The following is a 279,082-nucleotide window of genomic DNA, read 5'->3' on the forward strand; positions in this document are numbered from 1 at the left end:
AAAAAAAAAAAAAAAAAAACATGGCTGCAGCAAGCGTTGTACAAGGCTGAGAGATGGCCCTCAACACAACATATGCAGGACGTGAATGCAGAGTTGCCCTGATTTGGGGAAGCGTGGGGGAAGAAGCAGCTCTGGGTTGTGTGCAGAAGTGGGACTTCCGGTCGAGAACTGACGGTTGATCCCCATATACTGCACATTGCATGAAGACCTGATCGTGGGTCTCTGGTCCATGAGCAAATATGTACTGAAAGTCCGGGGTTTCAGGCTATGGGTCAAACTATTACCAGAGGAGTTTGCCGCAAAGCATCACACTTCGCTAGCTGTCCAGGTCAAAACCTTGGCAAGGTCAAGCATAAGAGGACAGCTGTCCCAGGCCAGATTGCAATTCCTCTTCAGTGAAGGGTGTGGAAACCGAGTCGTCCAAACGAGATGCAATTTATCTCATGTCTGGCACTCTAGACAAGCGGCGAACTCTTTATATGGCATATCGGCCACTATTTTGTTCTTGAGCTTCCGTAACACAATCGCGTCTGCTGATACGCAATCCAGTCGATCCAGAATGATAATTCCTTCATGCTGCATTCACATGGGTGTCTCGAGATGAGCTTGCAGCTCGACTTCGATGGCCTTTGTCGTAGGTTGCTATTTGATGTGCTCGAAGAGGCAGTATCCCACAGTGGAGTAGGATATACATCTTTCCTAGATGAACGTTCAGCTCATGAAAGACTTCTCCAAGTATAGGGCGGGATACATTGCCCTCATCTTCCTCACCGATATTTTTGACAGGATTACATTTTGGCCCTGCTTGGCTATCAAGCAAATGCCGGTCCACAGTAAAAGTCTGGTGCTAGTACTGAGCAACAATCAAGTGCTTGTTTAAGCAGTGATATACTCCTTCGCCCAGAGTGGATAGTGGTACCGGAATGCCTTCTCGTGCTGTAATATACAGTATCACAGCCTCAGCATTGAGAGACACCGGGAGGATGAGTTCAAGTCCGCCGGATGCTACAACGAATGCGTTGATCCCGAGCTGCCTTTGGGATGGAGGTCGCGAGTCGCTGCGTCCTCGTGGATCGAGATGATGACTGTCAATGACAGCTCAAGCATCTCGTTGCCAAGTCTATCGCCCATCGAAGTGCATCTCCAGTGCTATCTCTTCGGGTCGCTCAAAAATCTTGCTCTGTTGGAGCTGCGACGTTGGCAAGAAAATCTTCAATGGTCCTCTTCGTTGAGAGCATAAAGGTAAGGCTGGGATGGAGGAGCATCTGAGCACGTGCTTATATTTGGTCCGAAGCTCCGTGTAATATGAGATGGTTTACGCGCTCTAGCCGCTTGGATATTCAGCCAAGAATGAACTGGAACCGGGTTGAAAACAATGCGGCAGAAGAGAGTCCAGTAACAGTAAGTCAAGGCTGTGTCGCGGCAAAGCAGTGGCTGGGAGGGTGGTGTTGTGCCCTGCCCAGGTGTTGCTCGAATTGAGAAGGAACCTACTGGCTGGTTCACACCTTCCTCAACCATCTTCTGTTTGTGTGCAGGTGCATCAGACAACACCCCACCTATTCTACCTGTCTGATGGCCTTCCCCCCTCCGTTGGATTTTCTGGATCAAGAGAATCAAGACGATTCAGATGCCTCTCATGGCAAGCCAACGGTTCTCATCTTATTCGGGCTCTCGACGGTAATTCAATCAGGTACAAGCCCCAGCAAGGAGTTCGCCGTAAATGGCACCAGGGCTCTGTTACAAAACAATTGTATGCCGAGCTATCAGCAATTGTTTCCGCGATCAGTTTCGTAGTTCGAGCAAACCGAAATGCCACAGAGGTGGATTGTCACCTGGGCTAGACGACATGCTGTCCGTCATTGGTTAACGGAGGTGAGCCCCTTTTATGCACAGGTGAGGGTTTGAGATTGAACAAAGTCCAGCAGCAAAGCACATCAAGATTGACAATAAAGGTCTCAAGACCTGTTGACTTGTCAGATTGGTTATACGGTATCTGTTGTCTCTTTGAATAAAATGAGCAAATCAAGTGGCGTGGGCAAGCATCCTATGGCCGTATTTGGGCAATCGAGGTGTGCCATAAAGCAGCACAGGCGTTCAGCCGTCTAAACAGTAGGGTCACACAGTCGTATCAAATTCCCCGCCTGACAGATAACGGTCAGCTGAAGAATGTAGATGATGGTCTATATAGCGGGTACTATACATACTTGCGTCGTCTATGATCGTGGAAACCACCACGGCCCCTGACGACCGCCCAGTTTCTAATGAGGTGACAAGAGGGCACAGCAACCTCCATCACGACAATTTCTCCCCTCCACACCACGAAGTCGCCCACGCTGCAATTGCAGGGGACTTACATGAGCGTGCGTGGGGTATACATGAAGTAGGCAGTACAAGTTCGGCCCATCTCTGCCGTCACGGTTCGTCCTAGACGCAGATCTTCCGACCCTGCAGATTACAGCCCTGCTCATCAGCCCCTAGGGGAAGGAGGATCTTCGAGGCATATCTCAACGACACTCCATGCAACTGCACGATTCTGTGGGCCACGAATGCAGCCCGTTATCCAGGAACGTGGGAGCATTGTATGTCTGTCCCTCGAGAGCGAAGCATGCGGAGTACTGCATATATGCGAAAGGGGGACCAAGGCTAGTGCTGCAGGACTCTGCAATAGACCGGATTGGGAACTTAAACTACAGACAGTCCATACAATCATCAGTCCTTGGCCACATCCTAGAGGTCATAGAAGCTATCTCATCACGCATCCATCGACTCTTCTGACCGTATCAAGCCAGAGTCCATTTCTTTATTTCATATTTTCTTAGTCCTACCCAGCTAGTCATTGACTGACCACACTGTACTGACAAGTCCAGACATCCTTTGTCATCGAGCCATAAATGCTTTTACTCCTACGCTGTATTTGAGCACCATGCCGGCAAAATTCTGTTCATCATAAATGTTCTTGATCAAGAGGCGGCCTGGCGAGAAACATAGTGTAGCACCATTTGAGAGATCACAGGTCATCGTGGATAATACCAAGCAATCTTCAAGGAATTTTGATCTCAAAGTCCATCCTGCTTATGACTGCCCGCATGCGACTTCGTGACTTCATCACAGGGCTTTCATGGGATGGCAGCACAATGTAATGTCAACCAGTCAAGTAGTGCCCCCCTTGTCGGCACACGCTTTGTATGTAACCTATAGATGGTGAGTATGAATGTTGAACTCAATTACACACTCCTTCTAGACTCGTGGTGTTCGACTAACGCGCAGGTTGTTCTGTTTGAGTACGATATTCTAGACTGGCAGGTTATGTCTAAGTTCTGGGGCTGTTCTCTACCATCTTGGTGGCCGGTTTGTAGGTCTCAGAGTAAGACATACTGCTCATATACGAGTACAGAATTACGTGAGTTCCGGAAACGAATGGAGAGCTCCGAGCGGAAACTTTGCGAGCGGGATGCTGCAATACTGAGGTCATGTTTCCGGCTTGCAATAGCATTGCCATATTAGTACATGGCAAATGGACTGGTCCTTCCACGAACGAATTTGTCACACCGGCCACTCACACAAGCCCTCAGATGTGCAATACGCAATATCGATGTGCGCCGTGACCTGTACTGATAGCCTTTTCGAAGATTTAGATTGCACATCCTTGTCGGCAAACCTCAAGGAATAGATGCATCTCTTGCTGATGCATTACCAATACAGTTTACAAGAGACCAACTTGATGGGTTGCGAAAAGATCACGGAGGTGGTACCGCCACTCTCCCAATCGAGGTGTCGACTCACCAAGAAGGGAATGAGGGGTGTGGTGTGCCGTATTGTACATTTCTTTGGTGCTCGGGAGCTCTTCGTCTAATAAGTGTCAATATGAGAGGCTTCTGTTTACAAAGCTTGCTGAAATCCCGACAGATTCAGATATAAGGCACTTTCAGGCTCTTGAATGTAGACACACCGGGAATGAATGCAGTCATGAACATTCCGAGAAGCCCTAATTACATCGCAATTTCATTTGAAGCCCATAAAATGAAACCATCATAATAAGAGAACGGTCGTTTAGTGAGATGTGGTTTGTCTTGCCCACGAGATGTTCAGGGTATTCCAGAATGACCGAGGAGAAGTTGGTTAATTACACGGCGTAGCGCTGCCACTCCGTTATTTTCACCACCATAGCTGCCAGCTGGTGCACACGTGCCAACAGTCACTGGAGACCTTGAGCTCCAATGGGAGCCCCTGCACTGTCCGCAAACAAGCATCGTGCTACCTACACCACTCAGCCTTGCGCGCAGCGCCAAAAGTTTCCTATCAATTCAGCCTCGCCAGAACAGCTCTTGTCGCCGGCCCATTGTGCTCATCCTCGCCTTGATCTCCGACGACGGTCTGCTGTAGGAGCTCACAAACTCCTCTTGCCGTGCTTGTATCCGCGCCTTCTTTGTCAAAGGTGGTGCTCTTCTCAGGCAGGCAGACCACCATTGAGCCCACCACCCCTCTCGAATCACTCTGTGCTGATCTGCGGCCTGCTGCGCGACCGAGATTCTGCGAATTAGCTTGCCTGGCACGAACAACACCCACCAGCCTCACCAGGTGCTTGACGACGAAAATACCCTATAGCGACGCTTATGGTGCTGTCCTCTCTCTGCTACATATCTTTGCATCAACGGTGCAAGTTTGCGACTCTGCAGCAATAACGGGTCGTCCATCGCCTCTTGTTAATTTCCCACAACATCCTCCCCGTCGCTGACCCGCCACCGGCTATGTCGAATCAGCCATCAACACCAGTCAAAGTGCCGCCAGCAGCAGCGAGCTACACTCCAGCCACAATGGATCCCGAGTTAAGGTCACAAATAAATGCAGTGTTACTGCGGGACGGCCATGTATTGAAGTATGTATAGGCATGTCCTGTTTGCTCCATCTAGTGCACACTTCAATTCGCAGCTCCTGCTCTTCAGAATGGGACACCGCGGACCGAAGCATTAGGCTTCCTATTCACGAATACTATGCCACGCGGATTGTTTCTGGCAGGAAAGCTAATCGTGATCCAGAATTCAAGAACACCTCCTACACTCCCTCCACGCCCACCCCAACAACTGGCCGACGATGGTCCAAAACCACGCTCTCAACCTCCTCCGCTCCGGCGAAGTCACCACCTTCCCCGCGCTCCTACGACGAGTCATGGACGACGTCCGCCAAGAGACATCCGCATCCTCTTCCTCCTCTTCGTCAGCCACAAACTCCACATCCACACCAACAAAGAACGGCGCAGAGGTAAACGGCAAGAAGGTCAACGGCGCCTCCTCCGGGCCGGGCCCCGGCGAGGCACAGAACCTCAACAAGGACACGACGTCCACCCTGGCGGTGCCGGCGGCAGTGATTGAGGAGGCGCTCAAAGTGACGCGGGACGCGCTGGAGATGGTGTGTGAGATCGAGGAGAACGGGGCAACGTGAGACCGCTGACAGCTCGACGCAACAGGAGGAGGACGATCCGGGGGGGTATGATCTGATGGACATTGATACCGAGGAAGAATGAGAGGAAGCATGAAGAGTACCGGCTCGAGACCGCGTCATGTTCCCTTGTCCCGGGGGAAGAGGGTCGATCCTGAGAGGATGATCCGGGGCTACGACTGCTCGAGCGGAGCGATTGATTGTAAAAACTGGCAACATCACGACACGACAATGGACATCACGGCGTATCAAAAGGGCATTCATAGATGTGGTATCTTATGTTTTTTTCTTGGGTTAAAATGATATCATGCGTTTCTTCATTATCAACGACTCACATGCACTATTTTGCCTGCTTTTGTGAATGCTCTCTCCTATCATAAGATGGCCATGTTCGTAAGGCGCTTGGGGAAGGACACATTTTGAAAATGGATTAACGAAGTCAATTGAGGAAAATCTATCGTAAAGCCAAGATCGCAATCTGTTTGCAATCATGATGAGGTAGCAAAACCAGCCTTGCAGTCTACGGAGATGCCAGATGATTGCCAGCCAGTTTCTCTCCCTCCCAGATTCGTGTCGTCAAGCAGGGAACGTGACTGCAGGCCTGCGGGAGAAAGTACATGTGCATTCGGCCGATTAGTAACTGAAATCCACGCCTCCCCCCTGTATTGATTTTGCACTCAACATGTCTCCCACTAGTGCTTCTCTAGTGAGGATGTAAGATGCATAGGAAACTAGAATACATTGATAGTCGTGTGACAGAATGATGTTTAGTCATAGAGACCATCATCGTTGCCGGCGTCACCGAAGGAGTTACCAGCACCGCCGTTGTTTCCGGCAGCATCGACACCTCCCTCAGGGAACTTGAAGAACGCACCAGGGCCAGCATTCTTCATTTGCTGGGCAAAGGCCTCATACCGACGAATCTCAACATCGCTGACGGAACGACGAGCCATCTGCATAGCCTCCTCGAAGTGCTTCTTGGTAAGCTCTGGGACGGGATCCTCAGCCTCCTCTTCCTCGTCAACGTCCATACCAGCAGCCTCACGAGCCTTGGTGCGCTCGATATCAGCAACAATAGACTCCCTAATGGCCAACTTCACAGCACGCTGGGTGATGAAGCCCAAATCAGCACCAGAGAAGCCGTGAGTCTTGGAAGCGATGTAGTTGAGATCGATGTCGGTGGAAACAGGAGTCTTGCGCAGCTGAGCCTTTAGGATGCTCAAGCGACCAGTCTCGTCGGGGAGAGGGACGTAGATAAGTGAGTCAAGACGACCTGGACGGCACAGAGCGGGGTCAAGCTGCTCCGGTCGGTTGGTGGCGCCAATAACGAAAACGTTCTTCTTGGAAGTCATGCCGTCCATCTCTGTCAGAAGCTGGTTGACAACACGATCAGAGGCTCCGCCAGCATCGCCGACAGAGCCGCCACGAGCCTTGGCGATGGAGTCTAGCTCGTCCAGGAAGACAATGCAAGGAGCGGCAGCACGAGCCTTGTCGAAGATGTCTCGAATATTGCTCTCGGACTCGCCGAACCACATGCTGAGGAGCTCAGGGCCCTTGACGGAGATGAAGTTGGCAGAAGCCTCGTTCGCGACAGCCTTGGCCAACATAGTCTTACCCGTACCGGGGGGACCATAGAACAGGACACCACGAGAAGGTGACATGCCAAACTTGAGGAACTTCTCCGGATGGTCGACTGGGTACTGCACCTGCTCCTTGAGCTCTTCCTTGACGCCGTCCAGGCCACCAATGTCCTCCCAGCGGACGTTGGGAACTTCGACAACGGCAACCTCGCGGAGAGCGGAGGGGTTGGAGACACCAAGGGCAAATCGGAAGTTGTCCATCGTGACACCAAGTGAGTCGAGCACCTCAGCATCGATGGTATCCTCGTCCAGATCAATGAGATCCATTTTCTCACGAATCTGCTGCATCGCAGCCTCGGAGCAGAGAGCAGCAATATCGGAACCGACGTAACCGTGAGTCTCGGATGCGATTTGCTCTAGATCGACATCATCACCCAGCTTCATGTTCTTGGTGTGGATCTGTAGGATCTCGAGACGACCAGTGGGGTCAGGGATACCAATGTCGACCTCACGGTCAAAACGACCAAAACGACGCAGGGCGGGATCGATAGAGTTAGGTCGGTTGGTGGCCGCCATGACAACGACGTTAGACCGCGCCTTCATGCCGTCCATGAGAGTCAACAGTTGCGAGACGACGCGGCGCTCAACTTCACCGTTGGTCTTCTCACGCTTCGGCGCAATAGAGTCAATTTCGTCGATGAAGATGATAGCTGGGGAGTTCTTCTCGGCTTCCTCGAAAGCCTTTCTCAGGTTCGACTCAGATTCACCAGCCATCTTCGACATGATCTCGGGACCGTTGATCAGGAAGAAGAAAGCACCGGTCTCATTGGCAACGGCACGAGCCATGAGTGTCTTACCGGTACCAGGAGGACCATAGAGAAGCACACCTCGAGGGGGCTTGATACCGATAGACTTGAATAGTTGGGGATGTCTTAGCGGAAGCTCAACCATCTCTCGAATCTGAGCCATCTGCTTGCGGACACCACCGATGTCATCGTATCCGACCTCGTTCAGGTTGTTCTCCTCCTCGTCTCGCTGGATCGGCTCGCCTTCACAGTGGATGACTGTATCTTGGGCAACGATACCGTACTCTGGAGGGTCGACTTCAACGACCTTGAACTCAACCTGTCTCATGCCTCCACGCACTATGAAGAGGTCGCCTTGGCGGACTGGCCGATAAGCTTCTCTGAAGTATGGGGCAAGGAAGACATCGAACAGGGAGCCGGTCAGACCCTCGACGGTGTCGGCGATAGGGAGCACAGCGATACGCTTGGCCTAATGACAAAGTTAGCACATATTTGAGCGATAGGATGAAGTATGAAGTCTCGTGTGCTTACATATTTGATATCTGGGCAGGCGTGGATGGTGATAATGTCACCGTGCTTGACCCGCAGATTGTGTCGGACAACTCGGTTCAATCTGGCGCTGCCGTCATCAAGATCGTCGTCGGCGAGAACGATCAGGACTGTGTCCTTTCTCTTCTTGCCTCGAACCAGAACTGTGTCGCCACGGAAGAGCTGGAGAGCCTCCATGGTGTTGTTTGAGAGGGCGATGATGGAGTTGTCATCGTTGACGGCATCCGTCACCATCAGCTGGTTGGGCTTCTTCTTCTTCTTGAGGATGGCGGTAGCGGTGTCATCTTCATCTTTTCGCTCGGCTCCTGATGCATCCATCAGGTTGACCTTCTTCTTGTGCTCAGGGTGATCGGCGGGGGTGGGCTCAGGAGCCATCTTGTCCGTTTGCCGAGGGTTGATGTGGGAGTGAGGCGGGAGTGGACACGGATGACGCCAGAGAAAGAGAGCTGGCGTGGAATGAGAGTATGGGCAGTGAAATCTCGCAGAAAACGATCTGACGCCTCGCAAAGACCAACGAGGAGAGCAGTGGAAATGGAGGGGTTGTGATGGAGGAAGGGAAAAGTTTTGGGAGATGGAAGGAAGATCGAGAGGTTGAGCTGTCTTCAAGTGGGCAAGGTTTCAAGAGGTGCCCGTGAGGTAAGGCAAGGCAAGGTAAGGTCACCAACTAAGGTCTTTGGGAAGGCCAGCACTGCACTGCGCCGCCAAGCAGGTCACTAGGCGACCACTCGGATGACGATTTGGGCCCGGAAAAACCTGGGAGGCGATATCCGACTCCACTCTTGATGACAGCACAACAGCTCAGGTGGCCCAAGCTTCTTGCTAAAGGCTTCCAACACCTTCTTTTGCTGACTATCTGTTAGCTTCAGGCAAAATAGGGTCAGCTTTAGGCAGTGAGTGGCTACGCAAAGCGTCAGCCTTGACAGACCGCCAGCCTTGGGAGACAAAGACCCCTTCAGGACCCAAGTCAACAAATCATCATTTAATGTCTTGCCATTTCTGCTTGAAACCAGCCTGTGCACTTCAGCCAGACTTTCCAACGTGATGTTTACTTCCTCGCACTTGGTTTGTGTCGTTGGTGAAAGAAGATATTGCTTGAATGAAATTGAGGAGCAAGAACATGCCCTTGTAAATATGTCTAGCTGCCATTAACAATACCTAGGTAGGTATCATTCTCCCAAGCTGTATTAGCCTTTTTCTCCCATGCTCCTTAACTTCCCTTTCCCAGTTTCGGTTTTCTTAAGCAGCTTTCCCAGATAGCCCTTGTTATTCCCAGGCTTTTGTTTTGCCCTCTTGACACCGTTCCTAAACGCCTGCTAAACAATTATACAAGCCTGCTCAAACAACAAGGGGTTTTTGTCTTTTCATCGCCTCCTGTTTAGACATAGGCCAAGTTGCCATCTTCGTCTTTGGGCCGGTACATGTGCCGTGGCGGAGCAGGTTCTGGACACGATCAAGATCTCGGATAAGGCTGACGTGGTGATCCAGAAGACCTTGACCAATCATGCCTACTCCGACCCGGGGACTTGCCGTTGCCATGTGCTCGTACGGGATGAGTCGGTGTAGCCAGCCCTCTTCGAGCCACGGGATAACAGGATAGGAATTTCGTGATGAAAATCGAGTGGTTATGGCAGATGATCCGCACCTTGTCACTCTGTCAGTCATGTGAACCGTGTCATATATGATGATGCTTATACATACGAGTTTCTTGAGGACGTAGATGTGCGTCCGGAGCCGAGCTCCGGCGCCAGGGAAGAGGGGACTGAATTCCTCGAACCACTCATTCGCAAGCTGAGAATGACTGCTCAAGCGTATAGCCTCGGCAAAGGCGAGGCTGGTAAATTCTAGAATAGCAATGTTTCTGTCTACGACTGGATGGTAATAGCCGTTGAGTCTGATTCCTGATAGTGGATTGGTCTAGAGACGAACTCTCACCAACGAGCCTTGGAGACGGGAAGACCTTTATACCAGCTATGCAGGATTCTGACACGGCTCCCTCATGTCGGGTTCCCATAGGTTTCAAAAGCAACAGCTCCCAATGGAACATTGGTCTCAGTATCGGAAGCAGATGCCCAAACGAGACAGATTGGGGGCCAGAGTCGCGCAGCTTTACCCCTCAGTCCATCCTTTCCGTCCCGATAAGCATGTCTAGTGCGGAGCTGGGGAGGCTGTGAATCAATGCTTGGCCCATTCTAGCGACCCTCAGCCCCCAAGAGCCTCCTCGAAGTATCTCAAGCGCTTACTTCCCGGACACGATTCGCCGAGTTCGTGTGGCTTGAAGCCTTCTCTTTCTCGAACATATCCGAGACCTTCCATACACGGCCCCTAGGCCAGGTTCTAGTTGCCGTGTTACCGGATTTCTGCGTCAACCGCGGAGTTCATGGTGGAGCAGCCGATAGGCACTGTTCTCAGCCTCGCAAGGAACACAAAGGACAATTGCCGACTCTGGCCTTTTGAAACCGTCTCGAGTCGCATTGGACATTGGCAGCTGTACTAACGCACAGGACTTTCTGACACTAGCAAGTGGTCTTGGTTGCTGTGATCAACATCAAGGCCGTCCATCAGTACCGAACTGCTTTGCTCTTAGTTTGTCAACAATGCGAGAGTAGTCCCCCTCCAGTTTCATGAAAGTTAGTTCGGCAAGGGGATATTACCTCCTCAACAAGGGATTATTACCTTTGCAGAAGTTAGACCCATTGTAATAAATAGAATCTTTGGGATCTTGATAAGTTTTACGACTTTCAATATTGAGTGTCTTCACGCTTCAAGAATTGACATTCAATACCCTGGGGGAGGAGTAGCAAATTGCGTCACATCGAATTGCTGAAGAGAACTTATCATACGCAGACAAGCGCTCGAGTTCGTAGTCCTTTGCCTCCAGTTTGCGTACGATTCCATACTCAGCAAATGGAACTGTTCCCTTCCTAGGATAATTGCTTTGTCATCGTCTCATAAATGTAATTGATCCTAAAGACTCTGTCACAGGCAGAAGTCCAGCCCAGGAGACCCAGTTTGGAGTCCTCCTCGTTAGGATAGATTGCCATTCAAGGTGAAGGTGAAAACAAAGGCCTTAGATAGAGATTTGAAGAGCCGCATAGCATCTAAAGTTTCTCCACAATAGCGTCTATGAGTGGTAGAAGGTTCATCTGAACATCGCCCTGCTAAGGATAACATATTGACATGAACATACGCACGACTTCGATAATACCAAACTCATACGAGGCATCATCCATATTATGTAGCCTTGTCACCGATTTGAGGCTCGGATAAGTCACGGTTCCACAGCTGCCAACAAGAGACCGAGGAAACGACTTTTCGCAAACCGAGGCTGCCAATCACATTCTCTCACTACATGCGAGGACGCCGACAAACCCCTGAACGAGTACGTAGGTCCATGTCCGTTGTATGGCATTTGAGAAGCCCGAGAGGGAAGAATTCCTGTTACGAACAATGGTATCTGAAACCATATGCTTTGCCCGCAGGCGGTTTGCCTGAAGTATTGAATACTCCAGCCCTTGCTCCCTTACCAACAGAGTGTATTAAAGACAGTATGAATCTGATCTACACTATATAGTAAAGGAGAATATAGTCCTTCAGTAGTATACTGTTGAAGAGGTGAATGGTTAAACATTCGCTGAGTTCAACGACATGTTAGCGCAATAGTATTTGCAAGAAAACAACACTGCTGGTTATTGTCTTCCGTGCGAGAACCCCGGCAGCGGAGAGGGTCGGAAAAACAGATTTCGGGTTCCTCTGTGCGAAATACGATTTCCTTGTTCAGGCGCTGGAAGTGGTGGCTTTAGAGTGCGAGATGAACTCGGCTTAAAATGCGAGCAAATCGATCGCGCAACTCTAGGCTTCGTCCTCAACCCCACTGCTGGTGATGAGGCACATTCGGCCGTAGCTAGTATAAGACCCAGAAAGTAGATCCCGAAGCTGTTCGTAGTGTTTCGAGAGGCGGGTCGTTAAATACACGAGACCCTCCTCTTTGTAGTCTCAACAAACTCTCCAGAGCTGGATTCATCTGTCAAGGTATCAGTGTCACCAAGCCAAGGCGCTGAATTTAACGATATCGAGTCCATAACCTGAGTGGACCACAGCATCGCCCTAACTCAGGATCGAGTCCCGCCTATTCTCAAGTATACCTGGCCCTTGGCGTTGTGTGATAACACGACACTGACCATAGCCAGCGAAAGTTCTGGGAGTCATGCTTTCCTGGATCAGTGGGCATCGAGATGCAAAGCAAACTTCTCTTTCCTCAATTTGTTGCAGCTGTTGCCATCCTCCCGTCCAGCCTAGCACTATTGTTGGATTTCGTGAACTCCACTCCAAGGGGTACTATGACGGCCCTTCACCGCAGTAGTCAGGCAGCACGATTAAAGGCATAGCCAGATATCACGACCGGATACATGGATCCAAGTTCACCGCCCCATCTCTCGATATTTCAGAAGAGGAAGGGGAAGGGGAGCAAGGGGGCCCCTTCCAACAACTGAGCGAGGGCCGAAACTTTCGGCAACTTTTGATGGCAGGAGCTAACTCGGCCAAACTTTCAGGGCCCAGAAAGGCCCTAGCTCCTTCCAGTTCGAGTCTTATTATGAGATTTGGGCAAGGAGGTAGGCTTCAACTTCCTTCGTGATGATAAGGCTTAGAACTCTGCTAATCTTAGAAGATATCCGTATCCTGGTTCTACGATGCCTGTTGATCAGCCCTCGCAAGTTCGCATTATCGACTCGGCCTCTGATGTAAATATAAACGACGCTTTCAACGGCCAGCTGGGCATAAATAAAACATCCTACCTCGGAGGTTATCGTGCTGCCTGGCGTCACTCACCCAATAACCGGAGGGAGCGATACATCCTGACATCAACAGCCGTAAGGCAGCCATTTAACGTAGCGCGCGCGCACTCTTGAGCCTTGCTCAACATTAATCAGAAATTTGATGACTTCCCCTCACAGAAATGCAATGCGGAGTTCCTTTGGGAATGCCAATCCTGCAGGTGGCATCTCCACATCCGGGTGTCGATTCAACGGTGCCTGAAACGAGGCCAGCAGCATTTGCATCATCGTGGGGGGTGAACCCCCTCACAGCCGTGTCGGAGCGACATTCGCTCGGACAATTTTCGCATCGGTGCGAGATCTGACGGGTTATCGGTGTGGCACAGCACAGCATATTTGACAGTTTGGTCCGGGCCAATGGGCCGGCCCCCGTTGAGTCTGTCGATAGCAGATCAGAAGACGTCGGCGGATTGTGATGCAATTTGATCTATCTCGTCCGTATATTCCTGCCAGCAGTCACTCTGACCAACCTGGTTAGCGTTGCGCCAGCTGGGTCTTATCACAGGCGTTAAAGCAGCCATTCACTCTGGATATTTTCGCATTCGCTAAATGGCCCGAACAAGTCCTGATGATGATGCGCCTGAACAGCTGGGGGACAGATATCGCGCGGAAGAACCGAAGCGAGCATCGCCTGTTCTCATTACCAACAAACGTTCAGCCGCCGGACTGTTGTCATCCCGAGCCAGAACTGCTCATATCTTACCATTTGGAGGGCAGGCTGGCGCGCTCANNCTCAGGGTCTGGGACGGAGAGAGTCCCAGTCGAGCGCGCAGACCGTTGCTCTTTCGCGCGCGGAAAAGGCTAGAAGGCGAGGGCGAAAGGCAGCAGACCAACCACACACGATTTGTACATCCAATGCCTGCCGCAACATCTGTATTCGGCCGATTCGGCGGTTAAGAGACGCAGGCTTTAGCGACGGAAATAGTGATGTTCAATTAAGGTGCTTTCTGGCAAACTAAAGCGTCTGTACCACTTAAGTCTACTCCGCGCGCGCGGCAGAGCACAGACGACGTGGTCGTGTAAATTGTCATTTAGGGAAACGGCAGAGCGTGGCATCAAGCATTCCCCTTTCTGTGGTCAACCAATGGGCAGGATGAGCCCGTAGTATCGAGACGGACATTGGACGATAAACGACGCTTCCAAGACGTCTTGTGGTCCCATTTTGGGACCGACAAACTGGCAATCCCGGCCCAACTTTTCCCTACTACTGCCTTTAACAAGGCTAGTGCACCAGTTAATTCGGCAGCCTGGAAGGATTCAACAAGACGCGGGCTGGGTGGTGCAACGCTACGCTAGACCCTGCCATTCATTGACCCCCCTCCCCTTGGCCTACAGAAACGCGGAGTTGTGTAACCCGGGTCGTCTTGCAGCCCAGTTGCGCAACTTGCTCACTGTCCGCTTCTTTGGTTCCTCTCCAAGTCCCCGTCGATTGCGACTGAAACGCTGGCGGTCCCCTTTCACGGCGTGAACTAGCTCTCCGACAAGCCAGCCACACATGTCGAATGCCACACACGCATCATCATCTACCATGGCCCCTCATGCCGTCCATTCATTCATCCATTTACTCGATCTGAGCATGACCCTGCCTGGGTGTGTTCCGAAATCCGCAACCTTTGACAGGCTGTCTTTGCCCCCGCCGCTGTGATGCTTACGCATCCGCTATCTCCATGCCCAACTTCGTCAGTGGAAGTCCTTTTGATGCGGGTAGGGCTACGCACATGCCGCCATGCCAATCCTCCATTTAACTTTATTCTAGGTCAGATTGAACCGGCCAGTGGAGAAGCATTTAGGGCTGTCCGGAAGGAACAAGGGTGCGTCAAAGGATTCAACCCCTGGCCGCCCTCCCAAGGACTTACAAACCCCCCGCTGCCGCTAAGGCAAGACCCAAGTAGAGATATCGCTTCTGGGGGCTTTATTCAGGCTTATTCAATCACACAGGGCTCCTCTATTACCTCCGTGGCAATGCTTGCGGTCCTGCGCGTTACACGAAGAGGGTCCCAGAGGCCGGCAGCAACGGTAATGCGACGATCCCCCCAATTGACCTGTCCCATGCTCTAGACAACCTGATTCTTCCCACCCCAACCCTCACTTGCCCTTTTCAGAATGTTAAACGACCCTGTCTGTTTGTGGAGCCAACCTAGACAGGCTCAGCAACAAATCCTGGCCGCCCGATCGCCGCTTTACATATGTAGCCTGTGCGCTGCTGCGATTTCGTCCCATCTCAGGCCATCGACGCTGTGTTGATACTGAAGTGGAGCTATGGAGGGCTTCCTAGAGCCTGACAGACATTTATACCGTCGTGGCAGCCGTCTCGATCCCACCGCTGCAGCCAACATGCAACCTCCGTTGTACAACCGCTATCGCCTCAGTATGGCAACAGACTCGAGCTCGCCCAGCCCTCCATCTCGCCCAACCTCAGGGCGAAAGGGCTCCAAGAAAGTTAGGACAGGATGTATCACTTGCAAGTGAGTACTTCTCAAGCAGACCACCTCTGCCTGCAATTGCTATTACAACGTGAGAGCCCAAGCTTATCAGTCGTCTACGTGGAATAGAATTCGAAAGGTTAAATGTGATGAATCGAAACCGTTCGTGTCTGTCCTCCTCTACTAATAGCTGTAGACTAATCTCTCAATTGTAGATACTGTCTTCGTTGTACCAAGACAGGCCGGAAGTGTGATGGGTACCTAGACTTGAAGTCTATGGCGCCGAGACGTCGATCTAAGGACAGTGACGGATCAGAACCTCGTTCTCTTGGTGTGCTACTGGATTGGGCATCGCCAGAAGAGAAGCGCTCTTTTCATTTCTTCCAGCACGTAACAGCACCTAGTCTCTCCGGGGATCTGGATGCCGCCTTTTGGAAAGTTCTTGTCTTGCAAATATGCCAGACAGAACATGCAGTCAGGCACGCAGTCCTTGCCGTTAGCAGTCTACACGAAGGCCTTCTCCAGGGAACTGTCGACCCGTACATGGATGGCGGGGCCAGCCAGTCCTTCGCTCTCCAGCAGTACAACAAAGCCATTTCCCGCCTCCTCGATCAGATGAACAATGCCGGGAGCAAGCCGATGGCCTCGTTGCTGACATGCATCCTGTTCGTCTGTATTGAGTTCATGCAGAGCAAGGACAAGGAGTCACTGATCCACCTTGAGCAAGGCCGTCAAATACTAAGTCAACTCGAGAGAAAAGCAAAATCAGATGACCCCGAAATTGAGTGCATCAAGGAACATCTTGTTCCTATGTACACTCGACTCAGTTTGACATCGTTTCTCTTCGGTGGAAGCCCAGTGCCAATACCAACTGGTCTCAAGACTCTAACGGCTATTCCGGTCACCTTTAAGTCGCTTGCTGAGCTGCGGTATTGCATGTATGACTTCATGGATCAGGGACTTCGCTTCACTCAAAGAGCCCGACCCGCAAAGTATGGCGACTCGCTTTCTCCCGAGCACATTAGGGCTCTGCAAAATGAACAACAACACCTACTCAGCCAATTGGCCAAGCTGAGTGTTGCTTTCTCTCTCTTCCGAGCTTCCAAACCGACTGCAGCGCCTGAACATCACATGCATGTTCTGCAGATGTATTTACATGCGCAACAGATCTGGATATCTACAGCTCTCAGCACATCAGAGACAGCCTACGATGATCATCTTGCATCATTTTCTGCAATCGTACCCCTTGCAGCATCTTTTCTTGAGGCCGAACAAACCATGCCACGTCAGCCTTTCCAATCAAGATCAGTAGTTGCCTCCTTCGGTGCACCACCGGGTTTCGCAAGATCTGCACAAAATTCGAGCGCAGCAAACTTTACTTTCGAGACACACGTTATCCCGCCTCTATATTATGTCGCAACAAAGTGTCGTCATCCACTCATTAGACGGTCAGCACTCGATCTACTTCGTAAAAATCCCGAAAGACGAGAGAACCTTTGGCGCGCCAGTATCATGGGCTCAATTGCTGCGCATGTAGTAGAGGTTGAGGAAAGATGGGCAGAGCGGTCAACACCGCCGACAGACTTCCCTCCACCGCCAGCAGCCTTCGCAAAGGAGGTCAATCCGCAAGATATATTTGCTAGAGGAATGTCTGGCCCCTTCGGCCCGGACTCGTTCCGCTCTAGCATGCCGAGCCGAGATGTCGCGCCTGAAGCTTTGTTCACAGTCCATGAGACGCCGACTACTATGTTCGGCGAGGTTCTTCCCACGACAACTGCCACGACATCAATACCTGAACTCAGCGTCGAAGATCTGGACCTTGATTTTGACCTCCCGATTGATCCTGCCTTGGGGATGATGGATGTGGAGGTCTCATCTTCATTCTCAGCAGCGCCTTCGCTCTCCTCGTCGCAAGACGGAGCCTCCTCAATATCTGCAATAGATCCAATGATGGCTTTCCTTGCGCCTCAAGGCTTGTCCAATTGGCTTACACAACCTGTTCCGCCTCCAACACCGGCTGCTGCACTGCACATTCCTCCGAATCCTGGCCTAACAGACCGACGAGAACATTCAAGAAGAGCCTCACCTTCTGGCAGCTCCGATCACTCCAGTGAGATGGAACGATATGTGAATAAGCAGAGTTTGGAAGCGCCGTTTGATCTACCCGAACCCCTCCGGGTGCATGATGCGATCATTGGTCCGGAAAAGGCTGACGGGAGCTGGGTTACTGTCTTTAGGAAATTACACGGGTCTCATGCAGATTGGGACGTGCTGACGGAATATGTGCTTGTGTAACGCACAAGTGAATGGGTTGGCGTTACTCAATGGCTTGTCTACTGGACTGTACATATGTTTTTATGGATATACGACATGGAGGATCAATATGGGAATCGATATGAATGGGAAAGAAGGAAGGATTGGGCGTACGGACCGTGGTCATAAACTTACGTTCTCTACCCTGTGCTTACTCTAGTAGAAGGCTAAAATTTGACCTTGTCTATCAGTACTGCCTCGCCCGTGATTATAGTTGTATGGAGGTCTTGTAATTGTGCAGTGCTTCGAGTTCACGACCTGATCTATCGAGGTTATTCGTTCGTTATACCATAGGGTAGAAGCCGCTGGAATGGATAAGATGTCCAAGATATGGCCCCCAAAACGCTTGTGCATCTTAGTGGACCCTGAATTTGCTCCGTCGTGGCCCAGCTTCGGGAGTCAATTCCCGATGTGGACAGGGGCCTAGAATGACATGCGGCGCCATCAAGATAAGGTGCTCTCCTCAGATACGGTAGCGAAGGAACGGATTGCGGCACATAAAACCGACGATCTCCCTGCACAGCCATCGCCCGTCTTGAATATTGCCCTTTTCCTCCCGATATCCGACTTCGTACAACGGGAAGACCGGGATTTCGGTACTCCAACCTGCAAGCATGGCGACTACTTCCGTACCTGCGCCCGCACCCTCACCGGCTCCGGCCGCAGCTACAGGCGGAGCCGGAGGATCCACACCCGGCGTCCCAGACGACTGGCCCGCCTGGGCCAAGACACTGCTCTCGCGCCCGATGATCGAGGTGCGCCGCGGCCTGTCGTTCGGCTACGACCCGCCGACGGAGAAGTCGTCGGTCATCGCGCTGACGGCGCCGTCGGGCAAGAACGTCGACATCCGCTTCTCGATGGCGGCCGACTCGTTCTCGGCGACTGCGCCGTGGGCATCGTCGCTGTTTGACGGGTACGCGACGGCGGGCGTCGCGCGCGCCACGCTGCCGATTGGCACGGAGAGCTGTGTGCCGTACGAGTGCTGTGCGCATGTCACCTGGGAGCACACTATTGACTCGAGCTGTCAGTTTGACACCGATGGTGCTGATATGTACCTTCTTGGGAATGGGGATGTGATGGAGATTGGAACCATGGCTGATAAGGAGGGTAAGGTAAAGATGTTCAAGGAGTACTGGACGAAGCCCGATCCCGACGCCAAAGTCCGGCCGTGTGTTGTCGCTGAGGCTGAAGGCCTGAGAGGGGAGAAGGGCATGATTATCCGCATTGGCGAGTATTGTCAGGGAATCTACCAGGGAGGGGAGTCATTCTGGGCAGAACGATGGCAACTTAGCCAGGACGACAATATCTGGCAGAAGCATGAGAAAAGCAAGTCAAGCCCCGAGGGGTCTGAATATCTTCCGTGCTTGTGGCTGGTAGAGGATGGACGAAAATTAGATGATGTCGTCGATGTATCAGGAGGGAAATGGAGAATAACAGAGGCAGTGTACTAGTACTTAATGATATGCTGCCACCCGGATCACCCGGGTAGTAGCTGTCAGCCGAAGCAAAATCTCGCAGAGACCAATCCTCTGGCAGCGGCCGATGGCTTTCCACGGACTGTTATCGCCTAATCACTCCAAGGAAGAGAGGAACACACAATGGCATTTTTTGAAATTTGTATGACAGCCCACTCATCTTTGTGTTTGGACATTCGAGATGTCATAGGATCCTACGAGCATATAAGGATGGGCATTGCATCTGAGGGATAGAAACGGTCGAGCTGCCCTGTTCTTGCTGAGTACAAAGAGCAAAGACACTGAGTGTGGATATTAGTATCAACTGAGTATTGCGGAAATCATCGAGGTGTTTGACCAGTGTGGTAAAGGCTTTTGTGTCTCTCTGTGCCGCTGCTAATTGCCCGGCTTGGCTGGAATTCGATTTCACCACATGGAACCATTCATGAGCTATTCGAATTTCTTCTAGGACAAACGTATGATGCAAATACAAGAGGTAACCATGCGTCAAGCTTGGTGGTTACAAGTGAGCCAAAGTAATCTTACTTCTCGATGATCCATCATCGAATGCCTCTCGAAATATTTCTCATCATCATCGAATGAGTCTCAAAGTGTTTCAAGTCATCATGGGACGTTGTAAAACACTTGCTTCACTGGTCATCCCTTAGGCCTCTTGTGGGCAGATTTTGAGTTGCAGCGGGGCGATAGCCTCTGCTTTCCTCTCCTTTGATATCACGTATGTCTCCGTAGGACTTTCACGACTGATAATCCTAGCGTATGCCCATCAGCGGCACATGTCCACGATTAGTTGAGCGCATTCATGCTCTCGTCGCGGGATCCCAATAGCGATGCGCCCTGCCACCGGCCCAAGACACAAGCGCGAAACTCGGGAGCAATAGTACGAAGACATTCGCACCTTTCGCCTCCAAAACAGAATTGGACATCGTCACGTCCGTGAACAACGCGAGGATGACAAGCCCTACTAGATACCTAGAAAAGTGAGCGAAGATCAGGAGAATTGGAAGCAGGTTCTGTACCCTTCACCAGCCTTCAGGGCAAGCATGTCAAATCGTGCAAACATGCATGTGACATAGCCCGATATCAGCCAGAATCTGGGATGACACAAATTAGTCCACACATAGCTCAGAGAAAATGATAACGTTATCGAGTTAGGCATTACCGGCGACTTACCCTATTAATATCTCCAGTGGCGTGGAAGTATTTGAGGCCAACATCACTGTGACATAATTGGCAAAAGCCATGGCTATTGCGTTCATTTGGCGCTTCTGCTCATTTGTATATCTGGAGAGATTGAAACATATGGCGATAGCGAGGCAGATAGCTTGGAAAGCAAAGCTAATCACTTTCTGTGGTATGCTTGATATTGAATCTCCAGAAGGAAGTTCTGTCTGAAGAGGAGCAGCTGTAACCCCGGAGACACTAGAGAGAATCATGGGACCTGACAAGGTCCTGAAAACTGGAATGAGAGAGTTCAGAAGACGGTAAATAGACTTCTGAGGACAAATCCAAGAACCCTGGTCGATAGATAGGTTTGATAGTAAACAGGCGGGCGATGTTGAACTGGCAGCGGGCTTCGGTATCGTACTATCGCGGCTGGTGTTGCCAACGCCATCAACCCCAACATCGTTATAGATCTTCCTACGATGGTGGACCCCATAGAGGGTTGGAGTCTCTTTGCTAGGTCGCAAAAAATGCTGCGGCAAGGTCAATCCCCGGGCCGCGACATAAGTGTGATGGGATTCATAAGCCTCAGAGACCATTTGAGGCACCTGAAAAAACATTATTCTCCTGAAGCGATCGCAGTTTCGCGCGAAAGCAGCATATTCCTCTGAGAAGCCCGTATCAACAGGCATGAGACGGACTTTGTTTTCGATAAGTATCGGATCGAATAGTGTCAAAATGGACTCCCTCGCCGATAGGAAGGGAACAGCAACACACAAACTCTTCGCATAATAAGAAAGTTGTTGTACCACATTTGGACGAGCCAGTATGGCTAAGTGATGATAGAGCCGGCCGGCAGTTGGTGCCCTGTCACTGGCTTCTGAATACCAGTGACGGGATACCGCAGTCCAAATTTCGCGGTCTCTAATATCGTCATCCTCAATAGCCATTCTGTAACGTCCCAGATCTCCTAGGCATTCTATCCAGGTATCTTCAAAAGCTGGGACAGTTTCATATAAAAGAGCCATCATAGAGTAGGCCAAATAGATGAAGGTCAGCATGTGTTCTAGTGATTGGGGTAATCGATGTCGTAGTAGTTCCAGAAAGGAGTGAAAACCATGCCGCCACATACGTGCGGGCATAGCGTATTTGGAAGCTAACCTGCGAAGTGCAGGTGAGGCAGAGGGATGCTGCGAGGCCAAGAAGAAGTCATGATGCTCATGGAGGAGAGTACGGTGTAAGGCAGTTAATGCCTGCCACTGTTCGTTGTTCAGCTTTGGAGAGCTATCGTTCTGAGCGCTTTGGGAGTTGTCAATGTCGATGCATTTGCTCTCTACCATCACCAAGCCAGCGTATATGCCCTTGACTTCAGCAACTAGTTGTTCTTGACTTATAGGCCTTGATTCGGGCTGTTTTATCAGCGACTCGAGCTCGGGATCATCGTCTGGATTAGTTTGTCGGGTTTTCATCAAAGGCTGAGTTATTTTAGAAGCGGCGGCCCTATGTTCTGTGTTCGTAGATGATACACCATGTTCCCAGACATTGCTGTTTTTGAGATTTCTGGTTGGTAAGTTTGATCTCGTAAATTCCCAAGCACTTGATCTCGCGCGTGATCTTGTTGGGCTCGGTACGATGCGGTCGCATGTCTGCGGTTTCACAGCTCCGCCGGGAGATTTGAAGTCCTTCTTGCATGAGGTATCGCCCTGAGATTCATGGAATGTTTCGCTGGAAGGCTTAGGCTGCGTATGTTCGAGTGCTTCCTCTGGAGACTGAACGACGCGTGCCTGCCTTCTATACTTCAAAAACTTAGAAGACAAGTCCATTGTCTGTCAAATAATCTGCGATTAGCTTGAAGACTTGAGGTGCAGAAGTTGATTCTCACGTCGATGTGGCATGTACTGCGAGTGGGCTTTGCGCAGGGGATAGAAAGCGAAATTCCAGAAGTCTAGCCTTTCGTCTAGGACGTTTCCAGACGAGATCCCCTCAGCATTAGAAGAACAAGCTCGATGGCAGTGTATAAGTTTAGTATGATATGTAGTGGTGTAGGAGGGGAGTTATCTTCTGAGATTAATTATGAACGTGAAGATCCGTGGCCACTTCTGAGGTGTCCACCCGGTGAGTTGAGGGGAGGACGAAGAACGATGGCAAATGTACAATAACGCCAATTTTTCATATTAGATGGTCCGCATGGTTCGCCGAATATCATGTATACCTACGCAAGGCAAAGTACGCAGGGAAGGGGTGCGAATATCGAGTACTGCAACTTGGCTAGGCTGCGAAGAAACATGGCGGGAGGCTCAGTCTTCGGGCGAACCATTTGGCGGACCATTTGGCGATGAAGAGCCCCATGGCGAACCATTTCGCGAAAAGCCTCGTGGGTTTGAGACGAACTTCGTGGCCAATAATTGTGCTGGTTGTTGTCTGCGTATTAGGTGGCTGCATATCGGCTAACGAATCAGTTGTGAGATACGACTAGCCTGTGATGAGGCTGCCTCAAATCTGCGTCAACATCAGGCGGTGAAATGCCTCATCATGCCTTGTCGCTGGCAAATGAGCACCTTCAGATCGGCCGCATGGTCTGCCTCACTGGAATTCCTTTAGCAATCTGGATTTACTCGTGCTCAGATACCTCACCATATTTCACATCTAAGTAAACTGCAACAACCACCTAGCCAGTGTCGGTTTTCAAGATCGATTAATGCTGCCCTCAGTTCAAGATGACGAAGACGACCTCGACCTCGACTCCGCTCGACGAGTCCGCCGTGAGGAGATTAGTCTGGTTATGGTATTGCTGTCACTGCAATCTGGTAGTTAGCTCTTCATATTTATGGGCAACCAGAGAACCAAGGGCACTCTATTTATATCAGACATTCGCAACCTTTGGACGATGGCTAAAAAGCGACAGCTGTCAGAATACAAGAGTAAACCACTCCAAGTTTCGGGTTGAAATCATCGTTGTAGATGCTGACAGTCATTTTAGGCTCACGAGGCAGAAATGAGTATAACATTTGATGCATTACGGCGACCGAGCCCTTCAATAAGAGGCGGGATGCTTCTTCTTTTCGGTGTTTCGACAGCTGCTGTGTGTGCAGCCCGACCAAACGATCGATACCAAAGTAGAATAGTCGCAACGGGGACAATCTTAGGAATACTCTATACGTGGTCAACAGAGGGACGCTTAAGTATGGATGGTTTAGAGAGCAATTCACCTATATGTGTCTGGTTTTCAATAATATTCAGTCTCCTTCTTCACACCATTTTAAGATCCAGGAGAACGAAAAGGCAAACGACAGAGTGGTTGGACAGGGAGATGGAGAAGGCAGACACAACTATGCGCGATGAGAGATGAGGATTGGAAGTTGAAGAGACTCTTCAGAAGTTTCGGGACGTTTGACAGTCCGCGAGAAATATTAGCACCGAGCGGTAAGCAAGCTTACCTGATCTCGGTTGAGTCGCGCAATTCGATGACGCTGACGAGAAGGAACCATTTGAAGGTTTTTGTAGAGGCTCTGCCATCTGATAGAAGTCAAGGACTTCAGACCTAACGGATCGGCGCGGAGGCTGTTGAGATTACGCATAGTTTGCATGGCGCTTTACTATCAACATAGCTTCAAAGTCGACGTCATGTATTGATGAAAATTATTCAATTCGTCATATACAAGTACAATGAAAGGGGCAAACCTATTTTGTCCGCCGCCCAATCTACCCAGTCTATCCGTAAAACCGTTTCATCCCCCGTATGTCTATTAGTGCCCTCGACTCCTAGAAAGGAAGGACTTTAGTGGTTCAAGGTGAAATCTTCTGTCGCCCCGCTGAAGTCAAGCCCGTAGTGGCTCTTGTCCCCGTGATATTTCATATTACAGCTCTTACTCTCGTGACACATCACGTCCAAACAGCTTGGACTTCAACCAATCATTCAACACCAGGAGTCGGTTACGAGCTGCAGTCTGATTAGTAGAAGTTCTCGCAGATAATATGTAGAAGGGAAAAACTTACTGCTGAAGCACATTGACAAGTAAGCACTCCTCCAGAACAGATATGTCAAGCTACCACCAGATGCGAAGTTTCCGTTAAACCAACTAACATCAGCAACAGCCTTCTCACTTCCAATGTACGCCAAACTACCCTGGTGAGAGTAGTGGAACGGCTTGATGTCCTTGATGCGACGGAGCTGGCGCTCCTGTTCCTCAATCTGCTTGGCAACCTCGGCGGCGTTACCAGGCTTCAAGTTAAGATTAGCGCTTAGGTCGCGGATGTTCTCCTCGAGAGACTCGGTCTTGGCCATGTTGTTGAACAGACGGGCGAGGAAGTTGCCTTCTTGAGAGGCGACTTGAGCAGTGGGTGCGTATCCGGCCACGGCGCAGTCACCGACAGCCCAGATGTCGCGGGTGCCCTGCACAACCAAGTATTCGTTAACAGCGAGGCCGCGGCGAGAGTCCTTCTGAGCGGGAATCTGAGTCATGAGATCCTTGACAATGGGACGGACAGCGTTTCCAGTGGCCCAAACGAGCAGACCGTAGGGCAGCACAATGGTCTCCTTCTTGCCGTCTGGTGTAGTCATTTGAGCCTCGACAGTCTTATCAGTGACCTTCTTGACCATAGTCTTGGTCTTGATATCGATCTTCTCCTCCTTGAAAGTGCTCTCAGTGTACTCGATGAGCTGCTTAGAGAAGGAGGGGAGAACGTTCGGGAGCGCCTCAATCAGCGTCACCTTGAAGCGGTCGCTGATGTCGGGGATCAGTCTCTTGATATCCTCCTCAAAGAAGTCCTGGAGCTCGCCAGCAAACTCGACACCAGTGGGACCACCACCAACGACAACCATGTGAAGCAGTCTGTCGATTTCCTCGGGAGCCTGGTCCTTGAATGCAGCCGTCTCAACGCAATCCATGATCTTTTTGCGAATGAGCTGGGCATCACCGATCTCCTTCAAGAAGCAAGTGTGCTCTCGCACGCCAGGAATACCAAAGGTCGCGTTCTCAGCACCAACACCGATGACCAGCATATCGTAAGGCACCTCGGTCTCGGTCACAGTGCCCTTGATGTCAGACTCATCTCTGACCTTGACAACCTTGCGCTCCGGGTCGATTGAGCTAGCCTCAGCTTCGTAAAACTTGGCAGTGGCCTTCTTGTGCTGGAGGATTGTCCGGATAGGCTCCATGATGGAACGGTGCTCGATGGTACCGGTGGTGCATGACGGGAGAAGAGGCGTGAAGAGGAAGTAGTTGCGTGGTGAGATAACGACGACATTGTAGTTCTCCGTGTCGAGGTTCTTGAGCAAGGAGACTGAGCCCCAGCCAGTACCTAGCATACCGATGTTAGTCATACAGTCGTTGTTGCAATTGTGCCCAATGAAGCTCCATTTGCATACCTAGAATCACCAGGGTCTTCTTAGTCGGGTCGGGGTCGCTCTGGGGCAACGGGTGTCTGTCCTGGTAGACTCCATAGCCGACCCAGGCAATGCCTCCCAGCACCGAGAGGTACATTAACCTCCATGTCCACTTGATCGTGGTTCGGAACTTGCGAGGCTTTTTCGGTGGGGGAGTCAGGGTCGCCGATGGCGCATCTGAGTAGAGCCTCACAGCTTGACGCGTTGTCGGTCTTATCCTGGTGTTCAAACTCTGGCGAACTGTGGCCGTGGTCAAACGGGATGACGTCGAGAGCAACCGGGACGAGGCCGAAGTTTGGAGACGTGCGACACCCAATTGAGGGTTCGCGAATCTCCCTAGAGCTCGCGCGGAGGAAGCCATGACTTCAGCGGGCGATGAAGAGAGGCAGAGGGTATCGCAAGAGGAAAGCCGTGAGGGAACGAGCGTGGAGAAAAGGATGGGAAAGGAGGTTGAAGGGATTGGAATGAGCAATGGGGATAGATGATAAGGCCCGGCGCAGCCTGGTGCAGTCAAATTGGTGAGATGACGGGGACCCGACTTAACTTTTTTTTCATGTTACTCCAAATCCATCCCAGCTAGAGAGCTCGGCGTTTTTCGCGCATGCAAAGCTACGAGGCACTAACTAGTCTACTGTAAGCGGGCCCTTGGCTCCAGCCGCTTCAGATGCGACGGCTGGGTCTGGTGGAGACCTTCATCTGATACGCAATTCCTTTAGAGTCTGAGCATCGCGCGCTCCACGGCCTTGGTATTTCTTACGGGTCTCTCACAGTCAGGAAGTTGGTCATATTGAGTCTATTGTTTACTTTATTCCTCAATTGAGTGATTATAAGAATCATCATGTGCACATAAGCCTCAGCTGAGACGAGGTATTTTGCGGCAGGGAAGTGCTGTACTTGTGAAACCTGTCGTGCTGATAGGCTTCTTCCGAATGCCCCTGCCGTGCCCAGGAGCCCAGGAGCTACATGGTCAAGAGTCTCAACGAGGGAAATCCCGCGTGGGACTCGAGCGTGGCGATTGCATGAAGCTGGCGATATTCCTGCTGTTGGTTGTCCTTCCTGTTTATCCCGTCCTCCGGGTATCAAGGTCAAGCCACACACCTACCCTCCCCTCACATGTGAAGGGAGACCGCATTAGGGCATGTGAAGAGACCAATGATCTGACTCCAGTCAATTACTGCCATTCCAGCATCTGCATATAAACCGACTTCTGTATAACATATTCCTTGTTGACTCACAACTACGAAAGCAACAGTTTCCATTCTGTTTACAGCACAACACCTTGTTGAATGAAAGGTTGACTGTCACCCCGGCGGAATCCCGAGTCACCCGAAACACCGCCGGTGGGCGCTTCACAAAATCCACGGTCTGCTGCACGGCCGTCGGCCGGAAGGTAGCTCTCAGCACGGGGAAACGGAGTTGATACCGAACCCACTTCACAAGTTACTACATGCGAACTCTCATTGGGCCGCTTGTTCCCTCTATCTTGTTTAGGTAACTCTATGCACCGCGAAGAACTGCCACACTTTTGCATCGCTAGTTTATTTTCGTGAGCTACACCGTCAAGAGCTAGAAGAATTCCCCAGTCGCGGGCCAGAACCCCGTCCACCGTCTCCTTTTAGCCTTTAGGCCGTCAGGAGCAGATAGCATCGGATCTCGTACGTCGCCGCAACGGCTACGGCAGCGTCTCCGAACCGCCCTTGACCATTGAGACCCTGGAGTTTCTTGTGTTTTGCTCGAGGCCTGCTCCGTGAAGCCGAACCCGACACCCATCCCGTTCAATCGCCAATGCCTCCGATTCTAATCAGGTGTATAATGATAGCATTGCCCGGGTCACACGCCCAGAACGCTAATACTGAGGACTTTTTTCTGTCCCTGGATTCCTGCGTCGGCACTTCCTCCGTGTCGTCCAAGAACCTTCCGGCCTGAAGGGCCAATCACATTGGCTTCGGCTCACGAACCATGCAAAATAGGTTGCACACGGCTCCATTATCATCGCAATCAAGAGCCTCAGCAAACTTGAACCCCATCCGCTCGTATATTTGCATGTTTGGCTTGTCTTTGCTTGACTCCAGGTAGCATTTCATGCCCTCTGCATCAGCTTTGTCTGTGACAACTGTTACCAGCTTCTTGCCGATTCCCTTGCCTTGGGCTTCGGGGATGACGACCATGATGTTGAGGAAGTAGTAGCCTCTTGGGTCTGTCCAGACAATTTCCTGTGCCTTTTTCTGGGCATCTTTCCAGATGTAGTAGCGCTAGGTGTGGCATTAGCATACCACTGGGAATCGAAAAGACAAGCCGTGGTCGGGATATGAAGCCAAGCGCCAACCCTACGGCTCACGATGTACTGCCAGCACGACGGAGATCGGCTACCGCGAGCGACGGTCCCACATCGGCGCACACGCACACGGTCAAGCTGGATATCATTTACTCACCTTCACATTCAGTCCGCCGCGGCCATACCAAAGATTCATTCCCACCTGCTCTAACCACATCCTCCAGCCTTCAAACCAATCGCCCCATGACTGTTTCTCGCCGGCTTTCTGAGGGGGCAACCACATCGAGACCCCTAGCACCTTGTCGTTGCCCTCCTCCTTGGCCACGTAAAACATGGCATTGCGAATGCCCCAATTGCAGCGAATGCCCAAGGAGACGGCATTTCGTTGCGCGTTGAACTATAGTGAAGACACCGCGTAAGCCATCTATTCCAGAAAGCGGAGAATGTCACGCGTTCAGTGTTTTGAAACGGCCCGACGAGCGACGGCAGTTGTCCATGCAAAAGGGGGGGTGGTGGTCGTGGGAACGAAACGTCTCCTTTCTGTCGCCGATAGAATGCGGCCGCGCTCCCCAGACTTCGGCTCAGGCCGTCTATGCCGACGCGCCATGAGTGAGTGAGTCCACTTGGACTTGAGTGCGGCGCATGTCAGGAGTTGAAACAGGGCATTACGAAGCAAAACGTATAGGTGGAGATGGCCAAAGAATGACCAAGGCAAGTTCACCAACCTTAGATTTATCAAAGACCCAATTGTTGTACGGGTCATTGTCAAAGGCTTCCCTAAGAAAATAGTAATTGCGTCAGCATTGGCAAAGTCTACTGAATAGTGGTCTGTCTTCCTGAAGCTGCAGAGGAAGGGACGCGAGATGCTTGTGTCGGACAAGATAACGCCAAGGCTGTTTCAGCACAAGCACCTCAGGTCTAAGGTTGATCGGACAAAAAGCTTAGCAGGGTCTGACCTACTGGATGGCCTTGACAACACCGGGAATGTCGGCTTCTGTGAGACGTGAGATCTGAATGCTCATGTTTGGCAGCGAGTAGTGGGCTTAGGCGGATACGCTGCTGTTGCTGAGAGCTTGAGGTAAGATCTCTAGGTTTGTGTGGATTTACCGAGGCGAAGTCTGCGTGTCTTGTATTGTGGATTATTCATATGACTCACGAAAAAAGAACTGCTCCATTGACCAGTGCCTTATTGAGGCTCAAGATCTCGAAGCAAGACGCTTGGCTTGATTTACGGTGAGTGGGAGAGATACTGGAGAGTTACTTATCAACACCTTGTATGTTGGTGGCTTGAGGCACTTGACCATGAAAGTCAATTGGGCGAGGCAATTCGGCGTCCCCCGCAAATGGAGATGCCTCTAGCAGAGTAGCCATACTTTCTGTCCAATTACCTTTCATGCTGTAATCTCCAACTCATGAGCTATTTGGTAATTTATTTTCCAAGTGATGATGCAGGCTTCTTTTTTAATCTGGTCTTCTCCAGCTTGACTTCTTTGCCCGTACGCTCAATGGGACTGCTACGGTGCCCGGAGAGTCTCGGTAATGAGAATTGGATTGGTATGCCAAGTATGGGGTAATTAGCCGTAACTCAGCATTACTCGAGCACTAAAGCTTAGAAAAGTAAAAATCACACAATAAGTATCAAAATAAAGATATCCAACACTTTCTCAAGGGCTCCCTGGGGACTGATGATGATGGCCGACGAAAAGTTCTCCTCGAGGAATCCGGCTTCGAAGTCCCCGCTGCTCCTGGCGTAAAACCCTACCGAATCCTTAGGCTTGTCAGTTTGAAGTGCAACCTACCACTTTCAATGTCTAGATGGTTCCGAAGAAGAAAGCAAGGCTTCGAGAGCATCCGGAGAATCAAGGTTACAAGGATCGAATCTTAAGTGTCGCGTGCTCATCTACCACAACGACTCAATGAGACGCAAAGCTCACCTCAGTCTTCCGAGACCCAAGCATCGCTGTCTAGGAGTGCTTCAACACACCCAGGAAAGGGGGTTGCCGAATTCCGGATCTGTTGTGTTTGCGCATAGCAGACAGGAGAGAAAGGAGATGCCCGGTCCCTTGCTCAAGGCCAGGATCAGGGTACGGGATTGCCTACAGGCCAAGAGTAAGGGGAAGGAGCCGATATCCGATGGCTTGCACCAAGTTGCGCATCAGTTGGGGGTCTGTGTGATGGGGGGTCAAGCTTTGGGAAACTGGACTGATTGATGGGAGAGCATCAAGCTCTTTTGAAGTTGCTTGATCGACATGACCGCCAAGATACACGGAGGGAGGCTTTGGTATCAACAAATGGTAAGTGAAGATGGTAAACCTGTTTCCTTCGTAAAGCACAAGTCGGAGCATTCTTATCATGATGTGAGGTCTGAACCTTGGGAAGACAATGGATGGAAAGGAGAGAACTAAACGCATGTCGTTTCCGGAATGATATTAGGCAAAGAGCCGGCTCATGATGATTGTTGTGCATAGCTGAAGTGTCGAAATGTAGCAAGTAGAGAGTCGTGATGGCACCGTTATCACTTTCAAGATGTGGCTTGCGCCTGGTCTTCCCGACTATCCGCCCCTCCATCCATTCTTCATTGCTGACGATCTTCAAGCAAGGCAAGGGGAGGCCAGTTTCTGGCTCTCACAACGTCCGGCCTAGAGTCTCTGCCATTCGTCAATTCGACATCGCGCAAGAGCCGCAGGGGTATTCCGGCTCGCGCCAATTTTCCGAGCCACGCATCGGCCCCTGGCGAGAAAGTGGGGCCAGGGCCGCGAACGTTGGTAGGCATTTTTGCCGGCCCCGAACTTGAAACCAGCTCTGCCCATGATGAGACACTCCAACGCCTCCGCAGAGGCCACAGTCTGTCGCAAGACTACGACCTGCTTCAATGCCTACCACCAAAACACCACCCAAGTCCTCAACTGCTTGGTGGAAGCACCCCAGCAGGAGACCCCTCACCGAAACCTAGGCAAAATGAGCCCACATGACACCGCGCCCGTCCTCCCTACGCCTTCGCACTCAGCTGTGCACTTTCGCTATGCTCGACGGCCAGTTCTCCACCAAGAATGGCCCTCCCCAGTCGAATTGTCCCTGGAATGATCTCCTACATGGTTATGCTGGCACGGGAAGCCCTGGTTCATCTTGCGGCGAGGCACACAGCGAGCGTCCCATTTGCCAGCCCAAGGCAATGCTGCTGCACGCTTTGCGAGGCAACTTCTCGCTCGGGCAATGCTTGAGAGATCCCTCGTGCTGCCCGGCAGATCGATGGTTGCATGGTTTGTGAACAAGCTTGCCTCTCCCTTCCTGTTCGAGCAGCAACAGTCCGGAGAGAAGCAGTGCTTCCTTCATCCCCTTGAACCCTTGGGACAACCTACTGGCTGCAGCATCTGGGGAATCCGGAAGCCTACCTTCCACACAAGCGGTGCCTCCCTCACGTCAGTGCCATCCATCCAACTCGAAGCCTCGTACCATCCATCATCCCTGACGCACCGTGGGAAGGTCTCGCTCTCCCTTCCCTGTCCACCTTGGTCTAGCCTGTTACATACTCCCTCTTCCCTTTACTTGCTGGTCTCAGGTACCTTCTTTTCTTCTTTCTCTTCTTTCTCCTTCAAGGCGGGCCTTTCCACCATCTTCATTTCTTGTTGATACGTCTTCCTCGAAGCGTTTTCTTTTCTAAACATCCTTTTACTTGCCTCGTCGAGGTATCCGTTCCTTTACTTTCATTCACGTACATGTTCTCGGTGAACGTTTCCCTATTAATGGCAAATGGGAGACACCTACATGCTTGATGAGGCTTCGTCTTCACGAATGTTGAAAGACAACGCCATTGTAGTTCTCGTCTGGTACGAATAGGATGCTGTCAGGAGAGGGCATGGCACCATTAGCGGATAGGCGGCGGCAAGCCGAGTTGAGGCCACTGCCGGGATTGTCTGCTTCTCTTGTTCGACGAAAAGACGATAGCGATGACGATGACGATGACAACAGCAGCTCCCGAAAAGGAAAGGGGCGATTCAACAATAAAAGCCGCGGAGACGGCAACGATAGTGGTGATGGAAACGGCAGTGGAAAGGGAAGAGGAGGAGGAAATGGCGGAGGAGGTGGAGGGAAAGGAGACGGCGGCGGTGGAGATGGCAAGGGAAGAGGCAAGAGCAACAACAAGAATAATGATGACTCTGGAAATGGCCGAAGCAAGAACAACGACGATGATACTGACGATGACGACGACAACAAGACGAAATCGGGAAACAATTCGTCTGCACTACCACCACCAGCTGTGGTAGTTAATCCTCAACTCTCAACACCACCCCCAGCAGCGTTACCTCCAGCGACAACCAGTGTTCCGCCACCGGCAGATCCTCAGACGGTCACGGTTGAGCCTGCTACCGTCACAATGTCGCCAACTACCGTTGTTGTCATGTCAACGGTGTTTCCCGACGCGTCGACGCCAATTGTAAGTCGAATCATATATCAGAAGGATTAGTGAGGTGCTGACCGATTTCCAGGCCCAGAATCCCGCCGTGACAAGCCTCGTCTCCGTTCAATCGACTGGACTCCCGACGGACCCGGTCAACTCACAGCCTAGGAAAGGTGTTGATGAACCGGAAGAGCTTTCTCCAACGCCTGTTTTCTCCATAACCGAGTCATCTACGACAATCTTCCCAACTGCCCTCGCCAATACAACACCGACTGCCCCGGCGGACAACAGTGGAGACGGCAATAAGCATGGAGATGGGGGTGAGAGACACAGAAATAAAGATGGCAATGGTAATAACGACAATAACGGCGACAAGAATGGTGGGATGTCACAGACAGCAGAGCACTTACTCATATCTGCTGGGTCCATTGGTAAGCAGGTCTTCGATGCGGTATCACAGTAGCGAAGCTGACTTTGCGAAATAGGAGCATTCATCCTGGTGTGTTTCATCACATGGATCGTTTGGAGGACGATGAAGAAGTCAAAGAAGAGAATTGCCGCAAATGGTGGCAATCCTTATACGCGTACCGATAGATTCTTGAACAAGGTTCCCTGGATTGCAAGACGACGGCAAACGCAATGGGACAGTCTGGGTGACAACGGTTCCATTGACCTGCGAGGAGCACCGCCTAGCTATAGAGAGAAGAGGCAGCCGGCAACTCTACAAGCTCAAGAGTACTATGCATCCGCACCTGAAAAGCCTCTGCCGCAAGCACAATCTCAGATGGCTTTCTTACCTGAAATTGCACCAGGACAGACCCTTCTCAACCGGTCACTCACAGCAAACACTGGATACTCTCACCAAGCAGGGGAATCTTTCAGTTCAATCAACGCGGCGCAGTTTATGGGCACTATGCAAACAGATCCAAATCTGACAATTCGCTCCCGCATGCCTGACGCTTTCTACAACCAATCAGAACTAGCGCGGCAACCATCAGATGCCTATGACCCAGCAAGAAGACAGGTCAACAGAGCATCAGAACTATCCTCTCTCTCCTCAGGCTTCGGTGATGGAGACATCATCATACCTGAGACATATATTCGACCTCCCCAGCCTGCTTCCCAGGCACTAAGGCAGTCAAACAACTATGTCGGCCGCTTCAGCTGGATGAGCCGCAAGAGTTCGGGCAACGGCACTAACCGCGATACTGTTTATACACAGAGCAGCGAGGACTCTCCGCCTCGTTTCAGAAGCGTGAACTCGTGGGTAAACCAGCAGACCGGACGCGTACGACGAGCAGAACAGAGAGCGGATGAAGAGATTCCCCCAGTGCCAGATATGCCGATACCCGGTGTGCACAATCCTCCTCCGGAGCCGGAAATGACAATGATGATGGACGACGGGGAGACTCCAAGGCGGCCAGGGACGTGAAATATTTCTTGGTCAACTTAACTTACACACTATATGGCTTGACAACGTCAGACCATCGAGTCCTGGCGCGAATATGTCCAAAAATTGTCAGCGGAGGTAATATCAGATACCACAGGACCTTCGCTTGGTTCTTTTCTCAAACTATGTATATATCAACCCCTTATGCCCTGTCAGAGTTTCTCTTGCAAGCCTGGCGCTTGGGAGCAGCCGCAGGGCAACTGGGCCCTATTCTATCATCCTTCTCCACAGGATGGGTGGACGAGGCGTGCTTGCAAAAGGTAGCATCGCACGGTGTCTTAGGTGGGAGTATATAAATGAAAATAATACTATGATTACTTATCACATGGACGGCTTTTACGTGAAGAAAAGGCACTCTATGCGAGCAAAGGCTGAATGTACAAATGAGTTCAGTGGTGGTGTTATTCTTTGCTGTTTAGGTACTTCTGGCGACAATCTTCCACCAAGCTCCCAATCGAATATTTCCAGTCATTCATAGTGACTATTACTTAATCCATCCCATATGAGGAACGAGGGTCGTAATCGCCATACTGACGCCTTTCTCTTGCTGGGGGCTCGCGATGGCTACGGTATCCATACTCCGCAGCGTCAGAGTCTTGACTACCTGCAGGACCTTGATCGTCAAAATCGTAACCTGAGCTTCTGGGTCGCCTGGCACTGTGCTCTACAGGAAGAGAGGCCTGAGATGAGTTGTATGAAGATGTTGGTGTCGGCTGTTGTGCAACTGGTGTAGGTGTGAACGAGCGCGAATCTGGTGACCGTCTGCTGTATTCCTGCTGTATGGGAGGTTGTCCGCGAGGAGGTGTCGGAGACACATGCCGTCGCTGGTGATGATGGTACGGCGGCTGGTGGTGTTGAGGGTTGGCGGGAGGAGCGCGGTGCGGTCGTGAGTCGTACCCAGGGTAATGATCGCCCCTATAGCTGTTATGGCCATCATGCCGGCGTCTGGGTGAATAGTCCCTGCCACGCTCCTCTCTTTTCAGGGCAAGCTCTTGGTCTGTTCCACCAAACATATCATGTCTATATCTGTCATACTCAACAGAGACATCTGCAATGTTCTGAAAGTGCTCCCTGCCTATGTAAGGCTTCTGTCCAGTGGGCTTGATATGATGCTGGTAATGGGCCAATGACTGCGCCATTTGGAAAGCATTTCGGATCTGCCTGCCGTTCCATCGCGTATCAGGATTGTATTCGAAATGGTCTATGGCAAATGCTTCAATCTCTTCATTCCTGACTTCGAACTCCTCTTCGTCATTGATAGCGGCCCGCTCCTTCTCGATCATACTGAGACGATTCAGGTTGAGCTTGAAGATGGCAATTGTTTCTTTCATGCCTAGACTTCGATAGTGCAGGCTGATATGCACACGAGATTTCACAGCTTCATCCAAAGTTCCTGCTCGATTAGTAGTGAGAAACAGTATGCCTCCATAATACTCCAAGGTTCTCAAAAAGACTGGGAATAACCTCGTTAGCGTTTGCATATCAACACATCAGGTTACGACATACTCGAAACGAGAGCATTCCTTTGCAGGTTATCATCCTTCTTCTCTCTGTGCGAGAGGAAGATCTCAGCTTCATCGAGCAACAACATGCAATCCCACAAATTGGCTAACCGAAAGATCTCTGATAAGTTCTCTTCAACGTCCTCAGGTTCGATTCCAAGATCACCACACGTGATAGGAAAGAGAGGCTTGTTATAGACGTATGATAGAGCTTCAGCTGTGGCCGTCTTGCCCACGCCGGGAGCGCCGTGAAGCAGTATCACAAGCCCCTTTCCCTTACCTCGGATGAAGTCCTGGTCCGAGAGCTCGCGGTTCGTGTCAGCCGCTTTCTTTTGCAACTTCTTCTTCTCAAAGTGCTCAAATACAATAGACTGTATCATCTCTTTGTGCTTCTCCTCAATCTTCAAGTTGTCAAACGGTCTCTCCAGTGGCTTGATCGGCTTAAGGCACTTGATGTCTGCATTGACGAATTTTCGCTCCCTGAGGGCATACACGAATAGTCGTGAGGGAAGAAGCGCGAGATCTTCATCCGATAGATCCTGTTTAACTACTTCTTGCTTGGTATCATCGTGATCTCGCCGGTCATCCTGCTCCACTATGAACTCGTCTGTTGCAGCAAAAGCGTTCCACTCGAGACGATAGACATCATCTACCGAGACAACCACCTCTTCTATTTTGGTAATAGGTTCGTATCTGTCCTTACCAGACCATTGGATAACGGCAAACGAGTCAATTAAGTTCACAGGTCTATATTGACCGGGCACGAACTTCGGGAAGTTCGGTTTCCACCAGGGATTGGCCTGGTATGCTTCTTGAAAATCGATGACCACGTCACTATCGATGTGTTGCGGGAATCTGATAGAATTTCCTGAACCATCTTCAATATCATCTCCTGCAGGGTCAATGGTCAACGTCCACCCGTTGTGCGCTAGAGCGCGATCTTTCTTAGAGATGAACTCTGTGAATCGTTGGCCACGCTCCTTGAGGTCTTTAAGGATCTTCTCGCTATCCTTTGCAAACCTGATCGGATATATAGGAAGCTTGGTGATGTCTTTCTCGCCTTCATACGGCTCTATGTCGAAGAGATGCGGTACGCCACCGTATGATTTACCATCGTAGTCGATATAGTAGCAGGCTACACGAGTGTCCCCAGGCTCAAAGTCGGCATCTCGACGCAGCTTGGCATCGTTGGTCTCCAGATCTTCAACAATCCAATATGGAATATCTTGCCACGTGAAGTAGATTCTGAAAAGTCTGGGGGCGTTTTGGGGAGCACGAGGACCGTCCGAGCCAGGTTGAGCCACGTCCGTTCCAGCGTCGGTTCGCTGATAAACCAGCTCCCCGACCCGGAACAAGGACCAAATATCATCGAAACGAATTTTGGCAGGGTGGTCATAGTCAGCTTTGTCGAAGGCGTGGTATAATGTAAGTAATCGACTCCTAGCAAAATCCATGTAACACCTCATATCTTCGTAACCTTTCTTGCTATCCATAGCGTCTCTCAGTATTTCCTCATAATCAGTAGTCAACGGCTTCTCCTCGCTAACCTCTTGTGGCGTTATTGTTGCTTCTTGAGATTGGGGCAGTTCGTCTGATGGCGGAACCTCGATAGGTGCTGTAGTTGGAGGGCGATTATCATGTGGCTCTGAGCTAATGGCAACCTCATCGTCCACTGCTTTTCCTTTGTCTACTGATGCTTGGTTGCTGTTTTCGTTCTCCTCTTCAGGCTCTTTCGGCGGTTCTGCAGTACTTTCTTGCGAACCTCCAAACTTCTTCTCGAGTTCCTGAAACTCATGTTCCATCTTATCGTGGTAATGGATTAGAACCTTGAATGGCTTTAAGAAGGTGTGCGGTTTCTTAGACCATGAAAATTGTCCCGTCACCTTGGCCAAATAGGCGAGAACAATTGCTGAATTGATTCGAACACGCTCCAAGCGCTGGTCTTTGGTCTTCCCTGTCTGTGTCTGGCGGACTGGCTTCCGTGGAGTCAGCGTGTAAGGTCTCCTCTTAGCAGGTGATATGCGGTTCAATTGCTCAGCTTCCATCTCACCAGCGAGGTCGTCACTCGCAACGAGGGTCTCGATAGCATACCGAGCCTCCGGCTCCGAGTATCGATTCTTGAACTGTTCCCAGTTGCAGTCTCTTACTTCTGATTCCATTTGAAGCATTAGCTCCTCTAAATTGTCCGGCTTTGCTCTCTCAAGAGCCTCATTCTCCTCCCGCTTCTTGTTCTCCTCAATGGTGACAATACGAGATTCAATGTCCTTGATCCATGAGAACATGACTGTTCCATCAAGATGTCGTGTGTCACCGTAGCCATGTGTGGGTGCGGTGCCTGTCTCGCTCTGGATCCGACCAAGTGCTGGCGGTTGGAGACTATCTTCCTCTTCGTAGGTATGACTTCCGGCAGGCATACTATAGCGGTTGTTTCGCCCAGCGTTACGCTGATATGACGGTCCTGGCTCGTCCTCATGATCTCTGTAGACCTGTACATCCCTCTGATCCGTACCAGGCGATTCAATTGTCGGCCTGAGCTCGCTAGTATCATTATCATTGTTGGCGCTAGGCACAACGGCCAGGCCATCATCAGAGGTCATATCGACGCCTTCATCGGCTTGATCATCTTGGAGGTTTACGTGAGTTTCCACTTGTGTCTGGTCTTCATGGATCTCTTCCTGCGCTAGACTGGGCTGTACATTCGATGTACTATTGCCGGCCTCCTGTTCAAAGTTTGGGTCATCAACGTTGGACATACTGGTGAGCGGTTAAGCTTGCGACATGTACGACGTAGGAGAATCGGGATTATAGAAACGAAGTCTAGCAGGTCTCGTAGACGTGATCTGAGGGGCAAAGAAATCTGAACTAGACAGGACTAGATGTCGTTGAGCGACAGTTTATCAATTTGGAAAATCCGTGGCAAAAATGTTCCTGTGCTTGAGTATGAATGAGACATGGCAATGTCATAGAGCCTCAAGCATAGCCCGCATCTCTCCTAGCTAAAGAAAGATTGATTCGCTGCATATTGTCGGGGCAGTGAGCGAAGCGAAACGTTGTGTAGCATTGCATTTTTCGTTGATTGGGCGAGTTCTGAAGGATCATACAGCCGGCTTTTCAGCTCGCTGGGAACAAGAACGAGGGGCATGCATTGTGACATGGAGTAGAGTTGGGGGCCATTTGGAAGCATCGCCTCCTAGCAAGGCACATCCAGTGATGACACATCATATTGATTCAAAAGTAGCGGAGATATCTCAGAATGATATCGAACAACCGACCTCTCAACTCTGTTAGCAACAGGTTTGAGCGATGGATAGCTCGCTAGAAAGACAGGATCTGCCGCCAACTTTGGTCAAACGGATGAGCAATGATCGAGAGATTGTCGCTTTTGACAATTGGAGACTCACCAAGCCAGAGCACGGTGCTTTTAAATCTGCACTTGCAACTGACGCTCGATATGACAGACAGAGAGTCCGGTATGTGGCTAAAGGGGGGGAAGAGTAAGCCTTATAGTTTCAGTGAACACCTGAGCCACGAGCTGATAGCGATTAGGGAAATGCGACATGCATTGAGCAGATACATTCAAGAGAATAAACAGCAACGATTTGATTTTGACCTGGAGCGTTGCACATGGGATAATTTATTTGACCAACTTGAGAATGCTAGGACAACTTACAAAGTCAAAGCAGAAGGGAACCCCTTTCGGAGGGCGTTCCGCCATGGCGAGGCTTTATCTAGAAATTTCGGCCCATTACTGGAGGCGATACCAAATGATGATGGTATGGGAGTTTTGAGAGGCGCGCTGGCGTTATTGTTTAACGTACGCTCTTGGTTTCCACCATTATAGGATAGACTAATACCAAGATAGGCAGTCAAGAGGCGTTCGCAAGCTTGCGAGAGAATCTTCGCCTCGTTCGAATCCATTCCGGAGCTCATACTTCAAGCACAGGAGCTTCGAAGGTCATTTCCACAAGAGGATGTACTCTCTCGACGGATCGAAGATCTTTGTAGCGCTGTTGTCTACGCAATGCCTTCGCTAATCGATATTCTCCTCCGAAAAGGCGACGAACCATGTGTGTGCCCATAATGATGAGATGCCGCCATTCAAGAAATGTTGAATATATACTGATCATTTCTAGATAAGATTTATAAAGACCTCGGAAGGTCTATCTTCGGAGATGCTGTTGCCGAGGTAGAGAATGTCTTACAACCTGTCGTTGTTGCGAAAAGAAAGCTTGAACAAACTGCCACCAGCTCAGTCACCAAAAGACAAGCTGAAGACTCTAAGGTCATACGAGCAAGTCATGTAGAGCTCAGTGCAGTGCGATCAAATCAGCATGTAATTCGATCAGATATCAGACTCGTTGGCGGCCAAATACACCAGACGCACGGGAAGATGGATGATTTAAGGCGTAAAATTGAGGAGATGGACCAAGATAACAAACTCATCCTTCGGAAACTCCAGGAGGTGGAATACGGACTCGGCTGTTTGGATCCTCTTTATATGCTTGTCAATGAGATGAGGCGGTCCAGAGAGTTGCAAGGTTTGTTCAACAGTTTATGCGATACTAAGTATTGGAAACTAATAATCTGACGGATAAGCTTTCGACCGACAAGTAGCCGGACTTCTAGCATCTCCTGGCGCCGGTTATATCACGAGTATCACTCAAGATCAAATTCTCGATGCACTTTGCGACGACTCGGAACATCTTGCTGCGTCCCAAGACCGCAATTTAATTCTCCGTAAATATCATGAGTTTACGGATAAGGCTTTAGGCCAGTCCGCTTATCTCATGGCAACTCGAGAGTTCCGCGAATGGCTGGTAGGCTGGGGCTCGGACATGCTGATGGTAGATGGACATTGCGCAGAGCATAACATTGGCAAAATATCAGCCATGTCTGTTTTCTGCGCAATCCTTGTCGACACTCTGACCACCATGCCAAAGGACGTTTCTCAGGCCGAGGACACTCATATTGTGCTTTACTTTTTCTGCGGACAACACGCCTCTTATGATGGCCCACTTGCCGGCCCAGCTGGTCTGATACGAAGTCTAGTCAGTCAACTCTTCCTGGTTTGGCCAAAACGCGCACATCTCGATTTTTCCTTTATGGAGGATATCCCTGGCCTGTGGAATGATGTCCAAGACCATCGAATCGATGCTCTCTGTTGGGTGTTTCAGGAGCTGCTTTCACAACTCCCATCAGATGTGGTGGTGCACTGCATAATCGACGGCATCTCGCAGTATGAAACCAGCGCTAGGGGATGGAAGGATCAGCTGCGAGCTGTGGTGACATGCTTCGAGCGCTGTATCGTCGAAACTAACCATGATAATACCCATAGTGCCTATTTTAAGGTCATCCTTGCAAGCGCGGACAAAAGTATTGACGTCTACAATATCATTCGGCGGGAAAGACGTGTCGACCTTAGAGCCGGAAATTTCCTGCCACGTCCGTCACCCCGAGCTCTCATCACAAGCATTCAGAATGAGTTACAAAGCCAACAGGGCCCCTTCGAGTTTTCCCGGCGGCCGCCTTTATTCGCACGCAATAGAGACGGTCAGAGTGAGGCCGAGGTCCTGGTACCTGCGGCAAGATGGCATCCCTCTGATATACCGTCAGAGGAGAACGACATACTGTCAACGCCAGCAATAACAAGAAACCGGGCAAGTTCAAGATAGGAAGTATATGTCACAAGTAAGCAACGATCATCAAAAACGCATGATACTTCGTCACCGAACGAATAGTTAGTTGTATTAGAAATTGGCAAGTTGAAAACAACTAGTCTTTACAGTCAATAACATCGTCAGTGTCTAGCCCGACTGTGTTCATTTGCTCCAAATTACCAATCGATGCTCCCTCCTTTCCCCTTGTTATCCAATAATATTTTATCGATTAGCAACGATAGAAACATGTTGTCGAGATAACGTTGTAGAAAGGGATATCTCTGTTAAGCAGCGAAACTACATACACACCGCGCTCCAGCGCATCATGATCCGAAGCTTGTCGCCCGGGCCCTCCCCGTAAGCCGTGATCCATTTAACAAGTAGTCCAAGACCGAGTTGCACACATCGGAAGACGGGGTCAAAGGATCCTTATGTCGAGTTGAGGGGCAAGTTGACGCTGCAGTCAGACCACCTCAATGGTCCACCTCTGCAGTCAGCATCGAAAGCCCAAAGAAAAACGTTAGGAAGTAATAGACCAGAAGCGCCAAGTCAGCCGCCTTGTCTATCTTGCAATATCGAAAGACGGTATCGGAGAACATAGTGATGAGCACTATCATCATGATACTAGTCCCACAGCGCAAGGTCAGTAATGCTCCAGAATGTGGTTTGATATTGAAAGGATTTCTCAATCGACTTACGGCTTACGACTTCGCCCAATTGACTTGATGACACCAAGAACGCCGCGACCTCGACGGTCGTTAACCGGCGCGACACCTGCGGCATCGATAGGTACGGAATCGTCGATGAGCATCGCATGTTTTTCTTCTCTGGCGTTTGCCATGATGATAGAAATTGTGAGTCGCTAGCAGTGCCGAGTCCAGAGGCAAGAAAGCTGATGACGCTGGCCTTGATTGAGAAGTTGGTAGCATTCAGGCAGCCAGTGAATAAATGCCCGTCTCAGGGAGGTTCTTAAGAGGCTGTGCCGTAGAGATCTGACAAGCGCCCATTAATTGGACCATCTGGATTGATTTGGCACAGACTAACGTCAAGGGTTAGCCATTAAAGAAGCTTAGCCTACGGCGTGCATTAAGCTTAAGATAATGCTTGTTCAGCGCCAGGATTAGACTCATTTGAGGATTGGTTTGTCAGAAGAGTAAGCTCCCAAGCTCAATGATCGAATGGACGAGATATGACGGTCAATTTTAAATGGTATCACAAAGATATACAAATCCGCTATTTCACGATAACATCGAACAAACAAGGCACTACTTGCGGAATAATATCTTTTTAGGTTTTCAAATCCCGGACCACACCTCTTGCAATCCAATCAGCAATGGCCATGGTAGTTACCATCGGATTGACACCACTCGCGCTGGGGAATACGCTTGCATCGGCAACATATAGATCCTTTGTGCCCCAGACGCTTCCCTTCGCATCCACAACTCCGTCACCTTGGTGACTACTCATCCGACAAGTTCCCATTTGATGAGCAGAGATAAATATTGCTGTCGGGGGCGCATTGCCAACCGCACGAACATGATCTAGCCATGCCATGAAGGCCGGGTCGCTAATCCCGAGGTCTAGCTCCTCCATCGCCTTATCGGATCTTGTCACTTGCTCATTGATACTAGAGGTTGGCGTGGAAGCGTCCTTGCGGATGAAAGGCTCCACGCCCGGTAGGAAGGCGCGGATTTCTACGGCTCCTGTGATGTAGAGAAGCTTGCAGAGCCCTATTACACCTTCAAGAGAATGTGCACGGTCGAACGCCGATGGAGTGTAATCGAGAATTGGCCGCTCGCCCTTGGGGTCTAGGTGGACGCTGCCAGAATCGCGGTCGCGGGTCAGTGAGATGAAGGCGTCAAAATGGCGGTAACGCATTGCGGAGAGCTTGAAGTCAAGACCACTGGGACATGGGAAGTTGGCGAGGACTGCATACGGCTAAATATCACCGCGGTCAGTACTCAATTCGCGACAGAGTCTAGGAGAAGATTACTCACAACCATGCAGGTAGCTTCAAGCTTCGTACCATGTCCATGGCCATCGATATTCTCGAAGCTGGAGCAGTAACTTGTGATAATACCCCCTAGGAGGGTGTTAGATTTGAAAAGTCCCGCATGCTGAAACCGCAGAACGTGTACTTGCCTTCCCATGGTCTGACGTCCTCCTTGTAGAACCCTCCGGCAAAGTTACAAGGATGGAGATGTAGATTTCTTCCAATGTGACGATTCTAGTTTTTGTTAGTCTTGAGATGCAACACTGCTTGGTAATAGGGCATTTACCTTCAAACCGCTCTTCAGCAGGACTATTGGTGACCAGAGAGAGCCACATGCCACAATGACCTTCTTCGCCTTTATCGTAACATGTCTACGGGTACGTTGGTCTAGGGAACCACTAACGCTACCATTCCCATCTCTTGACGTCCATTTACCGACAACTCCAGTGGCTTTCCTAGACTTGTCAAAGAGGACCTTGTCAACCTGAAAGCCCTCCAGAAACTCGGCACCAGCTCTCGCCGCCGCAGGTAACCAGCTCACTGCCGGTCCTTGTTTGTCCGAACTGCCGCAGCCCAGATGGCAATGGCCGCAGTAATGCTCGCTACCGCCACTGTTCTGCGGCAGCGGTTTGGCATGCCAGCCCAGCTTCTTCGAGCCATCCAGCACTACCTGGCCCCTGTGGCTTTGCCGGACGTTATCGTCTCGGACGCCCATGAACTCGCAGACGCGGTCGAGCGAGTCCTGGAACGCCTGCGTCGCAAAGAACGACAGGCCCTTCTCCTCGGCCCACTCCCTCCGCACGTAGCCCTGTGTCTGTAGACTCACACTCCAGTTGACGGTGCCGCCGCCGCCCCAGGTCGAGCCCGCCACGGCGACGATGCTGCTGTCCGCCGAGTTAACGAAGCCCTGGTTCTCGTACAGATAACGCGCGCCGGCCTCCTGCGGCATTGGTAGCGCCGTTGGTGGGAAGTAGTACCCCTTGTCTACCACGAGCACGCGGTGGCCCGCCTCGGCAAGCACCTTTGCGCACACGGCACCACCGCATCCGGAACCCACGATGACGATGTCGGTCTCGAGCTCCACTGCTTCTGGGCTCGCGCTTCCTGGGAACTGGAGGAAGGAGTACTCGAAGTGTGGACCAGCCTTCCATCCCACGGGCACATCTGGATATCCGCTCACCTGGCGGAAGATTGGCGCGGTTTGTATCCAGCCTAGCTGAGCAATGGTGCTCACTGATTTGGCGAGGACGCGGATCTTGGAGAACCACGATGTACGCCAGCCCTGGAGGATGGACTCTCGAACATGAGCAGGTTGCTGGTGAAATGGAACGCAGTGTCCTGTGAGGATGAAGGCACCGGCCTTTGTTCTACGAGCTCATTTGTCAGTCCATGCAATCACACAGATTCATGATTTTGGTACGTACGACAGCAAGGATAAGACTCCGCCCAGTTCCTGTCTCATCTTGTCACTGACTGTACTCAATGTTCTTATAGCATGGTGTCGAAACGCGGGAAGATCCGACGGCTTGTCTTTGAGGAATGCTTGGAATGACTCCAGATCTGGAGGTTCAACCATAGTGTCCTGTATCTTCTTGAAATTGCTTTGAAAGCGGCCATCCGGGATGCTGATTTGGTTGAACTTGTCGGTCATCGCGGAGTGCGATACAATAGACGGGATGGCCGCGTCCATCAGGGCCATGAGCACTTCCCATTGCGTCTCATTGTAAAAGCCATCGGAGGGCGGGTCTTGCAAGGCAGGAGGCTTTGGAAAGGATGCCACCTCTACGGAACCCATATTGAATGTTGACTTGCCAGCAGACTAGTGCATGCTATGAGACAAATTCGGGTCAGAGGTATTATAGATATGAGGTTATGGCCAAGTGTCCGCCGAGCGGCACATGCATCAGTTTTATGAGGTTGCGGCCGCCGCCGCAGCGGGGAACTCTAGAAGCTATACTTTTTATGACAACAATGCTCGGCGTGGAGTTGAGCTGTTCCTGATGAACTACTTGGAAGACTATGATGGCGCCATGATCGGCAGTTATACCCCCGCATCTAAACTAACACTAGGTGCACACCAACATGAACTCTGGGGTATTGGGGTTGGCTTGGATTCATGATGTTCTACATCCGAGCTTCATGTGCCTCACGGAAGAGACCCGAAAGTCGATGTTGCGGACGCGGGATGATTCCGGGGCTGCCGGCCTATCGATTTAGCTGCGTCCGCTCTCCCAGATCTGGCAAGGTCTTAGATACCCCCGGCGCAGTCAACGCCTATTGAATATGTAGTAAGAATCTAAACCAAGGAAGGCCATACATAGCCTCCACGCTTTACCAGAGGCGATATGAAATTACTCACATTATGTCAAGTTAGACATAGAATTTTGTCTTACACGGCATTGGCTACTGGGTTTTGAGTCTACTGCAAAGGAGGGAATTTCTGCGAGTAGGATGCAGCATAACTGCTGTGTTGTGCGGGGAACGGGCAACACGATTGATTAGAGAGTAATATAGAGCAAGATGGTGTGGAAGGTGCGGAATGCATCCCCTGTGGACCTCGGTATTCGATCCTTCCTTCCCCAGATTCGAAGATGCTGGGCGTCAGCACATGATAAGCATCTGACAGAGCCTCTTCGATTTGGCAAGACCTGAAGTCCGACATCGAGAAGCAAAGACATCACCACCTCTCCCGACTACCATTCATCCTCTTCACTTCACTGCAACGAATTACATCGCATTGACTGCGCGAGAACCAGTTTGCTGCTACTCGGCCCCTCACAGCGAATAGCCTGTTGTAACGGAGGAGAGTAGTATTCCCTTCCTATTCTGAGCTTCCTAGGAGAGCTCTTCAGATGTCACCATCAGATCACACTGGGGCATGCAGTATATGAGAGGCTCCAGTAAAGGAGCTCAGGCTGCATGTCTTACAACCCAAGGTGTCCAACTTCACCTTTGGTCGGGAATAAATTTCCTGGCATTGTGGAACGACCGAGACGAGTTCTACTAGGCTCTTATACCGTTCTTTACTTCAGCCACACACCCACGTTGCGGCTGTGACCCGTCTGGCGTCAAGCCCCCAACACTTTTGGAGATGCGACGAAGCCTTGTATTATCCGTCGCATACCAGGTGCACAAAGGGGCATCTTCGTGTTCGCAAACCTCACGAAAATGGGCCAGATTAGGCAAGTGAATACACCGCAAACTTTTGACATGTGACGACCCACACAATATCGCGGATCCCAGCTTCGAGCCTCGGAAATCTGAGTGTATCAGGCAAATCTGAGCGGGAGGCCGAATTTGTTGAGAAAAAGGGTCCTGCGGGGCAGCAGGTCATATACGTACTGCGTAGTACGTCCAGCGAAGCGTGCTGCCGTAGGGCGGGACTGGCCCAGCCTTGGCAAGGACCCAGACCTGGGGTTCGAATGCTTCGGAGCGAAATTCGCTACGAGATTTCACGGTTCGATGGAGGGGTTAAGAGTGCGTTTCAATGAAAAGTCAAATGTCCTTTTGGCACCTAATTCGAGGTTTACGAGGTTCATCAGCCTTGCATTCGCATATCCAGACTAATCAGCCCTGCTAGCTAATCCATAATTAGATGAGGTCTGGCTAGACTTCATTTTAATTCCCCATCAGGCCAATCTCATGAGAACTCCATCGACATGAAGATTCGGGCACCGCGGGGCGCGGCATGTGCCACGGTCGGACGGCACTTACACGCTGAGACTAGGGGCCGATCTGGGTCTCAGCCTTCATTGGTCTCCCGCTGAGCGGCACTCCCAACAAAACATCAGACTTCAGTCCGACCCTACCGGTGGCCGTGAATCGACATTGAACATCTGCAGAAACATTGGGAATGACGCCACACCCCGGGAATGAACGTCTTGTGAATGGCATCGGTCTGCCATAGGCTACACACATGCAGTCAGATCTTACTTGGTGCTACCTTCTGTCACAGGCAAGATAAGGGACATGTTGTTCGAGAAGACGCAGATACAGTACTCATCATCACGCAAAGACGAGGTGGTCTGCATCCTGCGTCGTGTCAAGCTTTGATAGAGCACCAGTGGGTGTATCACTCCGGTGGTCCAGGCCAACCGCAGCAGACTACCAGAAGCCGAACTGTGCTGCCCGAACAGGATGGGGTGCAGGGCCAAGGTAGGAATATACAGCGAGGTAGGAGTCGAGTTACTACGTGTGCCATAGACCGGTGATTGCGCTCGGAATGTCAACATGCACGGCTTGACGTGATGGAGCTGTTTTTCCATCCAGGAGCCCGCTGGGGCCTGCCCACCCGCATTGATGGTCGATTGACGGTCCTGTCATGGCCGGGAGCTTCCTTCATATCCGGTCGTTCTATTAATGCCCGCTCAAGCCGGGTCATCAGTCTCTCCAAAGTCTTGGAACCTGTTTCTTAAGTGTTCGTCATCGATTTTCCTGTGCTCGTCGTCCGCTCTTCTTGTCCCTCACATTGTCCTGAGAGATACGAGGGCCAATACTTTCCTTACCCTCCTCGCCATTTCCTCTTTCATATCTTTTTCTAGCAGCCTTCCCCCAATATACAATATACCGCCGAGGCTGTTTCGAGACCCTTCCCGAGCGGGTAGCCAGTCGCGTGTGAAGCCTTTGACGTTAGCTCCTGGGCTTGCTTGGGCTCCGTAGTCGCCTCGGCAGGCCGTTCGAAACCGCCCCAAATTTTGTTGAGGGCTTCTGCGTCACCGTTGAAGCTACTTTCTTAAAAGTAGCTTTTTGCGCGTGCGCCCCTTCCAAATTCTTTCTCGAGGTCCTCCAGGCTGTTTCCCGGCTTCAATTCATCCATCACGCGTTCCGCCATTGTTTCTTCGTGCACACATATCACAATGGCGTCCGATTTCCCCGTTTTTGGCAGCCTGCCATCGCCGTCGCTGTTCACCTTCCCTCCGGGCGCCAATCCTGCGTTCATCCCCCCGCCGGCGCCGAACACTGCACCTTCCGCCCCGCCGTTCCTCATCCCGGACCACATCTACCAGGCCGCCCTCGACCCGAAGGTGCCCATAACAATCGCGGCGCTGTACGCCATCACCGCAAAGGCGCTGAACAAGTACAACACGTCCACCGGCAAGAAGCCCTGGCCTATTAGCAAGACCCGCCCTTTTTTCGCGTTTGTCGTCCTTCACAATGTCTTCCTGGCCGTATACTCAGCGTGGACCTTCGTGGGCATGTTCGGCACACTGCGCCGGAGCATGGTAAACCCGCTGGGACCGGACGGTCTGGCTGGATTCGTCGACAGCGCGTGCAAGCTCAATGGACCGGGCGGGCTCGGCCAGGCTGCCGACTACGACGAGAACAGCGGTGCGTGGACGAGCTTGTCGAGCGTTGTCTCCCTGGGTGCAGACGGGCTGCCGAGTCGCAATGATATGGGACGGATCTGGAACGAGGGCCTCGCGTTCTACGGCTGGATTTTCTATCTTAGCAAGTTCTACGAGGTGCTGGACACATTCATCATCCTGGCCAAGGGCAAGCTCAGCTCGACACTGCAGACGTACCACCACGCCGGTGCAATGATGTGCATGTGGGCTGGCATGCGATACATGTCCGCCCCGATCTGGATGTTTGTGTTTGTCAATTCCGGCATTCATGCGATGATGGTAAACTCCTACCCTTGATTAGCTGTCTCCCAGCAGCTACCCAGGCATAAGCACAAGGAAACTAACTCCTCATGACAGTACACATACTACACCCTGACGGCTTTCAACATCCGTGTGCCGATACTGGTCAAGCGCACTCTGACCTCCCTGCAAATCACCCAATTCCTCGTCGGCGCATCATATGCCATGGCACACTCGTTTGTCAGCTACACCGTCCCGGTCGTCGTGAGCGTCAACCAAGCATCAACAGGCTCCGCTGCCACCACTGACGCAGCTCCCTCCGGCGGACTCCTCGACGGGCTAAAGGGGCTCGTCTTCGGCGCCGGCGCCGTGGGCCATCCAACCGCCGGAGGATCGTCGTCTGACGCACACAGCATCACCACCACCTACGGCCAGCGCGTACTGCCCTGCATCACGACCACGGGCCAGACGTTCGCCATCTGGCTAAACGTGCTGTATCTCGCGCCGTTGACGTACCTGTTCGTCAGCTTCTTCATCGCCAGCTACCTGAAGCGCGCAAGCGCCGAGTCCAAGCGCGCCCGCAGCGGCAAGGGCAGCGCAAAGGCGCGGCGGCCCAGCAGCCACCTGCACGTCGCGGAGGAGGCCGGCTGGGACGCGGCCACGGGCATCAGGCGCGAGGTGTACGGCGAGACCGAGACGGTCGTCGCGGTGGCCAACGGGAAGAAGACGGTCAGCCGGCATTAGGTTCGGGGTGATTAGACGAACGGCGATGCCGCTGGTCTCTGGTGTCTAGGGTATGGATGGCGAAGATACGAATCCGGGAGACATCGTCCCAAAAAGGGGACTTGAAATGCAAACGCGTAGTGTGCACAGCACGGCTATAGAGAGGCACGGAAACGGCTCAGAAAGAAGGCGGGCTGACGCTCCTTGCACGTCCCAAAATGGATGGTTCCTTACACTGTGTTTTTTCTTGTGAGCATTTTGAGCATTTGGCGTGCACTTTCACCTGGCTTTTGGTAGTTTAGATGGGCGAGTCGGACCCGAACGTTTTGACGCAAAGTTCGTCAAAGCAAAATGTATATAGTAACGGCTGACTCCGTGGGCGTCGCCTGTACATGATGAATAGAGAAATAAGAAACTTTCCTTAACAGAGGCTCAATTCTCAGCCTTACGAGGCCCCTGTCTGGTTGTCTGTCGTATTGGCATGTGAGAGACGCTGATGTAAGAAGTGCGTCGAGTGAGACTTTTGTCTCGACGAACGTGCTGTCATCTGGTACGTATTGCGTGTGACAAGGCCATGGTAATTGGTTGCAGTTTAAGAAGGAACACATGGACGGTGCGTGCATCACGGTACAGCGTGCTGCAAGTCATATGGTAAATCTTCAGCAACCTTGCTCTCGTCATTCTGGCCTAAAGGTATCTAGCGACGTAAGGTACAATGATGACTGTACATTCATCCATCCTTCTTTCTTCGTCAGGGCCATCAATAATTTAGAACCTGGTCCCGGGTCCGCCAACCTCGGGTTACTGCATTTGATAAGAGGACTCCATCCATCCTTGCGGGCAACCCACCATCCAGTGCGGCCATTTAATGCCTGGGATAAGCAGGTCGGTTGTCGTTGGGGAAGGGGGGAGGGGAAATAGACCCAGAGCCCAGATTCCGAGCTTGTACCGTACATCACAGCTCCATAAAATCGTCCCGCCCTCGTGGCAATTAGTAAATTAGAACAGAAAAAAAAAGTCCGACCACTCCTCTCCTAGTCTTTAGCAAACGCCTGGCCAAAGGGAAAAAGCAGGATGAACCAGAGATTCCACCGCCAGCCTGGAAATTCAATAACTTAAACCGGGAACACCGACGCTGCCCATAAAGCAAAGCAAGGTAAAGCAGGAAAACAGAGAGATAGGGTACTCCTCAGACCGAGGGATCCGTTCGGATTTCGGGTCTGGGTTGGTTGAACGCTGACATTCTAGTTCGGAGGGGTTGGCCGCGGATCGGCTATTGTCGGTGGAGCTGACATCGCCCGCCACACAGAGCTGATTTTCCAAGCCATCCTAGGTGTGGTGATGATGAGGTGGATGTTGTAGGTGGGTGTATGCCAGGTGCGTGCCAGGCATAACAACAAACGTATAGTCGTGTGCGTGTGAGGCAGAACGTATTCTGGGTGTTGGACAAGTGGTGTCCAGGTCGGCGGAGCTGTCGGGTGGAAAGCAGAATCGTGTTGAATAGACGCATTGGTCTATCCGGGAATCTCTGGTCTATCTATATCTTCAATTCTATCCCGTCTTGTGTATTCGCTTCGTTCTGGCCGTATCGTCATAAAATCATCTCGGGATAGCCTTGTCATTGACAGGGCGCCCGGAGTAGTAATCTCGTGCTCTGTCGGCGGAGATTTGCGTCCGACAGTAGTTGATGGGCAGGAAAAGCCATCTGTCATACGTAAATCTTTGGTTGAGAGTCGTGGTTGAGCGATTTCGTCGTAATACTCTCAAAATGTGCTCCAATTCCAATCTCGGGGTACACTCAGGGCAGCATCTGGCACTTTCGGCGCACCGTTCTTCCCGCAGGCGGTCGGGGAGGCGACAATTGGGCTGGTGGGTGTCGTCGCACTGCCGTGACCGTTCTGAGTAGACGTATCGCTAGACGCCTGACTGTTGGTGCGACTGCGCCAGGTCTTGAATTCGGCGTAGCAATGGGCACACGCTCGGCTCGGTGTCCCTCGTGGGTTGTAGTTTGCGTGCTCGTCGAGGGGAATCTCATACGAAGAGTGCCAGTCGCAGAAGATATTGCCGCAGCGCCGACAATGGTGGCGGCGGATGAAGTAGCTGAAGTAACGCTTGCATGTCGGCTCGTCGCAGACAGTGGCTTCTTGGTCGGGCTGTTGCAGACAATTGAATTAGTCCTGGATTCTTCAATGACAACGTCGGGAAAATGAAGTGCAACACATGGTTATGGTGTCTGAGACAATTAGGGATGCTTGCACCGTGCGTACCTTCCAGTGATCCCGCTTCGGTAGCGCATTGACCTTGGGGAATAAGTCGAGATTCCAATCACCACCCATGCACTTGCCACTATCGCCAGTAGATCGTCGGCTCAAGCGTCCCAGTGCGCTCAGTCCAGCCAGGCTTATGAAGCTATTGCTGGATCGCAATGCCTTATCGTCGTCGTCTTCGGTCTCTGCCGACGGGGACTGCTTCGCGGTCGATGACTTGGAGGGAAACTCGGTCGGTCGTAGGACGGCGGGCATGTACATTGGACGTAGCTGCCGAGTGTGATAGGCCTTGGGAGAGGTTGGCGAAGTGCTATTCGAGGTACTCAGAGGTGAGATCTGAGGGTTGTTGTAGGCATGATGTGGCTGGTAGGCAGGTGGCAGCGAGGGTGCGGCCGCCTGATAGAAGGGAGTTGTGTGCTGGTCAGGCAGACGAGGCATTACTAGGTCAGCCATGGCCATTGTCGCGGCAGGTCCGCGATCCTGTTATCGCAGATCGTGAGATCCACGAGTTGTGGTGAAGTAGGAGCGAGACTCGAGGGTTCAGGTTGGGGGGGGAGGGTGGCAGCAGTGGGGGTTCGCCCAGGGGCGTGGGTCTCTCCAGTCTGCTTTTGCGACCGAGTCGCGCGACAACCGACGTCGGGATCAAAAACACAGGGTACAGCCTGTGATAAGACAATTTCGAGCAGCAACCAAGCTGCCGGGTTCGAGGGGCCGCCAAATAGGTATTGAATAAAAAACAAAAAGATGAAGCAACTCTCTGCGACAGGTTTCACCGCTAGCAGTTCATGCTAGGAGGAAGAATACGGTGTAAGGTTCTGGGTCGTAGATAACGCGGCGAGAGGCGTAGATAACTAACTGGGTGGCTCAGGTTGGCTCGCCCGCTGGGTGCTGGGTGCTGGGTGCTGGGTGTAGGATGTTGCTGCGTAAAGCGGAAATAGATAGCGGCAATTCGTTGGCGGGAGGGCCGTGGGACCAGACATGGGCTAGCCAGTACCTAAGGTAGGTAGGTAGGCGACAGGCGAGTAAGAGCGGCGGGACTCGGCAACTTGGACGACGCCACAACGGAAGCCACCGTGTCAAGGGACGATAAGCACGGCAAAGTTGCAGGCTGCAGTATCTGGATCTTGGTGACCGAATTGTGTATGGATGGTGCAGGTAGACTGGGTTGGAGAGAGTTTTAAGAGGTCGCCTGAGAAATGCGAAGCGGTGGTGGTAGACTGGTTGGTATAAGCGGCCCAACACCTCCAAGATGGATGGATGGATGGATGCGATCGGAGATGGCCAGTAAGAACCAGGTCGCACTAATACACCGGAACACTTGCCCGCCACCTGTTTCGTCCTCTGATCGCTTCTTTGCAGGGGTTGCAGCAATATGGCTGACAGTTGATCCTTCCTCTCTTCCCTTCACCTCGCGAGGTCTTGCAGCTGGGGGGTGGCAGCGACGATGTCTTATTTGGCGGGCAATCTGGGGGTTAACAGTCGACCGTCTACTATTGATTGTTTCTTGCGGTGAAGGTGCCATCGCCGTCCCAAGGCTAAAGACAAGAAGCTACCTTCGAGGCCTGGTTCAACTCGACTTACACGGCCGCCAATTATGGGACCCAAGGTCTAGAGTCTCCAGACACCTGCGAGTAAGTCGCCTCGAGTCGCCCTAATTACAGAAGGCCGGCTCGCGGCCAACCCAACCCGAGAACGATCCTGGGATCGTCAGGCGATATTGTTCCGAGACCACAGGTGCGCCAAACCCTCTTCATGCCAGAGGCCTTGGTGAACTGATAAGGTCCAGCGGACGTCCTTCTAAGCTCCGGCAGCTCCTCATTTTAACGTATGTCATGATATGGCAGATATGTACCGAATTCAACAAAGTGCAACCGAGTTGAGCACAAAGCAAGTAGAGTAGTGATTCAACAACATCCTTGTGCAGTGCATCTCTTCAGGAGCTGCGCCTCTAGCATGAACACTGCCAATTTCTCCGTTGTCGGAAGAACCCCCAAATCCCAGTCTGGCGTGTTTGAAAGTCTCACGCATTACAACAGCCTGGTCCCCTGAATGCTGTTTTGGTAGGTCTTTACCTTGAAGATTCGTCACTCCTGCCCGAGGCAGACAGATCTCGAGATCTACAAGATCAGGGGCTTGCGCTTGTCGTCACAGCTTCCAGTGCCTGGTGTTAAGAACTCCGCGGTGGCAGTAGTAAAAGGCAAGGGCCTGACTCGTTGGCGGCGGGAACCAAGGGTGGTGCTGTTGATCAACTGAAATTCAGTGCTCCACCTCGTGCTGGACTTGCCAAAATGGTCGTCGGTCAAGTCCGTTTTCCCTCAGTATCCATCCTCGGCCGTGTTAGGTTGCCTTGGTTGCCACAGCACACGACCACATACCTCTTTCAGGTGTACTATTACGTACAGTGGCCGCTGGCTGACCGTGAACACGCCGAACAAAACGCAGCACAATCGCCGTGTCTGGGGAGACCATCGGGGGACGGGGACAGCCGGCTGGTCCTTTTCGGCCCACCATCGGTGCGGCCAAATCGTCACTGAAAAGTGAACTCAAAGCAGCAAAGAGGAATGGATCTCGATTGTTAGTTAGGCTTGCCGTCGCATCTTCTCCGACAACTCGTATGGGTTTATCTTTTGGAGAAAGACCATTGGTTGCAGCACGGTCCCACAAACTTTCATAGCCCAGCCGCCTTTGCAGGGTTGTAGCCGGGGATGTGAGGCTTCTCGTGTGGACAGACGAACCATAGACACCACTGTTCACGGCATTTCACGTTAAACAGAGCCTCACCGCATGGTTGTTATCAGCGACCAGATACTCTCAGTGATAACTGCCACACCTTGGGGTACGTGAGGCTGTGCGTCCGCCCCTCAACATGTCTGTTTGACTGCCATATCTTGTCTGTTGCTGTTGCTGGGCTTGCCATTTCAGCTCGTGCCTCCGGTGCATGACGGTTCGGGTATCGCTGCACAATCCCTGCAGGCTTAATATGAAGATGCACGACCTGGTTGGTTGGCGCCGATGGTCTTATCGTCGAGCTACCATTGGCTCCTGGCGCCATGCGACAGTCGGCCGTCCAATCCGATCTCTTTTGAAAAATAAAAACTGACTCTGGTGAGTTTCTCTTACGAAGTCAGGGTCCACGGCGGACTCTGGCCTAGGGAGGCAAAGGCCCGTGCGTCCGTCGACAAGCTCGGTTCTGTCTCTTTACTTCAACGCACTGAAAGTGGGCCATCGTCATGCCAGCGACTACCAACTTTGGTTTTGACGGACCGCTATGCGGAAGGGAGGACCAGCCATTGCCCAATCGAGATCGAGGTAGATAATTGAGCCGCATCTCGCGCATCCATTGGACGCCGGCGGCGATTCCTGACGACATCTGAGCTCGCCGTCTTCTCAAGACGACCTGGCTCCAGTGTCGATCAGTAGACTCAATTTTCACCGCCGCTTTATTCGCCGAGGGGATGGCCGGGTGGCAGAAGTCCTCAAAGCCTTCTTCCGACTAAAAATTGGGTAGGGCGATTGTCGTTTCGTGATATGAAGGGGGTTTCGACAAGATTTTATCTGCCAGGAAGCTTAAGTATATGTATTGTTGTCGTTGTTGAAGGAGCTACATTTCGGGCTGCCGGTTGGAATTCCTATTTTGATGCGTGCTGCTTCCCATTCTGTACCTGGTGCCTTCCTCGATTAGACCTGCTTCGCTCGTTCCTTCCCTTTTCAGCTCTTCGTGGGTTCTCATCTGCGTTTCCATCTAAAGGTAGTACGGTACTCTCCATAAGCACCTGTGATGTTAGAATAAAATTCTCATCAATTGGTCTCGACTGTGGGTGAAAGCCACACAATCATGGATGAAGCACACGTGTATTTGGGACGGGGTCAATTTCCCCTCAACACCAAGCCCTTCTTGTTCAGTATGTTAATGGCTGGTCAAATGTCTCAATTGTATTGCCATGAGTGATATATAGTGACAAAAGAAATTGGGAAGAAACATCGCAATTCGGAAATGTATGTAACACTAGAGGCTGACATTGCTTAACTCGCCATGATCAAGACCAATGTGATGAAACGGAATGTTTTCAAAGATAAAGAGGTAGTATTCCATAATGCGTGCCACTACCTATCTATGAGGGCTCAGTCTGTCTTCGTTCCCTCGACCCATCTCCCACTCTTTCCTCCTTCTTTCAACACCACCCTTAAGCCCTCAATACGCATCCCCTTGTCTACTGCCTTGCACATATCATACACTGTGAGAGCGGCCGCTGAGGCCGCCGTCAATGCTTCCATCTCGACCCCAGTCTTCCCATCACATGTGACGATTGCCGCAATCTGAATTTTGGACACCGTCGGGGCCCCATTGCCTCCATCCTCTGCATCTGCCCTCCCCCCTTTCTCAACCGGCTGAACGCCACTTTCTGGTCTGGCCTCGACACTCGGCTCAAGGTCAACACTTACGTGCGAAAGCGCAATCGGGTGGCACAGAGGGATCAGGTCAGGCGTACGCTTCGCAGCCATTATGCCTGCAATGCGTGCAACTCCCAGGACGTCACCCTTCTTCATCTGGTTCTCCTGGATGAGGCGCGGGGCGGTGGAGTCAGAGAATACAACAGTGCACACAGCCTTGGCTGTGCGAGTGGTAGGTGTCTTAGAATGTATAGATACCATGTGGGCGGCACCAGTTGCAGACACATGAGTGAGTTTCGGCTCATCATCCTCGTCCTTGCGGAGACAGCTGTTCATTGTTGAAAACAGGCGTGCTTGGTTCGAGCCGAGCGCAGACCCATAAGTTGGGAACGGCAGCCTGTAGAGCATGTGTGTCGATGTGGCACTGGCTGGGCGATTTGGCCCCCAGTTATTACGAGTATCATTCTTAAGTTGTAAGGTCGGCATCCGGTCTATCATAGCCTTAGTTGATACCATCCAATGCCTCTCTCATGAAGCGTCATAACGCAAGCCAATAATGCAACCTAGAACGCCAGCGATGCTGTGTAAAATGCTCTGCCGAATGCAGTTCTGTCTGACTCGTCCCATCATGTGACAAAAAGGGAACTACCCACCTATCAAAATCATGGGTCGGTTCTTCATGTGCTCCAGCTCCCCTATACCTGCATGCTTTTCTTTCTTCCGTTTCACCGCCATGCCAATCACATCCAGCAGCTCTTCTGAGTTCGGTGCCAGCATGAGTGGCTTGTCAGAAGTAGGGAGCGCTTGCCTCTGGTCTAGCAGTATTTGCTTCATCCTCTGGTAGGCCTCTTCGTCGATAGGCTCGTCGTCATTAGTTTTGCGAAGAATATCCCGCAGAGAGACCTCCGCGTTACCGAAAAGGCAGACCTTGAGGTTTCCGTCATTGGTGATTCGGAGGCGGTTGCAGGTTCCGCAGAAGTTATGCGTCATGCTGGTGACAAATCCAACTCGTCCAGCAAAGCCAGGGATGTGCCACGTCTTGCTCGTATCATTCTTGTGGTCTCGAACCTTTTCCAGAGTAGGATATTTCTCGCGAATGCGGTCTAACATCTCTTGGTACGTGAACATCTTGCCTTGATTCCATTTGTTGCCGTCAAAGGGCATGTACTCAATGAACCGGACCTCTACGTTCTTTTCACGGGTCATCTCCACGAAGTCGATGATCTCCCGGTCGTTGATTCCTCGCATGACGACATTATTGATCTTGAACTTGATACCAGCACCGGCCTTATTGAGATCGAAAATCCTGTTGATACTCTTCTGCACGGCATCAAAACCCTTCCGCCGCGTCATGATCTGGAATTGCCATGGGTCTAGGGTGTCCAGGCTGAGGTTGACCCCTGTCAGACCAGCTTCAACCATGCCCTCCAGCTTTCGATGGAGTGAGATGCCATTGGTGGTAATGCAAAGCTCCCGAAGGCCATGGGATCGAAGAGCTCCGATTTGTTGCATCAACGGTAGAATGTCCCGCCGAACAGTCGGCTCGCCTCCTGTCAGCCGAATCTTCGTCACACCCTGAGAGACGAAGACCGAGGAGAGTAAGACGATCTCCGGGGTAGTCAAAAGCTCCTTCGGCGGAGACAGAGGCACGCCCTCTTCGGGCATGCAGTAGACGCACCGAAGGTTACACTTCTCCGTTAGTGAGATACGGAGGTAGTCATGCTGCCGGTTGAAAGTATCGGTGAGAAAGTGGGAGAAGGGTTTGGCATTCTTGATGAGCTCTCGGCGAGCCATTGCAGCAGGAGCGGTTGATGGAGGATTGGGTAATGTTGACAGATCCTCGTGAGCCAGTCCAGTTGAAGCTACACCCCGCGACTGCCGGCTACCTGCAGCTATCACGGCTACCTGCAGCGTCCCGAACCGATGAGGCCGAGAAGGTAGCGCGCTCCGTCGTGCAGCGGACCGTAGATACATCGTGGCACTTTCAAGCTTGTTTAGCGCAGTTGTTGCAGAAACAGCTGAAAGAAGGATGGGCCTGTTGCACAATCAATTGCCATGTCTCTCAGGCATCCCGATTAGGGGTATGCAGACATCGCAGGGGCTCAAGCACTTCGATCCGATAATGTAATGCAATGCGACTAGTAAGAGCGTTTCACCATGTTGGTTGCTGGTAAAGGTTGAATCAGTGGAGTTGTAAGGAGATTCGTATGCCGTTTAACGCTCTGAATATATTCACCATGACAGAATGATGTAAAGAATTGGTTGTGATTCACTTGGCTCTCAGTCCAGACAAATGAGTAAGCAGCACCGGCCAGTGGCGGGTTGGATAGCCTACCCAAATCGCCGCCACCCCGCGGCCGAACAAGGCACTGTGACTCGGAGCTAGGCGACCTGCGGGGCTACACACTCAAGAGTCGGGGCCTAGACCAAATTAGGCAGTGGATAAACACCGTACTCGCAGAAACGCTACGACGAACAACATTAAACGCGTTGAAACCGGTGTGCTTCGACAACGCATCGCCGGATCTATTCATCCCACGCTCTTCCATCACCAAGCAAGAACAATATACTGGCAACTTCCGAGGGGAAAACATGACCAGTCATACAGAACGTGCATTCTCCGTGACGTATCAAGCATCATTATCCTCCGGCTTCTCCTTCCGGACATAAACATGCGCTTCTCAAGAAGTTTCAAGGGTAACATCGCTTATTCCAATCGGCCGAAACCTATGCGCTAAAGATCTGGATAGCCTCGCCATCGTGTCTTCCAAGCCCAGATGGGCGATACGTGGCCACGTTGCTCTCCCTGAGCATCAATGTTCGGGAAGTTGCATCTCTGGAAACTATCAATGTCATCAAGCTTCCACAGGATTTCTCTGGCCCCTTGCTTGCTATGGCATGGTCTCCGACATCCCGCTTGATCCTGGTTGCTGCAGCCGATCAAATTGTCGTGATTTCTGCGGTTGAGAGCACCTTTCGAGCAATTTTACGAAATCCTACGCCGCCAGGTGCCAAGCCTGCTTTCATTGCATTTGGCCCTACAGACACTGAAGTTTGTGTTTGCACATCTCTTGGGCTGAAGTTCACAATTTACAACCTTGTGTCTTCGAATGCCACAGAGATCAGCAACCCCAAGTTTTGGGCAGCGACAACTGCACGCAAAGGTTATTCATTCAGGGGAGACACAGGGCACTTGGCCGTAATGACACGTGTAGCTGGCAAAGATGTTGTTAGCATACACCGTCCCGTGACCAGAGAGGTCCAGAGATCCTGGTACCCGGATACAGTCGATGCCCAGGGCATCATCTGGACGCCAGATAACCGATGGCTGGCAATCTGGGATTCCGCTGGTCAGGGCCACAGGGTCCTGTTCTACACTGCTGACGGTAACCTCTTTAAAGTCTGGTCTGGGCCGCAGAATCAACCTGCCGCCGCCGCCGCCGAAGCGAAGCTTGGCGCAGGCGTAAAACTCATGCAATTCTCTCCAGTGGCCGGGCGCCTGGCCATTGCTGACTACAGCAGATGCATAAGCTTACTGAATGTGGATACTGTCAGTGAAGCCATGAGGCTTCAGCATCCGGGCGGCGGCATCGCCCCTTCAGAGACCCTACAGGTAAAGTTTGCTCTCGCATTTGTACATGATTGGCCTCCGAAGCTGCACTAACACTAGAGCCCTGTAGGTTTGGCAAGAGCATATCACAAACTCTGCAGGAGGGGCTCGTCATAGCTTCGTCAGAGCCGCTCAAACAGTCTCTCCTCCCGCCCTACCACCAGGTAACAATGCAGATACGAAAAGTGGCTGTTCTTGGTTGGCATTCGACTCGTCCTCTAATCTACTAGCTACACGGTTAGAAGAATCTCCCAGTACATTGTGGATTTGGGACCTTTCAGCCGCCGAGCTTCGAGCCGTGTTGATGTTTCATGGGAACATATCTATGGCATCATGGCATCCGTCAATCCGGGAGACCTTGTTAATTAGATGTGAGGGCGACATGTACCAGGGCATTGCTTTTGTATGGGACCCCTTGACGGAGGGACCTAAACCGCTCGACTTCACCTCACAGCTATCAATGGATCAAATGACAGGCAAATCAAAAGCCCTCTGGCTTGACTTGAGGGATGCGGAGCCTGGCGTTCTTTTCTTCTCGGACACCAAGAATTACCTTCTTGCATCGCTTGTAGATTCCGACGAAGAGGCTGTACCGTGGGAGGAGAAACAATACAGCACCTTGCATAGCGCCGCCCGCACAGAAGAGTCTTTATTGGACGTATATCAAGCAAGTAGGTCTGATCAAGGCTCTGACGGAGGAGAGTATGACGACGAAGCGAGCCGATTGGATGACACATTCCATTTCAAGAGGGATACAGGCCCTTGATATGCATGCTTGGATATATCCGAGCTTTTCCAACCCGTCTGTGCTTAAGCTCCCGTATTACAAGGGCTAGCAGGGCTCGAATCCCGGGGAAATGGTACGCCCGTTTGGGGATCTTAGCAAACAATTCGAACCAAGCAATTTCCGCACGCGTTCAGATATCGTACGACAAGTCTCACTTGCTGCAGAGTGCAGCGAAAAGGAGGACAGACTGCCACGAAAAATGACCTGTCGAGAATGGCCAGACCCTCTTGCAGTTTCGATGACCATGTCAAAACTGTAAGTGGGCATGCCCAAAGGCTCGGAAGTTGTGTTGTTGGATTGGAGCGGTATGGGGAAAAGCCAATGACCAGTGCGGGGAGAGCATATACTCAGCATATGCTAAAATAAAATATCCATCTTAGGGTATCATTGACGGCCGTACAAGTCATAATGGATCCTGGTCTTGTACTGCAATCCACTCTTCCTCTGATGAACAGTCTCAGCTTGAAAGACTGAGTTATGCCATTACGTCACGATTGAGTACGTAAGGTTGCAGAGATTCGCAAGCTCATCTCTTTTGAGCAGCACAGAAAGAGCTTTTGTCAATAACACATCCCACTCGCAAAGGCTTGCATCTGTCAAACGTGAGTCCTACCCTTGCATCTGCGGCTGTTGGTCTGGCACATCACCAACCATAATGCAGCATCCATGACCCCGGCTGAGCGGCTGACGGCCCCCGGGTCAAAGCCGCAGAATCTTGCGTTAGGGTACAATCCAACAACCGGGTTGCATGAAAGTTCACTTTTAAGTACCGTGTATCAAACCCCAGGTCTCTCTTCATCGAAATATCGCAGCGTGTCACTGGACAATGAGCAATATCACAGCATCTGCAGGTTGAGCAAACCTCAACACAAGAGGTAGTCGTCACAGAATATATACTTGTTCACTTCGAGAATGTCTTTCATCTGACCGCAATGCCGAAAACCGTGTCCACGAAACCTTATATCGGCCCGCGCCTTATGCAACTCTATGCAGACTGCGATGTAGCTTCACCCGATCTCCTTCCGAGTCACTATCAAACAGCCACGTCCAAATGCAGAGTCACATTGAAAGTGATTGCCATTCTGCTCAATGGAGATGCTAGACTTGGTCTTGGTAAGTCAGCCTCTGACGAGATGAGGAAGTCGTGGAGCTCTGTATGGCGAGCAGCACGGATGTGATCTGAAATCGGCGAAAGTTACCGTATTTGACACGCTTCTTATCCCAAATCGACAAGGTGCAGTTGAGGAGGTTGATGAATGGCTCATCTTGCTGTATTTTTGTCGATATAAACATGGATGACCCTGATCTCTCGCATACCGGTTCCTTGGTTCAACCTTGAAGCAAGCGAGCAATATTGCAGGCAGGCATATAGAACCAACATTCACTTTGTGTGTAACTATATACTCAGAACTTGAGGATTTCCTGCTCATCTCCATCGTACGACCGGCTAGCTACATTCTGAACCGGATTCCTGGAACCACAACTCCCCAATCACCTGAAGCGTTCTAGAAGCGGCTTCCCGATCCACGATGTCCGTTCCACAATCGCCCCGGGATGTTGTCCCACCCGGAAGTGAGACAGGAGTCTACTATATACCAATTTCTAATGTCAGTTCGTCCTATATGACGATATTCCTGCAATGCAAGGCAGATGCCAAGGAGAAATGCATGCTGATCGGCTTTCCACAGTTACCATTTAACGCATCCTGGCAACAATTGAAAGACTTTGTCCGTCAAAAATGCACCGTAGACCATGTGGAAATCTTCCCGAAGAGTACTTCGGGATGGGTGCGCGTCCGTGGGTTGGACAACTTTAATGCGGCTTTTGGTATGGTGTTTCCGATTCTATGCACCGGGGACCCCTGAGCAAACATTTCCGCCACACTGAGATACTAACGTGCCGGAAAGATCAGTTGAACGGCGGTGAGTTCAATGGGAGAGCTCTCATTGCTGATGGTCGCAACAAGACCGGCCCCGTCAAGATACGCGACATCAAGCTTGGCCCCTCTGATGGAGGAGTGTCGGGCGAACAAGGCTGTCCAGAGGTTCCGCGGTCTCCTGCCTTTAGTGTTGGGGACACGAGCTCGTGGTCCCAGACTCCGCAGTTTGATTCGTCATCTTTGTCAAATATCTCGAATAATAGCTACGTATGTCATGGTCGTAGTCCGACCCCTTGCATCGGTCAATAGACCACTGTCACTACATAAGCTCTTGGTAGAACTAATGCTTGCTCTTTAGGGAACCTATACAACAGCCAGTATGAGTCCCGGACTCGCCTATCTGAGAAGCCCAGATCAGCATTATAACTATCCCGGGACCTCGAGCTATGAAATGTCAGCAAGCTACTCACAGGCTCCGCCTAGTTCTATGCCACCCTCGTTCAGCTATGCGCAGTCGCCATCATACTATGGGTACTCTCCGGCTCCTTCGACTGAGCAATACTCATACGGCACTAGTGGTGCTTCCGGAAGTGGAAGTGATTACTATGGCACCTACACTGATCCTCCTGGAATGCATCAGCCCGCAGGTCTGGCGCCCACCGCCCCGCCGGGCGGCCTCGTCCGCACTGAACAACGCGGCGTCCTCATTCGCGAGATCTCCAGGAGAGCCTCGCAGGCCGCCGTAGACAAGTTGCTGCGTGACACTGCCGTCAATGATGCTGCCCTGATCGTGGAGATAACGATCCCCGTTGACAAGGACCGCAACCCAAGGGGCTGGGCGACTATGATGTTCAGCACTACAGATGCTGCACTCCGTATGATAAATCGCATAAACAAGATTGAGTTTAAGGGCCGGAGGCTTTCAGCTAAGATCTTCAAGGAAGGCGAGGCTGTTAGCGTTGAGGGCTCAGCAAGCGGAAAGCAGCATCACCACCACCAGAAGGACAATGGGAAAAAAGACAGGAAGGATAAGGGCGGCTCGTCTTCGAAATGGTTCTCGTCCAAGGATGACAGCCGCAAGGATAAGGATAAGAAGGATAGCAAGAAGTCCGTTGTTATCGCGCATGGTTCTTCGTATGTCAAAGGCAAACGCTAACAGACACATATCTAACAGGTAGGAACGAACGCATGCGTCTCGAGTCTCTCGAGACGGCTAAGATGGTTTCGGGTTATTACTGGATTTCTTTTTTCCTTTTTAGGAGGGAGAACTGCGTTCGGATTTTTCTTTGATTCGTTTCTTCTCACCCTGTCTCCTTGTTTCTCGTAATGACCAAAACAGTCCATATACCTACCAGGGGCGGCAGCCTCTTATTTGTAATGATAGGTAGATGGCCTCTTGATCAAAATCAATCTACTTTCTCTATGTGAGGATTATTTTTAACTACGTAATTTGTGAAATGGTCGGGGCGGGCCTTAGAATACCTCCTTACAGGATTCGATGCCACTGGAGCTGATGCTGAGAGACTCGGCTGGATCAATCAGGCATTTGAATCAACCGATGCGATGGATGCATTTGTCAATGACCTTGCTCAAAGAATTGCCATCTACCTAGCATAGAGATATCAAATATTAAAGCTCTAGGCAAGGGGCAAGTCGGCCAGAACTGAAGGATCTCGCCGACGAGGGACAACGATACCTCGCTGCTGCGTCGACTGAACAAGCCGGATATCTCATCAACAGGAGTTTGGAGCTGTCCAATTATGAGTTACATGGACCATTCGAGCTTGACGTAGGGAAGCATCTCCCTGAGCTTTATAAGTGATTGAGTCTTGACTGCAATGGAGACCAACGGAATCATATACGGCTCTAAAAATGGATTTCCGTTGTATTGCTGGATCATGATTTCGAAATCTTTCCCTACTCCTGAACTTAGACATAATACTTTACCCAATTGTCATTGATTGTTCCCGAAAAGCAGCACGCTCATTTGGTTATCCTGAGTTATGCACCTGGACTTGATTCTATTAAAATCCACCATGTCATACGTCCAAAACAACCCTTAAAATTAATTATCATGTTTCACTCAATTCACATCGTGTGTGAGGAGGCCAGGTGTCCGAACATTGGAAACTGCTGGTTCTCATCCACGACTACCGAACGGCTGCTGCCACGCTCAACAGGGCTTGATCTACATACGCTCATGTATTTGAGACAGGAAGCAGTGGGATTCTTTATGCTTCCTTCTACCTTAGCGCTGTACCTTGTTAATGCTTAGATTTAAAATTATCGTCCACGACTTGCGATTTAGATTGTTGCTAACTGAGGATAAGCAGCCCGAATCCTTAGCGTTAGCATTGAGGCTTTCGGTATGCATGTTTGTCGTTGGTTGCACATGAAAGCTGAAATGCACGTCTGAGACAGTGTATGGCAACCGAATAACGCGGCAAAAGAAATTGTAGCTGGAGCCACCTCTTCTGAATTTTCCCAGTATGATGCCAAGAGGCAATACCCCATGTTTTGATCTTTCCGAATTCGGGTTGATTTGACAACCAGACACCTCAACTCTCGTCAATAACCTATAAAATGCATGAAACTCACCGAAAACTTCAGGATACTTATCATTCTTTGACGCTAACGCTATCCATATAAGCTTTGCCACGGACTCTGTGGCAAGTAATCCTCAAACCCGCAGTACCGAGGACCTACAAGCTCAGAGAAGTACAGGGGAAGCCCTGGTAGGGTTTACAACTGTCTGGCTCTGTAGCTGTCAGCTTTGTTTAAAGTAGCCACATATGGCTTCAGCCAGCCTGTTCAATTGACATGGAGGTTCAGAGCTATTTCATAATCTTTAATTTAACAGAATACAAGCTTAAACTTATGCAGACCGTCCATAGTTCTGGGAGAATTTGAATAAAAGGGTAAAATGAATTGCAACAGTTTCTCCTCAATGGAGGCATTAGGTAGTCTTATGAACTATCTTGAGACATAGAAGTGACAAGGGAGAAGCCAGAAAATCAATCAACTAACGCTATTCTGAAGCTTAATTAGCTTTTATGCATGAGTGTTTGTGATACTGGTGTCAGATTAAAGGCCGTACCTGTTATTCCGCATGTTGTCCAGATGCTTGCTCCGTCTATCGTGGCCTAGGCCTGCCGATGGCTAGCTGAGGCTGGCCTGGATAGCATCCTGACCGAAGCCACTCAGTCGATGCGTGTGGGAGCCATTGAGCTCGTCGCCTTGCTTCGACTGCTAGAGACCTTGATTACAAGTTGATGGCGGGCTGAAGTTGTACACAGATGCGTCGTATGTCTTTCCCATCCTTTAACACCAACGGCCGATATTTCCAATACCGACATCAGAAAAGGGTTCGTAGGAGTTGGGCTGAAATATGTTCTAATATGGAAATACGATTGAAAAAGTATAAAAAGGTGGACTTGTCCTGAGTTCAGTCAGGTCTGGCTATCACATCTTTATCTTAATAGCACCAATATACATTTTCTAAAGAATATTAAATAAGTTGTATTATCGAATCACCCGAGCTATCGATACCATGTCGAAGTACCAAATCCAGAAAGTCAACTTTACCAATAGTGGCGGATTTGTCTGTTACCCCAAGGTCATGTCCAATGATCGCACCTGGGATGCCCGATCGGGCGACAACTGGAGTCATTGGAAGCTTGAGATTGGTAAACTTCTAAACTAGTAATTATGCCACAAAGATAGATTTCTGATATGACAGTTATATGGCACAGATCAAACCGAAACAGTTGACTTGATTACTGATGCCGGCTTTGCAGCCGGTGATACGATATGGGTTGGGATAGACGTCGTAGCCGGCGATGACACGAACTGTAACAAGGTCTTCACGGTAGCTCAGAATGGCAACCAGGCTTCGGTGGTGGCTAAGGGAACTACTTTGAACGACAGACTTGACTATGAGGGTTAGAGTTCATGGGTTAGGCGTGAAGACATCGTCGATAATCTTAGCCTGAAGTCGGCATAGGGTGCGTTATTGATGGGAGTGGGCTTTGCGAGAACTCGACAGTCTGAATGGAAAATTCTACCAAAGAAACCGGGACAGGTAAATATAAGTGCGGTCGAGGGAACAGTTATTCACAGTTTTCAACACTCTTTATTTGACTCTTTGACATGGAGGATCATCATGGGCACACATACATCATCGGCCAAAATAAGGAATACAGAGCTTTAGCAAACAGGTTTATTGCTTTTAGTTTTCCATTTATACCATCATTTTAAAAATATGTCTTGATTTCTTGAAGCCCATCCCGCATTTACGTTTTATTCATGTGTTCCCATCTGGTGAGACTAGGTATGTGTTCTCTACAGGCCTACAAACCAAGGCTTTCGCAGATCAAAACGCCATACATCTTGCCTAGGATCACCGAGCTGAAACACTCGGCGCATGAATAAGAGTAATGTTTTATATATACCTTTCGACACTTTGAAAAATATAATGCACCTTTAAGAGCTTGATGAAACACCACCGTCATCATTTATCGATGTTTGGTCTATCAGCACGTTGTATTGTCAATCATTCCTTGCCCAACGCCCCAAGCTTCCCCAGTTTTGCAACTAGCATCGTGTTCTGAGACTGTAGCTCTCCTACCTGGTCCTTCAGAATGTCGATCTGCTTGAGCGCCATATCCCTCTCGATCTTGACACGCTCTAACTCCATACCAATGTTATTCTTCTCTTCCCTCTCAATCTGCTTTCTCCTACGCTCTTCGGCTTTCTTCTCCTCCTTCTTCCTATTCTCTTCTAGCTTCTTAAGCTCACGCTGGTATCTCTCCTCCTGTTTTGCAAGCTCCTTTTCATGTTTCTCCCGCAATTTCGCAGCAGCAGCCTCGCTGTCATCGCCCTTTTTAGCCATTTTTTGTTCTTGAGTCTTGGCCATTTTCTCCTCGATCTTCCTTCGCCTTTCTTGTAGTTTCTTAAGCTCCTTCTCGTGTTGTGAAGCCGTGGCCGATACAGCGTGTGACTCATCTGATCGCCCCGAGTGTTTGGATGCTACCTCGGAGGTGGTATCATCTACACCTCCAGCCTCTGTTGCCTGCGTGGTCTCGAGCTTCTCATCCATTTCCTGACCTTCTGCGGAAACAAAGCTGCGCTCAGAAGATGTGTCTGAAGAGTCGATGTCAGAGCTGCCACCAACCTCTGAGCCTCGTGCAGACCCAGAAAATGAGATTGGTAGACGAGTGGCAACCATAGAACCAGCCACGCCGAGGGCATTGGCCAAAATACCATAGAAACCACTGGGAGCTGACGCCTCGGCTGCGGAAGTTATGTCTTCCTTGTCCAAAGCTGAAGTAGATAAGCTTCGCTCCTCATGAGACAGGGGTTTCGAAGCCTTATCCGGCTGCGTTTCCTCGCTCTTGATAGCCTGTTCTTTGAAGTCATTGTCGTCCGCCTCGTCAAAGTCCCGCGGGTCTTTTGACGAGAGCCACTTCAAGAACCGCCCAGCATCGCTTACTATGCCGCCAGGGGTGCCCTTCTCAACCATAAATCGAGGAACGCTTCCGCCAGGGTCGCTACGGGTTATCATCAGCCACTCAATGGCTGTCTCAGTGTCATCAGCATTTTCGCCAGACTCGCTGGGCATAGTCATTGACGAGGTGAGAGATATGGACCTCTTGTGACCATCTTCATTCGCTGATGCTTCGGCAGCTTTACGTGCTGATCTCAGCATGGCTTCCTTGCTGATATCCACGTTTCCATCTTCCTTCACCTTCACTTCGTCACGGCTTAGATTTATGGATGAGCGCGTCCTTCTTAGCGGCTTCTCCACTGGTATTTCTCTGATGATCTCGACAGACTCATACTGGCCTCTGATATATCCCGAGCGTGGCGCGCAGTCCGGGTGATTGCAGGGTTTAGAGACCACCATGAACTGCCTCGGCAGCTTACCTGTCTTGCCCTTCTCCACGACCCCAGCGCCAGCGTCGGAGCTTAGTAGTAGTGTGACAAAGTCCCTTGGCGTGGTCGGCCCAGGAAACTGTGCGCTCAGCTGATAGACCTCAATCTTGCCCACGCCGGGACACGACTCCTGCTCCGCCTTCTTCTCGGCGCCGATTCCCCGGACGGCCCCGCTCCCGGGCCCCTCGTTGATCTTCAGCGCCTCGGCGAACTCCCGCTCCAGACCGAGCTTGAACTTCTCGAAGGTGAAGCCGTCGTGGATGCTGCGCCGCGCGAACCACGCGCCCTTGCCGTCCTTGGCCGAGAGCTTATACACCGAGATGCTCAGGGGGTTCTCCTTCGGGTTCATCTTGATCTCCTTCCACTCCTTCTCCAGCTTGCTCGCCCATGCCGCCGAGGGGCTCGAATTGGAGTGTTCGCGGCCGGCGAGGGCGCGGTTGAGCTCGACGTGCGAGGAGGAGCTGGCGCGAACCTCGGACTCGGTGTGCGCGCGCGCACGACCTGTCTTCGCTGCGGTTGGGCTGGTTGACGGTGGGACCGGAATGGAGTCGATAAGGGTTTGCGCGGAGGCAAAGGTTGTGGTGAGGAATTCTGTCAGGTCGTCATGTGGAATGGTAGCCCAGTCAATAGGCGCCAGGGCCTTGAATGGCTCGTGATGTGCCATGTTGCTGGAGAGCAGAATGTAACTCTCGTGTGAAGCTGACTAGCTGTCTCTCGTGATGGGTGCTGGTGTCATTGTCTGTTGGTGCGTGTAGTATTGTACGAGCGAGCTAATCCAGTCAATTAGGAAACCGAAGATAAGACTGTAGGTTTGTAGCTCGATTACGTGCTCTAGGGAATCTGGAAGAACCTGTTTGGAAAATATGATGATGGTAACTGTTGTCCGCCTACGTATCTATCCCCTCGTTTCACGTTCGAGCCTCGCCTACGATTGATGAGGTCAGTGACGTAACGCGGATGGGCGACCCCTAGTCAGCAACAAATCCAAGCCAATTTTACCCTACGGGAACCCCGGCTCGTCTATAACGTCAGTGGATTTTGGGTTGGACAGCGCTATCAAAACGCGGCAGCTTAGCGCGGCTACCCCACTCCGGAGCATCTTCAGCGGGAGTGTCAGGGGTTCTACCGTGTAATCAAGTAATACCTTACCCAATGACGAATGCTCCCAGAAACTAATCACGATCTCGCTCTTATTCAGCACGTGCAGATAGGTTTTGCGAAGCGCAAGTCTTTGCAATAGAGATAAGTCTTTCAGTGTTATATGCTGATGCTTGCTTTATGTGCGGTTATTGGGTATTGTAGTGCTGTACAGAAATATACAAGTACCTATTCGTATATGCTTCCCGTGGTTCCTGAGAGAGCCTCCTCATCATGCAATCATCTCGTTCTGCCTCTGCGCCAGCAACTGGTCCCGATCGGTCCTGCAGCTGCCACAATACTCTGAATGCCACTGCTTTAGCTCCTCGATTCTCTTCCCATCAATCGGTCTCATCACCTTCTGCTGTTGCGGCGCGCTGTTCCTCCTCGCATTAGCCTCCTCCTTATCGTCTCTCCTCTCTGTAAGCATGATCTTCACCTGCTCGCAGCGGGTGTTCTCGTCAGATAACCAGTTCTCCCACTCCGACTGAATCATCTCTTGATCAATACTATTGACGATGCGCATGGCCACCAGCAAGTCATGTCGGTACGAGCCCAGACGCTGACGAGTTCGGCGGATGCGACGGGCTGTGGCTCGACTCGTAGCCGATGTCAGCGCGGATCCCGCATCCTCGTGCGGCGCATCCATGTCAGTCGCATTCACGACTCCAATGAAGGTGTCATAGCTGTTAAATTGTCTCATTAGCACTTCTACTTCTCATTACTGCAGACGGGAATGTTTCGCTTACCAGTGACTTTGTTGCGGCACAAGAAGGCTGACCGATGTCCCCTGAGCCGCTTCCTCAAAGTCTCGAATGTAGACCGCCTTGCTCATCATGACATTGGGACCAACGCCCAAGCGATTCATGAACCGTGTTGCCCGCCTCTCTGACCACCACGTTGAGGTCTGACGTCCAGTAAACACGACGTTCGTGAAAATGCTGAAGCCTAGAAGAAGTAAAATGATGCGATTCGCGGTAACGATGCTAAAGAACTTTCTGACGCCTCCAACGGCCCACATGATGAGAGACGTGACCACACTCTCCATGAAGGAGCGTAGGGTTTCAAAAAGCATCTCCGTCAGAGTACGAGGCTTGATTTGTGGCTTCTTGGCTGCTTCCGTCTCTCCAGGAGTAAAGACGACAACTTGTGCCTGCTGCCCAATGTTTCCGTAGACTTGAATAGCACGCTTCGTCCGGCTGTGTGGACCAAGCTTGCGAACTTGGTCTGTGGCAACTTCAGCTAGCTCTTCAGCGTCTCGAGTAGCATCATTGAGGGCTTGTCGCTCGACTATGCTCTTTGAAAATGTCGGTGTCTTTGACCAATCTACTTTAGTGTAGATGGCTAGTTTACACTTGGACTTGGCCAGATGTGTGATCACAACCTTGGTAATCAGCTTGAATGCTTGTGAGTGAGGTAGATGCCAAGGTGTCTTGACATGTGTTACGACATATGTTATATGATCGTTGAATATGTCGACAGATTGGGTATCTGTAACGTTCACTGGCTTTGCTCTCCCAAGCATATCCACGTAGTCCACCACAAACTTGAATTGTCTCTTCATCTTGCCCTGGTCGCCTAGCTCCCAAGGTCCTTGAGCGATCTCCTTGGCCCGACGTTCAAAATACAACTTGGGAAAGATGAAGCTCTTGTCTCCAAAAAGCACGTGGAAACAAGCTTTAGCACTAAGCTCGAAATGCCGCTCTTCGACCTTTCTCTGCATACCCTCAGGCTCGTACACTACTGGATGAGATGGTAGCTGGAGCTTAGGGGCTGGTTTGAGGAGATTTCTTTGTGACCGCCTTCCGCTGACATCTCTGAGCCTTCTCGACACCGGCCGCCCAGAAAGCGTGCCATCGTCAATCGGGGTATTTGAGGATACTTCTTCCCAACTCTCGACGCTTGGACTCTTCTTATCATATTCATCGTTTTCCAGATTTTTGAGGGCTGTGATAATCTCAGGGACATCCATTGGCTCCTCAGCCTGGAGATCGTCAATCAAAAGGTTGAGTCGCGAATGAAGAAGGGGGAGGTCCTCGAGGAAAGTCTTAATCGTTATACGGGTGAAGCCGGTATTGTTCATGTCTTGTCCCAAATGCAGAAAGATGAAGTCGCAGTCCCGGCCTGGAGCTGCTGTTACCTCGGTGATGATGTCGAGAGTGAGGGTATACGCAACCACGAGACCCATTTGTTGTCCATAGAAGTACATGTTATCGGCGGTGACGTAGATTCGCCCATTTCCAGCAAGACCACGATTTTTACTAGAGCCATCTTCGGAAGTGCTCGTCCAAGCCGCATTGAAAACTAGTACCAGTTTCTCCTCAAGTGGGACGTTTGGAAAAAGGAGCCTGAATTGCGCATGCTGAATCTTGAGCTCAATAGGATAGTCGGGAGGGAATGTCTCCGCTACTGGTTTCTCCTGGATTCTTGGGACAGACAGATGTGGGACATCAACGCTGACGGTCTTCCTGTGGCCACTCAAAGCCGACTTGTTGTCTTCGTTGGAGACGGGCACAGCTTGGGTATTCGCAGTGACAAACGGATCATCATCCAGTCTAAGGAACTGATTGTCGTCTTGCCTAGATGAATAGATGGTGCTCCATGGGCTGGTGCCCCAGTAATTCGCAACAACTGCTGTTGGGAAGCCGCCGGCGGAGCCTGGGTTCAAAGCTCTTTCGCTGCTCACAGTAAGAGCAGACTTGCTCAGGCTTGTTGGCGCAGGGGGCTTTGCTAAGGTTGAGGGCGCCAGAGTGCTGGCCTGAATCTCACTCACCGTTTGTAGGGCAGGCTGTGGTGGCCGAGGAGATGCTAAGTTTGCCACAGAAGGATTGTAGCCTGTATATCCGGGTAGCAGATTGTGGCTTGCAGAGATCAAGCTTGCAATGCCTCCAGAAGGTTGTGGCCCCGCCGCCACTCCGCCCTCTGCAGAACTGGATCCTCCTTTGCGATGGAGATCAAGTTTCTGCATCAGACGTGCAGCGTGATCCCGGCTGCTTTCTCCTTCTTCTCTTCCGAGTGCGGTGATAGACCGGCGTGGAGGATTGACAGTCACATCGAAGCTAGATCGAGTTGCGAGATTGCCGTCTGGGCCGGGAACAGGAAGAGTACCTGTCCTATCAAGAATGGGCTCACCATCCCCGGCACCTTCGAGACTTACAGCTGAAAATTCTGGGATTGACGGCGGAGTGATTGCAAAAGCAGGATCAATACCGCCAGGTAGCGAGGCATTATCGCGACCCATGCTCGCATCGAATGCTTGCTTTTTTGCAACTTCGAAGACTTCCAACCATTCGACAAGTTGCGTCTGCGTCTCGGCTTGTAGCAAAAGTGTCTGAGATTTGGTCTTGACCTCGAAGCAGAAGCGCCGCTCTTCCTGCACAGCAGGCTTCGCGCTGCAGAGGAGAACACCGATCTCATCGCCCTGTAACACGCCCTGTGGACCCTGGATGAGCCAACCAAAGATGCCATCACGGCAATAATACCACCGGCGAACCCAATTGGCCCGGACAGGCTTTCCTGTGAGAGTTCTCAGAAACAGCCAGCCCTGCTTCTCCGAAATGACAGCAGACTCATCTTTCGGTCGTACGTTCATCGGCCCCCTAGAGCCCAGAAAGGGCACGGTCGAGGCGCTATAATCATCGATTTCTCGTGATGGCTTGAATAGAGCAAGAGCATTTTCGCCTATGTCGCGTCGAGCAATCTGCAATTCACGTTTGAATGCAGCCTCGGAGCCTTCCATCTCCTTAGACCAGCCACGGATCCTCTCCATTTCCTCACCCCATTTGTTGATACTTGTGGCAGCATCCCGTGAACGCTTCATCTCGCGCCACATCTCGGATGATACGCGCACTAACAGCTTGTCAAGTGTAAAGCGAAGCTGCGGAGCTAGCTGGCAATAGTCCATGGATGCCTTCAGGTAGGCTTTTCGGGTCTCGTATACGGCGAATGCATCCTCGCGTATGGATGACGGTTCTTTCGTTTTTGACTGGCTGACATATCGAGCGAGTGTACTATCGAACGTCTTTTGCGCCTGATCTAGAGCTTTCCTTACTTCCTTGAATGTCCGCAGCTCGCCGTTCAAGAATGCGCGGATAGGTTCAACGCTGATCCCGTCCATGCGCCGCATGGTACTTATGATTGACATCCACCACTCCCGCTGGCCATCTCCAATTCTCTTTAGGGCCAGCACAGTATAATCGGGATCAAGTGTGCCATCTGCAGCATTAGGCGGGGGGACATTCTTAGATAGGAAGGAGTTGATGGTTTCTTCAAGGGCGAGGATGTCGTGGACAACTTTGGAGGTAGACTTGACATAGCCGTCAAGCCATCGTTCGATTGCATCGACCTGGTCGGCGAAGTGAGCAGCCACCGATCGGAAGGTCGGGGAATCAACTGCAGCTTCATTCAATCCCACTGGAATGGCTGGGCTCGAATGTGTCGATAAGCGAGTAGAAGTCAGGGCTGGCTTGACCGGGCTGGCAGCTGGCTCGGCCATCTTGGGAGCTATAGCAGCAGCCCTGGTTGCCAGTGTGTAATGCTTTGTTATTGTGAGATTTTCTGAGCTTTTTGTCCCATTGCAATACAGCTGGTGATTTCGGAACCTCTGGGATGTCCTGATTTGATGGCAAGCAAAAGGGCTTGATGAGAAGATGCTGTCGGAAGCTGTCGCGACTTTGGGTGTCGCTGACGTCGTTGCTGGGCAATTGCGGCGGTTAAGTGACAAGTGTAATTTCCCCCAGACTCGGCCAGTGAGCTTATCTGCTATTGCACGGTCCAGGTCCTTCCATTTCTGGGCCCACCCACCACAGTCTCCCTCACCTTAGACCTAGGTTCAGTGCACTCTACCGCTCTGTCGGATTCCTTTATCTCTTTGCGGCTCTGTACCACTTTGCATTGCTCATAGTTTTTGTGTATATTATGACAATATTCCTTTTGGTGAAGACACTTTTTTTTCTTGTGTTGTGGTGGACCTGATGGGGATAGTAATAGACTACCCTTCACCGCATTCAAGACATTTTGAAGAGTCTCTACAATTAAAATCCAGTAACTTTGGTACAATAATAGGATCTATCAGGAGCCACCATGGCACTGAGTATAGTTGTCCTTCGTACATTTGGATGGTATGTGCACTATCCAGGAAGGTTCTCAAACATTCAATTTACGACTCGGAAATCCATTTGTTGCGACAGATACGTATGGAATACACTTCATACCCGCCCTATGGCTTCCCATAAGTTTCGAGTCTAGGTTGCTGCTATGGTATAGTTCTATGGCGCGACTGATGACATGCAGATGAAATCAAAGAGGATGGCAAGCTGTAACAGAGGAGTTTGCCTCATCGTTCTATTTCGAGGGTCTCTGCAACACCGTGCTCGAAGGTAGAGGCAGCCTGTAGATCAGAGCCATATCGATAAAAGCTATAGATTTTCACAGATTGTGTTCGTAGGCGAGTGTGGCTCAGAGCCGGGGAATCTGCTTCCGCAGTCGATCATTATGTTCGAGAATCAAGGAACAGGAATCTCGTGTGCTGGAGTAAGAAGATTCTACCGATCATGTGTTTTGTACAGTACGTTTGGCTCGCCCCTTGGTATTTCCGTGTTGGAGAGAGCCGAATACGTGGGTCCGGACTGATCGATAGTGGGGTTGATATGGCATGTCGCTAAAAATGGCTCAGCCACACTCGCCACACTTTACCGTCGCTCGGACCCCTGCAAGTGCCGCGTGTGGCTGCCAACGTGGAGTTTCGTATCGGCATGCAAGATGTGGCTATCAGCCTCCCAGATGTGAAACATGCGCAAGGAAAACATGGCCACCTGAAAAGGCAGTTAGCAGTCAATATCGTCATCGCCTCGGCTCTTTGGTGTCTTCCCAGCTATTCTGAGAAACCCTATTCTCGCCTCCTGCACCTACCGGAAGATCAAGAAGTACTGTGGAAACTAAATTATTTTGAGCATGGTGTCTTTTCAGGTGCTGGACAAAAATTGAGCAAGCCATATCCTGGTACTTGCTCGAAAGCAGGAACCACCAAAAAGCCCCACCACTTCGGCTTGCAGAAACAAGCGGACCCAGACGGTGGAAAGGGGAAGGTCTGCTCTTTGACGGCTTCATGCCTTGCATGCATCTTTAACGAATCTTTCAGCTTCTCATGGGGTCGCCATCTAGACAACATGCCAATGCAACTGTACCTGGCATGCAACGAATCTTGGGTTTCTTCGCAGCCTATCCTTCGTGGACCTTCCAAACCTCCTGCAGTAGTAGAGTAATAGAAGGGCCCTTAAGCGGATTTGGTCAGTGAATGAGAGCACGAAACTCGCCAAGTAAGGGTCGTTTACACCTGCGCCACTTGACGATCCCCTCGCCTCAAGAATTCTCGCCCCATCTCTTCCCCACATCACTAGCCGTGGCCGGCGATACTGATCCCGTCCTGTCTCATGAACACACAATCGCAATACAATCGAAAAGACGACTCGTGTCAAGAACGTGTCTGCCGGGCGACTCCACTTCCTCTCGATGTATCTGTGTAGCAATACATGTTAAAGTATGGGACCTTCGATATCTGTGATCCTATGGGCTCACTGAAAGGAAATATGAGGTACGGGGCTTGTGAAGATTAATGATTCGCATCTGGGTCATACTCGGCGACAGCTCTTGCGCCTAAGTTCCATGTTCTTGGAGAAACTAACCCTCTTTGCCAGTTCCCATCCGGAGAAAAACCCTAGCATGAGATCACCGAGGCACCTCGAGGGCTATGACTCGTCATCCACTGACTGCACTAATGTCCATCTAAGGGAGAAAGATAAATGCATGACACTATAGGCCCATGAGAGAGACTTACCCCGTGTAATCTTGGAGTCAATAACGATCATGATAAAAGGCTAGCCTGCGCTGAAGGTGAGGCCAGGGAATGCTCGGTTCGGTGGACCTCGGGGACGCTGTGCTTCGGAATGGCGTAGTCTACCATCAGCGAGGCTTTGTGAATGGTCCCTTGGTCACCAATCGCCAGCCTGCGGCATATCTGGAGGAGGTCCGTAAAACCTGTTCCCCTGGACATTTCAGATAATGTCACAATGCAGTACTGTGTCCCGGAGACCACGGGACCCAGTAAGCAGATGCGCAAACAGAGCGAGGATGGCTCCTCTGAGACAAGACCGACTCTATTGACGCAATGTCGCGACGCGGCTTGGGGTCTGCATCTCTGGCCGGAGGTTGAATTGTCCCATTTCTGCGCGCATCTCCGTCGCCATGCCATGTGATTCGAGATGCAGAGAACAGGGAGAGTCAAGTGACAGACAGTCACGCGGCCATCGAAGCCAACACCAATTGGTGCGTCGGCTGTGGTCGCTTGTTAGTGCGGCCAGAGGCGGGAATGAGCAAGCACTGCGTCTAGTGTACGTACCGACTCATGGGTTTTGTGTGAGGGAGCCAGAGGCTAGGGAGCAAGCCTAGGGAGCGGCAAGATCCAGGTACTTCGGGTACTTCCTTCCTTCCAGCCCGTGGCCCGCGCCTACCAAGAATGGCAACCCAGGCGGGCGCCTTTCATGGTAGGTTAGTGTAGAACCGATTCCTGCCGAGACCGCCGCTTTTTCTTCCTATACCAAAAGTTCCTCACTTCTGATGCCCCGGAACCCGGACGCTTCAGCTGCCCTTCTAAAAGAGCCCATCCAAGCAGTCAGCATGCCATCATTTCCAGGGTTTCATCTCTCAAGAGCCGATTCCCAGACAAGTCAAATGGACGGCAACCGTACCGACGAAGTACTCTACATCACGGCGATATCGCCCCGCCAGACATGACTCACTGTGATGCTGCTGCCCTCCTGCCGTGCGGAATTCGAGGTCCGCGATAGGAGACTTCTCGGTGGATATTCTCTGACGCGTTTGCCGTGCCTCGATTCAAGTTGTTTGCGCAGGCTCGCCTCGCCTCATTGTCACCTTCATCATGATGTCGATCAACCTCGAGGAGAACATCCTTAATTGACCAGGCCAGATTGCCATGCTGTTTCTCCCACAGGATTGGTTGAGGCGCTGATCCAAGCCATATTACAGGTCTGAGCTGAGCAGCCTCGATAACGGCAGCTTCAGCAACCGGCTTGCCTGGAACGGTAGGGACCACCCTAAACAGGAAGTGAACTGGGCTCTCAGAAGCCGAGAGGTGAAATCCTTTGGACTCCCTGGGCCTGCATATACACCGTTGTTATAAGCACCAGATACTATTACGGCTCCACAACTAGGGTCGAAATGTCCCCATCATCCATTCCTCGCTTCTGCTCCTTTTCCTTCGTATGCCATCTCTCATCATGTATCTTTTGCAGTGGTGGGAGTCTAGCCTCTCTGGCGCCACCCATTTATCCTTTCCAAGTGGTTTTGGATTTTCTGGCCAATCAGAAATCCGCTCTCGGCCTTTTTCAAATATCTAGGCCTTTTTGGTCTTCAGCTGACTAGCCAATGAAGTCTTAGAAGTGAGGTTTTTCTCAACCACACCTGTTCTCACCGTCCGCCGCTAGCATGGGTCTTCATCCTTGAACGAGGCCATCTACAGGCTATCATTGCTCCCCAACCTCTTCTGTCCTTGCTCTCACTAAGACTCCTTGGCTCCCGAATCAGTAGCAAGACTGTCACAGTCCTGCCCACGTTTTTTCCAGAAAGACCTGGCGTTGCATATATTCCATACCAAAGCGACTTGATCGCTGACTTCCTAGGTCCAACGCCGCGAGGTCCTGGCATGATGTCTTACCCCGGACATTGCTCGTTCAGGAACATCAGGGGGACTAGCAGGCCCTGGGAGCATGCAGGAGAGCCCTTTGGGTTCCCGTCGCGGGCCAATGCTTTGCCGTTGAGAAGCTCGGTGTCATCTAGACTGCTACATGCGCCGCAAAGTGATCCTACATGGACAGGAAACCCATTGAGCCAACTGCGCCTGGCGGAATGGCAGCGCAACCATTGAGATACCAGAAGTCGTCTCCAGGCGCGCTTGACTCTTGTTTCAAGTCGATCTTGGAAAGGGGAGATTGCCGTCGTCTCCGGACTCCTGGCCATACTTGCACTTAGACCCATGACTATTACTTCTAGTCAGGGACATCTGTCTGCAACTTTATCGCGCCATGCATGATCTTGCTCCACTGCGAGGGTGAGTACTATACATTGGGATCAACTCAGTCTCACGGGTTGTGTATCTGCATCATCTGTCTGGATGTTTCAGCTTCTTCGCTACCTGTTGTCACTGGTAGTTGACATTGCGGGCTAATTTCCATATATAATTGACGGCTTGGGGCAATCTCGTGATAGCGAGTTGGCGCTGGGGGTGGTTTGCTGCCGTCTTGCATCAACATGAACTACGAGAGACCGCCCACTCTCACCTGCATAAGCGCAAGCTTCAGTCTGCTCAGGCAGGTTTCCGTGAGGGCCGTCTGTATGGCTTCTTCGTCTTGGGTCCGGGTTGCATCTGCGACCTGCATGAATGGCTCTGTTGATGGCCCCATATGAGCGAGTAAAGAAACGCAGGCTGTCTCGTCCAATCGGGACCTTTCATGTGGAAGCATGGACTGCACCCTTACATCGTAGAGGCTGCTTCAACGCAGTATGAGAAAAAGACTTTTCTGGCCGCTGGCATACAGGCCGTCAAGAATATGACGACGTCTTTAATGCGAAGGAGGGCTAATATATGCAACATCATATCTCACAAAGCAGCCGCGTTACATGCCTGCGCAACGGTCAGCAATCAATCAGTAAATCGACGGTTGTCTCGATGCAAGGCAATAAATCTCGGCATGCTGGACAGTGCCGCCGGCCCTATATCTGCTCGCGTAGAGGGTGTCGTCGTCTCATGCATGGTTGGAGCTTTGGGCGAAAACCGGAGCGGAGTCGCCTGCGTGCTGGGGCTGGCCTCGAACCTAATCAACCGAGGGGGTTGACGATTCGGGTTAACTAGAGCCTGGTCCACAACAATTTACTTACTTGCCTACTTACGGGAAGCAAAGTGCAGTGATGTTAGGGAGTCAGGAAGTCTGTGCCCCGCCTAACAGATACCGTAACAGGTTCACTGGCGCGTGGCACTGCGCTTTCAACAAGACGCCTCCTTCAGCAATTGATTGTATACTTGGTAGCTGTCATTTCATCATTGCGCAAAGCACTCGTCCTGTCAAGGCGCGCAACGATGCCCCCGATGACAGGCAGGCTTGATGATCCACCCTGCCCATGGCACCTGGGCGAGACATGGATTCCAAGTCGAGAGTGTTAATTCCCGGATCCAGGGTGGATGGGCCAACCCTCGGAAAGTCGTACCGGTACATTGCGCAGCCGGTGGCGTTGGGCTGGCCACCATGCAGCTTTCAGCTGCGGTCGCTGGTTTCTGGGGTCTCCCATTTGCTTGATTTCCCTTCGGGGTTTTGTCATTCAGCATATGCAGCTCTACACAGCCCACCATGTACAGGACCAGCGTACTGCTACATGCCTTGCTCGCCGCCCCAGCGCACCGCAGCGCAGAGCAGCGACGCTGTCTGTCCGTCGCCTTCATGTGCCGAAGCGTGACCGGCGCAGGGAATAGAACGAGGTGCAGCATCGGTCGGTACGAAACAAATTGTACCTACCCTGCCCTGCCTTGGCAATTGGAACGGGCTTGGAGGGGGAGAGAATGCAAGTCCCCTCCATCCATCCATCCCATCCACCCATCCAGCGCTCTGCCCTGTCTATCCGTCTGCACGCGCGCCGCTTGGTCTTTCATGTTGCCTGCTGATCTGAGCCGACGACCTAATGCAGGCGTCGCTCCACCAGCAGGGGAAAAAACGAAGCAAGGTATCCAAGGTATCCTCCGACCAGCAGGACTGAAGGGGGACGCAGCGGCCTGGCGCAACAAAAAATAGCAGCCATGACGGGCACCGCGAGCTACTGATGGCGACATGGTGTAATGTACATGCCTCTCTCCCTCCCTGTAGCCGACTGTCCCTTCGGTCTGGTCTGGTCTGCCATCCATCATCCATGCGTGCCCTGTCCATGCTCCTCCTCCACCGTCAACCGCTCTCCCCAATCCCCATCTGGCCCTACAGTGGCCGTAGACGGGGCGGTGGTCTGCCATTAGTATAACACCCCCACCACCCTCGCACCATCATTACGAGTTTCTCACCCTCCCCTCCTCTTCTTCACGACTACTCGTCTACCGTTTCTCTTCTTCTTATTTGTGGTTACTGGTGTGCAAGCTAGTTCCCTTGTCTTGGGACCGCCAGTGCTGCTCACCTTGTTCCTTCTTATTATTCGTTTCCCATCTCACCTCTAGTTTGCCCAGCGCTCCACCGCCTTTCACCCGGTGTTCCCTGTCTCTGCGCCTTTTTCTTTTACCAGTCTGGTCTACCTGTAAAGAGATAATCTATCCAAATGCCTCCTCAACTACTCCCAGCCTCCGCGGCGGCTTTCGCACCCAGAGCATCTTCTGTCAACGTTGTCCTGGGTTCAAAGGTTGAGCCATGGTTGACTCAGACTCTCAAGCGGATCAACCGGATCAAGCGACCTCTCAACAGCGTACCGCAACACCAAAGATGTCTGACCGAGACTCTGTCTTCGACAAATGCTATTTGGACCCTGGCGTCCCTGATGGTGGCCAAAGCTCCAGACTCGGAACTGAGGAAGGACTCCAACCCCTTGGTAGAAGCTCTCTTCAACTACCAGCTCATCCACGTTGAGGCCTATATCGTCCATGTGGATATGGTTCTAAGAAACGAGGTCGCCTACAAGCTTACTCCGGACACCATTGAGTCACTTATTGAGTATCACAAAGACATTCACTGTGTCAATGCAAAAGCAAGCACCTACGACTGGTCAGAGAAGGAGCAGCAATGCAAGAAGCTTCACGAGGACTTCATCCAGGCGATCAACAAGTTCGTGTACCGGACCCATGTTTCCGCCCTGGAGGGCCTTGAGGAAGATGGAGCAGGCGAATTGCTCTGCGGTAAGAGCGACGAGGTCAAGAGCAACATCATGGGACTTCTGAAGCCGCTACTACCACCACCACCCAGAGTTGTGGATGTGATCCGACAGCCACCCTTGTTGCCCAGCTCCCCGGCGAACTTGAACATCTGGTCTCAGGCGACGACCACTTCAAGTATACCAGCCCCTGTGGATGCTTGGAGAGTGTTGCCATCAAGTCCAAGCGTAACATCCACCTCGGCGGATTCAAGTGCCACCATCTGGGCCAATATGGCGATGGGCGAGGTCCATCTCCCTTCTCCTCCAACGCCGTCTTACAGCCAGCCGTACTCTTCCGCAGGGATTTTCTACAACTCACCCGTCGTGACAGCGCCTATTCCGCACCTGCCACTACCTAGTATGCTTGCACCTCAATGCGGTGTTAGTGTTGGCTATGGTGGCTTCGGTTGGGATCGATACCAGGAGTACGCGACAACCATGTGACAACCACCAGTCACTGGAGACAGCTACCCAGTGGCTACGTCCTCCTAGATATTTTCCTCCCTTCCGTCATAGGCACAGCCTGGTTTCGTGAGAAAAAAAAAATACCCTCTATCCGGCATAAGAGCGACATAGAGCCATCACCACTTCTACAAAGGCATCACGGCGTTTAGCATGAACAAGGAGCGACTCAAACCACATCCGCACATCCTTTTCCGCAACATTAATTCTGGATTTCCTATGTCTAGCGAGCGCGTTCTTGATTTTTGGTCCTTTGCGTTTCTGATGCTCAATACCACCACAGCCGCTAGCTCGGTCATAAGCTTTTCTTTTCTCCCTCATCATGGCTGGGTCCGGGGCGGGTATTTGAGATGCATTTACAGCAGGGCCGGACTTCAAATACAGGTGGCTTTGTTTTTTCTTTCCTTTTCGTTTTAAATCAAGAGAAATATGCAGCAATGCACCACCGCCTGGCAAGACTGGGACAGAGAACCAATTCGGATTCATTTCCAATTTTTTCTTTCTTGTTTCTCCTCTTCGGACACGGCATACAGAGGCTTTCTTAGACGATACCCCATACGCGACTGGTTGGATATACCACAAACGCACTCGCTTCAAGTTTCATTTTCTTCCCTTCAGCCTTGGAATTCTATTTTTGTCTTACGGATGATTTACGGCCTTTTACGACGGAATATACCCTAATGAGCATTGACGACCAAGCCTAACGAAAAAGCATTTCCTCGACTTGAAGTCGGGCGAACTTCTTCTTTGACAAAATGGACGATCAAGCCATGTTTGGATATTCGGTTTAGAAGTACTCTTGGACTGGATTCTTGAGGGTCTTCTGGAAAGGTTGGGACCAACACAAACACGAAATCATCTCGTGGCCGAGACGAGCGTATCCGGAATACGGCAGTCGAAGCAGACACTGGTTGTCGACAAATACCAAGGCTTCTGCACCACAACACACATATGATCTGGCCGAGCAGCGGGGATCCTGTGGATGTAGATCGGGGGCTTGAGGCGAGTTGGGCGCTATCAAAGAAGCAACAGGCTGAGCATCGGAGATATCTGCTGGGCAGGGAAATGATGTAGGCGCTCTAATAGCTGTGTCAGCCGACGACCAGCTCCCCCATCCTCAGCACTTCGGCCCTCCGACAATGGGCCTCGCTTCTAGAAGGATGCCGAGTCCCCCCCCCCCTTCACACGCATTACACGACATCGTATTCTCTGCTAGTTCAGGAACAAAATCGTTGGACGGCTGTGGAGGGGCGCCTTGGGGTTTTAGGAGAAGATACGAGGTACCATTACGGTTGGCCGCGTGCTGAACGAACGGCTGGATGGAGAGCAGAATGGAAGCGGCGAATGTAGGTCATCTCACTGCATGTCCCCATCCTCCCCCCCGGAGCCCTGGGTCGAGTGTCTAAGTCCTCCCCACCGGGTGCGAGAAGGGCGCAGCCACGCACAGGAAGAGAGGAGACACTGCAGCGCAAGTGATCCTCTCTCCTGCTGCAACAATGTGGCATGAGATGCTGGTTTCCAGCTGCAGTACCCGGGCGGTCTGCGCTGAGTAGTAGTGGCGGGTCCTCGCCAATAGTGTCCCTGGCTCATTTTGTCTTTGCCGTTACATTAGTAGTTAATTTGAGAACAAATAACAAAATTAACCATGTTCGCACTATCCTCACTGCAATCTCGCCGAAGTTTTGCGACTCTTGCTGCTCGTGACACGAGAATGTACGTACCTGCCTTGAGCAACTACCGGACACAAGCTCTAGGTTGTGAGAGTTGGGTATGTATCACCGTACCCCAGCCGCCCGTACGAGGCCAGTCTTACACACCGCACATAATTTCGGTCCCGACCTTCCAGAAGCCTTCGATCAGTGACCTCTCTTCACATGCCTGCATTGTAGAGATGAGAATCACTTTCGGCGACACTTTACCCGTCCCGGCCAATTAATGTGGCTTACGTGAAACCTACTGACACCATCCCGACACCACACCGTGATTGATTCTACCATGATTACGATTACCTTGCTGGCCGGGCAGGGCAGGAGAGACCCGACCGGGGCGATGTCAGTGGCACAGTGAAACATTTTGGCTACCATTGCGTCTGCATGATTGCTACCTAATGACCACCACCACGGCCAACCTCTCTGAACAGACAGACCGGCAGACCAACAGCAGAGACAGACAGACAGACACAGACACAGACAGCAGGGAATCTATGACGGCGGCACCGCAAATTAGACCGAAAGAGGGTATCGCCGGCATTCTGCGCTGCGCCAAAAGAGGTCAGAGAGCGAGTGCGACCAGCCCCTGGGCCTTCTAGAAGCCCCGCGTAATACTTCTGTGGAACGAGCGACCCCGGACTTCCCTAGCTGAACAGCGCAAAAGGTGGCCTGGGATCCCATCCCTTTCCCCTCGGTCGCCCGCCCGGCAGTCGCTGGCAGTGGAGCGTTAGGGTATCCTGGCACGCCTGGCTCGGAGGGGGACCTGATCTGAGCGGCCCAGCGAAGATCAGCGGTTCGCATCTTAGCCACTCAGCTGCGCGTGTCTGGATGTCGATCTTCTTGTACCCCTTCTCTTTCTCCTTTCTTTTCTTCTGGTGGCCCGCGGGCGCCTGTACTAGACCACTGTACCGGTAGACGACGGCGACAGTACCATGAAGTGAGACCGAGGTGCGAGCGGTACCGATCCGTAGGAGGCGCAACTGCAATCAATGCGGTTCTCATTGAAGGTTACAAGGAGGGTGGTACGCAATCGCTGGCGAGTATCTACGGCGCGTACGCTTCCGAACATCGCAGGTCGTTCGCCTGCCACATCCCTATACACCATTAATTGAGCTCTCATATACCGGGAAGCAATAACGTTATATCCAACCGTGTGGGAAACAAACGGCGAGCATCCCGCTTCCACGACTCGTGAGGGGGTGGCTTTCTTGGGGAAAAGCACTCTTCTGTATAACTCTGTCTGTACTGCATGATAGAAGGGTTGCACAGGGGGAAAGGCGGGCTGAGCCACCCTCTCTGATCCAGTTGGGCGGCACCATCTGTCCTTCCCTGAAACCACCCCTATCAAAGGCGAAAAAATGCAGGTATGAGGGAGCCTATTGGCGCCGGTACGAAAATGCGCCTTGAAAGCTAAGACGACGGCAGGCGCCGGGTCAGCACTCTGATCTTTGCGACGGGTGTCAGGTACTTCTGTAATTAATCTTTGACCTTTCTGTGCTAATCTCCTTGATTAGCTCCTTGACAGAATATGCACCTACGGTATGCTAATCTGAAGTCCAGAGGCGCGGAGCTGGCGGGCTAGGCAGTCATCTTCTGATGAAGTTGGTGATGTATTACGTCTGGAAGGCTGCTCTTCTCAGCGTGCGGCGTCGAAATGCGAATTCGAGATGCCACTAACTTCCATTCCCCTTTTCACGTTATCCAGCGACATGGATGCCTGTGGATCCTGTCATCTTGGGGCTTTCACAATCCCAGTTGGCTGGTAGGTTGGTTCGGGTAGGCTTACTGGTGCAACTGAGGCTTGCAGATGGTGCTGATAGCAGCATGTTTGGAGCCGCCGGATAGGCCGCTCTCCGCAATGCTGTCATCTTCGCTTTATCCCTCTGGATGCAGTCATCTTCATCGTCCCCTTCCTCATCCTCTGTGCCTGCCCCGCTGTCAATCTACATCTCTAGCAGAAGTCCGCATCCGCATAGTGAAGAGGAATACCGCGCCTCATAAGCACATCCGCACTGCACCCCAACGCCATCGGTTACACAATACCGCTCACAGCTCTGTCTGGTGCACTCGCGCTGTACACGGCGGATTTTGCATTACATCTACATAAGGCTCGGACCCTGGCCGCTCTATCACGACCAGCATATGATTCCACACTTGATGATGATGGTGGTGGTGATGCTGGCGCTGGTGCCTTTACGTATTGCCTGAGGCAAGACGGCCGCGCCATTTCGCAGAAGGGCAATCCGCAGGGCATCCTGCAGCCTTACCATTCTTTGCTTTTCTGATTATTGCCGGTCAGTGAGGCGCGGAGCGTTGAGCTCTGCAGATTGGGCCACATGCGAGACGTGCATATCAAAAGGGGGCGGGCGCGGCGCGCGGCGTGGCCCTAAAAAGTCCCGAAAGCGAGTGCTTTCACATCTCTACTCCAGGCAGAAGCCATCATCAGTCATTCTACCAGCAGAATGCGGCTCACCAGACAGATATCTGGGAAAACTCCGGCATCGCTATTTGTGAAGTCGCTTGGCGCAAGGCTTCAGTGCATCGAGATTCATGGATTCCATCATGATGGGAGTTCTCGAGGCTGCGCTATAAGCGCCCCTGCAAGGCGGGTTTTACTGGCGAGTTGCGTTTGTTCCATGCCTGTCCAGTCTTTGCCCACTTGGTGAGTCAGGTTGACTGACTGACTGACAACGCTCTGCTGAGATCATGGCAGCCTGGAATAGGCTCATATCTTAGCGGATTACGGGAGCAGCCTCAAGGTGGGAAATGGTCGTGGATCGTCGCCGACGTGCCGTAGGTGCCCGCGTCCTTTGAGAAAATCTTCAATAAGGGTCGCAGAAACGGTCTCTCGCGTGGCCCGATGACCTCGACCCAACAGCATTCAGCGATATCTTGGAGCCAAGGATTTTGACAACATCTGGCGTTTATTCCCGGAATCGTCGCTCTCGTACAACCCTGTTGAACATGGACCTTTCAGCCTCTTTACGAGAAACTTCTCATCCTATCCAACAACATGGACAATGTCCCGACCCCGGAAACCCCTTAAACCACTTTGGAGTTGGTTTAGGGCTGTGCACCCGTGGCAGCCGAGAGACTTGAATACTATGTCTCACGGCATCGGTATAATGTAATCTCTGACGACTAGCACCGGCGGCGGCTGGACTAGCGACATTGTCTCTATACTTCGTTGACATCAACTCGCTTCGCTGATGATATCTGCAGGTTTCCGGGCGGAGCTCACTTTGTACAGTACATCGGCGCAGGCTTCTGTTATCTCATGCAGCACCACCGATAGTGGAACTGAACCACGTGCGGTACGCGACCGGGGATCACAACAGTAGGTTCAGATATGGCGGTGTACGAGGTCCTCTGTGCGAGGGCTGGCATGGCCGTTTCGTCCTGCTCCGAGGTCTCACGGGTTTGCAACGCACAGGATCTTCTGCCGTGGTCTGCAGATTGGAGAAACACAGCGTCGCTCGTGCGGATTATTGCCTGCGCTTTGCCATTCTCGAGTCCAACGAGAAACGATTCTGTCGCGCGGCGATTTAGGCTTCCACGGCGCGTACCATATGGCGGCCGCTTGCAGTAGTGAGGTCATGGCCATCGTTGCTTGGTGCAGTTGAAGCCTGAAATGTGTAGTTTGTTTAGAGCATTCCGCACAGAAGCTTGCATGAAGCCGGGGTAGCAGTCACACAGCATAGGATGAGACTGGCATTGTGACCATCTGGCGGCGCTTACCGCTGACAAAGACCCACAGCGGTGAATTCTTAAGTCTGGTGTTGCACTTGTTACATGCTCAAGTCTTATAAATTTCTATCTAAGCTGGGTGGAGCCCAGTCATTGACAAGAGAATACCGTGGAGGCGCGAATTTTGCCCAACTCGATGGAGCATGGCTAGCCGCTCTCCCATGTCTTGATCACCTCCAAGTCTGGCAAGGGCTTCGGCGCACTGGATGATCGTGGTGCATAGCGCAAACGTTGCTGGCTTTGACGTCCAGCCTAGTGGACCGTCATCCCTCGCTGCGAGTGCAGCGAGCTGGTCCAATCCCTGCCGCGTCCATGACCTCAGAGACTCGAGTGATGCTTCTCCGTCTGCGAAGGATAGGCTTTTGAAGAGGCATGTCCATCGTTCTATCTCTCTGACTTCGTCTATGTACAGATTTTGCTCTTCGATAACGAAGAGTGAATCGTTGAACTGGAGAGTCTGCTCGAATTGCTCTTCTGGTGACGGCCAAGGGTCCTTGCTGTTGCTTAAGTCAGCTGCAATAGTGGAGTCGCCTATCATCCTTCTCGTAATGTAGTATCTAAACTCCTCGAGATGTCCAAAGTGTGTCCCTAGCCAAGTCAAGAGGTGTTGAGCTGCATCTACCGGGACAAGAGCCTGGTTGAGAATAGAAGCTGATGCCAAAGAGCCTATCTCCCTGATCTCCTCGTCGTCATCATTCAGAGTATCGTACAAGGCAAGTAGGAAAGGGAGGTATGATGATTGAGTGCACTGCTTTCTGAGTACGCTTGCGAACGATTTGATAGCGGAGGCGGCTGCGAATCTCATATCGAAGGTCTGTATCACATTATCAATTTATCATAGCTCAACCAAGACTCAAGCAAGAATAGACAATAATCAATCAAGAATTTGACTCACATTGTCATCGTTTCCGGCATCAGCCATAGCTTTGCCCCATTCTCGTAGTTGCCAATCAACTTGCCCACCTCGCAACGCTCGAACGGCCATCACTGGGCCAGAAATCCTGATAACAGCGTGTGAGAGGTCTGGGTTGATATCTCCCATGCTCAAAACTTTGTCGAGGTTGATGAGGTCACTTTCCGTCGGTAGGTGGTCAAGCCTTCCGGTGCCCAGCAGATCTTCTAGGATATCAGTGAGATTATTGAGAGAAATTGCTCGTGGTTCTGCAACAATTGTGCTGCTGCAGACCTCGAGGTATAGCTTGCTGAGTTCTGGTACTTGCTTCCCCTGCCAAATTTGTGGAATTGCCCGGAGCATATCGCAGGCTGTGTTCGTATCTTTGGCCAGAGCCGCAATAATAGCGTCCTTGAGGTTTGTCGTGTCTGACGCTTGTAATTCGAGCTGCACTGTTCGAATTGCTAGTCGAGTGTCCAAGAGTGCCGCGGAATGCCCTCTTGCGAGATAAGAATCCTGGTCATCGAAATCGAAATACTCTCTCGACATCGGCGAGAGACTCCATGCCAGACTCACAATCTCCGCATAAGACGCCCGAAGCTCTGGAGCCTTAAAGCCAGTCTCCTTTCGATGTCTTTCAAGAACGGGTGCTAGGCCTTGAATGTCATCTATTTTCTAATTTAGTATGGTTGAACATGATTTCATGGTTCGGTGGCTTGCCTTGTAATCGATCCGGCGTAACTTCTGAGACTCTTTCCAGGCAGGACTTAATGGTAAGCAGGGTCCCGTGAAGTCTGTTTGTAGACCCAAAAGCATCACAGAGTAGCTGGTCGACCAACGGCACCCACTCTTTATGTAGCAAGAAAGAACAAAGAGTTCGAGCTGCAATCTCCCTGACGTGCCATAGATGACTGCCCAAATACTCGGCGATGAGACCATACAGCTCATCACGATGGGCATCCGGCGGTCCGGCGCGTCGAATAATGTCTAAGGCAGGGAAGACAGATTCTGCAGCTGATATCTGAACTCCAGCCTCCATTGCAGCCCGCCCTGACTGTAGAAGATTGATGAGAACACCTGACAGGGTCGAGTACTTGACGTACGAGACACGGAGAGTCTTTCCATCCCAGCCAGCATCCATGGAAGATTTGTTCTCATTTGTGCCGAAAAGGCAGTCGATAAGACTTCGCAGGAGAAGTAACCCGCAGTTTCGTATAGCCCATACTTCTGACTTCAATGACGTGGTGGCTAATTGCAGGCACTCCGACAGATATATCTCAGCCCTCTTGCTAAGGAGTGAACTCTTGAATACGTCTTTGATGCAGTTGAGCGCATGCACCTGGGGCAAATTCGAGCCGTCTGTCTCGGACATTCGTGCTGGTTTGCTGGCTATTTCTTGAAGTTGTCGAATGACTTCCCCGAACGACGGCTTCTCGGCGTTGGCAGCCAATATGCCGCACATTAAAGCAGGTATGCCGGCCGACCGGCGGGTGGTGGAGACCTGTTCATGGATGCAAGAGAGCGCCCCCTTATACCAGGTCTCAAGCAACGTAATTTCGGTGGAATTGCTTTGACTCGGTTCGCGAGACACCTTCTCCAATTGACAACATGTCGTGAAGGTAAGAGACACCATGCTGAAGGCGCCACGATGCCGCAGACTGGATAATTGCTCGAAAGTCAAGTTCCCGACGTCCTCGAAAACTTGGCGAGTAGGGACTAATACTCCCTTGTCACGACTTAGTCGAAGGGTGTTGACAATGGTCCGCATGAGATTGCTAGACTCATAGATCGCTCGAAAGCTATAGCTCAAAAGATCCTTGGTATCAAGACCTTCGACTTCTTCCATCTCTTGAGGAAGATGACCTTCGGGGGAGTCGTCACACAGCACGTAGCTGACCGCTCTCCATATCCGCCTACAAGAATGCAAAATGCGCATCTGTACATCAACCAGAGACTTGGCCTCTTCTTCGTTGTATCGCGACTTGACCAAGACTTCCCAAATGTACCGTAGGGCAGCAAAGCCCCCGTGGATCGGGCGTTCGAGAGCAGCGCGTCCAAGATCAGACTCTGCCATGGTGAGATTATCTTCCAAACTGCCTATGACACTAAACAGGAGATCTAGCCGAAGGTCTTGAGGGCCCAGCCAGCTACATAGAAGACCGTATGAGCGGGCGGCACCATCAGCGTGATCAGCTCTTGCCGTTTTTGAGGCAAGATGGACTGCTCGTGAGCAGAACTCGCGGAGAATCTCTAGGAGACTGGCTGGAGGCACGTCACCGCCAAGTTGTATCACTTCTTTTGCAACCTCTGGTGAGAATAGCATGAGTACAGATACAGCACTTTCCCGAACATCGTCAAAAGGATCCATGATGAGATCCAAGATTGACCGGATCCAAGCATAATTACGATAAATACGTGTTGCTGTTCCAAGATCAAGGCAGTCATACGACCCGACAGCATCCTTTGCAATTTTCAGAACAGATATGAGCGATTTCAGAGATGCGATGTGCCGCTGGTATGACGCTGTTGGGATAAGCTCTTTTCTGAGGAAGTGCAGATACCACTCGAAGAAATCCTCATGGAGCGTCAGGGTTTTCTTAAGCCAGGATACGTCTTCTGTCGATATTTCCGCGGTCGTCTTTCCAATTCTCTTGTGTATCTTGTTCGCTTTGTCATTTAAGGCTCCTGGGTCCCGCTGGGGGTTTGCTCGTTCTTTCTCGGCTATCTCCTTTTGTAAAATTGAGATAGCTCCTTTTACGCGGATAACCATGGTCTTTGAATGCCCCAGAATATCATTACGAAGCTTCGCGTCTGGGTCGGCATGGCATGCGCCCAAGTAGCGGCGTAATAAGCCAAGGGCAGCTGGGGAATATGGCCGTGTGGACGAAGAGGACGCAATAAGGAGCGACATGGCGAGGGAGCGGACATCCTGAGAGGGGTGCCTCAGATACGGCTCGAGAATATCTTCGTTAAGCACGATTGAGGTGGAAGCCTGCCTCTTCCCCGTAAGGCTAGGCTCTTGAACCAAAGCAGCCTTTTTCCCAACTTCCAACGCAGCGAGATGCAACATAGCCAACATGTCTAGAGCATCTTCTGTCTGCTTCGACGTCGATCTTGGACGATTGAGATCTGCTAAGATCTCTAGAGATAATTCTTTGTCGGTCTTGAAGAGAGGCGTGAAAACGTAGTTCTTCACCTCCTCTAAGATCTCCGGATCATCTTTCACTGCCTTCAGGAGCCACGCCTGTAAAGTGTTGGCGGTAAAGACGAAGTCGTGGTCTCGAACTTTTCCAGAATAAGTGTCCCGTAGACTCCTAAAAAGGCTTACTAGGAGCTTCCCAGCAACTGGCGCTACATAATGCAAATTCATCCAGGAGAGTGTTTCTGCAATAAACTTCTCCCAAAGTTCATTGGCTGGTAGATAACGCACATCTGGTCGAACGTTCCTATACGTTTGATCTATATTGTCAAGTGTTACAATCGACTTGCTTAATAAGTGATGCAGTGAACTTGTAGATGATTTGATTAGAGGTCGCGTGGATTGTCGAGAAATGATAGATACCAAGCTCTCCAAAACGCTATACTTGATAGAGTTGCCTACTCCAGCGTTCGGGTTCTGTTTAATGGAAAGAGATAGCAGGTCCAAAACAAGCCTCATGGACCGGTGCTGATCCTTTTCATTCCACTCGATGTAGAAATTAAACAGCTTCATTGCTGTATCCTCTGAAAAGGCCCAAGATCTTATGGCTGGTTCTTTCGACCTCGTGCTTTGTTGTACGAAGCCACAAAGCTTAACGCAGGCATTTCCAGATGCATTTCGAGGCCTGGTAGCATCGTCAAGCAATCTAGAGAATACCGTCTGTGCGAGCCTATACTTGGTGTGAGCATTCTTGATGGGAAACGAGGGGCTCAATCCATACGATACTGAAGAGGCTTGGGGCTGTGCTTCGAGCCAGGTCACCAAGTCATTAGGGTTGCTAGATGTATCCTCTAACGAGGGGATCTGAGTTTGACGCATGTTGAGCTTCAATGGAAGATACTTGAATGCATGGACAGCTTGACGGAAACGTCGTCAAATTCTGTGCAAATTTGCTTCGGTTGTTCGAGCGGTCATTTCTGGGCGGTTGATCATCAGAAGATGAAAAGATTGATTTCCATTTTCAAACAAATCAATCCTTCTTCTCAAAATAACTGAGGCATATTGAATTTTCAGTCACTTTGAAAACCTTAGGGTATGCATGTGGTAAATAGCACTGGTAAAGATGCATCTGGAGCCCAAGGTACGTACTTTTTCACCGCTACCAGATACGGTTACCTCCACCTATAGCAAAACACACCGACGGTGAGAGGACCGGGGACCCGGGAGCCCGAGCACAGACCACCCGGGGCCGTCATCGCTGGACTGGAATTTTTTTCGACTTGAAGCCTCAATCACCCGAGGACTACTTATCTAGTAATCACCTCCCCCAGCCAACTCACTCTGCCGTGGTTATCGTACCTGGTAGATAGCGAACCAATCCGTTTTCCATTCTCTGCCGACACCTTCTGGCGCTCCCTCGACGACTTGCCTCTTCATTCCTTTCCTTTTTGTATTAGTTTTCGCGAGAATGTCTGGTATCTGGGATGCGCTGACTGGACGGAAGTCCTCTCAGCAATCATCAAGTAATACGCCGCAACAGTCGCCGGTCCCGACGGACACCTTCCAACCGACTCCCTTCGATCCCTCTACAGCACAAGGCGTAGACTCCTTCCTAGGAAGCTCTGCGTTCGCCGATCCCTCTCAATTACATCCTCTTGCCGGCCTGAATAAGGATGCACTAGAGTACCTTTCTCTAGAAGACTCTGCGCTGTCCGACCTCCCCGGCTCACAGTCTGTCCTCCCATCCAGGGGCTTCACCGACGACCTCTGCTATGGAACCGGAGTTACATATCTGGCTGCTTTATCTCTCGGAGGAGCCTGGGGATTGCAGGAGGGTCTAAGGAGGTCGGCAGGACAGCCGCCGAAGCTGCGATTGAACTCAGTGTTGAACGCAGTCACAAGACGGGGACCGTTCCTGGGTAATTCTGCCGGTGTGATTGCAATAGTGTACAACTGTATCAACTCCTATATCGGCTATCTTAGGGGGAAGCACGATTCAGCGAATAGCATTGCTGCGGGAGCTCTAAGTGGCATGCTGTTCAAGAGCACAAGGGGTCTACGACCGATGATGATCTCTGGAGGCATTGTCGGATCTGTTGCAGGTGTCTGGGCGGTTAGTAATCTTTGGCTCGTCGTTGCTGTTATCGTATCGCTAACTCTGTTAAAGGTGGCCAGAAAAACATTCTTCCCCGAACCGGAACAAAACCAGCCTGTGGCACTATAAGACAAGCGCTGCAGCGATTCATTTATAACCCGTATCATAATTACGTCCTCGAATCCAGCTACATCATTTTCAAGTACTGGGAACGTCGAGCTCCTGCTCCTAGAAAAGGCTGGGGAGCTAAGGTTGAGGCGCTCAACATTTGTCTGAGTAGGCAGTTCATTTTCTGATCTCTAATGGCGGGGGTGGCAAGCATAGCAAAGGTTGATCTCTCCTCCTCATGGGCACTTGTATAATAGAGGCTGTATGGCATAGAGCGCTGGCGGCGCATCTGGTGTGTGGCAGGCGTTTAGCCTCAAATATCAGGCGAACTTCGCATTTAAAGCTTTCAAGGAAGGCACTGCAACTGTTTTCGGGTGAATCTGCACGTGGTTCTTGTTCTCAACTTTGAATATTGGCATGCCAACCAGGGAAAATCGTAGTCCACGGCGATTGTTGCCTTGTCCTGGAGGGGATCTTGCCTTGTCATGATTGCCGACGTGGTTGAGCTTCATTCTTTAAGCTTCATTCTTTGTTTACTTCCCAGCATCACGTACTTCGGACATATCCTCGTCCCTGTCCAAGGGATTCTCTTTGATCTCTGCTTCTTTTTATCTTTCTTGACATCACCTGTGCATCTCACTTATCTCGCAGGACTAAATTCTTCGCCATAATGAACTCAGCAATGTTCCACCTCTCTCGCAAAGCCGAGGAGCTCAAGGACATGTATATCAGGGATGTCATCCAGCATTGGTGGAACTACCGGACAAAGAGATTTCCAGATGACTGGAGTGCCCTCAAGTTCATCGCCATGGAGGATACGGTTCACATCTACAAGGATAGTATTGCACTGCCTATTGTCGGCGGTGGTTATGCTTACATCACACACTTCGACGTCCCTGCACATATTGAGCATGACTTTGTTCTGGGCCCCAGAGAGCTTATCAAAGAGATAGAGTGTCTCCTGAATAGAGACATCGAGGACAGCTGCTACTGGGACCTTCTCAATCAACCACTCCAAAGTGACACTTGGTTGAAGTCCATGGATCTGTTGGAGAAGGCAAGTAACATAGACAAGGTTCACCGGCCTTGATCCCTGCTCACTTTCTCTCAAATGCATGTCTGCCTAGCTTACTGACAATTTCGCAGTTGATCATCGTTGCAAAGCACCAACTTCGAGAGACTACAGAGAAAAACCTCCAAGTGTGGCGCGACCAAACTGGTGGATATTTCGAGGCTACTGTTGGCTACCTTGACTATCATGGAAAACTCGAGTACTTCAAATGCGAGCTATCCTTCCTAGCTTCTTATCACGAATTCTTACGGGTTCTTGAGATACACAGGAAGCCTCCTTTTGAGCCTGATGACAAATCTGTCATGGATTCCTGGGACTTGAGCATTCAAATTCTCGAGACAGCAAGCACGAAGATCACCAAAGACTTCAAAGATAAAGTCACTGTGCTCAAGTACAATATTGCAGCATTCCGAGAGACGGATTGGAAGAGCACTGGCATCTGGATGTATTCTCTTCGAGAGATGAACGGCCCAGAAAGGGACCCTTTGTGGGTGGCAATGGACACCAAGGGCAATTACGTGGAGGCTATGAGAGAAGTGGCGAAACGTAAAAAGTCAATTGTGCTCCTCAGAGTAAGTGCCAGGAATTCTCTCAAGGTTGCAAGTATGTTGACGAGTATCTACAGTGCTGGCAGACCAGGATGTCCAACATATGGACTGAGTTGAAGGCTCTAGAAGAAGAGCACCGGATCCTCGTCGGTCCTGGTACACAGATGGCCATTCAAGGCGTCAATAAACCGCAAGATCTCAAGCCATGGCATTCATCACACGAGAATATCTACGAGGACATCTGTACAGCTTTCATCGATAAAGCATTCGAGGATGAGCCCTTCTCCCAGCCACCGCGGAAACTGACGACCACTCAACATCGAACAATTGAGACAACTGCCCATCCAAGATTCCCCCATCTGCCACGTCCGCTGGAGAGAAACAATCTCGTGTCTCTGAGGCAAGCGGGATTCGTTGCCATAGATCCTAAGGCAAATAGGGTCAAACCTGTTCATAAGCAAGAGCAAGGATCCACGATTGAAGGATTTTCAGAACTTGGGACGGAGCCCAATGTCACTGGCTTTCCACCGGACTGGTCCGAGAGCGATCAGGAAGTTGCTCCAGCGGGTTGGCTTCTTGCCGCAATGACAAATGCAGGCGAACATGGCGAGGTAGAGGCTGGTAACGATAGTTAGACTGGGACAGACCTCTGTGATGAGCTATCACGATGGCTGGGTGGTGGACATGAGACATGATGTGCATAGTCCATTAATGTAGACATAATACAACAGACTTAGTACACCACTTACGGTGATAGCCTTGCAAATAGACAAGAATCTCACAAGTTTGAGAATCTATCATGAGTGCATAGCATATTGTATGATTCATCTACTCTTTATTTAAATCTTTAACAAAGTCATAAGAGGTGACAGCACGAACGATGAATGGTACGTAGTACTTCTCATAGATGTACTTTTAAAAAATCAGAAACAAAACAATGTTGCCTAGACACATTTTGGATGAGTAATAAGTATGCCTGAGCCTTATGGCTCCTTCCTCCCTTTTTATTTCGCTGTCTATTTTACAGTATTGGTGAAAATATCTAAAACATATTAACCAGCTTTGCCCAGCGCACGATTGCCTGCTACTTGTTGCATGCAATATTGTTGCAGACTGAGTTGATCTGCTTCAGACGCCCTCAACACCAAGCACATTATATCACCAGAATTTTATCAAGATGTGCTGGTGTATTCCATACCGCTGCTTTACGGATTACGAATGGGAAGACGATGACCTCATTGAAGCTCAACGCTTTCGTTGGAATGGGCAAGCATGGGAGCTGCAATTAGTCCGAGCGGTAAGTGGATTGATTCGTTTGAAATATCCTATCATACACCAGACGAAATTGTTGCCCGTTCTCCTATTGTTTACGTTCTTGCCGCGTGGGACATCAGCCCCAAGTGAGATTCACCCCTTACCCCTTTCCCGCTTTGAGCTGGAGTTTTGCTGCAGGGAAAAGCTTGACAACAAAGCTGTGTAGGCAATAGGAAAACAATAGATATTCACCCCTATTGTTTTTTCTGTCCTGGACACGTATATATTCGGCCTCCTCCCTCTTGCATTCTCATAAATTCCGCGGTTCACACTGTCCACAAAATCCACGGGCAGACTACATCCTTCCCAAGCAACTTCTTTCTCCTCCTAATTGACCCATGGAGGACAAACCACGTCGTCACCGTGTCAACTCAGACTTGGGTGACTTTCAGGCAGTCAGCATGACATCACCTGCCAACAAGAGTGCAATGAAGCACTTCAAGAACACTCGCCGTGTGCGCATCTCCAGCCCTACTCCCGCTGATGAGAAGTATCACTACCCTTCTCCGGTCCATTCTGACCCTCCTGTGGTGAGCCACGACACAGATCGCGAGGCACTCAAGAAATCTGAGGCTCCTCCCGTGGTTGAGAATACTGCCACTTACCCTCCGTACAATTCGACTACATCTGTGACTGCTGGCCCAAATCCCATCTTCACTCACACTACCCAACCTGTTGGCCTGCCACCCGGCTTTGTCCAAGCCAACTTTCCTGGACAGCCTTATCCTTCCCCTCACTTCGCTGGAGCTCAACCTCCTTCCTTTCCCACAACAACAAACCTCACACCAGGTTTCTTTCTTGCGCCAACCCACACGCAATCCATCCCAGCCTCAGCTCCAGCAACAATGGCCGCAAACTATCAGAACGCGTTCCCGTATAACTACGGCGTGCACTTTCAGCCGCAGGTGCCTGATACATCTGCTGGCGCGATGGTGCACACCTATGTCCCGCGCTTTGACAATGCTCCTGGTGTTGTTGCGGTTGCGGGTCAACCTCAGCCTGGCATTCTTGTGGGTCCTCGATCTTATTTCCATGACACTTATCAAGTCATCCAGCCAGTCTATCTGAATACCCAGCCTGCTGTAGCACCCTTGTACTGCAGCAACTATTATGCAAATCCCTCCTATTTCATACCCCTCGGGTTCAAGGGAGATAAGCATAATGTCGCACCGTACTATGGAGTGAGAAACCACACAAAGCATCACATCACCATCTCTTTTCTTGATCACAAATCATTGATAGGATTCTGAGCTAACTCTTCCTCACAGCCAGCGAATACCGTCCAATACCAGAATGGCGTTCCGTTCGCCCCCGCTGTTGGCCCAACCGTACCTCTCGTGAACCAGCAACCGGCCTACCAGCCTGCCCAGATTATGATGGCCAACGGATCTACTCCGGTTATGAGTGCCCCGATCCAGGGTATTCCTCCCATGATGGGCGGCGCCCCGCCGCTGATTGTTGGAGGTCAGCCGCAGTTCATGCCAGGTACTATGACCCCCGACTCCACCCACTTCGAGCCTGCCACTGGTATTGGCCTCACTGGCATGGAAGTTGCCGCCGATCAGGCGCAGAATCCTGAACTGTGTGAGCCGCAGGATTTTAAACCCGCGTCCGACGACCCCTCGCGCATGTACTGGGTCCGCCAGTGTGACGGTTGCTGGACCGCGTTGTCCCGAGCTGCCATCGATGGCGTTGGCGATTGCCGTTGGTACGTTATGCCTAACGGAGTCTTCTATGCAGTTCGTCTGCCTAGCTAGTTGGCTGAACATCTGGTGAGTTGCTTAAAATCTGTCGAGCTTGAAGAAACTTGCACTGATCTTCGGGTATCAGATGAACTTTCCGCGAACGACACCGTACGAGGTCCCACGACTACCTCACCTCTCGACAAGAACTTGGCAACATTGCGTTTTCCTTTTCCCCAACGTTTTTCTTTCGGATTGGTTTGTGCTCCAAGGCATTTTGTCTTCATTGATACTAACTCATACACCAGATGGTTTCGTTTCTTCTCATACCACGGAATTTGCCTCTCGATGAAGTGATGCTTCACGTTCTTGTAAGACCTCGAATCCGCACGCGCCATTTGAGACTACTGATCACCTGACCATTATCTTCAGCAATAAATGGACAACGAAGCCAGTCCTTCGGGTTCTCTTGACAGCTATGTTGTTAAAGCTGGTACGGGGAATTGGCTAGTGTGGCAAGGGGTTCATGAGATGATCAGTTGCTTCTTTTTTCCTTATTTTCCTTTGTATGTCAGGTTCGGAATGGAAGAGCTCGGGCGTCTTGCGACACTCAGCCTCTAACAAAGGGGTCAGTCAACATCGTGTGGAAGCTCTCCAAGACTTAAGACGACGGTCACAGGTCTAAACTTTCGGCTCTCAACGGTTTTTCATAAGTCATCGTAGTCATACACAATGCTAGTTCTTGTTGAGACAAGCTTGAGGCTGTGAATTGCGTGTGAAAATGTTGATCATTCCGGGTGCTTTGGTGTTGTGAAATGAAGACATAAAAATTACCCCTAACTATCGACCCCTCGCAGGAAATGCTTTTATAAAAGCAGCGAACGCTACTCAGCCAGCCAAGAGCCACCTCTTACCAGACTGTCGTGCCACTCGTAAAAGAAGATCTAATATATTAGAATGTCTTTGGTTGTCGATATGTTTCAAGGGGCTATTCTAACAGCTGACAATTGAAAAGGGGAGGAATGATGCCGTCATATACCGGCCCCACATATGTGCGGAAGGTTCGGCGGCTCGGGCACTCGGGACTTCGGACACTTGGGAGCTCAGAATTTTGTTCTTTGCACGATCTACAAACGTGTATTGACGGCGGCGACCACAATGGGACGTTTCTAAGCAGAAATCTAAGAAGCAATTTGATTGGGACGTTTGGCCTCATGGATCGTGAGACCATACAGAGAGTTCTGCGAGATCGACGCCGACTTCAAGAGGCTAGAGCATGTTACCCTTGCCAGCAACGAAAGGTAAGAAACTCTCCTTATGCGAGAATTTCATGAATATTGAGTATTCTGATTGTTCGAAGGTCAAATGTGACAAACAGCAGCCATGCCGTACCTGTCAAATCCGGGGGCATCCGGAGATTTGTACATTTGCCATAAATTCTAAGGATGGCGGCGCACAGCAAGATCATCGAAGAAAAGTATCCACAGCTAGACAACCGAGAATACCTGCAGCGAAGCATAGTGAATCTGCATCTGATATAACATCCCCATCGGGCCATGACTCCGTGCCGGCCATCATATCTTCCAAAATCTCCTTCCCAAATGACGGACCACTTTCTCAAGACGTCAGGGCAGTACTAGGTTTACAAAACACACTTACAAGCTATTTATTCACGGAGAACAGCGGCCAGGGAAACCCTATCGATGCTCTCATAATGATAGCTCCGCGGCGCGGGGACGTTGTAAAGTATGTTAGCTCAAGCTCTTCGCCTAATACAGCTAGAAGTAACACTGTTGCTAATAGATACTACCAACACTATCGCACACACGTTGCACCCTTCAGCCCTATACTGATCGAGGCAGATAAGTTTGAGCTTGATATATCCGCATACCTGAAAGCAGAGGCGACGGGTGAACTGAAAACCCAAGAAAGGCTTCTTCAAGGGCGCTGGGCAACACGTGAAGGAGTCAGCTTCGTCGCACTTTTGCTCTCGGTGCTCGCTTCTGGAGCATTCTTCTCAGATGATGAGAGAAGCACGGATTTGGCGCAATCATTTGGTATGCTTACTCCTTTTTGGACGCAGGCTGAGATATTGACCTCATCTCAGCGAAGCTGGCTTTCCAGGGCCTTCGTCTGGCCAATTTTCTTTTCCAACCCTTAGCCTCCGACATCCAGACACTTCTGATACTGGGAAATACCCTTCATAATACTGGCCAGTCAGATGCTGCTTGGGTCTTGCTTGGAACGACGGTTCGACTGGCTCATACTATAGACGACCATTCCCAGAGTACCAATGTCAGTACATCTGGAGATCGTGTGATGAAAGCTCGTTTATTGAGGTAGCTATTCTACTCATCCTTGTCCCGTAAATATCATATTTGGCAAATTTCAGACTGACTATGAGTAGATCTAGAGTTCGATGGCAGGACGCGCTCTTGAGCATATGCCATGATCGCCCGCCAGCGATTTACAGCCACGGGTGGGCATTGGTACCACAGCAGCTGGCTTTGAACGATCTTTCATATGCTGAAGTTATGCACCGTCTCTCGGATATAAGCATCGAGTTCATGCAACGCAAAGCTTTAAATTTTTGGGCCGACAAGTCCCTACCTGATTTCCTGAGCGCTGTTGATGCTTTGTATGCTACCTCGAAGAGCTATCTACGCGAAACTGCTGCGTGTAAAGACCTGTCTCAGCTCCTAGAGCACTATGCTCTCAAGATGCACCTTTCATTCTTCATAACATATATCTGCAGACCTGCAATACGGAACTCTACAAAGATCAATGAAACCTTGACCAATGACAACCTCAGTGTACGAGCACAGGAGAGCCTAATACGAGTCTGCCAGGCATTTATGGATTTCCAGGCTTTGAGTATAGTTCCTCGAAGGACGTGGTCTATGATACATGAGGCACTGAGCGCGGTTCTACTGCTATATGTATGGGATAAAACAAGACATGATACAAATTGCCGCCTTCTTCAACAGCAGGTTGTTGATATATTTACTAATGACATAACCGATGAGACAACAAACGATAATCTAGCTTCAAGAGAAACAACATGGTTGTCTCCGCAGCACATACGGACACTACTATCACTGCGAGATGCCCTCGGCCAAGACCGGCCGCACGATATCTCCGCTGAAAATCAAAGCTCCACTCCTGCGGACGCTGTCACCGAAGTGTACGCTGACACTGGTGCTCCTGGAACTGACCCGTTTGCTCCGTTTTCCTCATTGGAGTAAGTTTTATACAGCCTTACATTTATTACGGACACCTGATCATCTGACCGAGTGAGCTGTGACAGCTCGTCCTTCAATTTTAGCCTTGGTGATGTTGGCATGGTTGGCTTGTCTCCGCTGGACTACCTCAACTACTATTTAAATGGTAAGATACCGCAATATATCCTTGCACTAGCAACAGGGCGACTTACGAAAATAGCAGCAGGAACTGTGTCTGAAGCCTCTGATGCGGGCTTTCTCTTCCAATAAAGCATACCGTGGACACGGTCATACTTCCCGCTCCTTCTTCCAGCCTTCCCATCGCTCAAAATCCCCTGTGTCCAGATTGAACTGGTCTAACAGTCTTCCGACCGTCTGGTCGGCCAAATCGTCTACCGAAGATGGCTTTATATAGTAAGCCGGCACAGGAGGGAAGATGACTGCTCCTGCTCTCGCCACCTCGAGCATATTCCGGAGGTGAATCTCGCTCAGGGGAGTCTCGCGCGTGACAAGCACAAGCTTCCTCTTCTCCTTGATCATGACATCTGCGGCGCGGGAAATCAAGTCATCGCAATACCCGCTGTGTATGGCCGCCAGAGTCTTCATACTACACGGAGCCACGATCATCCCGGACGCTAGGAACGAGCCACTGGCGATGGGGGCGGCCATATCGTTGATACTGTAGACATGATCCGCTAACGCCCGCACCGCAGACGGGTGGTAGTCCGTCTCATATTTGATTGTTGCTTCTGCCCATTTAGAGATCACCAGATGAGTCTCGATGTGAAGACGTCTGAGAGCAATCAAGGCTTTGATTCCAAGAAGCGCCCCTGTCGCGCCCGTAATAGCAACGATAATTCTTTGTCTTCGAGGGGTTCGGGCCTGATAAGGGGCGGGATCGGGCATTGTCTGCTCCATCTTCACGCTGGCTGAGATCGAAAGTAATACTGAGTAAATAGACAGCAGATTGGGGTATTGTAACGTGAAATGAGCTGTGGTGGTGGAATAGTTAGGAATGGAGACTGTATACCGTCCTATATCTGGGGTACCTATAGGTTTTCGGCACCCGTTATCAGTATACTTTGGAACTTTATGGAAAGACAAAGCAACTGTGATGTGATTCTCCGGGAATATATTACTTGTGAGGCGACACTGGGTGCACTTTTGGCCGTCTTCCGAGCCTCCGAGCCTCCGAACCGTCCGCTATCCACCCGACATCCACAGGAGGTCATAATATGCGGCCAGAAATGGACAGTGGTGGCCAAGGTTCGTCAGTGGTGGGTACATCACAAGATCTCGGGGTATAAGTACGTCTGCCAGGTAATCATTTTCCATTTGACCTCATCGATTTCCTTTTCTTTTAGCTGCTGTATTTGAAACAAGGTGGTAATTGTCGGCAACAAGAACCCGAATCTGATATCGATAATGGCGGACTCAAATCCAGCTCTTTCCTTCCGCGCGTTCGTGGATGCTTTGAAAGCTGACGATGACCTTGTCGAAATCAATGAGCCCATCGACCCCTACCTCGAAGCTGCTGCCATCACGCGGCGCGTATGCGAGACCAATGACAGGGCACCCCTTTTTAACAACCTCGTTGGTATGAAGAAGAATGGCTTGTTTCGAATTCTAGGAGCACCAAACTCCCTCAGGGGCTCAAGCAAGGATCGCTACGGACGGCTGGCTCGCCACCTCAGCCTCCCACCGACAGCGGGGATGCGCGAGATCCTCGAGAAAATGACTTCTGCTAGCAGCATGAGACCGATCGAGCCTACTGTTGTGGAAAATGCACCTTGCAAGGAGAATTCCATTGAAGGAGACGAGATTGACCTCACGGCACTCCCAGCGCCAATGATACACAAAGACGATGGGGGAAAATACATTCAGACCTATGGCATGCATATTGTGCAGTCGCCTGATGGGAATTGGACAAATTGGTCTATTGCCCGGGCGATGGTACATGACAAAAGACATCTGGTCGGCTTGGTCATTGAGCCGCAGCATATCTGGCAGATCCATCAGATGTGGAAAAAGGAGGGCCGTGACGTGCCCTGGGCATTAGCATTCGGGGTGCCTCCCGCTGCCATAATGGCGTCCAGCATGCCGATTCCTGATGGTGTATCTGAAGCAGGCTATGTTGGTGCCATGACCGGTTCCTCGATGAAGGTTGTGAAGTGCGATACCAATGATCTATTTGTGCCTTCAAACAGCGAGATTGTGTTCGAAGGCACACTCTCTATAAGTGAAACAGCCACAGAAGGTCCTTTTGGAGAAATGCACGGCTATGTATTCCCCGGTGATAGCCATCCCTGGCCAGTCTATACCGTCAACAAGATCACATATCGCAACAACCCTATCCTTCCTATGTCATCCTGCGGAAGACTAACCGACGAGACCGTAAGTGAACTCTTTGTTCCTCACGAAGAGCATGGATACTAATGTCTTGTAGCACACAATGATAGGAGCTCTTGCGGCGGCTGAGATTGGAAGATTATGTAAACAGGCTGATCTTCCTGTTCTCGATGCTTTTGCGCCCTTTGAGTCTCAAGTAACGTGGGTTGCTTTGCGCATTGATACCCAAAAACTACGAAACATGGATATTTCTTCCAAGGACCTGTGCAAGAAATTTGGAGACTTGATTTTCAATCACAAGGCCGGCTACACAATCCACCGCATAGTGCTTGTGGGTGATGATATTGATGTTTATGACGGGAAAGACGTCATGTGGGCTTTCTCGACTCGTTGCCGGCCGGGGACGGACGAGGTGTTCTTCGAGGATGTTCGCGGCTTTCCGTTGATCCCATACATGTCTCATGGCAGTGCCAGCCCAGTAAGAGGCGGAAAAGTGATATCGGACGCTCTACTCCCGTGTGAATATTCAACAGGACGCACATGGGTTGCGGCGGATTTTGCGCACTCATATCCTGACGAGATGAAGTCAAAAATTCTCCAAAGGTGGGAATCATTCGGATTCCGGAGACAAGATTGAACAGATTGCACCACATTATCAGTTATTTTCTATGTGTTAGTACGTACTTGCTTAGCAAGGCTAGATTAGAAAAGCATTATCTCGAAACATATAGCTGATGGCCCGAATGGGGCAGAGAATGCTCGAAAACATTGATAGCAGTATATGAGAATGGGCTCCAAATCATCAAGTCATCCACGGTCTTGAAAAAGGACAAAGTAAAAGAAGGAGCATTAAACATTGACAGAGTCAAGAAGGTTGTTTCCACGACTTACGCAGTCCTAGTCCGCGTTAGCGCAAGAAGCACGCTTCGAGATGGCGCTGCGGGAAGATGCATTAGTTCCTACAGGGGTCTTCCGGACCTCGGTAAACCACCTAAATTTAGTACCCTTTGGGGGAAACCTAGTGAGCAGTGCATCATTGCCTTATCTCACCCCGCTGCCGAGGGACCGCGGGATTGCGACATCATCCTAGAGCGCATCATTGTCATTTCGAAACGATATCAAATCAACCACACAACGAAGTGGCGTAGACGAACGAAAACATCGCCATTACACAAGTCGCGAAGCTCGCAGGTGTCACAAAATGCTTCTCATCGGCCTGACGGGCTCTATAGCGACCGGCAAATCGACCGTGTCAAGCTTGTTGTCCTCTCCCCCGCATTCGCTCCCGCTCATCGATGCCGATGTCCTTGCGCGCAAAGTCGTCGAGCCGGGTACCACAGGATACAATGCCATCGTATCACATTTCGGCCCTACAACTCCTGAGCTACTCGTGCCAGCGTCAGACACAATGCCCGAGAATGGCCCAGACGGTAAGGGCAGGCCCTTGAATCGCCCGGCGCTCGGGAGGAGAGTATTTGGCGATGACCCAGAGAGGAAGAAAGACAGAGGCGTGCTAAACGGCATCGTACACCCGGCGGTGCGGAAAGAGATGTACAAGATGATGCTGCAATGCTACTTGCGAGGCTGCTGGGCAGTGGTGTTGGATGTCCCGTTGCTGTTCGAGAGCGCTATCGATCGCCTTTGCGGGACGGTGATAGTAGTCGCAGTCAAAGATCCGGCCATCCAGATGGCACGTCTGAGGGCAAGAGATCCACATCTCACTGCCGAGGATGCTGAGAATCGGGTGCGCAGCCAGACAGACGTACGTATTAAGGCCAAACGCTGTGAAGCGAGAGGCCGGGGACGAGGCGTGGTACTGTGGAACGATGGATCGAAGGAGGACTTGCAGCGGGATGTCAACTCAGCCATAGAGAAGATTCGAGGATCGAGCCCGTCCTGGTGGAGTTGGTCTCTGCTGCTTTGTCCACCACTAGGGGTCGTTGTAGGTGCCTGGACATTTTGGCAGAATATCAGGATCAACAAACAATGGGCAGAGATCGAGGCAAGGGAGAAAGCGAAGCTCTGAGCACAACTGCCACCGATAGCATTGTAAGAGTTGATTTTGATATACCTTGTACGCTTCGTCGTCAAGATGTTTTATGGTTCTATTCAAATATTAATGTTATTTAAGATACCTCAGCCTATTAAAGGAATCTAGAGTAGATGCACTTAAGGGGGTTGCTGGTACCAAGGGATGTGCTTGCCATAACAGGTCACATTTGAGGCTCTTTCCCCATGTGCCTTCTAGATTGAGGCAACATCAACACCAGCAGAGTCAACATCACAAATGCACTACCACGTGGCTGGCCAGCGAAGTGCAGACCAACTCTGAGATCCCAAGCACGCAGTTTGTCTCCCTCATCTTATTCTCGAGTGCATCCCAAACACCAACTTCTTTCCTGCGTATCTCAAACTGCCCACAACATAACCTCTAGCTTCTTCTTTCGACACCCATCTGCACTTCCCAAACTCCACCATTGAGGACATCTAAGTCTCTTCCACACAGCTTTCCGCTCCTCGCAACTTGGCTCTGGCTGTCTCAACAATTCTCTATTGAGGATACTCGCCTTTGTTTTCCCTCGACCTCGAAGTCCACTGACTCGACACAAAATGCCGCCTCACTCGATTGGAGAATGGGTCGTGGGCCGCAACATTACGCCTGGAACTTTCGCGCGTCCATCTAGACGTGAAGTCGTCAAGGTCGCTGTTACAACTGATGACGAGAACGAGTCTAACACGCTTTCGGTCACGTATCCGCGAACGAGAAAGACAGGAGCCAAGAAGGTTAGATTTCATATGACATCACCACGAAGATCAGCCCTGAAACATTGGGCTGGAAATTCCTCCTCAGAGACACTCATTGGCGAGGATTCGAGTAGTTCTGGAGTGGAGGATTATTCTATTGTTGGGAGTGACACTGTGGACTATGATACTGAGGGTAGTTACCAGGGCGACGCCACGGATTCTTCCACCCGAATTACTAGGACCAAGAGAACCACCAAGGTAAAGAGACACCGTCGGATTCTCACCTCCGAGTTGGGTAGTAGTACGGACGATGAGACCGATGACGACCCACATCCTACTTGCCCCTGCCCCAAATGCATCTCTGGCCGAAGGAAGTTGAAGATCGCTAAGAAACGACAGAAGGAAGCAGATACGTCTGATGACGCCACAGAGGACTCTGAAGATCTTAAGTCCAAAAGCAAGTCTAAGTCGAAGCAGCAGCAAAAGGGCGGCAAGAAATCAAAGACCTCGAAGGACGAGGCTACCTCAACCGAAGCCTCAGATGCAGATGAAAAGACCGATGCAGAGACATCTGACGAACCAACCACACGACAATCCAAGAAGCAAAACAGCAAGAATGAGAAGCAAGCGGCTTCTAATGGAAAGGAGAAGAATAATGATTCTAACTCCAAGGGAAAAGAGGTCTCAAAGAAGGCGTCCAATACCAAGTCCGTCGACAACAAATCACAAGAGAACTCCAATACGCAGGACACATCCGCGAAGACCAAGGTCTCCAAGAAATCCACTAAGCTTCCCGAGCCCTCACCTCCATCAGATCTTCGTGCACCCCATCTAATCATGCCAATCACAGCCAAAGTACTCCAGGTTGAACACGCTGTTGAAACACCTGAAGACCCTCGGCCCAACGCATTTGTGGATCAACAGCATGGGGTGGTGCGAGTCTACCACGGACCTGCTTATGGAAACCCCTACGGCTCTCTCTATCCACATCGAACCTGGTCTGGTCAGGTCCCTCCAGCAGGTGTGCCTCATCCACTAAACAATCCATACTTCAACGGCTTCAAGGCACCAGCGGAACAAAACCTTGGCAATATACCCCCTGTTGGCAACTTTTCTCAGCCATCTGGGGCATTTCCATGGCCATCCGGCTCATACCCTCAAACAAGCTTCCCAAACCCTCCTGGCATGACATCATATGGCACCAATGGTTTTCCTCCACCAGCACCACAAGTCGCAGGAATGACCGACGAGGAGGCGGCAGCTGCCGTTGCCCAGGGCATAGGATTGACAGGACTTCCTCCCCACCCCGTGTCGATTCCGGCAGCAAATTCCTATCCATGGGAACGTGATGGAAAAGCTAATCCTGATCCATGGTCTGCTGCGAAGGACAAAACTAGCGAAGCCGCTAACAATGTCGGCCCAGACTTCATGTCCATTGACCCTTCGAAGATGTTCTGCGCTCCTCGACTACAAGGCGACTCTGCGAATGGAGGATCTCAACGAAGCAATCAGTCTAAGAAGTCAAAGAACGGTGGCAAATCCAAGGCTGGTGAGAAGGACGCATCGCGCTTCACAAATGATGGAGGATATCGCTCTTGGGGTAAACACAACAACAATGACAACCAGAATGACAACGACGGCTGGGGCACGGTGGAAAACAACACATTCGGGAAGACTGACAAGGCTAGCGGCGGTGGATGGGGAGGCAGTGGATCTCAGCGCGGCAGTGGTATGCTAGACTCCTTACCTCTATTCTTCAATATGCCTGACCAGGGTGTAGCCTCGGGAGGCGATGCTTGGGGTGGCAATAAGGGTGATAGCGGTACCAAGACCTCCCCTGAGCCTCCTACTGACCAGCCAGCTGATACCAGTCAAGGCGGCGGAAACACCTGGGGAAGTGGCAACAACAACGGCTTTCAAAACAACTCGGGTGGATTTTCCAACAATTTTGGCGGAGACAATCAGAATTTTGGTGGTGGCAGCAACCATGGCTCCAATAACGGAGACTGGAACCAAGGAAATAGCGGACGGAATGGATTCAACTCTCCAGTCGGACAGGGCTCACGTCAAGGCAGCCAGTCTGGAAAGAACAAATGGACTGATGGAACATCGAGCATGCCCGGCGCCTGGAGCGGGTCTCAGAACGGAGGTGGTTCACGACGGACTAGCGGTAATTGGAACAATACCTCTGACAATGTTGGTGCATGGAACTCTGGAGCCTCGAATCACCACAATAGCCCGAACCTAAACTCGAGCTGGAATAATTCAGGTCATGATGGCTCCGGGTCGCATCATGGTGACAATAGTGGCAATGGGGCCTGGGGCGGCGGTGGCTCACCGAAGAACAACGGCGGCTGGAGTGGTGGCGGCTGGGGCAACGATAATGCTCAGAACAATGACGACCGATTGCCAGCTTGGGCAGATCCTACAGTTGCGCAGAGCACCCAGGGACCAGGTGTGAGCAATTGGTGACGGAATGTTGCCATCGTCACCCAGCACTGACCTCGGATATAACTCGCTTATTGCTCTTCTATCTTTCTATTGTGTGAAAACAATATGGACACAGGGACATTGGGCCCATTTGGCATCGACTACATGTACCGATCATTAGCCTCACATGCTAGATATTCTTGGCTCCTTAGACTAAGGTTGCTCTCAACGAGCGTATGGGAAGTTTTTCGCCAAGCATATGGCCTTGGTGCTGTATTGCATTCATATCAGATGTTTTGATACCCATTGCTGAAAGAGCTTAACTTGATCAAACTTTGACCGAGTGACCGAGTCACGCTGAGTCTGCATGTGATTTAAAATCATGGTCTTCGTGCTCCTTGCTCAGTCTATGAAGATCAAATTGCTCCTCGACATCCATACAGTAAGTCATAACATGACCTTCAATCGACATGGGAAGGAGTTTAGCATCATGGGGATTACAATGGACTCATTCCGTCATGATCAAAAAGTCGGCCACTGCCTCTTCATTAATACAACACATACTTAAGATCAGCTAACAAAACCCGAGTCTCGTCCCAATCATCCTATCCCCTTGATTGCCTTATCAAGCCAGCGCAAACCCTTTCAACTCCAACCAAATTACACAGGCTTCCGCCGCTAGTTTGAATTTTTCCATTAGAGATCACCCTTTCCAGTATTCTGCTTCTGTCCACCGCCGATGAGATTGCTAAGCCAGGAAGCGCCGGGAATCGACATCTTGGCTGCCGGGGGAAATTCCTTGCCATCGACTGTGACCTTCGGCTCGCAAGTGCACCATTCCTCCTCTGGAACGCCGGACATGGCGGAGGGAATGTGGTTACCGCATCCGCGCCACGACTTCTTCGCTGTCACATCGTCAGGATGACGTTTCTAATCGAATAGGAGAAAAGAGAAGCAACTTACAGCACTCAGCGCAGGTAGCTCCCATGCACATATTGGCGGATAAGGAAACTTCAATTCGATATGGCGTTTTTCTGACAGTTCGAATGTGCGAATTCGATTTTGTATTACTTGGTAGTGTTGCGCTTGGTGGATTGAAAGGACTTCTGGTCGCGGAAAGAGACTTAAGAGGTCTACTTTTATCTATGAGATTGGCAACGGCTGTTTATAAATCATGTAATGCGAAAAGCCCGAGTTCCGGAGCCGGCGATGGAAGCAAGGGCGCCAGACGCCGCCGCTAGTCAGTCGCCGAGCTTGGTGTTGAGAGTCGGCGACCATCACATGAGCCGGGTACCCACCAAAACGGACCGTGTTTTAAGTTTATCGCAATGGGACTTGCTTCCATCATTTGTCCAATATGATCCCCGGGCCTAATGCATAGCCATGAATAGACCGAGTGGCACAGGGAAATGCTGCGAATTCTAACAGTAAAAGCTGGTAGGGGAAAGATTGACGAATGTATACATAATCACAAATCACTGACAGTCATTACAGTATATTGTAGCCACCAAGAGAACTTTGAGGACCTCCCGGTATTTATTTCTCTAGGCTTTCTAAGAAGCTAGCAACTTTGTGTGCAAGCCATTCCTGAGAATCTGCCTGTTTCACGTTGTGTGTTGCTCCAGGAATGAGGCCAGAGAGCTCGCTTGCGATTCCTGGAGCACAATGGCCTTTCCATTTTTCAAGTTGGCCTGGAACGTCAATGAACTTTGGGACATGCTCATCCTCACCAGATGGAAGGATGAGTACAGGTTGCTTGAACCTGCTCCAGACCGCTTCCACTTCGGCATCGGACAGGTCGGACGAAAAGAAATCGTCATCACCCCTAGAATGTGTTAGTCTGTCACAACCTGATCTTAGATGATCCAGTGTAGATGTACTTACCCTCTCCCAGCGAGCGAAAACCATCGGTATGCCGATATTGGTGTATCGAATTCCTTGGGAAGCTTTGAGCGAGGCATGATCTCGTTCTCCTTACCAGACTTGATCAAGTTTGATGCATACTCTATGCCCTCCTCGTACGCCTCTTTGCTCATTAATGGCCTGATAGCCTCTCGATCTGATACCGTAGCCTGGAGAATGAAACCATCGACAGGCTCATTGGAGTATTTTGTAGCATCAGCATACTCCACACAGTCCTGAACTCTGGACTTAGTAAATGAGGATCCTCCAGGCAGTTTGCAGTCGAATGACGAACCTGGCACCCTGTGGAATGGCCCATGAGAACCACTTTCTGCTTGCCAATTCCATGCAGATATTTCACAAGCGCGCTTATATCCGCGGCGTCATCCTGCAGTCTCCTGTAGCCAAACCCGCCAAACGAGCTTCTCAGGCGGGTCTCAAAAACCGAGTAGCTCAGTTTTGTCGAAGACTCGAGCTCTTTGGCGACTCTGTGTACATAGGGCACTGTGTGCGGCCCATCACCTAGGCCACCTATGAAAACGAGGGCATTCTTTGAAGATGATGATCCCTGCTCATAGGCGCAGGAGTATGGTGTTGGAGACTTGAACGGGTGTACAGTAACGGGGAAGGGTGCCGGAGCGGCGGCGGAGAGTGTGGACATTGTTGGATCGGAGGCCCGTAATTGTTATTGAGGTCCCAGATTTGATCCCCGGCTGATCGTCGCTTTATATGCGAATATGATCCGACTGACGACAGACCTCTTGAAGCTTATTAATGTGACTTCACTAACAGTGTGTCGGCGTAATATGATATCACAACCTATCAGGTATCCCAATCGACCTTCAACATGTAGCGATAGCTTGCGTTCCTGCCTCTGATAGCTTGTAGTCTACCTAAGTATCCCAGAGGTGTTCCTTCCATGGGAGGCGCTGTTCTCGGCCGATAACAGGCAACGGATTGGTGCTAACGGGACACCTTTAAGCGGGGCTAAGCACCTGCAGCCCGGAGTCATCCTCTGAAAACCCACAAGGCTTCGACGCCAAGATATCATCCGCCAAACACGGCCACCTGCACAGAAACCCAAGAACACAGCGAATCCAGCCGTTGAGAGCGCGCCATAAGTAGCAAGAAATGCATGGCCCTTGAGAGATAAGATGCCGCATAGTATTTGTTGAAAATGGAGCGGTTCGCGCCGAAGGCTGAGTTTACCTCAGCGGCCCGCAATCAGTTCTTTGGCAAGGTCAGCAAACTCCCCTCTGCATAGCCGGAACTGGGAGTCCCTCCCTACCTTACGTATGCCCGAATTCCGTGGCTAACACATCAGCAGCTCAAACCAGTGTGCGTTGAAATCAGCCAGCTTGCATTACGCCCTCCCGAAGACAAGGCTGCGAACTCTAAGAAGCTTATTGAGCTCACTCAACGGCTTTATGGCCTTCTCGATGGTCAGGCAAAGTATGATGCATCTGTCCTGGATGAGAAAATAGCAGAATACGTTTTCTTCCCACTACGTCTTATTCTGAAGAACCAGGAACAGCAGCCCATCCGGCTGACTGAAAACACCGTCAAATGTCTGCGGATACTCGTTCAGTATGGCTGGAAGACGACAATCTCCAAGGAGCTTTCTCAGCAATTGCTCATTCTCCTCACCTTCATCGTCGGAGGAGTACCGGGACAGGAGAGGAACCGTGACATCCCAGAAGAGACCGCCATAGAGGGCTATCGCGCTCTAGCAGTGTTGATCAAGGCTGCCGGCGCGCCTGTAAAGGCATCTCCGCTCACTGAAGCCAATATCATCCCTTCACTCGGCCATAGTATTTCGGTCATACTCGATGGCGTGGTAGAAGGTGGAACAACCGGTATACGATTCGAAGCTCTGCAGGCTATACAAGCAGTCTATAGCACACTCAAGGATGACGAGGTTCTGGCTACGTTTTTTCCAGGCACGGTTTCATCCCTGAGTAGACTGCTATCTCCTCCGTTGTCGGTCAATGCACAAAAGCGTCTTCTTGTTACTGGGTTGCAGATACTGAAAGTCGTCTTGACAACTGTGCTAGGAGACATCAAGACTAGAAATCTGCAAAAGCAGGCTGAGACCGCGATCTCTGAAAAGTCCGAGGAGGGGAAGGTGTTGACTCCTTCTTGGCTCAAGGCAACTACTGCGCAGATCAAGATCGCTTTATCAACCGTGTTAAAGTTGCGTACCCATGATAGCGACGACGTGCAGAAAGCGTTGGAGAGATTCTGCGTAGCTCTGCTGGACGAATGTCATCTCTCTTTAGCCAATTGCTCGTCCATGCTCGTTGAGACCACTATGATGCTCTTACAGAAAGATACCAGTATATCCTTCGAAGATACCGGCTTGCGAGACACCACATTATACGCAACCTCTTTGCAGGATCTCGCAAGCATCTACCCCGAATTGACAGATATTATCAAGAGCACTGTCTACAACTGGATCACTTCGCTGCCACGTTTAATGCTGTCTAGTGATGAGCGAGTTAAGCAGCGAGCTGTTCACAATTTGCTAAGGGGCAATGAGCTCATCACATCACTCCAGATAGACTCTTCGACACTCGAGGACTCGCTATCTGGCGCTTTAAGGGATAGCATAATAACTCTCATATTGAATAGCAAAACCTCCAAAATCTCAGACGATGCAAATCTAGATGAGGACCTCTGGAGAAATGGCAGCTTGGTGACGACAGACTGGCAACCTCAGTCATACCGCCCAATTCTACTCACACAGGAGAGTCAGCGAGCGACAAGGGACGACATCATGACCTTGTTACGGAGTATTGGCCCTCCTGCACAGCAAACCAAATTAGCCGCAGAGATGTTAAGCTATGTGCGAGATTCTCAAGGCGTAGATCAGATCTCGTCATATTGGCTGTCTTTCGAGCTATTGAAAGCTGCGTTTTCTCATACTTCGGATGTGGATAGTTTTCTCGACTTTTCTGCTGCTTCCATCAGTCCTGAAGATCAAGACTCTGTATTCGAAGAGCTGTACTCGTTCTCTGTCTCCATTCTGGCATCTCACTCTGACGCATCCGATATCGATTGGAGACTCGAAGCTATCGCACTAGAGGTTACAGCATTTGCTGCGTCTCGTGTGGGGTCGGATTTCAAGCCGGAACTGATTGATGTTTTGTATCCAGTTGCGACCTTTCTGGGATCTCAGAGCTCAGAGCTTCGTAATCATGCAATCACGACCCTGAATAGCGTTGCAGCTTACTGCGGTTACAGCAGTGTGTCGGAACTCATCGTTGATAACGCGGACTACATGGTCAATTCGGTTTCACTGCGGTTAAACACATTTGACATATCTCCTGCCTCGACCAAGGTTCTCACCATGATGATCCGTCTCACTGGTCCGCGACTGATACCTTATCTCGACGATGTGGTCGCTGCGATATTTGCAGCGCTTGATAATTACCACGGTTACCATGGCCTTGTTGAGAGCCTCTTTGCGGTCCTTTCTGAAGTTGTCGAACAAGGAGTTAAATCCGACACACTTCTGCTTGAGGGTGCCCAACGCCATTCACACGAACACAGAAAACAGCGGCCTGAAGCTACAAGGCTGGAAGATGTGGTGGCCGTCCTAGATTCACGGGTCAAGAGGCGAAGACAAGATGAGGATGATGATGTGGAGGAGATAATTCGGAGCCATCCTAGAGAGCCCTGGAAATCTGCTGCGGAAGAGCTTGATGCCATACAAAAGAGAGACCAAGGCGAAGAAGAGAACGAGGAGCCAGAACACAATGAAGTTGAGAAGGCGGCTCCAGGAGCAACGCCGACTTACAACCTCCTCACACGCGTAACAACCCTCACACAACATTACCTAACGTCACCTACACCAACTTTACGGAAGCAGCTCCTTGACCTCCTCTCCAAGGTGTCGCCAGCTCTAGCACCTGACGAGAACGCGTTTCTACCCCTCGTAAATGCCATCTGGCCTGTGGTTATACCTCGACTCCACGATGGCGAGCCTTATGTTGTTATCGCTGCATGCAAAGCTCTTGGTTCACTATGTGAAAGTGCAGGCGATTTCCTCAGCTCCCGCATCAAGACGGAGTGGGGGGATAGTTTGGGGAAATGGTGCCTCAAGGTACGGGATGATGCCACACGCAGCAGCGGCATAACCAAAGGCGCCAACATATCGAAATCACAAGGGAAAGCCGTCATGGGAGGTGCCAGTGAAAACAGCATCGCGATCCCGATACGTACAATCAGTGGTGACATGTCCACACAACTCGTTTCATTATCCAAAGCAACGACCGTTGGGCTTGGTCGATTCGCTCAAGCAGCCCAAATCTGGGATGCCGTCGTGGAGCTTCTGACAGCCATTGTATCCTATGTTCGAATCGACGATGACATATATGATCAAATCCTCGAAATTCTAGGCGACAAAGCCTTATACAACGAAGCTGTCCGCAACGCACTTGAAGCGGTCAATGCAGATGCGGTCTGGTATGCCATGTACGAACGAGGATCAATACCTTGGATGCCTACGCCTGAATTGGAGGGCATCGATTTCTTCCGAATGGAGAAGGTGCAACAGGAAGGTGTCCTTAGGTCTTAACCAGGGATATTTCCTACGTGTACATTTTACGAGAACATTATCAAACACCATCTCTGGGTTTGAATGCGCGTCGAAGCCATGGAGGACCCCTCTTTACGGTCTATCGAGGTATCTAAACCGAACACTTGGGGCATGAGGCATTCCAACAGGAACTCCCAGGGTGGACTAGACTAGAAATCTTCTAGAAGTCTTCAATACTACGCCGTGCTGACTGCCAAGGGGAGAGTTCCCGTTGACCCTATCACCGACTGCAATTTTATGTAATGGATGAACTGCTGCTATGCCGGTGTCTACGGACCGTAGCCGCAGGAGTAAGTGGCTGAAAGATTCGGACGAAAGTCTCGTGGTAATCAGGTTCACCCCGCATCCCATCACTTAATCAATTTCGCCTCATGGAGCTTTCGTCTATGGTTAATGACATGGGTTTCATACTCTATTTCAATCGATTGGGCAACATTGGGGGGACAGGGGGATTTCCGAGTAGGGTCGAAAACTTCTATGATACGAGACCAAAGCCATCCTTGATGGACAGACGTCAAAGGCACGAGCTTTCTCTCTTCAGCTCTGCCGACAGCCAAAATTCATGCCCTAGGCTCCGAAAGGAAAGAACAACCTGTGCGCAACATGAAGTCTCGACCCAAGGCTGCAATTCAGGCATTGGTGCCGACTACACAATCTAGCGACGGCTCACTTCTGCAAGACAGTGTCTTTGGTCTATGAACGCGGTCTTCCGTCTCTTTCACCGCCACGCCGGCGCCTATGCTAAGGAGACATGCGCTGCAACCCTATCAATCGCGCCACCGGGAGAGTCATTCACTTACATCATGGCTGTTTACGTATGACATCCAGATAAGGTGTCAAAGCGTGTAGTCAGTGCAAGACGAATGAATCCCAGACCATTTGTGGCGCGCTACCAACATACGATCTCTAAATATTTTCTCCCGCTGATCTGTCCTACTGGATGCATAAGCTGGGCACAGCTGAACTCGCCTCAAATGCCGAGAGACGAACCCCAACTGTGTTCTTACCTCCGTAGCACCCAGGTATCATGTGTTACAAGTCTCGCGAATTAATGTCTTCGACTAGCTCTATCATTTCATAGACGATGTAGGCATCGTTTAAGAGCTTCATTCCGAAAAGTTGACAAACTTGCTCTGTCTCCAAATCTGGTCATGTTTCCCAGCGCACTCGGCGAAGCCGATCCAGCCCCTAGCCCACTTCTCCCCGGGCGGCGTAGGCTGCATCGTGAATGAGGCGCCGTAGCGTTTTAATACCAGGCGGTAGCCGGGGGCGTCGGCTAGGCTCCGTTCGGCCTAGGAACGGTCGAAAACCATCCAGTCTGACCCGGAACAAAGTCTGGAGAGGCGTGAATAACTGCTCTTTTCAAGCACTCACAACTTTGCCGTCTCCAACCGAGCCATCTTTAAGACATTCTGCGATGCAGTCGAGCTGCAGCTGATTGACATTCAAGGCCGGGGCAACGCCTATCAGCATCGAGGCGTTTCCAGATGGCTGGAACCCACTATTCCTCCGCCAGGGTAATAAACGTTAATTCTTAAAGGGTGAAGATACTCAGTACTGAGTGCCATGATACTCATCAAGCTCTCGAATATTCTGTTTATTACTATGGGCCTATCAACTTCTACAAAGGTAGCAATGCCTTGTTGAGGAGATAGTAGTACCCCTGGCGAACTAACAGTTATTGGCCTGGCGGAGGAGTACTATAGCGCAATCGTTCGGACGGTAAATGACGCTAGGGAATATGGTAGTCAAAACGGAGAGCCACATTAGAACTCTGTTGGGAATGGCCTCCTTCAGCTGTCTTAGGCAGACCCGCACCATGATAAGAACTTTAGAGGTTTTTAGTATGAGCCTATGATAATGAAATCTGTGGAGGATAAGAACGGTCTAGCGTATTTGTTGCCCGGCAAATGGAGCTCATCTTGTCTCACATCGATCGATGTCCTAATGCTCATCCCGTCATATTGCCTGCATTGAGCAGAAGGAGAGCTACAACTACCGTCAATGTCCAATGTCGGCCAGAAAGACTGTCTAGTCTTGGCCGACCTCAAGTCAAGCTTTGTGAAGATCTCTTAGCATCATGTTGATGGCGCACCCAAGACATCCCCAAGAAATTCCAAGAACGGCCAAGAAAGGGTCAAAAAGCATGCGTTGTTTCGAACGATGAAGCCCCGAGGCCACCCCCTGTCGGCTTTTCGTTTCTTAGGCCAATTCCAGCAGGCTTCTAGAAACGCTAGAAGGTTGATGATCTGACCTGCAACAGGCGTGGCAACTCCCATTGGCCTTTCCTCAAAAGGGGCCAAATTAGCTGGAACGCAGGGAAGCTTAGGGTGTTCAGATGGTGGCAACCAAGGGGAGCTAGTGGCTACCGACAGGCCTTGGGCGGTTCCGACTGCTCGCATGAGCAATTCATGTAGCTTTTGGCTCATGATACGCAGCTCAGAGTTATTAGTCTCCGGCTCTAGCTGCGGGGAAAGCTCTCCATTATGATACCTGTCCTGCCGCGTATTGGACAGGGGAAGATATTGTACGTAATGGACTCGAATAAAGCACACGTACCGATTGCAACGCGACTGGGGGAGTGACCAGTTGGGACTCGCAATGATGGTATCAGAGGTCTACAGCACCAAATAATTCACTCAGTTGACAGCAGTTTCGTCGACCTCAGCCGTTGGTAATGAGACCCAGGTTGATGGTAGCTATGAACATGAATAATGTAGGCATTGGAGGGTGTGGGGTGCAGGAGGATTTCCTGTGTGGTTGTGCCACGGTGCGCGGCGCATGGTCACCTCGATCCTCCCAGGGTCGATGTCACGGATGATTCAGGGGTCTTTCCAGAGTCTCTGTTGCTGAGCGTTACACCACTTCCGGGGGCGGATCGTTGCGATGGTCGAGCCGTTACGATCCTGAATTACATTAAATGGCGCTCCAGTGGCTGAAGCTTTGATCTTCGAGCTACTAGCTGCGGCAGGTTGAAGTAGATCCAGTGTTGAAACGGAAGGTCTCGAGAAATATACCTTAGAGCGGCGGCGTTAGAACGTCACAGGTGATTTCCGAACTGGTCTTGGCTGCTCTCAGAATAGGTACTGGGAGCATATTGGGGGAATCTCTGTGTATTAGCGCTCACTTGAAGCAGACTGACAAGGAAGGTCTTAGGGTTGTTATGATCAAGTCGCCTTCCTGTCCATGGAGGAGGCCATTTCCAAAAATCCAGTAATCTCAGCAGAATCGCGCTTGTCGAGTCAAGTATCATGAAAGTAAGCGCGTGTGCAGTCGCAATAGCTTGGCAATCGAATGAATTGTGTCTGTTGGCATGCTCCCAGAGAGATCTAGACTGTGTTCAACGCTACCAGGACGAAAACCAAGTACCATGAAGATAGATTTCGATCTGAACGATGACCTTCCTCATTGGTACCAGCCGATCAATATGCAGGGGTCCTTGAGCTTCAGCAGCAGGGGCGGCTGAGATGGAGCCAGTCTGTCGAATGGGGACTCGCCGGGCATGACTTGATGATGGTGGGGCTGAGATTTCAGAAACCCGTCCACATGGGGTATGGCCGAGATGTTGCCCTCAGACAAGCAGCAACTACAATCGCGCCGCGGCTTGAGGTAGGCACCCTCCCTCTCGCTTTTGCATTTGCCCAGAGACTGGACTGCTTCCATGTAGTCTTCTCTGGTGGTGTGTTGCAGGGGTCAAACTCTTAACCAGACGACGAGTAAGGGTATCGTACCCTTCACGCTCCTTTCTTCCGAAGAGTCGCAGCAGCAATGCGATGCCTCTGGCCCCAGTTTACTCAATCGGGGCGGCAATACCTGTCTCTACTGAGTACAGGAGAGTTGACTGAAGAACCTCTTTATCCACTTGACACTGAAGGATTGGTAAAAGCCTATACAACTCATTTGAAGTACCTCGTTGCCAGTTGGTCGCTCGTCGTTCTTTGATCTTGTTTGGCTGATGCTCAGAGATATGACTCTGTTGCCTAAGTCTTGCTCGATAACGTTCGATAGAAGCCACTCGATGGATTGCCGCTATGTGCCGCTTATGGTACTTCTTGCAATCTTTGCCTCAGCCGTCTCGATATCCCGCAGTTAGGTTGAACAATAGCTGTAACCGTGAGCACATGTCGAAGGTCGAGAAAGACTCGTCATTGTGGTTAGCTCGCTCGAATTTTCATGCGCAGCTTATGTACGCAACCCGAAACTGCGTTCCCTCTGAGCTATGCTCCAGTTCATCTGTCCACTCGCACTTTTCCAGACAGTGATCTTGCGCAATTGCTAGTGGGTGGAAGGCGGCGTACGCGAAGGCTGTTTCCTGGTAACGCATTCAAGAGCCCTCATTATGCTCTAGGTGGGGGTTCCATTTTCCTTCGATTGTCGCCTTCCCCTGCCCATGCCCGTTTCCCGGCCCCCTTTGGATCTAGTTTCCATCCCGTGGATGGCCAGTGGCTTGGCCCTTGTAGCGAGCCATTGTCGTCGTATGGTCGTCAATAGGTGTACGGGGTGTACAAGTGTACTTGCTCTGAGGACATTCCCCATAGCGCGCCAACCCGGGATGGGACATATGCACCGAGATCCTTGTCTTTGGAGCTTGTCTCGGTGGCACCATTCTTAGTCCTCCTCTAGCGTTTTGATACCCTGTCCCGTTGCCTCTCGATGTGGCCTCCGTGTCTGGTCCAATCTAGAGTCCCAATGCTCCTGTTGTCGTTCTTGTGGACGCTGTATTTATGAGCTGGTCCTCCCGCCCTGCTCTCGTCGATCTTCCCTCCTCTCGTTTCATACGTCCCCTCATCCCAGCCCGAATTCACACCCGGTCTGTCGTGTATTGAGTATTGGTAGACTGGCTTAAACACCAGCTATTAGAAAAATGGCGGATTTTGAAAAACACAACGACAAGGAGGCCGTGGATAGCCAGCATGGCTCTGACCTCCACAATGGCTATGCCCCTGAGAGGCAGGATGAGGAAGTTGGCATCGTCAACAAGGCGGCGCCCCTTGCCAGAGATCTTCGTGGTCGACACATGCAAATGATCGCCATTGGTTCGTGGACTCGCGCTTTGAGTGTCAGTTGATACCTTCGCTAACACCCTCACTAGGTGGTGCTATCGGAGCTGGTCTCTTCGTCGGATCTGGTGGTGCCCTCAACGCTGGCGGTCCAGCCTCCCTGATTATTGGCTACATGATCATCGGAATCATGCTTCTGTTCACATGTCAGGCGCTCGCCGAGATGGCTGTTCTTTTCCCAGTCAACGGTGCCTTCTACACTTATGTCGTTCGTTTTCTTGATCCTTCATGGTGAGTCCCTGATATCAAAGTGAACGCGTTTTGTTGGCGATACTAACCCGAATGCTAGGGGCTTTGCCATGGGCTGGGACTACGCTATTTCCTGGTTGACCGTCCTCCCTTTCGAGCTCATCGCCGCCTCTATTACAATCACCTTCTGGCGCGAAGATCTCAACATGGGTATCTGGGTCACTGTCTTCCTCGTCGTTCTCGCCGTCATTCAGATTTTCGGTGTCCGTGGATACGGTGAAGTTGAGTTCATTCTCAGCTTGATCAAGATTGCTGCTTGCATTGGCTTCATCATTCTTGGCATCGTCATCAACTGCGGTGGCGTCGGTGACCGAGGATACATTGGCACCAAGTACTGGCACGATCCCGGTGCTTTCAAGAACGGTTTCAACGGCTTCGCTGGTGTCTTTGTCGTCGCCGCCTTCTCCTTCGGAGGTACTGAGATGGTCGGTCTGGCTGCTGCCGAGTCTGCAAACCCGAAGAAGGCCATTCCCATGGCTACTAAGCAGGTCTTCTGGCGTATTGCTTTCTTCTATATTGTCAACCTGTTCATCTTGGGGCTGATCGTCCGATCTGACGATGACCGCCTTCTCAACTCTTCCGGTGCCAACACAAAGGCCTCGCCCTTCGTGCTGGCCATTCAGGATGCTGGTATCAAGGTCTTGCCATCGATCTTCAATGCTGTGATCACTGTTGCTGTGATCAGCGTTGCGAACTCCTGCACTTTCGGCTCGACTCGTACCATGCAGGCTCTTGCCGAGCGTGGCATGGCTCCGGGTTTCCTGGCTTATGTTGATAAGCATGGCCGTCCCATTTGGTGTGTCCTCATCCAGCTCGCGTTCGGCCTCCTCGCTTTTATCGGCGAATCCAATAAGAAGTCCGAGTTTTTCGGTTGGCTTCTTGCTCTTTCTGGGTGAGTACCTGAGTTTTGTTTGCTCTTTGAGACCTTTGATGTGTAATTGGGTCTCGTGAGAGACTATTCTGCGTCGTCTTCACTTTCGCCCTTGAACCCTTTCTCAACCTCTTCTTGGCCCCTTTTCATCCTCTCAAACTATTCTCAACGCCAATGAGCCGCTTATGCTGACAAATCGAAAAGTTTAGGATATTTCTTCTGTTGGGGCTCCATTTGTGCCGCTCACATTCGATTCCGTTACGCGTGGAAGGCTCAGGGATACACTCTCGATCAGATTCCGTACAAGCCGGCTCTAGGTGTTTGGGGAAGTTGGATAGCCCTCGGTCTTAACATCCTCTGCCTCATTGCGACGTTTTACAGTGCGCTTTATCCGTCGCCTGGCGCTAAACCTGATGCAGAGTACTTCTTCCAGCAGTACCTGGCTTTGCCGGTTGTCATTGCCTTGTATCTCGGGTGGAAAATCTACAGCCGTGACTGGAGACTATATATCCCGGTTCACGAGATTGACCTGAAGTCAGGAGTGCGTATGCATTTCCCCGGCGATGATGAGGATCCAGAGATGCACAAGACATGGAAGAACCTTCCATACCGGATATTCCGTGCTCTATTCTAAGCCTACACATGCTAGGCTCTTCACAGTAAGCTATATACCGGCGGGGAAGCTTACTCTAGGTATACACTTGATGTTGGAGAATATTAGGGAGTGAACAGATACTTTAGAGATATATCTTTTGATTTTAGCTGAAGAGTGTTACGACCACCATCATGATACCTTATATTAAGCTCTTAATTAAAGAATTTTTGCATAAGTGTATCTCAAATATATCATCTATCGATGTTTTCGATTAGGAAATACTGAATGTTAAGTGTCATTTCATAGGTCAACTACGCCCTTCGTATACTTCCGTACTCATTTGCGTATGTCAATTCGACGGATTGTGCCTCAAAGCTTACAGCGACTTCCTCTATCAACCTTAGATCAAAATTTGTACGTAAAAGCTCTACGGCATTATCCTGGCTCGGTTTGTGACTCCCCACAGGCAAGTGAAGCACGACATTAGTTCAGCAGCAGTCAGTAATCTTATTTCAACTGCAAAGGACTAGAGGCCGCCAGAAAAACAGAAGATTTGTGATGAGAGGCCGCGGAAAGTTTTTCTCAAATAGCATTGTTGGCGAAGAACCTTATATTGGTGGCTCCAAGCGGCATCAGCGCTCAACGAGTGAGTCAGGACATCTCATATATATGTATGAGTATGTTAAACGAGAATTTCGATGAACTGTCCACACTGACTGCCATACGCGCGATACTTGTGATTCGAGACACTTACAAGATGGCTCAGTTTCGAGGATCTAAATTCCCTCGAGATACATAACATCGTCTTCAAGTAAGCCTTGTCACACCATGCAACTCGTCAGACTCACAATTGAACCCGTTTCGTTTCTGAATTCTATTCTCGCCGTGACTTGGGCTTTTGAAAGGCAGGAGACGACAACACTTCCTCGCATCTTTGACTCGGTTGAGCTACTCATTGCAATCATCGAGCCGGTGAACCGAAGAACTACCCCGACCACATGAAGAACATGAGATCAGCACGCAATTCTCTGGAACTTCATGAAATCTATGATGAAGTATTGAACCGAAATCAAAACGGTACAACGGATGAAGTTGAATTAGAGACGGTTGTTGGTTCATCGTTCCTTCTCATCTTGGCAAGAGGTTCACGTGATAGTGCATACCACAGCCGTGGGAGCTCCATGTCGTGTAGGCGGTGCCAGTGGGCCTTAGTGGCTGAGGGGCTCCAACCCAATGAAACAGCCAGGTTCGCCAGGTCCAAGCCTCAGCCGGACACAACTACGTACCCGCTCCGAGCATCATCGTGTCCCAGCCAATGCAGCTCCAGGTAGCAACATTGCCAACAATCCAACCTTTAATTCCATACCCTTTTTTTAAACATGTTGGAGACTCACTGATAGTCGAAGCCTTTACGACGAGCAATTTCCCGATGCCTTGACTCCTCACCTCGCCCCCGAACGCCAGATTGCCATTGTCTGCCGTCTGGCACAGTGACAGCTGCCTCTGCCCACATTCTAGGTATCACGACACTACACAAACATAGCCCTCTCATTAGCTATACCGGAAACATGGCCTCTTACGGCCAGAGCGGACATGCTGCGATTCCTCGGCCGGGTCAGGGGATTACATACGGGGCACCGATGCATGCGCCGCCCCCGGGCGCCCCCGCGGGTACCTTCGCTCCCGGAACCAAGATTCAAGTTGGCAGTCACCGTGTGGTTATTCAAAAGTACCTCTCGGAGGGCGGCTTCGCACATGTATACTTGGTGAAGCTTCCGAAGCCCGTTGATGGGACCGACTTGGCTGTGCTGAAGAGAGTAGCCGTCCCGGACAAGGAGGCATTGCGGGGGATGCGCATCGAGGTTGAGACGATGAAGCGTCTCAAGGGGCACCGACCGATCGTGACATACATCGACTCCCACGCGTCCGAATTACGAGGCGGAGGTTACGAGGTGTTTCTATTGATGGAGTACTGTAATGGCGGTGGACTGATTGATTTTATGAATACCCGCCTGCAGCATCGGCTTACCGAACCCGAAATCCTGCAAATATTCACAGATGTTGCTGAAGGGGTTGCTTGCATGCATTACTTGAAGCCACCTTTATTACATCGAGACTTGAAGGTTGAAAATGTGTTGATTACTGCGACCGGCTCTACTAGAAAGTTCAAACTCTGCGATTTCGGCTCTGCCGCATCCCCCAAGCCCGCACCGACTACTGTTGTTGAGTGCCGCCTGATGGACGAGGATGTTCAGAAGCATACGACTATGCAGTATCGCAGCCCAGAGATGATCGATGTATATCGAAAACAAGCTATCGACGAGAAGTCGGATATCTGGGCTCTCGGGGTTTTGCTATACAAGTTATGTTATTATACAACACCTTTCGAAGAGCAAGGCCAACTTGCAATTCTCAATGCCAGCTACAAATTTCCCAGCTATCCTGCTTTCTCGGATAGGTTGAAGAAGCTTATAGGTATGCCTATTTCCACATTAGTTTCTAGCACCAGCTGATTTGCTGTAGCTTCGATGCTGAGGGAGAGCCCGCAGCAACGCCCAAACATATATCAAGTATTGCGAGAGGCATGTTCGATGCAAGGTCGCGACGTTCCAGTCAAAGATGTAAAGTCATTGCAGAATATCTTCCAGGTTCTGTACTAATTTATTGTAGATATACGCTGGCCGACCGCAATCTGAGTCTCGAGCCAACGACAAGCCACCTACGGCGGACAAGCCAAGAGCTTCTCCAGTAGTCGGCGCGGTCTTTTCGCCCCCTGCCCAGCAGCAGCCTGTTATTCCAGATGTTGTCCCTATGAGACGAGGAAGACCTCCGGCTGGATCGCAGCCGGCTCCCCAGGCTGCGAAACCGAGCCCTTCACCAATGCGGGTGACTGATGGCGACCCGTTCGCTGCGCTTGACGCAAAATTTAGCACGAAAGGAGGAGATGCGGATGAACTGTCGTCTAGATTCCCGACACTTGACCAATTTTCAATCCTACACCAAAAAGGAACCAAATTTGACTTCGACAGTCCGACATCGCCGCCTACTCAGAACACGAAGGATCTGAATCAAAGAGTGACAGAGAAACTTGCGGACGAAGCATTTGCGTCATCCCAGCCAGTACCTGCTACAGGTACTACCAGCAATAGACAATCTGTGGAACTGACCCGTGGCAAGCCGTACACATCCTCATCACCAGAACGCCAAGCTGTGCCACCCCCAATCAAGTCTGCATCGGCTCCTCCCAAGCCATCCGAGATGAGCCGTGCGTCCGCAATCATCAAAAACAGCCCAGCACTTCAAGCTATCTCGTCAGGCGCTTCGCAGGTCTATCAACCTACACCCACTAAGCCGACTATGGTCTCAACAGGCACTATGACCTCAACTCCTCCTCCTGAACGACCCTCATCCCAGTATCAGATTTACCGTTTTCCAGCATCTGATCATCACCGCTCGTCAAGCCTACCTAGGCAACAGGAAACTGCAGCCATTGGCGGCTCGAGAGCAGAGACCCCAACTTTACGACCAAGTGCTGCCTCGCGGGGTCCCTCCTTCCCATCCCAGGCTACTCACGTACGCCAGCCATCATCTTCCCGGCCTTCTCTCGAAGGCAGCCGCCCGAGTATGGAGTTTCTGGAGCCAATGTCTAAATCTAGGTCCATCGGTGGTCGTCCTCGACCGGCAAGCACGCATCTAGAGTCTAATATGGACTACCTGAGAGAAAGGGAAAATTCTTCTAAGCCATTACCATCTCCAGGCCTACCCTCACCAAGATTTCCAGAGAAAGCACCATCTCCTGCACTGCAACCAGAGGACGAGACCAATATTGAATCGAACGTGGACTTCTTGAGGTCAATGGAAGATTCAGACCCAAAAAAGAGCAAACATGGCAAGCGGTCCAGTCTCAACGCGCTCTCAGGAAAAGGTATACTAGGAGGAAAGTTTGGGGATGCCTTCAAGAGGTTCGAAGCAAATACAGGAACCAGTGCAGCGCCACCCCGGACCCCATCCCCATTGAAAGATCTTGAACGAAGAGATCTGACGCCGATTGCTGGTTCCGAAGCCACCGATGGCCGAAGTGACGACGGACAAGTGCTTGAAGAAACCGATGACATGACACCAGAGATGCGTCGTGAGATTGAGCGTCGCAGACTGTCTCAGGAGGAGAAGCGCGTTGCAGCAGCCGCAGCAGAATACAGGCAACGCGTTGCGCAACGCGAGCAGGGAGGCTTTGCTTCTACAACAGCCCCTAGCACGGGATCGACTCCATTGCCAAAGTCTATTGGTGGAGTCTCACGAGCTGTTTCGATACAGAACAAGGTTCAAAGTCTACTAAGCGAAACCTCGACTACAAATGTCAAACGAACAGCAGAAGGTTATGGGCATTATTCTGACGCAGCGGCTGCTTCTAGTCGGCCTGCTGATGGCCGGCCTGATATACCAAGGAAACCAATAGCAGGCGGTCGAGTGCCTGCACCCACCTCGAGGCCTGTTCCGGGATCCAGCTCAGTCGATGTCAGCGTTCGCCGAGTTGCTACAATAGCAACCAACGCGGCAGACGCTCGACCACCCCCTCCGCCAAAGGATAGCAAACCAGCGGCTCCGCCTAAACCCATTCACCTCAATAGAAACCTGACAAGCAGCAGCATGCCGAGTGGAGGGAGATCTGGATCTCCACCGAAACCAAGCGGCATTCCCCCTGCCATCAGGAATCCACCGCGGGGTGAGCAATTGGTAGCAGCAGATCTACCCGGGCAGCCTGGTCTGGACATGACTCGTCAGGAGAAGGACGATTATATACGAGACTTCACAAAGAGGTTCCCTAGTCTGACCTCTATTGAGATGGTCGAGCGTGATCTGGCCGCCGAAGCAGATGGCAGGTCAAGCAGGTAGTCGACGTCTCATACTCATACTTCGTCGAGTAATCGTTCAATATAAACGCCAAGCTCTTGCGTTTTGTCTGGGACAGGGAGCTGTGGAATCGCCAAACGCCATCTACTGACAATGTGCAACATGCTATTTTGAATATGGGTGATCGAAATGCGGCAGATGCAGCCGACCGACATACAATGAAGACAGCAATGTCTATGATAGATCTACACCGATATAAATAGAGTCGTGAAGCTTATCGTTGGTGTTCGTAATTTCAAATCTACCCAGATTTTGGTGTGTCATAAGTATCATTCCGAGCTCTAGGCACCACCAATGGGGCGTTCTGTATTAGGACCCTCACTATCGCAGCCGCCCGATGATGTCTTTGCCGGGTCTTAGTCCGCTGGACCGCCCCGCCGAATCTAAGATAAGACGCCGCAAGCTGCCGATGTCAAGCCCGTATCGTACCTCGACCACATTTGTTCTACGTGATTAACTCTAGGTGCATCCCACAATCTGTGATTCATGAGCTGAGGAGCTCGCCCTTGTTCCTCTCGCCTATGAATTCCAGTCAAAGGGGCGGCATACAAAATCATTCTTCCATTCCGAAAAGGTATCAGAGCACAAGGAAATCACCGGAGAGGGCAGGGACCCAAAGATGCTGATCTTCTCACCTCCTTTCCTGGGAGCTGCATGCCTGCTCATTTCGATTGCGTACCTAATCAAATGTTACCGTTCACCACTTCGCAAGATTCCAGGCCCCCGGCTATCGCTCGTTACCTCATGGGTGCTGAAATGGCATGAGTTTCGCGCCAACCGCACCCGCTATATCCATGGGCTACACAAGACATATGGTCCTGTGGTCCGTATTGGGCCCAATGAGGTTGCTTTCTCTTCGGGCGCCGCTGTCAAAGAGATATACTGCTCTGGGGGGAGCGGGTACGATAAGACTGAGTTCTATAACCTCTTCCAGGTGTATGGCAAGAGGACTATGTTCTCCACGCTAAACAAGGACGATGTAAGTGGATTTTCGTTTCTGCGTGGGAGGTCTTTGAAATTGCTCCCTTACTAATTGTGAACGGCATCAAGCATGCTCGGAGGAAACGAGTGTTGGCAGATCGTTATGCAAACAGCAATGTGATGCGTCAACCTGCACTTCACGGCATTCAGGAGAGGGCCGAAACCTTTTTGCAAAAATGCTATGGGTCGATTGGAGGAAGCATGGATCTATATGTGAGTTGCCCTCTTAGCTATAACTATCTCAATGGAGCTAATGAAGTATTAAGATATGTGAGGATTTATTTCCGTTCAATAAGTGACATATTGATAATGACATTTCTAGCTCTTCATTCGTATGCTTTTGACTGCGTATCACATCATCTGTTTCACCCGTACGGCTCGAACTCGCTCCAGAGCTCGGATGATGAAGCGGTCATGCGTGAAGTTGCATTCGACTCGAGCTTACAAAGTAAGGCGGTCTCCCCAGTCGAGAAAACTTCGGGAACTTACTGTTTTGTAGATCGACTGGTCAAGTACTATAACCCATCTTTATACGGAGTAATATCAAGTGTCCTGCGCCTCTTTGCGGAGCCGCGAGAAACACCCCTTGCAGACAAATTCGTGCTTGAGTCCAGCGCGAAGGCGGATACCATGCCCTTCACCCTAGTCAGTAGGCTGCACGACAAAACGTGGGACCTTGAAAAGTTGGAGATTGCTGCCGAGTGCCTGGATCACATGGCCGCCGGCATCGATACGACAGGCGACGCCCTCTGCTTTCTCATGTGGGAGCTTTCGCAACCACGGTCTTTGCATTATCAGGAGAGGCTACGACAGGAGCTGAGGGATAACCCTGGAGCACCCTTCGACAAGCTTCCGTTTCTCGATGCGGTAGTGATGGAGGGTTTGCGCTGCTTTCCTGCGATACCTATGTCACTGCCGCGTTACGTGCCTCGGGGAGGCAAATTGATCGATGGTTATTTTGTGCCCGAGCATACCATTGTGAGCTGCCAGGCTTACTCGGTGCATCGTATAGATGAGGCTGTCTTCCCAGATCCGGACAGGTTTGATCCCGCTCGGTGGTTGTCCATGGAAGGGGATGCTGAGAGAAAGAGGCTCTTCTTCGCGTTTGCGAATGGCGGACGAGGATGTGTTGGAAAGCAGTAAGTTCTCTTTGTGCACTTGATGGGGTTGTAACTCTACTGATCTTATTTGTCAAGTCTCGCTCTAGCGGAGATGAAGATCCTGCTTCAGGGTGTCTATTCGAGATTCAGTACCATCCCTGATAGTTCGACGACTGCAGAGTCAATGGAGATGTCGGATCAACTGATATCCTCTCGGCCGCTTGGTCAAGAGTGTCTACTACACTTTATTCCTACAGAGGAATAGTCAGGATAACCTAGGATGGTTAATAGGTCGTAGGATGGCAATTACGCACCCTTCTTTAGACCGAGCGGCTTTACAATAATTAAAGTATTGGCATCTACCCCAGACCGCCCTTCTGTTTGCAAGTACTTAGAGAGGTTCTCAGTATCTGGTTCGCGTTCAAAATCCAGAAGAACCACAGTCAGGCATCAAATAACTTCTCTCAGAGGGGCTTCGTGCAGATATCCGCGGGTTTCTCGGCAGACTTTTAAACACCAAATTCAGCAGAGAAGCCGATTCGCCTGACATTTGGCTACTGTCCCACACCTGCAAAATCGAACAGAATATATCATTGGACTTGTCGGCAGAATAGAGGAGAGACAGCATAAGCTCCATTTGGTCGTGCCATTGATATGCTCATATCAAGGTGATTCATCAGTCTTTGAGCGAGGCAAGACTGTTAGCCTAGTAGGGTTTGAAGCAGCCTCAAACCTGTCAAAAGTGATATCGTAATGAATTATCTTCAAATTATGAGTGCTGTGGATGAGATTTTGAGGCCATTACTAGGCATTTTAAATACAAAGCAGGTTGAGAGCATGGGCAAAAGAGCAGGTCTCTCCTTGTGGTAAGTCTTACGAACATTATATGACAACGCTGGAGAAGAGGCACGCAATATGGGAGTGGATGCCTGTGAGGCCAGTGAGGCGCATTTGGCTTCATGCCACCAAGGCTGCCATCCCGTTTTGTTCCAGCAATGAGACCCAATCAATGGCAGCCAACTCAGCAGGGACTCTGCATTTTCTTGATGGTTACAAGAGACACGCCCCCTAATAGACCATCCATAGAGCCTCGTCTGCTTTTTGTTTGCTAGGGACTTTCCCTAAAAGCCAATTCGGCTTCAGGTCCTGAAACACTGTCAAATAGGAGGGAGCATGCCTGAATAGGTAGTATGCATCACTGCAGCATGTGGAACATCATCTACCAGCCCTTGGATACAATAGACACACCTCTTGGATGTCCCTGGGAAAGGTTGCTTGACCGAGTTGCATGAGGTAAGCTCGGCAAAGAGGCAGCCTGGGGTTGGGTATTGGTAGCTGAGGCCAAGGTGAGCAAATCTTTTAATATTTCCATGTCGTTTCAGGCTCCAAGCTGGCACACTTTATGATGCCAACTTGACAGACAGCCGCACCCAAAGCATGGGCTGATTGTAGCCGGCTGGGACAGCTGGCAAGGGCCTTAAGACAGCGGGGCGCATTCTCAATTTTAGCGCCTAGCACAGGACACATGTGTGCAGGTGCGTGGGCCAGTGAATGTGGCCTGTGGGTGTGGGTGCCCTGTGAAGAGAAGGAAGGCCCGGCATCGGGTACGTACCCCTCCATTCTCCATCGCTCCTTCCCTCCACTTCCAGTTCTGTGCGGGCAGCAGGGCAGGGAGGGCAGGTGTGATGCAGAGGCGGTGGCTCTTGCTCTTGGGCGCGACTTCGCCTCACATCATGTGGGCCTCCACAGGTTCGGATTTTCTTTCTCTCCTCCGCTCTCTCTAAAACTAAGCAAACCACCTGTCGTCCTCCACTCCAATTTCTCGTCATCCACACTCCCACTCTCTCACTCAACCATCCACTTTCCACACTTTTCGCACATCGCCAGCGACTGGTTAGGACAAGCAACTCTTCTCTGGCGACGATACTGCTCTGCTGCCACATTACAGTCATCGGCTACTCTATTGCACGCTTCATCCATCCGCCAGAACAATACTTCAGCTCACCCAAGTGCTGAGGCTTTTCCTCACCTAGCCGTACTTCCCCACCATACCATACCACCCCTCCTCGACACATTCTCGTGAACAACACACCTCAACCATCAGCTCGCCTGAGACTTTCATCGCCCGGCATCTTGTCTCGCGTTTGACTTTGGTTTTACCATTCTCTAGGCCCCTCTAGAAACCCACACAGAATCTTGATACAAAGCACAGAGTTGTTTATGTATCAGCACGACAGAAACTCCGTCTTCAGACACTCCCCACCCGTCAAGCTGCAGCTCTTTCGCATACCGCGGAAACCTTGTAGCCCCAGTCTCAGTCCCGACGGTTGAGACCAGCATCATCAGCTCGTCATCGCGTTAATGCATACCCAGCAGTCTCAAAGACAGCTCTACCCTATGTCAACGCAAAGCCCGGTCTATTACTGACACCCTGGCTTCGCCCGCCTCTCTTCTCACCATCCCGACAACATCGTCTATTCATGCCTCGTCCGGCCATACAAGTCTAGAAACCTGACTTCTTCGACCTTCGATACTCTCAATACTCAAAATCATCCTCATTTCCTGAAATATCCTAGCTAAGAATCAAAAATAAAACATATAGCCCGTCTTATACCTAAATCGCAACAATGGCTCTCATCAACGTTCGCCGCGACGTCACCGACGCCTTCTATCGTTATAAGATGGAGCGTCTGCAGACCAAGATCGAGGGCAAAGGTAACGGCATCAAGACCGTGGTGGTCAACCTGAGCAGCGTGGCTCAGTCCCTGGCTCGCCCCGGCGCCTACTTGATCAAGTACTTTGGCTTCGAGCTCGGTGCTCAGACCAATATCGACCCTCCTGATGATCGCTGGATCATTAACGGTGCCCATGACGCTGCCAAGCTCCAGGACTACCTGGACGGTTTCATCTCCAAGTTTGTTCTTTGCAAGAAATGCAAGAACCCTGAAACCGATGTTAATATCAAGGATGGTCGCATCATCCTCGATTGCAAGGCTTGCGGTCAGCGCACTGATGTCGATCTGCGCTTGAAGCTCAGTGGCTTTATCCTCAAGAACGCGCCCAAGAAGGGCAAGAAGGATAAGGCTGAGCGAAAGGCCGCTCGCAAGGCCAAGCAGAACGGCGGCAACAAGGAGAACGGCAACGGAAGCGGCGGAGACGAAAACTCCGACAACTCTGGTGACAAGGACGTCGACGATGCCAATGTTGAAATTGCTAGCGATGATGACGCTCTTACTCGTAAGATCAAGACCGAGGCTCAGGAAATCAAGCATGAAGAGATCGAAGTCAAGGACGACGACTGGGCTGTGGACATGAGCGAGGAGGCCGTCAAGGCCCGCCAGCAGTCCCTGCCCGGCGAGTTCAAGCAGAAGCTTGTTCTCAACGGAGATGACGATGATGAAGAGGGCGAAGGCGGTGGCAACACCGTCTATGATCAATTGGGTGTCTGGATTCAGGACCAGGCGGAGGAGAAGGGTAGCATTGACAAGGTCGACGACATCGATATCTATGTTAAGGCTAAGGAATTGGGCATTGAGACTAAGCACCGCACCGTTCTTGTGCTCGTCCAGACCATCTTCAATGAGAACATCCTCACGCAGATCTCCAAGCGTGCCAGCATGCTGAAGCAGGTAAGTAAATTAATAACCGTTACTTCATTCTGACAAACTGGCTAACTCATGACGCAGATCATCACTTCTGAGCGTCATGAGAAGGCCCTCCTTGGTGGAACTGAACGTCTGATCGGTCAGCTCGCCAAGGATCACCCAGACTTCTATGAAAAGGTCGTCAAGATTCTGCAGCTGTACTACCACCATGACCTGATCTCCGAGGAGGTTGTGACCAAGTGGGGAAGCAGGGCCAGCAAGAAGTATGTCGACCTTGCTACTTCCAAGAAGGTCCGCAAGGCTGCGGAGCCGTTCCTCACCTGGCTCGCCGAGGCCTCCGAGGAAGAATCTGACGACGACGAGTGAAACAACTTCTTGTCTCAATTTATTTCGTGGTGATATACTCTTGGAATCAGACCAGAAATCATCAACCCAGTTTTATATGCTAGAGTGGTTTTCTTCTTTTCGTTGATTTCTTAGTTGGAGTGCATTTAACACATTAAGAAAGACCTTCCTTTCGTGTATCACGGAACCGATTGGTTTTTGTAGATGGGTTCACTGCATGGCTTACAGAAAATTGGTTTGCAGAGGAATTTAATCGGACTAGGTACTTTAGGTATCGTGCTCAATCAATCACCACTCTAGGAACTTCCTCTTCCCGAAGCTGTGCATAATTCTGCAGGTAAAAATTGAGTGCAGACTAAAACGAACTTGACATTATAGCGGTTGTGCTTTGACCAGGGGGCTGGTGAAAGGTGTAAGCCGTGAGCCCTGTACGGAGTTTTGGGCAGACTGAAATGGGTGCATAACCGCATCGGCGCCGGCACGGAACCCACGAATCTCGATATAATTCAGGGACCTCCGACCCAACTGAACATGGGCACTCCGACTTGCACCTTCATGTCTGCTTACTCTTGCATCTCAACAGTTTAATAATCAATTAAATCCTGGCAATTTTGCTTAACAATTTGCTTCCTCGTTATTTTATCTATATTCTTTGAACCCAGTCAGCGATACTATCAAGTCTAATACGGAAGAGCCAGCCATGACCGCCGTACTTGAGGTAACTCTTGCGTGGTTCTTCAAGAACGCCAAAGGCAGGGACGAGAAGAGTTTCTACCGCAACGAGGCGTTCAAGGACTTCCCGGAGCCCACCATCCCCATCACCTCGCCGGACTGCGGAGAGAGCGGCGCGACCTTGGCGGTGGATTACACGGCGGACGGCGCCAAGAAGTTCCCGACGCTGGAATGGACCGCGCCGGCTGAGATTGCCGGCGCTGTGAAGGAATGGCTTCTCATCCCGGAGGACCCGGATGTGCCTCTCAAAACACCGATTTGTCACGGGTATGTGGACTGGTTTTAGGTCCTGGTGAAAATGCTTTGGGTATCTAACGATGAACTAACTAAATGTCGTAGTGTCTATGGGGGAATCCCGCCCAACAAGACTCGGGTCGAGCCGAAGGACTTTGAGCTCGAGGACGAGTCCAAGGCCCTGCTGAAGGGGGGTTTCCACTACGGAAAGAATATGCGATCGGTCATCTACGTGCCGCCTCGCCCCTTGATGAATCATGGGGTCCACAGATGTATGAACCCCGACAAGCCCAGCGAGTGGGCATGACTGATAGAACTCCAGATTTCTTCCAAATCATTGCGCTGAGCGAGCCGTTGGACAAGAAATTACTAGCCTCGAAGGCGTCCAGAGAGCAAGTTGCCGAGGCAGTCAAGGGCAAGGTGCTCGGCTGGGGCCTTTGGGTCGGGAGCTGCGAGAGGAAATGGTAGTGGTGCAACATTCTATCGTTTGCTCTCTGGTTTTCGGCGCATGATACCACCCCCCTCATAGATTGAATGATATTCGCTTTCTGGCTGCTCCACTCCGAGACCTTATTCCTCTTCACCAAGGGGGCGTACAAGCAAAGAAATACATCTGCGAATTGCACGGGGTATCTCTTGGCATGGCGCTGTCGACAATATAACAGGCGACAGGAACTTGGGCTAAGTCACAGCAAAATTGCTTCAAGACCGAACGTCTCCTCTTGAGCCTTTATGATCTTGGTGGCTGAGGTCAATCATGCCTTGGCGCGCTCAACAGGCTTTTTGCCACTGTGTTGGATCGTCAAAGGCCTACGCCATACATTCTGACCTCAGCACCGTCGTGCCCCTAACTCGTCGCAGTGCTGAGGAAATTCGGGTCAAAGCTCCAGTCGAAATCCTCCATGAACGTGTTCCAGTCAATTCGCTGGAACGGATCATTGAATGTCGGGTCGGCATTGGGGTCAATGGTGGCACGTGGCGGCTCAGAGGCTGGCAGAGGAGTGCTCTGAGGTCTGTTAGCGTCGATTTCCCTCTTCCACCGCCGCATGCAATCCAGGGCAAGGCTCATGCTTAGTCGATGCGAGAAATGAGATTGCCCGAGCCCTGATATCTCGGTTGGCGAGAGGAGATGGCGGACCATCCATGAGTTCTCCAACATCTTGGCCGCGCGTTGGGGCATATCGCCCTCCTGCACGGAGCAAAAACGCAATGCCGCAAGAACATCTTGAATATCAGGATCGCCTGAGTGCATACCGCCTGTGTCTTTGACGTATGGCGACAGAAGAACGGAAATCTCGACGCATGCTGCCGTGAGAAGGGTGCGGCAGACGAAGTGTGGCGCATGTGTGAGAAATGCGCGTTCAGTCTGCAACTTTAAAGCCTGGCGCACCAAAGTCTTTGCAGTATTGTTACACCTTAATATGTTGCGCTTGAATGTCTCAGCGCTAAATCCAGCTAGAGGCATGAAATAATAGATCTGCACGTCGAGCAGGGCCGAGAGGAGGGTGTATTGATCAATGTCTGGCCGCAGGACTTCGTTAGCATCGATACAGTCAGATGGGACGGACCTTATTGGCTCTGTCATGAAGTAAATCATCAACCCGAAGATTTAGCTTACCTGAGATGTCCTGTGATATCACCCTTTGAATCCTATCAAAATCATCCTCTAAAAGGCTGATGATATGATGGGAAACACCCTTGGCCCCTTCAAGAACTGCAGACATAGTCCGGCTTACTTTGTTCAAAAACCGCGCAGTCTCGAGCAGAATCGTGAAATGCACTGGTACCTGGATAGGACAAGTGTGATCAAGAACTGCTTCGATAGCCCGATTGAAGAACTGGCCAGTAGGTGGAAATCCAGAATATGAGCAGACTCTTTGTGATATGATGTTATAGCCAGACCACGTATAGACGGCCTCCTCGTCCGTCACAGCAAGACGATAGGCAGGATACGTATGCTCAGGATGCCCGCCCTGCCCTGTGTGCAACCCAAGCACAAAACATGCATTCATGGCAACTGACGAGTAAATATTTGACGGATCAGTCAAGAAGCGAACACCTGTCAACGGCCATGCGCATAAAAGTAACAAGGCGTTTACTGTCGGCAGTGACAAGGGGGGTACGGCCACGCTAGCCCATATCTCTGATTGCAGTGCTTCTACCAAGAATGGGAACACAGTATCATCACGAGCATAACGACGGCATGCGGTTACTATGACGACCCAGAACAGTATTGGCCCGGCTTTGTAACATGTGTCGGGATCTCGTGTGCGTACAATAGGAAAGTACGGGTGAAAGTGCTCAAAGTATCTAAGGTGATTGTCAGCGGATGGCACTTGTCACAGCATGGTATTTGAAAGCATACTTCTCGAAGTAGAAGTCAATGTCCTGGCCCGAAAAGACTCGAGACTTCAACGCCCTCGGTTCTGGTACTTTCACAACACTTGACGGAGTGTTTTGAGCGGTCAGAGTTGGTGTCGTAGCCCGTACCTCTGAGTACGTGAATGCTCTTGTAAGAGGGACTTGATAATTAGCCGAGACTGGGGTCCTCGAGGCGGATGTCTCTCGTATTGATGATTGATCCGCGCGAGGAGAAGGCAAGGTTGGTTGTATAGGCGGAAGCGGAATTTGAGCCAATGGATTTGTTTTTACCGCTTCCTTGATGCTTTGCACTTCTTGAACAAGTTCTTCTAACTTGCTGTTGTTCCGTTAGTGCTGGAATTACATGGTAATGAGCGTACTATGAAATTGGGCTATTGAAGTGACTAGCAGACAAATTGGAAGACAGAAAATAAAGCCAAGGATGAGGCTGAGGTATTTTAGAAGCTAGTTACATCGATGCTTAGGCATGATGATTGATGCAAGTATAGCTTAACAATATAATTGATACAAGAACAAATTGACAAAGCGAAAAGAGGCTCTGGGAGGTGAAATGCAGATCATAATATCGAGAAAATTGAATGATGACAAGGGAAAGGCCAGTCGACTTAGTTGCAGCAGGGAACGCCATAAGGTCAGAGCCTAATATAAAATAGCATGTAAGTCAGATTGAGGCGTACCTTCGTCTGCTCACACGTTTGTGAGACTTATCAACAACGCACTGCAGTTTCAGCTTTGTGCATCGCAGGCATGGCTGGCCGGGCACAGAACTCGCATTACACTTGACCTTTGAGTCTCGGCAAGAGACACAGGCGGTGTTCCTAGGGTCGGGCATATGGTTAGCATGGCTGATGGGCTGAGGCGCGTAGGATTCATGGTGAGAAGGCAGTCAATAGTACCTCTTTATGCGCAGCTGTGGGGATTGCTCGGCGGCCGAGGCGAGCAGGCCCAGCGACTCCTCGGCCATTGCAGGTAGAACCCGCGCCAAACTCCGTGACGAGTTTTATGTGAAGCGTCCCTGGTGCCTGTGGAACGCGTAGATTTGCAGCCGCCGTAGACTGGACTCGTTGGCAGCGCTGCTCGTTGCGGTGACTGGTGACGTTTCTCGAGCAATGTCGGCCAAGATCACCGGAACCGACGTCGGCAAAAGTTGTTTGGTGATAAGGTTGGCTGCTTCCCCACCGCCAAGAAAACGGGAAAAACAGTCGTGCATCTGTAGATCCGCAGCTAGGATAATTGGCCAATCAGGGCTCGGCAGACTTTGTCAGCAAATCTCAAGCCTCACCAGTTACCAATGCGGGTCTCCTGAATGGTTCTTCACCTTGAAAATGGCCTCTGAATGTCAACAACTGAAATCATGTTTAGACTTCCCAATCCGGCCTTTGTAGCAATGCTCTTGCCCACACTCATTTGATTGCAATACATGGTGCATCTATACCAAAATTATTGTTACGCGGTCAGCAGAGGACAACGATTTTCGCCCTCGCAAGCTTGCCTAACGCCCACCTGCAAAGTGTGTTAGTTTAGATGCTTGCCGCTTAAACTGAGTCTCAAATCTGGACTTTGCCGGTTACCAATCACAGCATCATGACACAGACATTCGTTTCAAACCACCCCTACTATCCAGTAGATGTGGAGATCCCTCTTTACATGCCTAATGCAAGTTCTGTTGTCGTCCTCCTTGCATCCTTCAGCAGCATAATCGGGATAACCTTGCTCTTGACGCTAGTCATTTCCAAAAGGATTAATCCAGATGTTTCGATCTCGGAACAAGCCTTGATTTGCTGGTTTGGCCTCTGTGAGTTCGCAGATGATGTTGTCAAACATCCTGCTAATAGACTCAGGTGGCTTTTTACATTGTTTCTTCGAAGGTAAAGCGGTTGAACGAATCGGACGAGCTTCAGAGTTGACATTGTTTGAGGATATTTCATATTGAATCACAAGACAATGGCTGGGTCTCAGGATCTCTTCGCACAGTTGTGGAAAGAGTATGCCTTATCTGATTCACGGTATTTGACGTCTGATCCCTTCGTTCTAAGCGTCGAGGCAATCACCGTGGTAGGATACATGATTTCTCCTGAAGCCTCATCATGACTGAGGTGCTCTAGGCTGCTTGGGGACCTCTGTGCTGGGCCACTGTGATCAGCATTGTACGAGGGAGCGGCCTCCGCTACCCACTTCAGATTATCGTGTGCTTGGCTCACCTTTACGGCGTGGCCTTGTATTACTCGACATGCACTGTCGAATATGTCTATCGAGGTCACTCGCATAGTCGACCGGAAACCCTTTATTTCTGGGTCTACTACGTTGGCTTCAACATGCCGTGGGCGGTGATTCCAGCTAGTAAGTTGACACTTGCCAAATGCGCTCGTATCAATTCGCTGACCGTATAAAAGTTATTCTTGCAGATAGTCTCAAGACGCTTCAGCGTGTTTTCGCAGCTTTTGGGAAGTTGCACAATACACTAAAAGCTGCAAACTTGCCAGGCGCAACCCATGAGTCCAAGAAGGCCATATAATACCGCATTGGCCTTTTTCTTTTAAGAAACAATTAAAAGTTTCTCTTAAACTGAACAAGGATTCACCTGCATGAAAATATATTATTACTGTTTGCAAGAAGGTAGATTTCGAATGTCTTGGGTCGTGAAGATTGCGGGGTCGTGGGAAACTACTCAAACGCAACAATCGCGCGGTTGCTGTTTTCCGTGAGGTGGAGGTGGGAGACGCCTTGCAAAGTCCCGCTTCTACTTCAACATGAAATCGCGCTCAAAGACGACAATTTCGAACTGGATTTTTCATAATAATATCAAGACTCTTCTCGTGTTTTTAGTTTGTTAGTGTTAGCCACGTTTCAACCACTTACATATGCAATATGGCCTCACCCGCAACGACTGAAGAGGCCAAGAAAGGAGAAACCGTGTGCAGCGTTGCCTACATCAAGAGGAAGCCAGGACTTACGCCAGAACAATTCTATCACCATTGGGAGCATATCCACGGCGAATTGGTAAAGCCGTGGTTCAAGAAACATGGATTCATCTCGTACACTCAGGTATGGAAAGCTCACTGACTACACAAAGCTGGGCTCGGCTTGCTAAGCTTGATCATGGTCAGATGCTGAAGTGAATAGGTACATGCTACACCGGCCCTAAATAAAGATGCCCAGCCAATTGGTCCGGAATCCCAATCAGTGTCTCCTCTAGCCGAGTTTGACGGCTGTGCAATCATGGAGGTTCCAAGTTTCGAGATTTTCGCGGCGGCGTTCAGCGACGAGTATTATGTGAATGTCATCGCTCCAGATGAAGAGAGATTCATCGACAAGAAAGTGGGCGTGAATAGAACTCGTGGAGAGGTCAAGAGAATAATGTAGTTATTTAGAGAATTGGGACCAACCAATGAAGATTTATATTGACCGTGAGAGAACGCCATGCTATGGGTATCGAACCCTTGATATATCGATCTAAGACACCTATCCCGGTCTCCTATCGTACGTACTTGCTCATGAATCGCTTATGGAAATCGGAACGCAGTAGATCATTGATGAATTCCTTCTTCTTGCCCTTGTCTTCTGTGCCACGAGCTTGGTTTTTGAAGACAACGTCATCGTCCCATCTGTGACATGTTAGTTTAAGTAGATAAGAGTGAATAGACAATGATTGTATTACCTTCGCTTGATGTTGAAGTCGGGTTTGTTTAGCAGTGGATTGCCAAGAGCGATATCCCGCTCTCTAGCCTCCTCTTCTGCCGCGGCCTTCTCTCTCTCCTCTCTCTCTCTCTTCTCAGCCCGTTCGCGCTTTACTCTCTCAAGCTCACGCTGCAGCTCAGCATCGTCGTCTGAATCATCGTCGCTATCCTCTTCGCTATCGACATCCTCATCGTCTTCTTCCGAATCATCCGCATCGATATCTCTCGTCTCCTCTAATATGCGCCGCCGTTTCGCCTCCGGGTCTTCTTCGTCATCGGCTTGTGATGCGATCTCAAGAGAGCGCTTGGTGCCACCTGCCGCAGGTTCAGGGCTCTCTGAGGTATCTCGCGCAGGAGCACCACCATTCAACTTGGCAAAGTGCGCCGCCTCGGCGGCAAGGAGCTCGGCACGGAGATCACGCACCTCATGGTCAGCATCACCACCTTGGCCAGGCTTTCGGAATTTGAGCTGTGTATGCGCGGGGAGGAGGCGTTGATGGTAGGCAGGGCCTCGAAGCGCCTCTTTTCCACGGGCCTTTGAGAATCGTCAGCGACCAAAGAGTGTTCTATATGTTGGAGTAAAACTTACGGGATCAAACGTGGGCCTATGTGCGGTCGTCATTATCTGCAGGCGTAGATACTTGCGCGTTTCAATGCTGTGAAGTTGCTCAGAGATGTCGCAGGTCAAAGCAGAATGGTAGATACCGAGAGGATGGCGAACCCCTGCAAACGGCACCCTCACCGCCCGGCAGAAACAATCAATTTCCATCTTGGCGGGCTGCCCGATGCATACCATCACAAGTACCCCACATCGAAAAAGATCCAGCAATGAATGAGGTCACGTAAATCACAACACAAAAGCGCCTCCGATGCCTCGAGAAGCAGAACCTTCTCTCAATGAGAAGTCTTTTGTCACACAGGCTCTACAGGAGAACCTCAGGACTGACGGGCGTGAAAACGATCAATACCGGCCATTCGAGCTCGTCTTCGGCGACGAGTATGGCGTCGCCGATGTCAAGCTAGGCAAGACCAGGTGAGCATTTATTACTACTACGAAAGGGAATATTCTCCTGACAGCTTCCCAGGGTCTTAGCCAAGGTGTCTGCCGAGGTTACGGTACCGTATTCAGACCGACCATTTGATGGCATCTTCAACATTGTAACGGAGCTGAGCCCGATGGCATCCCCGGCTTTCGAAGTCAATCGACCGACCGAGACCGAGGTGATCCTGTCGCGAATGCTGGAGAAGACAGTCCGGAGATCGGGCGCACTAGACGTTGAATCACTCTGCTTGATTGCAGGCCAGAAAGTCTGGTCCATAAGAGTCGACTTGCACGTCCTGTCGCATGATGGCAATCTCGTCGACGCCTCATGCGTGGCGGTTGTGGCGGCGCTAAGGCATTTCAAGAAGCCTGATACGAGTATGGAAGGAGAGGTGGTCACGGTGTATACCCCAGCAGAGAGGGAACCCGTTCCTCTGAGTTGGCTACATTCACCATTCTGCATCACATTCAGCTTCTTTGGAGACGAGGCAGAAATAGCGCTCCTGGATGCCAATTGGTTAGAAGAGCAGGTTCGCATAGGCAGCTGCACAATCAGTCTAAATCGCCATGGAGAGATCTGCCAGATAGCCAAGCTTGGCGGCGAGCCCGTGGATGCTGTGATCCTATTGCAATGCACGAGCGTTGCCCTCACGAAAGCGAAAGAGCTATCAGATTTCCTGGACCAAAAGTTGCTTGAGGATGCAAGGAGGCGGGACAAGGGGGGTCTCATGGCTGAGCTGTCAGCAGAGAATGCAAGGTGAAGAAGTACTGGATAGGTTTCAGTATAGACAAAACCAAGATACCCCAATTTTCTTATCAAATCTTGTCTGAAAAGGCCTTGTTCTCTACATTCTGTACCCAAGACTGCTGTCTACGCTAACCCAATCATACAAAATGCCATGGTAACGCGCCAATCTATGCTACCAACTCCTGGAAAAGCATTCCCTTGTAACCTTTGAACGCCATTGACGAAGCTCATCTCATCACTGGAGGTCGAGACTCCTTGTTCCATTTCACTCGTGACCGGACCCAGTCCACTGCTTCCCTTACACCTGTGCCCGTCAATGCAGAGACTGGAAGAACTCGAGAGTCGCGAATACTGTGTGACTTCTCGCCCTCAAATACTTTCTTCACCAGCCCTTCCTTGATCCTCACCACCTCAACGCAGTCCTCTCTGTCTTGCTTATTCGCCAGTATTAAGACCGGCACTCCTTCCGTTTCAGAATTCTGCAAGACGTCTTCCAGCACGAGGCGACACTCGTCCAGTCGACCGCTGTTATCTTGCTCGAGGTTACCGTCGCCGATATCTGTGCTGTCGATGATGAACACAATCGCATGACAACTCGCATAGTAGCTCTGCCACAGTTTGCGCAGGCTCAATTGTCCTCCCACATCCCATATCTTCAGGTACATGTCGGGTAATGTGATTGTCGAGACATTTTGGCCAACAGTCGGAACAGTATTCAATTTCGGATCGGGACTGCCTGGGAGGAAGATTGATTTGACTTGTTCGTGGAAAGTCGTCTTGCCGGCGTTGTCTAGACCGAGCAGAATGACCGAGTATTCTGCGACGGTGGTCAGCTCAGGCGCAAGGCGCGCAAAAGAGGGTCGACGAACCTTCTTTACTTGTCGCAAGACGGTATAAGCCCTTGGCGAGGTGATACATATTGAAGCCGGTTCGGGACGGGCCAGCGCCAGGTGCTGAATCGTCGGCTTTGAAGCTCTGGAGTTCATCACAGAAAAAGATGAGACGTTGCAGGCTGTCGCAATTAGAGCAAATGCACAGGCACCAAATGAGCTAGATCGGCGCCAGCCTCCACTAGAGACCCCAGAATCGAGCCGCCAATAATTGAGTACCCCACTGAAACAAGGTGGTGGTTCGGCACGAAGCCTTGGAATTTGCAGGGTGCCTTGACGATAAGGCGCGATCGACCAGGGTACCTCAAGGAAGTACCTACCTGCCACCCAAGGCCGAAGGGCTCGACCTTGGAACGCGTACACGACCAACACCAACCTCTCGATCTACAAACTTGAAAACCACAACGTTGACGGCTTCCTTTTCAAATCCCATTCTGAAGACTTCAGGGTGATTTTGGGACGATGGCGCCAGTAACGCTTGATCCACAAGTTAGGTATGTATAGCTCAAGCTCAGCTTCATACCCGATGATGTCACTGCTTCAACTCAGAGAGCCCAGGCTAACTATGCTGGACCAGATACACGCCGGCGGTTGTGGTTGCATCTCATCTCTTGACAGTGTCATATTTGACGTATACAACCGGCCTTGGTCTTTACCGCTCGTATAAGAACCTGTCGCCGTCTCAAGATGTCCGCTTGCGTTCAGAACGCCGCAAGAAACTCATCCCAATATTTGCTGGGTTGGCGCTCCTTGGGCTAGTCATAGCGGGCCATTCATCTCTTTCCTATGCGACTCTCTCCTATCGAGTTTGGGCAAACGAAAGAGGCATTCGAGTACCGAATAGGTTCGTCGAATACATAATCTTTGCCTTAATGCAAGGTTCTAATATAACCCCAGTATCTTCGGCGGTTCTGTGAACACAACCGACTCATCCAGTGCTGCGCAATGGCAAATCTCTCGCTGGCTATCTGACGTCCCAGTCTACGCGGACGCTTTCGAAATTGTTGTAGAGAAAGCTCGTCGATACTGGTGGGGTCAGCAAATCGACCTCTCGATGGTAGCTTGGAGTTTCCTTCTCGCTATCGAAGGCCGCCGTCGTCGAATCCCCTTTTTGTGGGCTTATTTGTCCCTTGCCCACCTCGTCAGTCTCTCCTATGCACAGAACTTGTTCTATGTCGCTCTTCTCCTGACACCAGCTCCACTACCGGCTGCGGCTCAGCCATCGACAAGGTATGATCATTGCAAACTGGATATGCGAATCCCCACTGATTGTATTAGATTAAGCCGCGTTGTGGACAAGCTATTCCCTCCTCGACCGGCGAACTGGTGCGCCAATCCTGGGCTCTTTCTTACGGTCCTTCTATTCAACTACCTCATCATTTTCTTGCTGCCATATGGCACTGGAACGCCGTCATTTACTACAGTAATGGGTCTGGCGCGCGCTCTTACATTCGCCCCTCTCCTGATCCAGAGTGCTGTGCCCGAGTCTTGGGGAACGGTGCACCCTCATCCTCATAAGGCATATGGTGCCTTCACCGATCTCTTCCGACTCGTTTCAATTTTCAGCGTCCTCCTGCATGGGAAGGCATCCTTGGTTGGACTAGCATACAATGTGCCTGACGCGCACTATCACCGGCACAGTGCACTCTTACCTTGGGATGTCGAGGAACGTTCAAAATGGGAGCGGACCTCGACTGCAGTAGGAAAAGTTCTAGGCTCAACGGCAGATCATCCTCTGGTTGCAAACGTTGGCCGTGATGTCTTATTATGCGGTCTTAGCCTGGGCCTCTGGGCTGCCGTGCGTGGCCTCGATGCTAGCAAGATCTTGGCGTCCACCGTGCCGTTGTACAAGACGGGTCTAGAATCTGAGGATCACCAAGCTACAAACTCGGCAGATGAGACAATTGCCGAGAGGCCACCTTCCGAAGAAAGCTCTGTCAAGGCCGAGTCGGAGCCATCATCAACCGTTCGGAAAAGGGGTAGGGCCTCGAAGGCGAAGGGGAGCAGTGCAGATGATGCAGGCGATGCTGTGGCGCCGTCGTCGAGCACCAGGCGGCGAGGGCGCCAGCGAAAGATCAAAGCAGACCCCGAAGAAGAGCCCGGTGACACGTTGTACAAGCCCAGTTCCGCGGTGGCGGCTAGTGTTGCAGAGGGCGACGTGATTCCGGTAGATGGACTCGACTGGGAGTCCGCAGCCCTTGCTTGGGGTCTCACAGCCTTTGGAGGCCTGGGATGTGGGAGCGCCGGTGTATTTGGTGGCGAGTGCATCGCGAGATAGGCCTTTGCGTCTTGACTTATTGATGTCTTATGCGTGGGTGTTTTAGGCAACAGGAAGGAAAAGAGTATTAGGTGAATATCTACGGGTATAAGCTGGACTGTGCTCAACCAGGCCGTTTAGGATGTGCACACGACAATCTCTATCCCATGCGTGCAGAGTCGTGTAAGTTCTAGGTAAAGGTCATTGTTAGTACTTTACAGCAGTGTTATAGGCTCATCACGTATACTTGACTAAAATGAAATGCCATTTAAAAGCCTAACGGTCATGTCGAGCTCACCTTGTCTCAGCCACAACCTACCAACCTGAGTATTGCTTTGTGGCTAGAACGTACGTAGCTGAACCAGCCCATGGTCCAGTCCTGTGGTCTGGAGCTGCCGGCAGCATCTTATCAAGCAGAATGCAACCTCATTATCGAGAGGGTCTTGAATGTGAAAGGCACAGGCGTTCCAGATGGTTACTGTGCAACACCCCTGTCCGCCTGTGACGTAGTTCGTGCAGCCCCGCTTCCGATTCCAGATCTGCGGGCACCCCAAACGGGAGCCGTTGATGGCGCAAGAGAGGAGGACCCTTGGAATCGAGCCACCATTCACACCATCCTTTCACCAAGCAGCCACCCATTAATTAAGGGCAGCTATCTCCTCACGGCCGCCCCTACAGTACTTAAGGTCGATGGCTTACGGCTAGCAGATCGTTGGTCTGCGTTGGATCTCGCTCCCCATGCATCCTGACGCACTATTAGTTCCTCATATTATAAGCCCTTTACCCAATCACCCTTCCCCAGTTTTTCCTCCGCACATCAGACGTCTAGAACAACCCAACTCGAGAGGACTGAGCTCTTCAGATCCACCATCCCACCATCATCTACACATCTCGCAATGGCGATAAAAGACTTATTTTCGCGGAAATCCGTGTCGTCAAGCTCCTCGGGCGGGCAGACGGAAGCCACTACAACTACGACAAACACCAGCGATGACGCCGGCCAAGAGCCTGTCTCGCCGACCGCACAGCGGCCCAGTAACCGGCTTGCAAAGACGTGGAGTTGGCGGTCGAATAGGGCATTCAAGGAGGAGAAGAAGCCCAAGCCCAAGCCCAAACCACAGAAGCAGCGGCTACACCCCAGCGAGCGTCCGCTGACGGAGATGAACCTTAGACACCAGGAGATCCTGAGCTCGTTCACATTCAATTTCGGCAGGAGGAAAGGGAGCAACGGCGGCCGCAGGAGCTTCGCCAGCGGTATCAGCCCTGGAAACTCGAGGCAGGGGAGCTTAGACCAGTCTGCGGGTAGTCCGGGGATGGGGCCGGTACGAGGAGACAGAAGAGTCAGCTCGTTTGCGCACGATGTCCCGAGAGAAGATCCGAGAGCTGAGGCGGATGCCGAGTCATAGGCTGGATCAGCCCAGGTTCAGATGCTGCTTCAAGGAAAGCTCGGTTGGCATTTCGCCTTTGGCTGAGAGTTGTTTAGTCGAGGCTTAGAATATCCTTGTGGTATTTCTGATGGCAAGGTGCGCCGTGCGCGAAAAATTGGTCAAGAAATGCCAAAAGGCAATGTATTATTTGTAGACATAGTGCACAGCGAGCACAGAACAGCAAGAAGCAACACTTTGATGAAGTCGAACTTGTACGGGCTTTGGAAAATTAGAGTTGTCGTTTACTTCGGCTGTCGAAATTGTAATTGAGCAGCAAATGTTGTCCCGCAAGCAGTCCCACATTGATGATTCGAGGAGTGCACTTGAGTGTTGACCGAAGAGAAGAGGTTTGGATGGGAAATGTTTTGAGGTGCTGGGTGATCAGTGGCCCCGCCAGACAGGAGCCCATTAGCTCAGTGCTCCCCTTGATGATGATTCCCGCGCGGGAAAGACTAATGCTAGTTATGTTTAAGCCTGACTGTTCCTATCGTATTTTCCAGTACACGCTGGAATACCTCTTGAGTTTTGTACCTTTTCAAGTATATTCAATCAATATGAGGACTTCAAACGGCTGTTGGACTTGCCGGATACGGCGCAAAAAGTGCGACGAAGTGCGGCCGGTGTGCAGAGTGTGTGCTACCCTCGATATCACTTGTCACTTTGACCACGTCAAGCCAGCATGGATGGATGGAGGCGCGAGGCAAGATGAGATGGCGTATATGGTCAGGCTACAGGTCAAAGCCATGGCCCGGCGCAATCGCGCTCGACGCGAAATACACCGCGCGGGTAAAAAGACAGGTCCAACCGATAAGGCGAGCGGCATCGGGTCCTCACACGATGGGTCTCCATCACGAGCGTCAAGTGTGCCGTTGGTATTGGATTCCAGTAGTGGCCTGGATGATGGCGTAACCGACACAGACACTGCAAGCTTTGCCACACCCGCCTCACGACAGCCAGCGTTAGGTGTCCATGGCTCGGTTGAAAGCAACTCCTCTGACACAGTCAGGTCTCAGATTGCCCCTTTATTGTCATTATCTGCTATCCACGGTGCTTTCTACCTCGATTACCTGTTGATCTTCCTCTATCCATTTTATCAGCCTTCCGGTCGCCAGGGCGGAAGAGCATGGATCCTAGAGCTGCTGACAACCAGCGCTGCCTTCCAACAAACCATTCTGCGTTCCAGCAACTACTTTTATCCGCTTATTTGGCCAGCTGAATCTCGTCTGGACGGCGAAACCCAAGTGAATAAGATGACACATACTGAGGATCCCTTCACTGCTTTGAGTCAGTCATTGCAGACGCTTCTCAGTGTCACAGACATTAGCCAACAGGCGCATTGTGCTAGTCGAGTCCTGACAAGCATCATACAGATCCATAGATACGAAATCTCTATCTCTAATTTCAGCAACTGGAGAACCCATTTAGATGCTGCCGTGGCCCTTTTTACACAACTCGCCGACGACCCCTTGGATAGAGCCGACAGTGAGGATGAATCGGATGAGGATTATTTGATGAGCAGTCTCAGTATCGTTCCCAGACGGATAAATTGGCCAATGAGGGGGACAGGTGTCACGTTTACTACACAGGAGGCATTGCGTTTCTCTGTGGGCCTTATGCTGTTCGATGATATCGTGGCGGCCGCTAGCTCGCGGCAAGAGCCTCGACTTTACCCGTATCACGAACAGTTGCTTGGAGGTGATGATCCTGGTATTGAGCTCGAGACAATTATTGGGGTCAAGAGCTGTGTCTTGAAGAGCCTTGGTGAGGTTGCCACGCTAGATGCAAAGAAACAGCACGATCAGGCGGCGGGAAACTTCGATGGAATGGCATTTGCCAAGCGTGCCTCTATGCTCGAAGGCTCTTTGACCATCAATCTCGGAGAGGTTTTGAGATCGATCTCACTTCCCTCAAACCCTCATCCAAAGCAAAGAGAGTGCCTGGAGGAATTCTACAACCCCTGCTATGCACGCTACACACGTGAAGACAGTCGCCTGGTCTCGCAAGTTTGGGCCCATGCAACCATGATCTACTTGATCACCGTCGTATCAGGGTGGCAGCCAGGCAATATCAAGTTACGACATCAAGTTAATCTCATAGTTGCGCTGTTAGATGGCGAGGTCTCTGCCTCGCTATTACGCGCAATGGCATGGCCGTTTTGCCTCACAGGCTGTTTTGCTGACTCCCTTCAAAGACATCGGTTTCGTAGTATGGTAAGCAAACTCCAGCCATCGGCAGTCTTTGCCAACGTTCACAAGGCACTCGAGATTATGGAGTGGATATGGCTACAAGGATGGGGGTATGAGAGTGGCAGCCAGCGTGTGCCCTCTCATTGTGATCTTTCTGCATGTTTCCGAAGCCAGAACGATTTGCCCTTACTTGTGTGACTGGTATGTATGGCGGCAGCATGGCGAAAGACTCTGAAGGTCTGATGTATAGGGGGCTGTGGTCAGGGTTAATACGATAATGTACGATCAACTGTGCAGGTCATTTGTACTGACTTAATATCGTCCAAAATTCGAATAAATGTGCAACTTAATATGACTGGGAGTTTCCTAAGTCCCAACCACTAATTAGTGATCACTATAGTTACTCTCTATTGCATAGTTGGATCTATCAGCAATCAGTATATCACTCGTGTGGTCCTGACTCAGACAGGCTTTCCGTACGGAATACGACTAGTTTACACTTGATCGGTTTCTCTCTTTCTTTTGAGGTCGGTGCAAGTATCTCTCGTAGGCCCTGTTCTTGCTTCATTTGTCCCTGATAAACGGCCGATTAGCCATGTCAAGAAGGACGTTAATTTCCCGCGCGGGATAGTGTTTGCCATAACTGAACAGGTGCCGCTTTGCCTGAGAATGTCCACATATAAAGGAAATGATATCAAAATTGGCAGTAAAGTCCAATTAGTATCTCAACTTTCTCAAGTCCTCATAAGCTTGCAATCGAAACTCATCCTCGGACTAACCACAATTTTCAGTCTCCTTTCTGAATCTTGCAATTCCGTGACAACACAAACAAGGCGGGAAAGGCAAGAGTTCCAATGGAAGTACTTGGATTTCGTGTTCTTCCTAAGACACCAGAGGTTGCCGAAGCACGCCGAACCTTGACAGACAAATACGCCAATATTGCACAAATCTCCCAACTGATCTTCGTTCTCGGTATTCCACTTTGCAGGCTGACGCTTGCTCGCCTGACAAGACCCACAAACCCCGAGCTCAGGGATGGAATGAAGAAAGAACTTGACGCAGGTCTGCGAAAGCTGAACTCTACGCTTATTTCAGTTGGCGGGGCCTCTGGTGTAGGTATTGTTTGGGCTATATGGCTATTCTTACTCTGTTATATCCAAACTGCTCCAGGTATGATATGTTTACTTTCGCATTTCCGAATTCTAGCTAACAGGCGCTGTCATCATGTCGCAGACCTCATCCACCTCATCAGACGCTATGGACTAGTAGCTGCCTCCCAACTACCATTGCATATCCTCTTGTCTACGCAGCACAAGGTCTCGCCGATTTGGTTTCTGGTCAGAGGTTCATACAGATGGAGCATGGCACTTCACAAAACAGGCGGAAGAATTATAATTTTCTTCTTTGGTCTTCACAGTCTAGGCTACAGCGGCATCTTCATCCAAAGCCACATGTTTAGCACCATAGCCCGACAACCACAGATGATGGTTGCCATCATGAGCGCAGCCATATTTCTGATTATCGGCGCCACCTCCATCAGCGCGTTTCGGCTGAGACGGTACTCGTTATTTCACAGGATTCACTATGTTGGATCCATCATTGCCATTGTTCTTCTCTTTTTCCATAACAGCTATATTAGAATGTATTTAGTAGAGAGCTTGGTCGTCCTACTTCTCAAATACATAGCCAGGACATGGACTACTGTACTAAAAGTACTCTAATTTAACACCACATTTTTATTGACACTTCACTTTGATGACTGTATAATACATCTAGCACGTAGGCTCTTGGGGGAATATTATGTGTCAATGGCTGTATTATCACATAAAGCTGGAAGCTACCAATATGGTTAACAAACAAGCCGATGAATTTATTCGGCTTCGATAGCTATGAGCCGTTCCAGCCTGAATTCAGAACTTGACATAGCCTGTGCCTGGGACGAATGTTGCATGCCAGGGTACGTCCTGCTCTTGTTGAGCTAGACTCACGAAGAACTGCCCATGTGCTGCACCATCGAGTCCCATTCCTCCCATGTTGCCATCAGCTTGGCGTTGGTCAGCATAGAAGAACCTGACGAGAACATATTAGCACTTGTCTTTGGCTACTGGACATGGTTCTAGTCGTTGCTGGTACTGACCGCATTCCCTTGCTCGCAGACGTCATGTCGGCAAGATGAATCCAAAACGAGGACGCCGACTTCCCCATGCCTAACGTAGCAGAAGCGGGCACGGGCACCGGTTGAATATTCATCTTGTTGCCTGTGTATATAAAGGTCTTTTTTGTCCCTTCAGGAAGCTCTCTCCATCCATCAATAGCTTGTTGCGCGGCAATAAACGGGCCAAGGGTGTTGATGTTGATATCACCGACAAGACTTTCTTGGGCAAGCGAGAACATGTCGTCTTCTACTGGGGGCACCGTTCGTGCTGCGGCATTCCAGACAACCACACTAGGAGAGGCTCTCCATTCGTTCTGAACTCGTTGAAATATACCCGGGATCGAGCTGAGGTCCGCTAGATCTGCTCTGAGGGACAAAAAGCCATCACTTGTCGTGCAGTCGGATCCAGACCTGGACACCACAGCTACCTTATAGCCACTTTTCAGAAATTCTTTGGCAACTCCAGTTCCAACTCTGGGACCAACTCCAAATATAAGTGCAACCAGGTTAGATGACATGTTGAGCAGTTGCTGTAAGGGTACAGTAGCTTCGTAAAGAGAGTTGTGAAAACAAGAGAGAGAGAGAGAGAGAGCACGGAAAGCAGCTTTTGAGCAAGGGACAAGTGCCTCATATAAACATTCAACTAAGCCCGAGGAAGTTTTCAAGGATCCTTGTCTCTCGCTGTTGGCAATCGATGGAAACATTACTACCGGGTCGTCGTGTAAGTCCTAAGCCGCGCGGGAAAACAACTCGCAGCACCACGTTTTGCCTGGAAATGGGGTGCCGTCCATTTGTCCCTAATTGTGGTGCTTTACATGAAAACAGCGGGAGTGTCTTCCTTGATTGCCAATAAATATTCTAACTTCATATGATGTCTCCTCGATGTCGTTGGTTTCTCTGCGCCGAACATAATCTTTGATGTCCAAAGAAGGTTGTAGTGAACATTTCCGAACTCGAGTGTGTCCATTGTTACGAGATCTGATATTCTCGCTTTACTAAGCTATGAATGTGCTTTCAGTTACCTATTTCCTAGAGAGAGTATATATCATATTTCATAGCAACAGCCTATCAATTCATGATCTTCCATCTACTATTCAAGAAAGTCGCTGTATTATACATGAGATCCGGCCTTTTAACTGTTAGGCGCCTAAGAAGGCCGGCCCCACGCTACGCGGCCCCGAATTTAGAAATGGGAATTAGCGGGTAACAGTGGGAACGACATCATGAAATCTCGCAACCATCCCAAATGATCCTCACAAGCCCATGCCATTTGGCTCGAAGTACCGAATCGATCTTCAAGAGGAATCACCTGGTTTCGAATACGATCTCGCAAATCGGTCGTCCGCCCGCGCCAGCATTACACGGCTATCACACCAAGATGGATTACTCATCGATTCAGACACCGGCAGCTTGCTATGCGGATTTCTGTCTAATCCCAGTCGGAACTGGGAGTGTTTCCGTTGCGAAAGAGGTCGCCGAGGTGCAGAAGCTCCTCAAGGCCAGTGGATTAACATATACCATGCACTCTGCAGGTACAACTGTAGAAGGAAGCTGGGACGAAGTTTTCAAGGTCATCGGTCAGGCTCATGCACTCGTACACCAGACCGGCTGTGTACGGGTTCAAAGCTCCATGCGTGTCGGTACTAGGTATGCTGAATACGGTCTTTCTTGAGAAATTCACATCTACTCACATTCGCGCAGGACCGACAAGAAGCAGACGGCAGCGGACAAGGTCAAGAGAGTAGAAGGCTTACTGGCAGGCAATGAGTAAAGGAGTGGGAAAGAGCCATAGACTTAATAATGAGCTTCGCCATGAAGATGCTCAATACAATGCGATATTTCTACATTTTATCCAACTATATTAGACACTTTTGATCATCTACTATTCTGTGATCTGGACAGGTCACAACAAAGCAGGTTCTCCGGTATATTCAACTATGCACGAGTTGTTTGCTTCTTCATCGACTTGCGCATCTCCTTCTCACGCTCCTTCTCCAGGTACTTCTTCTGGCCCTTAGCATCAAGAGCACTGAGCTCTTGGTCACGCTTGAGCTTCCTGGCTTTTTCCTTCTCAAGTGCTCGTTCTTCGGTCTTCTCTTCCTTATCTGCCTTTTGGATCTCTTTGACAGTTGCGTCTCGGACGGTCTTGACCTTGCGCATGACTTCAGGGCGGAAGTGGGCTTCCTTGACCAGAGCATCAGACAATCGGATGAAGTACTTGAAGATCGGGAGGAGCTTCTCGTAGTTGTTGTCGGAGGGAAGTCGGTACTTCAGGAAGATTCGCTTGCGCGGGGCCGTCTCATCGAGCCTATATCGTACGTGGATTAGTTTGATTGGACAATACCGTTCAGTAGGTTCTCGTAACTTACGTCTTAGGCTTATCAACGGGCTGGTCCGTAACAATCAAGTAATCCAACAGGTCACCAGCGGCCTTCGCAGCCTCAGCAAGCTCAGAAGTCAGGAGCGCCTCGGTGATCTCTGCGCTCTCTGTCATCACAGTCAACCAGTTGGGAAGCTTGGCGTTATCCTTGGTGAAGGTAATTGAGAGATCAAATCGATCATCACGAATCTGCTTCATTTGCTCCTTGTTGACAATGGCCCAAACGAACCCGTCATAGGCGCTCTTAGAGTCCTTGGAACGGAGCTCCGCAGCCCCCGGGAGTCCTGGCACAGTCAGAGCCTCTTTTCCATCGAAAGGATAGATAACGGCCTCCAATTTGTCTTCAGGGGCCGGGAAGCTGTCGAAGAATAAGCCGAGCCCGGCCTCGACAAGAGTCACGATCGGGTTGAAGCGGCGGATAAGTGTAAGCTTAGCATCCAGGAACGCGATGTTCTGTCGGCCGGTCGCATATGTCGCGAACTCGAACAAAGACTTCTCCTTGAGTGCCCTCTCGGCGTTGGCCTCGTTTGACTCGGCGAGATCCTTCAGAAGCGCATCGCTCTCCTTGTCGGACGAGATAGACGGAATGCCACTGAAGCCAACCAGGGCAAACTCCGAGGCAAGAACTCCAGCGTTAGCTTTCACCCATTTGCGGGCTTTGCTGCGGTTCAATCTAGCGCCAACAAGGTGCAACGTCAGGATGACAACGATGGCAGTCAGAATGAAACCTTCCAATTTGAAATCATTCAACGTGTATCGCTCATCGAGCCTGTACCATTTGGTATACGGTCGACCCGTAGCCGCTGGGGCGTTGAAGCCGAGGCCGCCTCCTCCTTGGACACTGGGAGAAATTGGCTCAGGAGATGGAGCACCTGCAAAATCGGCGAAGTCTGCTCAAGTAGCCACGAGGGCACGTCATCAGCCCAAGCTCCAACATGGTCGCAAAGCAATCATTGATGCGCCAATTGCACTTACCAGAGTCCGCAGAGGGGACTGCAGTCGCAGACGACTTGCTGCCTCCAAAGAGATTGTTGAGCACGTTTGCCATGGCTGCTGTTCCTTATGCTGTCCACAGCAGGCTGCAAGTGTGTCGCAAGAGGTTAACTTTACCAGGTTCGAGCTTTCGAAATTGGGGCTTTCTCCAACAGCTTTCATGGTCCGTGCCCAGCCCCGGACCCACTTTGTTCACGTGCTCAACTGTAAGTCATCAGGAAGTGGGGCAGTCATGCGTCTGGCGAACCAGTGGCTGCTCAGGTAAGCAGTTGCCCAGTCAACAGGATTTGAGGCTCGAAAGTCAACATGGACGACCTGCGATGGCTTGGTGAACCTCCCAAACTGAAGATATACTACGGCAAAGATTGACGAGCATACGACGCATCACCAGACCTTCAATCCATGGGTAATGTCTCTGTTATAGCACAATGTCTCGGGCTTCATCAGTCAGGACGTATGGCAAAAAGACAACGAAGGCACGGGCTCGACGGCTCCTGGAGGAGATACCCGTGAACATAGCCAATACACATTTCGATGATGATCCAATGAGTAGCCTGGCCAACAAATTCAGTACAATACGCATTGACGATCAACAAGAAGAGAGGAATAAGGAACCAGACGTGGTGTCATCTTGCACAATACCAACCATTGAGCAATCCCAAAAGAAGGATGATCACGAAGAGCCGAATCACGAATCAGCGCAATATATTCAGGGGGACCGAAGAGAACCAAAAGGGCTCCGAGTGCTCAGTTGGTTGGATGTATGTCCGATTGGGGACCGAATTGAGAAGATCGCAGAGGCATCTTATGCAGAAGTCTATCGCATTACAAATGAGCGAGGAACGAGTATCATCAAAGTCATTCGCCTGGATTCGCCAATCAAGCCCAAGACAAAGGCCCAGATTAAATCAGGTCTCGTTGATGAAGAACCACACTGCGAAGATGATCTTATAGGCGAGCTGAAGATTTCTGAATGGCTGGCCGACATTCCTGGATTTGTAGTATACAAGGAGCGGTACCTCATTCAGGGGAAAACCACTCCAGCGCTTCTTGAAACCCATCAATCCTTCCACAAGAAAATGAAGCGACAGGATCCCGACCGCATTCAATTCTACCCGTCGCCAAGTCGATACCTTGACGACACCAAGTTTCTTGTCGTTGAATTAGGAGATGCTGGCATCCCTCTGGAAGATGTTGCGTTACAATCGACTGATCACTTGTGGGATATATTCTTGAATGTAGCTGTAGCCCTGGCAAGGGCTGAGGATCAGATCAATTTCGAGGTAAGTTCTATGCTGATAATCACTCAGATGATAGTTACTTATTGTCAACAGCATCGTGATCTGCACGAAGGTAATTTATGCATCCGGCAGGTTGCGCCACCGAGGCAGAGAGCGAAAAGTAGCTCAGCATGCCAATTTGGCTACTCTGGGTTGGACATCACAATCCTAGACTACGGACTTTCTCGAGCTCAAGATCTCGTTCAGGATGAAGAAGACAAGCCAATCGCATTCGACCTGGAAAAGGACCTCAGTCTCTTCACAAGCAATCATGCAGCGCAATGCAAGGTGTACAGGCAGATGAGGTCTTTCCTTCTCACGGGCGACCGCATTCAACTGCCCCCAGACCAGCACAATAAACCGTATGAAATTGGCATCAACGGTCGAATTTCATGGGAGCAATACAATCCGTACACAAACGTACTGTGGCTTGCTTATCTCTATCAGTACCTCACGAAATATTTCGGGGGAGACAAGGCGGACCTGATGAGATTCAAAAAGTTGACAAAAGAGATGTGGACACACCTGAACCCTGAGGCGCCGCCTGAGATTCTGTCTTTTTCCAGCGCTTTTGATATAGTCCGATTCGCTGTTGATGCTGGGTGGATCACCGAGCATCAACTCATGGGAGATAAGAGCGAACTACAGGATGCAGATTGTGACGAAAGCTGCAATGCTAGCATTATTGAAGTACCGTTGAATGATGAAGAGCCACATCTAAGGAGGTCACCGCGGCGTCGGATACGGCCATAAAACTAATATTATTACCTCGATTCCTCTAAAGGCATCATTTAAGGAGACTTCATAGTTTATGACGAATGATCATGATAACGATTTTAGCGTAGCTCAAAGCAGCCGTTAATAGAGCTAGAAGATAGAAACATAATTGATGTAAGATAAGGAGTGGACAGCAGATACCCAGAATAACCGCGCCGAGTCAGACCCGATCAATGTCGCAATCCAGAAATGTCGTGGTACGTAGACAATCATAGACCAGACTCCAGGCGAGTACGCCGAGAGGTTGAATCAGGGGTAATAGAGCCCCTGTCCAGCCACCGACAGTACTATTGGCTCGGGGATATGCCGCCAACGGTCTGTCCCGCGTGGTGGCTGTCCAGTGTAGCCGCCTACAACCAGGCTGCAGACAAACCCAGCACCTTGGAACTAATTAGAATAGAATTCTACTCTGGATTCGGTACACCAGGTTTTCCTCAAAAGGCGAGACTCCGTCACACCCGGAATTCAGAGCAAACCCATTGAGTCTTGTCAGACTGAGCAGGGTGCTGCAAAGAACGGCTATTGGAGGTGTTACCGACGCCAAGTACGTGACAGTGAAAGCATGCAGCTTGTTCACCGTCAAACCTTGGCATAATGGCCTCATTCTGATGACTCTCTACATTCTAGAACTTTCAAACACCTAAAATAGATCATAAACTGAAGGTTCCGCTCTCTTGAACATTCGACTGCGGATTTAGAGATATATGCCAAGCTCGAGGAATTGTTGAGCAGACCATCTTGACTTCTACGACTCTCCACACCATCAACGTCAATTTTACAGTCGTAGGATGCAAGCCCCTCTGACATTAAGCGTTCTTATATCCGATAAAGGTAATCTCAGGCTCTCAAAAGGAAATTCTCGGCCTCGTCGGCTATGCGATCCGTAATTGCGGACAAGAGAATCTGCGGTATAGCCCGGATCCACCGGGTCTCGTCATCAACGATTTTCGGGCAGTCCCCGGCGCAATTCGATCTTGAATCCCCAGAGATCTTGGCGGCAGATCTTCTCCCCACACCTATTCGACTCATGAAATCAAATCACTGCTATTTGAATTATCTAGACTCTCAGGATAATGTATTGGCACAATTGATGAAATTGGCAATTGAGCTTGCGTGTTCACAAGGTGCAACTATTTTAGAAGACGACTGGATCTTGGCGGCGTGACGGAGACATACAGCTGCAGGGTAAAAGTGATCTGCACTGCATATTATTTGCTCAGGGCTTCTGATGTAACTCGATCATCCCTATTGCCGAGCTGTGGGTGGATGACAATGTAAGCTTCGTCCAATCCTCTTTCATGTTTAACAAATGCGCCGAGTGCGGTGGACGAAGAGCTCTTGGATGCCCAAGCCAAGTCCGAACCTAGTTCATTTAGGAACCTCTTGGTCAACCCCCCCCCCCACGACCCGGTTACAATCGCAGCAATCGAGGACGGTCTGCTTGCTGGCCTAATTGTTTACCGTAAGCCTCAGGCTCTGTTATGTTAGCAATCCGCAGTCACTGTCGCACAACATGAACCTGAACAAAGCCGACTGGCTTGGATGTCTTTTTGTTTCACAGGTAAGCTTATGACATCGCACAGCTACACTTATTAGGCGAACAAGTCCAGACCAGATTTCCTTCTGAATTGGAACAGGAAGCGTAACTTCTTACTGAGGCGTCTGATGACGAGCTTCACCGACTCAAAGCTAATGCTCCGTCAATCCTTTGCAGAGGTATCCAACAGGCTATTTTGACTAGGCCAAGCTGATCACATTGACTCAAGGAAAGCATTTGCTCGCCACACGGAAGTCGTCCGTTATATGGATCCCTTCACGTCTGCCAAGACCCATTTCGGTCTGTGTTTTCGGCAGTCGCGCAAGACTACAAACACGAATTTCCTTTCTGAACATTGTCTGGGGCTCATTGTCCCAGTCTTTGTCAAAAGCAAAATACTCTCGGTATATTACCTGAAGAGAGCAAAATTTTGATAGGTGTATGAGTACTTGTCTTGCCAGGGTATACAAGAACGTGTTTGTATAGCTATGGATCACCTGCAGTGTCGCAAACAAATGCATGCTTTCCATAAGTGCCGTTCGGTATACCCACATGCCAGGGGTTCTTCACCATCCCCGGTCTCTTCGAAATCGATACTCCCTTGGCATACCTATCTAAACCTTGACTTTGGATCCACTCCGAGCTTCGAAGACGCAATCGGGGCTCGTGAGGAGAACCTGGTCAGACATTGGTCCTAGTTAAATGTGATGGGGCATCGTTGCTAAAAACAGTGCTCAGGTTGCGGCACAAGTGATCTGGTTGCATGTTGATTGCTCTCTCAAGTCCAAATCTTACCACCAGCCAGTAGTGTCGCGCTTGTATCAGCAGACAACTCGTGCGAATATGCAAGTACGCTCACGTAGTTCGTGTGACCGTGCTCCCATAGCTTGGTCTAGTTGACCAAGTCTATGACATACTTTTGCCTTCCTGTAAGACTCAACTATAAGTAGTAGGTTGACGACGCCCCGTGAGCGATGTTTCTTGCTCTCCACTCGTAAGACCTAGCAAGGCTTTGTGGTCATCTTGACTCTGCTGTCGTCGCATCTTCTTGTAATTCACCGTGTGCTTCAACATCTACATCATGCGCTCTCTTTCCCTTCTCACTCTAGGGACTTTTGTGAGACTCGTCATCTCGCAATGCCCGTTCGCTGACCCGGCTGCTCTCCGAGCTCGGGGGCAAAATACTGGTGCTATCCCTACACAAGAGTTCAATGAGCAGTTCGAGATAGATGATAGTGATGTCTACCTGACTTCTGACGTCGGGGGCCCTATTGGAGATCAGTTCAGTCTGAGAGCAGGGGAAAGAGGATCGACATTACTCGAAGACTTCATCTTCAGACAGAAGATAACTCACTTCGATCATGAGCGTGTGCCTGAGCGTGCTGTCCACGCCAGAGGCGCCGGAGCTTATGGTACCTTCACAAGCTATGGTGACTTCAGCAACATCACTGCTGCATCGTTCCTCAACTCTCCCGGAAAACAAACTCCAGCGTTCGTTCGTTTCTCCACTGTTGCGGGATCCAGAGGCAGCCCAGATACAGCCAGAGATGTCCATGGTTTCGCCACAAGATTATATACCGATGAAGGCAACTTCGACATTGTGGGCAATAACATACCTGTCTTCTTTATTCAGGACGCCATTCGCTTCCCAGACCTTATACATTCGGTGAAACCCAGCCCGGATAATGAAATTCCTCAAGCCGCCACAGCGCACGACTCGGCATGGGATTTTTTTAGTTCACAGCCCAGCACCCTTCACACTCTGTTCTGGGCTATGTCTGGTCATGGGATTGTTCGTAGCTACCGCCATATGGACGGCTTTGGTGTGCACACATACCGCTTCGTGACAGATGACGGATCCTCCAAGTTCGTCAAGTTTCATTGGAAGACAAAGCAGGGCAAAGCAAGTCTAGTGTGGGAAGAAGCGCAAGTTCTATCTGGCAAGAATGCCGACTTTCACCGGTCAGATCTCTGGAATGCCATCGAGTCTGGAAATGGCCCTGAATGGGAGCTAGCTGTCCAGATCGTGGATGAAGACGAAGCACTAGCTTTTGGTTTCGATCTCCTCGATCCTACAAAGATCATTCCCGAGGAGCTTGCTCCTCTCCATGCCATTGGTCTCCTGAAGCTGGATGAAAATCCTACGAATTATTTTGCCGAGACAGAACAAATTATGGTAAGCCAATATGTTTCGTGTAAGAAAAACTACTAACAATGACGCAGTTCCAACCCGGTCACATTGTCCGAGGTATCGACTTCACAGAAGATCCTTTGCTCCAAGGTCGGATCTTCTCGTACCTGGATACGCAGATTAATAGACACGGCGGGCCAAACTTTGAGCAGCTTCCGGTCAACCGTCCTCGAGTCCCTTTCCATAATAACAACCGAGATGGGGCTGGTCAAAACCTGATCCACAAGAATATCTTTCCTTGTAAGTCATTCTCTAAGTCTCAGCTTCTGAGTCCCCGTGCTGACAAACTCAGATTCACCTAACACCCTGAACGGTGGTTTCCCAGCTCAGGCGGACCAGGCAAATGGAAGAGGTTTCTTCACTGCTCCGCGGCGCCAAGCGAGCGGCAATCTCGTCAGAGCCCTTCCCGGATCGTTTGATGACCACTGGTCCCAGCCACGACTGTTCTACAACTCTCTGACACCGGTAGAGCAACAGTTCTTGATCAACGCGATCCGTTTCGAGACTAGCCACCTCAAGTCTGCTCAGGTGAAAGAGAATGTTCTTACTCAACTCAACAGGGTCAGTCATGAGATTGCCGTTCGCGTCGCTGATGCTTTGGCTCTGACGGCTCCCGCCCCTGATCCGACTTACTATCATGATAACAAGACAGCATTCGTCTCAATTGTGAACAACACTCTGCCGACGGTCGCAACATTGCAGGTTGGCATCCTCGCTACAACCAAGTCGCCCTCGTCCATATCAGATGCTGCCGCTCTGAAGGCTCGGTTCGGTAACGATGGCGTCGAAGTTACTGTAATTGGTGAGACCTTGATCGACGGGATTGACCAGACTTATTCTGCAGCTGATGCCACATCCTTCGATGGCATCGTCGTAGCAGCTGGTGCAGAAGAGCTATTCAAGGCAGGGTCGGCTTCTACCTTATATCCTATTGGTCGTCCTAATCAAATTCTCCTCGACGGCTATCGCTGGGGCAAGCCTGTCGGCGCTTTAGGTTCGGCCACGGCGGCTCTTGGGTTGGTTGGGATTGGCGAGACTCCAGGAGTGTTTGCTAATAGCACCGATGTCGAGGGATTTGTGTCTGTTTTCGAGACGGGCCTGAAGACGTTCAAATTTATCGATCGCTTCCCACTTGACTCTTGAGACACAGGTTCAGCAAAGTAATTCATTGCCAACGATGGGCATTCAGGTGGCGGAGAATAGTCGTAATGTATGAGTTAATAGGGCCTAAAGACTCTTAAGAACGGCCTACATATGATAGACCGGTGAATCGGTGAGAAGAATCTCACGAGACTCGGGACCAATCTGTGATTCTAAATATTGCTATCTCTTGTATGCTCAGATCACAACGAATATGAAGCATGCAAAACATACTTGCATCGCATCAAGACTTTGTCACGTGTAAACGGTCGCATAATGGGCCGGTCTATTCCCTATTCTGTTTATAATTGGAAGTCGTACGTGTCTCCAGATATGAGCAGGTGTGTTGTTTCTCCAAGGTGAATCTACAGTAATAACTCAGCCTTGATTGCAAGGCTGAAGACGCCTCGTCCGGAGGTGTCCCTTTGTCCTGGCCAGCTGTACAACATGACAAGAGCGCATCGAGTAACAGACGATGGGCTATCGGATGCTGTCCCACGTTGAGCCTCGCTGGCATTGGATCGACGACAGCTGCAAAGGGCCGGGGCCGGGGCCACGCACCCCACCTAACCCAATCTTCCCGCTAAGTGTGGGGGCGGGTATGCCTGACGTATAGGGCGATTTTAGGCTTAAAAGCGCTGGCTAGGCGCCCAGTCCCGCTGCTGAGTGAATTAGCGTCGCCGCAACTGGACGACCGGAGTCCTCCGGGTTCCGCTGACTTACCACCGTTTCGGAACATCGCACCGTGACGCACCATCACCTTGTGACCCGCCAAAAAGCTCGCGACAGTACTCACAGCACGCGTCCGCTACGCCTGACACGGCGTTTATGACTTCACAGCACATTAGAGGCCATATTTAGCGTGCTTGGGGCTTGCGACGCCTTGTAAACTGCCGCACGTTCAGGCTTGGTGGTGGCGGTGGACGTCAGAGGATCTCGATTCGAAACCCACGACAACATAGAGGCATACGCTGGCGCTCGTCTTTGCCCCAAGGAGAGGGGCCTATATCAAGCTCACGTTCGCTGCTTGCTACCGAGAGACACGTTGATGCGCCCGAGATAACCACCCGAGCCCCAAAGAGCTGCCTCTGAAACTCCGCCGACAATGGACTCCATCAAAGGACTATTCAGGCCGGCTAAGCCAGAGCACCACGATCCGCTCGAATATGCTCCTCTTACGGAGGAGCCGCGGGAGCTCGAGGGTTCGACGGACCAGGAGGGCGAGACATTCGAGAGTGATGTTCCTTTCTCATGGTTTGAGTACTCTGTATTCGCCATAATAGGTGTTGCTATGCTTTGGGCTTGGTATGCCATTCATCCTCTTAACGAGACAAAGTAACCATTTGCTGATGACTTTTCCAGGAACATGTTCCTTGCAGCCGCTCCTTATTTCCACAGTCGATTTATTGCGGATGACTGGATACGCGAGAACTTCCAGTCCGCGATCTTATCCGTCTCGACCTTTTCCAATCTCGCTGCAATGCTCATTGTCACAAACATACAACGATCTGCCAACTACCCTTGGCGGATAAATACTGCGCTCGTTCTGAACACAACAGTCTTCACCCTCTTGACCATCTCGACAAGTTGGTTCTTGGATGTGTCTCCAGGGTTGTACCTTGCTTTCCTCCTGCTTATGGTCGGGTGCTCCGCTTGTGCAACTGGGCTCTTTCAGAACGGAGCCTTCGCTTTCGCTGCTAGCTTCGGACGACCGGAGTACACACAAGCCATTATGGCCGGCCAGGGTGTCGCCGGTATTCTGCCGCCGCTTGCACAAATGATATCGGTGCTCATCGTCCCGGACGGACCACCACCGCCGCCGCCGCCGCCTGGCCAAGGACCCGAGAAGCAGGATATCCCGGTAGGCACCTCGGCCTTCATCTACTTCCTCACGGCGGTAGCCGTCTCCGCCACCGCCCTGGTCTTCTTCGTCCCGCTAGTCCGGCGGCACAACCACATCATCGAGAACCGCATGGTGTACGAGCACATGGAGAGCAGCGTGCACAGCATCCACGAGGCCGAGCAGCTGCACCGGCGGCAGGTCAGCCTGTGGGCGCTGTTCCGCAAGCTGCACTGGCTGGCGGCGGCCGTGTTCATGTGCTTCGTGGTGGCCATGTTCTTCCCCGTCTTCACGGGCAAGATCTTCAGCGTCCGCGGGCCCGGCGCCGGCCGCCTCTTCCAGCCGCCCGCGTTCATCCCGCTCGGCTTCTTCTTCTGGAACCTGGGCGACCTGGCCGGCCGCATGTCCACCATGCTGCCGTTCGGCACCACGCACCGCCCCGTGCTGCTCTTCGCCTTCAGCATCGCCCGGCTGATGTTCCTGCCGCTGTACCTGCTGTGCAACATCCGCGGCCAGGGGGCGGTCGTCAACAGTGATCTGTTCTACCTGCTTCTGGTGCAGTTCCCCTACGGACTGACCAACGGCTGGCTGGGCACGAGCACGATGATGGCAGCCGGCGAGTGGGTCGACGAAGGGGAGCGGGAGGTGACTGGCGGTTTTATGGGGCTTTGCCTCGTGTCAGGCCTCACTGTAGGCAGTTTGCTCAGCTTCTCGGCTGCTGGTATCTAAGCACACGGTTTTGGATAGACAAACGACTGTTGGCGTTTGGAGACTCAGGTTTCATATAGCATATTATACTAAAAGGGCAACTGGGATCCGGGCCTTCCCAGTAAGGACAGCATTCACAATAGGCGTTACACAAATGTATACATTTTTGGTTGAGCTTGCTTTAGACGTCTCCCTGTTGTAACTGTAACAATAGTCTTCCTGAAAGGAACCACAGGGTGGCATGTCCATAATTTTCTTTGTGTTGCGAATATCTCATGACAGCTATCCTCGTATCATACAGTAATCTCCATAGTCATACAACCCAACGCCAAGCATGTCTACCTCCATTTTAATAACCATGTCAATTCGTGCCATAGATGCCTCCAATCCTCGGTGGTATAAGCATGCAATCAGTCTCCTGAAGTGGCGTTTCCTTGGCTTCGTAGAAGCCGCCATCGATCAGGTTCTGCTCCATGGCGCGCCAGTAGTCTAGTTTGATATCCCAGTTCTTCTTGTCAAGATCACCGAGCTTCGCAGTGACTCCCCGACCTGGCTCTTTGGGTATCTTGAGATACACCGTGCAGTCTCGCAAGGTCATTGCCACTTGGAAAGCGGCATCGTGGGCCGAGACGTTTAACGGGCCGCCTGGATCGAGCCGCACCTGGTTGGCCCGAAGGATTTGCAAGACATTCTCTGCACCGAGCCACTGGTAGCAATCCTTAGTCTGCGACAGTCCTGGTGCAAAGGAGGTTGGCAAGTCAAAATATCGTAACACTCTGACTGACTGCTCCGTGGTCGATGCGAGGAAGTTGAGTGGGCAGAAGATAGGTTTTCTTTTGCCTTTCTCGACATTCCGCAACGCTTCTCTGGCGCAGTTTCGACACCGTATTGCTGTCTCGGGGGCATTTGGGGATTGTGCCAACCATTTCGGTTTGAACTCCCGTATTATATCTCCATCTCCCGCTATTGCGCCACGTTAGTTAGGTTGACGAACGGATTTAATGGACCAGGCCAACACATACTCGACCTCATGTCGTCCACAAGCATGCCATAAGTGACATCTTCAACCTGCGAGCCAACAAAGTCGTCTCTACGCTGCGACTCTCGCTCATGCAGAATTTCATTCAGCCGTGCAACAAAGAACCCATTATCCTCGGGCATCCGCACGAGAGACTGATGTACCAAATCTCCTGGCCGGAAAAGGGGCTTGATTTGCGATTCCCAGAAAGCCTGCTGTTCAGCATACGGGAAGGTGCCCTTGCCAGCCTTGGGGACTCGCAGGAGCTTGTCCTGAAAGGCATTGGCGAGGCTCGTGTCAGTGGTAGGCGGTAGCTTGATAGCAAAGACGACATTCGCGGCGCCTTCCCCAACATATACGGCCTCCGCATCTTGCGGTAGCTGGGGTGGACGAGGCTGCACGTGCTCTGCCACCCCTGAGGCAATACCCATCGTACTCATACCTAATCAGGTATTGAGAGAGTATGTCGCCCGGAGCAGATCGGGGAGACTGTGCTTTTGGAGACGCTAGCTGCAGGTGGTGCGGGTTGGACCTGCTGGCCAATGCGAAGATGTGGAGAAAAGGGGACAGGCGAATTAGTTCCTCCAACAGTACACCACAGATGATTCAAGGAAGAAAGAGCACGCGATAGAGAGTGCGTTGCGTAGTGAAGATGGCTGTGGCGGCGACTGTTAATTGTCCTTTGTATTTAATTGCCATTTCGGTGAGACGGCCGTGAGGTTTGAAGCGAAACTCGATGACACCTCGATGTTCTCTTGTTGGAGATTCAATCTCTCATCTAGGCAACTGAAGGCAACCGCGACCGATCCAGTACCTAGGTATGCCTGGATATTGAAACAATAAGAGGAAGGCGCTCCTCACTTGAGGCGCTCAAAGGTAACACAGGGTTTCCAGGGAAGGCGCCAGTGGTGGTAACTTGCATGAGACGGACGAAAATTGACATTGGCATCTACCAACTGCCAACGACAACCGGGCTGGGCCTACTGCATAAGAGGTAAGCCCACCTACAATTAGGACCAGTCAGTCATTCATTTGCTGGTGCTATCTCACCGAGCTAAGGAGCCTTCAAACCGGCTACAGTTAGGTAGTTAATTGCAGCAAAATCTTGTTACTGCGCCTGACTGTGTCCACTAGTAGGTATCGGCTCGTGATAGCCGTTTCTTTGTGCTCCAAGCAAGGAGTTTCTTCCGTGGACAATCATGGAGGGAGCCTTGTACCCTTGGCTAAACTTCTCATGAAAGGCAGACTTGCGATGGATGAATGATTAAGTCAGCTTGCTAGGTAACGTTAGTGCTAACTGGGTATAGGCAGCCCGCAGCACCTCGGCCTCTGTCATCTCAAAGACTGTGATTGGATTTTGGAGCGATAGTTTCCCAAAGGAGAAGAAGCAGACCACCTGTGCATCGAGGATTGCCTCATTGATGGATGATCCGGATCAGCTAGAAACAGAGAGGTGCCTTTTCCACAGGCTGGCGGGATTGTCCTTGTCCCCGACCACAGCGACCAGCCCGACCGGGACGCTGACGGTCCCTAGAAATTATCTCGACTGCGAATGGTTCCTGCGCCGGGTGGCCCCATCTTCCGAGGGCCATCGAACCACAGGCGAAGACTCCGCCGACTTAGAATCATGTCTGGATCCTTTCCCCGCACTGCCATTGCCCCATGCCCGGACACTCCCTACGCAGTACTGGTATTTGCCCGGCTGGTGCATCTCAATCTCACGCGACATCAGGTATAAGAAAAATCGATATACATCTGGGGTCTGTCCATGTGTCTCTGCAGTCTATTATCTCTGAAATACTGCCCCAATTTCATACGGCTACGAAAACAATTATTCGCCTCATAGCAACCAACCCACGAGAACATTGTCACTTGACTTCTGTCTCATCCATTCCTAAGGCCTTGTGTGTGTGTGCGTGCGCGTGTGTGTGCTTGTGTGGGGCGTGGGATTAACAGCACGGCGAGGCAGCTAAATTGATAGCGAGGCACACACGGGCCACTGGGGTACGGGTGCTGCAGCCAAAACGCGCAGTAGGAAAATTCTGAGAAAAACTCGCACTGACCAGGCTCACTGCACTGAGGAGTCCTTTATCCACTCAGTGCTGCACCATAACAAAAAAAAGCCGGAAACACCACCTGCAAATATAGCGTCATCCCTTTCCAAAGAGCTCTCTTAGCCGACTCTTCCTCACCCACCTCACGACCACGACCATCGCCCAGTCGAGTCAACCCGATCATTATCGAGCGTCGCTGCTATCAGTATACACACGGCAGATAGCTCATAACCCGGTTTCCGATCATCCTCGCTCTCTATCCCGCGACGGCGGCCTTATCAAGAAGCACCTCCCTTTGCGATGCGGATATAACGCCATCTCAACATGGCCTTCAACTTCAACTGGTCGCCGCTCACGGCCGACGCGGACTTTTACAAGCGCGCAAGAGACCTGCTGACGGCGGCCCTCAACAAGTCACCCAAGCCGCCCATCATCGTCGATGACATCCTCGTCACCGAGTTCAACCTGGGCTCCGTGCCCCCGGACCTCGAGATCCTTGAGATAGGAGACCTCGCAGAGGATCGGTTCCGAGGCATTTTCAAAATGTGCTACAGCGGTGATGCGTTCCTCACGCTACGGACAAGAGTTCAAGTAGGTGACGATTTCCTTGCATGTTCATGCTTTCGATATTGGGTGTTCGCCCCGTTGGCTCCATTTGCGCCTATGGCTTCCGAAGTCCGAAAGAAACTGCAACACCATCGAACATGGAACTTGAGACAATATTTCACAAAGATCGCAGCCTATGACCTGGGAGGGCGATACCAGTGTATAGCTCCTTTTTATTGCGCTGGGGTCGAGAGAGATCTTGTTCTGCAAGCTCTTTCCATCCATCACACAAGTACCAATCTCATCGCGGCATGACCGTCTAGACAGCCAGCTTCTCCCACCCCTTCTTCCCGTCACTCCAGACATCCTGCTGTATTCTTTCAACTTTGTTTGGCAGATTCAGGGGATTCCATAATTTCCCCACATCTTGCATTGATTTCGAGATTGCCTTACCAGGGTGGCGCGTTCTGTTTGGCAAACAATGTACGTGCGTCATAACAATGCTAATATATCAACAATTATAGGCAAACCCCTTGAACACATACCTCGACTCCAAGCCGAGCTTCACATCTCCACAACCGCTAGCAGCAGCGTCAGGACTAACTATTCCGCTTTCGCTTACGTTGTCCGAGATAAAATTATCAGCATTTATCATACTGGTATTCTCTAAGCAAAAGGGTCTGACTATCGTATTTCGAAATGACCCGCTCGAATCGCTCAAGGTCTCGTCGACCTTTGACTCGATCCCTTTCGTCCGGGATTACCTGCAGAGAACGATCGAAGGGAAATTGCGGGATCTAATGATGGATGAGCTTCCTGCAATCATCCATCGTCTGTCTTTGCAGCTATGGTGCCCTGATCAGCTACCAAAGCAAGAAGATGAGGCCCAGAAGGAGACCGACGAACCTGCTGTAGATCCCCTTGCCAGCCCGCCACAGGACGCAGTCGATGCTCAGGGCAACCTGCTTGATTCCAGCGAGATCTCGAATTTGTCTTTGGACGGAAGCGCCGAAGTCAAGCACCTGTTCTCTCAGAAGAACCTGATCCGTCTAGCGAGCTTGAACAACTCTCACCGCACCCTGTCTCTCTTCACTCCTGGTATTCGCGATGTCGTCTTCCGAGCATGGGCCGGCTCAACGGAGAGACACGAGACGGGTAGCACTTCTCCATTAGCTACTCCGAGCTTGGCGAGATCGCAATCCTTCCAGGGATCCACCACGTATTCTTTCTCGGACACTGGCAGCATGGACCATGGCCATCTACCATCAAGACCATCGCTGGTTAGTTTGAACTCTGCCACAACCGGCCTTTCACTTGGTGCAGGCAGACATTCCCGATCGCACTCAAGTCGCAAGAAGAAGACCAGAGTCGTGAATTTGAGGAAGAATAAGACAGAAAGCGCTCCGGTTAGCGATGTAGATGAGACGGAGACGGTCTCTGACTCTACTTCAATACGAGGACCGATGTCAGAGCCGATCATGCCAGCCTCCATCCCTGAGGAACCGGAAGAGGAAGTGCCTGTGCCTCCCACACCTAGCAAGGTTCGGTTTAAGGCAGCAGGCGAGCGGCCCAGCATGCCGCCTCGATCTCCATTGACTTCCGAAGTTTACAACGCTCCTTCGGCTCTCTTCACCTCTGCGAAATCCGAGACTCCGGCTGAGGCTCCAGTTGTCGCAAGCCGCCCTCAAGAGAAGTCAGAGAAAGCATCCGAGAAAATGCCGATGCACTTCGAATCGCGACGAGGTCCTTCTTCGGAGACATCCTCCGTTATTCTCGAGCAAGCCTGGATCATGAAGATGGCTGGCGAGATTGCTCGACGTGTGTATGATGAGAAGAGGAGAAACCCAGGCCTCTGGGATGAGCGGGAGGACAGCCCTCCTCCAGCATATGAGGCACGATAGACTTGTACATACTAACCACCACAAACTCTCCTATGTCCATACGGAGCGTGGCATCATTTCTGGCGTTGGACGGGCAATTACGTTGACATTACACATAATCAGTAATGTCTCATGGCCTTTTGATTTTGCATGGCGTTTGGGAATCCCATCGTGGTAGAAAAGGGTCTGCTTTCCACTTTGGGTCATTCACACATGGCGGCTGCGGAGACGCGAGAAGCGAAGCATTTCTCGTGAGCGCCGCACATACATACTATCGCTTCTTGTACAGCACAGACATTTCCTTTGTTCTCAGACATCCCTCGATGGGAGTTGAAAGAGGAAGAAAGGAGTGCGCGAGACCGAGGCTGTCGGTCTATATATGAGAAGGTATATGTAAAGTCCTGCTGGCATTGCTGGCCAAACTAGGGAAGCTCTTTAGAGAATCAACTCCCATCTCTACTCGAAAACCGTTGTTGACTCTTGCTGCTCTTGAAGATTGATTGTACGAAGTTTGTCATTGCTATGTCACTAGCGGTTTTGGTCATCCTGTAGCCGGTTCCTTTCCCTGATATCGTACCTGTCTGCCCTTGACTCCAAACTCCAAGCCTCTGAAAAGATCATGCTACAAGGGTACAAAAATATGTACGAGTGAAGGGGACATGCCCCCTCGACTACTTTCAGGCAGCCGTCTCGGCTTCCTTCTTTAGACTCGCGAGTCTCTCCTCCTTGCTCTTGAGCTCCTCGGTCATCTTCTTCGACATCTCCTCCACCTTGACCTGCGCCTCCTTGAGCTTCTTGATCTCCAGCTCTTCCGTCTCGCGACTGAACGGCTGGCCGGGGCGCGTCGTCAGGGGGATCATCGCGCTGCGCTCCAGCACGCCGCCCTCGCTGCGTTTCGGCTGTGGCGGAGGCTGCTTCGCTCCCTTGGCCCCCTTTCCGCCCGCCTTGCCGCCGGCCTTCTGGTTCGCCGCGGCGCCCATCGTGCCGGGCGTGGCGCCGGAGGTCAGGATCTCGTAGAAGGAGTCGTAGGGCTCGTTGAACAGCTGCTCCTCGTACGTCCACGCGACGACCTCGTTGTTGAGCCTCATAGCCTCCTTCTCGGCGTCGTCCTTACCGTACGGGTGGAGCCTGAGGTGGTGATACAACGTCTGCGGCTTCTCACCCGACTCGGACACGTAGTAGAGCTTGAGCGTGATCTCGAACTCGCCCCAGCCCGTCTCGTTGACCGCGAAGGGCTTGCCTGCCTCGGCGTCGATCACTGGAAAACCCGTTAGTTTAGCAGAAACGGCCGTGCGCCTTCTAGAAGAAGGAAATTTGATGCGCGAGAGGGACGGCGTTGCGTGTACGTACTGCGGACATGGTTGGGAATCGACTCGTGCAGCTTGAACTGCACGCGCTTCAGCCAGTACGTGATGTCGGTGTCGTCGACACCCTTGACAAAGACCGTCCAGCTGTGCGTGTGGTCGTCCGGCACGCCTGCGGGCTTCGGGTTGAGCTTATCATCGAAGGGCCGCGCCGTCGTGCCGTAGATGAACGGCCGGAAGATCTGCAGGCCCTTGACGCGCTTGCCTGCGCCGCTGGGGGGAGCCATGCTGGTCGGTCGGGTCGGGTCGCTTCCACGATGCGCGTGGTAGGTGGACGTGTGTAGAGTGGAAAGTTTCGCGCCAGGCGCAAAGTTTCGACTTCTAGGTTGTCAGCCTTGCAGGAGGTGGGAAATTTGTAGGTGGGCGGGGCTGTTAAGGTTCGACACTGGATCGCCACTGCTATCGCGCTGCAAGACGCTATACCCTGCTAACTGACACGCATCCACAGGTGGGCTGGCAATTGATTTTAGTGGCTTCAGCCTTGCCGATGAACTGATGATTTCATCACTTTTGTAAGGGGAGCTTGAGCAGCAAGCTTGAGCTATGCTACGTCGACACGAAATCAGCGACCCCTCCGGCCAAGCTCTCTCGAATTCCTATGAGTTGATTTGACATTGAGACTGTAAACGCTCTTTTGGATCCATTTCCAAGCTATAAGCGAGTTCAAGCAGCTTTTGCCGGACATAGCTCAAGCTTATAAGCCGTGACGGTCCAAAATAAGATGTCTGCAGCAAAGAAGCTAGTTGTTTGTGGAGGGAATGGATTTTTGGGGTCGCGAATCTGTAGACAAGCCGTTGCCCGAGGCTGGGATGTCACATCAATAAGGTAATTATATCCCGAGCTCCTCTTGTCCTGCTGCCATCTGACCTTCATCGCAGCCGATCAGGCGAGCCAAAGTGGAACACGGTCACGTCTTCCTCGACACCTCCGCCATGGGCTCACAAAGTGACCTGGGAGCGCGCCGATATCTTCCAGCCTGCCGCCTGGGCTCCCCTTATCAAGGGCGCGGACTTTGTCGTTCACAGCATGGGCATCCTGCTCGAAGCAGACTACAAGGGTGTTCTGCAGGGCCGCGAGTCACCCATCTCGGGTCTTCAAAAGGCCTTCTCTCCAGCAAAAGGCCGCACGCCGAATCCGCTGGAGCGCAAGGAAGGCGAAGAGGTTCCCCAGCCTGAGTCTGCAAATCAGCTCACATATGAGTTGATGAACCGCGATAGCGCCATTCTTCTCGCAAAGGAAGCGGCAAAGGAGAATGTCAGCGCATACCTGTATGTGTCGGCACATGGAGGCGCCCCCGTTCTTCCCGCGAGGTATATCACGACAAAAAGGGAGGCAGAGAGCATCATCGCTTCAGAGTTCCCCAAGATCAGAGGTGTCTTCATTCGACCGCCATTCATGTACGATAGCTCGCGGCCATTGACGCTACCATTGGCCGCCGGCACTGCTATGGGGTCCTTGTTCAACGGACTGACAAGAGGCGTACTCGGCGGTTTCATGGGCACAGCGGGAGTGAAGCCCCTGAAAGCTGATCTCGTCGCTGAGGCTGCGGTAGAAGCTCTAGGCGATGAATCTGTCAGGGGTCCAGTGGAGGTTGCGGAACTCGAGGAACTGGCGAGCAAAGCGTGGCGGAAGACCATGCTCTAAAATGGTATCATGCGTATTGTATTTTACACTGAGCTATAGACTGTATCATAGCAAAACCCTCAGCTCTTCTATCATGATAGAGCTGCACTCTCAGAAGTGCGCCTGTAATAACACCTATCATATCATCGTGCCTCTCTCGAAACTGTCTCTTATCTCCGCCGTGTATTTGTTGTAGAACCTGTCAAGCTTCTGGTTGAACTGCTTGTTCTTCTCGTTGATGTATGTGACGTCGGCATCATCTCCATTCTTTGCCATCCGCTCCCGCCTCTTCTTCGCTGCCACCGCGTCTGCCTTCTTCATATCGTTGACCAAGCGATCGATGGCCTCCTTGTCGGGTTTGTTCTCCGCAAAAGATGTGCTATCCGCCGTTGAGTAAAATGTGCCATCCTTGTCAACAGCGATCATTTCTCCGTCCTCGGTTTCGACAATCTCTAGGCTTCCTTGCGCGGCCGCCTTTTCGATCGCAGCCAGCTTGTCTTTCGTGTATCGCTCCAAGTCCGGCGCCATATTCTTGAGCTGTCGCTTGTACACCTTCTGCGACTCGCGGCGGTAGTCCTGGAAGGCGTTGTCGTCGCGGTGCGCGTCCTTCTTCTTCATCCGCTTGTCCCACTTCTCGCTCTCGTCAACGGTCCAGTCCCACGCCCGCTTGCGCTCAAAGTCGCCACCGGCATCCTCAACATCCGCTTTGAGCAGCTTGTGCGACGCGATCGCGTGCTTACGGCGGATCGCAGTGAGCTGGTTGGGGTCGGTGGCTAGACGTTGCGCCTCATGCGTGACTTCTTTGTGGTTCTTCTCTGCCGATGTTTTCGCGCGGGCTTGTAGGGCTTTGAAGCGGGCCATACGCTCTTGGGCTCTGGCTGCCGCGTCATTCTCCGTAGATGATGATGCTGCGGTGGTTGTGTCCGCAGGCTCGGAGGCAGTCACTGTTGCATCGGCTTCCGGCTCGGGGTTGATTGTTTTTTCTGGTTCGGGTTCTGTTGGTGCAGGTTGATCTACTGTTGCAGCTTCGGCTTTCTCGGCTTCTTCTTCCTTTTTGGCAGACGCTCGGGTCTTTCTCTTCTTTGCTGGTGGCATCTTGAGTCTGAATGTGGGGAGACAAGTGGTGGATGACCTTCGTTGACTTGGTTGTTGTTAGCTAACAAAATAATGTTATCTACATCTTTGCAAAGAGGGTCGTTAGGACTGGGTCGTCATTGCACAGCCACATGTGGCTGGACCAAGCTAATTTCCCCAAATTTCCCCAGACACACCCTAGCAGCTCTCAACGTGGTCAATCAACCCCAGAACATCATCAGCTTTTTACAACTCTCGACGTTTTGGCAGACAACTTTATAAGAAGACACCCTTGTTATGTAACGCCCAAAGAAACCTCTGCCAAACGATCATGGGCAGTTTGAGTCTTTTTTACCGCTTGAGACACATGCACGAGGACAGGAGGCTTTATTAAGATGCAACGACTCGGCAGCCCGTGGAGACTACTAGGTCTTTCCCGTAAACCATCTTATGCGCAGATCAGATTTGCTGGGACTCGAGCATGGCGAAGGAGAAGGCAGCTCAGGCCTGGACAGCCTTTGCGAGAGTCTTATCCTATATTCGATTTCCCCGAACTGGTCTTGGACCTCGATGCTGAGAACAGTCCGCACGTTCGTCCAGTGAATGAAGCGGACTGGCAACGGGAGATTGACAAATATGCAGTCAACCCAGCTGTGGAGGCTGCAGCTGAACGTGTCCTTCAGTTCGAAAAAGAGAGCGATGAGGCTCGCAAGTTCATGATGTCGACTGCACATCAGCGTTTTAGCATGTGGCAGGTTTCTGACATGGATGTTTTATCGGTAGCTCTCGGGGGCTCGCCTCGCAATCAACCAGCATCGGATACGATATCGCCACAAGAAGAACAAAAACAGAAGGCTTTTCTCGACCAGCTTTTACGACAAAATGGTATCACAGATCGCATCATGTCACAGGACGACACGAAAGTCATCCGCTTCATGATGCATCGTCAGTCCCTCGCTCAGAAAGTGAATCCATTCTTCGACAACAATGACACCGAGATTGCCTCAATCAATGCTGAGGATGTGCAATTTCTTGAGTCTGTCCTGTCTCGCTGCGGATTCTATCAGATGCAACATCTCATTTCTCGGATAGCGCAGACAGAATCTGGATGTCAACTTTTGTCGCGATGCGGAGAGAAAATCTCCAAACTCTCTCACCAATTTCTGCGAGATGGCATGGAAGATGAAGTTTTAGTTTTTCTGAACAACTTGATTGGAAGCCTACAGTTCAAAAATGTCGACATTGGCGAAGCGCTGTGCTCAGCTGGGCTACGGACATCAATGATTGCTGCCCATGCACCTGCTGTGCTCCGCTACATCGGACTATCACATGAGTTAGGCTATCACACCCCCCCGTTTTCAGTTGCCGATCTCCAAACATCTCTTGAAAAGTTTTGCGATGCTTACTCTCGAAATCGAGAAGGTCTCGAAGGTGCAGGGTCGCGCCTGGAGTACCGCGCAGAACTCTTCACTGTGCTGACGGGCCGAAGTGTTGCTAGCTACGTGCCACAAGCGTCTTTTCGTGCGAGCATTGGTAGCACCATGGAGTTCATACGTGCCTACAACTCCTATATTGTGCTACTCGGAGAGTTAGGTGCCTTACGGATGCTTTGGCATGAATGGCACACATTGAAGACTATGAAAGGACAACTGGCCTTTGAACTTCGACATGGACCCAAGCACCAATTGTTCGCTAATGCGCTTGCCCACTGTGCGTCAAGTCTCCAAAGCCAGCGTATACCATTTGCTCAAGAGGATTATACCACCGTGACTGGTGACTACGCAGAAGATGCGGCTCTTGATCTACAATCCATCTATAACCAGAAGCTCCGCATGATAAGAGGCACATTGGCGGAGCCGCTTCCGTCGACATTCGAAAACACTGCCGCCATGGCAGAGCAGCTTCGAGAGCAAATCCGAAAGGTGTTTCGAGTGCCTAACATAGAAGATGCTATGCGTGACATCACCGCGTTGATGTCTACAACCGTGGCAGGAAAGTGACGATATCACAGCAGTGAAGCACTCCCTGAAAGCATTTCTCTTGCCATGCTTAGAAGTCGTATATATGTACATACAAAATTAAAGTCCTACCTTGGTGGTGACTTAAAGATCCTTATCCCGCGTGCTCAGGCATGGCTCTTAGAAAGATGATATCATAGCATGGTTTCTCCAACACGTTGCTTGTCGGCGCTCATCTAGACGCGATTGACTGCGATATTCGAAATTGTCCGGTTTAGGTAATTTCTCCGTCTCGGACTGGATAGGGACAATGAAGCGGACATAGCAGCACCCGTTTCTCCTTGTCATACCTGTCTGCAATGCAACAATGTCCGAGACTTCGCGACATTAAAATCATTCGGCGCGCTTTGACAAGCGGCTTTTTACGAAAGTACCCAGGAATGGTATCAATCATGCAAATCTCACATCAAGGCTTCCTCCCTTAAGCGTCGTCCCGTATCTTATAGGGGCAAATCTATGTCAGCTTTCGTATTACAACCCCGCACCCTTGCCAGATGGGAGGGATCTGCTCCCGGGTTACGAATATTGCATTTTAGACGAGTCATCACCTCGTTGTTCTTGGCCGACGCATTCTCATATTTCTAGTACCATCTGTAATTCCCTTAACCAGATGATATATCGAGACAGGATAGAATCCATTTAAGAGGAGCGGGAAACCCGTCCTACTGCCACTTACCGACATGCCGGCTCCTCTCCCATTCGTAACTCAGCCTTACGGATGACCGGGGTTTGGCTATGATCTGCAACCTGTCGGGGTAGCTATGCGTTGGCGACAGGAAGCTGAGGGCGACTTTGACGTCTGATTGGACAAAGACCGCGGCATACCTCTTGGTCTGTCCTTCACACCTCGTTGTAAGACCTCTGACTAGAGAACCCGGTTCAATACGATTTGTCCTGGCCCTGAGAGGAGGCAGCAATATGTGCGACCGCCCGTCGTTCGGCTAACTGCCGTCCTTCATCGCAATCCTATCAATGCTCCAGCCACAGGACCACCTGCATTTCCCTGCTTCGTCACGCGTTTTCAGCTCGTGCTCCAATCAGGGATTACTCTCCTACAGAACCCCAGTGTCATCTTTCTCTTGGGCAGGAAACAGCCTATTTCCCAATGATGGCTGCGTCGGTGAGTGCAGTGGTCGGCGACCCGAAGCCATAGGACGCGCAGCTGGGCCACCCAACTCAGCAGTTGTCCTCCAGGCACCTCGACTTCGCCTCCATCGACTGACAGATTGCAGTCATACTGCCTGGTCTTCTTTTCCTGTTGGTCTCATATATTCTGTTATTCTTGGTTGCCTCAGCTACTGTGAACTTTCTCATCTGGATCTGTGAGTCCGGCGCAACGTTGTCAGACTTGTGCAATTATGCCAAGCACCGACCGGCACCAGTCATGATGCGGTTCTCTCATGCCGTGCCGCTCTTGCTACGGCGCGGAAGAGGCGAGTTTGGTCGAGGACTCCCGCAATTCTCCTCCTTGTGTTCCGGCCTTTCGACCCTGATCGTGCTCCTGTTTCTTGTAAAGGAATCATCTCAGCAAAAGGATCCAATACAGAACTTCTGTAGGCGATTCGGTCACCAAACAGCTGTCATTGACCGCAAACTGTATATTGATGGAGGTTTGATCAACTGGAATCCCATTCCACAGTACCCGACAAACTATTCAAGTAAGTCTAACGGATCATGGACCAAGCGTTGGATTTCCATTGTTCTAATTGTTCCTGTATCAAGATACCTGGCTTCTGTACCAAGACCTCGATCACAATAGCGCCGATGGCATGCCAGTGTTATATGCGAACCTGTCGAAGAATGCTTCAATACCGGACGTTAGCGGAGGGATTCTATGGGCAGATGACGTGAATAAGAGATTCTACCTGTTCGGGGGAGAGTATTACCAGTCTGCGCCGACTGCCTTCAATCTATACTCGTATGATGCGATCAATAATTGGTGGGATTCATTTGGGCCGCCCCAGCAGACTTCAATCAGCAGCGTTTCGTATGGCGCTGGCGTTGCTGTGTCAGATAGGGGTGTGGGTTACTACTATGGCGGTTGGTTGTCGAACAATTCCGTGCCTGGCTGGTCGGGAGATCCTATTGCTACATCTGGCCTGATCCGTTATAATATGGACTCGAATACGTGGACGAATAACACCGGGCCAGATTCCGTACGGAGAGCCGAGGGATCGATGAACTATATACCTGCCGGAGATGGTGGAATGCTCATCTATTTCGGGGGCGTGACGGACCCGTATGTGAATGGAACGGTTGTCGGACAACCGATGGATCAAATATTCATTTACGATATTCTGAGCAATAAATGGTACACGCAGAATACGACTGGAACGACTCCACAGATGCGCCGGCGATTTTGCTCTGGCGTAGCTTGGGCCCCGGATCAGTCTAGCTACAACATGTAAGTTTGACTATACTTACGAAGGAGCCTTTTATACTTTCTTTGCTTGGACTAATTTGACTTGCAGCTATCTCTACGGAGGGGCGGGCATGCCTCCTGAAACGGCTGGCTATGATGATGTGTATATCCGTGAGTCCTTCTCCATCCACGAATCGTGGCTTAGCTTGCTAACAAGCATGTTATCACAGTGAGTATTCCTACATTTACCTGGATAAAAATGTACCCAACCGATGGCAATGTGACTGGGCAATATCCACACCACAGTCTTTCATGCAATGTTATTAGTGGCGCCCAAATGCTGATCATTGGCGGAACGTTTCCCCTGACGGATGATTGCGATGCCGCGCCGCAATGGGGTACACACAATCTCGATATGGGCGAGCAAAATGCAAAGAAGGTTCCGTGGCAGCTCTTCGTGCCAAACCTGACGACATACGCTGTACCCGATCCAATTCTATCCGTAGTTGGTGGTGAAGCCACAGGCGGCGCAACCAAGACGGCTCCAGTAAACGGTTTTGACAACGTTGACCTCGATGTGTTAATGACACGGAAGGCCTCGGTGGCCGCACGCACCCCTACACGTGCTATACCCGGCGCAACAGGAACGTCAGACTCGGGTCCAGCACTGAGTACAGGCGCGATTGTGGGAATTGCGGTAGGAGGTGGCGTGGCTCTTATCCTCGTCCTTGGCTTCTGCTGTTTCTTCATCCGCCGACACCGCCGCAAGCATAGGACTTATCAGACATCGAACCCCCATGCCAGTCCCGGCGGAGGTAGCGGCGGATTCCTCGGCGGCCCACACCCCGGGGGCAGTCCGTATAGCCCTTATAGCTCACATACGCCGTCTAGCCCATATCCAACTTCACCATATGGAAGGCGGCCCTCTGCTGGCTACCATCAACAACAGCAGCCCAGCGAGCTACCAGCTACAGGAACTAACCTCTGGACACCGACTGGTGCCGGGTCTTATGAGATGGGCACTGGTGGAGGCTCTCCGCCATCTCACCACGCCATTGCGCACGACTATATCGATCAACCGAAGTTCGACGACCAAGGAAGACCGTGGATGCCACAGGTCAGCATGATGGAAGCCCCAACGATACAAGATCCCCTCTACCCACCACAGCGGGGTTTTGCCCGGACAGCGAGCGGCGGAGGTGGGGAAACCGGCCGGTACGGACTCGCACCCGGGAGCCCTCCGATACGCCGAGCACAGACCCCACAAGAGCTGAGCTCGGAGCCACGCCTGGACGCGGGCTGGCCGGGCGGGGGGAGCGGCGCGAGTGGGGCTACGGAGGGCAGTGGCAGTAATGGTGGTACCGGTACTGGCACCGGCAGTGGAGCGTCACTAGGCCGGAGGCATGAGACGTTTTATCATCGCTGATGATGTCTAGGTTTCAAAATACAATGTAATGATGTCTCTTTGTTACACCGCCTCTTCGTCGAGGCCAGCCCTGTTTTTTTTCCCCCCTTTCTCCTTGTGACACATACTATAATGCCCAGGCGTTCAAGGGGAAAGGGTTCCATGACAGCAGCTTTCAAAAGTTGATCCTCATATGAGAGACGGCCGGCCGGCCTCGGAGACGGGAGGAGGGATTGGGATGGATGGATGGAGCTCACACGAATATACCCTTGATAAACAACGATACTTTGTCTCTACCACGATGATACACCGAGCCGAGAGAAATTAAATTCACATAGACACAGCGGTACCGGCGCGTACTCTCGTCGTGGGGAGTCACAGCTTTGCCATTGATGGCGATGGAATGACAGCTGCCAATTCTGGCGGCGACTTACACGAGGCTCCGCGATCGGCCCTACAACCTCTTTCCACTTACACGATGGCGCCAGCACCCCCTTGGCAACCTCTCATATTATTGCGACATGGCACAGCCAGAAACCCCAAAAAGACGCAGGCTAATTGCACAATGACGTGCCGTGGATGTGTCAGTATTCAGGAGGCGAAGTTTTGGGTTTCACAAGCTCAGGATAAAGCACGTAACCTCTAGAGTCTGTCTATGTAATCGCACACCTTAATGGCGATGCACACCACAGACTATCGCGACCCGTTTTCGTTATGACGTGAACTTGCGGCTGTATTGCGAACGAGATCACCTCAGATCGCCCCCTCTCTTTTATTCTTGCTAATGTGGCCTTCCCGTCCCTGTCCATGCGAACCGCACATGAGTGAGATCCAGGCTTTGCCCAGGAGTAAACTAGTCTACACACTGTTGTATGTACATACCGCTTATACTTACCGAGCGTGTGGGTGTCCTGCCCGGCCGCCTACCTCACCCTGCAGGAGGGCGAAAAGAGTCGCGTCCATTGATCAAGTCGTGTGTTTAGACTCGTAAAACATATAGAGGAGACACAAACTACGCAGCTTCAATTACACTAGATTGCTCATTCCCAAACGTGCCTTCCTTATCTCTTTCGGGTCTCACAATGGCTTCTGCACCGGCCCAAGATCGGAGCCAGGATGATGACCTGGCAGACCTGTCGGGAAAAGTAGGAGGTAAGTCTATGGTGCTCGACTGCCGTTGACCCCCATTTCAACCATCAATGCTGAAATGACGGATGCACCCCGACGTCGTGCCTCTGTTCTCTGATTTGGCATATCAACAATATGCTACAACAGACCACCACGCACACGCCGATCATCCAGCCGACGGGTGTAAGGGCTTTCAGCTAACCACGGTAAGCGTGACGCCGGATGTCGGGTCGCACACTGCACATCTCGCTGGGACGCTGGAGGGTCTTATCCGAAAAGGACAAGTCAGATCCAGGCCGCCACGGGCCTCGGGATTGACGATAGGACGAGAGGCGGGAAAGCTCCTTGATTGGCATGAGTGCGAACCTTAGTCGTGGGCGCTGATAAGAAACCCATTTTCCGAATTGGCGGACCTGCAGCGGCGTTCTAACCTGTTGTAAGAGCATGGGGGAATGTTAGAGCTTGTCCCAGGGCAGAAGCATGTTCTTCAAAGCATAGCGGCTGGCCCGCAGAGAACTTGGCTGAGCAGACACCGCGCCGCCATGGGCGAGATCCTCGGCGAAAGTGTCGCAAATCGACATTTTCCTCCGACCTGGGATCGCAAGCCGCATGTGGGACGTGGGAGGTGGGTGGAGAGGAACTGTATAGTTGTGGTGGACAGGCCGCCCGCTGTCAGATATCATAACGCTCGAGTGTACTATAACTGGTAAGTGGTCCAGATTGAGGGTCGCTTATATCCTGTCAGATCTGAGACGAGCCTGGCGGTTCGTTCTCTTATCTCGCATGGGCAGGCACACAAACCACCCATCCATATCCATAACAACCAGCTTAGTTCTGTCCAGGGTCCAGCTTCAAATTCCCCACACATAGCCATAGCAAACCGAGACAGGCCGAGAAAAAGCCTTCTATGCATCAGCTGGGATTCTGCAGGGTGCAGAGCTTTGCGTGGGGTTGAAACGAGATGGATGAATAGTGTTCGCTCTGAAGTCATTGCTCTTCACGACTTCATAATGATGGAGAGTAGTGAATAGGAGTGACGAAAGACATATCAAAGAAACAAACAGACAGAACAGGAACCTCGGGGAGACTAAAGAATAACCACGCTACGCGTCTTACCCCAGGACAAGCGGGGTACAGACAGGGGATCGCTGCGAACGGCGAGATCCTACCACCCACCAGAATGATTGCAGTTCGCTGTGGTTTTGCTTTTTCGAATGTCTTGCATTTCGGCAAGGCCTCTTCCCTTGTAACAGTGAGCAGCCTTGCGGGAGTAGCAGAAGGCGTCGCCGAAGCACCCATGGCGCCATTGTCCATGTTGAGAGGCAAGTCGCTGCTTTTGCAGGTGGCTTCACCAATACCTGCCTTACCAGTGTGAATGTGGAGGTCGGCGTGGGATGTTAAGTGCAGGATCGTAGGCGGCGGGGCCAAAACGGCAAGCCGAGCGGGTTGTGCAATATCAAGGTCATTTGGGACCCAACGCCAGGCTCCTTCGTCAGAGCCAGAGAGATGTGACCGCACCTGCAGGATAAGATAGAGTAGATGGGATATTTTAGGCACTCTGAGGCGCGGCAGAGTTGACCCTTGTGAGAGAGGGGATGGAAACCCCGGGACCCAGAACCCCCACCATATCCCGAGCATGACGCTGAGAAAATCCCCAGCACCTCACCTGAAGTGTCTCTGCCGTCTGGCGCACTTGCGGACCAGACTATAAACATCTCGGTGGGAAAGTGGGAAACCCCCACGTTTCATTTATCGATGCATGACCGGCAGGCACATTTTCCCAAGTGCGTGAGAAGAAGTAGGCCGAGCAGCCAGACATTGTTGGTTTGTATCCCAGGTTCAAACCAGGCTTTTGAGGATTTCCGAATCCGTGCAGGCACAGACCAAGGAGCCAGTCTGGAGACGGGACGAAACAGAGCTGCATAGCCGAGTGTTCGTGTTCCTGACCTTTCTCAAAGGCTTTAATAGTTGGATGAATGCAGGTCAACCATCATATTGAAGGTCGTCGAGATTGTCCCCTCGTCACCCATTATTGTGCCTGTGGAGGAACAAGCAAGAACCTTGCAATGGTCGGCGTACGTGGACTTCGGGAGGCACGGGAGTCAAAGAAACCTGCTCAATGGCTCTCGCTGTCCCGAGCCCCGGTACCTTGCCTTAGACTGGTTGGGTAAGGTTGAGGTGTCATGAGGGGAAATTCCCCGAACTTGCTCGGAAGCTCTGGAAAAGAAGAGCCACCTAAGCTCGAGCTACCACTGCACAGAGGTACTCTACAACGCAGTGACTTGAGGGGCGCCAGCGGTGGTGGGCTTACGAGGTTACGAGGCTGAAGAACCTTGATGATGACGCCTCCAACCCGACTCATTCCAGGCTCCGGTATTTCGGGACACGTTTGAGGCTGGTTGGCCGTTGGGGTTCTCAGGGCAGATGAGGTTCCACGGCCCTGGCCTAAAACGTGCCTGAGGTGCCTTTCGTTGGTACATAGACTGAAAAGGAAGAAGTGGTCATTACGTGTAAGTGACCCTAGAGGTCGTCATGCAGTGCTCATCTGCTGTGTCTTAAGCTTCAACGCGGCGTTTGGCTAGGGTTGTTGCTGGTGCGGAACCTTGTGACTCTGGGGTCTTAGAGCCTTAGCCAAGAGGACAGCAGAGCCAGCAACGTGCTTGGTGCGATGGATGATGCGATGAGGTGAGCGCGTGGAGAATGGATATGACCTAAGGAAAGCTTTTTCTTTCGCAAGAGCACCATCGATGACCACCAAATGCACCCGTTTGTCGCCATGCCAGTAGGGTATTGTACCTTGCACCACACCGTCCCTTTGGCGCGCACATGGCAGTAACGGTGCTGCACTTAATACGGATAGAGTGGTCATGAGGCCCTGTTCATGAGTCGTCGTGGTATGTGCGAATATTACCAATATTACCACATTTCTTGCGCCATCCCGTCTCTTCTTCCTCCATCCTGTCCTCTCCGCCACTCTCTAGCCCAGACAGGGCTGAGCTTACACGACCCTCCACACGGAGCATCCAGGGTGTTGAAGGATGAGGGACGTGGGCTATGGGCGACTGGATCACTGGAGCAGTGCGTAGTGAACAGTGTTGTAACCCCAACTTGTAGATGGTTGTTGTGCGTGCCATTAATATAGGCATGCAAGCCACCCTATGCAGGTTGCAATCCTGCCCCAGCTTTTGTCGGTGCCACGGTAGGAAACAGGGCAAAGGACACTTTGGTCGTACAGTACAGTATAGTACGGTAGCATGAACGAGAAGAAGAAGCGCCAAAGAACGAAAGGTCTTGGTGAATCATGGACGGATACCCCATGCCATGATCATGCTCATGCCCATGCCGTGCCGCCTCTCAGTTGTCCGAACCGACCGATATGCAGGCATGAGTACGGAGCACTGTACAGTACATAGCTGTAACTCTCGTAAGAGCCCCCTCAGTGACCCCTCCCTGGCTGCTGCGGAAGTGGGATTTTTAGCTAATAAGGTATGGAAACGTGAAAGGCTGCCCTGGCTGGCTGGCTCCCCTGGCTCCCCTGGCCCCAGCTGCTGGTGTGATTTGTTTGCATCTTTGCACCAGTGATTGAGCCATCGCTGATGTATCAGATTCGTTGTGGTAAGAAAGGTGGAGGTGGAGGTGCAGGTGCAGGTGAGGAGTCTGAGAACCTACATAGGTAGTTAATAATATGTAAACCAAATAAATGCAGCCACACAGGTCCAACAGGCAAAGCAAAGCAGGCAAGCAGCCAGGCAGGTGCATTGCAGTAATAACAAGGCAGGCTCTCGCTGTCTGTCCAGCTTGCTCCTTCCTTCCTGTTCACATTCACGGACACAGAGACGGAGCTTTAAAATAAGGCAGGTACACATATGCATATACATATACACTTACACTTACACACCTACTTACATATATACATTGGGAGGCACCTCGTCCGTCCACCTTACCTTACCTTACCTGACGTTGCCTTGCCTTGCCTTGCCTTGCCTTATTTACCTGCCATTTCGGTTCCTCCTCTCTTCCCTCTTCATATCTCTCAGTCTCTCCCTCTTCTTGCAAGGGACAACTCCACAATTTCTCCTTCCCCTCGTGTCGAACGACATCGACACGTTCTGTGGTTCAGCTGCAACCCACTTGAGCCCTGAAATTATCGCTACAGCATTCCAGCCCTCTGGCTGTCCACTCAAGTCGTCAGTCCATGCACTGAGCCAGCCAGCGAGCCAGCGGTGAGGCCAGAAGTGGGCTTGCTTAAGAGAAAAAAATTTTCTCTTCTATCGAATTACGCTTTGCAACTCCAATGACAGTTCCCAGATAAAGGAAGGGATACCGGACACACGAAACAAGGGGAATTCACCTTGCCTCGATTCTACACTACATTACACTAGGAGACTAGGTACATTCAGCGTATTACCGAGTCTAGGCGCCGTAAGAAAGTCTACAGTGCAACAAGGGGAGCCAGACGCCCGCCGCATGGGCAGAACGATTGGCCAGGGACAAGGACAGGACTATCTCCGCTTTCGGCAGACTTTTCCCACCGGGTAGCGAAAAGACGAGACGCCAGAATTACTCACTCGCGACTTTGATAAGTTGCGGGTATCTCACACTAGACACCACTGCCCTAGCTAGTCTGAGTTACCTCCCATTACTCCAGAGGAACAAGCTCGGTGCTGCTCGCTCGCGCAATCAGTCGTAACCGGCTCCCCATCTCCACAATTGGGAGCCATTACCACCGGGAATCACGCCAACAATAAGAGTCATATCAGCCCTCTCTTCTCAGACTTCTCCCTCGCTCCAGCTTATTTTGATATATCACTATCGACGATCTCCCCAACTCCCGAACCCGCCCTTTCTTTTCCCCCTTCTACAAGCAATCAACAACAAGCAATCACAACCTCTTGTGCATATCCCATTCTACCTTGTCACCAATTCCTCTTTGACTTTGTCAACCGTTGCTGTATCCAGCCAGCCAGCCAGACCCGCCTACGTCACAACGCCCTTTTCAAGAGAGACAAGACACAGTACTAAAACTGACAACCGCCACACCAAGTGCAACACATTTACACACGACGCCTCGTAACACACTGACCGGTGATCGAAACTACCAGGCCTACTGCACGGTGTTCTCAATCCGTTACTAATCGTCGTGATTGCCCTACGCTACTCCAGCTGTCACATCACTGAACGCCAATCACCCTCGATCCGCGCAACAGCACACACCACCACTACACCCACCAGCACTTGACTTACACGAAAACACCCCCCGCAGATATCTATCAGAACATTGTCCTGCTAGGTACAAATTTCGCATTTCAGACAGCAATTTTACGTCAAAGCACAAAACCACACACAAAAGATAGAGGGCAAAGAGCGGGGTTTCTAATAGTCACCTTGGAAAAGCCAACTCTCTATCTCTGGTATCTGGCCCTAATTCATTATCTACACGCCATTGCCCACTAGCACCGCAGCCAGCGACGGGCAACCGAGATAATAGCACCGGGAATTTGAGACTGACGACATCGTCCCATTCTCCCCAGCCATTTTCGCGCTTTCAAGTGGGCTTTTTCTGCACTTATCGTGGCATTGCAGTTGCACAAGGCCCGCCGTCGATTTCGCGATACTCACTAGTTCGCGAACCCCCCAAGCCGAAAGGAAAGTCGCCATATCAGCAACTGCAAGCAGAAATTTTCTGCTCGTCGGACGTGCCTCGCATAGGTTTGCCACCCCACCACTAACGCGACATCCGCATGAAAGAGAAATATCCCATATCTCTGCACGTCGCGCTTCTACCCCCTTAAAGACCGGCTAGCCGCTCTTCTGGAATTTCGCATTTCCAAAATTTCCTCTTGGACAGCGGCCTAGACTTTTCCAGGGCAGCGAGAGCCAGTGGACGAAGCTCAGTGGACCCCGCGCCCTTGAGATTCCCCACGTTTCGTTTCCATCCATTGAACAAAAGAAAAGACCGAGACCCTTGAACCCTGTCAAACTGGCCAACCAGCACTTGGCCTCGGCCCAGGCGCCCAGCAAGCCCCTAGACGGCCAATCAAAGCTGCAACAGCGCTCTATGCACCACCATCGCAGGAAGTCTGGTCATGGCTCTGCCAATGCTTCCATGACCGATGTCAGGAAAGCTGTCACCACCTCCGACCCATCGGTCAGGTACAAGACCTCTCGGCCGGCACCCATGACCAGGAGGACAACTCCTCAGGCTGCCCAGAAGCTGGGCAAGAACCCAAGGGACCGTGAGCGGGAATGGGAGGAAGAACGCTGGTGGGAGGACGAGAGGGAGAGCTTCCCGCAGTATTGGTAGGTTACGAACCCCCGGCATCGTTTATCGTATTCCCTTCACTGGCTCCGACAAGTCTGGGTATTGAATGTGCTCTTCGGAGCTCTGTTCTCCTTTCCCCCATGCCCTCCACGCGGGTGTCGTTCTTCCTAGTCCAATACTTTTTGCTTTTCTTTTCCGCGGCTTCCCCAATTGGGTTGCTTGCGTCTTCACCTGACAGGTCGGTGACCTGGAGTAATAACACCCACCAGAGTTGGTGCTATTCACGATCTCTCCAATGGGAGGCAATCTGTCTGACGTTGTCGGAAATCGACTGTTCCTGCATCTGCAATGTACCGGAGAAACGAAGTCCGCTGACTGGCTATGTTTCTAGTATGACTTGCGAAAAGCAGTTCGTCCCACAAGATGACAAGTTTCTGTACTGCTCCGAAGCGTAAGTTAACACTAACCCCTCAATTGCCTGTGCCTCGCGAGCTCTGCTAACGAGCGATGCGGGAACAGCTGCCGAATTCACGATCAAGAGGCTTCTGCTACCTCAACAGCAAGGAGTGGTTATTCTGCCAATTACCCTTTCTATGCATCTGGCGACCCTGAGCCGAGAGATATCATTCCTCGTGCTTCGCCCTCGCGGCCCAGTTCGACATATGTCTCTTCACCCACCACCCCGTATCCAGCAAACCACACTTCAGCCATATCAGCTCTGAAGTCAATATCAATACGATCACCCAGTCCCCCCTCGCCAACAGGGACTTATCACCCTAGCATCTGGCCATTCACCCGCAGCGCGGCTACTAGCCCTAACAATTCATACACCAGGTCGGCTTCCGGTGTGTTCTCCTCCACGTACGACGGTTACTACGGTGCTGGCTACACCATGACCTCACCGAGCATGGACCGGCCACTACCATCCCGCCGACCCGCTCAGTATTCCCGACCGAAAAGCATCGAGCTGGTAACCCCCATGACGGGACGGTGAGACTTACCTATCAGAATCCTTCTTCGGGAGGCGGCTTGCCGCCGGCTCGATTCGGTCTGCTGCAGGGGCTGAAGTGATCATGTGAGCCATCTTTGGAACGCACTGGCACGGCTGAGCGAAACAATGAAGGAAGCTTACTGCAGCTGACTCCGACGCCTCCAGCAAGAAATTTGCTCGGCGTGTGTGGGGGGAGGGCTCCGAGAGTTGAGCATGCGATGCAACTCCCCGCGCGGGGTTCGTCTCTGGCGTGGGAAACTGCTTGGTTGGCGATAAAGCATCACGCCCATTCATGGTTGGAGCGGCCTGCGACCCACCCTCGGGGTCAATACGGGTTTCATCCACGGCTAGGCTGCACGAGTTCTGGAGTCAGATTTCACAAAAGAGCTCCTGCAGATACTCGAGAAGTGAACCGAGCTAAGGGTATGGCGTACGCAAGCCCGATATTATTCTCGCGTGGGGGATGATTATTTCAGCTTCTCTGTTCCGTTTCGGGGCATGGCAGGGGCTAGTTGGAGTTGGGGGCCTGCTTTGCCCCTCTTCCTACCATCTTCACAACTTTATCAATTCATTTCTTCTGCATCTTGCACAACATACCTCTTTTTGCCAGAGGGAACATATCAGGTTGTATTTTCGGGTTTACGAGAGCATTATGTTGCATATAGACGGGAATACCTTGGGACGCCCGGATTGGGTCATCATTGCATAGGGAAATGGATATCTCGGCGCACATCGAAGCGGCTTCCAGCAGACACTCACCAATCAATCTCCACATTTTCCGGGGATAGATGTGTGCTGCATTATTTGCATGGACTGGGTTGTGGGAATACTACTTTTCCTTTTTTTTTTTCTTTTTCTTTTCCTAAAGTCATCATATTTGCAGCGAAATGCGTTGAGAAGAACTATGACAATGAGACGAGTGTATGACGAATCGATGGTCAACTACCACTTAATCAGGGATGGGAGCATTTTCGGGATAAATCGCAACAGTAGCCAACAAGCTACCATGATATCAGAGGCTCTTTGCTGAGCACCAAAGCAATTGCAAAAACAATTCAAACTACTCCCCACGCTATTGCAGTTCCATGACGTGAGACAGCCTTTCGCTAGCACAGTGATATCGATAACTATCACACATGAGTATGGACATGGACATGGGGCCTTTGAGGTGAGTCGGGTCAGCTCAGTAAGGTAAGACACGCAGCTGATGCAGAGAGATAGATAGGTGCACAGGCTACCCAACTAACATGCCTCCCGCAAAGCCTCAATCCGGAGCTTCTGTGGGGCCCAAGCCTGTCCAGACGTAAGATCCGACCGATGATCGTCCCTCCGAAGTGCGGAGTCCTTTGGCTAGGTTCGGGATCGTCGCTTCCTCCTATGATAAGAGGGTCTCTCATCACAGTACATACAGCAGATAGGTGAATATGGGAAAAGCAGCGGGGCGACAAGACGGAAGAGGGACGGGGCCCTGCGTCTGCAGCGCATACGTACCCGCTGCTGGAGACGGAGTTGGGTAGTTATCTTGCAGGCAGAACGAGCAAGCTACTGTGCCTCCTGGACATACAGCTTCCGAGTTGGTGCTCGGGTGGGTGGGGTTGGCGAATGCATTCGCAGCAGCCTTCCCGAGCTCTCTCGTTCTATACAGCACTACACCTCACAGGAAGTGACATACAAACAGGGCGTTGCAAGTGGGGAAGTTGATTTATGCTACTTTATTTCCAAGCTTCCTGCAGAAGGGTAAGGTGATGATGGATGGCTCGATCTATGGAGACGGCCTACCTACCAACCTCATGTAAGTTAATTTCCCAAACCACCACTGCTTATCTCCGCTCCCTGCCTGCCTGCCTGCCGGCCGGCCAGTCTCTCTCTACGTAGGTAGTCCTCTTGATGGCGACCAACAGCAATTAGGCGCCAGACAGCTAGACAACTCACATCGGCATCTGAACAGGGCTCATGACTCTCTCCCCTGTCCGTTATAACCTCAGGAATATACCGAGAATATGAACGAAGAAACTGACACGTCAACTTTCCCTCCACGAAAGCACCCACGACAGCTCCTCACACTTTCAGATCGGGACGGGAAGAAAACCGTTTATCATCGGCTTGTGATCGATCGACAGACCCGGCAAGTGGGAGGCGACTCAAATCTTGCAGGACGGAAGTCTAACGGGCAGGCAAATCATGCCATTGACCCCTTCACATGCATTTTTCACGCAAGAGATAGTCAAGGAGAGGAGTCTAGCAAAGACCCGGACCGATGATGCTACTAATCAAATGTCTCTTTTTTTTTCATAGAACCCGCCAATAAATACAAGCCGAATGGGATAATTCACCTCAACACCAGGCCGTGAGAGAGACTTTGTCCAGTACCTTCCAATATAAGAGAGAAAAAAAACTGTTGATATACTTTCGTTCCTTCGGATCGTGCGTACAACCCGTACTAACAACACAGGTAGGGGGGAGGGGAGGCTCCGTCCCATCATCGATCGGATGAGGAAGAAGTCAAGCCCCAAACCCGGAAGAAGGCAAACCCGCGCTACGCCAGTTCACGTCCCATCCATAATCATCACATTAGAGGAGCAGAAGAAGGGCTGTTATTTCCCTGTCGCTTCCCCCGGCTACCTCCTTGAGCTCGTCATCTCGCCGTACCGCCCACGATGCTGCGTCGTGTCGTAGGCCTGCAGAACGCGGGCCTGGCTCTCGTCTGCCTGTGAGAAGGCGTAACCGCGCTGCTTGCGCATGCGTTGCACCTGCCGCACCTTGCGGATGGCCTTCTGGAACTGCTCCATACTATTGGTTGAGATGGGTTAGCAAAAATGTCAAGAGTCAAGAAAATTATTGAGGATAGGGAAGCGGCATACCGAGGCCTGTAGTCTTGGATGTTATACTTCTGGATCTCCTGAATGTGGTGATACGTCTGCGGACGGTACATCCGCTTGGCATACTTGTATGCGAAGTCCCGAAGCAGACACAGGATGGCCAGGCAAAAGGTCTGGAGCCAGAAGACAGGGCTTGCGTAGAGTCGGGGTACCAGACCGTGGTATTCGGTTGAGATCTTGAGCATGGGGGCGACTGTCCCATACACGGCGATGAAGACATACCAGATCGCCATGCTACCGGGGATGGCGATGACGTGGTACTTTGTCCAGTTATTTGTGACCAGTGCAGCCTTGCCGAGCACCGTCAGGAGCGTAGCACCGTACAGCGCAGTTCCCCAGACCCAGTGCCCAGCGACCTTGCCGTCTCCTTGAATCAAATCGCCGTACCAGAAAAGCTCACCGCCAATGTAGAGGATGATAGAATGGTAAGCAGCATTCAAAATCCACCCCGCGAATGTCTTGACCTTGAAGAACTCATTCCGCTGCCCCAAGGAGTATAGCTGAGGGTATCTATCAAGAAGACGAGCCGAGATGAACTGGTCGAGGATACCCATGGCCAAAGGAGGTAACACGGTGTAGAAAACGTTGTAGAAGGACAATGTCCACGACTCGTAGATGATCTCACCCGAGAACACGTTCTGGAAAGTATACTACGATTTGTTAACAACAGTTCCGTACCGCGAAGAGTCATACTTACCCAGAATTGTGTCAAATACAGCGTGATGTTCTTATAGAACGAGTAAAGAACAGCCTTGCTCACTCGCTGGTAGCTCCATGCACCATGAACAAGGAGAAGTTTTCGAAGATATCGGAACTGCGCAATTGACACGTCTGCACTTCGTGCCGCCTGGAGACCTTCCATGCCGCTGATACCGACACCGATGTGCGCTGCTTGGATCATCGACACATCGTTCGCTCCATCACCAATGGCAAGGAGGATCGATTCCTTTTGATACTTCTTGACCAGCTTGACGACCAGAGCCTTTTGAAGAGGGGAGACACGGCAGCATATGACCGCTTTGCACATTATAGCAAGATCAAGGAATAGCTTCTCCAGGTCTTTCTCGAGAGCATACGTCAGAGACTTGCCATCGATAATCAAAGCCAGTGTTTCCGTCTCGATGGTCCCGTCACCTTGCGTCCTGATGGCATCGAGCTTCTTCTGGATATTGTCACGAGTCGCGGCGGGGCTCTCCTCGTTGACAATTAGCAACATCATGTCCTCACTCAGCAGTTTGCAGCTCATTCCGATGTTGATGGCTGTCTCCTGGCGATCACCTGTCAAGACCCACACCTTGATACCAGCCTGCTGAAGCGTATGGATGGTTTCAGGCACGCCGTCTTGCAAGCGATCTTCGATAGCGGTCGCTCCAAGAAGGAAGAAGTCGTGTTCGATGATCTCTGCGGCTTTGTCGAGTTCGTCTGCACGGTTACCTGACACTGTGGTTTGGGCTTTGTCATAAATGGCCCACCACTCCTTGAACTCGTGGTCGGGAATCTCACGCATGGCAAGACATAGTGTTCGTAGACCTTCCGACGCATAGTCCTCTAGGTGGCGAAGAGTGGCCTCGACATGCGGGTTATTCTCATTCAGGCGTTCCAGGATGACGGTATCAGCGCCTTTGCAATAGCAGCGAATCTTGCCATCTGGGCAGCGATAGATTGCCGACATTCTCTTTCGAGTAGAGTTGAACTCGCAGACGGCAAGAAGCTCATACTCGTACTCTTGTCCCTCGACCTCGATGATGACAGCTCTCGGCTTGCGGTTCGTGAATTTATAGCCCAGCATAAGCGCACCTTCAACCAGAGCACCCTCGTCAGGGGAAGCAGCTTGATACTTGATTTTCCCGCCCTTCTCCTCATCTCTCTCAGGAATGACAGTGTGACAGGTAGACAACAATGCCAAGAAGTGCTCGATTGCAGGGGCGCTCTCATGAGTTTTAAGGTTCTCGCGAAGTCGTTTGAAATCGTGGATGCCCACCTCGACACCGTCCTCGATCGTTGCTCGACGATCCTCCGGGACTTCGTCTGCGTACTGAATTCCGGCAATAGAACACTGCTTAAACTCCATCATATTGCAGGTCAGCGTGCCCGTTTTGTCCGAAAAGACGTATTCAACCATTCCAAGCTCTTCGACCAAACTCGAGGTTCGGCAGTTCGCAGGCGTGTCTGTCTTGTCGTAGTAGATATCCAAGTCGTCGTTGATAAGGATACCGTGCCAGTACTTGACGAGTTCAAGTGTGACGAACAGGGAGATTGGCACAAGAGCCGAAAACAAGACCCAGTATGTAACCATGTCCCGCAGGAAAGTCTCGGCAATCTTGCCAGCCGAGTTGGTCGCGGTCAGTTGAAGATAATCCAGCCCATCACCTTCCACTTTACGCATGACTAGATCTCCAACGGTACAGACCACACTTAGAGCAAGCAGCACTCCCACAAGACATAACACGAGCATATTGAGTTGGCGCTCGACCTTGGTTCGCTTGATAGGGGCGGCAGTAGCATTTCGCATGAGCTTCGTTTCATGACCGGTGAATACTACCACACCATGGATCCAAGGAGTATTTCGAAGGGTAGCGCCACGGAGTAGGAGTTGCTCCGGGTTGAGCGGCAGTTCCCTCTCTCCGCCTCCGGACTGAACGGTCAAGGTAGCTTCATATGTGTACAAGCTACTGTTGGGCTGCTCTGAACGAATCTTGCCTCCTAACCGGCCAAGTTCGCTGGAGCTGACCAATGATGATGTCTCCGGAATGGCCTGCTTGATCTTCAAATTCGTCTCTCCGTCCAAGTTAGCCGTCTCGATGTAGCATAGACCCTCCGGCTCGGAACTAGCCAAGAGAACCAAGTCGGCAGGGAATGGTTCTTCTGACTCGACTCGCACTATGTCACCCACTGCGACATCAGTCCATTTCATTTCGACGAAAGAGGAGCCTCGTAGGATCCGCGCCTTCGACATATTCAATGCTTTGTCTGCTTGTTTTCTCCGGTAATCCTCTACAAGCTCCTTACCAGCGGACACCATTAGCACGACAATGAGGGGACCGATGGTTGTATATTTGTTCGTCGGGGAGAGACCGGGGATCTGTTGCAGACCGGCGGTGAATAAGAAGAAGATGTTGGCGTATTTGGAGAATTGCTCGAATAGAAACTTCGGTAGGAAAGTCGCAACATTGTATTTCGCTGTTGAGACCTGGTTGTTGACGTATTTGTTGGTAGCGTTGGCAGGGGGGTTATTCAGATGTATGATACGAGGCCCCAATGTCGACGGATCAGGCTTGCCTCGTCCAAACCCGAACTTGAAGTTGCCCATGTCAAATTTCTTGTTAGACTTCTGTTGTGGTGGCGGCTCCAGCCCGCCAGAGTCTGTCCGTTGTCCTTGTCCTTGTCCTCCCGGTTCCGTGAGAGGTAGGTCCATCTCTGAATAGCCCTGGCCCATCCCGAGGGCGTTCTTGGCCCTCCCCAGGAAGCCTCCTCCCAAGCTGAGGATGCTATTCCTTTGTCGCGCATTTTGTCTTCCGTCGGCGGCAGAGCCTCCTGTGCCCAATCGCCCTCCACTTTGATAGTAAGATTGCCCGTCGTCCGGGTAGTCGTCCAGGTCGTCAGCGTATCTCTGGTAATTGCCCAGATCTGACGTCTGGCTGTATTGCCTCTCTCCCTCTTCGAAATACGGACCTCTTTGTCTCGGAGATGCGCCGGGTGGGGGTTTTGCGGATGGATGGGTTGTCTGACCGGCGCCGATGAAGTCGTCGTAAGACACGGATGGTCGTGATTGGGATTCGTCCTGGTCTTTTGTGTAGGATCGTAGCAGGTCATCGTCGTTCATCGTTGATCTCTGTCCTCCGCCATAGACGGGCTGCTCATCCTCGAGGTCGAGAAGGAGATCATTGCGCTGGTTGGAGTAGCCTCCGGGTCTGCCAGCCATCCTGGCGGGATTGGCAGGCAATTCGAGGTGGTTCAAGGTCACGACGATGCGGGAAGCAGCGGCATCCGGAACGGCGTGTTTACGGCAACGGCGACAGCAGCGGCGATTGCATCAATGGCACGATGAAGGAAGGAAACACGGAGGGCCGGCCGGTTGAGCGTTTGGGAATAAAGAAGGCCGTCTGTGGTGTCGGACAGCTGAAAGAGGGTGACGAGTTTGAGGAATTAGGATGCTGTCGTATTGATGCACAGCCTCTTTTTTTCTGGCGCAGGCGTGTAGAGTACCGGTAGGAGGTACGCTCGGTACGGTACCTAAAAGGTTGCTTGGTTTCGTTTTGGCCCACCTACGCGTAGGTACCTAAGCAAGCACAGGTGCTGGAGGCCGGGATTACGGAGCTGCCCCGTGCTGTAACAAGCTCTTTACCTCACTTTTAAGTCTTAAGGTGACCTCCGCGTTTCTTGATGATTTGCTGCTGGTGAATGGGTACCTCAGGTTGGCAACAATGAGGCGCAATTCAGGAGACTGGATAACCAACTGCAGCAATGAAGAAAGAAGACGGCTCGCAATGCGCCCGTGCGATCTTCCCGCTGGAGATGTTTGAAGATGATAGAGCGTCTATACGAATACCGGTACCTGTGCCTCCTAACACATCTTGCGTAGGGAAACACAATGGGGGAGAGCTTCAGGGGGGGCTGAAGGCTGCTACCTTAGTTTCGGGTGGCTAGGCGTTGCTGGGCATGCCATTGCCCAAGGTAGGTAGGTACCTGAGATATGGAGATTGGTGTGGTTGGTACCCGTCAGGGGGCCCAAATGCCAGTGGACGTCACAGCTACTGTACCTACCTAGGTACTACCAGCCTACCTAGGTAGGTACCTTAGTTTACGTAGCATGTTTCTATAAATGCTCGGCCCCCCGGGCTTTCACCTCCCCACTCCGCAGTATCCAATCGCACAGAGGCTGCAGCCACGCGGGCCACGTACTGCGTTAAGGTACCAGCAAGCTGTTAGGATCCACACTGCTCATCACACCCAATCCCTAACATTGAGTGCTAGTTTGCACGCGCCGTTGCCACCAGCCACTCATCTATCGATACGAAGAAGATACGCCTGCCTCTCGCCTCATCGATTCTTATCAGCTTCAATTCAGCCTTGCACCTGTGCTAAGACATCTCCGCATCTTCTCACTTGATATACGGCGTCAACGCCTCGCTCTTCACACTATCTAGTCCAGAGGAAGAAGGACTCCAGAGTGACAAAAAAAAAAAATGGTCTGCAACAAGTGCCAGAAGCTGGGTAAAGGGACCACCCTCGCCACTCCGGGAGTAAAGAAGAAGAGCGAGATGTACTACGGCTCACCCGCATCCTCGTCCTCGTCTGCTTCGGGAACCAAGTCGGCAACTCTAGGACAGACCGGCATCGGCAAGAGCAAGCTGCTGTCCAAGAACGCAAAGAATCCCTACGCCCAGTACTCCAGCTCCTGCACGAAATGCAAGACGAAGATCTCTCAGGGTCACTCGTACTGCAATAAATGCGCCTATCAAGCGAATAGTACGTGCTCCCTCAGGTATCGACCCGTTTCAATAGAGGCTAACGTGTTACAGTCTGTGCTATGTGTGGAAAGTCCAGCACAAAGACCAAGGCGGGCGTCCCTGTGGTGTCAGGAGCGAAGTTCACTCTAAAGTGATCGAGACTCAAGCTTTTATGCAAGACAACAGGCTGGAGAAGGCGTAGAGGATTCCTGCCTTGACGCAGGCTCCTCCAAAGTTTCTGTACTGACATACGTAACTACTGCGTACTCTCGCACAGAAAAACTCAGGATTCTCCGATCAGGCTTGTAGCGGTATAGTCATCCATCAAGTGACTCGGATATGCTACTGGAACGAGGTCTTCTACTTCTTGAAGGTAGAGATTAGAAAATCCTGCATACTCAACATCAGGTCGCGTTTAGGTTGAAAGATCAAAAGTTCGAGAACTCTTATGCCCAAACTGGAAGCGCTGGAGAGGTCTGGCAAGAAGTCCGATATGTAAATTATCGCCATGTCGTGTCCTGCTATCGGAAGCGATATCAGACTGATGGTCACGGGCGATGACACGGACACGTCCGTGAGATGGAACAGGACACAAATCAACCTTAGTTCTCAACTACCTAAATAGAAGACTTAACAGGACCTATCTGCAAAACACTCTGCACGAACTTCTTGATATGCGCATTGACATCCTCTGCCGCGCCCCACTGCGCCCAGTGATGGCTGTCGACCTCGGCCCTGGTCAGGTTGTCAAAGTGCTTGTCCATGCCCGCGGACAGCGCCGGCAGCAGCGCCGGGTCACGCGTGGCGCTGATGAAGAGCGACGGCACGTGGATCCGCGGCGGGCCGTCCTTGAGCAGCGCGACCTCCTCCTCGTAGTTGACCTTGCGCGTGCGGTACCAGTTCAGCGGGCCGCGCATGCCGTTGCGCGAGTACTCCTGCACGTAGTAGTCCATGTCCTCGCTGCTGACGATCGGGCTGTTCTCAATCTTCTCGAGGTTCTCAAAGATCGGGCCCTCCGCCACGGTGAAGCCAATCTCGCCCTCCGGGCCCCGGCCTCCGTACAGCCCGGACAGCAAGCCGCGGATGCGCTGCGGCGTCACGATCTCGCGCTCGGCGTCCGGCCCCGCCAGCCGCAGCTGGTACCGGAAGTTGGGCAGGCGCTCGACCAGCTGCTCCAGCGACACGTAGACGGGCAGCGGCTGGTTGTACGGAGTGCAGATGCTGAAGACCGCCTTGAGGAGCTCGGGGTGCCATAGCGCGAAGCGCCACGCAAAGCTGCCGCCCCAGTCATGGCCGCCCAGGATGATCTGCTCACCCGGGCACACCTGCCCAAGCAGCTCGGCAATATCGTCGCCGGTAGACTTGAAGGAATACTTCTCGATTTCCTGGGGCGCATCGGTTCGTCCATACCCGAGCATGTCTGGGACGATGACCCTGAGGTTCATGGAGAGGAGGAACGGCACTTGATACCGCCATGAGAAGGAGAGGTCTGGCCAGCCGTGAATGAGTACAACGGTGCCGGTTTGAGGCCCCTTGGGCTTGCCGAGTAGGTAGTGGTAGGTCTTTCCACGGACGGTCGCAGTCAGGGACTCTACACGAGGATCGTTTGGTTCGAGTTTATCAACCTCCATATTGGCGGCAAGAATAGATATGACTCGGGACTCTCACGAGGTTGGGAGCTGGTGATGGATCGGCGTGTATGAAGTCTGAACATAATCAGTTTGTTTGTTATTATAGTTAGTCCAATAAGATGAACTCACGACACTTCAAGTGGCGATATAGTCAAGATATCTTCGGCCAAGCAACAGTCTGCGAGTAGAAATCCTGAGCTAAATATAGAGAAACCCAATTGAGCTCGTGCAAAAACGATTCACGAAGCAGATCACAAAGGGAAAGATACGACAAGTGGAAACTAGAGGTATTTGAGCAACCTTGGAAAAGCTGCCCCGTTGCAAGGTGTGACCGTTGCGAGTTGCGCCGAGGCATCTGAAAAGCCATGTCGTAAACTCCCCCACAGTTATCCATCGTAATGGTGGGAACCGGCGGCCGCAGCTTCAAACTTCCCAAACACCCATTACACTTTCGACTATTTTACAGCGATTAGTTTAGACTATCGGTCAGATAATCGTGAATCCTAGTCTAAAATGGATAGATTCCATGGATCACAGGTCTACAAGGAGTTTGAATCGTCTAGTTGCAAGCCAACGAATTGTAGTCGACTCGCTGACAAGGTAGCCTACAGGTCGTGCCGCTTCCTCACGCAAAAGCACGGCACAATTGAATATATCAAACCAGCATACAGGTCAAAGCAAACAGCCTGGTAATAATTTTATGTTCAAGTAGAATGCGATTGCTAGGTAACTGATAGTGCAGTCCGAGGCCCGCATTTCAGGTACCGAAGCTCGCATTTTAGCATCGATCGATTAGACAAAGCGAGCCAAGATCCCGAGGGACCACTGTGGGGGCATTGTGCGGCACTTACAGCAGTCAGTGAGAGCACGAACCAAGCTTGCATTGACAACAACTGCATCCGAGTGTGCTGTCTCTTAAGCCCCCAAACGTTTTTGGTGCATCTACGAGGTTAATGTAATTCGTTGTTAAGCCAGAGAGAAGCTATCCTTTAAACACTGAGTGTCTTTCCTCTCGATTCTGTTTTATTGCATTCAAGTCTGTGGAAAGGGTGGAAGGAGACACGGCATAGACTTCAGTGACAACAATATCAGAGACCAAGTCGAGTGCTGCGGTCTGGACTATTGGCTATTAAGAGCCTCAGACGCTCATCAAGATGATCTTCTTGCACCTGTCGCACGCATAGAGTAGTCAAACCTCGCGGCCCAAATATGGCGAGACCCAACCTTCTCCTATGCTTTGACGCATTCGGTACTCTGTTCAAGCCGCGACACCTACCTGGCCAGCAATACGCCGAGGTGGCCCGTAAATGTGGCATCACTGGCTTTAGCGATGATGAGCTTCACGCGTCTCTGAAATCGGCAATCAAGAGTGAGATGAAGCAGAACCCCAATTATGGCAAGGCGACTGGCTTAGGGGCAACTAAATGGTGGACGAATGTACGTTCAGGATCGTACTTAGCCTGCCGACTTGGGAAGAGACAATGTTTATCAACTAATCTCAGTTCAGGTCATTCATAATACTTTCACGCCTCTCATTGGCACAGACCAGAGCCTACCTCAAGACCTAGTGCCCAAGTTGCTTCATCGCTTTTCATCTAAGGAAGGATATGACGCTCAACCGAACCTCATATCTACGCTCAGATGTTTAAAGCAAGGAAAATCTCACAGAAGCTTCGATCAAGTCATCATTGGAGTGATCACAAACTCTGATGATCGAGTGCCGAGTGTCCTGTCGTCTTTCGGACTCAACGTGAGCCCCTTGCGATACGGAATTGATATAGATCCTAGCGTAGTCGCGGGACAGACCTATGACATTGACTTTCATTGCATGTCATACGATGTCGGCGTCGAAAAGCCAGACAGGCTGATCTTCGACGCCGCAGAGCTGATGCTCGCACAGATTGTCACCATGCGAGATAGCAAAGACCCATCTAGCACCGGCGAGGATCTTGGCACGTGGTGGAAAGTGTACGTGGGCGATGAATATGCCAAGGACATTGTTGGGTCCAAGAACGCAGGCTGGAATCCTGTGCTCCTTGACGAAGGGGACCAGTCCACTGACATCGCTAAACTGGAGGATTGCACGGAGGAAACGATTGACACGCTCTTCAAACATCATAAAGTTCTAAAGGTATCTTCTATACAGAACTTGGTCGCTTGGCTCACTGGTCAAAGGTAAAAGAACATCTGTTCACTCGGATATTCATAATATATGCTAAATTGCACTTCCAACATACTGTGGGAAGTATACTGATATAATGCACCGCTTCACTAGCCTCCTGTGAATTAAGCTGTCACTGCGATGACGGAAGAATCACGCATCGCTATGAATTGGCATTCACCCCTTAGAGCCGTAGCCGCCCTCAATTGTCATCATTTCGTCAAAAGGCGCCGGGCACTAGAAGGCGGCTTGCGCAAGAGGGTATACATAAGTGATACAAAACGAGAACGAAAGGGAAGGGAAGGGCAGAAGCAAGTTAGTAGATTACCGTGTCCTCCTCTGCCTCGACCATAACATCCTCGTCGTGGTCCTTTTCATGACCAATCTTGGGTGGTTGAGCGACAGGGCGGTGATCTATAGTACCAGCTTGTGCATCGTTAGAACGATCATCAACGGGGTCACCGACCATATCGCTCGACTCGGGCGGGAACTCTACGCCCAAGTCTTTCAGTCTCGCTTCCTTGCGACGCTTGAACCGTTGGACTTCGTCCGCAATGTCAGCTTCAGTATCTCGGATCTGATCTTGTATCTTGTCCTCCTGAGCCGCTGTGAGCTCCCAGGGGCGGTAGAACTGCGGAATTGGTCAGCGCTTGTCAGATCGTAACGAGAGTAGCCCTTAGCCTGAGACATACCAGTTTTGGCTCACTCCTTGTTTGGAGACTATGGGCCATGGCTCGCATGTTGGAATGGCGGGTTCGCATCTATAAGTCAAGGTCAGTTTCTCGCAATTAGAGGCAGAACGATGAAACGTACAACTTGCTCGTCAAATTTGACTTGCTCAACTTTGCGAACAGTGTTGAGCTTGGAAAGCTTGTCAGCCCTGCGCTTATCGTCTTCTCTCTTTTGCTGGTGGGCTTTCTCCTGTTGTCGGCGCTCAATTTCTAATCGTCTCTTCTGTTGCGAATTGCTCGTGGTCTGACTTAGTGTACTCAGTAAACCGCCGAATAATCGCTGCCCACGCTTCTTCTCCTCGGTAGAGAACTTCCCCGATCGATCTCCTGTTGAGGTGAAGGACTCCCTCCTCGGTTCGTCTCGCGACCTACGCGGTGAGGCGTCGCGTTTGCGAGAATGGTCATCGTGAGCTTCCCTGCCTGTATCCCTTCCATTCCTATATACATCTCTGTCTCTGCGCGACTCTTGTGGGCTCTGTCGTCCGCCGTCTTGGCCGTCTAGCTTCACTCGCTTTGAGCTCGACTCTTCCGCAGGAGGAGGTGATTCAGATATAGATTTCCGTTTCTGCGAGGTACCTTGCACCTTGTCGAGATTTGCCGTGGGTGATGGGGGCTCCAGGATGGGTGCATCGGCCCTGGATGGGGATCTTTAGACCTGGTCAGCCAATGGAGCTCTTCCACGCGGATCCGTCCACTTACGCAACACCTGCCGACATGATATTGGTATGCTTATGCTGGGCAGATTGGGAGAGTGCGAGACCATCCGCTGAAGTCGGAGACTTGTGCAAAAGGCGGATATCTATAGGTCCTATTGTTTGTCGCACATTTCTCTATATCGGATTTTGTGGTACAGTAGCTTCGAAAGAATGCGACTGCCTACAGATTCTCGAGGCGGCAGGCTTCTTTAGGTACGACCTACCTTACCTGGCCAAGCAAGCTGTGATTGGCTTTATGTCGCCAATTATGCTACCCCACAGCTTGCATAAATCGGCTATGAATAAAGCACGCTATATCTCTAGCTAATATACGTACGAGAACTGTGACAATATGATAGTGCACTAAATCTTAGTCAAAGCAAATGGCGAATTATCCAGAATATTCGTGGCCTAGAGCGCAAGGCTGAAAGGCTGAGCAATCGCGAAAACTTGCCCTCGACAACCCTCCGTCCATAAAAGCAAGGGCCCGCCGCCTCGATATTCTCACTCTCCGCCTTATCACACACAACCAATTCCCTGAGGCCAGTACATCATGTCTCGCCATCATCCGTAAGTTCCCCGCCCACTTGATCGCATAGCGAGCAGGACTAACATCCTAGGCAGAGATCTAGTAATGTGCCGAAAGCAAGCCGGCATCGCCATCGGCCGGCTATGCGACAAGTGCGACGGCAAATGCCCCGTGTGCGACTCCTACGTGCGCCCGACGACCCTCGTCAGGATATGCGACGAGTGCAGCTTTGGCAACTACCAAAATAAGTGTGTCGTCTGCGGCGGCGAGGGCATTTCGGATGCATTCTACTGCTTCGAGTGTACGCGGCTCGAGAAGGACAGAGACGGTTGTCCCAAGATTATAAATCTGGGTAGTTCGAGAACAGACGTGAGTCTTCTTCGTCCAGCTTATATTGCAGCTCAAATACTGACAGCCTTCGCAGTTATTCTACCAAAAGAAAACGAATCGGACATATTAGCGAAGTGGTGGCCTGGGTATGGCCGCGTTCTCTTTCGTAATGCATTTATGCCGGTGTTTGTCGGACACGAAAATTCTTCATGGCGTTGTTGGGCTTGTTGTGTTGGGTAATGGCATTTTTAAGACATTGAAGTCGGCTCGGTGGTCACGACAGATTGACGCATTAGACACTTAAACTCAAGTCTGGTCATGTAATGCTTGTATTGTACAACATTAAGGAGGATAACGCCGATCCTCTCGACTAGATGCAAAGAATAATACATGGGTCTCACTCCCGCTACTTCAGATCCTTGCTTCCAAGCAGCATCAAATGTAGCTAACCTTGACTCCCATGCCAGCTGTGGCTCTGACTTTGTTCCATCCTGTTCCTAGTATGCGTGTTATGCGTTCCCGGATGCTACGTTTTCCGAACATGAGAACAAGTCCCATGATGAATGCAATCAACCGCATCAAAAGCATGGGATTTGACTGAAAAGCAGTTCCCATCCGTTCAACAAGCGCTCGTATGTTTGAAAAAGCGAGAGCGGCTCTTGTGCTTAAGGTTGGGGCAGCGATAGCCTTACTGTTCGCTTGAGGTGCTTGAGCTTTTGTCCTAGGCCCAGATGGTCTCGAAGAATTGGACTGTGTTCGAGAATGCCGGCCTTTACTGGAACCTGCGGTGCTCGGCGTCTTCTCAATGCCGTAGTCAACCTCGCTACCCTCTCGTTTGGCTCGCTCCGCTTCTAGCCTTCTCTTTTCTCGCTCTTCATTCTCTCGCCTCAATCTCCGAGCCTCTTCCACGTCCCGACGAAGTTCATCTTCCTGTCTCTGACGTTCCTCCCTCTCTCTGCGATCTGCTTCTTGTTGCTCCTCCTGCAGACTCTGTAGCGCTTGCAGAAAGGCCTCTCTTCGCTCTTCATCAAGCACTGAGCTGACGCTGATAAACTCTCGAGCATAATCCCATTCATTATTCCTTAATAGAACGTGAAGCGTGTAGAGCTCCAAGATCTTGACACGAGCATTTAAATCCCGTGGCGTGTCCGCGCCGCTCCTAGCTTTGGACGATGACCTATTCCTGGAGAAGGAGCGGGGAGTAGTGGCCCCTGCGAATTGACTGGCGAGATCCAAATTTGGCGTTGTGGATGCGGCGAGATAGTTCTCCAGCCGCTTCTGATTCAGGACCTGGGTTCTCGCATGTGCAAGTAGCAGCGTTGCCAGATTGATGACGACATCGGAATCAACATTGCCCTCAACTCCGTGATAGCCGTTCTGAATAACCTCCTCCCACACTTCACCCTCGCGGACCTTGTTGCAGAGCGACCTCCATTCCTGCGTCCCAAACGCTTGCTTTCCCTCGTCTGGATCCAGCTCGACGATGGCATTCAAGATCGTCAGATACAGGCTCCAGACCTTGATCCTCGTGGTACGTGAGGCTCTAGCGACGGGTGGCGGCTCTGTGGCCCCATTCGCAGCGATATAGTCTTCTCCCTCTCCAGCTGCTTGCGGCGGTGTGACGATGGGGAGAATAGTTGAGAGAGCCTCCGGCAGCCGACGCGTCAGGAAGAGGGTTGACGCCTGGCGGTATGTCTTAGATATGTGCGACGAGGAATGCCGCGCCGAGGAGGCCGAGGCGAGCGATGAGATGGAAGACGAGAGCATATGCGGTGATGGGAAGCTCTCGCTCGCGGATGGGCTCAGCGTCGCCGTGTACGACGAGCCGTTGAATGCCATTGTTGAATCCTCCGAAACGTCGACACTAGCATTGACGGGATGTGAGGGCGGATGGAGCCTTCATTTATGACAGGAGTTGGCGTGGAAAGACGGCTCCCTCGACGCGCATCGTATCAAATGCCAGTGGCCGGCACGACACATGTGCTGCTGACCTCACAGCACATTTTTCGGTGATTACAGCTTGTTTAGCCTCGGTATCTGGCAGTGGGGTGGGCTAATACCACCACTTTGTTGGTCTGCGCTAGAGCTATACTTTCTCAGCAGGCGACCCTAGGCTCAGAATTTCCGTACCTCACTAGCCTCTTTCCACCCCATCATCCCCAACCTTTAGTTCTCTGGGAAAGGTAAGGTGCTAAGCATGCTCGGAGATCTTTAAATGGTACCCCTGTCTTAAAACACTCCGGATATCAACGTCCCTTTCTAGCAGTCTGTGCCGTTCCATGATGCTTCATTATAACATTCATCATGCAGCAGTATGGAGGACCGCTATCATGTGAGTTGCTTGTACAAACCTAATGTTTCTTGGGGACAAACCTCTAGTATCCCAGGATTTGTTTGGGATAGTCGTCCAACATGGGATTGTCTCTACCGAGATGGTCACCTACCACTGCAAAGGCAATATGCTAGGTGATTGCTTACACGACGACCATGGCCACAAACAGTCAATGGGAGATCATTAAATATTATAGAACGTAAAAAAAAACAATGTTGCAATCACTTCCTATCGTGACAAGTACAAGCACATGCTGAGTTCGGATTGTCTGTCAAGTAAAGCACCTGTGGTTATCCGATTATCAAACAAGCAAGCAAAGACAGCAGCAAGATGAGGCAGCCTTGATGAGAGCCATTCAGTCTACCCATCGACTTTGTACATATAGAGCCTCTGGAATCCAGATTTACTCTTTGGTCCATCCTATTATCCATCCTTTCCGAGTCCCTAAATGCAATCACCTTACAACTTCATGGTCTAATCCGTGAACCGAGATGGCTTCATACCACTTGCACTATGTCTGTCTGAGATTTGTCATACCAGTACTCTTTAGCTACAGGATGGAGACTGTGGTAGATTTGACAGACAAGACTGACTTCGTTCAAGAAGCACATGAAACCAGAACACAATATTGTCACAACCCCTATATTTTGTTCGACAACACACAAAGATACTGTGGCGCAGAATCTTGACCGAAGCGTCATATTCTCCTTCAAGCTTTACTGTCCCTTCAAAGACACAAGCTCCAAGACATTTAACACAGGTATGCCATCCCTCAGCTTCCAAACTTTACCCAGGAGGATTGTGTGGAAGCCTATCACCACTTTGTCGATGAAGAGTATTATATATCACGGAACACGTTCGTTTGACCGGCTCATACTCATTATTTGCAAAATCGTTCAATAATCTATGCTTTCGTTATCAAACATTCAGTTAGATGTGTGCCAACTACATTACAGACTTTTGAGAGGCAAATACACAGGTTGCTTCCTGCGTGTGGTGAATACCAAATAACCAGTAACCAGCGTCCTCCCGAAGAAGACATTGGCCACGGAAGACGAGGCCCTGATCGTAAACACGCTTCAACTACCACAACGAGAAGACACGCGATTGGGTGATGTGCCGAGCTAGTTCCGGACAGCAACGTACAACGCCCTAGGAAGCGAGGGCCATAACTTTGCGAGTGCGAGCTACCTGATTGCCCGAGACCAAGGAAGAGGAGAAGTAGGTCAGGGGCCGCATCAATCGCCTCGACAATGCCCCAGAAAAACTCTATTATATCCCACCAAACTCTGTCCGGAACTCCATAAATATCGGTATCGCCTATCAAAGTGAGATCTCGCATCAATATCTGGCAGTAGTCAAGATTTGCAGGCTGAGACGGTCTCCGATGAGGAGAATGAGAGAGTGAGAGAATGAGAGCATCCAAGCTAGACTTGGGCCTATCACTTATATACATTTATGCGGATCAAAGTTTTCATTTTTATTTTTATTCCTACCTATAGTCACTTACACCCCATTGAGCTGAATTCTGATTCCTTGGATACCATCGCGGATCAGCCAGGAGGTTGTTGTCTACCGGGTGACTCGTCCTCTTTATGATGGGCACTGACATTCATTTGTCCCCCAGCTTGTATATTGCTCGCTGCCATTATATATACACATGTACTTGATAGTGTTGGGGGTCGTGGGTTGCCGGGAACAACCGATTCCGATTATGCGGTCGCCGGTCATTCTTTTAACACCCTCACTTTCCTTGTCACACGGCGGTCAAGGAAACCGCTATAGTGGGCTGACTTAAGTAAGCCTAGATCCAAGGCGAGATAAATATTAGTGGCTTGCCACATCGGCGATGTAGAGATAGTTTCAAGTTGATGTAAGATCGTTCGCGACGCCCCTTGAGCTTTCTTCAGGGGTACGGCGGCGAGGAGAGCAGGATATGCTGGTGATAACCATAAGATATACAACTAGTCTAATACTCAGGCTGCTGCCATAGTAGCGACAATGATAATGGCGAGAGGGCGTAGCCGCTACAGAGTTTATACATCCAACCGCGTGACGGTATTACAGGTGATATTGTACACAAGCCTAACGAGGCATCTAGCCTCTCCTTCTACCGTCCGACCATCGCATTTCGTACACTGTGGTAGTAGTGGGGATCCAGCTCCGTCTCCAGCTCTTCCTTGGTCAGCCACTTGAAATCGACCAGTCCCATCTTGTTATCCTTCAGGTCAGCCTGGCCGGCCATTATCCTGCCCTTCAGGAGGAAGATCTTGTCTCCCTTCTTCTGCAGTGAGGTGCCGTCCTCCTTGTAGACGGGCTTGTTGACCACGTGGCCGACCGGGACACGGCCAACCATCCAGGTGTTCATGTTCACGCCTGCCGATTCGGCGAGGACTCTTGCTGCGGCCTTTGGAGGGAGTCAGTAAATGATCGATACGTATTGCAAGGGGTCAGAACGTACCACATGCAGCGTCTCCTCAGTGCTCATGTCTCCGGCCGGGAAGCCCCACGAGCCATCCTTGCCCTTGACCACCAGGTACAGCGTGCGGTCGAGCTTGCGGTCCAGCCTCCTGACGTCGTTCTTGCGGTCCGCCTTCGTCTCCCTCGGCAGCGGCTGCTCGACGCGGACGCGGTCCTCGACGCTCAGCTCCTCGCCGTCCTCGCTGACGCGCAGCTCGGCGTCGCGGACGAGCGTGGCGCGCACGACGTCCGGGTCCGCCAGCTCGCTGCCGACGAGGACCTCGTCCTCCCAGGGGGCGGCGCCGCTCCGGCCGCCCGTGTAGCCGCCCGTCTCCTTGGCGACGGTGCCGCGCTCGCGCACCTTGATCTTCCAGTCCAGCTCGACGGCCGTGTCGCGCTTGAAGTAGAACTTCTTGGAGAAGGGCGCGGTCACCCGCTCGTTCAGCCGCTTCTGGTACAGGTAGAAGGCCGACTCGAACGGCGTCTGCGGCTGCGTGAGGATCGGCGGCCGCGACAGGATGATGCCCGACTTGATGCGGTAGACAGCCTTTGGCGTGGGCGCCGGCATGGAGGATGTGCTGACGGGTTCAATGGGCGGCGGCGTGCTCGTCTCGACGGGGACGGCTACTGCTGAGTAGAAGCGAGCGGCTGGCCTGAATTGCCCTCGTGCACACTGGGAACAGACTTGGGAAGACCCTGGGTGGAAGCCATTAGCAGGTGGGTGAAGAGAAGTGTGCAGGCTCCAACTAGGAGTACATACTTTTTAGCAGAGGCCATGCTGCCTGTCTCCCTCTACTCGAGGCCGACATTGTGAGGGGTCTTTGTCGCTCTACTTCCTCGAGCCTCACTGTTCGTGAAGATATAAAAGAGCTCGAGGCAACTCCTTCTAAGGTGACCCGTGAACTTTTTCGAGAGCTAGCAGGTACGTAGCGCGGAACACGGAGAATCAGGTAGCCCCTGCGAATCTGCCCCCAAGCACAGGCCAACCCACGCCAACCTTACAGCACTCAGTGCAATGGAAGCGATGGGACCACAGAAGGTCACCTGACTCAGGGCCACCCGCTGCGCTACGCTACAGGGCATTCATTCATTTTGCTTTTCCGGCTGCACTGGGCCGTCTTCTCTTCCTCTCTCTCTCTCTTTTCCCTCTCCAATCCAGAGGCACCATTCCTTATCATCAGGACCTGTTCCTCCAGAACGTCCTGACCATTTACGAGTGCCAAGAGTGATCCTTGAAGAGAGCGGTCTTTTTTCGCTAGCGGCACCTGTTGCCTTCTCCTTTCTGGAACGGGCCAACTTCATCCCACCGGGTTGCAGTTAGATAGATTCTGCTCACATTTCTCTCCCAAAGCTTGGCGCCTCAATCTGGGACACGACCCATGGGATATCCGTGAAACATGCCTTTTTTTCTCTCTTCCTTTCCAGGAGTAGACTGTTGTCTATTCCATCTCTCATGCGTTTACTGACTAAGGGTTCAAGCAAGCTAGCCAGCTAGGTCGCAGAAACAGCGAGGCGCTTGGTGTCAAATGAAGATGCAAATAATGTCCATTCAACCGCGATGAAGCATACGCTACCTAATAAACAAAGGCTAAAGCTGTCGCTATATACACAGCCTTTCTCACGAATGGCTCAGAACCCCCGAGACTCGACCAGCCTTCCGATGTAACCGAATACCAACGGTCTACCTGAAAGCGCTGCCTTGATACGCTCGAAGATGAAAATATGCTGTCAAAACGCCGAGAACTCTCGAGGGATCTCCTTAGATCCAAAGAAAATCCAATGTGTCCCCCCATCCAAATGATGTATGCCGGGTATCTAACCAGATCAACCGCCTTGTCTCGTGAAACGCCGTTTGTCCGTCGTCATCATACACACAAAACTTCCTTGTGCATTTCGATTCGTGATCACGCTTTCAGTTCGGCCAGTGCGCGGGCCACCTCTTTCGACGCGATCTTCTCCCAGGTCCGCCTGGCGTCGTCGTCAACGGTGGCCGGGTCTGTCACCTCTTCGTAAAGTTTGTGGGATACATCGCGGTTGATGGTCGCGTACTGCTCGGCCGTGAGCTGGCTGGATTTCCAGTGTGGCTTGAGTGCGCTTCGCACTACATTGCTGATGCTCTCCTTCATTTCTAAGGGCAGCGGTGCACGAGTCGGGGAGGTGTCTTGGGAGCGTGGAAGCCTCAGAGAATGCTGTCGCCTTGGACGAGGCTGTCGGAGCTCTGGCGACCCGAAACCATTATGATGCGCCCGACCTTCGGAGTCACTAGTCTCTCCGTTCGATCTTGTCGGCGAATAGTTTGCTGGTGGGTATACTGGCTCAATAAAGGAGCTCAATGAGAGAACAGGTGAGGCCGACCGGTTATTCGGCGGTGGTGTTATGGAAAGTGCGCGGGGGCTGTTGTAAGCCGAGGCGGATGTAGACGTGACTGGCGACGAAGGATCTACAGGGTGCGGATTGGGTCCGAAGAAGTTTCGTACATTTTCGTCATCAGACGGGGTGCTCATCTCGACCTCCTTAAGCAGCGTCGAAAGGAAGGATGGTCGATCGGCATTTGGTGGTGGGGACAAAGCACTCGGGCCAGGAGCCTGCCTGTCAGGATTGTTCGATGATGTGGAGGGCGACTTGGAAGGCCCAGCTTCGCCTTGAACGGCGACTCTCCGAGTCCTCGGTCTCTTTAAGCGCCTTTCAGGTTCGGGCGCCGGCTCGACTGGTGACGCTGTAACGGATCGAGATTTCCGCTTACGATTGCTGGGGCTAGCAACATCCAGCTCCCGTGCTCTATCTAGAGCACCCCAGGCCAGTCTTTCCTCGCGACTTTCTCGGGTTGGTTGTGGTGTTGACTGCGGCTCGACTTGCTGGCCGACGACGTCTTGGATATTCCTCGCAAAGACGTCGCGAACACCCAGTCGACTCGCGATATTCAGGCGCTGTTGCCAGCGCTGATACTCTCGTCTCTCCCTCTCTCTTAGTTGTTGCGAACGTCGATACTCCTCTAGTGCATCGTCGCCGTCGTGAGAGTCAAGGTCGAGACTTATGGCGTCCCAGATGGCACCGGCAACCTGACCCCACGCGCCCTGCCATTCGTCTGAGCGAGCTCTGTTGCGTGCTCTTCGCATGCTGGCTTGTGTGCGCGGGAAGAAGCCATTGCGTCCATTCGTGCTAGGAAAGGAGGGGCGGGAGTTCTCAATCTCCTCCCCAAGCAGATCTTGGCATTCCATGCAGAACCAGGAGCCTCTGGGGACGCTGTCAAGGCCGATGCAATACGTGTGGTACGGCGTATCGCACCCGTCGCAGAGCAGCAGGACATCCTCGTGGTCTGCCAAGCTGCACACGGGGCATGGTGTAGATTCCTCCTCCTCTTCTGGATTCTCGTCCAGCCATGCTTGAGGATCGAACTCGGCCACTTGTTTCTTCTCCTCGACTTTGTAGGTGGATAGAAGTTTTCCTGTTGGAGAATTGCGTTAGCCGTGAACAGAGTTGAAGGGCAAGGTGTATACATAGGGGGGGGATTTGCTGCTTACCTCCAACCTTGTCATAGACTTGCACGAGATGGAAGGATTGGCGGCAGATGGGACAACTGTTTGCCTTTGCAGTCCATTCCTTCAAGCAAGAGTCGTGCAGCACATGGCCACAGACTTGTATGACAGCAATGTTGTCGTGGTCGTGATGTTGGTGCTCCTCCTTGACGGGTACAGTGCTGGGCGTGGCGGGCTCAGGCGTGGTCTCCTCCTGCTTAACATCTGACGCAGTGGCAGTGGTGGATGTGGTGGTAGCGGCGGTGGTAGCAGACTGCAATTGTGGGGACGGTACAGCTACGTCTAGGTTTTCTAGACAGACAATGCATTGATCCGCCATCACAAATGGCGATTCGGAATGAAAAGAAGCGTTTGGAGATGGTCTGCAGCTGAAGAAGACATGTAAACGTCCTTTTGAGTCGCGTTTGTTGTTGAGGGAAAGCAGATTTGGGGGGGAGTGTTGATGGCTCCTCTGTGTGCGTGCGGATGGGTAGGCGGGCGGTAGGTAGGGAGAATGGTAGGTAGGTAGAGAGGTGGATGAGGTCAGGTTTTGGTAGGGAAAAGTGGTAGAATGTTTCGAGGGTTCGTTCGGGTGGGTGTTAGTGAAGAGATGGAGGATGGCGTTGGCGTGGGTGGGTTGGTGGTGCAAAGTGGCAGTGGCCAGTGTGGGAGGAGGGTTGAGGGTGAAGGGTGAAGAGCGAAAAGGGTGGTAGGTGGTAGGCAGTCACTCCGTCAAGTCCCTCGGGCAGTCCTCAGGGCAGGCAGTGCACAGAGAACAGAACCAGCAGTTCCGGGCCACCTGCTAACACAGAAATGACCGATGGAAACACACAGATCAAGTTGGCAGGGACGTGAGGAAGCCGGTCTGCTTATTGGTTCAGGCAGGAGGTGAAAATTTGACAATCTTCGTCGAGGAAAAGAGGAATACCCAATTGACTGACACTTTCAGGTGGTAGAGGAAATATGGTGTACCTAGGTATGGATAGGTGTACCCGTGTAAGGCCAAGTCAGGTCAGGTTAGGTCAGGTCAGGTAAGGTAAGCCAGGTAGATAATAAGCTGGAGGCGAAGAAGAGGCATAGAAGAGAGAGGAAGCAAGCAAAGCAAAGCAAAGCAAAGTAACAAAAAGCAGTGCTGTAGTCTGTAGGCAATAGCAGCAGCGAATTGGCTCCTTTGCGAGGTTGCCGCACCTTCATCCGTTTCGTTCTGTTCTGTTCGCTCGTTCACACACATGCACACCTGCACCTGCACCTGCACCCTGCACCCGCACCCGTGGGCATGCTGATAAGTCTAAGTCTACCTAGCTAGGCATTACGGAGCCAGCCCAAATACAGGCCCAGGGAGAGAAGCGTCTGCCAGTTCACCAGTCGCCCGTCCGTCACCAGACCGCCCACCAAACCAAACCAGACCAAACCGAACGGAGGCCAGCTGGTTTCGCTCCGTGCCAGCCCACAGCCTAAGGTACCTAACTCAGGTAGGAGGCACAGCCTACGAAACCCCCCTAGGCCCAATCTTGCCAAATGTGCGGTAACGTGCATCGCTCAGTGGTCGATGCACCCGCCGCCCGGGCAAGCTGGGGCCTCGTCGACCCTCTTTACTGAGTCACCCGCAAGTAGCAAATGGCAAATGGCAAATGCAATGTAGGGCGGGAAAGGGTGAAGAGTCTCGACGTGGGACTTGGGTGGCAGGGTGGACAGCCGAGACAGCCTTAGGCAGCGAATTCCAGATGACTGTTTCCTGCGGGCGGGGAGGCAAACTTGGGCTCTGTGGTGTTTTAGCTGGCTTGAGAAATGAGGCAAAAACGTTTCAGTTACGAGATATGCAGATAGGGTAGGGGGGCTCGGGGGATAAGTGGTAAGCACAACAGGGTTGGAAGTTCCAAGTGTCGACGAGGCGAGTCAACGAGTAAGGTGCATGCATTGCATCCACGTAGCTGTGTAGGTAGATACTTCTTTGATTAGAGGAGTTACATGGGAGCAGAGAGGGACCTACCTACCTTAGGTACCTACTTTGAGATAGTCTCATACTGCCCAGCACGAGGACGAGGAGCCGAGCCGGGTCTTGCGCTCCCTTCCCTTCCTTCACTTCCAGGTCTGGGCTGTTGCGTAGGTCCCAGTCGCTTGTGAGCAAGCAATCTGGCCAACCACGTCTCGCCGCTTCCCACCTTCCTGCGAGACTGGTGGAAGCCGCCTACTGCTCGGTCTAATAGGCAAGGAACGGTGTGCGGTTGACGGGGTTGGAAGAAGAAGCCACGGTTCTGTCGGGTAGAATCAGATGAAGTGAATCATCCCCCTGGTGAAGTGTGAAGTAGCACTCCAAGGTAGATGTGGCTTGACCAAGGATTCTCCGTCTTGCAAAGAAAAACCAATTACTAGCAGCCTACATCCGCCCTTATGAGGTACGAGGGTGCGCAGGATATATACGCAGACTTCCCAGCTATGTAGAGAATCCAACCACCCTTTACACGAATCAAGCAAATATACTGTAGAGAGTGTACACAAATACTTGCTCTAGGCATCGATGAGTAAGTGCATTTCACATTTCATGAGGTGAGATGATGCCCTCGTATAGGATCCCACGCTTTGGAAAACAGTTCATGATCCAGCCATCCTGTGGACAGTATTCAGCCAATAGGGAGGCACCCCTGCTCCCCTCAGCTGCCAGAATGCTATCACACCTCAACATCTGAAGACGTCACAAAAAAGGCACATATAAACACCCGAGAAGGTTTTGCTTTATCTTCTTTATTGATTGACTTATCGTCAAGAGGCCGAGGACCAGGTGGCCGTAGCCGTGATGTGTCCTAATACCATTTTGCCTGTACACCGAGCCGGAAATGCCGTTTAAAAAAGCAAGATGCCCCTTCCACCCCTTACACCTCAGCAATCTCCCTCAATCGTCGGAGCGTTGATCGCATAGCAGCAGCGGCAGGAGTTCTAATCACAAGCAGTCAGTTTCTGTGTCCATCCCCATGTTCACGCCTCTCGTGCCGTCGGAGCGCAACTTACGAGACAGTGTAGGCACCACCAGCTGTGACCTTCTTGCAACCAGAGCACTTCCAGATACCGGTAGAGTGACGCTTGACGGCGTTCTTTCCGCAGAAGGTGCAGGTGTACTTGGCGTGCTGGGTGATTTCCATCTTCTTCACACCCTTTCGCAGGGAGGAACCGTAACTATGGCTGGTCAGCTTGACTTTCATATCCACGATTGACACAATTGCATGGCGTGAGTCTGGCGAGGGGCTTCAGTTCCAATGTTGAGGCTCCGACAGAGATCCATCCGATGGTCGACTCATTGGTAGAGGGCTAGCATCCGAGTAAAAGGCGAAAAAGGTCGCAGTCAAATCGATCCTACGATCCGCCTGCTATAGAGTCGGACAGTATGCGATAAACACCTTCGTCTTTTGTGCGCAATAAATGCCCTCGTTTGGCCTGTTTAGCAACGGCCCATTCTGGTAGGCGGCGGCATGGACGGTGGAAATCGGCTGCCCGAAGTTCCAACCAACTTCGAGATTGATCCTCGAACAAATCTGCCCTCCCGTTTCTTTCGACTTCGACCTCTCTTCTGCTCTCCCAAATTGACCCGGACCGCCATCGCCAGACTCGAATCGTGCATGTGTCAAGAGGATCTCTTACCGGGTACCGTATTTACCGGTGGCTCCGACCTTCTCTGTTCAATGTATTAGCTCGAGATCCCGGGACGAGAGGCTGCGAAGAGGAGGGGAAGAATGGCACAGAGTAAAGCAACAGGCAGATTCATTGTGCAACGTGCATAGCCTTCAACTTACTTGTGCGCTTCGTCATCTTGGCTGTGGATTTGACGGTTGTGGTTTGTGAAGGTTGTCAATGTTGGCGTTGGAGTTTTGCAGCCTGTGCTAAATTTCTCCCGTTGTGCGCTCAAAAACTGTGAGAAAAAGAGCCGCACGGCCTTACTAACAGTTTCTGTGGTAAAACTCTCTGATATTTAGTAGAGCACGGTGCGATGATTTTTATCCGCCCACTTTCTTGCAATTTCAGAGTCACGTGCTTCGAAAGCTCTTTAGCTTATCGATATTGCGCTCGGACCATTTGAATTGTATTAGGTAAGAGAGCACCGAGACTCGGGACCGACTTATTCACAACTATGGTCACAAGGGCTGCTTCTTGAGGCTTGTTACGCAGCGATCATGCCATCTCCACGAAAGCTCAGATTCAATGATTCAATGATCTTCGAGAGTTAGCGCCACACAGAGAACAGGAGGCTAAGCCACCGCTAAGTACTCTCTGAGGATTGCAACATCATATCATGTTTTCTGTTTGCTGGGAGAATAGAGGGTGATTAAGTGTCTAGATTCGATGGGTTGTAGGAAGCTCATTCTGGGAAGTCGTCTTGCTTTAGCTAGCCATAGATACAGAGGCGCTTCAATGTCTTGGAATGCATCACAAGACATTTTAAACGTATGTTCGGGAGCACACAGGCAGTCTAATTCCTATTATATGAGTCCTTTTCACAAGGACCATATTGAGTTGTTCCACGCCGCACTACCTAATAATTGTGAGCCTGAGCACCACAGCACTCTGAAGAGGATTTCGCCCTTGAAGTAAGATTGGCATTTCGATTCAGACAAAGACCAATCCAAATCAAACAAACAACACGCCATCATGCCTACCAAGCCGCATGGCCGGAAGTACGACCTTGTGGTTTTTGGAGCCACCGGTATGTTTTGTGGCAGCTCGCAAGTTATAAATGCTGAAAGTGCACGTCCAGGGTATACCGGCAGATTTGCTGCCGAATACATAACAAAAAGCCTTCCCACCGACTTGAATTGGGCAATCGCTGGTCGCTCCCGAGAAAAGCTGGAAAAGATTGCGGCTGAACTGAAATCATTGAACACAGATCGGAGACAACCCGGTACGTCAGATTCTAAGGTGCTTACTGCCATGCTCGACCCAGCCAATTGGCCGCCAAGTGGTGGACATCTCTACGACGACACTTCTTCAACCTTACTACCCGTTGTATTGATGACCTATCAGAATTTTGGTCACAAATCATTCCAGCATTGCTTTGTCTACATTTTCCACCTCGAGTTGCAGCGGCACCCTCGAGAAACCATCAGTCGTCTTGCCCAGGCCTTTATGCTGACTGCCCGTAGATATTGAGATATCTGATCTAGATGATTCCGAGTTGAGTGAGCTTGCTAAGAAGACGTTTATATTGATCAGCACGGTTGGGCCATATGGCAAATATGGAGAACATGTCAGCAAACAAATGCAGGAGGTCACCCATGGTAATGCTAATCAATCATAGGCCTTCAAAGCATGCGCTGAGAATGGAACGCATTACCTCGATGTTACTGGAGAGATACCATTTGTCGCAAGGATGATCAAGAAGTATGAAAAGACTGCAAAAGCGAGCGGAAGCTTGATGTTTCCACAGATCGGAATCGAGTCGGCACCTCCAGACCTTATTACATGGACGCTTGCAAAGCATTTGCGAGAAGAACTGTCCGCTAAGACGAAGGACACGACGGTTTCGATTCACAAACTCACGTAAGCTGGAGAAGTATTCGTTTCGGAAGTACTACTCATAATGCTGACAATTCATGTGAAGCACCGCACCATCTGGAGGTACAATGGCATCGGTGTTGGGCATGTTCGATGTCTTCAGTCTCAAGGAATTTCAAGATGCCACCCGCCCATTCGCTCTTTCTCCAGTACCAAACCCCAATGCATCTCGCAAATTTTCCCTCGTTCGCACATTGGTAGGCATACATAATGTTCCGCATCTTGGGGTCCAAACTACCTCACTGGCTGGCGACACGGATTCCGCTATTGTTCAACGAACATGGGGTCTACTATCATCGACACCATCACGCAAAGACGAATTCTACGGGCCAAACTTCACTTTCACTGAATTTATGAAGCCGAAGAACTGGTTTCACGGGATAGCAATGCACTGGGGGCTCATGGTTGCTGGGCTGTTTCTCATCATCCCAGTTGCCCGGAAAGCAGTCCGCCACTTCGTGATACAACCAGGGCAAGGCCCAGACGTTGAACAGACAAAGACACAGGATCTCGAATTCCGAGGTGTTGCTCTTCCTGACCCTCCAGATTCGACTGGCAAACAAGTCTATTGCCGAGCTTATTTCACGGGTGGCATGTACTACTGTAAGCGATTTGAGTCGATCTACATTAGAACTGCTCATTAATACCAGTCTTTTAGTGACCGCCATGCTTCTTGCTGAAGCTGCTGAAACATTACTCCAAGACGACCTGCAGCTTCCAGGCGGGATCTACACGGCGGCTTGTATGGGCCAGAGATATATCGACAGACTTGAGAAGTCTGGTTTCAAATTTGAGACGAAGATAATTTCGGCTTGAACATTACGTCTTTCTCGTTGAGTCATTTTCACCGCTCATCCTCGAGAATTAATAGTCATCTATGCTTTGAAAGATAAATGCCTTTGCGAAGCAACATTTTGCATGTTTGAGAGTATGAAAACAAATATCTTTGTTGATAGATCGTTTCAGAATTGTCATATACAGCTAGTAGCACTTACCGGTTAACGAGAGTAATGTTCCAGTACACTAATTAATTGGGTGCAAGATTTTTTAGCGTTTGTCGATAAATAGATTTTGACTGATATAGCTCTGATTCGAGGCAATCACTGTGACTTACACATGGAACACAGATATACTTGTATTGCCTTCGGCGAAAATTTTATGAAGTCTCAGGCAGTGAAACATTACAAATGATGCGCAGATGAACCGTTGAAATCAGATGTAATTGGAGTTCCAGGGCTGTGGGTGCTGGAGATTGGCAAACAATACCCAGCTTCCCCGCGTTTTGTTGCTGGAAGAAGCTAGTCTTCAAAGAGCCAGGTGCTCCATTGTTCGGTCAGGAAATTTTAGCAAGACGTCATATGCGTTAGCCCAGGCTAAGCAACCATCACTTTAACATCACGAAAGGTGACGACTCCACCAGCGACACCTGGCGAACCAATGCTAGTCACCTTTCTCCTATCCTAGACCCGAGCTACTGCCATTTCATGGACTCGCGATAGCATCCATTGAACTTTGCGTGTCTGGAATTCCTCCTTTCACAAGCAGTGGAGGTGAAGCAGCTTCCCCTGCTTCAGTAGAGCGATCATGTCAACTACAGACACTGAGGCATCTCCTCTGTTGTCTACTGTCTCGGCACCTCCTGCTCCTGAGGCACGACCAAAGGCAGCAAGAACAGTCACATTCAATGCCGATCCTGTCTCGAGAACAATTGAGCCCGAACCCGATGTCGTACGGCCTCGAACCTCCCACTACGCCACCGGCTCCGGCTCAGCCTTTTCCTCCGGTCACCAAAGCTATGGCGCCAGCACCGGTAACATGGCCGCCGGTCCTCCTATGCTCGCAGCATTGAACAACAGACTGCGAAGGAGGAACAGCCATGGCGGCACTATGCCATCATTACCTCCTCTCCCCGCGCCGAAGATTGGCCCGCAGCGAAGTACCAAGAATGCCCAGAAGCTGAAGCTGCTACCAAACCCCGAGTTCGGCGACGAGGGCCCGGACGAGGAAAGCGGCCGGGACGTATATTCACAGTACACACGGATCAAGGATCCGACAGCGAGACGGGATGCTGCTCGCCTCGGCAAGGCTGACCGTGACCGCCTACCCAGAGTGACGGCGTATTGCACAGCCAACAAATATCAGATGGAAGGCTTGGTGCGGTTCTTGAAGGGGAGAGGAAAGTCAAAGGGCGCAAACCCGAAGTTAATCGATGAGTGCATCTATACGCCATACAGCTACAGTAGTAAGCAAGTGGAAAACGTCAACTCCGAGAGGTTACAGGAAGTGCACTCCTACCCGGCACATCCCAATGAGCGCAGACACTCGACAGGCGAGGTAGACTCACGTTACCATCAACAAGATCTCATTGATCTCCGGGCTGAAGAACAGCGCACTCACGAGCTTGGCGGTGACAATTACTTTGATCCTTCAAGTTCACAGCCTGACTTGCTCAACCAAGGCATGGGCGAGGAGAGTGCCGTGCAAGACCTTGTGGAATTTGATATACACGTTCACACGCCGGAGATCTTCCTCTTTGATTATGGCGTAGTTGTGATATGGGGAATGTCACTGAAAGACGAGCAACGTTTCCTAAAAGAAATCGCAAAGTTCGAGTTAGAGAAGCTTGCAGCAGACGATGTCGAAACCGAATTCTTTAATTTCTACTATACCAGAGAGTACCAGCCCAGGATATACAACGACTTCATCACGCTCAGAGAGAAGAGCAATTACATGACGAAGCTCGCAATTTCTCATGCTCTAGCACAAAGCGTAAAGGTGAGTGCATAAATACCTATACTCCTCATATATCATAGCATCGCTAACGCGTCTAGTAGACGTCGCTTTTTGAAGAACTAATTGCTTCGACTATTGACACCTGCAAGGACATTCCCACACAGATTGCGCTGACCGGTAAGATCGCGCTTAGCCGCACTCAGATCAACATGCAGATTGGCGAGCTGTTCATCCTCCGAATTAACATCCATCTCAATGGATCGGTTCTCGATACTCCCGAGCTGTTCTGGGTAGAGCCGCAACTGGAGCCTGTCTATCAGGCTGTCCGGAGTTATTTAGAGATGGACCAGCGAGTAGGATTGCTCACAGAGAGATTGGATGTTATTGCGGATCTCCTCGCGGTCTTAAAAGACCAGCTCAGTCATGGTCATGGGGAGAAGTTAGAGTGGATTGGTAGGTGGCATCCTCTGCTATGTTACGTTCTCATGCTAACGGCTACTTCTGCTAGTCATCATTCTTATCGCGGCAGAGATTCTGGTTGCCGCTGTCAACATAGTTGTCGACTTATATGCTGGGGTGGACTGATATGGCGCTGTAACATACGGATTGCACTCGCATTACCGAGCGTTGGCGTTGAACATTGGCGTGGATTAAGCGTTTCTTCGTAACACCTGTGGCCTTGCCGTCACAGAATCCAAAGGGATATATATACAAGGTTACCCTGCCGAAGAACATGGAGGAGGAACATATACCCAATTGTAGTCATAAGTGCTTCACAGCCAAAATACGAAAGGTGAAGAACAACAACGAGATGAATTCCTTCCTTCCTATGACTGTTGTGACTCTCAGTGCCATCTTTTGGTCCATGTATAATGTACAATCGTGAATTTGCCTCTATGTTTCCCTTTCACGCCACAACGCCATAATGAGTCCCAAACCCCCATTACATGTACTACTCATCCTCTTTCTCAACAGCTGGGGTCTCTTGCTCCGTATCCTCGCCCATCTCCACGTCCTCATCCCGAGCTGGCGTGTCTTCTGCCTGTGACTCTGCAGGTGCTTCTGCCTTTGTCTCTGCTGTTGCCTTTTGGGCATATGCATCCTTGTCCTTCTGGTACTGGCTCATGGCTTTGTCGTAGCGGGCTTGGTACTCCTCCTTCTCCTTCTCAGGGAGATCCTTCCAGCCCTTAGCCAGTTCCTCCTCCACATTGCCGTCACCCTTGGCCAGCGTGGGTCGCGTGTCGCTGCAGTAGAGCTCGAACGCAGTGCTGGGCTTCTTCGGCTTGCCGACGCCATTGGCCTTACTGCCGGCGGCCTCCTTCTGGCTGCCCTCGGCGTGGGTGTGCGAGAAGGCGTCCGAGCTGGGAGACAGCGTCTGCACGTTCTGGTTGATGAAGGTGGCGCCGGGCGCACTGCCACCCTCGAGGTTGGCGAGCAGGGAGGGCTTGCGGTGGCCGCGCTTGGTGCGCAGCGGCTTCTCCTTGGGCTGTACATTCCGCAGTGTCATGTCAGCATCCGAATCCAAGTGACGCTGGTTGTCTAGTGGATGGGGCTGGTTGCTCCGTACCGTCGGCGGCGGGCTGGGGCTCCCTTCGGAGTCCTCGACGTTGGTGCTCGTCCGCTTGGCCAGCTGCTCGAGGAGGTAGGACCGCTCGACGCGCAGCTTCTCGACCTGGCGCTTGAGGCGCATCAGGCGCAGACGCGAGGCGTCGTTGGCCTCCTCGACCTCGTTGGTGCGCTGCTTGAGCTGGAGGCATTTCCGGCGGTAGGCTTCCTCTACCGAGGGCGGCAGGGCGGGTGGGATGGCGCTGGCTGTTTGCATATACTCGTCAGCATAAGATCTTGAGTTGATGCGTTCACTGAGTCCTCGGGTTTAGGCAATAATGATGTCGAAGTCCCAAGATGATGGCCTGGGACGACTTGGACGGATATGCGAGAGAAGCCTCCCAGAGCAATAGGTAGTCTATTAGGCGATTGATAACAAATCTGGAATTACATACCTGGTGCCATCTTGTGTGCGGTTGGAGCAGTTCCAATGCCTGAATTGCTTCAAGAGCTTTTACAGGCTGTGGGGGGTGTGTGTTTTTCAAAACAAACCGATGGAGTTTTTGTTTGAAGGAAAGCGAAAAGTCAACCGCGAAAGACACGGTTGGAGTAATGCGACTAACGATCCCTGGATCTGGTGGTGAGGCTGAAGGCTTGCACCAACTGGAGTACACTGGGGCAAGTATTACTCCAGGCGGCCGGAAGCCCCTGAGATTGCGATGATTGGCTTGCACCACCCGCACCAGGAACGTCAGGCTGCACCTATCCACCAGAACTTTTTTTCATTGCCTTGAGCTCGACCCCACTGCCGACTAAACCACCACCGCTCATCCCTCAACCCCCAAGCCCACAACATCTAGCAGCTTTTAAGGTCGGTATAACAGAATGTCTCTCAATATCCCGAACGCGCCCAACGCGGGCTTGTTCAAGGGAGGTTATAACAAGTACGTTCCCTTGTTCTCGCTGTATTATAAAGCTCCGCCGTCCCAAGCTCTGACCATTTGATATAGCTACGACTCTGAAGATGGAGCTGTTCTGCGCAACATCGATGCCTGCCGGGCCATCTCCTCGACGGTCCAGACCTCGCTGGGTCCTTACGGGCGAAACAAGATTGTCATTAACCATCTTCAGAAGATGATTCTGACCTCTGATGCTGCAACCATCCTCCGAGAGCTCGATGTCGTCCACCCCGCCGCGAAGCTCCTAGTCATGGCCAGTCAGCAGCAGGAGGCCGAGATGGGCGATGCGACCAACCTAGTCATCGTTCTAGCCGGCGAGTTCCTCCGGAAAGCCGAAGATCTTCTGCGGATGGGTCTGAAGACGTCAGATATCGTTACAGGATACGAGCGAGCACAGAAGTTCGCCCTGGAAGCTCTGGAGGAGCTTGTCGTTGACAAGGTACAAGACATCAGATCACAGGAGGAGCTCAGCAAAGCCATCAGCACGGTTGTGGCCAGCAAGCAGAACGGCAACGAGGAGTTCCTCGCCGACCTCGTCGCCGAAGCTGTTCTTGCTGTCCTACCGAAGAACCCCGCCAACTTCAACGTTGACAATATCAGAGTCGTCAAGATTATGGGTGGCAGCTTGGAGCAAAGCAGAGTCGTTAAGGGCATGGTCTTTCCTAAGGAGCCTAATGGCATCATCAAGAAGGCCAAAAAGGCGAAGGTCGGCGTGTTCTCATGCCCAATCGACATCAGTCAGACAGAGACCAAGGGCACCGTGCTGCTCCATAATGCTAAGGAGATGCTCGACTTCACAAAGGGCGAGGAGACACAGCTCGAGACAGCTATCAAGGAACTACATGATGTTGGCTTACGGGTTGTCATTGCTGGATCTACGGTAGGAGAGCTGGCCGAGCACTACATGAACCGCTATGGCATTCTCTTCATCAAGATTCTCAGCAAGTTCGAGCTGCGAAGAATATGCCGAGTAGTCGGCGCAACTCCCCTGGCAAGACTTGGTGCTCCTATGCCCGACGAGATGGGCACTGTCGATATTGTAGAGACGCTCGAGATTGGCGGCGATCGAGTGACTGTGTTCCGACAGGAGGACGAGGTCACGAGGACGGCAACACTTGTTCTCCGTGGCGCAACCCAGAATCACCTTGACGATATCGAGCGCGCCGTTGATGATGGCGTCAATGTCGTCAAGGCTATTACGAAGGACTCCAGACTAGTTCCTGGTGCGGGTGCCGCAGAGCTCCAGCTCGTGGACAGGATACAGGCGTTCGGAGAGAAGACACCTGGCCTGGCACAGTACGCTATCAAGAAGTACGGCGAAGCTTTCGAGGTCATCCCAAGAACGATTGCGGAGAGCGCAGGTCTTGATGCCACCGAAGTCCTCAGCAGACTATATGCTGCCCACCAGAAGAAGGATGGAATGACTTTCGGCGTTGATATTGAGGTATGCACTCTATTATCTGATATTGCGACTCCTGCTGACATTTTCACAGAACGATGATGGTACGGGTACGCTGGATGCTAAGGATGACGGTATCCTAGATCTGTTGAACACGAAGAGCTGGGCTATCAAGCTGGCAACAGAGGCTGCTAGGACCGTTCTGTCTGTCGACCAGATCATCGTTGCCCGACAAGCTGGTGGTCCCAAGCCTCCAGGCCCGAACCCGGTAAGTAACTCTGTACCCGAGTATACCAGCGATGCAAAGACTAACAGTGTATTCAGAACTGGGACGAAGATTAAAGCTAGCTAAGGAATCGGGCGAGATAGGTCAGGATTGTACATTCACGGAGTATTGGGAAAAAATAGAGCTCATGACACCATGATACCACGAAGGTCATCAATCATGTTCGAGATTTTGTCAATATCAGAGGCGCTTGCATGTCTCTTTTATCGTAGATGTAAATGCTAGAGATGACAAGACTTGATACAAATTCTATGTGAACACTTGATAGCTCATCTTCTCCGCCAGGCCTTCCTACGAAATCTTGGGTCCAAGATACGATCTATTAACAGGAGCATCTCTCGCCACTGCCTGATTTATTGTGGCCCCGGTGATAATAAATCCGAGGCCATCCACGCGATCCCGGCAAGTATCAATTTCGGTTCCTAACGGGAAGGGAGCAATGTGTAGGGCTCCCCAGACGCGGATGGCGATCGATACCGAGCCTGGGGAGCTAGACCACCCCCTGGAGATTCTAGCCATCGGGTTCGAAGCTGGGATCTACTCCTTCGCCAGAGTCATAAACGTTATTTCTTGAAGGATGAGGATTCTCAATATTGAGAGTCATTATACTCATTAAGATCTCGAAGGTTCTGCTTACTACTATGGCTCTATCAACCTTTATAATGGCAGTACACTTGTTGAGGAGGTAATGAAACCCTTGCCCAACTAACATTTATTACCTGGGCAAGGAGTGAAGTCTGTAGTAAAATCTTTCCGCAGGTAATAGGTAAAGTTCATGAGAACCATTTCATAACATTCTAGCTAACAGTCACAACTAAGGATAGTTGCACGAATTACTCGACGTGCAGAACCTGAGGTGCAGCGTCTTTTAGCCACGGTAACAGCTGTAAATGGGATTTTTTTTCTTTCGAAGCGATTGCTCACAATGCCGAAAGAACCACCCCGGACTGCTCCTCGTTAGCCCTTGAGGGAGGTGAAACACTCGATCTGCCGGGCAGGGGAGATCTCAATTGCTATCAATTCCCCGAGTGGGCGACGCCTCTGCCAGGGGCCAGCACCAGCCACCTTGGGCCCCCAGCAACCACGCATGGTCCAGGAGAAAGAGGGAGAGCCCAAGAGGACTCGCTACGACATCGCGTATGTTTTTCGCAGGAGGGAAACGCGCAATTGTCCCAAGTCGGTAAGTCATTCGGTCGGTGGTCATGCCAATGCGAGCCTCTGCAGGTGCTACCCGTCGCCCCGTACTCGTCTTGACGAAACCTGGTACTGTCTGTACTCGCAGTGTTAGTATCGCCGAGTACCTGCAGCAACGGTGTGGGGTCCTGTTGCAACGCTAGAGTCTGCAGCACCGTTGCCCACTCGCGATACTCTACATTGGGCAGGAATCGTCCGCTCCTTGAGTATATCATGAATGGAGACGAGAGAGCGAAAAGGTCAAAGCGTTGTCTTGTCACGATAGTTGCGGCTGTTATTGAACCGGCCGGGCGGGAGCGAGAGGGAGTGAAGGAGTGTGTTGTGCAGAAGAGATCAGTTCATATCATCGAGATACATTTATGCTATGGATGTATGGATTGTGCCGCTGTCAATTATGACCCGTCCCCACGGCTCAGGGACGGTGCGGACCGTGTCGACACCAAACTCTTGCTGACAGTGATCCCGCTCAGACCAGCTCGTCTGTGCGATGCATAAGCATTGATGTGTGCAGGCTTCAAGGTCTATCCTCGGTGTCAGTCCAGTGTCGTAGATCAGGCTTATGAGTTATGGCAGCACGCCAGCTTTCAAAGTCTCGTGAAGATGATTCCCTGAAGAAACACATTTGATCTATCCACAAGTGCTCAACTCTTCACGAGCAAACCTTTAATTCATATGGTTGAAAAAACTTTAATAATGTGTTTCCGCGGCTCCAAAGACGCTTGACACAGCTCAGTAATTATAAAATAATATGTTGGCCAGCGCTGACGTCGCGGGTGATTTCGTTCTTCACCACTGTGAGCCACAATAAAGGTCGTAACAAGTCCTGCCAATGATGAAAAGCCTGCTCTTCACGAGCTTTTACCGCGCTGCTACAGCTGGCATGTGCCCGGGCGCTGAGTGCAGTATGTGGTCTTATATTCATGTAGTGAGCTAGTGCCACTTGATTAAGTGCCAAACAACCTGGGGAGGCGCGAGCAATGAGTTCGGCTCAGAATGTCAAATGCAGCATTTACTGTCTCGAAGCATGACCATCGCTTAGTCTGCGGTTGATGTGTGACTTGGACCTGTGCTGCAGGATTTGATGAATTCAGGGCTGCACACCGCCATTAGAGCCTGGACGAGCAACACGTTTATACCATCTCACATTTCAGTGTGCTTTGGCGCTATATTGAGCGGTATAACAGCGTCCTCGGAGATCAAGCCGACAGGCCAACTAAACTTCTATCGGCCACTTGAACCATCAGTTTGTTAGACCCTGTGTACAAGTCCGGCCGGGATTGCGACAGATACACAAAAGAAGTCCGCAGAGGATCACTGCACAATGTCTTTCCCAAGGTTTCCAAAACGACGTTGCAACACGGCGTGGGGTGAGGTTTCTAGGAATGAAACCTTGTCCCCTGTCCATGTTGCGACTGGACATCTGCACTGCTATAGATATCCACAACAACCTATGGGAAAGACCTCGCGGCTGTCAGCCAGTGGATGACTTCTTAGTCTTGCCGAGTAACCGGCGGCGCTGATGCCACTTCACCGTGGGATCGCGATTGATAGCGGCTATAGCGTGAGTCTGTTTCTTGCAACAATCAGTGCACGGCTCCTGCGTACCAAACATCAAAAAGCCAAGAGATATCCCAGTGGTGGAGAACTGGTGGGCTATTGCGGGCCACCAGCAACTGCGCAATGGGCATCATGCACGCCTTGCCATCCTTCGACAATGACATGTCCACGTTTCTCGGCAAGGAATCCGTACCTCAGGGTCCTGCCGTACGTGCAGTAGCATTTTCACATGAAGGATCTGATAGACAGGGTGAAGTGGACAGAGAGCGAGCGATGCCCCACTAACATGATGCCTTGCCAGCCAAATTCTCATATCTGAGATATGGCATGCATATCTTGAACAATACAGAGGTGGAAAGGTATGGTTGCTTGTCAGAAACAGCAACTGTTCCTGATGAGGGGATATGTTGCATTAAATGTAGGTTTGGTCTCCAATGAGAAAGCATATGAATAAGTCCAATTGGGGAATGATATGAAGACTTCAGGATTTCTTAACCTGACCTCCAGGCTGATTCTGAAGGACAGCATACAGCTAGGAGGTGTACAAGAGAATACACGACTCAGTTGCTCGTTTTTCATTTCCTAGAGTTCAGGAAAACCTGATATACTGCTCTTGAAGACTGACAATTGAAGATATAAACGACGACAGAAGAGCAAATTCACCCAAAATGCGCAATATGCGTAGATAAGCACTTGACTGTATCCATAGGGCCAAAGTATATCAGAAGAAATATCAATAGACACGTCCTAACCTTCCTCCATTATCATGCCTTTCAACGAAAAATGGCCATTGGCAATGAAGCGTATGTATTGTAAGACAGAAGAAAATCTATAAAAAGAATATGAAGCAGCTTGACCAACCGATCAGTGATAGGTAGCAAGCAACCAATACTCTCATGAACGCTATTCATGCCTTGATGAAGAGTCAAGAGTAGGCTGATTCGTCGTCTGAGAAACTGCGAAAACAAAGCCAGACTTCCGCGTACCACTGAGGGGCATCTAATCAACGTCGTAGTCTGCTGCTCATTCTTAGAGTAGTGCCGACGTAGTGCGATAGCAAGTGATTCCGATAAGTCAAAAGACAACATTGTCAGAGGCGGAGAGTGAATGTGCCACACTCGTGTCTTGCCACATGAAGTCATAATCAGTTCCGGATAATCATGGAACGGGGAGGGAGATCGCGATGCTCTTCATCAGCAGAAGCGCTTTGACTTCCAGATATCACTTCAACCACAAAGTCACACAAGCTCGAGTGACGATCCTCAAAGCCATGAGGACAGGCGTCATCCTGTGGCAAGAAGCGAATATACCCAGAGCCCACATGACAATCACATCCCGATTAGATTGTCATGCAGAGGGAAGACGGCCGGTACATCAGTGCAACAAAGCGGGTGAAGGGGGGGTGTGACACAGCAGAGTATTGCAAACATGTGGTCTATGCTCACAGTGCCAACAACGATCATTGATCTGGGAGTCTGGATCTGGATCATTGTATGACTGTCTTATGACAAGCTAAATCACCTTGTAATCCAATCCGTTGTTTCAGGGATGAGACTTACTCGTACTTCTGTTATCTACTACGATGTGCGACACCGGGCGTTGCCGATAGCGGGCAAGGATATCTTTTCTAGAAGATCTATAGTTCAAGGCCGCTCAGGCTTTGAGGAATCTCTAGATACCCGTGGGAGCCGATTAGGAAGTCATGGTCTTTCGTCAGACGCCGATCACTGCCATCTGGAGGGAACTGACCTCGTGGCCGACAGGCTTTACAGTGGCCGATCTGGGGGATCAGAAGTCTGGTTAATCGCAAAGCAGCCGTAGTGCCAGAGGTGTAGATTAGCCTCCTCCACTGATTGCACGGACCCTCCTCAAACTGGGCTTTCTTGGATATAATGCGCACCAATTCGAGACATGACCAGTTGCTAGGTCTTCAGCAGCCCCGCTTCAGGTCGCATGAAATAAAATCATGATGGAGTCGGAGATGGACCCTAAGCGTTGGCGCCGGCGAGGATTTCCCTGTTCAAGGCGAACAAGATAACCTAGAGGGGAGGTGGAAGGCCGCGAGATTTGACGAAAATGGGGGTTTGACAGCTGCCAGGCTTTGACCTTTCGCTTAACGACGTTCTTGGAAAGGCTCGTGGTAGTAGATCAGCAATGCTACTGAAAGATTGACACCCTTCCTCAAAGAGCATGGCTGCTAAGATTCTATAATATTAATATTGGCCAATAGATTGACAATGGCCAGTCCACGGCGAACGACCATCCCTGGCTATTGTCGTAGCAAGCATGCATCTTGGTTTCGCAAGATCCCTCACCACTGGTCTCGACCCTGGACGAGGGCCTGGCCCGTCTTGTCGGGTAGTGCATGCAGACGACATCCAGACTCCTTCTCCCTTGCCTTGGTGATCCTTAGGGCCGCGAGACCCGGGTGGGAGAAGGCGAAGAACGAGCTAAAGGATCTGCTGGGATTTCTCCCTGCATTCGACGACGTCGCAGGAATAGTGCTTGTCCAAGGTTGAGGTTACGGAGGGGGCGGCGCTTCGGAAACCTTCAGGCGGCGCATGTTCGTTGCTTTTTTTTGTGCAGGCGGTCCTGGTAGTTTGAGGCGTTGTGGCGTGTTCTCTAAAACGGTTCCATGATATTCCAGCGAGACTCTCTGAACGGCTCCCGGTTTGACTCCCCGGCGGAGCTTGCAGGGTACAGGGATAGCAACGTCATCCCGGCCGTCGTGTGCAACCCTTGCCGTCCCCGTGGCCTGGCGAGAGCTAGGAGGACACGGAGGGCGGCGCTGAGTCGGGAAGTCTTCCACTGTAGTAGACTAGATCGTGATGTCGCAAGAAGCAGTCCCTACTATGCACCAAGTCTCCCTCTCAAGAGCGAGACTAATTTACTCGATTCCTGTAGGCTGGGAATTCCGAGGCAAAGCTACTGCATAGTAAAGTCGACGCCTCTTGCTATCACGTTTTGGGAGGGTTGTGCCGCATAGAAGCGTTATGGCGTTGACAGCCCTTTCCTTCCCCGGCCAACTCACCGGAGACATCAAGGTAAGCCTGCATTGCTCAGCCATTGCGTCCCATGCCCTTGGTTCCATCTTCCTTTCCAGAAGAAGCAAGATGCAGAGCTGAAGAGAAAAACATACCCCACCCCACATGCCGGACTGGCAACGTTTCCGATAGCTGCTTGTCGAACATACTGTGACTGTACGCTACTGCTACTGACTTGTATGCCTGCCGATTGTTGTGATGGAAGAGGGAAGGAGCGTGGGAAGATAAGCGACCCAGTCCTGGGGAAAGTACCTCAAACTCGTAGAGTGGCCCCCCCTTTTCCGGCTGCAATTGGAAGCAGCAACGATGTCGCATAAAGCCTTAGCTATTGCGGAAGCTGCGAATGACACCAACGATACGCGGCGACCTTCAGTCTTTCAAAACGGGATAACTGATCTTCAACGAGACAGAACTTTGGCTTCCCTGAAAGTTAATGTGCCATAGATAGTTCTTGACCGGATATAGAGGGAATGATGCAATAGCAGCGGTCATATCCGAGTTCCCGTAGTAAATAAAACGGTGATACCTTAGTCTGGTTGACAGAAGGAGCTACTCGTGTTGGTCTTGCCTCGAAATTGACCATGGACTACATCACGGACACTAAGAATATAGCATATTGCGGTAGTGTGTGTTGAAGCCACCATTTCGAGCAAATCTGCAAGATCATTGCTGATCAAGGCGCTGTTCCTTCCGCTACTCACCTGGTGGGCGCCTTTGGGAAAGGATCACGATGATGCCAACGAGTGGCACATGCTCAACTTCTTTCCACAGCTTACCTCATAACGAGCGGGATCCAGAGACGCTCACACCAAGAGCGGCGGACTGGAGGCACAAATTTGTGCTTCATTGGCCTAGCGCACGGGCATCGACAGTCTGAGCGCACAGACGAGCTGCAAAGATGGCGTCACGGGATGGATGTGTGAACCTATCCCGACTTATGAAAATACGACCATGAAGAATCTGCGCCTCTGCAGCCAAAGTATCCTTAGTGCCGCCCGTTTTCTTGGACACGACGGCACCATATGGCTAACAGTGGCATGCTGAATGTTCTTCTGCTTCTTCTGCACGCCTCGCGCGTCGAGCTAGCGGGATAGGCATACTGAGGCCGTTCAAAATAATGGTTGGCATCTTGGGATCGAAGCTTGAAAGAGAACAACATAATTTATCGAAGGGCATTCACTACCGCTGTAAGGCCGACTGTCAATTAGCGTGTTCTCCAAGCTCACAGGCTACGATGCCCTCGATGGCCTCCAGAGACTGCATTTAGGGGTTTCTGCATGAACCCCTCAGGCTCCCCATTAGTCGTGGATTAGACACCTCCTGGATTCCGCGTGGGCACCTTGTCGCGACCGACTATAGCACTTCGGGTTTACAGTGCTCCAACTTTAGGTCCCGCTGTCTTATGACACGACACTACCAAGCGAGAAACACATGGCGCCTCTATCCTGCTGGACTGAAAGATGTCTCGGTTACACGCCGCTTGTCGCCACGTGCTGCCTACGTTTCTTCTGCGTTGCCCTTGAGAGGGGGTGATCGGTTGTTTGGCAACCCAGACCGGCCAGGTCATTGGTGTTCAAGAGGCAACTCAAGTACCGGCAAAGCCATCCACCCCGTTGCGAACCACAAGCCAATGTCGCCTGTGGCGTCGAGTGCTTTATGCAGGTGCAAGCTAGCGTCTTGAAAGTTCCCGTTCTTTGAGGCGAAGGATCGCTGGATATGCTCAGTTTTTGAGAAGTTGTGATCAGCAATGTTCATCTTCCTCGATGACCACAGCTCACATTAAAAGCTGACATAAATAATGTAATATAACAAAACGTTCGATTAGGCCCAGAAGGATCCCTTCCACCGCCCTGCTGGCCTTCTGAAAGGGGAGGCTCTTCGCTGCAGATCACTGGACACGCCCCCCGGCAGTATTTCACAGAACCCTGAAGCACCCGTCAGCCCGTCCTTCCCGCTGGTTGCCCTCCTGTCCGTTCTTACCACACCTTCCCACCGACTTCCTGTCCTCTTACTGGCTCCGCTCTACAGCCCACCGGTTCACCACAGTTGATGCAGCTAAGACGCGGACCTGCTCTACGCTGCGGTGGGCAGAAGATCATCGTCCACTTGACCGTGTACAGTATTGGCTCTTCTATTTCCTGCATTTTCAGCCTGCGTCGTATTGCGTCAATGCATGCAGTCGCGGTCGAACACGACGAATGATAGAGATGCGCCCGCCAGGCACGGACGATGAATATCTGCAGTGGCCGAACGGCCGTCTTGCGAAAATGTGAGCCGGCTGTCGACTTGGCCTGTTCCACAAACCTGGTCGTTATCCGGTACCGGTACAACAGCGCACCGAGCAGCCAAACACACGAAATACTGCAAGTAGGCGACGGACAGGAAAATGGGCTTCCCAAGGAAGGCCTGGAAGCTTGACCAGGCACTCATCTTTCTGTTCTGCATGGAGCCGGCTCTTTTTAGGGATTTCCTCGTGTCTCCCTTACTCTAAACTAACGTGCATGCCCAGAGATATCTGGCGAGGCAGGCGACTTTTTCCTTCCAGGCCCTGGTAGGCTGCATGGCGATGGGCTTATTTCTCCCATTTCCCCCTTGGATATTGCACGCCTGTGCTGGGTGAAAGGTGTCCACCGTGGATAGAGGAACGACCCCAGGCAGACGGGTCCGGCAAGGGCTATTTAGCATTGGGCCCCGGCAGCGAGCGAACGACCAAGACTCCCAGACGGCGTCGCAGCTTCAGTTGCAGGTACTTGCAGGGACATCCCCGCTTGTACTCTAACTATCAACGGCCACCGGGGACCCAAGAGGGGCAACGACCAATGTGCACGCAGTAACAGGGTCTGAAGTTACTTCCAACTGCGTACAGGCCAGGGTGGGCAAGGAGTGGGCCAGGGGACGACGCAGGCCAGGATAGCACCCACAAGGATAGAGAAAAGGGCTCCAAAGAAACCTCCCAATTCCCCTCCCCCTACCAGCCGGCCACCCACCTGCACCAGCCACGGCCTGGATGGCGCTCCCAATGTCCACCACTTCCCAAAGTAGTTGGCAGACTGGAGTCAGGACAGGACGAGGGTCGAGGTTGTCCAGGCCGAATAACGAATGTGCAGCAGTAGTTGTAGTTAGACAAAATAAATCTCCTTATGGCCCCATTTTTCCCGTTTCCTCATCCTCCTAACGCTACTTTACCTGCTTAGGTTGTCAACTACGCTCAACCATATTACACTGCTGTTGCCCGAAGCTGCTCCTACTCTTCTCACGGGCACCTTCTTTCCAAGCGTTGCTCTTCCCCGGGTCACGAACCGCCTTGCTACTGTGTGGCTTACTAGGCCGCCCGTGAGCCAGGAGCCATCCGACGAAGAGACTGTAACGGTCTGGCAATACAGCCGTATACTCAGCAGCCGTCTCTCGAGGACGGATTTGCTGTTGTCTACTCCAGATCGCAGTACGGTCCATAATCGGAGGGAGCAAGAAAACTACGATATCACCGACATATGATAGCAATTGACCGCGCAATTCATGCACGCAGCTCTCACCGAAACTCGACGACAATACTTCCATCCCTATCGGCTCTATTAGGAGACCTTTTCTGGAGCCCTCCATTTTGTACAACATTTGTCCGACGAGGCTGTTGCAAAGCGACAAAGGTCTCCAGCTGCGCCAAATAGGACCGAGAAGGCTTTAGTTGATCGCCCTTGTTGGAGGTGAAGTACCATCGTCGCGGCAACACCACAACTCGCCTCTCCAAACTCGTGCGGCTGGTAAAGCGTCGACTACACTGACATCACTGCCCGGACTCCCTCTTCAATTGAGTCAATCTGGTGCTCTGCGCCACAATGCACACAGAGGTCCCCCCGATTTGGCAGTAGCATTGTTGAGACAACCTCTCTGAAACAACCCCTCCAGGATCCCCAGGAGCCGTTGTACCACGCCCATCTCTGGGTCTTTAGCCCATTGCACGAACCCTTCCTTGGTTTTAGGAACAGGCCGGCAGTCCTTGGATCGACTTCTGCCAGACTCCTAAAATAATACCCCCCTTCGACCAGATCCGATCTTCGAAAATCAGTAGTCCTTGCGCCGCTCACCCCTTCACGACTTCACGATTACTTCCCTCAAACGAGATATCCTCCTCCACCCCACATGTTTAGTCGATCACATAGCAAATCGCAGGGATACGCTAAAGAGAAACGGGTGCAAGAGGCGCAGCTATCAAGTTTGCGCGAGCTTGGTTTACTCAGTCCCAGTCAGGTCAGTCAGGCCTCCAGCTGGGGAAGAGAGACGCTGCGTCCGAGCTACACCAGCAGCCTCAGGTCCTACAGCGAAGGCCCGTCGTTTCCCGAAAAGAGTGAGTCTGCTATCCTCCATGATTAGTTCTTTTCTTTCTTTTTTCATGCGTCAATGTCCATGCGCCGTGACTCTGCAGGTGTCATATGGCCTTGGCGGCGGACAGACCCTTTCGTCTGTGCCATAAAAGTGTACCTTGCTGACAGCTCTTCCTCTCCATCGCAGGTCACTCAATTAGCACAGGAACTCTTCGCGCACCGTCGCACCGTTCCTCAGCATCAATCAGCTCGGTGAGATCGCGTGAGAGCGCCTCGAGAACGATGTCTGCCGGCATGATGAGCTCGGACCGGAGTCGCACCCGGAGGGAGCGCACTTTCGTAGGCAGCGAGTGTGCCGTGTGCGAAGAACCGCTGGAGCACACCCTGCGCGGCGAGAGGATACTTCAGTTCTCTTGCACGCATGTCTCTCATGAAGCTTGCTTCTATGAGTTCATCAGGGAGTTCGAGTCGCAGTATTGCCCAACATGTAATGCGCCTCTCCATCTCGACACAAGTCGAGGCGGTAATGTCCTGGATATTGGTAAGTACACCCGGCACTCCAAGATGTCTATAACTGTGATGCTGACCTCGGCCGCTGCCGATACAGAGAAAATCAGCAACATGGTGAGATCGGTGTCTGTGAGCGATACTTCGAGATCGCAAGGAACACCAACGCCGACACCTACAGGCCCCTGGGATGACCAGACTGTCCGGCCACCTAGTCGTGGCTCAAATCAAAGACAGGGCCAGCAGCAACAGAGTGGACGTGAGAGTGCCGCACGCGGCAGCCTGCGAGACAGCCGGGAGGCACCACTCTCTGACCGGTATGGACCATCCAGACATGCCAGGAGCGATAGTGAGGCTACAGGTGTAGCTTCATCTGGTGGATACCCGGAGACCACACAGAGTGGTCCACCACGCCGACATGATTATGATGTGCAAGCAATGGAGACGACGCTGGCTAGCCCGAGAGCGGTGGCTCGCAATCCCATCCCGGCACCGACGGTGACAGTGCGATCTGAGTTCCCAACCATCAATAGATCACGGCAGCAACAGACCCTCACATGCCTGATCACAATCGAGGTTCCCGACAGCAAGTGGAGACCTGACCCGGAGGATCTCCAGGTTGCACCACCGATGCCTCAACAAAAATTCGAGGAAGCATTTGCTCGGCCGCCCTCGCCGGCTCGCAGCGCTCCACGCTTCTACCCTTACGAGTCTCCTGAAGTGCTTGATGATATGACCGAAAACCTCCGAAGTCGTGTGGATAACTGGCACGGCCTCGATTTCAGCAGGTTCGGCAAGCTGCGATTGTACGGCACTCTGCGTGTCGGAAAAGACAAAGTTTCCTGGCAGGAACTTGAATGCTTCCTTTTCGCCGAGATGCTCATTTGTGTGAAGGAGAAGAAGAACCCCAATCCTCCTCCTCAATGGGAGGACGGCACGGGTCGTAAGACGACGAAGTGCACCCTGAAGGGATCTATCTTGATCAAGAAGCACCTTAATGAGGTCATCGAGACAGGCAGCATTGACGAGAACATCCTCACTCTCAGTCTTTCTGTTCTTGAGCTACCACAGTTCCATCTTCGTTTCGAGAACCGGAATCAGCTGAAGTTGTGGCAACAAGCCCTGCTTGATCTCAATGCCGTCGAGTCGTCACCTGTACGCAGTCCTGATTATGATCGGGGCGAGTTCTCAGAAACTGACGAGGAGGACTGGCAGCGGGGCGTTCGCCCACAGCGTGTGTCGTCACAGGCATCCTCTTGGGGTGGACCAAAGTCCGTTACAACAGCCCCGACAGAGTACACTGCCTTTGCCAAGAGCCCCATGCTTCAGTCGGTACATGTCCCTATTGATGTGGTGGTCGTTGTGCCCATCTCCTCGTCCATGCAAGGCGTCAAGATCAACCTGGTCCGCGATGCTCTTCGATTCATGGTCCACACTCTGGGCGAGCGTGATCGAATGGGTCTGGTCACATTCGGCTCAGGTGGTGGTGGCGTGCCCATCGTTGGCATGACTACCAAGGCGTGGCCCGGCTGGAGCAACGTTCTCTCTTCGATCAAGCCGGTCGGTCAGAAGAGCCATCGCGCCGACGTTGTCGAAGGAGCGAACGTGGCGATGGACCTCCTGATGCAGCGCAAGTACAACAACCCGATCGCGACGATTATGCTTATTAGTGATGCGTCTACATCGGATGCGGACAGTGTTGACTTCGTTGTGTCGCGAGCAGAGGCTGCCAAGATCACGATCCATTCATTTGGTTTGGGTATGACCCATAAACCTGATACTATGATCGAGCTGTCCTCGCGGACGAAGGCCTCGTATACCTACGTCAAGGACTGGATGATGCTGCGCGAGTGCCTGGCAGGCTGCTTAGGTGGCATGCAAACGTTGTCACATCAGAATGTGAAGCTGAAGCTCAAGCTTCCCGAGGGTTCACCTGCGAAATTCCACAAGATTAGCGGTGCCCTGCAGATCACTAAGCGTGCGACAGGTCGTGATGCCGAGGCAGCTTTGGGCGATCTAAGATTTGGAGACAAGAGAGATATCTTAGTCCAGCTCGTCATCATGCCAGATAATTCCTCCCAAGAGCAGTTACCTCAAGATCCATGGGAGACGATCGTATCGGGTCTTGAGGCTCTAGGTGGTCCCATGGACCAAGAGGACCAGAGAGCTGTCTCTGTGGAGGAAGTCCCGCTAATCCAAGCTGATTTAAGCTGGGGCGATATCCTCCGGGATGGCACAGCTGTGCACCTGCCACGACCATCACTGCTGGCGATCACCATGCTTCCAGCGACACAGAAGCAGACAAAGTCGTGGGGCAACTCTCCACCCATCCCGCCTCATCCGAGCATTGTCCAACGACGGATGGAGCTCCTTACGTCAGACATGCTCACAAGAGCGCTCACACTTGTCAGCAGGGGACAGCATGATCGGGCGCATACTCTGCTCAACGAAACGCGGTCAATACTCAAGGGCCTTGGCAAGGGGGGCCTTCCTCCAGTTCCACCTATGCCGTCAAGCAAGTCAAACCCCTCAACACCACATCCTGGGAACGAAGCTTCTCCCACTGCTCTGGGAACCCCAGACAGGAAGCACTCGCCTTCTCCTACAACCTCAGCAACTTCCTCAACACTCAACGGTTTCCCTCCCCAGAGCCTCCCACGCAGCCGCTCCAATGATGGATTCGGCCTGGGCGGCATGGGCACTGCTGCTGGTATCGACGGTAACACCGTCGCTGCTCTGGATGCCGAGCTCGAGTCCAGCCTAGAGTGGATAAATCACCCAGCTGTCTTCGGCCGTGATAGCCGGAAGGCGGTGCTGCAGGCCATCGGCGTCATCAGCTCGCAGAGGGCGTTCACGTTCCGAACGCCGATCGAGGGCTTGTGGGCTGGTCGTGTCAGTGGTGTAAGGAAGTTGACTGAGAAGAGTCGCGAGTGGCGCGACGAAGGGGGCGGTGAGGGCGGCATCATGGAAGAGGCCTGATCGATTCGTTTCTTGCCTTTGCTATCTTCATGAGCCTGCCTCCGCCGAACCCTCACTTATGACCCTCCGACATTGCCAAACCTCCTTTTGTGACAATGTTTGACTACATCTCCCAGCCTAGCTGGCTTTCCTTACGACTCGCATTGTTAGAGGGCATAGATGACGGATGAATCCGCATGGCTATACGAGCTCAACGCTTCACTTTTTCCTACGAGACGTCTGGTTGAAAACAGGGGGGTAACGTGGTGGTTCTTCACTACTTGCTACTGCACTGTCATTACCTTGCATATGTTTTCTTTTGCTGTTCTGTTTATTTTCCCCCTCTGGCCCCCGGTGACCTTTTTCGAATTCCCGCGGTTTGGAAGAAAGATACCATTTTGCTCCCGGCTTGCCTTCCATGGCCTGCTTTTTTTTGCTTTTCTGATGGCAAACTTGCCCAAGAGTGATTGGCTTGTTTTACTCCTTGTCTTTACGCAATCGAGTGTTGGCGCGACGTCGATGAAAGTCTGAGAGGTGTGGATATGGATGTGGTGGTGTGTGACACTAGTCATTCAGAGAAATGTATGTACAATACCAACAAGGTATGCCTTAAGGCAGTGTGGAATGTGTTGTGGTAGGGATTTTACTACCTGAATGAACATACAACTTGATGCTTATACAGTTGCCTTGTTCCATTTTGATCAATTCCAAAGTGAAAATCTATTACATGTTCATCTGGATATAGGAAGAGGCTTGGAGGGCGATCGATCTTTCAGGAAGGAACAAGCCAAGTAGTTGCATATGCGCCTTCTTCACATCGAAGGGCACTTTAAGAAGCTAATCCTCGGTTGCTTGACCCATTCTCTAACTGGCCATCCTTTGCAATGTAGATAATTCTTAGGCATTCTAAAATTATGTTTCTGCAGCAGAGTTAGACATTTCGTTTGCAGCTTGAGGGAGGCCCTCGCCCGATTGATACTGAGGATGGACAACGCTCGAGTCGAGGCGTGTACACCCGAGGAGAAGAATCGATCTCCGGCAGATTTGAGCAGTACTCCCGGGTTCTCGACTCCGCCAGAACTTCAAGCCAGCAACGCGATACAATGGACCAAATGGCGTCTGATCTTCGCGTACTTGGGGTACAGTGCTCTTATACGACGGCATTATTCTCTAGCGCTAACTGTATCTCATCCAGCATCTTCCTCATAGCCTTCGCAACCTCCCTGGAAGCGCAAACGACATCCAATTTGTCCGTCTTTGCAACAAGCTCGTTCAGAACGCACTCGCTCATGGCAACCGTCTCTGTCGTCCAGGGAGTCATCTACGGTTAGCTCCCTAATCCCTCAATATCACTCGAACAGCGCGTCTAATTCATTGACAGCCATCGTGAAATCGCCAATGGCAAAAATGGCGGATATTGTTGGCCGTTTCGAGGCATTTACCTTGTCTATATTACTCCTCGTTCTCGGCTACGTTCAGCAAGCATGCTCGCACAATGTACAGACCTTCGCTTCCGCTCAGATTTTCCACGCTGCCGGATTTACTGGGCTCCAAATTCTCCAGCAGATCTTTATCGCCGACACGAGCAGTCTGCTGAACCGAGCATTATTTCTCAGTCTTCCGGTTACACCATTCTTGTTGAATGTATGGATTGGTCCAATCCTTGCGGCCGCCATATTGAAGGCTGGAAACTGGAGATGGGGATATGCCATGTGGGCTGTTGTTCTGCCCATCATGTTCCTGCCCCTAGCAGTGAGCTTGTTCCTTAGTGCCAGGAAGGCAAAGAGGTCTGCCATTGAGGTCCACTTCCACCAGCACGCTACCATATATCAGACAATGAAGGACTAGTGGTTCGACCTAGATGTTGTGGGTATCCTACTTCTCAGCACCGCTGCCGCGTTGATATTGATACCTCTGACATTGACGACAACGGCTCAACATGGCTGGGACAATGGCAGCATTATCGCGATGACTGTACTTGGATTCACCTTTCTCGTTGCGTTTCCCTTTTGGGAAGCAAACGAACATCTGACACCCCACCCCCTTATACCTTTCAAATTGCTCAAATCCCGGACATTCTGCGCCGGTTGCGGAATCGGCTTCTTCTACTTTAGTAAGTGGTTGGCGGAACAGCAATTGATATCTGCTAATACCATTATAGTGGTATTCTACCTCTCCATCCAACCTTACTACAGCAGCTATCTCCTTGTCGTCCAGAACCAGTCAGTCACAGCTGCAGGACATATTGCACATACATTCAGCTTCACTTCAACCGTGACCGGTGTCGTCGTTTCGATCATCATCAAATACACCGGCCGCTACAAATACCTCATCATGCTTGGTGGTAGCATCTTTGTCATGGGTGTGGGGCTCATGATACGATACACCACAATGAGTTCTGGTGTTGGCCAGATGATTGGTGCACAAATCGCCATGGGAATAGGGGTCGGCATGCTGAACGTGCCTGCTCAGCTAGCCGTCCAGGCCACAGCAGGATCAGAGCAGGTGTCTACCGCTACAGCAGCATTTCTGATGGCAGTTGAAATGGGTGGCGCCACCGGATCTGCTATCTCAGGGGCCATTTGGAATCGATTGATACCGGCGAAGCTGGAGCGATATCTCCCGGAGGCAGTCAAAGCTCGAATTGATGACATTGATGGCAGCATTGAAACTGCAAGGAGCTACATGGTGGGAACACCCGAAAGAGACGCAATCGATCGAGCGTATCAAGAGACTATGGAAACATTGTTGACCGTTGCTATCTGTAGTTGCATACCAGTAGTGCTGGCTGGTCTACTGATAAAGGACTACCGCTTGGACACTATGGAGAAACCTATCGTACGTCGGGACGTTCACGAGAAGGACGAGTCCAAAAATCAGAGGAATTGCAAAAACTGGAAAATAAGGAATTGGTTCAATGTCACTGCCCAGGTTGAACTCTAGGCGATCAAGGCAGCCTTGGGTAGTTAGCTGCTTGTGCGACGAGGAAGTTTATCATCCCTACTTTGTATTTCTTGATAGTATTAACGAAAGTATTCACAGACAGTACTTCGACAAGCTTATTAAGGGGCCAGTGTAATGAAATCCTGGTGACCTCGACAGCTTGGTGTCAACCTATGACTTCGAAAGACGAAAGTGTAGAAGTTAATCCTGAAGAAAGTGTAGAGGCATTCTCATGTGGAAGATCCCGGAACCCCTGTACGAGCTCAAGTTGCTCTTGCAGAGAACTGATGTCTCGGATGGCTGGATTTAGAGGAGACAGCCTAAAGATGGCGCTGATGAGATTACAACCTGGCAGTTATTGAATCACTTCAGTCATGCTTCAAACTAATTAGCATTAGGCGAAGAGCTCGGTGTCCTTCAGAGCCTCATCGGAGGAGCCAATATTTTTAGACTGAAATGCAAGCCAAGTACTACGACACCTCATCCGATCACGACCAGAGCTCAATCAGCAAGCAGCCATCTTTTGGTATTGGCCCTTCAGCTCACCGGCGTTGGAGAACTCCAAGTAAGATGAAGACATGCTCACCATCCCACTCGTTCCGCCGAGCAGCCTCCAGCTGTATCACCTTCTAATATCAGACGTCCAGTTGGTCACCAGGTCTCCGTTCCGCAAGCATAAGACGCCACTATCAAGCGTTATGGGATGCCTTCGCCCCCACTTGCTCCTGCGTGCTGATTGATGCCATAGCTGGGGATGCTAAGCGTCACAAGTCAAAGTGCTCGTGACCACCAGTGGGTCGATATAAACAGGCAAAAAACGGGAATCGGTCGCTCTGCGCTACGTTTCCTTCTGTGTTCATCCCGAGCGACAAACACGGCCTGGGGAAGTTAGGAATATAACTCAAATTTCATGCACACTGTGCTCGAAAGGAAGTGACTTTATGGAGAGGTGAGGAAGAAATGTCCGTATTATCATATGGGTAGCAACTATGGCTTCGTATTTGATGCCTTTGGTTTTTGTTGGAAACTGGGGAATGCGTGAAAGTCCCGCCCGGCAGAATCGAGGCCCCGAGGACCCTCGAGTCTCGTCGCTATAGTCATGCAAAGCGCCATAGGAGAGGAGGGCCCTGGGATTAATACATCACAGCAGCATAGGAGCCAGAGCGACGATAGAGTGTAGTTGATGTGTGAATAACGGGGAGGATACGCGAAATGGCTAAAAATACACTCGTTGTGAATGCCCAGTCGCTAGACGACCTCGTTCTGCGATGAAGAGAGTGTCCCATGCAGAACACCGTAGGCGAACGAGCCGCACTCATCGAGACAAGGGAGCAGAGGGGAGCATCATGTTCGGCGAAGCTTCCTCGCCTCGCCCGCGTCACAACCACTCGACCCCGTCCCCATGAGACAGCGCTGACACTAATGTGCCGAGATCTCGTTCGAGCTAGGATGGCCTTTCCCGTCAAGCTCCGAGCACGACGGGTGCCTTGGCTCGTTACGATCGTTTCGAGTCTGAGTGCTGAACCTGGTGAATAGTAATATCGCTGATTAAGCCCCGAGAGGCCATTCAGTGGTTGTAATATATTATGGAGAGGTGTCCTGTAATATGAGCACCTGCCGCCGGCGTATCCAGGCCCGGTGCCCGTGAGGATGTCAGACGAGGCGATCATCGGCCTTCGAGAACGGCAACCAGCCTGGGAGGTCAATAGGATTGCCATGCGGATTAAAAGACTTTGAGTTAGTCTAGTCATATTGAGGATGCACCAAATCTAACGCGATCTGCCAATCACGCCAGAGTTGACACCGAAACTAGCCCCTGGACGGCACTTGCTGTCACAATTGTCAACTTGGCTTTCCACCCGTAGATGATCATGTCCATAAGCTCCGATCTTGAGCAATAGAAGGGGCTGCTCAGAAAATGCACCGGCCGTTGGAGGTGGTCAAATGACAAATGGCTGTCCAACCTCCTCTTTGCCTACCCAGGTAAGTATCGATATCAAGCCCAAGACTGCGGAAAGGTACAATCCGTAACGTTGCACGTCCAACCCGCGAGACCGAATGTGACCTTTGCAGACTTTTTCCAGGCGGCTGGATCTTCAATTAAGTCTGCAATTAAGTCGGTTCCCGGTTGAGTGCCAGGGAACAAGCAACGGCAGACAGCGAGGAACCACTTGACGCTCTTGGCGTAATATATGCGTGCTTCCCACTAGCTAATAACGTGCACTTGCTCTTTCCAGGAATCTGGAGGTCTTCCATATTAAGGGCCCAGATTAATGACGAACCTTCTTTTCTCGATCTTTTTCGTTTTAGATGAAAATTACTTAGAAATGTCCGATATGAGGCCGACCTGACTCTCCGCTGGCGGTGGCTAAGACACAACGGCATGTCAACGTGCCAGATGCCACTGAGGAGGGACACTGATTTACCCGGAATTTGTCCCCTGCTTGTCTTCGTCTCGTCGTCTCGTGAGGTAATACCAGGCTGTATTCCGACTCGACGTGGATGAGATCAATGGAGACTCTAGTCTGATGTCACAGACCATACTTGAGATGTTGTTCAGTGTTGCGGATATTTTTCGTCCGGACTCGCCAGACTTGCCGCGAACATCATACACACAGACAATTGATCTTCCAGATGTAATGCGATCCGCTCAGATCATCGAATATGGGACGAAAAAAAAAAAAAACCAAACGATGGGAGCTCGCTGTCTTGGTTAGGGCGTTGCAGGGGAATGTCCGTCCGCATAAGGTTGGCCAAGAGCGAAAACATCCCGTAGTAGAGGCAAAAGGCTCGAATGCCTCCGTGAATCTTGATTGTGAGATCGAGTCCTCAGATATATTACCCGGCCACGTTATTGGATGCTGCGGTAGATGGTTCGCGATGGATTTCGTTTTGGGTCACATTAGCCGCAGTTTCAGAACCGAGGGCGCGCCTCGTGGTAAGCTCACAAGCCGCACTAGATCTTCGACTGTTGATGCAACGAGATCGGCTTGCTCCCCCTTTGAAAATTTGTGAACTGTCCCGTGTCAAGCTTGAAGGCCATTGCATGATCGTCCACTTCAGCTGCTGGAGACGAGATTCTAGAAAATTATGAAAGATGCTTGAGGATAAAGGATGAACCCTGACAACGTGGCAAGCATGCCACTATGGCTGGAGATCAAAGCCCGGGCGTCTAAAGACCTTTGGGGATCGACCAACCATCTATGTTTCATGCAATTACAAGTACAAGAGGGTACTACCTTGACTTGAAACCGGTCAACGTGCCCGTCCCTTCTCCACTATAACTCTCGACTGTATTTCCTAACTATTCGCTATCAGTTCAGCTTGCCAGTGTGTTGATGTTAGGTTGGAAACTCAATAAGTGATCAGTCATTATGGCTAAGCGAGAGCTCACTTGGCTATCTGCTCTTCAATTTGCTGAGACAAGTCAACAACCCGGGAATCAGTGGGAAATCATCTAGTCAATCTTGCTACGAATGGGCCAAATATCGCCTTGTCGAGGTGACTGCGTGACATCTGACGCTGAATACGACATCTGTGCTTCACTTGAGCCAGGAGGAAACCAAAGCAAAAAATTACTGGTGTAAGAATTGTGTGTGCATTGCGTATACTGCAAGTATGTATCGACCGCATCTGTCCAGTTGCCGGCCTCGTCTAAGGAAATTTGGGCGATAATGCGGGGATTTTGATTGATAGTAAAACGTGACAGCTTTGCTTGCTGCTTCCGGGGAATTTACTTAGGGGTCAAACTGCAGCAAGTTGGTTTAGCCGGGACAGATATTGCCCAACCCCTGTTCCGTTATATAGTTCGCCCAAGTCCCGGGAAAGAAGGCCAGTCTGGTTTGAGAAGATCTCACCCTGCAGACAGCGCCCAAGGTCTCGATACTACTACGAAGTATAGTAGTGTTTGGAAGGTTGCGACTCTGTTGGATAGCCTTTTAGCAGCTGTAAAGCAGATGGGACGGCAGACAAGGGCTCTCTCGTCCGTGTGACTGCTCTTGACCCACGGAGAACCGAGTAGGCGAAGGGAAATGTGTTATTTATTTGCTCGAGCTCCAAGAAGCCATTTCCTGTAAAGTTGAGTCCAATCCGGAATGTGTAGAGGATGCCTCATTCCAGGTCACAGGCTTTCATGATCTCGGACTCTTTCTCGGCCCATAGTTGATCCTGCATGCGATATTCATTTGCAGTTCCTTATTTCGACAATCATGGACGGATTACTCGAGGTGGCATACAGCAACTAACGTAAGTGCTTATGATATGATTATAATGGCCAAACAGGAGCCAGCATTGTGCCGTGTTGAGGGGCTTGACGTGACGTGTTGTCAATTGCTGCGCGTTGGTGCAGAAAGGTGGAATAGGACCATCACAGCAGCAGTACTCAAGCATAACTCAAAGCACAGTGCGTATGCAAAGATTTTGTAGGTATAAGAGTGGTATCGTGGGGTATACATCTGCTGGAACGGAGCGTTAACCCTGGTTCGCCCATGCCGAGATGGGTAGACAGCCCGTAGGTGTGCCTCCCAGTTGGTGACGAACCTCAAGATCTTTTCCTGCAAGACTTGAAGGCAGCACACCATGGCCTGGAACATGTGGCGTCTTTGCAAGGTGTATGGCAGTTTGCTTGCTTAGGCCGACGGGTCGACCGTAGTAGGTGCTGCAGAATTCAGAGTGAGGTCTCGGGGTCTTGCCCGTAACAAGACTCAACTCACAAAGCTCTCGTCACATTGGACGCTGAGCTCTGCGACCTCACATGCCATGCATCAGTGATTGATATTCGACCATATGCATACCGGGAAAGGGGGTTCTCTTAGTACAGAAAGGTTCTGTCTTGTCTCTTTCATAGATTTAATGACTGTGCAATCAAGTGTCACCAAGGTGGTGCAGTCACCAAACCACGTTGCACGAAGGATCAGTATTTCTCGCAGAAGGGGATATGGACGCACCTCGTCGCTTCGTACAGGGTCGGTCGTATGGACTTGTTGGTAGCTAGGAAAAGTCCGCACCGCCTGCATGCCACTAGCGGCTGCGAGGTTGTGCAGGCTTTCAGCCACAAGATTCTAGGCTGGCATTTTGCACATTGAGTAAACCCGGAATCAGGGTAGTATTCACCCGTTTTCCAACCCGGTCTGAGCCGTCCCAAGCCTGGGACCTTGTACGAGCAAGCAATTGGCACTATTGCGTCGCGATTGAGGTGAGTCTGCCCCCAGAAAGTGTGCTTTCAAGAGATGTCGGTGTGTGAATGATGCCCACCGCAATAATCATGTCTTCGAGAAAGACGGTTGGTATGTTTGTGAACTGGGGTTCACTGCACTGGATGTTGTGGCGGAAAGGACGTGACTGCGCCAAGGTCTGAATTGCCCGCACTTGTGGTGATCTTCAGCGTCAATACACTGCAATAGTGTGCTTAATTATCGCGCCATGGTAATTTGAAGAGAGGTTGATCCAACCATCACGGAAGCAGTCTGGTACTCATAGCCTGTGCGAGGTGCAATGTGAGTGGTCTGTTAAACCGCGGAGGGTTACCTCGAGACGCACTGATATGGGAAATGCGGAGAACCTAGGCTTCCTCTCACGCTTGCGGAGCTTGCCCTAGAGAGCACGGGGCCGAAGTTGAGGACGGAGGTCCGAAAAAAGGTTGGTCGTTTGAAAGGCCGTTGAGGTCAGCGGAGGCATTGACCAAGGCCGTGGACAAGCAGCAGCAGATCCTGAGGGAGACAAAATCTGGTACGCTGTTCGAGCGTACATCAATAAGTGCAAATCTGGAACGAGACAACCACTATTTTGAGACAACATTTGCCTTTGTCTTTCCCAGGCCTACAAGGCTGTCCACTCAGTTCTTAAGAATGTCCAGGCATGAGCGAGTCCTCTGACTGACTCTTGCTGCAGGACAGGTTCATAAAAACAAAGTAGGGATCGATGGTATTTCTTTTGCGCCAGTAACCGGACATCGATCCCATGCGCGGAATGCTGCCCGTCTGTGCTTCATTGGACAACGATTTCTATAAACTGCGTGGTTTGTCAGTCAGCTTTCAAAGAAGATTGGCCAGTCGTAAAAGGACATTGAATATTTTGTTTCGCTCTTGGCTTGATATGATGCGTGCCTGTGGATCGTATGGGTTCATCACACGCATGGAGGCCGGGGGCTGCAAGCCTCAGGCTCTGGGATGAGGAGGTGGATGAACCTGAATATCACATCTCACACGCCGGCGGCAGAAGACTGCAGAGCAGGTGCATGCCTGCAGCAGGGACTACATCCCTGGGAAAGACACGCTGCTGAGCACAGTGTGTTGGTGTTTGCAGGCTTGTGGTTGCTCCGATGGCCCTCAGCCCGGCAATTTGACATGACAAATTTTCCCAGGGTCTTGGTGCCTTGAATGAGCGAACGAACGAACGAACGACGTGCGCTTCCTAGACTCGCACATCCAGGAATTGACTTCATCAGCAGAGTAAAGCCGGCAGATGCGAGGGGCGGGAGGTGTGGTAGTTAATATCTGGTAATAAGCGGAGGAAGATCTCTTAAGGCGGATGGCCAGGGTGCCAGGGTTGGCCAGGGATGGAAGGCATGGAGAAGCTCTTCAGAAGGCTCGGATGCCAGATGTGAAGAGAATCGCCTTGTCAGTCAAATCATGGTTGAGTATTACCTTAGCTCCAAGGCACAAAGGGAGGCGGCTACGCAGGAAGGTAGATGGAAGCGGCCTCTGCATCAACTTTGTCTAACCTTCACCGTTCCTTCCCTCACTCTTCCTGAAGCGGTATCATGGAAGGCACGGCACGGCTATTTGGGTACCTTCCTTCGAGGGCCATGGTGACGGTGACATGCACACAGAGAGGGGGGAGAGAGAGTGGAAGGGACGCCCCTTCAACCACTTGCTTGTTTCGCACCTACCCAACCTGATGTTTTGCATTAAACGGGAAGTTGGACAAGAGTGATCCGGAGGCCTCGTGTAAGTGGATGCAAGAAAGCAACTCGTCAAGTTTTGAGTGTCCTTTCCCTGACTTGGTGAGCATAGGGAGCATGTCTGGTGAACATTTCTTTCCTTATTTTAGACTTACAGCTAGGTAAGGCACTCAAGCCAAGGTTAAGGTAGAGGTAGGTGCACTACCTTAACTTGTTAGCGAGTGTGGAGTTTGGTGGTGGTGGTGGGTTTGGGGGTCCACACGCGGAAGGATCCCACCTCGAGCCTTCCTTGGAGGGGCTCGAGGGGCTAGGACCAGCCTGTCAGTCTAGTGTGTTTTAGCGGGCCTGCCTTGCTTGGGGGAGGCACACTAACGTCAGTCGTGGCGGGCTAAAATGCCTGTGACAGGAAGAATGGAACCCCCCGGGACGGTCCCGTCCTGGCAGGCGGGAGTGTTTGAGGTCCTTTTCAGACGCCATCGTGCCCAGATACTCGGTCCAGCACTCACACACCCACACCCACTCCCACACCCACACCAACACCCACACCAACACCCATACCACCACGCCACACCACACCTTCACTCTCGCATGCATCGACCACCATCACCATTAACCTCGCAGTCTGCTAGTGTCATGTCACGGCTAAGTTGATGAGGCAAAGTACTGACGCCGTGATCGACCACCAAGGAACGCCAGCTGCCCGCCTAGCTGCTGCTACCGCCGCCTCCGCCGCCGATACTGTTGGTTCATCCAGATGCCTGATCGCCTGCCTCCACAAGATTTCAGCCCTCGGCTTGTCTCATCATCACCGCACTACGCTGCAGAGACCTTCCGCATGGCTTGCTGCCGGCAACAACTGATCTGGCACAACTGAGGGCATACAGCACAGCGCAGTACAGCACAGTACAATACCAGGCCATGCTACATCGCATCAATGGCCAACGCCAGCCGAGTCCCATTATCCGGGCACGTCTGACGTACCTCCCGCCCCGCGAGGGGGCGGCGTGCATCGCATCCCGCTAGCTGGCTGATGCTGGCGTTGCTGGATACTGTGTCGACCGACGCACGGTACAATCGAGTACACAAGTCTTATGATACATCGCCCATCTTAATGGCGCGGCAGCTGAGTTCGCTAGAGTTGGCCTGCAGGGGGGAGCAAGTCGCTCCAAGCCTACCCGTCTCAAGCTCTCCTAACTTGGAATCTCTTTCTCTCTCTCATTTTCCCTATCCGAGGAACGGGACCTTGATGCTCAAGGACCACCCGGCCTCCGTATCCCGCGCCTGGTCAATCGGCCATTGGACATCATCTTGCTTCCTGGGAAGTCCCCTCAAGCCACGGGCATTCTTGCATGGCTATCTGTACCTCTGCTGCCCACTCACATCTCATCCTACATAAGACAGAACGGGCCAGTCGGCTGCTCTTCTTTTTTCTTCTCGTCGCGAACCGCAATTTGCAATCTAATACCCTCTCCTTTCAAATATCTCTCTTCACCTCGTCAATCTCGAACAATGGCCCACCAGCCTGGCTTTTCCAAATGAACGGGAAATATCCCGAGTCCGCCCCTGCCTTGATCTGTCGCCAGGCGGAGCACAATCCATATTAATATCAAGGCCTGCCCTCTTATATGCCGTTGACATCGTCACATATCCACATCGACCCCTGCTACCATACCCCAGGCGAAGGCATCTTTAGTCACATCTGCCTTTACGCCCCATACGCCCGTACTTACCACATACTTTATATATACATGCTTGACAGGCAGACCACCCACCGGCTGTCCGTCTAGCAAACACCTGCGACCTTTTATCAAATACACACCATTGGCTTTGACTTGCCAGTCATCGAATGTGTCAAAGAGTGAACACTGGCATACAGACAATCTCGACAAAAACCCCTGCGCCTCGTGTCACCAACACCCTGATCTGACCTGAGTTCTCTGCCAACAAGCACGACGTATTCCCAATCCTGGCATCTTAGCGACGCTTCCAACCGCAATACATATGTAGTTGCCCGCACCACACTACACTTTGGACGCTCTACTGTACACTTCGCAGCTGCAAGGCCCGCGACTTTGCTTTTTCCCCATCCTCGCGGCGGTCGCTTACAGGACCTCGCATTTCCCGTATCCTCCGTCTGCAGAACTAAATCCATGCTAGCATCGCCCTCGATCTAAAGAAAGCACTGGCTAGCTATCTGTTCACCACACCCTCTGCCGCCTTGCTTGTTGACGCTATTCTGGCACTGGAACAAAGCCCTCGGCTCGCACAGACACGCCAATACCCACTGTGCGTGACACTGCGACCAACACTTGTCTTTTACGTCTGTCAGCATTCTCTGCTGCACTAGCTACGGATCTTGTGCCCGGGTCCGCCTGCTAAGCTTCGATCCAATACTCCAATCAGCCTCCGCACATATTTGAGCCTCGTGGAACCCATGTCGACAGCTATCGATTTTGCACCACACAACTTTGGTCATACCATGCTAGGCGCCATGTCCCGACCTTTAAATGGGTGGCATGAGCCGCCATATGCTCCCAGGCATTCCAGAGACGACTACTATGCGCAAGACCGTGTAAACTCCGGTGGACGTCTCCCAGGACCCGCAAGCCTGTTATCAGGACCGCCGCCACCACCACCATTGTCCTCAAATATGGCCGGACGGGAACAAAATACGGCTTACAGCAGTAAGTCCTCATCGACTTACTATAGCGATTATGCGACACCCTCGCCTATTGGTCACTCTCCTCGATTATCACTCTCGAGTAGCGATCCTCCACCAATGGCTCCCAGCAGCAGGAGGCCTATCCCTGGGGATTTACGGCGGTCACCAACATTGTCTTCGCCAGTGAGTGAGCGATCAGACGACTTTCAGGACATTATAAGAGCACATCATCCCCTTCGGCAGATGGCAACTCAGGCGAGGCAACAGTTTGTACCAGAGCAGGGCCCGTCGCACGTCATGCGGAGAGAGTTGGACAGTCGCGTACCACAACAACCATACCCTACGTCAAACGGCGGGGCATCCTATGTTTCACACTCGGCCAGTCCTCCAGCCACTTACATGCCCTCTCCGCGTGAAGACCCTAAACCCTCTATGAAAATATCCAGTCTTCTGAGCGACGAGCGGCAAGAAAAAACCAGCAATTCTAAGGCACCAGTTCCGAGTCCAGTCTCGCAGACTTCATCCGTCCATAAAATTCATGTCAGGCAGCAGCCAGCAGCGGCTCGATCCTGCGGTTTTGGCGAGCGTGATCGTCGAGTAATCGATCCGCCACCCATAGTGCAGCTCACTATTGAAGACCCGGAGGCATCACCAGAAGAAATCAAGCAAAGGACGAAAGCGGTCACTAGCGCCGTGGTTCACTGCTCAATATGGGACGAGACCGGCATGGTGGACATGTCTGCAATGCCAGAGGATTTCCGCCAGCAGCGAAGACTGATGGGCACATTGGTGTCCTCGCCTTTTATTGGCATGGATGAGAACGGTGACGAGGGTTGCTTCTTCTGCTTTCCAGACCTTTCATGTAGAACGCCAGGTTCATATCGTCTTAAATTCTCCTTTGTCAACCTCCAACCGAAGATTATACGGCCAGGGATGAAATTGCCCATCCAAAGCACTACAATGAGTGACGTGTTCACCGTTTACAACGCCAAAGACTTTCCTGGTATGCAAGCGAGTACACCCCTGACCAAGAAGTTGAAGGAACAAGGGTGCCTCATCTCTATCAAGAAAGGCAATGACAAATCGAGCGGCGGCACACGGGCCAGAGATGATAGCGACGACGATGACGACGATGACGCCGGTTCTACAGGCGGAGGTCGCAAGAAGCGTGCAAGAAACCAATAATACTTGCCTTGCTTTATTTGCTTGCAATCCTTCTGGCGTTCTTCCGAGCTGGAAGAGGGAACCCAGGGTACAGGCGCATACACGGATATAATTGCATTACTGAGGACGAGCAAGTCATCAAATTGGGTTTACTGGGCCATATTTCCTGTTCTTAAATGGGGCTTCTTGGTAATGAGAGATGACGGTTTGCATTTTTCGAGAGATATATGATGATATACCCACACAGACGGTGTAAAAGAGGGACGGGACATAGCTTATGGTGTCAACAGAGCCATCATGCATCAAAACAACCCGTAGTGCTGGAGCTACGATGGGCGAGCTAGAGGAGTGTGTTGCTTTATAACAGATTTGTGGACTTGAGGTGATGTTATGGGAAGGAGGAAAATTAGTCTGCACGTCTGTTATCTCTCACTCGAGCTTCTAGGCACGATTTACAAGCACATGTTCTCGAAAACACTTCTATCTCGATGGCTTAGAGTGACCTTGACATCGTTATATTAGATTTCATCGCCAAGTGTGAATAAAAACAAAGAGAGGAGATTTCATTATTCCTTCACCCTTAGAATTGCTAAGAAGAGGCATCTACTTAGTCGTCTAATGACTTGAAGTTGAGGAACCTCGAAATAAGGTAGTGGATCCTCCGAAGGTAACCCCCCTTCAAAGTCAGGAACTTGGAGAAGTGAAAGTTGCAGGCCGTGCAACCCCGCTGACGAGCAGGCCCTGAAACGGCGAACTGCCGGCGTGAGCCCTTGTAACGGATACAGCACCCTTATAGGACCCCCGCGCTGGAACCGTAAGTTCATCCTGGGTGGGTTACCTCCGAGGCCGATCCCAGTAGCCTTCTTTCACCGCACCGCCAATTACGGCATTGCGGTGTCTTTGACTCTTTGAAGATCCGTTGCTAAGAAAGCTGCCGGTACTTGGAAGATAATGAAGGCAGACAGGCTCTCTGTGTCAGCCCGCTAAGATGCTTCCTTTGCAGCCCGGACTCGTCGTCCGAATGGTAGACAGCTGCATTCGCAATTGTTTGCAGTCGCTCATGCCCCGGAGGAGAGCCGTAGTGCAGAGCTTTATGGTTTGCGAACTTGGCATTTGGCATGCTGCAGGGAGAAAGGTCGGGGTTTTCACGATCCTCCTTGACCCTTCTGCATTGTTTGCTTCCCTTTCCTGCACCTCCTTTCGACGCCAGATACGACCCTCGACGGTAGGTGGGACCGCAACGGGGGAAGCACAGCACTGCCTCCTTCCGTGATACGGGTCTCTCCCCAAGATGATTCCTGTTGTGGCGAGATGTGAAAGAGAAGCAGGGAACAGCGGACGGCAATCTGTGCAACCATCATGCAGTGACCCTTTCAGATTCCCGGGGCGGGAGACGACGAAAAGGACAACCTTGATGGGGTCTTCTCACCTGGCGTGATTCCAGGTTCCCGGTTAGCGGCCAGCAACCTAGTACAAATGATGTAATCAACTCATCAACTACAAAGTTTGTCTACATGGGCTTGGGGGATTTTCCTGTCGGGACAGTGTCGATGTGCTCGAGGCGGAAAGAAGAAAATAACGTAGGTTTGACTACCAGTACATGGCGTGATCTTGTCCCTCCGTCGGACGAGAGCGCAAAATGACCCAATTGCCTGCGCAGAGGCTTGCGTTCTAGTGCAAGCCTTGATCACGCGCCCAAATATTGTTTCTTGTTTGTGGGCAGTATACAAGTTGGTCCAGCGATTAAGACCTCACGTCTCAACACACCAGTCTCGAACAGGAGCGCCTTAGAGCGACGCAGCAGCCTGCGTTGTGCCCCCAGCGAGGTTGGACCATTCTCGAGAGAGCCGATCATGCATCCTGACCTGCTCCTTGTCCGATTCTGGCTGCTCAGCCTTTGCTCGCTCGACCTCAGCCAACAGGGCACATGCTTCCGTAACACCTGATATTGCTGCCTTTGTCAAGAATTCCTCCCGCTGCGGCGAATCCTTCGGCAGCAGCTGCGCGAGGGCCAGATACCCTTCCGCATTGTCTAACTCCAGGGCTGCTCGTCGGAACGCAGCTTCGGCATCCTGGCCACGGCCCTGCTTGAGGAGGATCCGTCCTCGGCCCAGCACGCAGCTGGGCTCCCAGTCCCACCGCTTCGGTCGTACTACAGTAGTGGCCATTGGCTCACTGTCCTTCTTGCCTCGTGATGCAGTCGCCGTCTCCTGCAGCGCCGCCGGTGACCCCAGCTGCTGTGCCTTCGACCAGCCGCTGCTGGCGCCGACTCTCTGCGCATTGTCAAAGGCCGTCAGCGCCGGACCATCTTGTCCCCTGCCCGCGTAGATAAGGCCCTGCAGGGTCAGGGCATTTGGGTCTTTGCCCTTGCGGACGATCTCCCTGAACCGCGCGTCCGCCTTCTGGAACAGTAGCGAATTGGCGACGGCTTTAGAATTCTTGGCTGCCACCGTTGACATCAGACGCGCGAGATTGAGTGTCGAAGGCGTATAGCCCAGCTCCGACGCCGAGTGCAGAATGTGCATGCCCAACCGCCAGCGGTCCGAGAGGTCGCCGTGGATGAGCATGCTGCCTATGTAGTGTAGCTTATAAGGGCTAAGTCCATAGTCTTTTGGTCGGGTGAATCAGCTATTGTCCAACCAGGCCTCTATTCTCGTTCGTCACATACCGTTTTCGAGCTTCGGTCGCCATACCGACTCCCATTGCGTAGCCACCAGGACATAGCGCTTCGCACCGTCACAGCAGTCTTGAGCAGTCAGGCCGTCGATGTCCCATACCTCAACGGCCCGCTTCCAGAACTCTAGCGGCGGGACGTCTGCCAGGCTGAAGATCAGGCGCTCGTTGTCCTTCTTGAGCTCCTTCACTTGACTTGATAGGGCAGGCCTCATTGCTGCCCTAGGCCTTGCATAGTGTCGTCGCTGAGGCTGGAGTGATGATAAGCGAGCAGAACAGCTGATGCAGATGGGCCTGCTCGCATTGAGCATTTGTAACCTCTTCGCGAGGCGGCTTGCCGTTGCAAGTTCGACTTTCATGACGTGGTTGCTTTGGGCAACATGCCACTATTTACCACGATCTGGACTCGTTTTATTACAACTTTCAGTGAAGCATGCACTAGGTGCAACTTGGTCAGCCGCAAAAAAACAGACTGTCGCAAAGGGTTTTCTGGATCGACGCTGGCTTCAAGCTCCAAGATTTAACTCCAAAGTGCTATTCATAACATTGATGAGGTATGAAGATCTTAAATTATTTACTACCAGCTAGGTTAATCATTACTTCCCCACTACCTACCTTAGCGCGTGGAGGGGGTCTCTGGACAGTCTGTTAGCAAGACTGTTATCTCAGATCGCCCTGACCAGTACTGTTCACCCTGACAGGCTTGTCAGCAGTATTGTAGGGCCAAAAAGGTAAGTAGGTCATTGTAGAGTGAGGAATCTCAATACTATTGCTACCTAGCAGTAGGGCCTTTCCAACAGGGTGGCTAGTCCTCAACAGAGTGACCTTATCTAACAGTATGGCTACCTTTGACAACTACTGTCAGTTTCCTCACCTCACTACAAGTTGATATTATGGCGCTCTCTCTCTCTCTCTCTCTCTCTCTCAACAGCGATGCCTCTGGGTTGTGATATGGGAAGTTGGTCAGGTCCCCAGGACTCAGTGGCTTTGGTGGAGTACCTTGCTTAGGAGATTTAGTGTGGTCTGGACAGGCGCCCTCGCCGGACCGATCCATCACAGTGGCCAATGAGCTTCCCTTGACCTATACCCCACTAAGAAAAAAAAGTTGGTTCACACCGCAGCGGCACTAAAGTCACATTGAATATGATATCTTCGTGAGCTTGAAGTGAGTTTCAGGTGAAAAAGTTCTGGATCTGTACTATACCAGACTGCACAAATCACCTCCAAACTTTCCACTAGGCACTAAGAGGAGTAATTTGTCAACATGCCCATTCAAACGCGGGCGAGGGTCTATGACACCCCCGTCGCAGCGAAGAAGAAGGACACGCCCAGCTCCTCAGCCAAGAGGAAGCCAAAGTCGCAGACCGTCCCCGAGGCAGAGGACACGCCCGATGGATCGCAGCTGCCACAGAGTCCAGAACTAGGCCTTGGCGATCGTCCGGATGAGCAAAGCACAATGGGGCAAGCCGCGTCGTCACTGTCGAGGAGCGCCAAGCGGAAGCCTGAGGACGAGGACGCATCTGCCGCCGCGGCCCAGGATGAGAGCCCGTCGACAAAGAAGCAGAAGCTCGCGGTGAGGCCGAAGCGCTCGACTCCATCCAAGTCGCACAAGAGCTTTTCCGTTGAGATTCCGCTGTCTAAGCTACGAGACACCAAGCCAGAGGCAGAGGCCGCTGATGAGTCCTCACCCCCGACGAAGGACGAAGTCGTGGCAGAGACCGCTGCAGAGGTCGTCACGCCGGCGCCGTCCAAAAGCAAGCGTATTACTTTTAGCGACGATGAGCCGATGGAGTTCTACACGCCGCTGGAGGCACCGGCCAAGACTCCGCGAAAGACTCCGGCAAAGCTAGCTGCCAGTGTCGTCCCAGAGACGGTAGCCGAGGCAGAGCAGGAAGAGGAAGAGGAGAGCGACGACGATGAGGCGCCCGAGGCCGTCTCTACTCACAAGCCCGTGCAGAGCAATAAGGTTGCCCAGGCGGCTGCTAAGGCCGCTGAGCAGTACGTATCACGTTAACGCCCCCTGGGGGACGAGCCATGCTGACGCTCATCATAGACAAGCCGCAGAGAAGAAGCGCAAACGGCAAGAGAGGGACGCGCTGTTCAAGCAGCAGGCTGAGGTACGGAAGCGCGCAGAGGAGGCAAAGCAGCCAGCTGAGAAGGCCTCTCCAGAACCCGACTCGGACGCCGGCGTCGCAGACGACGAGCCCGCAGCTGCAGCAGCACCAGCAGATGCAGGAGACGTCGCCCGTTCGCTTGTCTCCGGAGGCGGCGGCAGGAAGAGAGCCGAGAAGCGCAGCCTCCCCAGCATTCTCCCCGCAGAATTTCTGGAGTCGGATGAGGAGGACGACGAGGGCGCGCTTGCGGCTGCAGGCGTCGCGAGGCAGCCAAAGAAGATAAAGTTCACGACGGCGGAGAGACAGCTGGCCAGAGACGGACGGCCGCCTGCGGACCAGAGGGTTGGTTCGACGGTGTACCGGGTCCTGCACGACAAGGCGGACAAGAAGCTGGCGCCGAAGCTGCAGAAGCACTCTCGTAATGCGAAGGAGGAGCTTCTGCGCAGAAACCGAGTGGCCCAGAGGAAGAAGAGCGGGTTCTTTGTTAACAAATAAGGGGCACCGGGAATGACTGTTAGAGAATGATAATACCCAGGCAGTGATATATAAGGGGCAAACCCTCATGTCACCAAACTTTGCAATCTCTTGCCCAGAAGGCGTGCCTTTGATTGCTGAATCGTGTATTGTAGAGCCGGGATATGATATATATAGTTCTACACGGGATGTGTCGCCGGCACATCAACGACGGTTTGTCGACCCAAAACCCGTACTTTCATACCGCGCATTGGAGTTAGAGCCAGAGCTTGAGGAGTTCGACCTCGAGGGCCCGGCCCCCCATCCACTATTTCCGCCCCAGGTCCCGCCATACCCTCCTCGGTTGTAGTCTTGGTTCCGATTGTTATTTCGGTTTCCTGCGAAATACCCAGCCGCCGCGCCTCCTGCTAGGCCGCTCCAGAAGCCGGGCTGCCATCCTTGCTGGCCGCTGCCGGAGGGTTTAGTCCCGGGATATGGCGGCGGGGGATCATTATACGGCCCACCGCCTCCTCCACCGGGGCCGCCTCCCCATCCGCCGCCTCCACCTCCACCCCAGGGATTTCGTGGCCGCCTCTGGCCTGGCTGCCGGTTATTGTTGGCCTGTACACAGGCGCTGTAGAGAATCCACCCCAGAACACCAAGGAAGATGACGCCGAAGATGTATGCGCTCCAGTCCGTCTCGCCAGAACCGAAGCGTCCTCCACCCAACTCTGGCCACCGCTCCTCGCCCTTGTTCGTGAGAACCAGCCGGTACTCGACGCCGCAGCTGCCCTTGAGCACGTAGGGGTCGTCGGGGCCGCTGTAGCCCTCGCAGATGACGTCGGTGCTGCCGAGCTTGAGCTCCGGGGGCAGGGAGGCGGTGCAGGACCACTGGATGTCCTCCTTGTCGTAGCCCTGGCCCTGGTTGACGCAGCGCATCAGGTCGATGGTGTGCTTGGCACATATGGACTTGTGGGAGATGCATTTGAGCTGGGGGATGGCGGGGACGCGGCGGTGGGTGGTCTGGCGGTCACCACGGAGGGTCACTGTGGGAAGGCAGGTTAGTATGAGCTGGCGAGGGTGCTGTTCCTGCGCAGAGGAGTAGCGACTTACGCGACTCGACCTCGGAGAGGAGTATGGCATTGCGAGGCTTGCTCGCTGCGAGCGCTGGTGTCGTGGAGATGGAGATGAAGAAGATGGGGTATAGGAACGCTAGGAAGAAATGCATGGTGACACTGATTGTGAAGAGAGGGCGTCTCAAATGTCCATGAAAACTAGGGTCAACAGCGAACACACGGTTCCGCAGTCGCCGTGGAGGAGTGCAAGAAGTCACGATGGAACAGGTAGGCGAAAGGACAGATGTCATGTTGCCCCGCGATGAAGGCGAATGACGAGGCTGAAGGAAGCTTTGGTATGCACCACAGCTTGGTCACCCGCTGGTGGGGTTTTCATTGGCGCTGTGACGGCGGCATGTGGCAAGCACGTTTGCCACCAAGCAGGCCCAAAGTCTATGTTCATTACCTAAGCTCTAAGGTAAGGCCTAAAGGGCAGGTCCTGAAAATGCAGCCCTACAGCACTCCGCTGCTCCAATCACGTATGCCATATTTCAAGATCTAAGATCGCATTGACGAGGTGATACTTGAGCATCCAGGCATTGTTCCGCGGCCCTCGGGTGCTATGGCTGGATGGAAAGGGCATGATGTCACCACGGATAATGGAATATAGTCAATTCCCAAGGTTGCACTCCGCGCCATTTGAGGAGCCGAATGCGAATTGCCTTTTACCTTGCAAAAAGCAGAGAAACAAACATGTTTTACGCCGCGAGCAATGTTATTTCTGGAAGATGTTGTGCTGCATTCAAGGACCGGTTTTTTTTGGTGCCACGGTTCACCATTCGAGTACTTTTGCCTGGGGGTTTTTCTTGTGTCATGCAAGTCATCTATCTATATGACAACCCGGGGAGGCTTACGGGAGAAGAGCCTTGCTGTATCACAGGCCAACCAGAGGGGCGGAACTACGATGCGAGTGCGATGCGTTGGATGCCATCTAGACTACCTACATGTAGGTAAGAATCTCACCTCCATTCCTCGGCGAAGGATCCGAGCCGCAACGGACCCTGGCACATCATCGCAACGACATGCCAAGATATTGAACGACATACCTAGCACCTAGGTACTATCAGATGGATTTGAATCATGGATACAGTACTGAAGTTTCAGGGCCCAGTGCGGCTTCGATGTCAAGTCAAGCCACACACCAATTTCCAGGCTCGCTTTCCTGGGCCGGTAGGAGATAAAATCCAATGTCGCTAGTGTCGCATTGGACGGGACCCGAGTTCAAACTTCAAACTTCAATCTACCGGTACCCGACCACTGGCACACACAGTAACAGTAGCGTCCTCGCTTTCGTTTACGAGCACGCCGGTTCCATTTTGGAGATGGAGGGTGCGCATTTGACCCTCCAAGGGTTAAACTCAAGTCAGCCTGCCGACAGGACGGACCCACGGCGTGCGACTGACCGACATTCACTTGGCTATCAGTGGGGGGTGACGGTGCGCATGTCGGGATTCTTCAGCAACCCGCGCCCGAGAAATTAGCTGATTGTGATTGTGATTGTTTTTTTTCTCGATGCTTTTTGCCTGCCTTGTTACAAGCTCCTGCGTATTACCGTAGTGAGTCACCGGGACACTAAGCTCTCAAACTGTGCGATGTGAGGCTTATGGTAGCCACGGGAATACGCGTATGACGAGTTCCGTAATCCAATCCACCATCGGGGGGGGTGTTGTTCTCCATCGTTTCTCCCTCGGAAATGTTTCAACATTCAGGAGGTACTTCCTCTGCTGGATACCTGGCTATAGATTTACCAACAGTTACAGAAGTATACAGGTAGGGCTCTGGGCCGAGGTGGTTTCGTATGCCCGGACACAGATCTGACCCGAGTCGCATCGGTGGAGGGTGATGAGGCACGTCTGCACTGATCAACACTCCACTCAGCGGGTAGCGGGCTTGGCTGGGTACCTGGGTACCTGGGTACCTGGGTAGGTCCTGGGTAGGGTGCTTCTTGGTTCTGAACCGCTTCTAGCGTAGGCCTACCCCGGCGGGTGTGGCGTCTCCTGCCAGACACCAGATACAAACAGGGGATGGAATTCGCCTGGTGGGGTGCCTTTAAGTTCCCCTGGGCGAATCGCATTGCGCCCGAGCTGCGCAATCGCCGTGTTTTGCACTGCTTGGGGTCCCCCGGGGTCAGCCAACATCCGCATCTTTTTGTGCCAAACCGACAGACCTTACTGCGTACGTACCTTGCGCGCGCGCCTCCATACGCACCCTCCTCCACTTCGTACACTTTTCCAAAAGAACGCCGGGTTTCTGAATGTGCGCCGTGTCGGCGCATTGGGCTAGAACAGCCAGCCGTACTGAATAAGTGACATGTGGGAGACATCGCTAGGATACCCGTTCCGGTAGGTAGTCAAGGTATCATTCATTCATTCCCCAAGTTACCTCATTAGGAGGCTAGCCCACTAGCGAGCAAGCTTGGTTTATCAGTCTCCTGTTGCCTTCGTCTGAAGCTTGTTTTCACATCTCGTCCTTTCTCTTGTCTTTCTTCTCTCGCTCTCGCACGCCCACCTACATGACATGCGTATCTCGTATCGATCCGAACTCCGATACGCATATCCTCTTGTTACTGTTGCGCCGTCTCTACATCAAAGGCGACAGTGATAACAATATAAAGCGAGCGACACGCTCGATATCTTTTTTCATTTTAGTCGCATTCCATCATAACATTGCCGCAAGAGAGGCGCTCCCCGATATTTAACCAACAGGCTTGGAGCCACCAAAGGCACAATGGCAGCCGATCTCTCAGAAAAGGTCGGGGCCGAGCCTCCTCGCTCGACCTCAAGCCATGGCGGCTCAACAGCTGAGGAGTCCGACCCTACTATCATACACCCCGCAGTGCTTGAGAAGGCCGACTCCCAGGTTGTCCCCCAGAAGAAGGAAAAGGATGCGGATCCATACAAGCATCTACCCCCTTCAGAAGCCGAGATTCTTAAGAAGCAGGTCTATACTCCAGACGTCAAGGTCGGCATAGCGACTCTCTATCGATATGCGAGCCGTACCGATCTCAGCCTCATCGCCGTGGGCGCCGTCGCCTCCGTCGCATCAGGCGCCGTGCTGCCCCTCATGACTGTGATTTTCGGTAACCTGCAGGGCACTTTTCAGGACTATTTCCTCGGAAAGGGATCTTATAACGACTTCATGGACACAATGACACATCTGGTGCTCTATTTCGTGTACCTGGCCATTGGAGAGTTTGTGACGTGCTACGTCGCGACTGTCATATTCATCTACACCGGTGAGCATATTTCAGGCAAGATCCGGGCAGAGTATCTGGAGAGCTGCATGAAGCAGAACATTGGCTTCTTCGACAACCTCGGCTCCGGAGAGGTCGTCACCCGTATCACCGCAGACACAAACCTCATCCAGGAAGGTATCTCGGAGAAGGTGTCATTGACCCTCGCAGCCCTCGCCACTTTCGTCACCGCGTTCGTCATTGGCTTCGTCGAATACTGGAAATTGACGCTCATCCTCTCCTCGACGGTATTTGCTTTGCTTTTCTGCATGGGTGGAGGATCCCAGTTCATTGTCAAGTACAGCAAGCAGAACATCAACGCCTACGCTCAGGGCGGTAGTGTCGCCGAGGAGGTCATCAGCTCGGTCCGCAATGCGGTCGCGTTCGGCACGCAAGACCGTCTCGCCAAGCAGTACGATGTGCATCTCACCAGGGCCGAGGGCTTCGGCTTCAAGGTCAAGGGCGCTATTGGCGTCATGGTCGCTGGCATGATGATGATCCTGTATCTCAACTACGGCCTCACATTCTGGCAGGGAACCAAGTTCCTCACGGAGGGTGTAATTCCACTATCAAAGGTCCTCATCATCGGCATGGCTATCATGATCGGTGCATTCCAATTGGGCAACGTCGCCCCGAACGTGCAGGCTTTCACCACCGCTTTGGGAGCTGCAGCCAAGATTTACACGACCATCGACCGAGAGTCCGCTCTTGACAGCTCTTCTACAAAAGGCATCAAGCTCGATAAAGTGGAGGGCCACATTCGTCTCGAAAACGTCAAGCACATCTACCCATCCCGCCCAGAGGTGGTTGTCATGGAAGATGTCACTCTCGATATCCCAGCTGGCAAGACTACTGCTTTGGTGGGTGCATCTGGCTCTGGCAAGAGCACCATCGTCGGACTTGTCGAGCGTTTCTACCAGCCAGTTAGCGGTACGGTCTATCTCGACGGCCACGACATATCCACTCTTAACCTACAATGGCTCCGTCAGCACATCTCTCTTGTTAGTCAAGAACCCACCCTTTTCGGAACCACAATCTATAACAACATCCGTCACGGCCTGATTGGAAGTAAATGGGAGCATGCCAGCGATGAGGAGCAGAAGCAATTAATTGAGGAAGCCGCCAAGAAGGCCTATGCCCACGACTTCGTTAGCGCGCTCCCCGAAGGTTACAACACCCATGTCGGAGAGCGTGGTTTCCTCTTGTCTGGAGGTCAGAAACAGCGTATCGCCATTTCTCGTGCCATCGTCAGCGACCCGAAGATCCTTCTCCTCGACGAAGCCACTAGTGCACTGGACAGCCGTAGCGAGGGAGTGGTGCAGGCGGCTTTGGAACAGGCCTCTGAGGGTCGAACCACAATCAGCATTGCTCACAGACTCAGCACAATCAAGGACGCTCACAACATTGTGGTCATGAGCCAAGGCCGGATCGTGGAACAGGGAACGCACAACCAGCTTCTGGAGAAGCGTGGAGCATACTACAACCTCGTCACAGCGCAAAACATCGCAGCGGACAACGAGATGACGGCCGAGGAAGAGGAAGCTATCGACGAGGAGGAAGAGAAGCTTATCCGCAAGAAGACTTCCAACAAGGAGACTAACGTAGAGGGCTTCGCTGAGGACCCCGATGACAATATCCGGGACAGGCTTAATCGCACAGAGACGACGAAGTCTCTCTCGAGCGTGGCGCTTCAGGGAAAGAAGGCTGAGGATGAGAAACAATACTCTCTGTGGACTCTCATTAAGGTTATCGCCAGCTTCAACAAGAACGAATGGCCCTTGATGCTCGTTGGAGTCTTCTTCTCCATTATCTGCGGTGGTTTGAATCCTGTACAGGCGCTCTTCTTCGCAAAGATCGTAACCGCGCTGAGTGTTCCCGTCACGGAGCTGGTAAGTTAATTTTTTATGATGGCTTTCATACACAGCATTCGTTCTCGTGCCTACATTTTGAGCAAAACTGACTAACTCTCTTTAGACAATCCCAAAGATGAAGTCTGATGCTTCCTTCTGGTGTCTCATGTATCTCATGCTAGGTCTTGTTGCCATGCTCGCCTTCTCTATCCAGGGCGTCATCTTCGCCAAGGCATCAGAGCGTCTCGTCCACCGTGTTCGTGACCGAGCTTTCCGCACCATGCTCCGACAGGACGTCGAGTTCTTCGACCGAGATGAGAACACTGCCGGCGCCCTGACCTCGTTCCTCTCAACAGAAACCACACATGTTGCTGGTCTGTCCGGTGTCACGCTGGGTACTATTCTCATGGTTGTGACCACGCTCATTTCGGCGCTGGTCCTGGCCTTGGCTATCGGGTGGAAGCTTGCTCTTGTTTGCATCGCTACCGTTCCCATCCTTCTTGGCTGCGGGTTTTTCCGATTCTGGATGCTGGCTCACTACCAGAGACGAGCTAAGCGGGCGTACAACGACTCTGCCAGCTACGCTTCTGAGGCTGTCACAGCTATTCGCACTGGTAAGTCGATCTTGAAAGCCATCTCGTGTTGAGTAGTCTCGCTAATAACAAGGATGCAGTCGCTTCTTTGACTCGCGAGGCCGATGTTCTAGCTCAGTACAGGGAAAGCCTTGCCATTCAGGAACGTGCTAGTCTGATTTCCGTGTTGAAATCAAGTCTACTTTATGGTGCGTGGAATACTGAGTCTCCCAAAGCCTTCTATCCGTTACTGACGACTTCTAGCTGCTTCACAATCGTTCATGTTCCTGGCATTCGCACTGGGCTTCTGGTACGGTGGAACTCTCATCGCGAAGTAAGTGTTGCTCACCCGCTGTTGCAAAATAACTGCTGACATGAGATTCAAAGATATGAGTATGGCATGTTCCAATTCTTTGTCGTCTTCTCCTCCGTCATCTTCGGTGCCCAGAGTGCCGGATCAGTCTTCAGCTTCGCCCCAGACATGGGCAAGGCCCAGCAGGCCGCCAGCGAGCTCAAGAAGCTGTTCGACCGCAAGCCCACCATCGACACGTGGTCCAACGCCGGCGAGAAGCTCGATTCCGTGCAGGGCACGATCGAGTTCCGCGACATCCACTTCCGCTACCCGACGCGGCCCGACGTGCCCGTGCTGCGCGGGCTGAACCTGACCGTCCACCCGGGGCAGTACATTGCGCTGGTGGGGCCCTCGGGCTGCGGCAAGTCGACGACGATCGCGCTGCTCGAGCGCTTCTACGACCCGCTGGCGGGGGGCATCTTCATCGACGGCAAGGAGATCAGCTCGATCAACGTCAACGACTACCGCAACTTCATCGCGCTCGTGTCGCAGGAGCCGACGCTCTACGCCGGCACCATCCGGGAGAACATCCTGCTGGGCGCGACGGACGACGTCAGCGACGAGCAGATCGAGTTTGCGTGCAAGGAGGCCAACATCCACGACTTCATCCTGTCGCTGCCGGAGGGCTTCAACACGGTTGTGGGCTCGAAGGGCACGCTGCTCTCGGGAGGTCAGAAGCAGAGGTAAGAAGATATGACACCAAAGCCCTCCAAGACATCGCTCTGCAGATCAGTAGTAGGTCGCTAACAACAGCCACGTAGAATCGCCATCGCGCGCGCCCTCATCCGCGACCCCAAGGTGCTCCTCCTCGACGAGGCGACCTCGGCGCTCGACTCGGAGTCGGAGCACGTGGTGCAGCAGGCGCTGGACAAGGCGGCCAAGGGCCGGACGACGATCGCCGTGGCGCACCGGCTGTCGACGATCCAGAAGGCCGACATCATCTACGTCTTTGACCAGGGCCGCATCGTCGAGCAGGGCACGCACGGCGAGCTGATGCGCCGCAACGGGCGCTACGCGGAGCTGGTGAACCTGCAGTCGCTGGAGAAGAGGTAGTGAGGCGCTGAGGCTGGTGGTGGGTTTCCCTGCATGTCAATTTTTTTATTTTTTTTTCAGCATTTGGAAGGCGTTTCTGGATAAAAGGTCAAGAGCAAGCACGCATAGCATTTGCTATCGCCTCCACATGAGGATTGGAGAGATAGAATTTCTCTGGATAGGGGTTTTGGCTCATTGTTGCACATATTGGTCATACCATTCACTCAGATAATGTAGATATTAATTCTCCCATGGCAAAATGGCCAGGTCTCTACTGGCTGGTCCTCTCGAACTCTTCATGCACCACGTGAGAATCGGCTTAATCTATCATATTCCTGAGCATGGCACGCCAGAGCATGATTGATTACCTCACACTACAAGGTCCTCAAGCCAGCAACGCAAGGAGCAAGTAATCATAAACAATGGAATTGTCCACCCACGTTTCAAACAGTCTCATTCGCCAAGCATGCACACGGTAAAACAACGGGATGAGGTAATCATCAGCGGAGAATCAAGGGAGGCAGTTGCATCCTGTCATCAGAAAAGAAAACGCCTTAGGCTCATGCCGAAGCAAGACGGACCCTGCTAGTAGTTCGGCGTGAGGTGAGCCAGTCTCACGCAGCGGCTCACATTGTTTGCATATGGAACATGTCTTGCAAGGTGCGGAAGATTCTTCCGCAGAGACCCAGGTGTCCACTTTGCAGCTTTTGGCTTCTTTTGGCGAGTTTGTATGTTTGGAGATGAATCCTCCTCGAGATCAGCCGCCTGGTAATATTTCCGCGATGCTCGTTGCCAATTGCAGCTGCGTAGCCACCATTTTCCGTATCGTCTAATAATTTGAAGGATTTCTTCATCGAATGAAAAGTGATGGGCGGTGATAGCTCATCTGGCAGGACATGACAAACAAAGGCTGGAGTTGAGGCTATTCTACGAGAGTGATTGCGGGCGCTGATGAGGCGCCAATGACGAAGTGTCATTGACTAACACCCGAAATGATGTTTGGACACCTTCAGTCTCCCCAGTCTCACGTGAGTTGCACAAAGGACCTGCAAGGGACAGATCTTGGAGATTGGTGCCCTGAGCAGAGAGGCGATCCTTGTTGTGGGATTGGGCAGCCGCCTTGCTTGGCAGGCGAACAACGAGATGACCATCAGCCGCCACTGATTCAGGCACAGGCACACGGCTGCAAGTGGAACAAGACGTCTGATTGTGTGTGTGTGGATGGATGTGTGTGTAGCGGTGGTGAGACACCCCGCCTCGTGGCTTCGTGGTTCATCAGTCGTTGGAAAAAGCGTAGACACAAAGCTGTCGTGCCATGGTGCCAACGCAGCAATCCGCGAGCCCGAATGGAGGTGCCAGGTTTGTAAGTTTGTAAGAGAGACGAGAATGGGTGGAGGGACACGCAGGTTCGGTGATGGTTTGCCGTTTCTACCGACACTGCACAGGAATACCTGTTTACAGTAGTATTTCTCGGATCTGTTGCCCTTGGCCTTGTGGCTATTGGACATCGGGCGGGTGAACTTCGGTAGCGACTGCAAGACTCAGGAGGAGATGCCAGGCGACAATCGATCGATCGAACATGGTGGCCAGAACGTCGAATGCGAACGCCATGTAATGTACGATGGATGGGCGATTCGCGAATCCGTCAAAAGCCGTTGAGCTAGTGCACATGGTAGCATTGGGAAGCAGGAAGCGACTCCCAAAAGATGCTTGGAGGTAATTTCGCCAAATTCGATAGCGGCTGGCGAAAGTGGCCCGCTTGCTTGGTTAACAAGCTCCAAGTTAACATACCGTAGTGAGCGGGACTGGGCCGGATCTGCAGACAAGAAAAGAATTCTTAGAATTCTTTCGCACGTGTGAGTGCCGGCTGCATTTGTACAGAGTAGGGAGAGATCAGCACAATCGGCGGCATTTGCAAGAGGCTAAAGATCAAGAATATGGCATCCGCTGAGCTGGAAGCTGGCAAGCTGCATTTCCACAGTTTGTACGAACGGTACCTGCCTTAGTCACCCAACATATACTTAATCAAGACGGGGCCGCCCGCATCTGCAGCTCATAAACGTGCAGGCAATTGTTTGTACCTGAATTAGCGCAAACGTTATTCGCCCCATTCTTCACGTTCATTCATTGAAGAAGGCAGTTATGCCACCGTTTGTCTGCGCCCCCTTTTCTGTAGCGCGAACTGTAGGACTGTTGTAAGCAACTCACCGTGCAGTGCACTGGTGCAGTACCTCTTGACTCGATCCATTTGCTTTGATATGATCAGTTATGGGAGCTGTACCCAGTCCGGAATGCAGGAATATGGGGCCTACTACCAGACTACCAGAGCAGGCTTTTTCACACTCCATCGTGGCTGCTGCCCGTTGCAGGAGAAAATCTCGCTTACGGAAGGCTCGTCTTCTTCTGGAGACACGCTCCTTCTGCCCCAGTTCAATCCCCAATTCCCACGTCAAATCCTGGGAAGGTGTACGTAAGACCAGTCAGGGGACGGCCAGACAAGGCTCTCGACAGCAGGTTTCTCTTTAACAATCGCGGCATGAAATTGACAATCATTTCTGCTTCGTCTGTACCTGCGTCACTTCCATATCGGATCTCATGTATACTCACTTGAACGCTTGAGCACAATCCCTTCTGAACCGGTTCGCATTTCGTGCCGCCGGCCGTCCACCGTGTCATCCCGGGAAGCTATGCCCTGTCCCTGTCTTGCAGCCGAACACGATGGATGCAGGGCAAAAGTCTCCTGGTGACCAGCCATTCTGCATGGCTTGGGGGCATGGGCACGGGCACAGCAATCGCTCTTGGCAACAATCACGACTTGTTTCTTGCTGCACACCTGCGAACTGATCGAGTTCGCGGCAACCGTCGTTTTCTCTCGCGAGATCAGTGGGCCTGCGACAAGGCTCGGACTCCGCTGCGCTAGGGCGTGCCTGGCAGGTGAGCCCGTCGGCATTGCGGCTACCTAGTCGCTCGCTGGCATGCAAGTTACGACGGGATCCCAAAAGGCCGGGCTCGTTTCCTTCCTTACATCGACCATATTGTGCATCAAGCTGTGAGAGAGGGACCTCCTGGAGATGGAGACAGGAAAGCTGGCCGAACACCTTAGCCTGCCGTATCTGCTGTTTATCTCCATGTCAGACATCCACACCCCTCGGCGCTGGTGGCTTCAATGAAGCTGCTCCTTTGGTCAGCCGTATTGGACTCAATGCAACGAGAAATCAATAGTTGCTTCCAGCACGCCAACACGCCCCCAGGGTCCCCACACACATGCTATCGCGCGCTCAGTCACTCATACGAGGCCCTAGGCCAGGCCACCAATGCCCACTCTCCAAGCCATCGGACACCACGGAGGCGCTAGAGTGCAACGCTGGGAGTGGAGAGGCGGGCGGTGCAGGGTCGTCCTGGTCTGGCTCTCTGCCTTCCCACGCGGCCATTTCCTACAGAGACAGTAATCTACGGATTCTAGGCCCCGGCCAGCCCTTGCAAGCGTCTGCAAGCCTCGAAGCGCCATCGCACGGCCAAGCTTGCCAATAAGGTAATGCCTCAACATGCATTCACCTGCCAGAGCGAGCACGCATTGTCCAACTTTCCATTCCAATCCAGGGACCACGCCCCCAATGCCTGCCTATTCCCATCCTGTCAGGCCTGCTTATTGCTTTTATTTCCTCTCCTCCCGGTCAGGGCCTTATCAGGCGGTCCACGCCATCTGCTATTTCTCTTGGTTTGCGTCTAGGAGCGTCTAACTTTGCTCTTATTGTGCCTGCCCTCCTTTAAGTGCCTGTAATCAAGACCCAATATCAATAATATGCGCTCTTAACCCATCCTTCTCGCCCTCTTCCAAGTCTATAACACCCCCGCAGTGCCCGCACCAGTTTGATCTGGTTGCTCCTACTTCCACTCGCCAAATCGAGTGACGGCATTATCGTCCATATTTAAGTGCTTGACATCCCACTCCTTCATTGGTGTTGTGAGCAAGCTCACGCGGAAACATCTTCATTTATCCGCCTCGCCTATATCCAGCTCATTGGCCACAAGCGTCCCGCCACGCTTTTACTGGGAAAACCAGTCTCCGGCCCTTGATCTTCACATCAAAAGATCTCCAGGATCTCCCTGCTAGACCATCTGCCACCGGGCTCTTGGTGCCTTGATTATAATAGGGTCGTCGTGCCTGGCGTTTTGAAGAGACAGTCGCCTGACAACCGTCGTTGTGCGTACTCGAGATTACAAGGGGACCAAAGCTTCGAGCTTCGAAACACCGAACCCGACATCGAAAAGATCAGCGCTTATTCCCTGTTCGCCCAACAGCCCACTTTGCCTGGTCCGGGGGGGGGGTCGCGCTCGCTGAAGATTGTCGGACAAAGTGATGTTTCACACTTTCCAACTGCAACTTGCAGCCAGTTCATGATGGCCTCGTCTAGTCCGCTCGGTTTCGACCACATGAGCGCTGTTTACATCTCCAAACCTAGCGGTTCCTCGGTAACGCTACAGCATAAGCCAAGGATACAATGGGTTGGAGTTATGTTCTTTCTATCGTGGTTCCTGTCTTTTGCGGCAGCCGCCGTAGTTGAGACGGCTCCTGCACCGACAGAAGCCCCGTTTGTATTTGAGGGCGAGTCTTTACTACTGGACGAACGCATGCCAGTCTTAGAAAGAGGAGTATGGAAGATGGTGTCGCAGCAAGAACATGAACTTCGAAGGAGAGCTAAGGCAGAGTCGGAAACTACAACTGTCTCGATACCCGTGCCGTCGACAACTACCGTCTCCGCGAGCCCGCTCCCGAGTCCTTTCGACAGCAGCCTCGCCTCAAACTTCACTGGGAACGATGGAAATGGTGCTTGTCCAGCCTTTATTAACTCATTCCTCACGAGCCCTACTTTCAAGCAGTGCTATCCAATCTCATTGCTTCTTCAGGTATGTGAAACTTCCGTGGAACATAAAACAGGGAAACAATGATTTCTGACGAGTATGTGCAGAGTTCTCAATCCTTTTTCGATGCAGAAAAATCACTGGTCAGAATCACTCAGGTTCTCGACGCTGGTTGCGCGGCGAATGTCACGTTCTGCACAGGTTATCTCACTGAACTAGCCAAGAATTTGACCGATGCCTCCAACTGCGGCGCCGATTACCAGCTTGGAAACTCTGTCGTTGTGCAGGCGTATATTGGTCTCCTCTCTTACCAAGCGCTTTATAGTGCCACCTGTCTAACCGATCCCGATACCTCGATGTATTGCTTCGCCAATGCTGTCACCAACCTCACAACACCATCCAATATTTACGTCTACTACCTGCCTCTCAACATCTCTCTCCCCGCCAGCTCAAGTCCATCATGCAGTTGGTGCCTGGAACAGACTATGGCCATATACCAATCTGCGGCAGCCAGCAGGAAACAACCAGTCGCATATACGTATGAGTCTGCTGCCAGTCAGATCAACACAATGTGTGGACCAGATTTCGTCAACGCAACATTACCAACGGAGCTCAAGACCAGCTTTGCCTACTCACTTGCGGCGGAAGGTCCTTCGTGGCTTTTATTATCGTCTATATTAATAATGGCATTACACTGGCTGATTTAAAAGCCAGTGCATGCTGTGAAACACTTCTACGAGCAATGATACAAAGACTTCGGAGTCTTCGGTTTCGGTTACGGATATTTTTCTAATTCTGGGTTTGGGACACTTTGCAACATTCTATCATTTTCTTCCTGGGATATATACAGGCGCCTTGATACCCCAAATACTTTTGTTTTGGTTTCTGTCACCTCTTTTTATGAGTCGATCAACAAATCCGATTGCGTCTCGAAATGAGGGCACTCCTTGGACGGTCGGCCCGACTGGATTTTTTCGGTATTATATTCTGGGATGGTTAAGTCATTGGTCCCAGGGAACTTGGGATCGGAAAGATAAAATCTGGGCGGAATATATGGCAATAGCCATCGGATTCGGAAATTGTCAGCGGTAGGCCCAGACTGGCCAGCTGGTGATCACATATACAAAGGAAATAGGGGCGAAAGTGGCTTGATTTCGGCCTCAGCATGGAACTGCATCTCTGGGATAATCTAATTTTCTAAACATGCTGTAGGTCCACCGCCTTTTTACATTGCAAATGGTGAGCGGTGAACCAAACTAGCAGCACTTCATGTACATACTTCTCTATATCCACTTGTCAACTACGACGAGCATGGATCAATAGAAATGGACCATGGCTTTAGCCAGATCCTATCTTAGCAATTGTGCTCGCGCATTCTCCAACACCATTAATCAGGTGATCTTTCATGATGCGTGCTGAGGTCGTAGTCTTGGAGAAGCATCTTTCAGATCTACGACCCCCCACAAACCCCGGACGAAGAGCGATCTCTAACAGTATTGCGTAGCGATCTTCCCCAAGCATTAGTTGTGTTCTACAGGTCGATTCGGCCTGTTGTCATCCGCTCCAGAGAACAGAGTCGCAATTTGCGGAGACGTACTGTACCTCCTAGCGGATATGTGGTCTTGACCCCTCTCGTCTCGGTACATCATTGCCTCGAGGAAATCTGGGGTTTAGCAGCCAGCTCCCCGACTCGGGCCGTCTCGCAGCAACGACATGTTGGAAGCTGGCACACAATTTGGCTCGCAATGCCTGTTCTTCCCCAACTTTTTTTTTTTTCTTTCTAGGCCAGAGTTCCCCAATCGCAAATACCACCATGCGAGCCTGGCTGGTTCGTGACGCCATAGGTATTAGCCAGAATGGTAGAGTGACTCTCCCAATTGATCAACGCCCCCGTCCGTCCAGCCCGTCTGCCCTCGTGCCTCGTGATTGCTGGGATTGAGAATGTCCTGCGGGCGGCCCTGGATGTAACCTGGCCTCGTCCCCAATATCCCCGCCATGGGGCGGGCGGCGGGTAGCGTCAGTTTGGCAGGTATGAGGCAGGCGATCGTAGTTGTTTGTTTAAAAGAACGGTAATCCCGGCGCTGGAGCTTGGAGCTCTGGGTAGCTTGTGCATTGTACGTAGTGCTGCTATCGCTTTGTAGTCGGCTTGTACGAGAAATGAGACCCTTGATTGTGCTCTCGGCCCTCGCAGGCTGGGCGGGCACTGCTCTGTCGACTTCGGATGGCCTCACTGATGCGGTGACGTGGGACAAGTATAGTCTCCTTGTCAACGGAAGTCGCGTTTTCATCAAGTCAGTTAGATGCCTACCGATTGGCGCCAGAGCTAAGAATGGCTATTAAATGTGCTTCCAGTTCGGCCGAGTTCCATTATCAGCGGCTCCCAGTGCCTGAGTTATGGCCAGTGAGTGAAGTTCGTCAATTTTGGGAAATTCCAGCCCCTGACTCAGTGACAACAGGATGTCCTCCAGAAATTCAAGGCCAATGGCTTCAATGCCATCAGGTAGATCCAATCCCAGTTGTAAAGTCGCTTGGTATGAGGATTCTTACTTATGCTGCAGCGTCTACTTCTTCTGGTCGTACCACTCCCCATCCAAGGACGTATACGATTTCGAAACGTCTGGCAAGAACCTCCAATTCCTCTTCGATGCTGCCAAAGACGCCGGCTTGTGGGTCATAGCAAGAGCTGGGCCATACTGCAACGTGTGTATGGATTGACATGAAACCGGAATAGGGGCTAATCTTGTGGCAGGCCGAGACCAATGGCGGCGGCTACGCTCTCTGGGGCTCAGACGGCAGCTTGGGTAATCTTCGCACAAGTGACGAGACCTATCATCAAGCCTGGCTGCCTTGGGTTGCCAAGGTGGGAAAGATCATTAGTGATAACCAGATCACCAACGGAGGCGTAAATGCTCTCAACACCTAACGTTTGCTATTCACAAGTGCTAACGAGACGCAGTCTGTCATCCTGAACCAGCTCGAGAATGAGCTTCAGGAGACAGTCCATTCTGCTGATAATACCGTGGTACTATACATGGAACAGCTCAAGACAGCCTTCCGAGACGCCGGTGTTATTGTTCCATTCACACACAACGAGAAGGGCATGCGATCCCAGTCGTGGTCGACCGACTATCAAGATGTTGGAGGCTCCGTCAATGTTTATGGTCTTGACAGCTATCCTGGAGGATTGTCGTGTACCAATCCGTCCACCGGCTTCAATGTTGTCCGAACGTACTTCCAGTGGTTCTCAAACTACTCTTTCACTCAACCCAGCTACGTGCCTGAGTTTGAGGGTGGTTGGTTTTCTGCTTGGGGATCCACGACATTCTATGACCAGGTACAGAACGTTAAGCCCTTATGAGCGAGAGCCAAGAACTCATTATCTGTGTAGTGTACCACCGAGCATTCGCCGGAGTTCGCGGACGTGTACTACAAGAACAACATCGGCCAGAGAATCACACTCCAGAGCATTTACATGACATTTGGCGGCACGAATTGGGGACACTGTGAGTTTCACCATTGTGCCCGGCTTCCCTCGAGTCACTGCTCATTGTTTTTAGCTGCTGCTCCTGTCGTATATTCCAGTTATGATTACAGGTATGCACAATCTTTCAAGACAGATTTCAACCATCTTGATAGCTAATAACCTTTTTAGTGCTCCGCTTCGAGAGACTCGCCAGCAATGGAACAAATTGTTCCAGACGAAGCTTGTCAACTTGTTTGCAAGTTCGTCTCCGGACCTGCTCAAGACGTACATGGTCGGAAATGGTACCGGATACCATGTATGTACCAGAATATAAACATTTGAAGATACTGTACTGACATGCCCAGGTATCATCAACATCTGTCTGGACCTGGGTGCTGAAGAACCCGGATACCGGCGCAACCTTCACCGTGACACAGCAAAGCAGCACACCATCGACGGCGAATGTGACATTCTCGGCAACATTGGACACCAGCGAAGGCAGCATTACCGTGCCGAATGTCTCCCTGAACGGACGGCAAAGCAAGATCCTTGTCACTGATTATGTCTTTGGGGACCATACTCTCCTCTATTCATCCGCTGATGTCGCTACATATGCTATCTTGGACAGTGATGTGCTTGTGCTTTACCTCAAGGAGGGCCAAGTAGGGGAATTCGCCTTTAAGGGTGATGATGACCTTACATATACGGTCCACGGAGAGTCGTCTTTTGCTGATGCTACAAACGGCACCCATCAGGTTTTCACCTATACCCAAAGCCCAGGAACGACTGCCGTCAAGTTCTCCAACGGTGTGTTAGTCTACTTGCTGGAGCAGAGTGCAGCCTGGAGACTTTGGACACCGTCGACCACATCTTATCCGTATCCCCAAGCCGACCAGAAGCTCATTGTTCTCGGACCTTACCTTGTCAGAAGTGCCAGCATCAGCCACCAAGTGCTTCACGTCTCTGGCGACAATGATGTGTCCACCACAATCGAGGCCTACGTTGGCTCTGCGACCATCTCTACAATTGACTGGAATGGTGTTCGACTCGCGGCAACTAAGACGGCTTACGGTTCTTACACCGCGACTATCCTAGGAGCCGAGACGAGGACCATCTCTCTCCCATCCCTGGACCGCTGGCATTCTGCAGACTCCTTACCCGAGTCGCAGCCTAACTACGACGACTCCAGATGGATTGTGTGCAATAAGACAACAACCCTATCACCGGTAGCTCCGTCGACGCTCCCGGTGCTCTTCAGCTCCAACTACGGCTTCTACTCTGGCCCGAAGGTCTACCGAGGCTACTTCGACGGCACGAATGCCACGTCCGTCGACATCACCGCCAGCGGAGGGCTCGCGTTCGGCTGGACAGCCTGGCTCAACGGCGTCCTCATCGGTGGCGACCCCGGCAACGCCTCCTTGACAACCACCACCGCCGTGCTGGACCTTCCGGCCACGGCACTTAAGACCACGGGCAATGTGCTCACCGTGCTTGTCGACTACCACGGACACGACGAGACGTCCACCGCCAAGGGCGTTGAGAACCCCCGCGGTCTGCTCGGCGCGCGGCTGCTGCCCGGCGGCACCACGACAGCCACCGGCTTCACGACATGGAAGATCCAGGGCAACGCCGGCGGCGACGCCAACATCGACCCGGTGCGCGGCCCGATGAACGAGGGCGGCCTGTACGGCGAGCGGCTGGGGTGGCACCTGCCGGGCTTCGACACCGCCTCGTCGCCCGTCAAGTTCGACACCGCGACGCCGCTCACCGGGCTCGCGGCCTCGGGCGTGCGCTTCTACACGACCACTTTCCACCTCAACATCGACTCGGACCTTGACGTGCCGCTGGGCATCGAGCTCTCCGCGCCGGCGGGCACCGTGGCGCGCGTCACGATCTGGGTCAATGGGTACCAGTACGGCAAATATGTCCCGCACATCGGTCCGCAGACGCGATTCCCCGTGCCGCCGGGCGTCATCAACAACCGGGGTTCGAACACGCTTGCGCTGAGCCTGTGGGCACAAACGGACGAAGGCGCGAAGCTCGATGATGTGAAGCTGTTCACGTATGGTCAGTACCAGACCGATTTCAAGTTCAACAGGGACTGGAGCTATCTCCAGCCTGGCTGGACGGATCGCAGCCAGTATGCTTGATCACGCTTGGTAGACTTCCCCGGTAGTGCCATAGCTAGATAGTAATAAACGTTGCGTAGATTTCATCATCGCCTTCAGAGAGGCGCGTTAACATTCTAGGAGACACCATATCGAGGCTTCTTCTAGGTGCAAATGATGAAAGACCGTTATTGGGGCATACTCGTAGCGTACCGCGAAAACATCGAGATTGTTTTGTCTCTCACCGGCATACGTGTTAGGAGCTATATATATGGGGGATATGCTGCAACGACGATCTCAATTCAAATTCGATAGATTCAAGATCTTACGGCTCCCGTCCACATATCCTGAGACATAAAGCTATCGATATTATGAAGAGTCGTGTTGTCAAGCCTGTGGAGGTTTATGCCCATACCCCTGTCTGACTATCAACGCGTTTGGAAATGATTTCCACAATGCCCACAATGGCGGCGATCGCTGTAGGGCTGACTGCAAGTGATGCGCATTTCGTGCAGGTTCAGCGGCTTGGCCGCCAGGGAACCTGCACACCCCACGCAACGCCTATCGTGAAGCGATCACAGCGAAGAGTATGAAATCGCATGTGAGCTTCACCCACTCCGATTGCTTCAATATGCAGTCCCAACAGCCCGGAGGTGCTAAATCTGATCTAAAGTGACTCCACTGAGTGTGACTTTTCGCAACAGGGTGCTTTCCCAACAATCGCAGCGTTGCATGGCAGAACGCCTTCTGCAACGGCCTGGCTCTCCATTGGCGGTCCTCGAGGACATCCTGCCTCTCATCTCCGAGTACTCACATATGCCAACGGAATGCGCATGCAATATTTAAAGCCACATTTCTGACCGGCTGCGAGCCTCAAGCGAGAGTCTGTGGACGTCTAGATATCGTCCTTAACAAGCAAAGTAAGGAAAACGAGATAGAGTATGTTGTTCTAGAGTCTCTTGACAAGTGGGGGAGGATCCAGACCCTGTATGCCGCCACTTCTGACCAAGAGAGATCTTCCCCGGATGTCTTGTCCGGTTGGAGCTCATTCACTGGATGTTGGGAGTGTCTCGCGGAAATTAGCGCTGTCTAAGACGCCACGATGGTCGGACATTAGATCAGGACGACGGCGCTTCCAAGACCAGCGACCAGTCTACGAAGGTACTGGGTTGTGGGTATTATGACAATGTCTGTATTGCTTGTTTCCCACAGTCGGCACCAGTTGATCAAAAAGCAAAAAAAGCAAGAAAATGCAGAGGAAAAGCGCATCCCAGATCTGACGTGGGTAAAAACCTTCGTCGCTCGACCAAGATGGTCTGACAAGTCAGATATCCGTAGTAAGAGAGCACTTGCCCCTTGCTTCCTGTCAAATTGACGGACCGATCGGCAGTATGATATCGCTTGCTTAATACTGACGGAAAATAACATTCGAGAATGAAATACTCTTCGAGCCGAAGCAGCACTACAGCAACGGAAAGGGAATCGCAGTTCTTCGCTGAACGCAGTCGATAGGAAATATGCCACCACTTGAATGAATTGGTTTATCAGGCAGGACAAGACAGCACGCACGTCTCTCCGTTGCACATGCGCAAGAGGGTATAGGATCGTACAGAAGTCGCAAACTGACCTGCGAGTGTTCGCAAGTCTAGGCACCACGGCCGGCTGCACTTTGGGGGCCGGATGGTTCGGTTGGGTACCCTAAGTTTAGTACATGTATCGCACGCCACCTTAGCTTCGATCTGAAGAGGACAAAGATTTGGGAAAAAGCAAAGACGAAGAGTGGCTGGCGAAAGTGAGCTACCTGCCATGATTAGTCGGTAGATGTCATCCACACTCTTTGCCATCGAGACTGGTTGAGTGGTAGACCATCTGTCGGTTGCTGCTCAATGTTTGCGGGACCTGCAGCGCCACCTCGCACAGGATGTGCGGCTGTACCTGCATATAAGGCCGCCGATGGATAGTGGCACACACCGTTTGGAGAGAGAATGGCGACACTTCGGTAGCTGAGTCAAGTTGGGCGTGCTCGGTGGGGTGAGACAATCGGCTCGGTCCAGTCCCAGAGACGGGAAGTCTATCTTCTGAGAGACATCTGTCTTGGTCCTGACTAGACTAGACTGGACGACCCCATCGCGGACGTCGCTTGCAACGAGAGGCAGCGTTCTGGTCGACCATCGCTGTTTACGGACCGACCGGAATGGTCCTGCTTGATCTTGCTGGTTTTTCTTTTTTCTCTGGTTGCTTCTTTCACTCCACTGCACTGACCATGCAGCTCCTAGCAGGCATGACCCCATCATGCAGTGGAGACCCAGCAATCCCCTTGCATCAATGAGTGGTTTTTTACCTGGGAGAAGCAAGCCTGACGTTTTTCTATCGTCACTGACATGGCTGTTATGCAGCTACTATTGCAGCCGGTGTCCTGACGCTCCAATAGTTGGTGACCTAGACGAGGAAGGCTCTGCTGGTGCTAGTATAGTGCTAACGCGGACACACTGATGACAAGGATTGATTATCAGGACGGAGATCAGACTGCTCGCGGCCAAGCTGATTCTAGGAGGGCAAGGATACCATGCATTGGGGACGGGAGAAGAAGAAACGGATCGGAAGACTGTCGTCTGCCGCCGTCGCAATGGAGGGCAGGCTCTTGCCGTCCAGTGACGCGACACTGCAACCCTAGGGTGTGGTTCCGAGTGTAGGTGGTCGCATCGGGCATATGAATGGCGAGGCTCAAGCTCTTCGAATAATACCTTATTAAGGAACGCATGCATCCTTGTGCAAAATCTTTGTGAAAGGATTTGAAGACTCTTTCCATTCTTGCTCATCCTATAGCCCTACACCTCAGCTTTTGCTGGTTTTGTTGCTTGTCTGTCCCGGCATCATCCAACCCAACAAACTGTTGCGCCAGTCAGGCCCATATCGGACCGGCCACCAATAACAGCGCCAATTGGCTGCTGCATCCAATCTTCGCAAAGACCTGAGTGATCTCATCTGGGATCCTGCAACCGAGAGACCTGAAAACCGGTCATTACGAGGCCCGCCTGTGAAACAGCGCCGACAGCAAGAGAGATTGGCCGATACGCATTGGCGGAACTAGGAGCTGTGTCCCGAAGACGCGCACAACCTGGAAGGCCGCAAGCAGCCAACAAGCCCGATTGATCCATCGTTGCGATATCGATCTGATTGGCGGCATTTCAACCCCACCACGGTAGACACACGCCTTGGACCACCTGGACGACCAGCTCGCAGGCACTTGCAGTTGCTTGCAGGGTTGCTCGAGCCTCCAACAAGCCTTGGTCCAGTACCGTGTAAGCCCTGCACCCCCCCGGTCTGCCCTGCCCCTCCGCGATCAACCTTCCCCATCCTGGCTCCTGTATGACAACAATCGCGTGCAGCCCATCGAGAGACGCGTCTTGCTTGGACACCACCACACAGGCTAAATGTTCCCCAGGATCCACGAACCTCCCCCAACAAGCTCTCCATTCATCCAGCTCAGCTCGATATTTTCCCAGTCTTCTTTTTCCTTGATGCGGCCTCAGTCCCTTTCCACAGGCAGCCGTCCCAGTCCCAATTGACCAACTCGAGGCCAGTAATTGAGGCCTTAGTCTCAACCTTAACATTCATTCATTCATTGTGTCATTGCTCTCTTGGCTCGATCAACACACTCACTCTCCTTATCTCCCGCTTGCCCAGCCCTTCTTGTCCCGTTCCCGGTCACAGCCTTTTTGCGAACAAGGCTGGATATTTGACTCGACGGGAAGGAATTGCTGCTCATCCGGGATACCCATCATTGCCTATGAAGACTGCCGGCGAACCGCGTCTCATATATAAGACCACCGTTCGAACACGGCCCCTGACATTCAGCATTCATTCAGTCACCTTGCGACAAGACCAGGTCAACAGTTGCGCTACTTCTGTCGTAACCTGACCCATCGGTCCAGGGTTTCCGTGCTAAGCCCTGCCCATTCCATTAAGGAGGACCCTTTGCATTCCAGTGGTTTATTCACCCATTCTCCAATAGGAGATTCGGATCCAATCGCCCAATTTGCGGGTGGCCTTGAGGAGAGCAAGCTGGGTTCTTGTATCTTGGCCTGCACCCGCCCTAGTTTCTGGAACAAAATTCCCAGTGGGGATCACCAAAGTCTTCGGAGACTAGAGATAGTCCTGGAGGGATCTCTGAAGCTCTAGCTATCTGGTGTGGTGCACATAGAGGTCGAGTTGCTGGCGGCGCATCCAAGAAACCGGTGTTCCCAAGTTCAATTGTCAACAGGATTGGCAGATTTGCGCGCATCATGGCGTCGATCCCGCGTGCGATCCCAGCGGTGCTGGGGGCGTTGGCTGTGCTTACAACAACAGCATTGGTTGCCATTCACATTATCCTCTCGCATTCCCTCTCGACATCAGCCCCAACATCAGCGGTCCGAATCACCGCAATTATATCGGCAGCACTAGAAGCCACAGTATTAGTAGGATTGATTGCAATGCTATGTTGCTATCTCAGCTCAAGAAAACGATCGAGGAAGTTCAGCGGACTTGGATTCGGCTCTGGTGTTCTGCTATGCGCTTTGGCTGCTGCGGTTTCAGTGGCGGCTCTGGTGTGCTTGAGCAGTTTATCAGGCGAGCTTCCAAACACCATCCTTGGATCGAACACCGTTCCCTTCCTGGTTGGCGCTTCTGTGGTATTGGGGCTTGCGTTCGCGACGCAACTCGTCTTTCTCGTTGTTCACTTCATCTCGGCTCGAATGCATCAGGATGAGGAGGCGCATTCCATCCATACCAATGACGGCGGCCGTCGATCTCCCCAGCAGCATGTCAAGTCTATTCCTTATGAGCAAACGAGCCCCAGCGCTTCGAAGACCCGCGGTAGCACGTCCATGGACTCGAAGAGCCCCCCAGGCTCAAGTGGCGGACGATCTGCAACAGAGACTTTGACCTCAATCCGCTCGTCATTGTCTCATGTAGTTCGCCCGATCTCGTCGAAGACGAGACTGCTATCCAACAGTCAGAGGTCCTCGCGCCGGCCTGCATCTTTGGATCCAATACCGTATCGCGACAGCAGAACCACCGAGGATGGGTTTGACTCCTGGGATACGTCAGCAGTTGATCCCCACAACCGCCAAGCCGTGATGGAAACATCATCCCCTACTCCGGGTCGATTCTTGGAAACAATTCCGGCTAGCCCAACTACAAGTAGGAGTCCTAGTCCGGGCACCCCTCTCGATCTCGAGCCACCACGGAATCGACGACGTAGCAGAAGCTACAGCCCTGCAGCAAGCAGGACGAGACAGCAACAGCAGCAA

The 279,082-nt window shown here is 51.5% G+C and overlaps 52 protein-coding genes across 52 annotated transcripts; 26 read left to right on the forward strand and 26 right to left on the reverse strand.

Moving 5' to 3' along the window:
- Positions 1–4,814: 4,814 nt before the first annotated feature.
- UCRPA7_1713 (hypothetical protein) lies at positions 4,815–5,521 on the forward strand (the record flags this gene model as incomplete). Its single annotated transcript, XM_007914292.1, has 3 exons — positions 4,815–4,876; positions 5,037–5,406; positions 5,465–5,521. 3 exons carry the CDS (start codon positions 4,815–4,817, stop codon positions 5,519–5,521), a joined length of 489 nt encoding a protein of 162 aa, XP_007912483.1.
- Positions 5,522–6,203: 682 nt separating this feature from the next.
- UCRPA7_1714 (putative cell division control protein 48 protein) lies at positions 6,204–8,746 on the reverse strand (the record flags this gene model as incomplete). The annotated part of the gene is made up of 2 exons (XM_007914293.1): positions 6,204–8,291; positions 8,354–8,746. The coding sequence occupies 2 exons, from the start codon at positions 8,744–8,746 to the stop codon at positions 6,204–6,206; spliced, it is 2,481 nt and encodes an 826-aa protein (XP_007912484.1).
- Positions 8,747–18,553: 9,807 nt separating this feature from the next.
- Positions 18,554–19,390, forward strand: UCRPA7_1715 (hypothetical protein; the record flags this gene model as incomplete). The annotated part of the gene is made up of 1 exon (XM_007914294.1): positions 18,554–19,390. The coding sequence occupies one exon, from the start codon at positions 18,554–18,556 to the stop codon at positions 19,388–19,390; it is 837 nt and encodes a 278-aa protein (XP_007912485.1).
- A 5,051-nt stretch (positions 19,391–24,441) lies between these two features.
- UCRPA7_1716 (putative external nadh-ubiquinone oxidoreductase mitochondrial precursor protein) lies at positions 24,442–26,058 on the reverse strand (the record flags this gene model as incomplete). Its single annotated transcript, XM_007914295.1, has 3 exons — positions 24,442–24,515; positions 24,572–25,876; positions 25,944–26,058. 3 exons carry the CDS (start codon positions 26,056–26,058, stop codon positions 24,442–24,444), a joined length of 1,494 nt encoding a protein of 497 aa, XP_007912486.1.
- A 1,837-nt stretch (positions 26,059–27,895) lies between these two features.
- UCRPA7_1717 (putative gnat family protein) lies at positions 27,896–29,258 on the reverse strand (the record flags this gene model as incomplete). Its single annotated transcript, XM_007914296.1, has 4 exons — positions 27,896–28,213; positions 28,394–28,633; positions 28,962–29,013; positions 29,197–29,258. The coding sequence occupies 4 exons, from the start codon at positions 29,256–29,258 to the stop codon at positions 27,896–27,898; spliced, it is 672 nt and encodes a 223-aa protein (XP_007912487.1).
- Positions 29,259–35,580: 6,322 nt separating this feature from the next.
- On the reverse strand, positions 35,581–38,001 carry UCRPA7_1718 (putative aaa family protein; the record flags this gene model as incomplete). The annotated part of the gene is made up of 1 exon (XM_007914297.1): positions 35,581–38,001. One exon carries the CDS (start codon positions 37,999–38,001, stop codon positions 35,581–35,583), a length of 2,421 nt encoding a protein of 806 aa, XP_007912488.1.
- Positions 38,002–42,531: 4,530 nt separating this feature from the next.
- Positions 42,532–45,032, reverse strand: UCRPA7_1719 (putative long chain fatty acid oxidase protein; the record flags this gene model as incomplete). The annotated part of the gene is made up of 5 exons (XM_007914298.1): positions 42,532–43,182; positions 43,242–43,327; positions 43,435–43,471; positions 43,524–44,604; positions 44,662–45,032. The coding sequence occupies 5 exons, from the start codon at positions 45,030–45,032 to the stop codon at positions 42,532–42,534; spliced, it is 2,226 nt and encodes a 741-aa protein (XP_007912489.1).
- A 3,061-nt stretch (positions 45,033–48,093) lies between these two features.
- UCRPA7_1720 (putative gns1 sur4 family protein) lies at positions 48,094–49,566 on the forward strand (the record flags this gene model as incomplete). Its single annotated transcript, XM_007914299.1, has 2 exons — positions 48,094–48,861; positions 48,940–49,566. The coding sequence occupies 2 exons, from the start codon at positions 48,094–48,096 to the stop codon at positions 49,564–49,566; spliced, it is 1,395 nt and encodes a 464-aa protein (XP_007912490.1).
- Positions 49,567–55,818: 6,252 nt separating this feature from the next.
- UCRPA7_1721 (putative molybdenum cofactor biosynthesis protein 1 b protein) lies at positions 55,819–56,540 on the reverse strand (the record flags this gene model as incomplete). Its single annotated transcript, XM_007914300.1, has 2 exons — positions 55,819–55,920; positions 56,256–56,540. 2 exons carry the CDS (start codon positions 56,538–56,540, stop codon positions 55,819–55,821), a joined length of 387 nt encoding a protein of 128 aa, XP_007912491.1.
- Positions 56,541–56,849: 309 nt separating this feature from the next.
- On the reverse strand, positions 56,850–57,998 carry UCRPA7_1722 (putative molybdenum cofactor biosynthesis protein 1 b protein; the record flags this gene model as incomplete). The annotated part of the gene is made up of 1 exon (XM_007914301.1): positions 56,850–57,998. One exon carries the CDS (start codon positions 57,996–57,998, stop codon positions 56,850–56,852), a length of 1,149 nt encoding a protein of 382 aa, XP_007912492.1.
- A 4,969-nt stretch (positions 57,999–62,967) lies between these two features.
- Positions 62,968–63,636, forward strand: UCRPA7_1723 (hypothetical protein; the record flags this gene model as incomplete). Its single annotated transcript, XM_007914302.1, has 1 exon — positions 62,968–63,636. One exon carries the CDS (start codon positions 62,968–62,970, stop codon positions 63,634–63,636), a length of 669 nt encoding a protein of 222 aa, XP_007912493.1.
- Positions 63,637–67,032: 3,396 nt separating this feature from the next.
- Positions 67,033–69,078, reverse strand: UCRPA7_1724 (hypothetical protein; the record flags this gene model as incomplete). The annotated part of the gene is made up of 1 exon (XM_007914303.1): positions 67,033–69,078. The coding sequence occupies one exon, from the start codon at positions 69,076–69,078 to the stop codon at positions 67,033–67,035; it is 2,046 nt and encodes a 681-aa protein (XP_007912494.1).
- Positions 69,079–69,783: 705 nt separating this feature from the next.
- Positions 69,784–74,046, reverse strand: UCRPA7_1725 (putative transcription factor protein; the record flags this gene model as incomplete). Its single annotated transcript, XM_007914304.1, has 4 exons — positions 69,784–70,237; positions 70,301–72,106; positions 72,325–72,359; positions 72,709–74,046. 4 exons carry the CDS (start codon positions 74,044–74,046, stop codon positions 69,784–69,786), a joined length of 3,633 nt encoding a protein of 1,210 aa, XP_007912495.1.
- A 6,869-nt stretch (positions 74,047–80,915) lies between these two features.
- Positions 80,916–81,862, forward strand: UCRPA7_1726 (hypothetical protein; the record flags this gene model as incomplete). Its single annotated transcript, XM_007914305.1, has 2 exons — positions 80,916–81,486; positions 81,624–81,862. The coding sequence occupies 2 exons, from the start codon at positions 80,916–80,918 to the stop codon at positions 81,860–81,862; spliced, it is 810 nt and encodes a 269-aa protein (XP_007912496.1).
- A 12,475-nt stretch (positions 81,863–94,337) lies between these two features.
- UCRPA7_1727 (hypothetical protein) lies at positions 94,338–95,387 on the forward strand (the record flags this gene model as incomplete). Its single annotated transcript, XM_007914306.1, has 3 exons — positions 94,338–94,730; positions 94,802–95,273; positions 95,353–95,387. 3 exons carry the CDS (start codon positions 94,338–94,340, stop codon positions 95,385–95,387), a joined length of 900 nt encoding a protein of 299 aa, XP_007912497.1.
- A 2,047-nt stretch (positions 95,388–97,434) lies between these two features.
- UCRPA7_1728 (putative dephospho- kinase protein) lies at positions 97,435–98,346 on the forward strand (the record flags this gene model as incomplete). The annotated part of the gene is made up of 2 exons (XM_007914307.1): positions 97,435–97,599; positions 97,858–98,346. The coding sequence occupies 2 exons, from the start codon at positions 97,435–97,437 to the stop codon at positions 98,344–98,346; spliced, it is 654 nt and encodes a 217-aa protein (XP_007912498.1).
- Positions 98,347–101,780: 3,434 nt separating this feature from the next.
- Positions 101,781–102,410, reverse strand: UCRPA7_1729 (putative phenylacrylic acid decarboxylase protein; the record flags this gene model as incomplete). The annotated part of the gene is made up of 1 exon (XM_007914308.1): positions 101,781–102,410. One exon carries the CDS (start codon positions 102,408–102,410, stop codon positions 101,781–101,783), a length of 630 nt encoding a protein of 209 aa, XP_007912499.1.
- A 4,041-nt stretch (positions 102,411–106,451) lies between these two features.
- On the forward strand, positions 106,452–109,058 carry UCRPA7_1730 (hypothetical protein; the record flags this gene model as incomplete). The annotated part of the gene is made up of 1 exon (XM_007914309.1): positions 106,452–109,058. The coding sequence occupies one exon, from the start codon at positions 106,452–106,454 to the stop codon at positions 109,056–109,058; it is 2,607 nt and encodes an 868-aa protein (XP_007912500.1).
- Positions 109,059–109,712: 654 nt separating this feature from the next.
- UCRPA7_1731 (hypothetical protein) lies at positions 109,713–110,010 on the reverse strand (the record flags this gene model as incomplete). The annotated part of the gene is made up of 2 exons (XM_007914310.1): positions 109,713–109,921; positions 109,980–110,010. The coding sequence occupies 2 exons, from the start codon at positions 110,008–110,010 to the stop codon at positions 109,713–109,715; spliced, it is 240 nt and encodes a 79-aa protein (XP_007912501.1).
- A 610-nt stretch (positions 110,011–110,620) lies between these two features.
- Positions 110,621–111,579, reverse strand: UCRPA7_1732 (putative dolichol-phosphate mannosyltransferase protein; the record flags this gene model as incomplete). Its single annotated transcript, XM_007914311.1, has 4 exons — positions 110,621–110,707; positions 110,766–110,841; positions 110,901–111,154; positions 111,214–111,579. 4 exons carry the CDS (start codon positions 111,577–111,579, stop codon positions 110,621–110,623), a joined length of 783 nt encoding a protein of 260 aa, XP_007912502.1.
- An 8,803-nt stretch (positions 111,580–120,382) lies between these two features.
- Positions 120,383–122,332, forward strand: UCRPA7_1733 (putative amino-acid permease inda1 protein; the record flags this gene model as incomplete). The annotated part of the gene is made up of 4 exons (XM_007914312.1): positions 120,383–120,554; positions 120,611–120,809; positions 120,868–121,719; positions 121,903–122,332. The coding sequence occupies 4 exons, from the start codon at positions 120,383–120,385 to the stop codon at positions 122,330–122,332; spliced, it is 1,653 nt and encodes a 550-aa protein (XP_007912503.1).
- Positions 122,333–131,912: 9,580 nt separating this feature from the next.
- On the forward strand, positions 131,913–133,256 carry UCRPA7_1734 (putative eukaryotic translation initiation factor 5 protein; the record flags this gene model as incomplete). The annotated part of the gene is made up of 2 exons (XM_007914313.1): positions 131,913–132,914; positions 132,972–133,256. 2 exons carry the CDS (start codon positions 131,913–131,915, stop codon positions 133,254–133,256), a joined length of 1,287 nt encoding a protein of 428 aa, XP_007912504.1.
- A 679-nt stretch (positions 133,257–133,935) lies between these two features.
- UCRPA7_1735 (hypothetical protein) lies at positions 133,936–134,669 on the forward strand (the record flags this gene model as incomplete). Its single annotated transcript, XM_007914314.1, has 3 exons — positions 133,936–134,234; positions 134,307–134,473; positions 134,524–134,669. 3 exons carry the CDS (start codon positions 133,936–133,938, stop codon positions 134,667–134,669), a joined length of 612 nt encoding a protein of 203 aa, XP_007912505.1.
- A 5,389-nt stretch (positions 134,670–140,058) lies between these two features.
- On the reverse strand, positions 140,059–140,882 carry UCRPA7_1736 (putative cwf15 cwc15 cell cycle control family protein; the record flags this gene model as incomplete). The annotated part of the gene is made up of 3 exons (XM_007914315.1): positions 140,059–140,188; positions 140,242–140,795; positions 140,850–140,882. 3 exons carry the CDS (start codon positions 140,880–140,882, stop codon positions 140,059–140,061), a joined length of 717 nt encoding a protein of 238 aa, XP_007912506.1.
- A 247-nt stretch (positions 140,883–141,129) lies between these two features.
- UCRPA7_1737 (putative exosome complex exonuclease rrp45 protein) lies at positions 141,130–142,063 on the forward strand (the record flags this gene model as incomplete). Its single annotated transcript, XM_007914316.1, has 2 exons — positions 141,130–141,293; positions 141,346–142,063. The coding sequence occupies 2 exons, from the start codon at positions 141,130–141,132 to the stop codon at positions 142,061–142,063; spliced, it is 882 nt and encodes a 293-aa protein (XP_007912507.1).
- A 10,280-nt stretch (positions 142,064–152,343) lies between these two features.
- On the forward strand, positions 152,344–152,736 carry UCRPA7_1738 (putative cell wall biogenesis protein; the record flags this gene model as incomplete). The annotated part of the gene is made up of 2 exons (XM_007914317.1): positions 152,344–152,612; positions 152,667–152,736. The coding sequence occupies 2 exons, from the start codon at positions 152,344–152,346 to the stop codon at positions 152,734–152,736; spliced, it is 339 nt and encodes a 112-aa protein (XP_007912508.1).
- A 164-nt stretch (positions 152,737–152,900) lies between these two features.
- On the reverse strand, positions 152,901–154,393 carry UCRPA7_1739 (putative duf1682 domain protein; the record flags this gene model as incomplete). Its single annotated transcript, XM_007914318.1, has 3 exons — positions 152,901–153,273; positions 153,335–154,235; positions 154,321–154,393. The coding sequence occupies 3 exons, from the start codon at positions 154,391–154,393 to the stop codon at positions 152,901–152,903; spliced, it is 1,347 nt and encodes a 448-aa protein (XP_007912509.1).
- A 5,349-nt stretch (positions 154,394–159,742) lies between these two features.
- UCRPA7_1740 (putative catalase-3 protein) lies at positions 159,743–161,266 on the forward strand (the record flags this gene model as incomplete). The annotated part of the gene is made up of 3 exons (XM_007914319.1): positions 159,743–160,108; positions 160,156–160,363; positions 160,416–161,266. 3 exons carry the CDS (start codon positions 159,743–159,745, stop codon positions 161,264–161,266), a joined length of 1,425 nt encoding a protein of 474 aa, XP_007912510.1.
- A 1,102-nt stretch (positions 161,267–162,368) lies between these two features.
- UCRPA7_1741 (putative nucleoside transporter family protein) lies at positions 162,369–163,832 on the forward strand (the record flags this gene model as incomplete). Its single annotated transcript, XM_007914320.1, has 2 exons — positions 162,369–162,568; positions 162,626–163,832. 2 exons carry the CDS (start codon positions 162,369–162,371, stop codon positions 163,830–163,832), a joined length of 1,407 nt encoding a protein of 468 aa, XP_007912511.1.
- Positions 163,833–164,172: 340 nt separating this feature from the next.
- UCRPA7_1742 (putative inositol-pentakisphosphate 2-kinase protein) lies at positions 164,173–165,269 on the reverse strand (the record flags this gene model as incomplete). The annotated part of the gene is made up of 3 exons (XM_007914321.1): positions 164,173–164,517; positions 164,593–164,774; positions 164,834–165,269. The coding sequence occupies 3 exons, from the start codon at positions 165,267–165,269 to the stop codon at positions 164,173–164,175; spliced, it is 963 nt and encodes a 320-aa protein (XP_007912512.1).
- A 1,938-nt stretch (positions 165,270–167,207) lies between these two features.
- UCRPA7_1743 (putative mitochondrial distribution and morphology protein 34 protein) lies at positions 167,208–169,330 on the forward strand (the record flags this gene model as incomplete). The annotated part of the gene is made up of 2 exons (XM_007914322.1): positions 167,208–167,474; positions 168,101–169,330. 2 exons carry the CDS (start codon positions 167,208–167,210, stop codon positions 169,328–169,330), a joined length of 1,497 nt encoding a protein of 498 aa, XP_007912513.1.
- Positions 169,331–169,986: 656 nt separating this feature from the next.
- On the reverse strand, positions 169,987–170,900 carry UCRPA7_1744 (putative yeats family protein; the record flags this gene model as incomplete). The annotated part of the gene is made up of 2 exons (XM_007914323.1): positions 169,987–170,567; positions 170,660–170,900. The coding sequence occupies 2 exons, from the start codon at positions 170,898–170,900 to the stop codon at positions 169,987–169,989; spliced, it is 822 nt and encodes a 273-aa protein (XP_007912514.1).
- Positions 170,901–171,699: 799 nt separating this feature from the next.
- UCRPA7_1745 (putative nad dependent epimerase dehydratase family protein) lies at positions 171,700–172,317 on the forward strand (the record flags this gene model as incomplete). The annotated part of the gene is made up of 1 exon (XM_007914324.1): positions 171,700–172,317. The coding sequence occupies one exon, from the start codon at positions 171,700–171,702 to the stop codon at positions 172,315–172,317; it is 618 nt and encodes a 205-aa protein (XP_007912515.1).
- A 117-nt stretch (positions 172,318–172,434) lies between these two features.
- On the reverse strand, positions 172,435–173,391 carry UCRPA7_1746 (putative syf2 splicing factor protein; the record flags this gene model as incomplete). Its single annotated transcript, XM_007914325.1, has 1 exon — positions 172,435–173,391. The coding sequence occupies one exon, from the start codon at positions 173,389–173,391 to the stop codon at positions 172,435–172,437; it is 957 nt and encodes a 318-aa protein (XP_007912516.1).
- A 16,763-nt stretch (positions 173,392–190,154) lies between these two features.
- UCRPA7_1747 (putative phospholipid-transporting atpase 1 protein) lies at positions 190,155–194,337 on the reverse strand (the record flags this gene model as incomplete). Its single annotated transcript, XM_007914326.1, has 3 exons — positions 190,155–190,326; positions 190,398–191,065; positions 191,113–194,337. The coding sequence occupies 3 exons, from the start codon at positions 194,335–194,337 to the stop codon at positions 190,155–190,157; spliced, it is 4,065 nt and encodes a 1,354-aa protein (XP_007912517.1).
- Positions 194,338–195,601: 1,264 nt separating this feature from the next.
- UCRPA7_1748 (putative cript family protein) lies at positions 195,602–196,020 on the forward strand (the record flags this gene model as incomplete). Its single annotated transcript, XM_007914327.1, has 2 exons — positions 195,602–195,884; positions 195,938–196,020. 2 exons carry the CDS (start codon positions 195,602–195,604, stop codon positions 196,018–196,020), a joined length of 366 nt encoding a protein of 121 aa, XP_007912518.1.
- Positions 196,021–196,482: 462 nt separating this feature from the next.
- Positions 196,483–197,496, reverse strand: UCRPA7_1749 (putative epoxide hydrolase protein; the record flags this gene model as incomplete). The annotated part of the gene is made up of 1 exon (XM_007914328.1): positions 196,483–197,496. The coding sequence occupies one exon, from the start codon at positions 197,494–197,496 to the stop codon at positions 196,483–196,485; it is 1,014 nt and encodes a 337-aa protein (XP_007912519.1).
- A 1,209-nt stretch (positions 197,497–198,705) lies between these two features.
- Positions 198,706–199,675, forward strand: UCRPA7_1750 (putative haloacid dehalogenase protein; the record flags this gene model as incomplete). The annotated part of the gene is made up of 2 exons (XM_007914329.1): positions 198,706–198,933; positions 199,004–199,675. The coding sequence occupies 2 exons, from the start codon at positions 198,706–198,708 to the stop codon at positions 199,673–199,675; spliced, it is 900 nt and encodes a 299-aa protein (XP_007912520.1).
- Positions 199,676–199,973: 298 nt separating this feature from the next.
- Positions 199,974–201,104, reverse strand: UCRPA7_1751 (putative nuclear protein; the record flags this gene model as incomplete). Its single annotated transcript, XM_007914330.1, has 4 exons — positions 199,974–200,288; positions 200,350–200,418; positions 200,471–201,023; positions 201,088–201,104. The coding sequence occupies 4 exons, from the start codon at positions 201,102–201,104 to the stop codon at positions 199,974–199,976; spliced, it is 954 nt and encodes a 317-aa protein (XP_007912521.1).
- Positions 201,105–201,636: 532 nt separating this feature from the next.
- Positions 201,637–202,072, forward strand: UCRPA7_1752 (putative pre-mrna splicing factor ini1 protein; the record flags this gene model as incomplete). The annotated part of the gene is made up of 3 exons (XM_007914331.1): positions 201,637–201,653; positions 201,708–201,981; positions 202,037–202,072. The coding sequence occupies 3 exons, from the start codon at positions 201,637–201,639 to the stop codon at positions 202,070–202,072; spliced, it is 327 nt and encodes a 108-aa protein (XP_007912522.1).
- A 4,312-nt stretch (positions 202,073–206,384) lies between these two features.
- On the reverse strand, positions 206,385–207,543 carry UCRPA7_1753 (putative 54s ribosomal protein l17 protein; the record flags this gene model as incomplete). The annotated part of the gene is made up of 3 exons (XM_007914332.1): positions 206,385–206,681; positions 206,736–207,430; positions 207,495–207,543. The coding sequence occupies 3 exons, from the start codon at positions 207,541–207,543 to the stop codon at positions 206,385–206,387; spliced, it is 1,041 nt and encodes a 346-aa protein (XP_007912523.1).
- Positions 207,544–208,638: 1,095 nt separating this feature from the next.
- Positions 208,639–210,589, reverse strand: UCRPA7_1754 (putative phd and ring finger domain protein; the record flags this gene model as incomplete). Its single annotated transcript, XM_007914333.1, has 3 exons — positions 208,639–208,862; positions 209,478–210,179; positions 210,256–210,589. The coding sequence occupies 3 exons, from the start codon at positions 210,587–210,589 to the stop codon at positions 208,639–208,641; spliced, it is 1,260 nt and encodes a 419-aa protein (XP_007912524.1).
- A 2,530-nt stretch (positions 210,590–213,119) lies between these two features.
- Positions 213,120–213,446, reverse strand: UCRPA7_1755 (putative 60s ribosomal protein l43 protein; the record flags this gene model as incomplete). Its single annotated transcript, XM_007914334.1, has 2 exons — positions 213,120–213,183; positions 213,256–213,446. The coding sequence occupies 2 exons, from the start codon at positions 213,444–213,446 to the stop codon at positions 213,120–213,122; spliced, it is 255 nt and encodes an 84-aa protein (XP_007912525.1).
- Positions 213,447–217,374: 3,928 nt separating this feature from the next.
- On the forward strand, positions 217,375–219,108 carry UCRPA7_1756 (putative sporulation protein rmd1 protein; the record flags this gene model as incomplete). Its single annotated transcript, XM_007914335.1, has 3 exons — positions 217,375–218,565; positions 218,625–218,976; positions 219,032–219,108. The coding sequence occupies 3 exons, from the start codon at positions 217,375–217,377 to the stop codon at positions 219,106–219,108; spliced, it is 1,620 nt and encodes a 539-aa protein (XP_007912526.1).
- A 367-nt stretch (positions 219,109–219,475) lies between these two features.
- On the reverse strand, positions 219,476–220,533 carry UCRPA7_1757 (putative hmg box protein; the record flags this gene model as incomplete). The annotated part of the gene is made up of 2 exons (XM_007914336.1): positions 219,476–220,335; positions 220,524–220,533. 2 exons carry the CDS (start codon positions 220,531–220,533, stop codon positions 219,476–219,478), a joined length of 870 nt encoding a protein of 289 aa, XP_007912527.1.
- A 420-nt stretch (positions 220,534–220,953) lies between these two features.
- Positions 220,954–222,768, forward strand: UCRPA7_1758 (putative t-complex protein 1 subunit theta protein; the record flags this gene model as incomplete). Its single annotated transcript, XM_007914337.1, has 4 exons — positions 220,954–221,012; positions 221,079–222,471; positions 222,521–222,694; positions 222,751–222,768. The coding sequence occupies 4 exons, from the start codon at positions 220,954–220,956 to the stop codon at positions 222,766–222,768; spliced, it is 1,644 nt and encodes a 547-aa protein (XP_007912528.1).
- An 11,003-nt stretch (positions 222,769–233,771) lies between these two features.
- On the forward strand, positions 233,772–236,312 carry UCRPA7_1759 (putative von willebrand factor type a domain-containing protein; the record flags this gene model as incomplete). Its single annotated transcript, XM_007914338.1, has 1 exon — positions 233,772–236,312. The coding sequence occupies one exon, from the start codon at positions 233,772–233,774 to the stop codon at positions 236,310–236,312; it is 2,541 nt and encodes an 846-aa protein (XP_007912529.1).
- A 15,436-nt stretch (positions 236,313–251,748) lies between these two features.
- UCRPA7_1760 (hypothetical protein) lies at positions 251,749–252,849 on the reverse strand (the record flags this gene model as incomplete). The annotated part of the gene is made up of 2 exons (XM_007914339.1): positions 251,749–252,569; positions 252,630–252,849. The coding sequence occupies 2 exons, from the start codon at positions 252,847–252,849 to the stop codon at positions 251,749–251,751; spliced, it is 1,041 nt and encodes a 346-aa protein (XP_007912530.1).
- A 1,049-nt stretch (positions 252,850–253,898) lies between these two features.
- UCRPA7_1761 (hypothetical protein) lies at positions 253,899–255,243 on the forward strand (the record flags this gene model as incomplete). The annotated part of the gene is made up of 2 exons (XM_007914340.1): positions 253,899–254,632; positions 254,688–255,243. 2 exons carry the CDS (start codon positions 253,899–253,901, stop codon positions 255,241–255,243), a joined length of 1,290 nt encoding a protein of 429 aa, XP_007912531.1.
- A 386-nt stretch (positions 255,244–255,629) lies between these two features.
- On the reverse strand, positions 255,630–256,429 carry UCRPA7_1762 (putative transmembrane protein; the record flags this gene model as incomplete). Its single annotated transcript, XM_007914341.1, has 3 exons — positions 255,630–255,670; positions 255,726–256,247; positions 256,315–256,429. The coding sequence occupies 3 exons, from the start codon at positions 256,427–256,429 to the stop codon at positions 255,630–255,632; spliced, it is 678 nt and encodes a 225-aa protein (XP_007912532.1).
- A 2,614-nt stretch (positions 256,430–259,043) lies between these two features.
- On the forward strand, positions 259,044–263,375 carry UCRPA7_1763 (putative leptomycin b resistance protein pmd1 protein; the record flags this gene model as incomplete). Its single annotated transcript, XM_007914342.1, has 6 exons — positions 259,044–261,437; positions 261,523–262,012; positions 262,072–262,179; positions 262,235–262,304; positions 262,358–263,005; positions 263,084–263,375. The coding sequence occupies 6 exons, from the start codon at positions 259,044–259,046 to the stop codon at positions 263,373–263,375; spliced, it is 4,002 nt and encodes a 1,333-aa protein (XP_007912533.1).
- A 7,171-nt stretch (positions 263,376–270,546) lies between these two features.
- On the forward strand, positions 270,547–273,830 carry UCRPA7_1764 (putative beta- protein; the record flags this gene model as incomplete). Its single annotated transcript, XM_007914343.1, has 9 exons — positions 270,547–270,618; positions 270,674–270,717; positions 270,776–270,917; positions 270,967–271,119; positions 271,174–271,551; positions 271,606–271,720; positions 271,775–271,811; positions 271,870–271,996; positions 272,046–273,830. 9 exons carry the CDS (start codon positions 270,547–270,549, stop codon positions 273,828–273,830), a joined length of 2,853 nt encoding a protein of 950 aa, XP_007912534.1.
- Positions 273,831–279,082: the final 5,252 nt, after the last annotated feature.

This window comes from Phaeoacremonium minimum (assembly GCF_000392275.1).
Source record: "Phaeoacremonium minimum UCRPA7 unplaced genomic scaffold PA7_03_scaffold_129, whole genome shotgun sequence".
Classification (NCBI taxonomy): Eukaryota; Fungi; Ascomycota; class Sordariomycetes; order Togniniales; family Togniniaceae; genus Phaeoacremonium; species Phaeoacremonium minimum.